The 288,358-nt window shown below is 28.9% G+C and overlaps 3 protein-coding genes and 1 non-coding gene across 5 annotated transcripts; 1 reads left to right on the forward strand and 3 right to left on the reverse strand.

The window, feature by feature from the left end:
- Positions 1 to 17,746: 17,746 nt before the first annotated feature.
- On the forward strand, positions 17,747 to 75,858 carry LOC129958217 (laminin subunit beta-1-like). Its single transcript, XM_056070499.1, has 31 exons — positions 17,747 to 17,895; positions 19,447 to 19,515; positions 27,315 to 27,739; positions 29,866 to 29,994; positions 30,389 to 30,652; positions 31,003 to 31,123; positions 31,240 to 31,428; positions 32,162 to 32,341; positions 34,452 to 34,561; positions 37,740 to 37,955; positions 39,603 to 39,761; positions 41,188 to 41,308; positions 41,625 to 41,752; positions 51,343 to 51,532; positions 51,749 to 51,892; positions 53,192 to 53,423; positions 55,497 to 55,660; positions 57,186 to 57,410; positions 58,952 to 59,151; positions 60,048 to 60,144; positions 60,871 to 61,062; positions 63,096 to 63,276; positions 64,290 to 64,474; positions 64,925 to 65,160; positions 66,033 to 66,221; positions 66,516 to 66,704; positions 67,356 to 67,519; positions 68,852 to 68,993; positions 69,667 to 69,843; positions 71,689 to 71,845; positions 72,840 to 75,858. The coding sequence occupies exons 1-31, from the start codon at positions 17,811 to 17,813 to the stop codon at positions 72,977 to 72,979; spliced, it is 5,400 nt and encodes a 1,799-aa protein (XP_055926474.1). The 5' UTR covers positions 17,747 to 17,810; the 3' UTR covers positions 72,980 to 75,858.
- Positions 75,859 to 76,864: 1,006 nt separating this feature from the next.
- LOC129959471 (uncharacterized) lies at positions 76,865 to 150,655 on the reverse strand. Its single transcript, XM_056072315.1, has 12 exons — positions 150,456 to 150,655; positions 107,537 to 110,213; positions 99,332 to 99,468; positions 96,693 to 96,820; positions 89,341 to 89,596; positions 88,102 to 88,251; positions 85,579 to 85,645; positions 84,553 to 84,599; positions 83,100 to 83,178; positions 81,453 to 81,633; positions 80,383 to 80,526; positions 76,865 to 77,055 (listed from the first exon to the last, which is right to left on the reverse strand). Exons 1-12 carry the CDS (start codon positions 150,544 to 150,546, stop codon positions 76,945 to 76,947), a joined length of 4,068 nt encoding a protein of 1,355 aa, XP_055928290.1. The 5' UTR covers positions 150,547 to 150,655; the 3' UTR covers positions 76,865 to 76,944.
- A 30,384-nt stretch (positions 150,656 to 181,039) lies between these two features.
- LOC129958867 (LIM/homeobox protein Awh-like) lies at positions 181,040 to 281,723 on the reverse strand. 2 transcript variants are annotated; one of them, XM_056071589.1, is made up of 6 exons: positions 281,633 to 281,723; positions 255,907 to 255,983; positions 242,436 to 242,617; positions 206,968 to 207,185; positions 188,550 to 188,789; positions 181,040 to 182,078 (listed from the first exon to the last, which is right to left on the reverse strand). In XM_056071589.1, exons 2-6 carry the CDS (start codon positions 255,952 to 255,954, stop codon positions 181,969 to 181,971), a joined length of 798 nt encoding a protein of 265 aa, XP_055927564.1. In that variant the 5' UTR covers positions 255,955 to 255,983; positions 281,633 to 281,723; the 3' UTR covers positions 181,040 to 181,968. The 2 variants fall into 2 exon arrangements, with proteins under 2 accessions (XP_055927564.1, XP_055927563.1); XM_056071588.1 differs by lacking the exon at positions 255,907 to 255,983 and having other exon boundaries at positions 281,633 to 281,705.
- On the reverse strand, positions 196,735 to 196,837 carry LOC129959579 (U6 spliceosomal RNA). Its single transcript, XR_008783467.1, has one exon. It is a non-coding gene; the product is annotated as a U6 spliceosomal RNA (small nuclear RNA).
- Positions 281,724 to 288,358: the final 6,635 nt, after the last annotated feature.

Here is a 288,358-nt window from a genome sequence, read left to right on the forward strand (position 1 = left end):
GAAGGTGGATGTCAGCGTTGGAACAGTGTGGACAAGTGTTCACGACAGGTTGCGTTATCGGAAGGTGTGTGCGCAGTTGAGTTCCAAAGCAGCTGACCAACCAGCACAAAGAACTGTGTATGGAGCTAGCACTTCAACATCTGTTTCGGTATCAGACCGAACCGCTTTCCTCGAGCGGATCGTCACAGGTGATGAGAGCTGGTGCCGTCACTACGAGCCAGAGTCAACATGCAGTGGAAGCATACGTCGTCACCTCCCCCTAAAATGTTCAAAGTCGTGACGTCAGCAGATAAGGTGTTGCTCGCCGTCTTTTTCGACTTCCAAGGTCCACTACTTGTTGAATTCCTCGAGCACAGTAGAATCATTAATTCCGATTTGTACTGCGTATACTGCGTAGTCTCCTGCGAAGACTACGCAGGTCCATAAAGAACAAAAGACCGGTGCTACTCACTGAGGGTGTAGTTCTGCTCGATGATAACGCACGTCCACACGTCTCCAGGGTAACACACGCGGAACTGTCCAAGTTTAAGTGGGAGTAGCTCGACTATCTGCCCTACAGCCCAAACATATCGCCCTGCGATTTTCATGTCTTTAGTCCCCTGAAAAAACATCTGAAAGAGAAACGCTTCGACTCGGACGGCGAAATCAAGGACGCTGTGAAGGACTGGGTCTCGTCACGGCCACGGGAATTCTGGGAACAAGGAATCCTTCGGCTCGTTAATCAATGGGATCGTTGTGCTCAGACCTATGGTGCATACTTTTAATAAAGTCTTCATTTATACTCACAGTGTCGTTTCTTACCTTTTCATTTGAACACCCCTTGTATATTTCATAGGTGAGATCACTGAAATATTGTCTGTATCTCTGCGCCTTATAATATGGTATGAAACAGTTAAAGGATCATACAGTTTAAGAAAATCGTGCAAAATAAACTAATGCATATAAACATCAAAAGGAAAACAATCAAAACAACCTGAGACAAGATGACGAAATCGTCACCTTTGCCCTAGTTATCTTGCCATGATTGGAGATATTTAAAGTCTTTGCTTTCTGTGGTGGTACGGCAAAGATAAATAAATAGAAATGGGAAAAGCATCTGCATATCAAAGAATAACAGAATATTTTTTCTTTTAGTTCAAAAGATTTTACACTGAAAATCTTGAAACTTACAGTATTTCAGACAAAATAAGCAAACATCATCTAACTACTAAAGCAATGTCGGCAGTAGCTCCGCTACGACAGTTTTCGGTATCGAGCAGTGCGGAGTCCTTTTATTATTCATAAGGTGATGAACAGTGCGAACTAAGGATAATATGAGGCAAATATTATATTAATTACTAAAGTAAAAATTAATTGTATTTCCTCATTCATATAGCATATATATATATATATATATATATATATATATAATATGTCTCGTCTCATTGATTAGTTTTCACTAAAAAAACTTTATTGTTTTATTTATTTATTTCATTCTTTTGATATAACACTGGATTTACCATGAGTTAGTGTCTACCTATTTCTACCAAAGGAATGAAAACGACCCTTTTCTGTAATTAATTAGAAAAAATATAAATTAAACTATCTATTATGAAGTTAAAGTAGAAAAAAAACTTTTATATTTTCAATATATTTGTTGAGGTGTGCTGTGATGCAAAGTTCCTCTGTATTTATTTACTAAAAAAAAGTGTTTATTTTCCCAATCTGGGCTTCAAGACCATCTATTCTTCTACCATCATCTACCAAAACACTGACTCGCACGTCTTCTTACTAACAACCTATAATATCTTCTACCTGACTGAATTTCGGCTTTGTCTTCTTGCTTCTTATATACACACATTTTACTAATACACAATATTTCTATATTTATACCTATATCTATGTGCGTCTCTATCATGCCGTTACACATTTAAATATAAAAGTATGTATTCGCACCAATATTTATTCGAATGGTCAAAATGACCCCTTCGGTAAAAGTAGGTATACTATACGCATTCCTCCAAAACTAAAAGAAAAAGATAATATTTGCGATTATATGTCTTATAAATATAAGTAAAAATTAATTAAAATATTGTCATAAAATACGACAATAATTTTCTTGAAGAAAATGAACGAAAAGTTTTCTCAGAGGGGTCAAAATGGCCCCTTGGTGAACCTAATGTTAAAAATGCGAATCTTCTTTCAAATGTCCTAGTTAGGTCATTTCTCTAAATTATGCACCTGGCATTAGACAAGTATGTTACATCAGCCAAGATCAAACGTTTTTCTACTGGTATGATTTGAATGTTTGAAGCTCAGATGAAGTTCTCGTCATCTGACCATACCTCAACATTAAGAGGTTCGTCCAATATTAACTCTCCAGAATGTTTGTTAAACCATTGCCAGATCAGTTTGCTCACATTTATTCCTCTGACATCATAACACGCATGAAACAAAGTTAGCATTGTGCATTGTAGACTTCTTCATGTCGTAGGCAATCATTAGAACCTAAAAACTTTTTATTTTAATCTCGATTTAATCAGCAAATTAATAAATAGTTACTTTATCTACTTTATTTATTTTTGAAGAATTTGAGAATAATTCCACTCCAATTTCAGAAAGATGTAATGTTTGGAGTTTCATATTCACTGGCGAGCATGAAATTGAAAAGAAGAGAAATTAAAGAAGCAATGCTGTATTTGTATGCTTTAGAAAAGGAAAATCCTCATAAAAAGAGTGTACTCAGCAATTTTATAGGTACTTACGAAAGATTGATTTTAGACAGCATAAATTATAATTATTAGATTTTTAGAAGTTTGGTGAAAATATTAAAGATTGTAAGGAGTGTGGAAGAGGATTGTACGATGGATTGTAAGGAGTAAACATTGAAAGATTTGTGTGAAGGGGAAATAAAAACTAAAAATTCATAAGATAAAGTAAAAATGCTTTTCTTTGTTGAATAAAGTGAGAGTTGTTTAAAATAAAGTGACTTGAAAAGGAATAATCATATGCATATGCGCAATAGCCGTCATTTCAGAGCTGAAAAATATTACACAAATCTGGAAATTCGGACATGTTCTGCAAATTCATGCAAATGAATACTTTTGCGCTCTGGCGAACACCCAAGTTGATGAAAAAGTAATTAACTGGTAATTCAAGGATAAAAGAAAAAAAACTGCCACTACTATGTATATTTTCCGTGTCTGAGACAGAATGGGCGTTGGATAATCATTACTTTCTGGAGGAGGAAGTTAAGCTTCTGTTGATGAATCAGAATGTCGATGACAAAGATGAATTCATGCAAATGGCAAGTCTTGTTTTGCTGTATTAAATGAATGCAAATGATGAAACAATGATTCTTTAGCTGAATGACATAAGCACCGAGGCAGCAATTATTAAATTCTTAATCTCGGTTCTGTTGCAAATTTAAAAACATGCAAAAAATAAATACAAATAAAGTATACATAATATATTTAAAGTTTGCACAAAAAGAAAATTTTCTCATTTGTGCAACATACATATAATTTAAAGCAAGAGTATGTGATACAGCATAAGACTTTTTCTAAAAGACACTACCTTTCAGCAGCAAATTTTGTTTGAATGAATAAGATTTTTCTTTTTAAAAAACATTGGTAAACTAAATAATTATAGTACTAAATAATCAAATTCAGTGGAAATTGATCAATTGAAAGGATTTTAATTTGAATTTTTCTACTCCTTTGAATTTTCTTTTATAATAATATTGTAATACCTTCAATAATTCGAAAGTATTTTGTTTAATTCGAAGTCAAAACAGAGAAGAGTAAAAAAATTCTTTGTATTTTTGATTGCTTTCGATTATTAAATATATCTGTGCTTTGTGTTCTATCGTTAATGAATCATTTTTAAAATTCTATTATAAGAAATTAATAATTCACTTGAGGATTTTGTTATTCAATTGTGCATTCCAATAAAAAAGCAATAAAAAATTTTCTACCTATTCTATTCTAAAAATTTTCTACCTATTCTTTCCTACCTATTTTATATTTTATTAAACTTTTAACTCATTATATGTAAAGTATGCTGTTTAAGGGCTTTTTTTTTTTCGTTTACAGTTTCTACATTTAAACTTTTGTATAATGTTTATTTATTAAAATTATTTACTTATTTCTTGTAAAATTATATTTTAAATTATTAATTTTAGTAATAATTAATATTATTTTTTCATGAAATTAATTACTCTTTATTTATTAAGCATGCCTTCTTGTTAAAGATTGCTAAGCATTAAAAATAATTTTGAACTCCCATCTTTGGTTTAAAAAGGGTTTGACTCATTTTAGATTCAATTTTTCTTCCTTCGAATGTTTAGATAAATCTAGTATTTATTGTGGTTTACTTGACTTTGAAACATCCAAGTAAGTTTGAAAATCGAATTCTTTGAAACTGATTATTGTTATGTATTATTAATTTTTTTAATTGGTTCATTCAATGAGAAATGACGCTTAGTAATAAATTAATGTAATGAAAGTAAATCTTAGTCTAGAAAAAAAAGTCTTAGTAATGAAAAACATAAATAGAAAAAGAAATGACTTGTAAAAGAAATTTTTCAGAGATTTTTTCATAAACTTTGAAATTTACAAAAGAAAATATACGTCCAAAAATGAATGTTCGTTGACATTCAAGTCATTATAAGTAAATAGTAGGCTAAAGAACATTTGATAGGAAGAGACTGAGGTTTCATATTCTAGTTTAAAATTTAGCTTTAAAAATTAAAAATTTGAAACTAATAAGTACCATTTTTAGTTATTTACATGTTAAATTCTTTTATGTTTACTTACAATACTCTCTGTAAATTCTTTCTTTATATTTCTCTCTATATATTCTCTACATATTTCTTCGCATATTTACTTACATTTTTCTCTACATGTTTGAAGTGTTCTTCAAAATAAATAGTTCAGTTAAGTAAAATATTATATCGTTTTTAGTAATGAGAATTAGCTACTTTTAAAGTTCCAGTTGGAATGTGCAGATCATTCTTCATATCTTTTTAAGACTCGTTTATTGTTTATCATCTAATCATGTAGATATTTTTCACCTCTAATAGTTAAATTGTTTATAACGCCTCTTTTTTTCTATACTTGCTTAGTAGCTACAATTTGTGAAACAGAAATTTCATTTAACAGAGAAATGTGTATGTGTTCTAACTTGAAAAGGACTAAAGAAATATAATTGCTTTCCTGAGTACACGATATGAAACAAATAATAATTTTTTTTATCATACTCGAGCATTTCAATGACATTGAGAATTCCAGAGATAGAGCAGGAATTCGAAAATGATAAGACATACTAAATCATTCTAAGGTCCTAATTTATGTATAAAATATAATGTTTTGATGATTTTTTCAGCGATTCCTCAAAGATCATACAAATCCTTATTTATGATCATATAGATACTATTATTATGTTTGTATAAAGAAATTTATAAGGAGCAAATCCTGCAAAAGCCTTCCATTTTCTAATACACTTATAATTTATAATAATTCTTATCATAATGACCTTGATCACGAATTCTTCCATCAACTTAAGTTAATAAGAGGCGATGCTGTGAAAAACAAATTAAATGAACATACAAGCGAAAAAACAAAATATATATTATCGGTCATTATAAATATGAAATCACTATATGACAGAGATGATAAGCAGTTCATTTATTTTAATTATTTCAAGCATTTGAAAATCTTAAAAATTATTAAAATTTCCACTCTCTTTGAAAAGGAATTTTAAATGTAACAATCATTCGTATATTGATAATATACTGCCATGTTAAGTTAACCTTTTCCACTCGGAAAATCGATGCATAATTATTCACCTAATACAAAGACTTGTTTATTGTTCCGAAAAATAAATATATATAATTGTTTTAAGTTGAATTCTTCCGTTTAATCAATTTGCTTCTTCTTACTACTCTGCAGGTATTTTTAACAACCAAAATTAAATAAATAAATAAAACGTCAAAATGATGCACCGTCTTTAATGATGAGTGAGAGTCACCATCTGAGTGCAAAGGGTTAATTATGCAAGTTGCAATAACAGCTATTTTGTGAAAACGATTTGTTAGAACAGCGTGCATTAATTTTACCGCACTCCTTCATGTATGTAAACATACATCTATTAAAGAAAGAAACGTTTTCTAGAATGTAACTTTATAAATAACTGATTTATAAACAGAAATAGTACAACTATATAATTAGTACCTAAAAATTGCATTTTCAATCACTGTCATGTTTAAGCATTTAATAGCATTCAAATTTTTTCGTATAAATGTTAGATGCTATATAAATTGCAATATAGATTTACAATATTTTGTTAATATATTGTTCTCAACTTAATGCTAATATTTATTTCCTTTTTCCAACATTTAAGAAACTTGATAAAGATTTACTCTTATACCTGATGCAGTTTTCAAGTATTTCATTATTTCATCAGTATGCATCAAGGAATTTTATGGAATTATGAAATTTCTTCTTGATATATTATATATAACAGTGATTAAAAATGGATGATTATTCTGTCATCAAGTCCATAATTAAAATAAAGTTGGTTTCTTAAATTTTCTGTCTTATATCCCTGTCTGTAGACGACAGGAATGTTTGGTCAAAATTTTTCTAGTTTGGTATTAATCTCTCATCAAACTGTTTGCTGAAAAAAATAAAATTAGAATATCTTTTTTATTTAAACAACCCCAAAATCAATTTTTTATACATTAGTTCCATTTTTCCCCCTTATCACACTAAATATTGAATAACTATTTTTGAATTTAACATCTGGTTCTGAGTTTATCTTAAAAGCTCTTTATATATCTGTGCTTTTTTTTGTACCCAATATTTGCAACAATTTTCAAACAAAATAGTATTAAAGTTCAGCTCTTTATATACGGTCGAATTCTTCCTGAAACCATAATATTGCCAGATAAAAAGTAGATAATCTTGTTTTCATTTAGAGATTTTTTCCCCATACATTTTACATTTTTATGTAGTATTTAAATACAAAGAAAAGTCAATAAAAAAATCGAAGAATGAATATATATTTTTTAGGATTTACTCCTTATTTTTCAACAAAAAGCTGTATTAATATAATTTCTGTAAGGTTTTTTACATTTTTCATTTGTCGTAAAATGTAAATATTTCTATAAATAAAAGGGACAACAAAAAACGAAACTGAATGATGGTTTAACAATGTAAACAGTATATATCTGGTAAATATTACTACATATGTATCTGGTAATATTTACAATTGCTTCATGTTGGCTATAAAGACATAATATAGATATTATATCAGACAACTAATAAAACATGTAATTGTACTAAAATAAGGATATTACTTCTATTAACGATACTATCAGGTTTTTTGTGATTCAGCATCATCATATTTTTTTTTAAATAATTGTTTGTTTTAAGCTTTTTTTAAACTTTTCCATGTAAATGTAAATTAATTTGTGATCTAAGCAAACAGACTGATTTTAAGAATCGTAACTCTGGTAATATTTTTGTTTAAAGTAAATTAAATTGGCTTTGGGACAAGGTATGATGCGTGATATACCTTAAAAATTAAATTTACGACTACATTTTCATCAATACTCCATTAAATATTATCTAAGAAAAATATTATATTGTCCATAAAAGAAAAAAGAAACAGCCTTTCTAAATGCCTCAATATTTACTTGCAGAATTCGAATTGTTTTGCCTATTAGTATTGAGAGCAGGAAGTGGCCCAGGAAGGACCAAATCTAATACTGTCGATGACCTTAAGTACGAACGCGTGGGCTGCTCATTTTTTCCACTCCAGTACGACCACTCTGTTAATCTTTTCATGTTCCGTTATCAAAACTTCTTTTATATTCAATTTGTTATCGTTTTTTTTTTCTCCTCAATTCTGATACATCTTCGAGTTTTTCCTTCGGTTGAACGTTTTCATCGGTTATTCTACATTCATCTCACAGTGATAGCCTCACTATTAGAAAGAAAAAAAAATCTTTCCCTTTGAAAGATTCTCAACAAGCCAGGATGAATCATGCTTTGCGTAATTCAGCGAACGCGCGAACTGCTCTGAGAAACCGAGTTTAATCAATTGCGTCCGACGGATCTTGTTACTTGATCCCACTGCTGACGATCAGATTACAGACTGTCAGGAGTAAGGCCAGATAGCCGTCTTTTTTTAAAAATTGTTATTTGTCTTTTTCACCCGTACTATCCATTCTATTTTGGTACACTGTTATCATCGCGTAGGATTCGAGCTGTTTTATTTTTTCCTTTTAAATTAAAAAGGATAAGATTAAAAATTAACCTTCAATTTCCATAAGTTAAGATAAAAGAATAGAAATAATCGAGACATTTTAAGCATTTTAGTTAGTTCTACGGAACTTTTAAACATTGATCTGAATTCGCCAATTTTCCCACTCTAGTGAAAAAGTTTTGAAAGAAAAAATAAATAATTCTGTAGTGAACACTCTAGACCAGGGGTGGGTATTAAGTCGATCGCGATCGACCGGTGGATCGTCAAGAAATTTGGGGGTGACCTACCTCCTTTACTAAGACTTAAGACGCGCATACTAAAAGAAACATATTTATGGATCACTGACGAAAATTTTCAAAAATATTTCTGACGAGTTTTTTTTTTAAAAAAAGGAGGTACATTAAATAAAAAGAAATATTATCACAAAATAATAAAACTTCACTCCGAATTCGAGGATCGTTTTCAAGAATTTACAAGATTAGAATCAATCGTTACATTCATGTGTTACCCATTTGGTAATGTTGATGTGGAAAAAATAACTCAGAACATAAATTATATATTCTCTTTATCTCTTGAGGAAAACGAAGTTTTTATCTTTCAAAATGGCATAATTTTAGAGGCATGTAGTTCAAAATCTAAGAATAACTTTTGGAATCTAATGGACAAAGTAAAGCATCCTAATTTAAAAAAAGTTGTATATCATTTAATATCGTTCTTCCTACCTTGTGAATCTGCATTTTCAACAATGAGTATAATTAAGACAACATATCCTTCCCTTCTCACAAACGACCACATAGAATCCGGTGCAAGATTAACAATTAGTAATTATATAATAATATATTCAAGACTGGTGGACAGTATACAGACTGTCGTCTACTAATTATAACTACGAGCACTAACTTTAGATGGAAATTATTTATTTTCTAATGTATTTTGAATTGTTTGATGTTAAATGCATCATTTGATATTACTATATTTGTGGTTATTATTATTATGTTTGTATCTTGCTATTATTATTAAGTTTGTAGTTATGTAGGTCAGTACCTATTCCGTATTTATTATTAAGTTTTAATAAATATTGTGGATCTTCTTTTTAGATCACCTCACCTACGCCACTGGGTGGACCACAACACCTTGAAAAAATTTCAAGTATCCCGTATCCTGGAAAAGTCTGCCCACCCTTGCTCTAGATAATCTAACACAGAGAGCACGTAAAAATTTACAAATAAGTATAAAAGGATCGACGCAAAGAAACACTTCTTCTTGGAATTGTCTTATCTATAAATGAGAAATATCTGTAGTCTTCAAGGTCATAGCCTAATCAATATGAGCATATGATGATGTGCAAGATATTTTAGAAAATACAAATAAATATCTTATTATGGTTGCCTTAAAATACTTGAAGGAGATTTGAGATAATATTTGCTTACATGGGATTCTGCTGCTATAGCATGAATATTTACATGTGTGACCACACAAAGCTTGAAATCATATTTAAAGTAGCAGACTATTGTAATATGCGTTAAATTGTCGATAACGAGTTTGGCTACAGAACTTTAAATAATATGAAATATATTGGAAAAAAAACTTCGCAACTTCAGTAACTATTATTTATATAGAATAAATGGAATTTTAAGTAAAGAATAATAAAATAATTTAGACTAAGATATACAACGACCGCTTGGTTATGAAAATAAATATTACCAATCATATAATAATTGGGAGCCTTGAAAGGTTTTAATTCAGCAAAACTCCTTTGCACATTTTTTAATTTCTTACAAAAGGCGTTCAATTATTTATATATTCTTCAAATAAAAAACTGAGTAAATATTTTTAAAACTGCAACTGTGTCAGTTCGGTTAAACAATTGACTTCGAAAACCTTAGCAATTAAAACGGTTTGTAATATCTTTCGGATATAAAAAGTTTTGCTATAAAACTGATAGCAAAGATTTGCTTGTAAAAGTACTATACATTCTAGAACAGCTAGAAACTGCCGAATTTAGATGAGACTGCATACTTTAAGGGAGATAAGAAATATCCTTTCGGTTTATAGACTTTTAATTCAATGCAATAACTTTCATTAGTAGTTGGCTTTCTATGATAAGTCTACATTTTATTTTTGCTCAAGCAATAACTTTCAGATAAAATTAATTTCCTAACTATTTCAAAAATTGTAGTACTCTTTTCTGGCATTAAATAGGTCTCACAAATTTATTAAAAAAAGAATTGTTGAAAATAAAGAGAAAAATGTGAGTTCTAATATATGCAATAATTGCTGAAATGCAATTAATCCAACATTGATACTGAAAAACTAAATCAAATAAACATAATGCATTTGCACTTGGAAATTTATTAACCGTTATAAACATGAATATTAAAATTTAAAAAAAGTGCAATAGTTAAAAATGTTATCTTTAAAAAATTATCCTTTAGCTATTATCAGGTTATCAACTATAATCATATATAATTTAAACTTAATTTTTTATTAAATTTAAAAAGGGTTTGTGTCATCTATCTTTCGTACTATTATCCTCATAATTTAATTAAGCTCGAAATGACAAGGTTCTTCCCAAAATAAAGTCCGCGTAATTTCAAAATGGGCTTTTATCTTGACCTTGGTTTTTTTAACATAAATTAAAAGAAATTTACTGAAAACTATGATTTAAATTAAAATTTGTATTAACGGGTTAAAAAAAAGTATGAGTACAATTATTGCGATGGATTACACAATCAAGATTCATCATGTGCCTATTTTTTTAATAAACAGATATACACTATAATTGATTATCTATCTGAAAATCGCGAAAAACATTACATCTGATGTTAAAACAATTGGGCTTTCAAAGATGTCATTTTTTATTCTGTGCGTATCGTAAATCTGATTCCCACTCATTTGCCTTTTACCCTTAAAAAAAACCTAAAAAAATTCAATTACTAATTCAATAAAAGTTCCTAATTAATCATGTTTTAGGAAATAGAAAGAAATCGCATTTTTTCCTAATTAAATTAGATCTTGTGCATTATTTATTTTATAATTTATTTCAAAGTTAATTCTAGAAACTACAAAATTTGCCTGGCAGTGTAATCAGGAACATTTAGTAAATAAATAAATAAGTCAAATAAATTGTACATATACTTTGTAATGTATTCAAAAGTGGAGATTTCCTGCTCTCCAGTGTCAGAATCGTATTATGACAAGTATTTCTGGTGAATTTCCAGTAGAGCCTTTATCTTCTAAAAATTTTTTAATAACTTTGAAATTCAAGAAAATTAAGCAAATTATCTATGGTTAGTAACAGATCAAAATATAAAATGTCTCTTAAATTATACATTTTTGATATTTTGACATATTTATTTTCTTGTATCTTTTGGCCTTATAGACAAATACAATTTATTCTGATGGTGCGCAAAGCGGAAAAAGTTATGAAGCTCTCATTTTTTTAAATTTTTTAGTAAAAAAGAAATGAACTATAAACTAATGAAATTTTATCAAAATCTTCTCGAACTCTTCTGAAAAGTTATTTAGGATAAATATTAAAAATGAAACGCATCGTTTTCTTCCTAATCGCTTAGCACAGTGTTTCCCAAACTTTTGATATATGTGTACCTCTTCTATAATTTTCGTAATGCTGAGTACCCCTCGTCAAAAAAAAAAAAAAAAAAAAAGATGTATTTTAATAACAATTAAAAATATATTTATTTTTTTTGTGACATACACAATATAATAAGAAAAGAGAAATAAAATTATTCATTATAAAATATAAATAAAAGTTATATTGTAAGTAACATTTGTTTGGATCAATGAGAAGGATGAAATTGTTTGTGCTGAGATGACAGATCGTCATAATTTGTTCCCTGTTTGTTTATTTTTATCTCAGATGCGGTTCCACGTCCAAAAGTCTGTTCCTTTTTTTCGACTTAATCTCTACAAATGCTGAAAAAGCTTCACATAAATACGAAGTTGGAAAAGGCAAGATGTATTTCAGATATTTTTCTGTTAAGACCGGATACACATGTTGCATTTGTAACCAGAATGATGTTAAGGTACTATGTTTAATTTTCAAAAATCCGTCTGAAGCTAATTCCAACAATTGCTCTTCTTCTGCATGCGACAAATCTTCTGGCATGGTTGTTGTGTCAGTGTTAAACGGATTTCTTATCCATTCAATATTTTTGTTTAAATCAGTGAATTAGTTTTTCAAGGCCACTTGCAAACTCTCCAAATGCTGTGTTATGCATTTCAGAGTATCAGCATAATTTTAGTAGTCGAACTTGTTATAAACTCATGAAGAGAGGGAAACGAGTCTACTTCTCCACTACCAACTCGCTTTTCTCAACTTCGCCTCAGTTGTACCCCCCTCAAACTCTTATTGTACCCCTGGGGGTACGCGTACCACACTTTGGGAAACACTGGGTTAGCATATCACATTTGTGAAAATTTTATCGTTTAAATGGTGAATTGGGGTTTCAAGTTCAATTATAAAATTTGAAACGCAAAAATTTCTAGAAATAGAATCGATCATAGTAAATTTTACCAGAAATTTCCTGCAAATCGAAGAGAAATTATTATGAACTCTACTTAGAATCATAAATATGCAAATGCAGTTTACGAAAACATCGTGAAAGATAATTTAATCTTTAAAAGTAAATAATGTCCAAAAGTAATGAAAAATATGTAGAGTTTCTGATTCTGTTGAATAAAACGAAAATCTAATAGTGCATTTTATTTAGGAGAGAACAATTATTTCTCTTTGTTAAAAGCAAAACATTTTTTGAAAGGTTTCAGACTCCGAAGATCTGGAATAAATCTGATTATATCGTAGTAAGTATTCTAATTTTTCCATTACTATTTCGATGCTATATTTATATATGCATTTTATCTCAATGCATTCAATATACAGTGTAATAAAGTTTTGACAACAATATCAATGTGCATAATTTTTCCATAGAGTGCGAAAGGATTTACAACTCTAAATTACAGTTCACAGCTTTCCTATACAGTATATCTAAAAAGAGATTTTATGGATAGGAAAATTTAAGGTAGAGGGGAAAAATATTTTGAAAATATTTGAAAGAAACTTTATTTTCAATCGCTGAATTTTTCCTCACAAATCGCCTGTAAAACTTCTTACTATCTATTGAGCAAATTAAAGGAATTTAAAAATTGCTGTAAATTGGGACAACTGTGCCAATTTTTTTAAAGATATATGGTTTCCTATTAAATTCCTGAACACTAAATGTGCAACTAAGAAAGGTGCCAATGATTTCATTGCTCAAAAAAGATATTCATATAGCCTTTTTGCATGTTTTAAATCTTATAAATTGTTTACAAGTTTTAATGTGAGCTTTCGTTTTTAACTTGCTGGGCGAGTATTTTTGGTATTCAACGTAAGTTATTTGAACAGAATTGAATTTGATTTATTTTTTAAAAAACTTGTTTCACTTAAATGAACAAATAATCCCATTTCAAAATCATTTTTAGATTTAAATCTTGTTACATTTCAGCTTAATAATACAACTTGGCAAAACTGCGCTCTGAATCTGGTTAAAAATGGAATAGCTTTGTCAATCTAAAATTTTTTTTTCTCAAATTCTTGTATATTTGTAACAACTCATGCATTTTCCTCGTTTTTTTTATAAATATTTTAGATGCATAGACGCATTAGAAGAAATCACAATTTGGAAACTGCAGGCATCAAAATTATGGTGATACTGCATTACATTTTGCTCTCTCTACTGTTGCTAATAAGGAAATGACCAAATGACCAGTGGATAAGCATTTTAAAATTATAATATCCCTCGAAGAATCGTTGAGAATAAAAGTACAGTGTCCCCGTTTCAAGAAACGACGATGCCAAACTTTATTGAGCAGTGATGAGGAAGATAAGAACCTTGAATAAATAGTCCTTGTGCACATTGAGGAGTGCCTTTTAATGCTCTAGATCTGTTTTGAAGAAGATGAAGATTTTTTTAAATGAGACAGATTCCATAATTTTGAAGTTCATGGGAAAAGACCAATTCCTTCCAAGTATTTCTATAGCAATTCATTTCGGGGTTGTGGGGCTCTCGAATGAAAGGGGATTCAAGGGAATGATCGTAACACACTAGAGATGAATCTGGTTATGTATTTTCTTTACACGATACATTTGACGACCAGGATAAAATATGGAAGGTCAATGTGATCCAGAAGATTGATCCATAGGTAATGTTCAGGAACACTGAAATCAAAACTTATCATTAAAATTGAATTGAAATAAATTGTGATTCACTGACAGAAAAAAAAAATGCAATGCCGATTACAAAGTTAAAAAAAAAAAAAAAAAAAAAAAAAACACTGAAAAAATATAGCGATAATTTTTAATTTGATCCGTATCAGCATAAATATAAAATTATAAAAATTGTAGACCTCAACTCATTGCTATTTATTCATGATTAGGTTTATTCGCTCACCATTAAACCAGTCAATTTAAACATGGGAAAAAAAAAAAAAAAAAAAAAAAAACGTTGTCTTAGTTTCTAAACCCAAAATAGAAGTTAGGATTTCGCATCCGATAATGATGCATACTAAAAGAGTAGAGACATTTATTTTGCTTCCACACAGCGTTACAGACGGCGGTGGGCAATTATATAAACTAATAGCATTGGACATAAATAGCAGTTTGCTTCGTCTAAAAAGTATTTGGTGTATCACCGTATATGCATATAATAAAATATATGCTTTTCATAATTGACCAGTTCAATTAGATATCTGGACTTTTCTAGTTGGCATTTTCAAAGAAAGAATTGAATTTTTTTTATTAATTTTTCTTCTTGTTAGTAATTCTTTTCGGTTTCAAAAAGTCATTTCCTTTGAGAAATTTTCTGGTGTATTTTTGTGCAAAAAATTTGTTCTAATCGAATATTTAACTCTTAGCGGACTCTGTGAATTATGTGAGAGTGGATTTACGACCGTTAAAAATTAAAGATATATTTATTATTGGCTATTACCCGCGACTTCGTTCGCATGGAAATTTTGATGTATATGTATGAGAACTGATCTAGGCATCTTGTGCCTCAATCAATACCTAAGCTCCGTTAATGATTAGGTTATTGTGAGTGCCATCGTCCGGCCACCTTTAAGCAAAGTTGCAGCAATGCCCGAGGAAGCTACAGCCAGAGCTATATTGCGGCCCTTGCGGAGTTGGGTTAGCAGAAAATTCAAATCAGAAGCAAAAATAAATAAATAATCTTGGATTTTTATCATGAATTTGCTAAAATCCGTAGCGTATTTAGAATTTTTAAAATTTACTTATTTTGTTACCTATTTTAATGGATATGAATGTTACTTGAATGATGCTATTACATTTTGGAGCTCTTAATTGATCGCAAATATGTTTTATTGAAATAATACTTTACAAATGAATAGACCAAGGATGTACCCAAGAATCAAAATTTTTTCTAACCATTTTACCTAATATCCAGTTGTTGATTACTTTCATAATTTTATTATCTATTGAATTCCACGGCGTTTTGGCTTGTGTGACTGCATACAGCGCATATATGCATATTTCATTTTTCTTGAATCACTGCTTATTGTTGATGTTATGGACATTCTTATTAACGTCATTAACAATTGACCATGATCACTTTAGCAAATGAAGTTTTTTAATTTGGATCTTGCCCTTTAGAATGAAGAATTTCAAAACTGTGATCATCAGCTTTAAAATTATTACTTATTACAATTAAAATGAGTAAATTCCTTTTGCGTTTTCTTAAAACCATCTTAGACAATATTATATTTAGTTTGCTCTGATCGATACATCTAGCATTTTTCATAGTTAAAATGAAATGTTATACCATTTTTCAAGAAGTAAAGTTAAGGAAAGTGCCGTTTAACAAATAAATATATCAATGATTGCAAATTCTAGCTTCAGGATATGAAATAACAGGGGTTGATATCCTAAATATAAATATTTATGTATTTAATCCTTTCTAGGGCCGTGGGAAGTATGTTTCCCACCAAATTTATCAATCTTTGTATGAAATTATGTAGGTTGGCATAAGTTCTGACAATTTTTTTTAGAAAGACAGAAACTTAGATGCTTCAGTTCTTTATCTTACACAAAATGACGTGTCTTGATTTGTTACTTTAATAATTAATTAACCAAATTAATTAATTAATAAAATTAAATTTATCTAATAAGCTAAATGAATCCCTTTTCTTATTATAAATTCAAGCTTAAAAATATTTTAACATAATATGAGTAGAAAAAAACGGCCCTTTAAAAGGTTAATTTATGAATAAGATTATCAATCACCACACTCAAAAGTCTTTTACAATCTTATGAAAGGCAGCTATTCTGATTTTCTGTATTCTGTTTTATTCCATCATCTTGTTCTCTATTTTTAAATAGTTGATGTTTGCTTAAAATTGAGTCGGAAATCATTAAATTTTATTATAGGACGACACTTTTTCATTGGCCACATTGATTAAGTAAACTTTCCTTTTATATGAAGGAGGCCATTCCGAAGTCTTTAAAATATAAAATTTGTGGGAATGCGTTGAAAACGGAAGGTAATCCCTGTAAACCAACCCCAAATAGCACTAATAAGCATTTCAGCATTACCTATGGTATCTTCACAGTATTATGTACCATCCAGAATATCGAACAAGATGGTAGAAATGTCGTATAGTATCTTTTTGCTAAGAGCACGAGGATGTGGATGTTCAAACTGACGATTAATTCATTTGAAGTTACGATATTAAAAAATACATCCGAAAATTTTCTTACTTGAGAAATCTTGTCTCGAACTTGCCACTTTTCTAAAATGCAGCATAATGAAAAAGTAAAATCTTACTTAGATAAGAGCAAATACCTGGTCGTTTGAACTGAGACACACTGGAAATTCAAAAATAACATTATTTAAATCCATGTATTTCCTTTTCTACTAGCACAAAATGCCCAGCAACGCTGTTATGATATCCTTACAATATTGTCTGGCATTCAAAATATTGAATAGCATCTTTGGGAAATCGTACAATATCGTGCTAATAGAAAATTGACTATTTTAGAAAGAAAAAATTGTGTAATTACAACATTTGATTCTTGCTCAATCAAGTAGTTAAAAGCAGAAATTAATTGATTATAATTTAGCATCATAATTGAAGTTTCGAGTGCAGCTATGAAAACAAGGAAATAGATTGTCCAACATTTTTTGTGTATATTCGAATTCTGAATGTATTCATTGAGCCAAAACTTTGTTTTTAAAATGATATAAAATCTGTTGCTGAAGAAATGCTTGAGCAGTGCTTTCCTTTATTAATATTGTGAACATACGCTTTGATTGGGTGGCGAAGAAAGTAAGTCTATAACATGTATTGTGAAAATTTAAATCTTTAAAGACAATGTTTTCTAGCTGTTTTCTTTTTTCTTCTTTTACAGTCCAATTGCGGCTCGGTACTTTCCTTTTAACTTGAACCGCTTACTCTCGAGCAGGGTGGGGACAGAAAAGTGGAGGAGGGGAAATCTCTCAGTTTCAGAGGCCTTTAGATCTCATCTCCGGGGAAGCAGCGGTCGGATGCGGCCTGTCATTGAGGGAAAGGGGGAATCTCGTGGTGATTTCAAAATGCTGACGATCTGTTTTTTAACATTAGTTTTTACAGGTAATTTTTCCATTCATTTAATATTTTTACTGACATATATTTTGTTCTCTTTGAAATGATTAATACTGAAAAAATAAAAAATGTGTGAATTGCATCAATAATTGTAAAATAAATAGAATCCAGCCGATTTCTAAACATTTGTTTACATTCTCTACCAAATTTTTTTTCCAAATATTATTAACTAAAGATTATTGTTTGATTAACCAGACTTATGTATTTTTTCTTTACAAATCATTCTAAAATTTATTTCTTTACCAAAACAAAATTTAAGAGTTGTTTTTTTTAAATTCCATTCTTAAGGTGTGGCTTCTATACTCTATATCATTTAAAAACTTGAGAGAAAATATAAAGATTTATTTTCATGAGATACTTATCTTCATGATATTTAACGCAAAAGTTAACAAAATGCTTGTGTCAAAATACATTAAATGTAAACAAACATGCACTTAGTGATTCATTGGCTTTAAAATTTTTTCTTCTTTATTGCCTCTATAGCCTTTTATCAGATAAAAATGTTTTTCATTATCTTTCTGTACAGCTTTTACACTATGAAAAAAATTCCTAGACTGTGAAAAACATATAGATCCATTAAAATTTTTTTTTAAAAAACCAGTATAAATACTCAAGAACCAGTTTTTTACCTCACTGAATAACCTGAAGCATTTCAAAGTATTTGAAATGAAAGATTTGATATAAAACAAATACCTATTTTTTAAAAAAATTAATTATTAATGTATTTGAATTATTTTGTACTATCTGTATTTCCATGACTACTAGTATTGTTAAGATTTTGAAGCAGTTAGAGAAAAATAAGTCTTTTTCATGTAATTAATTGTTTATTATATGATAAAATTTACTTTTTTGTCATTATATTAAATATATACATTGTTTGCCTCTACTTTAATTGTAGAGATAACTTTAAATAAATTTTTCAACTGGTCTTTTTACTATCTCCTGTTTTTCAGTAAAAATTTTTTTTAGCTGATTAAATTATTCTTTCATTCACTAGACTTAATTTAAAGATTTCTATGTTTTAATGTTTTAAGATTCTTTTATGAGGCTCTCAGAAAATGTGATAATCTTTCTTCTCTTATCTATATATTCACTTTTTACTATAGCAAATAAATATTTTCAGAGTGAAATTGTATGTTTTAATATCGAAAAGCATCAACTAAATTATTTATGTTTATTTTTCTGATAAACAGTTTTATGTATGAATAAAAGATAAACCTGAGATTTTCTGTGAAATTTAAAAAAAAAAAAAAAAAAGAATTACCAATTCTTAAAGATGTAGGTTCAGTAGAAATATAGTTTTTGTCCTTTTATTTCACCCCTGTAAACCAGAAAAAAGTTGGCAGCAGTTTCTTTTTTGTTCTCAGAATTTTTGATTGAATGTTAAAATAAGTGATTCCTTACAAATATCATTTTTAATAACTAAACATTTTTAAACTTGTATTCTTTTAAATACCTAAATTATTTTTGTGTTAATTGTTATTTACTTTCTAAATAATCTTACTGATTATTTTATCTGTTTATTTTTATTTGTTTTAGGTACTGTTTTATCTCAAGATACCTATAACAGAAGGAATGATCGTCGTAAAATTGATAGAGACCCCTCAGGTAACTTAAAATATTTGTTGCACAGTGTTGTTTAATTAATTGTATTCATTTCAATTTTTATTACTTAGAAGTGCAATAGTTTAGTTTTTTTTTATTATGTTCTGAATTAATGAATAATGAAATATGCATAAGAATAAATGTTATCTGTTCACACAGTTAAAGCAAAACTAAATGATATTTTTCAGATTAAAACATTATTATTAGTAGTTTTTCAGAATATTCAACTAAAATTTCTCAGATCTTCTAATGAGCTTTGCTAACAAAAATTCTTTGGATTTTTAGCCAAATTCACCCCATATACTTTCTAAAAATCAGAAATAAATATTTAGGTTTGTTTCCTGATATTAATTCTATCAAAATTGTTTGAATCATTCATCCTCATATTTGGTTAATCAGTGAGCACCAAAATGTAAATTAATTTTTTTTTTCAAACAAAATAACTTGCCTATCTTGAGCATCCTTATATTTTGATTTTAACTTTAATATGGTTTCTCTTTAAATTAAAGTACTTAATTTTAGTAATTTTTTTGAAACAGTTGTAATAGGTTTTTTTTTTGAATAAAATTTTAGCAAATCAGGATTTCAAGATTATATTTATTTTAAATCATTGGTTTTGCATTTTCTCCATGATTTTTAAAGTATTTTATTCCAGCATTTAATCATTACACTTTTAGTAAATGCTTATAAATTATTACTAAAATTAAATTAGTTTGATATTCCTTCAAGTTATAGGAAAACTACATAGAGGAATAGAAGAATTATTCTTCAAATTATAGGGAGAAAATTCTGTATTCAATTTTGGATCCCACTCTTAGGAAAAATAAGCAAAAAGTGCCACTGGCATTTTGGAGATGAATTTTGTATAGTGCTCTTTAATTTACATTTATAAATTGTTTAGTAATTTTCTGTATATTTTTCAGTCATTGTCATCAGTTCATTAAACTTTGTATACACTTTGCATGTTCTTAGTTAAAAGTGAGGCAGTGATTGACAGCTAAAGCAACAATTTAGTTTGCCTTAAGATATAATTACTATAACTTTCATCCTGGCTTTGAATTTTAGAATACTTAAAAGAAAAATAAAATGGCTGTGGTGGGGGAAGCAATATTTTAGAAAAATTAACTGTAAAATTTATTAGTTTGAATACTGAAACAGGAAGAAATTGTTCATATTGAAATGTGTACATGTTATGCATTTTGAATCCTGCAAATTTTAAAGTCTTTTAAATATTATTTAAATTATTTTTATTATTGAGTTTCAAAATTAGGTGAAATATAAAAGAATGCTTCAGATTATTTAGCATTTTGCATTGATGACTGAAAAGTTATGAATTTTCTAATCTATTTTTTTAAAAAAATGTGTTCAGATTAATTAATGCATACTTAATACTTATTAAACTTTTTCTCCCATTTTCATATTGTTACTTTTATACTTTCTTATACTTTATTTACAATCATTATATCATAATATATAAGATTTATTTGAATATTTTTATTTTAGTGATAAATTATTTTCTATTTTAATACTTTAAATTCTGATGGTTAGTTAATTCTGTTATCTTGTTGACAATTGATATCTTCAAACTGCATTGAGGTATTGAACAAATTTAAGCATCTTGATTGATGAAAATAATTTTTATATTAACTTTTTATATTATCTTTTATTATTTTTTATAATATCTTTTTATGAGAAATTTTTAAATTTATATTGCAGTTTTGTTTAATTTAGATTCAGTATCAACATATCTTAGTGAAATCAATTTATTTTTGTAGTTCATTTTATGTTATGAATTTTATATTTTGCTGGCTCATTTTTGTTCATTGCTTTACTGTTATATGCATAAAAATTTTAAATTGTGGCCTATGAATTTTCTAATGGCCCAATAATTGTTTTTTTTATTATATGTGAATCAGTACTTCTGTTTTTTTGTTTTGTTTTTTTTAATCATTGAAAGTATTTTGCTGTTCATTTTAGTTTTTTTTTTGTATGTGTTGATGCTGCATTTCCTAAATAAAAGTATTTATGCATTTTGCTTCTTTTTATATATTCACACCAAGTTACTAACAAATTAAAGTAACATATTAAGTGATTATTCTAATACACTTAAGAAGTGACATAACTTTATCATGATTTTATTAACAATTACTTTATCCAATTACAAATTTTGATCTAAACTATTTTTTTAACAAATTTTCAAAGTTCATGTTTACATATTATTTGTATATACCTTAAAGACTAGAACATGTTGTAAATAGCATTTTATTTCACTTCTTAATTGAAGATTTCTGTTAGAAAATTTAAAAAAAAAACAAAAAACAATTGGTTCATTAACTCCGAGGAAAATATTAGCATTGCATCTTCATTAACTCTTGTTCACTTTGTTGATAGTGGCAATTATTTTATTAATTACTTAAAAGTACAAATATTTTGTATTTAATCTTTTTTGCTAAATGTCTTTAATTTTAAAATTTATCACTTCATAAAAATATTAGCATTGCATCTTAAGAATAGTCATACCCTGATTAAAATTTCAACTGTACCTCATACCATTATAAAGTTCTTTAGATTACTGATAAATTGACAGTCTCATGTTGTTCTCTTGATTAGCAATCCTTTGAATGACAAATTATAGATTTTGTGAATTGATTATTTAAAAAGAAAAACTAATTATGAATAATATTTGCATATTACTGCTTAAGTATCGCATAGTTAGCTTTAGATGTTAAATTTTGATTCGAAGTTAAATATAAATTTTGATTACAAGTAAACAATGTATTTTTATTACAAATACTGCAATTTCTAATGGTTATTGGAAGTTTATTTTGATAATTATGATTTTTTCTTCTGCTGTATGTGAAAATATAAAACTTCAATGTTTTTTAACGCAACTACTTGATTAGATTTTGAATATTTTCAAAATTGTTCTAATTGATATGAATATATTGTGCAGTCTTCTTTTTTGAAATTTAAATTGGACATAATGAAAAAGTAATGGTTTTGAGTTGTAAATATATATTTTGATGTTTTTATACTGTTTTCAGACCTTCAATGTATTTGTGCTGTGTTTGCATGGAGAAATCTTCTAAGTAAAACAGTTTGTTACAATTTTAAATATATTGCTTTAACTTCTGTTTGCGATTAATATTTGAGTAGATTTGCAGTGTTGATGGAATGATTGTGATATAACAATTTAATATTGTACTAAATGAGTTGAAAGATTAGATTCTGTATCACATATTAATAATTACAATGTATTGAAAGCTGGGTGTCACTAATTATTTTAAAGCTTCATCCCCTGAGGATGTGGTTCTAATCCAATGGTATTGCTAACTGGATACATGCTAAAACTGTGGAGGGAGCTAACAAGGACTAACTTCTGCTAATGACTTTTACTTCAATTTAAATTTATTGAACTTTTTTGATATTCGACATGCACTCAACAGAAAGACTGGGAAATATCTTCTAGAAGACAGCTATAACTATCTATTGATGTGGGGTACCGCAATTACAGTACAATGAAGAAGAAATTCTTTTACAGAACCCTTTTCTGTTTACGTCCGCTTTCAAAAAAGTTTCACAATTCCAGCAAGCATGCAAAAATTAAAAAAAAGAAGCATGTATGTATTCATCAGTTTACTGTATTTAAAATCATATTAATCAAAGTTATTTTTTCTATCTTTTCTTCTGATGATTAAATTTTATATAGATTTATGAAAATTTATTAAGCTAGATTTAACCTAAAAAAATTATGCTTATGGTATATTAATCTAATGCATGGTTAAATTAAATTTAATTGTATTTATGCTTTTTATGTAGACATTTGTATTTCTTTGTTTATACAGTTTCCATAAATATTAATTTACCTGAATCCAAATGCGTAAAAGTTAATTATATTAATTATTGAATGACATGTTAATTTACGAAAAAGTTTTGCAATTTAAGTATCTCATGATGCACCATGATCTAAAACTAACATGTTTTCAGAATAATGGTTGTGATTTAAATGGATTAGTTTCAGCATCTGGAAAACAATGCTTTCTGGGGTGGGAGTCTTAAATTATAATGCGCATGTCTATTCAGCTTTAAAATTTGATATATTTTAAGATTAATTTTCATTTTTCATGTCAATTCATGAAATATTTTAGCATTTTTTTTTATATGAGAAATTGAAATATGAATTGTTAAATTGAAATGGTATTCCATAGTAGGTGCATATTATTTATTTTACATTGTGTTAGCATGTTCAGTTTATTACTTATTTTTTAAAAAGAATTCCATGCATTATGAAGGATCAGAGTTTAAAAATAAATAGTTTTATTTTATATGTATTTTGCCACTTTATATTCTTCAAAAGCATTACATTAGTGTATCATTGGGTTTTGAATTTATTTTTTGTAGTTTAATCCCTTAAACAAATTTTCTCAATTTATATCAGAGAGAAGAAAAAGGGAAGAATGATTGAATTGCAGTTGGGTACTTTTTATTGCTTTATATTTGTTTATTATTTCTTGTTGATCTGAATTGTGATTTTAACTAAAAACTCACAATCAAGAATTCTAAGTAAAAAAAAAAATTGTAACTGTTTTAAAGTTTTAGGAGAATTTACACTGCTTAATATATTATTTAATGTAATACTTCCTTTAATTTATTTAATTTGGTTCGATCAAAGGGTTTGTAAATTAAAACAAAATAAAAAAAAAAAAAAAAAAACCCATTGGAAGCAAGATTTTTTTTTATTGGCAATGTTTGAATTATTTCTTTTGATACTGTTTTCTTAGAGGTACTTGTTAAATCAGGCCATGGAAAGAAAAGAGGAATTGAGTGCACAGATTATTTTTAATGAAAACCCCTTAATTTTCATTCAGTGGAAGAGAGTAGATTGAGGGAAAAGTTTTGAATGCTAATTTTCTTATTGCTGTCTTTCTAAACTGTTATTATTTAAATAATGCACGAATCTGTTAAAAAAAAAGTTTGTGTGTATGGGGTGGGGATTGATGTAAGATTTCTGTAAGACTTGGTAATTGAATATGACTTTATTTCAAATACAATTGACTTTCCTTGTCAACAGAAAGTAGAGTTTTAAAAAAAGTCACTGAAGAGTAATAAAATAAGATGGTTAAAAAATTATTTGAATATTTAATCTTTTTAATAAAATATACTTTGAAGCTAAAATTAATGATTTAAAATTTGAATGCACTTTTTTTTCAAATATATAGTACTTGATAATTACATTTTGGAAGAAATTTATTTAAAAAATTAGTTATATAAAGTATATTAGTTATATAAAGTTATACTTATTATAAAAGGTATAATTAATACATATTGTGCAACATCGGTTGTAAATGGTTGCATAAATGTGTGTTTTAAGTGACTGGAAATATATATATATAGTATCTCAGCTGAAAAATTGTATTAAAAGATACTTTTTAAGTATATATAATATTTAGTATTTTCATGTGAAACAGATTGAAGGAACAATTAGAAATATTTTTGAAATGCTGAAAAAAGAAAGTCCTTTCAGATTAATTTATCAGTTAATGAAAAAAGGAAAGGAGGAAAATAAGTCTTTTATATCTTAAAAGACTTATGGACTCAAAAGTTTGTCAGCCACTCTGCATTTCTGTGAAGTGTTGAAGAAAGAAATTTAGATAAGTCTTTAGTTTTTAGGAAATTTGCCAAAGTTGTTTACTCTGGAAAATCTCGGCCAAAATGTAAAGTTTTGATTTATAGGCTAAAACTCAAAAAGGTTTTTATTTGTATGTAAGCTCATTAAAAAATAATTTATAAATCAGTAAAAAGTACCATTTATAGAGTAGTTGTGGATTCTTTGATGGTTGTTGTCTTTTTCTTTCTTTCAATAAGGAATTTTCACTATTATTTTTTCATATTAATCTAAAACTTTGGTATTTTATTATTTTATAGCTCTTGTGGCTTTTATTATTTTTTGGTGGGTTTAAGAAAAGTGTTTTGAGGCTGAAAGGTTTTATTGATTTAATATAGAATGGGTTTTTCAAAAGTTATTTATACTACTATGTTTTTTTTCTTTGTTTTTTTTACAAACAAGCATAGTAGTTACAGCTATTTATTTTTATAGAATAAATATATACTCGGAAGTAATTTGTTTTAAATACTAAGCAAGGCTTATTTGTATAAAATGGTTAGGTCTTGGGTTTTGCATTGCCTTATATGCAAGCTAAAACAAAACTAGATAATCCCCTTTATTTCTCTTCATTCTAATTACTTATCTTTGTTCTAGAACTTTGGTTGTATATCTCTTTTGCAACAGTCTTCTTGGGAGATATCCTCTTATACTTCAAATGCTTCTCTGCAAATAAATTATTCTTATTGCTCTATGTAAAATATTTTAATAAATTGCTATATATATATTTGTGGAAGAGGGCAACTTTAAAGGAAGATGCAATTTTGCTACTATTATATATGAAATCATCATACTTTCTAAAATTGAATCAGGCATTATTTAATCCATAATGTCCAAAGTATTTCAAGATTCTTAATTAAATTTATGCAACACTTACTCTATACAGGTTATTAATTGACTATTTTACAGAAACTAAAATGATGCAGATTTTGCCACTATAGCTTATTGAAAAATTAATTTAAATCTCCTTTGAATTGCTTGAGCATAGTTCTGGGAGTGCATATTTTCTGAATAAGATGAATAGAAATCTAATATCAAGACTTCCATTGCCATTTAAGTGCTAGCGTAAGAAAATTTTGCATTTTTTCCTCTGTGATCTATGTATTCAACTTTTGTGTTTTATTCCTCCCAATATTTTAAGTAAGACCTGAGACTGAGGTAGCATTTTTTCCTTTTTTTTATGTGAAGATGTAAGTCAATGTTTTGTGTGATTTGCAAAATAAATAATTGAAAGTTTGTATTTTTTGTAAAATCTATTTTTCTTCAGATTAATTTTTAGCATTGATTAATGTGTAATTTTATGAACTTAAAACATGTGATTAGATGCTAATGTTTTGAAAGGACATGCACATATTGTATTTTATATAACAAAAAGAATCTTTTGGTTTTTATCAGGAGTTGATTATTTTTCTTGCAATTACTGAGAGGACATTTGATTTATTTTCTTAAGGAAATATTTTAATTCTTATAGAGCCTCGGGAGGAATAACTTTTGATTCTATTTTTGCATTAAAAAAAGTTAAATAGAAACTGTTTAGTAGTTAATTCAATAACTATCTGAATAATTTGTTGAATTTTTAATAGCCATTAAGAATTCTAGTATTTCATTAGGATATTTTTTACAAGCTATAAGCTGACAATAGTTAATGTGCTCTGTATATTATTACATTTAAACATATTTTATAAACTTTTATTAAGATAAATATATTTTATAATCACACCATTCTATTTATTGTGTTTATTTGAAATTATGGATAATTTATGAGAAAAAGATAACTTTGATGTTGATTGCTGATTTTTGAAGAGTTATTATTTTTTTAATTCTTTGGAATTTGTAAAGATTTTTTTTGTTGTTTTTGTATGTATTTTTCACATGAATGTATATTATGGATAACAAATGTAAAATTTATATCTTGGTATATATATATATTGTCCTTCACTTTACTGTAAGAAGTTCATATTGAATTTGTTTGAATTGTTTCATATTATATCTTCAGTATCCTTACTCTCATCAGTTGTACTTTGTAAATACTAGTTATTTTTTATATTGTTTACTCATACAATTAAAAAAAATAGTTTACTTATTTCTGACATTTTAATTGAAGTAATATAAATATATAACACTTATTTGTGTTTTTTAGGAATATTCACTCAAGGATCTGTTCATGCGTGTGAATCATCTAGCTGTTATCCTGCAACTGGGAATCTTCTGATAGGAAGAGAAAACAGTTTGTGGGCATCTTCCACTTGTGGCATAAAGGATGTAGAACGTTACTGTATAGTGAGCTTCTTAAAAGAAAGGAAAAAATGTTTTCAATGTCATACTGTACCCAAAACTAAAGACAGTGTGAAGTTATATCATGGAATTGAAAATATTGTTTCAAGAATAGGTAAAAAAAAGGGTGTTCGCAAATGGTGGCAGTCCGAAAATGGAAAAGAAAATGTTACAATTCAATTGGATTTGCAAGAGGAGTTCCACTTTACTCATCTGATTATTACATTCAAGACTTTTCGCCCTGCTGCTATGTTGATAGAACGGTCACATGATTTTGGTCGAACATGGAAGGTATATTTTTTATTAACTTTGAACATTTCTTTTCCTTTACTATTTCCATGAAAAGATTATTTCATGATTCCATCATGAAATAATCTTTTTATTGAAATTTAATTTGCATTTATTTATCTAAGCATTGTTTTAAATTTTTCATGGATATTCAATTGATTCTTTTTACTGAATAAATGTTTCCTTGAAATACAACATACATAATGAGGAAAATGTCTTAAATGATATCTCATTTTACTTGTACAATATCTTATCAGATATATTTTAGTTGAAATGAAATATGTAAAGCACCTTAGAAATAATATTAATTAAAAAAACTGTCTGTTTGTGTTTCAGTAATTTAGTAAATGTGTGGAGCAAGTTTTCTCTATACTTTTCCCTTTATGAACCCGATTCTTTCAGAGACATTTATTGTGATATCAAAGTTGAAAAATAAATTAAAAATTGAAGCATTAATTAATTATAATTACATGCAAATTCGATTAAACTATTTTATGAAAGATGATTTTCTTAACTAATTTAGTATATTATGTTGAAAAATTTTACGACTAGAATGTGATCCATTTATGGCTGCAACCCATAGTTTAAAGAGTCCCTTTGTCTCTTCAGTTTTGTTGTGCTGTAATATGTCCATAGTCTTGTTTTGAGAATTTCTTACAAGGGTTTTATCATAAAGCATTTTTACTCTAAAATTGTTTTTTTTTTTTTTTTTTTTGCTGTTATTCCTCTCATCTCCTCCCACTTTTTGATATTTACTCTGTATTTTATAAGTGATTTTTGCTATTATATGAAGTTTGCTTATTGATTGGAAATGTTGAAATAGTTTGTGCTTAACTCAAGTGCCTCTTATAAGCAAGTGGACTAATATGAATAATAATTTACTATGTTTGGCTGCTTTCATTTCTGCGTTATTTATTCTCTTGAATATTTTAGGATTAACACAGTTCAATTTCCCTTATGGAATGTATGGTGTAATTAATTACATTTCTTTTCATTTGGAAAAATCTGAAAAACGATAAATTTGCAGAATTCTTCTAATGCTCAATAATAACTTATTGAAATAAGTGCTTTATCTCTAAAAAATTTTATGATCTTTCAATCTGATATATAGCTTATCATATTTCAGGTTGTTTAATTTTGATTAATAAAATGACGAATTATTGTTCTCGGGTTTAAATTCCTTAGTCTTAGACATGGAATTGTCTGTTCAGCAATAAATATGTTGAGTTTTTGAAACTGAATGTGTTGCATATTCAGTTAATAGGAATTTTCTAGAAATTTCTAGAAAAATCAGTCATTATCACATTTGCTGTGATTTCTGAATAAATTTAATTTTAATGATATGATTGATCTGTTAATTAACTAAACAACATATTGTTTTCAATTTAAATTAATTTCCATCTTATGTAGTTACAAAATATATATATAATTAAGGTTGCGATGTTTTGTATTCAGTTTTTGTGGAATTAACTTAAAGTTTTATATATTGTTTCTTTGCTTTCTATACTGCAAAACTGAAGGGTAAAAATTGAATTTTAGAGAGAATTTAAATATATAGTAGATATCAGAAATGTTGGTCATTCATCATGTCGGTTTTTTTTTTTTTTTTTTTTTTTTTTTTTTGTAGAAACATTGATAAATAACATATTTTTACATACTAAACTAATTTTTATGCATGTTAATTATTCTAAACAACTTCTTTACATGTACAGATTTGCTGGAGGTCTGCAACCTAAAATTTAGTTCAATAAGAACATTTTATTTCTACATTTGTTGCAATTTCAAAACTGTTGATGTATGTGAAATTGTTATTCATTTTTTTCTCTTAAATATCTGATGAACATTTCATGTTTCTGCATCCAGTAAATTAGCACAAGCACTGCTATTTTTTAAAGTTTAATGAAATCCCCTTGGCTTATTATTTTAGAAGTTATTAAAGTAATTTTATTAAAGTAATGTTTATGTAACCAGCTATTTTGGATTTCTTCCCTTATTGTAAATTTAGAACTTAAAAATGGTCTTTTTCTCAACAGCTGTTGTGCTTGAATTCATTGTATAATGTTTTGATTGTCTAAAACTGATTTTTTTGACTTTTGTTATTGTAATGTAATATTTTAACTTTGTTTCAGGTGTATCAGTATTTTGCTTATGATTGTGAAGAATCTTTCCCTGGAGTACCAAGAGGTCCTCGACAAAAAATTACAGATGTAGTTTGTGAGACACAGTATTCCGGTGTTGAACCATCAACTGAAGGGGAGGTTGTGTATTTGACTTATTTCATTTTTATATTATATGTTATGATTTTTATTTTTTGCATTTAGGTTTGCTGTAATTTCTTTACAAAATTAAGGTCTGTATCATCTTTACATAGATGAATTACAGCATAATTCCACATACTGTGTGTATAATATGCAACTGTGTTTATTTTATAGGGATTTTAAATATCTGCTCATGTGAGATTTTTGTTTGCTTTAATCGCACTAGGTAACATAATTATGACTTGTTGTAATAAGTTTATCCTAGACAGTGTGTTACAAGCCTAAATTTTCTTTGGGACTTAATAATTAGAATAATTTATTGTCTTTTGATATTGAAACTAATAGATACATGTTACAGTAGCAAACATTAAAAAAATAATCATTTTTTTTACAGGTGATTTTCCGAGTTCTACCACCGAACATTCCTATTGATGATCCTTACAGTCCAGATGTGCAAAATCTACTGAAAATGACTAACTTAAGAATAAATTTTACGAAACTTCATACTTTAGGGGATAATCTTTTAGATTCAAGAGGTGAAATTAAAGAAAAATATTACTATGCAATCTATGAAATGGTTGTTAGAGGCTCATGTTCATGTTATGGTCATGCCAGTCGATGTGTAGCTGCTCCTGGATCTGTCACTCGCCCTGATATGGTTAGTAATTTCAAAATCTATGTTGACTCAAAGTGTTTTTGCATTTATAATTACAAAATATTTATATTTGTTATAATTCTCAGAAATTTGGTTTAATTCATGTATTTGTAGTCTTTTAATTATCACCATTGATCTTTAGTGAAACCAAAGTGTTTTTTATTATTAATTGCCATTGTAAGGTTGTTGAAAAATGAATGGTTCTGAAAAGTCCAAAAGCAAATTTATAGATTTAGCAATTTTCCTTTTTCTTGTGTGTGTGTGGTTAAATGAATGAAATTCTTTTTTTTTTTCAAAGTAAGTTTTTCTAAACAGTTTTAAGTGAGCTTTTTTTTTAATATATATATATATAGGTGCATGGTTCATGCCTGTGTACTCACAACACAAAAGGTTCAAACTGTGAGCAGTGTGAGGATCTCTATAATGATCTGGAATGGAAACCCGCTATTGGAAGACAAACAAATGCATGTAAAAGTAAGCCATCTCAATCTTTATTTACTATATAACTAAAATAATTTTATTACATAGAATTATATATATTAACAAAATTATTATATTCATAGATTGATTGTTCATTTTTTTTATACCAGAATGCAATTGTAATGGACATGCTTCAAAATGTCACTTCGACCATGCTGTATTTGAAGCAACTGGACGAGTCAGTGGAGGTGTATGTGAAATGTGTGAGCATAACACTTTTGGACGAAATTGTGAACTCTGCAAGCCATTTTTCTATCAAGATCCTACTCGTGACATCAGAGATCCAAACATTTGTCAACGTTAGTAAAATCATTATTTTGAAACTGATTTATTTCTTATTCTTTTATCCTTTGAATTAAAAAATGATACATTTACCCAGCAAAAATGAATGCTATTTCAAATATTTTATGCTCAATTTAATCAGTGAATATTAAGATTTATAAAAAAAAGAAGAAATTAAAATCTTAGAATGTAGAATGGAAGTTTTAATTTATTCTTTTATTACATGCTTCTTCTGCGGAAACTTAGCTGTAAGAAAATGGTGAAGGAAACAAGATTAAATGTTATTTCTTTCAAGAATCGGTGTGATCAGAGGCTTCATGCTTGTTAATTCTGTAATAGACCCAGTCTGCTATGATAATCTAACTACTTCTATTTCATATGATCATGGTTTAGAGTTGATATTCAGTTTTCTATATATTGCATTCAAACCAGAATATTAACAGACCTAAATATATTTTTGATTGTCAATTTATGAAGTAAAGCTTAAAAGTCATTGAAAATATTATTTCATATCATTTTTCATAGAAATCTACATATGGTGAAAGAACTTTTTTCCTTAAATGGTGTTTTTACACATATATATTAATAAACTTTCAAATATTATAATTATTTCTGACTTAAATTCAGCTTATTACATTTGAGACATTTTTTATATTAACTATTCAGTGTCCATCTATTGGAAATAAAGATAACCATGGAATATAATTTGTGCAATGAAATCAAATTATATTATTATTATTTTATTTGTAGCTTGCGATTGTGATCCTATTGGCAGTTTAGATGAAGGCATCTGCGACTCTCGAACTGACACTTTGTCTGGATTAGTTGCTGGACGATGTCACTGTAAAAAAAATGTTGAAGGTCGGCGATGTGATCGTTGCAAAAATGGATTTTGGAATTTCCAGGCGGAAAATCCAGATGGTTGTGAAGGTGAATAAAGTTATGCATACTGGTGAACTTTAGCTTTAAAATACCTATATCATATTATATATATACTTAAGTTCTCAGTATATTTATGTTAACATGATGAATATGATCTTTATTTAAACTGCTTTGAAATATTACGGTAGATAAATAAGTTCCAAAAGTATTTGTTTTATTAGCTTTTTATTGAAATCATAAGTTTCTGATGATGACTTCTTTTCGTTACAGTTTTAACTCATATTTTTTATTTCGTTGATAATTACAGCCAATATATTTATAATTTTTATTTTATATTGCATGCCATCTCCCCGATTATCTCTCTTGTGATAATCGTAAAAGGAAAATTAGTTACTATAAAGAAGTTAGAAAATTAGTCTAATCAAATGCTTAAATTAACTGAGTGTTTTCATCACACACACACACACACACACACACACACACACACACACACACACACACACACACACACACACACAATCAATCAATCAATCAATTAAGAGTATAGTTTGCATAATTTGTTAAAAGGAATAGACATTCTAAATATAAAGAATACTTCCTTTATAAAATTTTAATATCTGTTGATTTTTTTAGAAGTTTTTTTTTTTTTTTTTTTTTTTTTTTGTCAGTCATATATTACGAACATAGACTGCGACCGTATCGGCGGGCTGTTATCCCGTTAACAATATCTTAGTTATAATAAATCGCAGATTAATTGATGGAAGCTGTATTAAAAAATCTCATGCACTTTAGTTTGTCGCATATTAGCGAACGAAAGTTGTGGGAGAAAATCTCGTGAAAAATGCAGAGTACTTAAGAAATTACAAAAATATATACATTACTTTAAGTAGATGTCAATATATATAGTAGCATTAACAGCTTTGTTTCCTTAGAGAAGGATCTTCTGTATCCATAATGTTCAAAACACTTGAATATAAAATTATTGTTAAAATCGTTTTCAAACAAACAGTGATCCACTAACAGACAGAAATCAAATTTGACCCAAGCTTGGAACAAAAAAACTGACCTTCATAAAATGAAAAATTCTACCAAATATAAAGTTCTGAGAAGTAAAATAAATTTGATGAAATGAATAAATTTATGTGAAAAGTGTTTGAGATATTAAAAATATTGTAGAATTATTATATTGAAGAAAATTAATCGGTCTAAAGAATGATTAAATTCGATTTCGGAAACGCTGAAATGCAATACCAAATATAAAATAAAATTTTAAAAAATGCTGAAAAAATATTTGTGGACTTCATCTCGTTATACGCGTGCATAAAGTCTTCTATGTTTTAAATGCGAACTTGCATAATAAAAACTGACTATTCATGCTCTTATTCATTATTCGAATTCATAAATAAATAAAAAAGAAATTGTCACAAGAGCGTTACCACACTTGCAAATAGTTTTATATAAAAAAATATTCTGTATACACAGTTTGTTCAGTTACAAGGCATCATAGAGCGAAATAAATTGGGTTTTCGCAAAGCTATTCAGTGTTGATAAGAATTGTACAAGACGTTTGAAATAGTGCTAAGACAGTCAACACTGAGCATCTAGATAATGTTTTTTTCCATCCACTGTTTGCTAAAATGAAGTCATTGTATCTGGAGTCTTTGAGTTTCTAAATATTCAATCAAAATTTATTTCAGAAATTTTATTAAAGGGTAAAGTATGCTCAGTTCTTCTCTCAAACATTCATAAGTAAGTATTGTAAAACTATTACAAGTCCCAGTCATTTATTTAAACTTCTTTCATTCACTGCCCTATAAGAGCTTTATGAAATTTTAGATTTTAGTATTATATTCTTTGGTTCAAAGTGGTTTTATGAAAAGAAATAGAGAAGATGGAAATGACTTGAATGAATTATTATTTATTTTCGGAAGTCAGTTGAGACGAAGTGTACGCATAAAAATATAAAAAGCTAAAGGTTTGTGGGTAAAAGTTTTTGTTTTTTTTCTCTCTCCTTCTTTTAAAGTGGAATTACAAATACTAAAATGTGGAACAGGTTTTATTTTCTGATATTTTATTCTTTGAAAAATTTCTATTGATTGAATTTTATAGAATATATTTAATATTTCTTTTTTGTTTTACAATATTTCTCTTTTTTTAGCATGCACTTGCGATGTGTTAGGAACCATAGGCAATTTTGGCTGCAATGTTTACACCGGCGAATGTGTTTGCAAAAGAAATGTTGTTGGCAGAGATTGCAACCAGTGTTTGGTATGGTTAATTTATTATCTTAATATCTTTTTTCTAAATTCATGTGCTAAAACGCCATATAATAAATAATGTTGCTTATATTTTGACGTAATTTCGCCAATAAAGGTATCCGTTTAATGTTGGACTTTTATACTAATGCTATGTTTTTATGCTATGAGTATTTTAAAATATCCTATAAAACTATGTAAAACGACGCAGACCTGCACATACAGCAAATAAAAACCTTTAATATGTAAAAATTTAACATTTTTCAGCATCGTTCTGAAATAATTGGATTTCAAAGATTTTCCAATTATTGAGGTGATAATTTAATTTTGTCTCTTTGTACTTTCTCAAGGATTAAAAAGAAAACTTATATTGAACTTGTAGTTCCATTAGCTAAAACGGGTTTCAGTTATGTAAAAGAAACATTTTATTTTACATTCTTAATGTTTTATAATACAGAGTGTCCGAAAAGTATAGCTACACTTTGAAAATTGAATTACAAATTAACAATAAAAAATACACTTATGGTTTTTTCAATTTTTTATTAAGGAAATATTGAATTTTTTTACAATGTTTTATTGCACGATTTCAATGTGCACACGATTAAAATCGTGCGCAACACATCGAGTCTACACGATATTTCAAACCACGTTCGATGAAACATTACGTTGTCAACATTCTATAATTCAACTTTTCAGTTCATCAATGTCACGAATTTGAGAATGGTAAACAATGTTTTTGACGTATTCCCATAAGAAGTCCAAAAGTGTTATGTCTGGAGATCTAACTGGTCATGGCATTGGACCTCCTTTTCCCATCTATCGCTTGAAGAAGTTTTCATATAAATCCTTTAGTACTTTCAGTATGGTGGTACCCATTGAGAAGACATCTGAAAAATGATAGATTGCAAGTCCTCTATTTGACGCATATTAGGGTAATTGTCAGAGCTGGTAGTTACTTCGGAAAAGGAAAAAGAACCAATAATTCAATTGTGTAATAAACCACATCACACGTTTATTTAATAGCTTTCTTTTGCTTCCTCCAGTACGGTATCAGGATTTTCTAATTCCCGTATTCGAGTACTGTGTCGGTAAACAATTCCTGTTACATGAAACATTGCCCCATCTTAAAACATCACACGCTGTAGAAAATTTCCATCGTCCTCCATTTTTTGTAACATTTCTGCAAATATTGAATGTCGAGGCTTGTCATCTTGCCCTAATTTATTCAGCAGTTGAAGTTTATATGCATAAAGCCGTAATCTTATATGCACTGCATCATGCATAATTGATCTCTGTATTTGTAATTGCTGAGCCTCGCGGAGAATCGATTTACGAGGACTTTGACAAAAGCATTCTTCATTTTGTGTAACGTCATCCCAGTCTCTGCTAGGGCTTTTGGATAATGGTTTTGACAATACACAACTTGTCATCATATTTCTTTTATACCACTTACAAATTGTGGATCTTGGAGTTTGATTTCGAATGTAGGTGATCCAAAATTTATGCTGTACCTCTGTTGCAGATTTAAATTTGATAAACCATATTACAACTTCGTTCTTGCGATGAAGCCGTTTTGAAATGAGAATGTTGCAAAACGTTGACTTAGCACCATCCAGTTTACATTTCTTTAAAAGGAAACTTTAATCTTTTCATTATGGAAGATAAAAAAAAAAAAAAAAATGGAATTATAAGTTTACTAACATTTATTTAAACTCGCCCATTGGAGTTTCTATAATTCCGTTCTGTTCTCATGAACGGGAGAGATTGGATTATTTGTGATGATCCGATGTAACAAACAAACCTAGATTATCTAATATATAAAAATGATTTTTTGTTCGTTTGCACCTTATGCGTTGTCGTACCGTTCAAGCGATTGCGATGAAACTTGGTCAACTTATTGCTTGCCTTTGCGAGAAGTTTATATTTTAAAATTGATAAAACACAAACAATAAACGGCAAAAGGCACATGCCGTTCGGAGTTAATCGCATACATATCAAGCAAAATAAAATTATTATGATTGATGCCAATCAATGTGAGTGAAATGAAATCGAAAATATTTAGTGCAAGCGCCAATTTTTCTTCTCATTAATAAATGGTCATCTACCCAGGATGTTGTCATTCAACGTGCACAATATTTTGTCTGCGGCAAACCGCACATATTATTCAGAATTTATCTCACACATACAAAATAGAATTATTATCGATGCCGAGCAAGTTGAGTTATATATGATGGGAATTTTCCATTAAAACAGTAATTTTTCTATTTATTCAGTGAGTCGACAAACGATATTTCAATTATACAAGCGTATATCGTGTTGATTGCTTCGATAAAAAATATTATCCTAAACATTCATCACTTAATAGATCTGCCGGCGCAGCACGTAGAAATAAGCCAATTCAAGCTTCTCAAACAAACGAGGGACGACAAGCAAGAAATAAAGCTTATCATCTACAATTGATTGAAGCAAATTCACGTGCTTCAGATCTCAAGATCAACATACGGCAAGAATTGAAAGACAACGTTTATATGCTACCTGATCATGCGCATAAGAATGAAAAGACCAATATGCGACAAGAAGAGAGATAACTATTCTTAACGGAAAGTCGATTGGAGAAGATGTGTTCATTCTACGCATTCCCATCATTCCCACCGACATGTCTTTTGATTTCAAACGACTGCAGTTCCCCATTCCTGTATTATTTTAAATATAGTCTACCCTAAAGCATTTGAATAGTAAAGTAAATAAAATAAAATAAATATTATTTGTACTTCTTTATATATCATTAAATTTCAGTGAATGTATTCATTGCTGATAAGAAAATAAATATCATTCTTTCTATCTTCCTAATTAAACAAGACAATAGTGATAGCTATTTTAAATTTCAAACGTTATTTCCAAAATTGTTTCATCTGCGGCAGCAACACGCAGGGTACCAGCTAGTGATTTATAAGAATACCTTTCTCTATTTGAAAAACTCCCAGTGCTATTGTGTTCGTTCATGTTTTTTTGGGAAATCTCTGATTTTGTATTTTGCGTTTTTCTTTTGATTTTAATTTCAGTCTCGGTTAATACCAAGGTGTTCTAGTTGTTGTACAATTGTTAAACTCACTTGACATTATTTTAATTTATCAAGAACTTATTTTATGAAATTAATATTTTAAACTTTTTTATTATTTCTTTTTGAATAGCCAGAATTCTATGGATTGAGTGCTGATGAAGAAGGCTGTAAGCCTTGCAACTGTGATCCTGGTGGTGCCCTTGACAATAACTGTGATGTTATTACTGGGCAGTGTCGATGCCGTGCTCATGTTTCTGGCCGACGATGTGATCAGCCTGAATCTGGATTTTTCGCTGGTAGCCTTGATTATATAACCTATGAAGCTGAACTTGCCAAAGGAACTCCTGTAAGTGTCTTACCTTTTCTATTAATAAATTTGCTGCCTTTTTGAAAATAAGAAAAATTTCCCTGTTTAAGATAATGATTTTTAGCAGTTAATTGCGTTCGACGTGTATACATGTCATTCTAATCTTCATTTTGGTGCGTTCAACGTGTAAAGATGTTATGTAAAATTTAAAAAAAAATTACCATTCGGTATAAAAATTCAAAATTTCAATAAAATGTAACATAAAATATCATTTTTTTATAATACATGGTAGCCTGTTATGAACTAAAAGAATTAAGTAGGTTAATTTCCTTGGTATAGATTTTATCCCTGTTCAATATGCTTTTTTACCAAATGAGTTGATTATTTTCCGAAATGAATCGGATATTCTTTGTACTTTACATGTATATCAAGATATCTCTCTGCTTTATTTGTATTTCGGGTATTCCTCGATAGCGATAAGTAAGATAAATTAAATGCGCGAATTGAAGGTCCGATAATTTCTGGTTCGTGGGAACAACATGATACTTAGAAGTTTATTAAAAAAAATATTTAAATCTTGTCAACATTAACGTTGATAGAACAAATGCAGCTGCAAAACCTACAAATCACTTCCGAAAATATTTCTGCAACTTTATACCAGCTACACCATTAATATTTGTATTTGCTTTATTGGCAATTTTTTGATGATATTTTTATCAATTCTTAAATTTTAAACAATATCTTTTTCAGTTATTTTTTACTAATAAAAATGAAATAAATGAAATCTTATTCGCTTTACAATGATTTTTCCTCAAAATTTTTTTATGTAACCATTTGTATTGCTTTCGATATGTATACACGTCATCACTTGATTTAGATTGTGCATCACGTGAGGGATTTTTATAATTAAATCCCGTAGTTAACTGGTTAAGTCCAAACCAATTTCGTCACACTTTTTAACGTTGAAAACAAAAGTTTTTTATTGTGCTTTTTTGTAGAGAATTTTTTTAAAGGCCAAGGAATAAGTAAGAATTTAAAATGAATAACTAAAAATACATTTTTCTCTTTAATTAATTATTTTTAAATTTTGCTATTGAGTGAGAGAAAATATAGGATACTGTGTTTAGACAGAAGAGAAGAATGCATTTATTTTTTGTTTTAATTTTTTTAATAAATTTTTTTTTTCATTTGTTAAAGAATAATGAACATGATTTTTTGTATTAAAAACTATACACGAAGTTTTAAATTTAATCACTTGAAATAATAACTTTTGTTTAGGTAAAATAATGAATAATTTCATAAAATGCTTCTTCAAGACATCTAACAAAAAATAAGAATTTTATATCTTTTCTTGTAGTAAATAAAGAATTATTTTCTTAATTAATGCATCTGCTAAATAGTGAGATGATATTCAATAACTTTTTATTGTTATGGAAAAAATGTATATTTTAAACGTCTTTATGAAAGCTTTTTCATTATTTCCTGATAATGACATTACATATTCAATGAATGGCAATTTTTAAGAATTCAATTATTAATTACTAAGAATTCTGTTTTTAGTTATTAAGAACTAAAGTAATTAACTCATATTTATCATATCTATCTTCATGAAATTGTTCCCATAAATTTTATTCATATTCCTTATATTCAATTATTAATTTTAAAATTTACTATTTTCATGCATAGGACTGTCAGGTTCTTCTTCGAGAGCCATATGGTGATAGAGATTCCAGCTGGACTGGGCTGGGTTTCATGCGTACATTTGAGGGTTCACATTTAGAATTTGATGTAACTGATATTCCTCAGTCATTGGAATATGATATTGTAATAAGATATGAACCACAGGTAATTTTTGTACTTCTTTGCTTCTTTTAGTCCTTATTAAAATGGAGTAATTAGATTCCTTTAAGATTATAAAAGTTGAAGATGTTATGAAAAATAAAGTCTGTTTATGTATGATTTTGTAGACAACTGAGAGTAGAATATTTCATTAATTTTTGGTGTATTAGTTCACTACTTAAAATTTTTGCTTCTTTAATCACGAAATGACTTATATTTTTAATAGATTTAATTTATTTTGATTTTATTCATGCTATCAGATGTGGTTTTATGTTCATGATCATATATTCCAGGTAAATGCGGCTCATTTTTTCTAAATAAACTTATACTTTTTGTTATATGTAGCTTTAGTATTAACCTATTTTGATTCTTATTAGTGTTTGTCATTTAAAATAAAAAAATAAAAAAAATGTTTTAAACTCTTTTGAATTATTTGTACTCAGATCTTTCTAAAAATCAGTATTAAATTATCATTAACTTATTTTTTGTTTTTATTATAATCTGTTCCAGGTACCATTATTGATGTTAATTGCATCAGTTACTTAGTGATGGAAAAAAATAATTTTTCTTTGTAGAAAATTTGTGGCAAATGCAATATCTTTTTAATTTAGTATACATATATTTTCTAAGGGTGCATCATATTTTTTAAATATCTGCAGATTCATGCACAGTTTAAAGAAGTTTATGTAATTTCCTAATCCATTGTAGCAGAAATCTTCAAGAATTAATCCACTTTTTACATAGTTCTAAAAACTTAATTCTTTCTACCAAATGTAACTTCTGTAAAATTAATTTAGTGAAAGAATTCATAATAAGGTAATGATATGTTTACATTGTTTTTTTCTAACAGTAGTTTTTTTATATTGGAAATTATCATTGTAAATTACAAAACAATACAATCACATGAAAAATGCTAAATTACAACATCGGGGAAATTTCAGTCATAAGAAAGAATAAATGATGTAAACTTCTAGCATGATCTTGTCTTTGGTACATGTGCAACTTTTACATAAGATACAGATTCTGTTTTAGGAGAGCAGGTTAGAAAGGGGAAAATGAACATTGATATTAATAGTTTACTGACTAATTGTAGTATTATTTAAGGTTCAATTTAAATTAGGTTTTAATTTTAAATTTGACAATAAAACTGCTTTTCTCTACAATAATCATTTCATAAGATGCTTGGCTAGTTGATTTCATTCATCTATCATGATTTTGAAGTTATTGCTTCTATGTATTGTAATTATAATATTCTCAGTATATGATTCCAAACTTAATGTCAAGGCCATATATTTGTTGTTTGGCTAATATGATAAGTTTATTGCTAGTAATAATTTTAGAGGCAATGCCACTATAAAGTCTTTTTAATGTAGTTTTCAGATTATTACTGTATTTAGAAATTAGATTCACGGCTTTTATTCTATAATTGTAGCTTCCTGGACAATGGGAAGAAGCTCGTGTTATTATTGAGCGTCCCGGTCCTGTTGAAATGAATGGACCTTGTGCAAATACAATTCCACAAGATGATATAAAAACTGTTTCTTTGCCATCAGGTAAGGAATTTTAAATACAGTTTAAAACTAAAGATTCACCGCAAGAAGAAAATTAAATTACTCTTATGTTAGAAATAATTACTTTTATATTAAAAGATTAAATTGCTCTTATTATGAAAAATGTGAAAATTTTCGTTATTCAAATCTGAACACAATTATTATGTACAAAAAATAAAAATAAAAAATGACATTATTTAGAGAATAAGAATAATTGTGTATTCAAAAAAATGATGTCTAATAACTCCATGCTGGTATTACTATAATTTATAACGTTTCTAAGTAATTTAAGTGTCAAAATAAAAATATTATGTTTTAGGTCAAAGATATGCTGTAGTTTATCCTCCAGCATGCTTGGAAAAGGGAAAAAGCTACAAAGTTCGTCTTGAATTTAAGCATTATGATAGAGAAATACAAACACCATCAGCTTCTGTACTAGTGGATTCTGTAAGTAATATTATATTCATTTGTAGTTAAAGATATGTTTTATTGTATTTCATTCTCATGCCTGTTTAAGAACATATTTGTACGTTTTAATTTAAAGTCTTGATGAATTATGCGTGAAAACTCAATAAATTGATGTTTAATGCTTTCACCTGAAATGTAAGATTCTTTATTTATTGGCTTTAATGTTCATCTAGCACTTTAAAAGCATTTGAAAATAAGTCAGTGGGGATTTTTATGCAAATTCAGAATAGAGGAATGTAAAAAGGGAAAACGCAATTATTTGCATTTTTTATTTTGTTCGTAATTTTGCTTTCAATGAATTTGAACATTCATGAATGCACCTATTTTCCTTTCTTCAGAAATGTTTGAACAAATTGTGCGTTTCCTGATTAACGTCTCGTAAAATGTTGCTCCCCTAAATTCCTGTTTATGAAAATAAATTGATGAGTAATTTAATTTGAAATAAATATTTCCAAAATACTGCAGAGTCAAAATTTTATCCTAAATACCATTGTACGGGCTTATTAAACACTGTTTTTTATTTGTGAAATGATTTGTATTTTATAAGTATATAAAAGGCGATGTAAAGATGGCTAATGAAAATTGAACTGTGCAAGGCTGTTTTATTTTTATAAACATAAAATTGAACAAAAAATTTTAAAACCATGTAAACATATCTTAAACTAGTTTACCTAAAAGGAAATTTTAAACTGATTGATGAGTACTTTTTTTTTTAAATTGTTGTTTTTCAGTTTCCATTATTCCCTAATTATCCGATATGTGGTTAGCACTTAAGCATATAATTTATTGACATATAATTTAATGACATATATACATATATTTGTTTCAAATGCAGTAACTTGTGCACTTGCGAAAACAAAACAAAGCAAAAAAAAAGACCACCCAGCTTTTTTCTACAGTCAATCGTTGTATACTTTTTTAAAGAGAATAACATAAACAAAAAATTCTGCGCCTAAAATGTTTATAAGGAATTCCTACATATTGAAATTTCCTATGGCAATACCTTTTTTTATGTCATGAATAGATTCCTCACAGGAAAAATGATCGAAGTACAAATTTTTGTAAAAATGCCATGATTACATCGGGATATATTTGACATTTTCTGTTAAGAGGCCGTTTTCATATTTAGGTGTTTAAGATTTGGATAATCTCTGGATGACGATAGGATTATTATTTTTTATTCTTGTTACAGTTTAAAAATATCTTTAAAGTTACAATCGATTGCTACGTGATGCATAACAAAATATTTATAGTGAAAATTTCTGGTAGAAGTTTGATTCTTTTCTCAAAGGAAAAAAAAATCAAAAGAATTGAAAGTTTTGTCTGAAGCCAGAATCTCCATTATGCGCAAAGCACAAAAAATAGTAAATTTTGTTGTATGAAACATAAAAATAAAATTTATGTATCTTTTTATTTTTATAAAGTATTATTAATTTTTCTGTTAAAATGAATATCATATCGATGCGGAAATAGAAAAAAAAAATTCGCCCTGATTTTTATTATTTTCGCACTTTTTTACCTTTATTTCTTTATCAATACATTACATTCCTATTATTGCTTATGGCTCATAAATAGATATGAAATGATACATGAATTTTTACAAACATATAAAAAGTGGTGCATGTCGTGTAATAATGTGATAAATGTAAATCAGTTTTTTTTTTTTTTTTTTTCCATGCTGTAATGGCAATTTTGCTCTAAACAAATGCTTTTTGATTGCAAAAGATATTTGTGTGTTACAAGAGTGGAACGCAAATCTCAGATCATTGCTCTAAATGTTCATTCATCTCTTCTAGAAGTCTTTCATTTTCATTATTGTAGCATTTTTAAGGCTATTATTCATCGCATATTTTACGGCTTCTTATTGAAATAAAAATTTTAAAGCAAGTATAATTACAGGAAACGTTACATGTATGCAGAATACCATAAGCCTTGAAAACTCCGTGAATTTGATTTTGCTGTGCTATGAGATCTGGGAAAAATACTTTATTTTTCGTTAGGGTCTTGAAAAATAAACGATCCATTAAATTCATTTTTACTTCATGCGTCCATTTTTGTCCATTTACCTCCGCTTTTTTATGGTTCCTGTGCCGGAAAAAAAAATCCTGTTCTATAAATGCTGCTCTATCATTTCAGATGGAATTTTAATACTCAATTTTCAGAAAAAAGTTGAAAATTAACCTTTTATGGTCCATTGTCCTATATCATTGGACATCATATTTTGGATGAATAGGTTCACTGTCCATTACTACTGAACATGAAAACTCTAATTAAGTTTCTCTACAACTAATGTTTTTTTTTTTCAATTATTCAAATTCATTTATTTATTCTCTTTAAAGTACCGTAGACCTGAGTATCAGCACTCTAATAAAATTAATGAACTGCAAAATGTTAAATTGCAAATTAACATTTTAGCTCATTTATTAAGTCTGAAAACATTTTCAGACGATTGTTACACTCAGAAACACTACTATTTAAAATTTTTAAAAAATTTCTTGCTACTAAGTAAATCTTTTTTTTTTTTTAAATATTATTTTCACTTTTTTCTGTCATTCATCTATTACTATACCACCTGAAATTGTAAAAATTTGTTGAATATAAATTGTTTTTCGGTTGGCGAATTCAGATAGATAGAAAAGTACTTATATAAGCATTATATAGTATATTTATATTATGATCATTTTTTGACAACTTTTTTTCCCCCGTTAATTTGAATTTTTTCGAAAAATAATGCAGAAGTCTAACAGTTTTACTCTAAATAAAATTACAAAACTTATACTCAAATTGAATTCTTTTTTTTTTCTTCTAAATTTAAACTTTTTACTTAAAAAATGTATTCCTGATAAAAATTAATCTGTTTGAATATTTTTTTAATATCTATGACTTTTCAATTAACATTTCCCTCTCAGAATAACTGCATTTCAACTATACGTGAAAAACCGATGTTCCGAATTTTCCACCCTTAAATTCGATAATATAATCGAGTGCAAATTAAGAGACCGTTTTTGGTGAATCAACTCATTAATTTAAACCAATAAAACGGCTTTTATGCGTTTTTTTCTACATTTTAACACTTTTTATTATAATTCAATGGACTATATATATATTGTTACAAACTTGTAATGTTGCTACCCAGCACGATTAGTTCTATCACAGGAAAGACCGATTTACAATCATCTGTATTGAATGCTGCTTGGGTACGAGCCAGTGATCCCAAAGCTTGGCGACGAATTTGGCGTTTTTGGTGACAAAATAGCTAATGCTGGAAACTTCGAGAATTTTAACGATCCGTCCACTTGGCATCGAAATACGCCTGATTGACCTAGAAGGTTCTCGGCCCGCCTCCCGGGAACTACAAAAGGATAGCATTCTCAAGCTGCAAGTCGTAGCGAACCAGATAGGAATCGTAGACAAGTAACGAGTCTTCGAGAGGATAGCGAAGCAACGGCGGAGTACCATCAATGTGTGGAGCTCAAGCTATTGCTGAATTGGGCAGTGTGCCGAGTCCTGTTGTTCGTTGTAGAAGCAGCATCGTGTCGTGTGTGGAGTAGCCAGTTGTGCAGCTAAAGCGAGGAGAAAGTGGAGAAGTTCAGCCGTTTTGGAGAGACCGTATAGCGAAGCTCCGAAGATCATCTCTCCTGCTGAATTCTGTCTGGCCACTTTGTGTGCTGTGTGCGTTTACTACTTATGGGCTACTGTCTGTCATAGTGTGCTGTCCTGTGTGCACGTCTCGGCTGTATATAGTTATCGTCTTTGTATTTGTCTCGTCTGTGTACTCGTGTTCATCGTGTAAATAAACGTCATCGTTGTTTTCTACTGAAGCCTGCTGATTGTGTTTTCGCACCATACACAACTACAGACGAAACCGGTGAAATCCGTAACATTTGGTATCAGAAGTGGGATAGTGGTTAACAGTGTATGGTGTCATCGATATCCCTAGCGAAAATGTCGAGAAAAGTTGATCTCTGCGTTTTGTTAGGCGAATTAAAGAAAATGCTGAAAAGAAATGAAGCTGAACAAGAGAAGATGCGGCAAGAGAATCGAGCTGCATGGGAAAGAATTGAGGCCGCACAAGAGAAAATGCTTTAAGAGAATCGAGCTGCACAGGAGAAAATGCAGGATATATTCGGAAGATATTCGAGCTTGGAGAGAAGATATGCAAGAGTTCAAAGCATTCACCAAAAGAAAATGCGATGAACTTAAAAACCATATTGAAAGATGATGCGACAATTGTCAACAATTGTGCTAGATGTCCAAAAACTAGAAGAAGACATCTAAGATGTCACAGAAATTGAAGGAATCGGCGAGAGCCAAGTGGAAGAAGAGAAGGCCGAAGATCAAATGAAGACCTGTGTCAACGAAAAGCAGGTTAGTGATCCTGAGGATGAACTGGAGTTCAATAAGGAGATTCACGAACAGGGAGAGTATCAAATAATTGCAGCAGAGCTGAAACAGTCTTCTCCGAATGAGTCACGTGAAGTGAAATTGGAAGTGCAGGCGCTTGGGGATGGAGAAGATGAACTCTCTTTGGACGGGTCTATTAGTGGCGACCCGTACTCGATGCCTATAGATACAGGGGTTAATGTGACCCTGTGTGGAATGGATTCGTGACGGAGGTGGACGGGACAACCTCTTTGCTAGCCTCTTAATAACTTCTTGCGGATTGCTACGGATGAAGACTATGTGGCTGGAATCGCCGATCCCTGTAATCTCAGCTTCGCTTTCCTACAAGAATTCGACTTCGCTGTGGATTTGCAAAGGAGTGTGATGCAAATAGGAGTCGAGGTATCTCTTGTGCATCTGGAAAAGTTACGTCATCGCAGAGAAACCCTTCCAGCAAAGGCGGATGTTCTCTTTAGAAGATCCTGTGTGAAGAGCTGCGGACAGTTCTTGAGTGCCGAGAATAAGCCGGGAATAGGTGGGAACATTCCCGTGAAAGCTTTGGCGCGGAAGGTAAATCCCTGCTTTCGAGTGGATTCTGGAAGGCACTGTTGGATCATCCTGACATTTGGCTGGTTCGATGGTGGAAATTGAAAGTCGGCAATCGACTATCCTGGCTGTAATTCGTTCCGGAGAGCTCTGTTAACAATACGATGTTTGGCTCCATGGGACATCTTGCATTTTAAGGAGCGAAATCAAGTCTGGGTGTAAATTCCGAAATGATGCAGATATATTAGTTAAAAATAATGAGAAGGTCCGGACGGATCCTTAGCTGTCGCCAATTTAGTAAATGATGTCATCACCGAATGTGCGGAAGTCGCCCAACGCCGGATTGAAAATTGTTTACATCAATCGGTCGCCTACGCCAACTGTAGGATTGTAATGGGACTGCCGGGGCGTCAGTCCTTGAAGAGGGGAGCAATGTTACAAACTTGTAATGTTGCTATCCAGCACAGTTAGTTCTATCACAGGAAAGACCGATTTACAATCATCTGTATGGGATGCTGCTCGGGTACCGAGCCAGTGATCCCAGGATCCACAGGACGGCAGTCTTAAGCTGCAAGTCGTAGTGAACGAGATCGGAATCGTAGACAAGTAACGAATCTTCGAGAGGATAGCGAAGCAACGGAGAAGTACCAGCATTGTGTGGAGCCCAAGCTATTGCTGAACTGGGCTGTGTACCGAGTCCTGTTGTTCATTGTAGAAGCAGCATCGTGTTGTGTGTGGAGTAACTAGTTGTGCAGCTAAAGCGAGGAGACAGTGGAGAAGTTGGAGAGACCGTATAGCGAAGATTCTAGAACCTCTCTCCTGTTGAATTCTGTCTGACCGCTTTATGTGCTGTATGCGATTACTACTTGTGGGATACTGTCTGTCATAATGTGATGCTGTGTGCTGTCCTGTGTGCACGTATCAGCTTTATATAGTTGTCGTCTTCGTAATTTTCTTGTCTGTGTACTCGTGTTCATCGTGTAAATAAACGTCATTGTTGGTTGTTTTCTACTGAAGCCTGCTGATTGTGTTTTCACATCATACACCCAGTACAGGCGAACTCGGTAAAATCCGTAACAATATATATATATATATATATATATATATATATATATATATATATAATCTTTTGAATTACATCAAGAGAAAAGGATTGTTATGGGAGAGTTCTAAAACTTTAATCTTTCTCTGTGTAGTTTGAAGGAAGGAAAACATGGATGCAGTAAGCAGGATTGCCACAAAAAGTAGGAATTTTGAACAACAGTCCAGCAGCTAAAAATATTATTACACCATTCATTTTATCTTGTCAATGCTTAGATGAAGAATTGAAATGTCTTTGAAGCGTGGGAAGAGCTATTATTCTTGTAACTCTTGTAATAATGCATATCTATTTGGGATTCCATGCATTCATGCTTTTCTGTTTAAGAGGCTGATCTTAATGTTTTCTGAACATTCAGTTAATCCTTGGAAACAAAGCAATTGCTGTTTTGGAATGAGGGAAAAAACAAGGTGACTGAAACTAGATATGTGGCTTTAATGGACTACAACCGTAAAATTTAAAACATTTTAATAGTCCATTGTTTACCGTTCATTTGTTTAAATGTAATAAATATTTCTTAATTTGTATATATCTGTTTGTTTTTGTTTTTCTTCATTCAGCCGAGCAGTAATCAAAAGTAAGGTTAAGAGATTTTTATGAAATTAACGTTTTTTAATAAATTTTTTTTAATTAAAAAAATTTGTGGGGGGGGGGATTTGGATGTGGAGTCAGCGTTCTTTAGTACTTAGTGTAAAACTAGCATCAAGTAGTTACTGTCTGGTGGCTAACAGTAAGGGTACTTATATTGTTTTCTCGAAACCCACTTTGAGATGCAAATTTTTGCTTATTATGAAGATGAGCATAACAAATATCCTAAGTGTTCTTCCCTTAAGCATCTAGAAGTACCAAGCAAGAAAATAATCATGCATTTTAACATTAATGATGAAAATATTTTATATAAAATTATTATTTGCATTTCTATATTTAAAAGTACATAATTTTATGGCTCTTGAATTTTTTTAAAAAAGATCCTTGAAAAGTCATGATATTTCTTGCATCATTAATTGTGGGACATTATGTGTTACGAGAATAATTATTCCTTAGGATGTCTCTAAAATGTAACCAGTTTAATAATTGAAAATTTATATTAGACACTTCTTAATTAACCCCAGCAAAATGAATTCAGAGAAATTGGCATAGAAAAATTATAGCATTTATCATCCAAAACTATTAAGTAGAGCAATATAATAAATAAAAAAAGAGCTACAAATCATATTAATGCATCTTAATGTAATTTATATGAAAAAACATATTTAAAAGCATGAAAATAGATGTAGCTAATAGTTGATTTTTTGCATTTATTCTTAAAACTTTAAATTCCTTTTCAAAAGCTTAAAGGAACAGTGCTTAATTCACTTAAACACAATTACTTGACAAATCACGATTGTGAATATAATTGAGATGAAATAAATTTTAACTGCAAATATTTTAAGAGTCATTTAAAATCTCTCGTCTTCTCTGTAAATATCTTTTTAAAAAAATGATAAATTTCATTCAAAATTTTGTGTACTATTTTGTAATGAAGTATTTTTACTTATCAAAGGAAATTGTTACAAAACATTTTTCAAGCAGTTTATTCATTTCTACATTCAAGTAAATTTAAATTTGATTTCTTAAGTTTATTTATTCTTCTTCTGTCCTTCATTTAAATACAGAGTAAAAAATTCGCAAATGCATGCTGACAAAAATTGTGGTAATCAAAAGTATTAATCAATACATTGTAAATCATCAAAATTCTCATGTATATAGAATAAATGTAAATATGTTTTTGCATCGAAAAAATTAATACTAAACGCTTTATCTAATAATTTTGATGCCTGAATTTTTTTTAATTCTATGATTATATATAGATTTATAATAATTATAAATATGACAGATTAATTTATGAAATTTAAATCTTTTATAAGAAATCTTGAATGAACTAACAACAATAAATATTAAATAAAGAAGATTGGGCTTTTTCTTGTTACGAAATATGGAGTTCGTTTTGCATTAATTATGAATAGAAGTAAAGTATTTATTAGGAAAAAAATTTCCAACTTTTAGTGTTTTCTCATATTTTGTAAGTGGCACTCTATGAGCGAAAGAATAAAAATTCCAGCTTCTGTAAGGAGAGACTCTCCACTAGATTTAAAAGAAGTGACTATTAATAAAATATTATTGCGGTGGAAAGCATTTTTTTTACTTGATATTTTTTACAACCACTGGAATTTCTTTTATATTCTTGCATTGCAACTAGGTGAAAAATAATATTTGATACCACAAATTCATCATCAGTATAGTTTAAGTGCCAAATAAAAACTATTGACAACTAGACATTTGTGATTGTGCCTCAAAATTTGACATTGTAGAGATAATACTGAAAATTTAATATAACGGAAAATAAGCTGAATAGGAATAAGCTGAAATTTCGCATGCCAACGTTAAATGGCCTTGTCTATTGATTTATGCCCAAATTCATATGCATTGCTGTTCAAAATTTTTAAATCTTAATTTTGAAAATTTTTATTGCATATTAAAATTACTTTTTAATTATAAATATGCGTGCAAAGTTTGCAAAATACTTTACATTTCTATAACAAAAATTGCCGGATCAAGTGCTACATTATTTTCAAGTTGGTGGAAGAAAATCTAAATATTTATTTCAACATTAGAAAATTAAAATTTTAGCTCATAATTTTGAATAGATCTAAACTTATGAAACTTGGTTTCCGAGCACAATTTTTTATGTAGTTTCGAAATTCGGTGAGAAAAATAGGCGTTGCCATTGGAAATTTTAAAGTTTGTTCTTATTTCAATATATAGAAATGAAATAAGAACAAATTTATTCGCATTTAAATATTTACATAGGTCCCCTACGAAAATTTTAATTTGAAACTTTTTAAAGGTATGTTGACTTCTTTTGAATGATACCTTTGTATAATTGTAAGACGAACAATGTCGAAATAATGCTTGGTGACTCCTTTTTTTTTTTCTTGCGACTTTACATTATTTATAACTCTCAGTATCAATAAATTATCTCGTGTATCAATATGAACCAAACAAGCTGTATTGAATATATGCTTCAGTTGCTATTAGTGCAGATTAAATGCAGGATACTGATACTTTTTGCCTTGCAGAGATTTTATGATTAGTATGTTCTGAGACTATTGAACATACTTTCTCATTATCTTGACATGCTTTTTTCCCTATATTGAAAAAGAATTGCAAGTCAATCTTGAACCAGATTTCCATTAAAATGTTTTTTTTTTTTTAAATTTCTCATTTTATTTAAAATATCACTGTACATAATTGTGTTCTTGAATTTTTCAAAAATCTGTTAACATAAATCTTTATTGCATTTGATTTTTAAATTATCATCTAGTATGGTAAATGGCATGATATTGAATTTTAATTATTTTCTATATTTTAGGGAAGCATTTTGTAAATTTTTTTTAACAGATTCATGATATATCTATTTTTTCCCCCTATAATTATATGTATATTTCATGTTGTATGCATAAGTATACAACGTCACTTTAATGTTTCCTTTGCCTTTCAGATAGCTTTCATCCCAAGAATTGATTCCATTCCCTTTTTTCATGGCTCTGCAGCTAATGAATACAGGCGCCAAGAATTTGAGCGATTTCGATGTGGGTCAGCTTTCTATTCTGTTGTGAGACCTCTACCAAATGATGTTTGTAAAAAATACCTTTACAGCATTGGCTTTTATGTTTATGATAAAGCTCATGGTAAGCCTGTGGTGCTAACAATTAATTCTTTTTAAAATGCTTGCATTATACTTACTAACGAAATTAATATCAATTACATTTGTAACAAATAACTTATTCATCCTTAATCCTGTTTTTCATGAAATGCAGCATATCAAAGACAGTGAGAAGTAGGTAAAAATGGTGACATTTAATTCTTGTAAAATATGCCATTGTTTTATTGTGGTATTTATGTAGAGTGCGCCTGTGATCCAACTGGCTCAACAAGTACCAGCTGTGAAAACCTTGGAGGTCAATGCACATGCAAATCCAATGTTGTTGGACGACGATGTGATCGATGTGCTCCATCAACTTATGGCTTCGGACAATCAGGATGTAGACGTAAGTTGCAATTTTACAATTGTTTCCTTTTTATTCATTACTCTGGTTACAAAGCATGAATTAAAACTGCTAAAAATTTAATAAAAATATTTTACTATTAAATTCATATGAAATTTTTGTTTAGATTTGCCATTAATTGCTGAAAGATTCCTGTAAATTTTGCCTAAAGAAAATCGTATCTGGAAACTAAAACGACAAATAAAATTAAATAAATGTAAAAGAGTTGGTTGCAAACTCTTGTGTTTTGAAATGGAGAAAATCCTTAAGATTTCTTTGTTACAAATTACTTGTCATTGGCTTTTTTCATTTTTGTTAAATCTGTTGATCATCACATTTTGCTCCTCTCTAATATTGATATAGATACTATTTTTTGTTATGTTTCTAAAATATATGCATTTTGTTTGAGCCATTGCGGCTTATGTTATATTTTTTGAACAAGCAAATTTAAGCTTTACTTTTTAAGTAGAAATTTCTACTATTTATGTTGTAAGAGATTACCTGAAAAGAGACATTTTAAGGTCCCTTTAGTTTCAAGTAGAAATATCAATGCATATCAGACAGAAATATATATGAAATGTTTGGATACAAAAGAAAAATATGTACTCGAAAACTTCATTTTACCTTGTTATATAATCGAGTCCATTGTTTTGTATCATTCTTGAATTATTGTGCTTCGTTTATTTTCTTGCATCATGTTTTATACATTGCCATTCTGTGTTATCAAGCAACATCAACAACAAAAGAGAGGCATAAGAAGTCAAAACATAGTGTATCTAGATTTTACAATCTCATTAAAAAGGAATAATCGTGATTCAACATTAACCTATTCTGTGTTTTAATGCTATAAAAGTAAACAAAAAGAATTATGGCTGATTAAAAATATTCCCGTTAATAAATGCTTTATACAGTTAGTTTTTAGGAAATGTTTATCAAATAGTTTCTAAATTAAGTTTTTACATTTATTTTTGTATGTATGTTTTTCAAAACAAAATTGGATAAATTTTTGACTACCATTATTTTATCCTCTTTTATATTTTTTTGAAACTTAAGTATATATTATATTTCCAGTAAGTGGTCTAGTTTATATTTGCATAACTGATTTGGGCTTAAAATATTATACTGAAATGAGGTGGAAAAATTAATTTGCAAGTTTCAAAAGAGAGAAATATATATAAAAAAAATGTGTGTGTGTGTGTTTTTGATGGAGTGAAATGATTATATTATATAAAAGCGTATCATGCTTTTCCAGAAATAAAAACTGAGAAAAAAATTATAGAATTCAATATCTTTCTATTTCAGCATGTGATTGTAACAGTGTAGGATCCTTGGACAACTTCTGTGATGCACTGACAGGCCAATGTAAATGTCGACCAAATACATATGGAAGACAGTGTGGGGATTGCCAGCCAGGCTTTTGGAACTATCCAAATTGTCAGCGATGTGATTGCAATGGTCATGCTGAAATTTGCGATGCCAGAACTGGATATTGTATTGATTGTGCAGATTTTACTGCTGGCCCAAAATGTGATAGGTAAAAATATTGCCTTGGTTTTTTTTATTTTTTTAAATACATATTTCTTATTTATTTTTGTAAATTGAGTTTATTGTTCTTATATACTTTATTTCAGGATTTATTTCACTATTAATATGGGATTTCTTAAATATTCTTTTAAATTATTTGAAAAGAATTATTCATTCTTATTTATTCACCATTTTCGAAAAGAGTAGCCGATTATTATGGCTTTTTAAAATGCACGAGAAAAAATTAAATAGCTATACTGTTTAATATACTGCATGAATCATGAAGTGCCCAACATCAAATTCTTTTGGGCTCATAAAATTTCACTTTCTTTTTGTACAATAATATTTCTCATGGAACTCCTTGCTTGTTGTTCTGTCAATGGGGCAGAGTTTTACAGTAATTTTTACCATGGTTCTACTCATTTTGGTTTATTTGAATGTAGACTGTTTAATCAAGTATCAGTTTAAATGTTTGTATATATATTATATATATAAAATTATGTTTAACATTGCACTGAAATTAATAACAACCTTTTAATGACTTTTATTTCATTTTGTTGTAACTAACAGTTTCCTTTTAAAGAGATATAAAAATAATGGAATATTTTTGATAGCAAGTCATTGCAGTGCATATTTAATATTTTGATTATTTTGAACATGTATAGTTCAAAATATCACTAATAACTATTGTTAGATTTTTGTATTTGTTTATTTTGCAATTCAGTTCTAAGTGAATCAGAACTTTAAATGAATAATTTGCTCCGCTAAGCACTATATTTTCATTACTGAGCATTCAGTCACTTTAAAAACTGTGCAAGTATTTGAGAGTTTTAAGTTTCCACACTTCAAAGTATTTCCCGCAACTTTAGTGTGCTATTAATAATTGATGTAAATAAATAAATTAATATATTAAAGTAAGCAAATTTTAATTTGTAAAATATGTACTACTTAGTGAAATTCTGGTATTTTTAAGTAGCATTAATTCATAAGACAACAATTAAATTTGATTTTTTGGGTGATAAACTATCAGTTAAGGTTTTATTGCTTTTTTTAATGATTTCCTTATTAATCATAAATAATTATAATTTCGTTCGGTTTCATTTGGATTTTGTCTTACAAATTAATTTCAAAAGAACAATGGAAATCCTATTCAAAAGTTTAATAGCGTTTTTTTTTTCTTTATGACAGTTTCTTTTTTAATGTTGTAATAAATTATTTCATTTTTAATAATTTCTAATGCAGTAATTTGTAATATTGCATGTGTCAGGAGAAAAAAATTCTCTGTTAATAGTGTTATTGTTTTGCATGAAAACATAGGCCATATTTTGTTAGCACTGTAACCAACTGTTAAGTTAATTCATAGATTATACCTGATTTCATTAGTTGAATTCATAAAAAGCATTGCATTCTTTTCAACAAAAATAGGGCCTCCTGATATGCATTAGTAATAGATCTTTCTTTTAATAAGATGTTCAGAAACTGTATAGTTCTAATTGCAATTTTTTTGCTCATAATTCATTCATGGTTTTCATGTGTTCTATTAAAAAATGTTACAGGCTGAAAATCTTTATTCTGTCTTAAGAATGAACATGAAATTAGATAGTATAAATAATATAATCGCACATTACATAGTCAGATTTCACAATTATAACTGTTCTTCAGTCCTATCTGAACTTTATATATGGAAAGGATCTTCTTTACTGTACTTCTGCATTTTAAGTATGCTATAATATTTATAAATAAGATCTTGTAATTCATCCCATTTGGTTGGAATTATTATTGCAATAATGTTTCATCAAGATATTACAATAATATTAACTGTGACAACTTTCTGTCAATGATTCGGTTTTATTTTATGGATATATATTTATAAATCTTCAAATAAAAATTTTTGTGTTGTGACATTATTATCAAAAAAATTTCACGTTAAAACTACTCTTTCCGGAAGTTTTCGTTTTTGTTACTGCTTTCATATTCTTTAGCTATTTGTTCAGGTTGCCTTGTGTAATGTTTAGCTGTTACTGTATCTATTTCTAAAAAGCCTCATTAAAGTTCATTTTTCTTCTGTCTTCTAACATTTTAGATGTGACACTGGATATTATGGGGACCCTAGGATTGGTGTTGGAATTCCATGTCGCCCTTGCCCATGCCCTGGGGTTGCAGAGAGTGGACTTAGCCATGCACAAAGCTGTGAACTTGATCCCAGAACACAGAATGTTATTTGCTTGTGTAATATTGGATATGCTGGTAAGTACTAGATTTTTGAATCTCATAAAAAGAGAAAAACAATTATTTCTGTTTTAAATCGTTATTAGATAATTTTAAATTGCTACTTTGAAGTTTCATATAAATGAGAGAAAAAAAATATTGGAGAACTGATCAAATTCACTATTTCCTTTCTTTTTTGTAAAATAAAAGTTATTCTATTTTACTTAACTTCATTGCCTCACTTATTTCACGTTATTTTAGCACATTTTTATCCATTTCATTAGATTGAAAATGTTCTATAGTGTTTTTAATTTCAATAATTTCATGTTTGCGAAATTAGTTACAGAATTTCTCCTATGACTTCACTAATTTTTGTTCCCAGTGCAAGTTTACAATTTTAACATTGTTTCCAATTAATGATTTTCGAAACTGCCAATTAATGTTTTATTAAGATTTTTAATTATTTCAATTCCTTTCCTGAGTTTAAACATTTCCTTTACCGCAGAAGCAAAAACTAGCTTTGCATCCTTTACTTTGATGATTTTATTAGTGTACTAACATGCAGCATTTTTTAAATTAAAAAAAATCTAAAATTCAAAAGAAAAAAAAAAACGCATAAATGCGTGAAATGCTGCACACAATATGGTAAACAATGTAAACCATAATGAATAAGAAAAGTTCTAAGCATTTATTAAAAATTAAAATATACTGTGAATGTAATTGAAATTAAGTACTTATAGCACTGTCTCATACTTATAGATTTTTAGTGTGTTCTCCAGATTGTTAATTTAAATAATTCTTTTTACATCGAAATAAACGTGTGTTTAAAAAAGCTTTGATTTTGTATTATTACCTCTTTATTTAGAAGTGAATTTTTTACTCAACCAAAAGCCTTCACCTCTGCTCTGTAAATATAAGCAAGGATATTATTGATACTTGTAGGAAGTTTATTTTACATTCTATATTTGATTTTAGTTCTTATTTGTCAGAAGTTGCGGCATGTATGTATGTTCAGTGTTGAAAAGCCTTGAAAGATTTAGAATTTTAGTGTTTTAAAAAATCAAATGGCTTTCAGTACCACATAATAAGATCTCTGAATACTGTGTACTGTAAGAGGGGAGAAAATCGCACCTTGAGATTTTTTTTATTGTATACTAAAAAATGATATTAGTTAATGCTGTTGTTCATGTACTAAATTAATCATATTATATATAATATTCAAGTTACTATTTTGAAAACTATTCAAGTGAAATTTAATGTCCCTCTTGTATTAAAGTTGACTGTTAAAATGAACAGTGAATTGGGAGTTAAATGGGTTTTTTTTTTTTCTGTGACTTATTTCGATATTTCTTCATTATTTTTTGATTTCTAGAAAAGAACTGCCAGAATTATTATATTTCTAATATAATAAGTGATAGACATAATTTGGGAAAGACTTCGTTTCTTGCTCCAGAATAATGTAAATTTTTAAATGGTTATCTGTGATGTATTTTTGAGTTACATCTGATTATTTATATATATAATAGTGTGATATTATCTTCAAGTAAATTTCTTTTACTTTCAGGTGAACGGTGTGATCGATGTGCCAATAACTATTATGGCGAACCAACCGTACCTAATGGAACATGTAAAAAATGTGAGTGCAGTGGAAATACTGACGAAACTGTTGCCGGAAATTGTGACCCTGAGACAGGAAATTGCTTGAAATGTCTGTATAATACGGATGGACCTCACTGTGAATATTGCATAGATGGATTTTATGGTGATGCAACTCGACAAGAATGTTTAAGTATGTCTCAGTGTTACTGAATTTTAAAAGTGAAGCCTGTCTTAATGTAAAATGTTACTAAAAACTTTATTTCTTTTTTAAGTCTTAAATTTCTTCTTGGTTGTATGGTAGAAAAGTTTCTTTTTCATGGTTTATTTTTTCATTACTTTTTAAAGTCATTTTTTTTTCTATATACATATAAAATCATTGATTTGCATTTTATATGCTAATTTAAAATTGTTGCTTGATTCCATAATAATGTCTTTTTGGTATATTATAACTTTGCATTTCCAAACTCATTTTGATAAAATTGTTTGGCACTTTTTTTTACTTTCTCATCATTGTGCATATCAGTGCAGTAATGCATATATCCACCTTTTTTTTTTTATAATTCGAAATTTACTTGTTGCTAATGTAATCATTCATAAATAAATTTGTTTTCTCATCTTCTGAAATATTTAGAGAGAAGATACTTAATTTCAGTAGTTATTATATTTTAGCTTTATACTTGTCTTATTTTGTGTTTATGTCTACACACTTTATCTCTCTTTTCTGTTTATGTTGAGTCAAAATGGTTAAAAAATTTACGATAATCTCAATTTCTTCGGCCTGGAGTACAGATAAGAGCTGGGTATCTCATTGCTGAAACGAATGAAAAAAAAAATACCCTGCATTCAAAAAGAAGAGAAAGCCACTATGACATCCACAAACTTTATTAATGATGACGAAATTACTTCTCACTATTTACACTCTCTCTAAATCATAATATACAAGCTGTTGCCATTTAACTAAATGAAAAAAAAAAAATAGTTGTTTATAAAGAAGAATTAACAAAAGAAACATTTTGAAATAATTCAGTGAAAGAATTTTGTACAAAAATTACACATTCACTAGAGTTAGGCATGGCCTTTTGAATATTAGATTATTCTACTCTTATTACTAAATAATGTCTTGAGTCCTGACTAAGGATTCCTGCTCTGAATTGATGGAAAAACATCCTGTCAAGTCACTTGAAAAACATTGCTGGAAGAAGAAACGTGACTGTGTTTTTAAGTGAAAAAAGCATATTTATTCACTTAAAACATGTTTTATGAAATAACATTTAAACATTTTCTTTATGAAATAATTTATAAATTTTAATTGGTTTACAAATTTACCATGGCTTGCAAAGCTTATTTACTCTCCATTAGCCTCGTATCTTTTTCAAACAAATATGTTCGCGATATATCTGTCAGATACACCACTATGTATTGCTAACATTTGTAAATAATATAGCTTAGTAATAAAATAATATAGATATATATACATAATTTAAGTAGACTAACGAAGATAGTTAGGAACTAAGGCGAGACTAACAAAATGTTAATTGATGTATATCGTTTATGTATGTGATTTTATATCTTAAATATTTCGGGAGTTGTTATTATTTTGAAAATAGGTTTTAAATTGTTTTTCTTTTATTATATTCGTTCATTTCTATAGAATGCCAAAGATGATGATTAAAAGTAAACACTTGTATTCTAGTCATTCTTTTTAACATTGATTCATGTTGGTGTTTTTAGAATGTGTTTGCAACGCTCTTGGTACAGCAGACGCCAACGGAATTTGTGATAAACGAACAGGGCAGTGCCCATGCTTACCAAATGTGATTGGAACGTCATGTGATTTATGTGCACCTCATCATTGGAACATAAGCAGTAGATTTGGTTGTGTGCCATGCGATTGTGACCCATTAGGATCCTTTGCTCCTGAATGCAATGAGGTAAAATCATTATCTATTTCATATTGTTCGTCATTTTTTTAAATAATAGTTTCTATAGTCATATCTTTGATTTTTCTACAAATATCTGTGGCAAAATACTTTTCATGAATATGATGTCTATCATCATTCTTATTCTGTTGCATCATCTTTTTCATCACAGAATTAAATAGAATCCATCAAAGTCCATCTTCAAATCAGAATATGACAATCTTTTACTAAATAAATATTTTATTTAGTGAATAATAACAATTCTTATTATATTATGACTTGGGCCCAAAGACAATAAGAACTATTATTCACCAAATCATGTAGTCATTTAGTATTCATTGTTTCAGTGTATTATGACATGTAAAAAGATTTCTGAAATGTAAATACTATAATGATAAACATGCATACATATTTTATTTTGCAATATATCTGTTGGGACAAAGTTACACTTGTAATCAGAAAAATACACGAATTTTTTCTGAGTTTTGTTTAATATAATTTTGAGAATTAGCACTATTATTCTCTTACATGTAAGAGAATAATAGTGTAAGAGAGTGTGAGTGTAATAGTGTGTGTAAGAGAATAATAGTGTAAGAGAATAATAGTTCCCCTCTTTGTGGGAAAGTGCTAAAAGTTTGCTCAAATTTTTTTTTAGTTATGAATTAAAAATGTTTTTATATTCAACTTAAGACAATGAAGAATGCTGGTAAAAATTAGTGTGTCATTTTTTTTTCTCATTATATCTTATATATCAGAATAAAATTAGCTTGAAAAGTGAATTCTTTTTCTTGAACTCATTATTTAATTTGATAATTATGTGCAATTATTTTTTAATCAAATTCTGATTCATATAATTTGTAAATCCATGCTTTATTCAGAGTCTAATTGGAAAATTTCTTATTTTGCAGTTTGATGGACAATGTCCATGCAAACATGGATATGGTGGTCGAAAGTGTGACGAATGTCAAGCCAACTATTGGGGAGATCCTCATGTGCAGTGTTATGGTAAGTTCTTATGCTGTAGTTATTATTTTAATAGTGTGATCTTCAATGAGTATTCAGAATCTCATTTAAAAAAACAAGCAATGACCTTAATATATGAAGCACTGTATTTTATGAGTCTAGAAATGTTCTGAAATTGGAACATATTTAAATTAAACTTGCAATTTTCTAATTAAGGTCTCTTCAAAAGAAATCTTACTTTATTTCTGAAAATTATTTTGTCCATACCTCTTGTTTCCCTTACTAAATTTTCAATCTTATGAGACGAATTAACATTCTTCACTTTTCTTACTATTTGTAAAAACGAATCAAAATTTTAAAATAGTGTTATAAAGTATTTTTTATCATTTGATAGTGAGAGGAATAAATTTTTATTTTGAATGTTGTTTCCTGTACCAATTTAATTCATTTTTGCCATGAGAAAATTTCAAATTAATATAAAAGAAGAATGGAGGAAAAAAAATGTTTTTATAAAAGCAGTTTTAATAGATGCGGCAGGCCTTTTTCTTTTGTCATTTTATAATTTTTGGTTCCTTGTATTTTTCATAATTTATTTTTTCTTTGCAAAATGATTAGAAAACTGCAAAATTTGATGTTTATTTTTAATATATTTTTCTAATGCATTTCTTATGTTACAAGGATTTAAAATATTTGTTTCATTGCTATATGTTTTAAAAATACTTATGTTCCTTAAAAGCTGAAACATTTAATTTCTTCCTTAACTATTAGCATGTGAATGCAACCGAGAAGGATCGAGAACATTGCAGTGTCGGAGAGATGATGGCTCTTGTATATGTTCAGACGGTATTGCTGGAAAAAATTGTGACATGTGTGCTAGAGGCTATTATGGAAATGCACCTTTCTGTGATCCATGTGGGGAATGTTTCGATAACTGGGATGCTATTTTGCAAGAGCTCAAAGGTACCTTTTCATATTATTTGCATTTTTATTGTTTTAAATTTCCCAAAACTGATCAACATATTTTAAAAAGTATATTTATCAGTAAACCCTTTTAATTGACTATTATCTTAAAATTCTATTATGTTTTTCATGCTTTCAAAGAACCTTTCTTGCAAATGGCAGGTAAGATTTTAAATAACATCATAATGTATTTTATCATTTAAAGGCTGCAATCAGTATGTTATTGATTCTAGATACAACAGAAAAGATGCCTTCAAGAATAAGACATTGATATTATTGTAGTTTAAATTAAATTAACATTTTCTATGAATCCACTAGATCAATCCGTTCATCATAACTTAAGTTAGAATTTCAGTTTTAGTTTAGTTTTTGAATTCTGAATTTTTTCTTGAGTCTTTTGATACAACCACTGACTTGCAAAAGCATAGTTGTTTTCAAACATTCTTTTTTCACGAGAAATTCTTCACTGCATTGCTTTTCTTTTACATTAGTCTCAAACATCAGCAGAAGACCTTGGTAACAGCTACAAGTTCCATATCCATCTCTGTTGTCGTAGTCATTTTTTAATCTGGTTCCTGTTTCTGTGGTCATGCAGTATGGTTAGATCAATTAAGAAGAAATTCATTGGCAGGACATATTATTATATGCTTTGCTTTATGTGCCTGTTTAAGCTTGATTTTTAAAAATGAAGAGTAGATACACGTTTCTGTGAAATAATAAATTTTAAGATTTTAGGATTTTCTTTCATGTGTTTATTAACAATATCGGATGGTTTGGCTGCCACTTGAAAAAAAAAATCTATCATTATTATTTTATTTAAATTTCTACTTTTTTAAGTCATTTTATTTCATTAAATAATTTTTTAAAACTTGATTTGTGTTTGACACGTTATTTTTTTATGGATTGGTACCTTAATAGCTGATCATTTTAAATGATGTAATTAAAAATAAAGTGGTAGAGGAATTATCAAATTAGACTTCAATGGAGAAAGCTAAAATCAGTAATATTATTGATAAATATTAATTGAGTACTGTGCCGATTTGTATAGTTTCGATTACAGCTGAAACAAAGCTATTTATAATTAGCCGTATAAATTATATTTACTGATATGTTCGTTTTTAAAGTAATCTATTTATTATCTTCGATAGATGGGCCTCTAATAGATTTATTATGCTAATGTGTTTGTACTTGAAACGACTTTTAATCTGATATTAATAATAATAATCTAATATTACATCTAATCTAATGTTAAAATATAATTTTAAAAAAATAAAGCGTAGTTACGTTTGAAAGCATTAATAGTGACAAAGTCAGAGAATAGTTATTCTAGCAGGTAACAATGAACTGTAAATGAATGCTAAAAACATTTTATACATCCAGAAATATTTAGTTGAATTCTCCAATATTTGGAATAGCTTATGAATATTTGCAATTATCATTTATTTAAACATAATGCATTTTCTTTAATACATATTTCTGTGTTTAAGATTTATATTTATCCAACCAATTTATTTAATCCTTATTAAGTGGACTCCTTTATTTATTGCACCCATTAAGGGTCACAATAATATTGGAAGGTAATATATTCTTGCATCTATTATGCTATCATTAATTAAAGAGTGGATACTATTCATACTAGTAAAATTATGTTCAATATAGTTTTTTTTTTTTTTTTTTTTTTTTTTTTAAGCTTTTCTGTTCTTCAACATAATTTTGTTTATCTATGTTAATTTGTATAAGATATTAGAAAAAAGTTTTAAATAAATTTAGTCTTTACTTATTTTCTTCTCTCCAAGACATTCATTAATCATTTCATTACATGATTAAACTCTAAATAATTTCATTGGAAAATGGTAGTTCGTGATAAATTAATTGTAAAGAATGCATCTTTTTTTTTTTTTTTTTTTTTGTAATAAAGTTCTCACTAATTTACCATAAGACAGGTTTAGTGTTGTCCTTATATTTAGTCTTAACTTAATAAAATTTCAGAGTTCGTTTATTTGTTTTAAATATACATGTTTTTTGAATTTTAGATCAAACTCGACAACTTCTGGATGAAGCCAGTGATATTAAACAAACTGGAGTCACTGGTGCTTATTCGAAAGAGTTTTCGATTATAGAAGGTAAACTTGAAGAAGTTAGGGAAATTCTTGCTGATGCAAACATCACTGGTGCAGACATAGAGGATCTACAAGATTTGGTTGATATGCTTAGGTGTGTGTAAGGAAAATAATTAATTTCGTTTCTCTGCCTATAAAATTAGTTAAACTAATTGAATTGATTAATTATATCTAAAACATTTCTATCTGGTAAGTTATTACTTAGAATATCACTCATTCTATGGAATTAATGTATCTGATAACAGAGCTCCCATGGTCCTTAAAAATGTTTTTGCTACACTCGGTGTTTCGAAAAAGTATTTGATATTCCTTGAGAAATAATCTGGAAACCCACTTTGAGCGGCAAGTTTATGCTTATTAATTATGAAAATAAGCATAACAGATATCTTCCCTTAAGCATTTAGTAAGCAAGAAATTAATAATGGATTTGAAAATTAATAGTGAAAATATTTTATTTTGATTTATTATTTGCATCCTTTATTTAAAGTATGTAATTTTATTGTCATTGAATTTCCAAAAAAAAAAAAAAAAAAAAGGCCCTTTACTGTCCTTGTTTTTTTTTTTTTTTCTTTTCAGTAAGAGGGGAAGCCCTGGACAAGTGATTAGATTTTAATTAATTATGTTTAGTAAAATTATTATTTATATGATATTTTTTTTTAAGTATGTAATTGCTTTTACCATAGTAAGGATTTTCCCAAAGGCTGAAACTGGAAAGATTGATATTTTGTTAAAACCACTTCATGCTTCAATACTTTTCTGTTTTATGCCGTTAAATTCTACTCCTTGAATGATATCTTAATATCTGTTAATTCCGTTAAGGAGTTTCTTACTTGATGAATAATAATATCATTAACTATGTAAGTTATTAGAATCCCTGCAGTGTTGTTTATTAGAAACGCCTTTTTTTTATTTCAATCTTTGTGTATGATAAATTTACTTTTCTCTTTGATAAGTAATGAAACTGATTTTTTCATCATATAAATTATCAGTGTCGTGATTTTGCACTTGTGATCTGTAAAATGTTAGAAACTCATTCAATTTGTTTAAATGTTGATTAGTAAGTTTAGGCTTACACATTTTTTTCCCTTATTTATGCATGTTTTTTAGGCAAAACTTAACAGTTACTCAAGATCATTTAGACGTTATTGATAGAGAATTAGAAAACACTACTCAGAGAATATATGATGCTAATTTGGCTTTGACGGATTTGCGTAAAAGAGCTGATGACCTTACATCTGATGCACAAGCTTTAAAAAGCAATGCCACATCTTTGAAAGAAGCAAATGTTGAAGGTATTTAAAATTTTTGAATCTTCGTAAATTATTTTAATTTATTTAATCTGCCAAAAAAATATTGATGATTCGGAAATGTTTTTGTTTGATGAATTTATATTATTTATAGTATTCTTATTTTTCGATGTTATGTATACTGTTTTTTATTTATAATTTCCTGCAGTAATCGGTTAAAGCACAGAAGTAATACAAAGTGATTTTTTTTATATGGAACCATTCATAGAATGCCTGCTAAAGATTTTGAAAATTCTTTAAATATGTGGATTAATTATAAATTTCATACTGTTACTTTATTTTATACTTAAAAAGTTTGTAAATTCTGAAAAATCATTCTCTTATTTATGTTGAAAATGTGTCATATGCCATTAAAAAAATAGCATAAAACTATTTTTAGATAATTCTTCTAACATTCAGTTTACGTGCATTGAACTAACATAAATTTTTTCATAGGTGCATTCAATATAACCAAAGAAGCAAAAGCACGTTCAGATGCAGCAGAGCGTAAGGTAGAAGATACTAGAGCTGTTGTTCATGAATCCGAAGGCCACCGTCGTAGGACGGAAAAATTGTTAGAGAAAGCAACAAATTTATATAATCAGACCTACCTGGATAATGAGGCTGCTTTAAATAAGATTGCTGGGAAAATATTTGCAATTGAAAATGAAATACCTGGACTGAATAACATAGTAATTATCATTTGTTTTTATTAAAAATGTATTATTTAATGTTTGTTAACCCTTTGTCTGCTAACTCTTCTAAGTTGAAGCCTAAGTTCTAAGCCGGCAGTAGCGATCATTGGGGCTGGATACTTTTTCGTACAATATAGATCTAGTCGGCGGTGTATTAACACATTATATTATAGTGTACATTTCAATTAATATTACTTTGCTCAGTCCAAAAAGAATCCTACATTTTTTTTAAAACTTTCAATATATATTGTTTATTCACTAATTGTAAAGTTTTAAAGTGCCATTATTTGATTATTATAATGTATATATTTGAATATTATGTTGAAAAATTTAACAAATAACGAGTAAGTAGCATAAATACTCTATATAAACAAAATGTTTCTTTTAATAAAGAAGAACAATAGGAGAATTAATAGTTCAGTTGTGTATGGTGAATTTTAAAATAAGTATCAACACATAATCTGATTTATACACTTGCGTAGAGTAGCCCTTTTTCTTTTATGTTTTCTGCAGACAACACATTTTCTTCATTTCAAATTATCTGCTGCATTTAAAATTTTCTATATGTCCAAATTTTTCGTCTATCCATCAGACGAAATGGTAGGCTGAATCAAATTAAATAACAAAAAAGTGGTCATATAAATAAGATTTCATTTTTGTCTCAACGAGATATAAGACTTCTACGATTTTTGGACATATGCAATTATAATAATTTCTGAACATATACTTGAGACAGCAGTCAACAGCCAGAGACCTCGCTGGAGGCACATATGCGCCCATAGCAGTCAAAGGGTTTAATAAGTTTTACATTTATTCAGAATTAATAATTAACTAAAATATATTGATACCTTTTTATGATTTTGTTTCAGGTTTGTGATGGGCGTGGAACTGTTACTAAGTGTGATTCTTTATGTGGTGGAGCATTATGTGATAAATGTGGGGGGCTCAGTTGTGCTCTTGGAGCGGTCACTAGAGCTGATAACGCATTTGATTTAGCAAAGAAGGCTGAAAAAGAAATACGAGAAAAAGAGGAAAAATCTAAACAGCTGTTAGCTGAGGTATTTTTATTTCTTGCTTTGTTAAAATACTTATTCTAATAAGTTATTTACTGTGATAAATTAGTTGTTGAGAAATGAATTGACAGTTTAGTAATTTTATGTAATTTCATTTACAATTATTTATATTAATAATTGTATATGAATGTGTCAACTTCTTGCGATTTTTTTTTGTTGTTGTTGTTGTTGTTTGAGAAAATTTTAAGAATTGAATTTTAAGATTTTTCATTTGTTCAATGTTTTTTTTCTGTCATTGTGATTGTTTATATAATTTCAAAATATTTGATGTTTTATTAGGTTGGTGATAGCAGGAAGCATGCTGATGAAGCTCTTGAAGAAGCTAGATTAGCTTTTGAGCGTGCTCAAGCAGCCAAAGATAGATCTGAAAATGCTACTGCAGCAGTAGAGGAATTGTTAGATAAAATTGAACAGTTTCTTGAAGCTGGCGGAGCAAGACCAGCAGAAATAAGAGAATTTGCTGAGGAAGTACGTTTCTATTTGTCTTTCTTTTTCAGGAGGATAGCTTTGTCTTATATTTGATTAACATCTATTATATGTTTATCATAGACATTGATTTCATTTTATGCATAGGGCTGTTCAAAATATAATCAAGATTTTAATCATTTTTAAGCAGTATTTTTTTTTTTTCTGACTGAAGTCAGAAAATGGAAATTTAAAAATACCAATAAAATACTGAACACTAATATTGTATTATTTTTTTTTTAAATCTCAATTGGCACATGAGGTTAGTTTTCTAACAATAGCTAGTGATTTTTTTAATAATTAGCTTTTAAAATGGTAGGTGAGAAAAATCTAACATTCAATTTTAAAATAAAGCTAAATTTTCGCTGGGTTTTTCTATACTAATTTTTCAAGATTGAATTTTTTAATTCTGAATCTTTAAACTTTATCATTTGCAACTTCAATAGTTGCAAATGATAAAGTTTGTTGGAATGCTCTGTTTTTAAGAGCTGGAAGCGACTTCTCATAAATTTTTAAAATTTTGTTTTTAGGATTTTTTTATCTCAAAAATTTTATTTCTCTTAGTGGAGTTTTTTATAAATTTTTGTAGATGTTTGAATTTTGTTACTGTAGGACTCAAAATTTGCATGTAACTATATCTATATTTTTTTCTAGTGCTTGCGGCTTTCTATTTCTTTGGAACCAGAACAAATTACTGGGTTAGCTCGACAGATCAATGATACAATTGCTAGTCTAACTAATATTGATGCAATTTTAAATGCCACTGCAGGTGATTTGGCTGAAGCTCAAACTTTAAAAACTAGGGCTGACAGGGCAAAGTGAGTAATATGTTGTTTTATTTATGTATCATATGAATGTTTAGAACTTTAATAATTAAATTTATGAACATTATTATAAAAATTTTTGTACAAGAATTTAAATATTTGTTATTTTACATAGTGAACTACCAAATCCTTAAATAGCAAATCATTAAATATCTTTCAAGATGGCAAAAAAAAAATGTATTTAATTCTTAAAACATTTGTTTAAGATGATGGATTTATGTTGGAATAAAATATATCACACATAAAATTTCACGGATTCCTGCATTTTCTGAATCAAATTTTATGATTCTTGAAATCGGTTAATTTTCTTTTATGTAATAATTTAAAAATATTTTTATTATTTCAAGTATATTTTGCATAAGTTTGTTCTTTTTATTGCTCAATTGATTATACTTATTTTACTTCTTGCTGTTTATATTTGGCGCGATTTATTATTTTATGAGGTTCAGTTTTTTTATGTTCCTGACAAGCCTGTGCCATGTTTGATATATTAATTGCTTGGTTCTTTGAATCTAATTTTTCTCATGTTTTATGTGTATATTTTAAGTATAGCTTGAGTAATTTAGATTTCTAACCTTATCTTGATGGGTTTTATAAAGGTTTACTCAGATTTTTCTTTTAATGTTTGCATTACATATGTTTGGGTATATTAGATTTATTGCAAAAGTATTATAGTTTTAATCATACTATTCACATACTAACTTCTTAATCATACTATATCACAAGTGAAGAACTCTCAAAAAGTAGTGCAAACCTTTTCTTCCATCGACATGAAAGTAAGAGAAAGCACTTTCAGTGAGAGAATTCTCATTTTCGAGAGAGATATTTTGAGATATTGTTTAGCCATAATGTGGGGTTAGTTCGAAATGTCGAAGTCTTAGGACCTAGAGAAGTGAATTCAACATACTCTAAAATTATTTGATTTATTTAAAAGTTGAGGTAAATAAGTTAAGTTTTATATCTGGGACATTGTTATTTGGATTAATTTCAATTTCCAGTTTAAAAAAAATTTAATCAAATTTCTAATTTTTGTTCGAAGGGTTTTAAAACATTAAATAGAATTTTTGATATATGTGTTGGAGGAACTTTAAAATGTAATGGCTGGCATTACATTAATTATGTATCAATATATTTTCTACCATTGATAGTTTTGGAAATCTTCAAAATAATATTTTTCCTCGGATAAAAAATGAAATATACGTATTCGTATTAATTTTGAATGAACATGTTTAGGCTCGGATTTGATTTTGCAAGAATTTATTCGTATTCTCAGGTGCATTTTTAAAAAAATTAATTGATAACTGAGGTTATTGTTATGATTTGCAGAGAAAATGCTGAAGCAATTCTTGACACTGCCAAACAAGTGCTTGATGCATTGGAAGAAGCCCAAAAGGCGCAGGAGAAAGCAGAGGCTGCTATTGATAAAGCTAACAATGATATTACTGCAGCTGGTCTTGATCTTGCTGATGTAAGTTCTTTTAAGTTTTTTGAAATTTTTATTTGGAATTTCTATTTTAATTTATGGTGAATGAAGAATACCAAGTGCTTCCTTGTTGAATTTTGATTTCATTGTTCTAATTGTTCATAAAGTGTCATTTTAATTATAAATGTACATTATAGTTTTCTGAAGATTTAAAATTTAAATCCTCAGAATAAATTTTCTTCGATTCATCTTCATGGCAATATTTATTCTCATCCTAGATGCTGCCATCATCTAGTAAATATGTTTTACTCATAAAAGGGTTATTTTTTATTCGTTCATTTAAACATATTTTCAGTGGTTTAACTTATATTTGAGTATTTTTGATGCTAAATTTCTTGTTTTTATTTATGTAGATTTTAGCAACTGATCAAATGTAGTGTAAATAATCAGAGAAAGGTAGACACAACAACAAATAAGAAACGTTTATCTTATTTCATAATCGATATGGGAAGTGTTGTTGATCTTTTTTATGGCGGCAGGACTTTTGACTCATTTATTAAAATCTATATCAAAATCGAGCTGCATCTTGGTCTTGAGAATCGAGCATCTGCCCTTTGATGTCGCAACACAGCTATTAAAAACCACATTATTAGATTGGATAGCAAGTTTAATTTATATCTGGTATTTCAGTTTCTTTTCTTTTCTTTTTTTCTTTTAGATTGCCCAGGAAACTAGAGCTGCACAAGAAATTGCTAATAAATCAGTTGATGACATTCAAAACATGCAGGATAGGTTGGATACACTGAAGAAAAAATTCACTGAAAATGAACTAAATGCGAAGAAATCTGCAGTTGAAGCCAGTGTTGCAGGCAAACTAGCTGAACAAGCTGAAAAAGTATGTATTAAATACTATTTTTATACATAATGCAATTTTTTATAGTTCTTAGTTTTCAATGGATTACTTTCAGTTTTCTTGTTTATCTACAAAAGTGATGTATATTTATCTATTCTGATATATTACATAATATATCTATTTTTATATACTACAGAATGTTTTTGACCAATTTAATAGCTTGTTTACTATACTTCTGACTGTATTTTTTTAATGCCTTAAAAATCACCTTTGCATGATTTTGAATTGTTTTTCAAAATTTTTGTTTTTGGAAATAAAATATCAATAATATGCTACTAAATTTGTTCTCAAATTTTGATTTAGTTATTTAGATTTTTCATTAAAATTAACAATTTGTAAAGTCAGATGAAACATGAACATTTTTCTTATTTGATTAATCATTCATTTATAGTATGCCCATCCTTGCTAGTGATATTCCTAATTTTATTTTATCTGAATCCCTGGCATAATATTCATTATTTATTTTATCTAAAGCACTGGCTTGCCTTTCATCATTTATCTTTATCATGATTGGAATACCTGATAAACTGTGATGCAAACCTATTAATTTGTGGTTGTTAACTCATTTTTAAAGAGGAACTGTTTTGTCTTGTATTAAATATAAAATCTGCAATATTTAAACAGGAGTTTTTGAGAGAAATTTAAATTTAAAAAAAAAAAGAAAGTCTGATCCTAATACTATACGAGCTGAATTTCAATCTGTATTTGTAGTTTTTGATATGGCAACATGTATTTATTTATTTTAGTCAAATATATGTTGAGTTGCATTGAAATTCACCCCTTCCTCTTGCGTTTTTTATAAACTCGAATGCTTTAATTTTTCGCAACGCACCGAAATATACAGGCATTCATTCATTTATTTTATTGTAAGCTGTTTATGTGAATAAGTTTGAAGGCCTCTTATTTATTTCCATTAACTTAACACATTACATTCTAAGCAAATTACTGTGGAAATACTATTAAAACTACTTAATGCTTGAAAGATGGTTATATAAAAAAAATTTAAATTATTAAATTTCAAAATTATTTTTAAAAAAAGTAATGTTACATGATTTTATTTTTATTAGTTAACTAGTAAGGTAATATTGTATATATATGATAATATTATCAGTTACAGTTTTTTGCAGATAGGAAATGAATTCGAAAATCTTACTTGTTCAGAAATTTTGCTAGAACCTTATGTTTGATAATGTTTTTGTTTGAAAACGCTGGTTCTGTAACCAAATTTGTAGATTAAGAATTTAAAATCTGTAAAATCTTTTGTGTTGAAAGTTTAATTTTAATAGCATCCAAACTAATTTTTTGTCATAGTTTAAAAAGCCATTGCATTGTTAGTCAATCCAAAATTAATGTAACTGCATTTGAAAATAAAAGCATGTATTTGCTGCAAGTTTCATGTATAAAAATGGAATTGAAATTGCTTATGTTTTATTTTTTATGTACGATTCTTGTAGAATTATAAATATTATTTATAGTGTGTTGTTCACTTTCATGTTGCTTCATATGAAAAATAGCCATGTATGCTACATATACTGTGTATGATTTATAGTTTAAATTAAAACTATTCATTTACTTTTTTCATGTAAAAACCATTTTAAGTTTCAGCTTTAAACAATATAAGGCTTTAAGTTCTGTGGATTCCTCTATGGAATTTCTTGGAATTTTAGCTGTTAGGAGTCATAACTTTTCTCTTTTATTGGTGATCTCGGATTTTTTTTTCCACCTAATCTTCCTTGTCTTAATAATATTGAATTGTCTAAATGATACTAACTAAAGTGTTTTTTAAGTTGTTATTAACATATTATTATTTATTATTTTTTACTTTAGGATGTACAAGACTTGGAAGATAAGTATAATAATGCTTCTCGTGCATTGGACAATAAAGCAAAGATTAGTGGTGCAGCAAAGGAAAGAGCTGATAGACTTAGGGAACGTGCCAAAAAACTTGCAGAAGATGCTAATGGTCGTTTGAATGAGTTGCAAGGTTCGTAAATGTGTTTTGTTTTGCCGTATTGTTCAAAAGTATTTAAAGGAATATGTTAAGGCTATAGCAATAATATATAAATTAAATATTTTTTAAAAAGTTTTTTAAATTTTATGATTAAAATTAAATATTTTCTGAGCTAGTATTGAATTTTTTATCCGAAACTTGTTAAAATTCAGATTATAATTAATATATCCATACGTTTCTATTTTTTACACATTTTTTTTTTTCTTCTAAAGATGAAAATTTGTAATCTATTTTTACTCGCTCCCTGATTTGCCAGAATTAATGCTATAGTGTGAACTTGATGACAATACAATGTTTTGATATTATCAGAAAGTAATTATCGTTTTATCATTGGATTTTATTTAGTTTAGATTCAATTTAAGAGGTGCAATTTGGTAGTGAATTCGAGAAAAAAAATTATTACAAGGTTTCATAATATTTATAATAATAAATTTTTTATTAAATGACTAACAAGATAGAGTAACATGAAAAGTTTTAGATCATATTTTATTAGTTAATCAATCAGTTGAAGAGAGGTGTGTGAGTGTGTGTCTCATAAATATGACCTTCGAAATAAGATCATTAAAGCAAGAAGTGCTCAATTATATTTTAATAAAAATCACTTCAAAACTATAAAAAATTCCTAAACACCCATTAAAAAACAAAATTTGTTATAAAGATGATTGGCCATTTTTTCAATATGCTTAGAGTATTTTTATGTGCATTGCACATTTTCATACTTTTGTTTGGACCTCCAAATTTTTAATAAAAATTTTGTCTGCTTTTTACTAGTTTTAAAAATCATTCTTAATTACATAATTTTCTTATTTATCTTCCAAGTCAATCATTGCGAATGATTCTTGTCCTGTGAAATAATTAATTTTTTACCTTGTCAAATATATTAAAATTTTCCTGAATTTTGTTTTAGTGTTCTATTATATTAATTTTTTATCCTGGGTCGTTTCTAAATTTTTGTGTACTATAACAGGTATGGAAGATGACTTTGATGAAAATGAAAAACGGTTGAAAGATTTTTCAAAAATTCTGGACGAGCTAAATAGAGAAATGGATGACCATCTTGCTGTTATTGAAGAAAGATCCGGCTTCTATCGTGATTGTCAGACATAAAAATAAAATTATTTTAAATTTTGTCAATCCAATTTGAAATTAGAAGTTTTCTGTAACTAACGAAGGACTTACTTTAGAATTTTTGTCCTGTTCTAATTATATGGTTGCTAAATGCTACTAATTGTATTAAAATTTTTCTTGTTAACAAATGTATAATTAAATTAATGAATGTGTAATATAGTCCCTTTTAAAATTTGCCTTCTGTGAAGGAGCTATTTTATCCTCTGTTGAAAATTATGAATAATTCCTGTGAATTATCCGATCCTGTATAAATTGAATTTTTAGTTTAAAAATTTGAACGTTCAAAAAAGTGATTTGATTTGCTCTTCATTCATGAGCATATAACTTGCAGACTGAATAGTTTTTTTTATTTGTTTAACTCAAATTATTACCACCATACTTAAAATATTTCCGTTTTAATTTGCAAACCAGTTTGACAATATCTACATGTGCTTTTCATCCGTTTACTTTTTGTTAAATAATACCAGCTCTGTTTGGAACCCTACAACTACACATTTCCATTTTTACATCAAATTTGTATTATAAACTTCTGTATTATCTGTAATCAAAGTTACTCATTAATGAGCTTATATGTATTATTTTTGCATAAAAAGTCGTTTCCATTGGTACATGGGTATTGCGTTGTAATTTCTTAACCATAATATTGACTGCTGTTATTTATAGATTTCAAACACAGAAAGTGTGCACCAAATTAAGGAAGTTATAATAGGATAGAGTTGGAGAAAACTTGTAATCTTTACAATGATGATAAAAAAATGTGGTGTAGTTGCCCTCTCTCGATGATATGTGAAAGGTTTGTATGATATATTGGCTGAATTTAAATCAATTTCCCAAGCCCAATCAATATAAGACTTTCCTGAATTGCCATGACTTTTAGTTGACTTGAATTTTCATACCAACGGGTCTATGGTCAAGAATAGTTTTCGATGTTTACTTTGTTGACTTGTCCATTTTTTGGGTGTACATATATTACACATGTTAGTCTTATATATGTGTATTGTGTTGTCGTTTTTTGTATTATTAAAAAAAATCTTATTTCCATATTTGCGATTTGACATTTTATATTCATTATTTTATGTTTCAATGAATTTTATATTTGTATTGCCTAAGTAAGGAAGGCTATTTTAATGGTGTTCTTGTGCCTTCATTTTCTGCTTGGATACTTAGCTTTCTTTTATAACTGTAATTTTCTATTCGTGGCAGCTTAACTAAAGATATTTTTACATTCTGAACTTAACTGTTAGTTAAGAAGTAAAGAACAATTTTATTGTTCTTCTTTTTCCATTAATGTTTCATGCCTTACTACCAAAGCTGAGATGTGCTAGTTTTGCTACAAATGATTAAGTTGAAGGCTCTTTGATGTTTGACAGATTTTTTATTTCATTTTGAATGCTTTACAATTTTTTTTTCTAAAGATGGCATTTTTTATACTTAAATGTTGTGATGAATCACAAATGTCCTATAGTAATGTTTTTAAATCAGGCTAAAATACTAGTTTTGCTATTGCTGGTGCTTTTATTGATATGTATATAGATTCTTAAACAAATTCTCTCTAAAATACTGAGGGATACTTGTTGTTTATTTGGATGACAAAGAATATTTTTACTCGCCGTTCAGTAGAATAACTTTTCTTCGACTTGTAAGAAGGGCGAGACAAATAAAATGCTATAGCTTAAAAATCATGTACCTGGTTCTTTAGAATTGCTTCTCTTCTATGCCTTACCTTCACACAGAAAATAGTATGCAGATAGTAAATCAAGAAGTATTTATTTTACATTGTAGGGAAAAGTGCCTTGTTGTTTCTTCTGATTATTATTAGATGTTTGTTCTTCTCCTCTTACAATTTATTGGTCTGTAGGTCATGTGTCTAGTAAATATGTGGTTTACAATCTTCTGCTATAGCATTTCAGAGAAGCATTTTGAAATGCATTGTTAATTATTTTTTGCTCAATGTTCCTAACAGAAAAGTTAATTCGTTTGATTTTTATAATCTATTAATTTACCGAATATTTTTAGTACAACTTATTTTAACTGTGTTGGGTTTTGCTTTATGGACTAATGTAATGCTGAATATACTGTGTTCAAAGTTTGAACAAATCAAATATAATGGTTATTTTCATGAAAAAGAGTACACATCTAGGTAATAAGTGCAATATTAATTGTCTGTTTCTTAAAAGTTTTACTTATATTGATACTCATTTTTTTAATGATTATGTTTTAGACTGAGTTTTATTTAGTATAAGCTTTTATTGTTTTATTGCCATGCTGAAAAGAACTTAAATTGCCTGCTTTTTTTTTTTTTTTTTTTTGTTAATGATTGGATAATCTTTTCTGGTAAATACAAGGAATTTTTCTCTTAAAGACATTTGTTTTATAATCGAAATATAAAAGGTTTTATGCAGCAAGGCTCATGTTTAATAGTCAATGGAATATTTATATTTTAAATGCAATCAGTCGTTCTATGTACTGCAATGGGTAGGTGTTTCATCTTTTTGTGTAAATTATATTAATTATGCATTTATTTTCATCTTCGCAATATTTTTATTTTGTACTCTTAAAATAAGTTTGTATATTCATGTATGTAAATTATATTTTACTAATGATCTGATGTGACTTTTTTTGTGTAAAATTTCTGTTTGACGACTGCCAAAATGTTTGCCCCTGTAATATGTGATGCCAAACAAATATAAAGCTTACTGTTCCTTTGTGCCAAATCAAAACTTTTATAATCATACCATTGTGTTGTACTCATTGTTTCAAATAATTTTTTAAAAGTTAACACTTAAAATGAAATGTGATATGCACATTCTCACTTTTTTAGTGTTTTCAGTGTTTTGAATAAAGTAAATTCATATCAAGTTGAGTTATTCTTTATTTTTGCTTTTTACTAAATATTAATTAATATTGTTCCTTGGGATTATGCCCTTTTTTATTCATTTTATACAGAAAGGAAAATTTCTTCGGGTTTGTTATTAATTATTAGATATATGACATTAAATTTCTGTTAAAAGTATTAAGGAGTGTGTTTGAGGGAATTAAGTATTAAAGATGTTAACTGATTTCTATTTAATCTAGAAGTTCAATTTTGTTGAATTATAATTTTTCCACACATTATTTTAAATTACCTTTAATACCTTCTTTTCTTTATATATTGATAAAAATGCTTTTTTCCTGACTTAGGCAGTTTTTAACTAATCAGTTCATTTAAAATCCTGTAGCTTTTAAATTAAACTTTCTGATTATTTGATTTGTTCTTGTTTAAATTTGATTCTTTTGTAAGTCATTTGGATATACAACCTTTTCGAAGTAGTTGTAAAATTTTAATTATTGACTAATCATTACAGGGGATTGTTTAAACACTTTAAATATAATTCTGTTTGAAAAACTTTTTACTACATTTATTCTAATTTAGTTTAAATTCTTTCTCGGGATTTATGGCATTTTAAAAGATGATCTCGTATGCTTTGTTTCAGTTTTTATTTTGAAGAAAATTGTTACTTTTGTAACATGTTGTGGATCTTTTTTACTTAAATATGATTAATTAATTTTATTCTAAAACACTCAGCAAATAAGTAGAGTTGCTTCTATGCAATTGGTATATATTTCGGTATTCATATTAATTCGTATATATTTTCTGTAACCGAAATTGCTTAGTTTGCATATTTTGAATTGTTCTGTTCACAAATACCACATATTTATTGTCGTACCTTCGGCTTTATTACATCCATTAGAGTGGACAGTTCTAAATGTATTCAGATAGCAAATCATAAGTGTTTCGTTTTGTGAAAGTTCACCATTAGAAGCAAAAGTTAGAGAACAGGCTGTATTTGATAGATTTATAATTAAAATAAGACATATTCCATGTATGGTAGAAATACAAATACTTTATTTTTGAGATTAAATAGAAGATATTGCAATTTTCGAATTATAATGACAGACTTTCTTCAGTACCTAGTGAGTTTTTTTGGGATTCGCTTTGATGAATGACCACTAGATGACATATATGCCCCACGGGGAGCACTATCCATTTCATAATATGTAGCGTTTGGAGACGTCTGAAAAATTAAATAAATTAATTTCAGTGAAATGATATGTTAGTATGAAATTATTTAGTTCCTTCATTTAACTATAAGCAAGACTATTACTTGCACAGTTTAACACAATTTCAAAATAGAAATTTTTTTTTATAATTTGTGCTGAATCTACTCGTTTTTATTGCAGATATAACCTGCATACGATTAGTTGCTTATATATATTTATATTTCCTTTGTTTTAAAAGACAGTATTTAAAAAATATTTTGCCCATCATTTTCTGAAAAAGTTTACGTGCAGTGTTAAGCAATTGTCTGTAATCCTATAATAATTATATCTGGAACTGGTTGTTTTCTCAGCATATTTTCTGCCTATTAAATTTTTTTAAATTCTGGTATTTTCTCATGCTTTATAGTGAAATTGATATTAACTATTATTTTCGCACAATGTATTGGTGCAGCCCTGCTTGCAATTCTCTAAGTACTGTCGCGGGGTGGGGGGGGGGAAGAGCCACCCAACTTTATTTTGCTGTCAATCATCGCATATGAAAACTAAAAATACCTTTTAAAACTAGTAACATATACTAACAAATTTCATCCATAAGATTTTCGTAGAGGATTATCTACATATTTAAAATTGTTCGAACGTTAACATTTTTTACGGAAACATACTCTGTTTTATAAATAGAATCTGCATGGAAAAAATATCCAAACTACTTGATTAATATATCATGATTACATCGGGGAGATATTTGACATTTTCTGTTAAGGAGTTGTTTTTATATTTAGATGTGTAAGGATTAAATATTCTCCGAAAGTCGGTAATACTACTTTTTAACAATTGTGACACTTTAAAAGCATTCTTTGAAGTTTCAATCTGCATAGCAAAAATGTTCTTTTCTCCATGTATGCTAAAATGTTTACAGTGAAAATTCTTAGGAGAAGTTTGATTCTTTTTCCGCAAAGAAATATCCAAGAGCATTCAAATGTTGCTTAATTTACCTCCTGAAGCTGAATCGTTATTACGCTGAAAGCATCAAAATAGGAAATTTTATTGTATGAGTGAAGAAATAAAATAGAATTTGTTTTATATTTTTAAAAAGAAATATTAATTTTAGTGTTAAAATTAGTATCTTACCGATAAAGAGAGAAAAAAATTAACTGGTTTTATTATTTTCCGCTTTATTCTTGTATTTCATTATCATTATATATTATTCTTAACATCATCGCTTACTACTAATAAGTAGACATGAAATGATACACCACTCTAATTTACAAGCACATAAAAAAGTAGTTCATTTTATTCACTGATAAATGTAAATCAGTTTTCTTCCATTCTTTATCGGCTTCTTAGCGTTCTATACAATTCATTATATGAAGAAGCATATACAGGATATATGCTCGTTATTGATGTGGAGCGCAAATCGTAGAACATTATTTTAAATGTTCATTCCTTTATTCAACATATTTTTAATTTCCGTTATTATTGTATTTTCTTCAGCTATTATTTATCCCATATTTTACTGCTTCTAATATAATTAGAAATGTTAAAGCAGATATAATTATAGGAATACTTATTATATTTATATAAATATGAGTGTAATTATTGCATAGGATGTCTTTAAAAAGTACCTAGTTAAATAATCCAAAATTTATATTAAATTAGTAATTTTTGCGTAATATGTATGTAATTTTACCATCTGCCCTTAAAAGTTTAAAATCCTTTTCCAAAAGGATATAAGAATAACACTTTAATGCGCTTAAAGTGAATTAGTTGAGATTCTTCATATAATTGAGGTCAAATAAAAAATGATTGCAAGAATTTTATTAAAAAAGTTACTTATAATCTCTTGGATTCTCTATAAGTATTAAAAAAATATTAACTTAAAAATAAGTTTCATTTGAAATTTTGTTTAATTATTTTGTTATAAATCGTTTTTTCGTAACGTGAGCAAAACTTTATTTTCCAAGTAATTTATTCGTTTCGACTCTCAAATTACATGAAATTTATTATCTTAAAATTTCATGTGATTTGTTTCTACCATTTATTCAAATATTATGCAAAAGCTGCGTAATTTTGTACTTACTAAAACAGAGTTATACAAAAATTTCAATAAATATTTCTTGAATCATTAAAAATATTTGAAATTCTCTATTTTCACATGTGTGTAGGGAATAAATGCAAGATATATTTTGAGGCCAAAAATTTAATACTAAATATGCTATCTAATACCGTTTTGATGCCTGGATATTTTTATACCACTTATAATTATATACAATATTATAATAGTTACAATTACGATAGATAATTTTATGAAATTTGTGACTTTTGTAAGAAATTTTGAGCACATAAACTAATATCGATAATTTAAACAAACACAAATGGCTCTTTTTTGTTACAGAGTATGGGGTTCGTTATGCATGAATTATAAAGTGAAATAATTTGGTAATTAAATAGTTACAATCCTATAAAACATTTACAAGGAAATAAAATTCACATTTTTAAAAATAAAATCTTATGTTTTGCAAGTAACATTATAAGAGACTATCTTCCACATTTAAAAATAGCAAATATCAATAAAATACTATGGCAATGGAAAATATTATTTTTAACTTTAGTTTCATATTTTTTGCCATTGATGAAATATTTTTGTATATTCTTGTATAACAACAATAAAGTGGAAAATTTGATTCACAAAATGCATGAGTAGTTGCATTTAAATATCAAATAAAATATTATCGGCATTTTGAGATTCGTGAATGCGCCCCTAAGTGCATTCTTTTACAGGCAAAACAAAAAACTTAATGTAATGGAAAAACTACTTTTAAGAACATTAGTTTTGGCTAGCTGAAATTTTGTATGCTCCCCATAAAATGACTTTGACCTTCGGTTTATGACCAAATTTAAGAGTGTTGCCATTAAAATTTTTTTAACTCTTTTCCCGTTTTAATTTACTTTTTTTTATGATAAATATATTAGCAAAATGTCTAGAATACCTTATATTTTCATAACAAAACAGAGTTGAGGTCAATAAAAACTTAATTTCTTAAGACATGAATAAATGTCTAACATTTTATATTAACATTAAATGATCAAAATTTTATTTGCTTATAATTTCTAAACTAATAGACCTAGACTAATAAAATTTGGTTTCTGGGGAAAATTTTCGAAGAAGTTTTAAAATTTGATGATAAAAATGGATGTTGCCTTTGGGAATTTTGAAGTTTGTACTTAATTCAAACTATATAGGGTCCTTTACGAAATTTTTATTAAAAAGTCTTTAAGAAAATTTGTTAATTCCTTTCTAATGATGATAGATGATCTAATTGTAATAGATTAAAATTACTCACTCTAGGAGGTGGTAAAGCTCTTGATCTGGGTCTAGTTCGATAATCGTACCAAGATGCTTCTTCGTCGCTAAGATGCTGCTGAAATCGATTTGGATATCCTGGTTGTTCAAGAGATGTCGAAGCATAAGGATAATCCGAAGTTGGCTGCAAAAGTTAAGACGTAAGGATAAATATAAATGAGCTGTCGAAGAAATTTATAAATTTATCCAGATTATAGGAAAATTCAATATATAAACGTAATTATTGAATCAAAAATTCGTAGATCTATTTAAAGATCTAGGAAACTGAATTTCAAAAGTCTAAGTCTCTGTAGTCTGTTCCCCCTCTTCTGAAATCTCTGGTAAGAACTCGGCTAGTTTTTGAAAAGACTTTCGGAGAAAGTAACAAAACACAAAAAAGAAATAGTAAAGTTTGAGAAGACAAATATGTTTTTAAGATAAAGAAGGCTGCCCATTTATTGGCTGAAGAATAAATACAAAAGTCACTGATATATCTGATAACAAATATTTAAGCTTAGTTCTTTTCAATAACTTTTCTTGGTTATTAATTGCTGATTGTCCGTGATTTTTTTAAACATTTTTAAGACATGCAATGATAACAATCTCTTTATGCTTATAAATTTCGGTTATTTAACATTTTTTTAAATAAAAATGAGTGTCACTTTATGTAATTATTCTGATTAATATGTACTTGTTATTAATGAAGTATTATTAAACGATTTAGCCAGATCAATATGTATTTAGATTATGTATGATTCTCGTTCAAATACACCTTTGGCTTTATGCCCTGGAAAATGAAAGTTCGGAGGACACATTTTGCCAGATAAATTAATAACCTCAAGTGATATTTATCATTATCCTATCCAAATTATCTGAATATCCGTTTATTTCAAAATCATATCCATAAAAAGAAAATTAATTCATTTTGCATTTTTATGAAGGAGGATTATACAATGAATAAATTATATAACTGCTATAGAAAGATAAAAGATATCGAATTTTTAAAATTCTTTTTGGGATTTAGACAGAAATAGAACTTCCAAAAATAAAAATATTTCACTAATAATTTACCATTGATACACTTTTAACTACATCCGAAATGTGAGCCCATCGCATCCTGTCTTCCATCGTCAAATTGTATGGATTAATATTTGCATTCATCATGTTGCTGATACAGCTGAATGTATTATTGCTGTTGTAAGAGCGTGAAGACAAAACCTCGGCTTTCTGCTGTTGCTTTTTCCATTTTCGGCTGCATTGGAAAAGAAAACAATGTTAGTATTTTGTTTGAAACCTGTACAAATGCTCAATTTTTTATTGAAATTTTTAGTGAATCATAATTTTTTTTCTTTAACGAAATACTTAGGAATAAACTAAATTCAATGCAAAGAAGTGTTGCTCCATTCGGAATCTTTTCCACACTTCCATAAACAGGGTGTGCCAAAAAGATTGAAAGGCGGTTTAATTCTTTACCTATTAGAGATAGGTGGGCACTATAAATTGCAAAGTAGTGCAAATAAGGCATGGAAATTTTTGAGACACCCTGTATTTTATTTTTTTCTCTTTGTTTGGAGGGAATTTACTTTCAAACAATAATGCAAAGTAGAAAACTTAGATGTCCAGTTCATCTGAATTGCGCATCCGACAGATGTTCAGAAGTGATTAAGTCTGGATTATGATAGGCAATACATCTAGAGAATATTCTCATTTCAGAAATAATCATCTGCCATAGAGAACTCTACTACATGACAGAGCGTTCTTGTCTATAAAAATGAAATGAATGATAGATGGCCCTTTGAAAGATTTTATTAACCCTTTAAGATCTGCTTTGGATTGTGAGTTTTGCTTCACAGTACGATAATGAGTTGTGTTGATGAGTTCTATAGACGGTCATAAATGGGAACCATGATCGTTTTATATATAATTTTTATATGGGAATGAATCTATGCATAATCTCATTACACTGGGTTAGTGATTTTTTCATAAGTTCGACAAATCGGACAAACTCACTAAATTTTTAACACCAGTGTACATAAAGATATGCTACAGATTTCAAGAAAATCGTTGGGAATCTCAAAGTTCACACAGATAAAATTTTTTTGATTTTTTGAATTATTTCAGATGCACAATGTTTTCAGATTACTTAAAATTTATACAAAAAAAATCGAACTATATGTATTGTACGCTTTTTTATGAACATTGAATTTTTTTAGTTCTTCCTCAGTGGTGATAGGTTAACTTATACCCACTGTGTCGTATTTATATGTTTTATTCATTTCTTAATTGAATTGTTGGTTCATTTTTGTGATTTCTTTCTTTTTTTAAAATCTTTTTTTAACATGGAAAAGTAATGGAGTTTTTACATAGTATCATGCTTTATTTAGTCTCATATTAAATATAATCAAATAAAAATAAAAGAAACCAAAAGCAATGTAAATATTCAAATACATTTTGTATAACTTTCTGGTCATTTAGATATCTAATGAAATATTACTCTCAATGTAGGGCCTATAAGCGTTTTAAAATCTTTACTGCCTATAAGCTTTACTGTCTATAAGCCTTTAATCTGTACTGCCTATAAGCGTTTTTTAATCTTTAATTTATATTCTATTTCATATGGAAACAATTATCACAAAATTATCATTTTATAATTTCAAAAGAAATAATCACATCATAATTGTTCAATCTTTTCAACTAAAATTTTAAAAAATTACTCACTTCCAACTACAAAGGCAATAAAGGGTTACTACAATTATAATTATGGCAGCAAATACAGCTCCAACTGAAACAGCAACAACTGCAAAAGAAAAATAAGAATCCAGTATAAATTTAAAATGTGTTCATAAAATCTCAAACATTTTATTTTAGATTTCGCTTCTTCAATAGCAAACAGTAAAATTTAAGTTATGAATAAATTTAATTTTCATTTAAAAAAACATAATTGCTTCATAATTGAAGTTTGAAAAAAATGTAGGTGAGGAGCCATCTTTATAATCTGTACTACAACATCAAATTTCCTTTTTGATATACAGCGAGTACTTTGTAAAACATATAAGAAATAAAAAAAATAACACAGAAAATGAAAATTAGGAGACTGAATGTTTTTTTGCAACATAGATATCTACAGGATAAATTGATAAAAGAAATTTCTACTGAAAATATAATGTGAATTGAGTCATCTAAAACCAGAGATGTGGTGCCAAGAGCGTCTTATCTAAAGGACTAATGAAGTTGCTGTCCAGGCGCATAATTAATCCAAAAATGTCTAAAGAATTTTTTGATTCTAAAAATGATTTACACTCAGTTAATTATAATTTTAAATGTATTAGAAGTAAGTTATGATTAAGTTTGTAACTAGACAAACATTGATTTTGAAATGTCATATTAATATGCAGGTCATTTAAAAAATATTTATACAGGGACATACAGCGAAGATCCTAAACTATGAGCGTAATAGAAGTTATCACTTCACTAAGGATATAATAGACAGCTGCTTTCAGATACCTTTTATTGATGTAGTAATACATCATATTTATTTTGATTACACTATAGAGCGCTATACTAAAGAATCATATATTTTATTGCAATTTGCAAAGTGTAGAGCAATTATCTAAAAAAAACAAAAAACAGTACAGTTTATATTGTTAATGTTTTATAACTTAAATTCCTAGTTGCTGTTCCTTGAACTTGTTGGCCTAGTGTCTATGATCAAATAGTATCTAACTATTGCTGTGTTGACTGATATAGGATGTGTGAAATGTGACTGAAATAAACATCACTCAGAGTATTGTATCATTAGAATTAGAGAACAACAACAAAAAGAAATTAAAAAACAACAACAACAACTAATTGCATTTAAAACAGAGAATGAATGAGAAGCACCCTAAAAGTTTGATCTTGATACTATTAAGTTCGATCTTGGTATTATTATACGATTAATAAAAAAGACAAGTTTTCTGATGAAATATTTTTTTCGTTTCATGATTTTTTCAAATAATATTTTTGTATCTTTGCATACTCAGCGAATTTAAGGACTAGTGACGTTCAGATTAAGGGCTATTTAGCATACGTGAAGATTTTTTAAACAGATTATTAGAACATCAATTTTTCATTTAAATTTCCAAACGATGATTTCTTTCAAGTTTATAACAAATGATAAAAAGTTACTTACTCTCACCATCCAATTCACATCTTCTCCCTATGAAGTTTCCTGTGCAACTGCAACGAATAAAACATTCAAAATGATTTTAAATTTTAATATCTTTCTTTTTTCAACTCGACAAGAGATACATTTTGAATAAATATAAAACATTTAGTGCATAAAACATAAAGAAAGTTTTGAAAATGTCAGTTTATATGTTGCAACCATTCTTAGTTTTGACAACTTTCTCTTGTTCATTTACAGAGATAATACTTTATGGCAACCCAAAGAGAAGAGAATTTCTTAACACAGATGTGATAAGAAAAATGTGGTATTATTTGTATTTCTTTCTTCTTGAATAAAGGGGTACTGATATTTTTGGTACTAATTGGTATTAATCGCTGGCATGCAGTTAATATACAAGTACCAGAAAATCGAATATGTATTTTGGACCCTTTTTTCCGACCGATTGAAACCTAAATTTGATATAGAATTACAAATTTAGTCACAAGATCACATTCGAAATTATTTAAGTCACTGCAATTTTAGTTATTACGGTTACATTCATGAGAAAGAAAGGTCAAAACTTTTCCAGATTTAGGTCAAAATTTGCTAAAACTCACCTAAGTTGTTACGTTTTTGAATTATCGCATTTGCATGCATAAAAGTACAGATTGACAAATTGTCAATCCTTTGGCAGTTTTGGTTCCTAGATTGATAGGAATCTACATTTTATATACTTGACATGTGAACCAAATTTTTTTTTTATCCAACTCTTTACGTTTTGTAATTACCCTATCAGCCTGATAGATTTTCTCTGAATGAATCTCGTTTAAAATTTGATAGAAATCTAAAATTTGATGTAAAATCCATGCACCAAATTTCATCGGATAGGCTCATAGCATTTTTGAGTTACTTTGTTCACAAGCAAACATATTTCCAAAAATGTGTTTTTCAAAGGATTGTCAAAACCTCGAGCATGAATTTTTTGAAGATTATAATATTTACCCATGTATACTTCGTATAAGAAAAAGTAAAAAAGGGACATATTCTTACTTGCACAATTTTTGGTCTTGCACAACGAAGCATTGGCCATGATAGCTGCAATAATCTGGTTGGCAAGCTAAAAAGGAAAATAACATATAGTTTCTTTTCTAATTATTCAGTGCTATATAATATATAAATTTAAATTATATATTACATATTAAATTATATAATAATGTGCCATAAACCTTAATATCAGTACCATATAAATTTAAATTTATTGCAAGGAATGCAAATTTTGGCTTCTTTCAGTAGTTATTATGTTTAATTTGTGATTATTGTTATTCCCATTAAATGATTTTTAAAGAATATAGACGCTGTAAATTCAAAATGCTTCGGAATATTTAGCTAATTATATGATGCTGAACATATTGGATTGTTTGAAATGTTACCACAGTTTTCCGATCATTTACGTTGTAGGACATATAAGGATAATTTAAGCATAATTTAATTAATAGGGATGTCGAACTGCTGCTATGAATTTTTGAAATTAGATATTTTCGAGAAGGTGGCGCTATCGTCAATATTTGTTTCTATTCATCTTTAATATTGGTTTAATTGCGTGCGCTCGGTGTTAGTATAAACATGGAAGATGAAAAAGTGCATTTTCGACCTTTAACGGTTTTTAACTAGCGCAAAGGCAAAAATGCTTTTCAAGACGTTAAAATGATGTGACCTTCAAGATAAAGCCATGCTTTGAGTAAATTTTGAAATTCGATGAGAATAATTTCCAGTTTAAAACCGGCAATGCTTTTGTATGTCATTCGCAATTGTTTTCAACCAAATTAAAGCGCCGAATGAATCGTTGCTAGTGAAATAGCATATACACTCGAAATGCTGAGTTTGACCATTTATAAGATTTCGGTAGTCGCCTTGATGTTTTGTATCCCAGAAACAAAAAGTAAGCTTGAAATAAATCTTAATCCAATCTACGATTTATTGCTCATACATGGTGGAAACGATTCATTTTTGAAACGAAAGTTAACGGGAAGTGAAAAAACGATCTCCTTCAATACAGATGATTGAAAACGGTTTTAGAGGTATTCGAATGGGCCTCCGTTAAACATTCCAAAGAATAATATCCTTTCACATAATGTCATGCATTGCTATTGGTGGAACTGTAAGGCCGTTGTTCATTAAGAATTCCTACTACATAACCAGTAATTGATATTTAAAAGTAACTAGCTGGACAATTTGAAGCAAGCCACTGATTAGAATTGACAAATCATGAGATTTATTTTTCACCAAGATAGCCCGAGAAAGATCTAACCATATCGTCACCTGGATAATTTAAATATGTCTTTGGCCAAAAGGCTAATTTTGTTTAAGCTGAAAGAGCCGGGATATCCTTTATATGTCTCTGACTTAGCGCCTTCGGATAACTAGCTGCTCCACTCATTGCAAAATGATCTAAAAGATAAAGATTTCAATTCTCTAGAGGACTGCTGACAAAAACCTTGTGCAATTTTTTAATGATAAACGGGGGATTTTCTACTTGAATGGGACAGCGAAATTTCCCAAGGATAACAAATCATTATTAAATAAAGTGTTATATATATTATAGAATAAACTTCATTATTGATGTAAAAAAAAATCTTTTCAATTTATCTCCGAAACAGGTGGAAACCTTTTCGAACAATTTAATACATGCTTACATCATGTTACATCATTATTGGTTGAGTAGAAAAAAAATATGAGATTGATTCTATTAAACGGTAATTCCTTTGTTTTAATTTTCACAAAATTATTGATTTTTTTTTAAAAAAAACTACTTGAGAAATGACATGATTATTCTAACTTCTATATACTTTCAATCTTAATGATTCAAAAAAGTGTGAGCAATTGTGATTGCTGCCCAAGCAATCTTATTTAAATATTTTAATTTAATCGATGTAAATGTATGATTTTTAAAAAGACAGACTACTTAAAGCATTTTATTTCAGCCTGTATTATTAAAAATTACAGCGGGATAAAATTTTGCAAAAGTAACAATTTTCCTTATACGTGGTGGAGGGCGAAATGTGAATGTAGAAATACATTTTAGATATGAAAAACATGGAAAACGAATTATAATTTTTAAGGATATTTACAGGAAATAATCTTTGATATATTTTAAAATTTTTCAAATGAATGTCTACTGATCACAATACATGCACTGCAATAGTGACGCAGTACTTGATGTATGTATAGGAAGATAGGCTTCGCATCACGAACTTCTGCACTGTGGCTTTAATTATGGTGACACCATTGGAAATTTCATTGGCAGGTTTGTAAATCAAGCATATCATATGTACCCATAGAAAGTAATCCATACAAATGGGATACGCAGATGTGATAGTCAAGAAATGAGTTTAATAATCCAGTAAATTGGTTCGAAACAGGAGAATTCAGTTAGTTTTCGTTCTCTTAATATAAACCATTTGGCTGCCAATCATTCCTATTTATTGTAAATTGTTACTTTTACATGTTCTACCAATCACAATGTATGCATTTCTTGCTACAGTCTGTGATATATTATTATACAGAGATACCAACCTAAACATTTCCTTCCGCTTCGCCTTTCATCATGCTTGAAAGGATCAATATAGCCAGGTTTACAGCGGCAAATGAAGGTTCCGAATACATTTAAACAAGCTCCATCACCAGCACAATCATTAAGATTGATATCTGAGCATTCATTGACATCTAGAGAGAAAAATCAATGTGAGTTGAAAATATTAAGCACACACGTTCGTTTTTGTTACTATTATATATGAATCTACTCAATACTATTTCTACATTTCTTTCTATTTCGTATAGACTTCAGAATCATATAAATGATCTCTTTTGTTTTAAGACTTTTAATACCAGAAAATTTTCATTTAAAAGTATTTAAAAATGAACATTAAAGGTAGTATACTAGTAGTTGATATTGACTTCTTTAAATTTTATATATGAGGCAAAATTCACAGAAAGATTTTAAACTAATTAGATTGATAGCTAAAAATAATAGCGATTAATGTAGATTCTATTATCTGGCGCTTCTTATTAATGGGTTCTTTGTTTTTTTACTTTAAGAGATCACAGATACACATTTTGTTGTGAAAGGTTTCTCTTTAAGAAGGATCTTTGGTGTTTGGTCATTGTATTGTAATTAACGAGCTAAATTGTTGTATTAATTTGTCTTGATCAAGTCTGGACTGTATGTAATAAGTCTTATTTTAGGAGCTAACGAATGGAATACAAATTTTGAAAACCTAGCACTGAACGAATAGCTAATATATGATACATATGGCGGGAAATAAAATACTGTTGTTTAAGGTTGACATCCCAAGTTATAATTTTACATCATTATTAAATAGAATTAAATTATAATTTCTTTTGATATATGCAACATAACGAATGGAATTCTAAGGTTTCCATGAATTTCACAGGAAAGTTATGCTCAGGTCTCAGTTTGATTTGGTTTGTTAGATTAACACACCATTTTGAAGTTACAAAATGGTTCTGAAGAAGTAATTTATAATTTGGGTCTTGGAGAAATGATGAATATTGCATCTAATCCTATTCACCTTTCTCCTCTGACATCACAGATTAAAGTACAGATCCACATACCCAATGGATCTTTGTAAAAGCGAGATTTGAATCTGCCCCCCCCCGTCCCGATCTCAAAGCGAAGATTCTGCCATTAAATCACTCTAATTCTCAGTTTGAAGTCAATTTAAAAACATTTAGTTCACAGTGACAGTGATTATTCGATATTAACAGCATTTTAAATCAATAAGTTTTTTATACCATCAATATGTTGGAGGGGACTTAAAGGTCCATCAGCGTAGAGTCGACTTTCACCAATATTTCGGTTCCTGTTCTTGATGGATTCTGCAATTTCTTGTCGAAGTCGCAACCGGACAGACTGAGCCCGGGTGGATTCTTTTTCTTCTAGGAAAACGGTAGCGTTGATGATGAGTTTTCCGCCAATGGAGTAGAAAGTATTCACATTCGAACCAAGGAAGGTTCGTGAAAATGCGGTGTGGGTGAAGAGAGTTGAGAGCTAAAAAGAAATACCATACATAAATGTAAAATAAATAGAAGGAGTTATTTACAACATAGATGATTCGTGATTCACATAGGCACGATTTCCCATACAGTTCATTCATGTGATGTCAAGGTCGCATGACAATGAGACTATGCATAACTGCTTTTTTACTATTCTGCGATGTCATTTTCTTTCTTTTTTTCTTTTCTTTTTCTGCAAGATGCGAAATGCATTCTGAGAATTAGCATGTTTGATGCATATCACACCGGCATAGATTCACAGAAAATTTTTATTCTGCATTCCAATTGTGAACCTGATTCAGCACAAATGAAAACATATTATTTTAACAAATGCAATTAATATCAAAAAGAAGTTTTGAAACAGCAAAGAATAATGCAAAAGAGAGGAAATAGCCATTAAATTAGTCACTGTTTATAGAATTTAAAATTAATTTAATTAAAAATAGTTTCTAAAAACACATTTTTATTAGTCAACTAAACAACATAATTTTTTTATTTTAATTATTTCCATTTTTTTAATCTTGAGAGAGTTTTTTTTTTCTCAAAGTCGCGACTAGATGGTACTTTGGATTAGAAATCAAAATTTACTCTAATTAGTGATTAATTAATAATTAGGATCTGAAAATATAAAAATAATGTATTATCATTGCAAATCAAAAATGTGCAAAATTTCAAATTCTAGTATATTTCGAGATGAGTGAAAAAAAAAAAAAAACATTTTAAAAACATGAAATAAGTCAAGTTTAATAAAGAAAAGTTTAGAAATATTCATACATAGTCTAAATTTACTGTAATATTATTATTAATTTACTAAAAGTTCAATCAGAGAATATTGAAGAAATAGTTCATTACTTCTATAAAATTATAGAAAACTAAATTATTATTTCAGTTACTTTTTGTAACTCCTTCGAATTTGATTACAACTATCTTTTATTTTTGATTATAAATCAAACTCATATTATTTTTGAGATAAATTAATAATTCTTTTTTTTCTCCACTATTTGAAATCCAAGCAGTTTATTTTAGCAGTTAGCAATTTGAAAAATACCACGAAAGGAGAATTGTTCGTTAATATTGATCTCATTACTAATTTACTTTAGTGCTGTCATGTTATTTGCAACACTGTATTTTCTTTTTAAGAACATTTACACAGTTTTTTGAGTGAAATAAAGACTATTATTATAAACTTATATTCGTATAACAACACGTGAATTTTATTTTACTGCGACAAAGATCGCGTGACATTTCTTTCAATTAATATTCTGTATAATAGAGAATTTTCATCTTGTGAACTTCTTAAAGCGGTTGAAGTGCGTTTGAATTTTTGTTGCCAGTACCAACGCTTGAGTTTCAAAACATTGTTTATTGGTTATCATAATAAGATTAGAAGGACGCAGTAAGAGAAGAAAATCATTAATTTTAAACTTACAATAATGAATTGATTTACTTGAAAAAATTTAAATTATTAGAGAACTCTAAACGGGAATAAGTAGCTAGCTGGGATAATGATGTGTATCCCATGGCCCCGCATTCGTAGGTCCGATTTACGGCCAAAATTGATGGATTCTTAGGATGCAAGAATAATCTTCACTTTTATCCTACAAATATGCGGCACCCTTACAGATCCTTTGAGCATCTGTGCGGCATATGGCACGATCTCTCTGCAAAACTGAATTCTCTCTCTAGTAGGTACATTGTGCTTCAAATACCTGCATTTTCAGTAGGATGATAGGTTGTTAATTTCTAAATTAATGTAATGGTATAAATTATTTTTATTTTAGTCTAAATTCTAATTATACCCTGTGTTATTTATGGAATTCTAAATTATGTGTTATATTCTATGCCAAAATCTATTTTATATTCTATACAGAATTCTATTTTATGCTTTTAGTTATTTATTTAATGCTGTTCTAAATTCTATTTATGCTTCATGTTATTTGCCATATTCTAAATTCTATTTTACATTCTACGCTACAATCTACTTTATATTCTATACATAATTCTATTTTATGTTTTTTGTTATTTATGATATGTTGTTTTAAATTCTATTTTATGTTCGGTGTTATTTATGCTGTTCTTCTTTCTATTTTATATTCTGTGTTATTTAGAATGCTCTGCTGATTTACATGCACCTAATACTTTTTCGGATAGGCGAAGATGGCAAAGATAAAATAAAAAAATAATCACCTATAGGGGTACCAACTAATGACAAACTTGGGAAGGCGCTATGTTTCTAAATGATTTTATGTTAAAAAATACGACAACATGAATTCTAAGTTTTCTATAAAATTAAAGGAGTTAGCATCAATGAAGAAGAGGACTTAGTGCGAAAAAAGTAATATTACTGAATGTGCAAGAGAGTTTAAAAGCATTGAAAAAAAAATGGCGACGATAGAATAATAATACTAAATACCAAAATGCCATTGTTAAACTAATTAATTAAAAAGCAACATTTACTGTCTAAGTGAATTCTTAACATATACAGTCATGAACTAGAGAAATCATCGACTTCAGTTATTTAAAAAAGCAAGAAAAACTAATAGAAGTACCCTTCATTTGAAAAAAATAAACGAGAAGAAAATAGAAAGGTATTTATTTATTATTTTTTCCGTTTGATTTAGCAAACTTTTGATGTTTGGAATAGGAACAGATACTGACAAGTTTAGAACTGTAAATAAACGATCGATTAAATGTCAACTCTTCGATAGAGGTTTTGAACTGTGTCACGAGACTATTGTCTACAGGAATGAAACAACAAAAATAAGAAAAGGGATGATATCACGATGTCACACTCAACAAGGGTTTGTAATGACACGCTTGCGTGAATACCTTCCTATCAGGAAGAACTAACCCTTCGGAGTTCGAAGTAGGAAACAGTTTATTGTATTATGATATCAATTTAAAGAGAAAAAAATTCCTCCAACAAATGTCTAATACAATGAAAACAGGCGGAAACTTAATTTGTGTTTATCCAACTGTTCAGGGCGCGTATCTTAGCAGATGATGAAAAATAAAATGAATATTTAAAAAAAATAGAATACAAATATGGAGCCTTTCATATCGTAGGGATTAGAAAAGGAATTTCTGAATTTATGTGGTTAGAAGAATTTTAGGTTTTTCAAATTCTTATTAGATGGTTTTTTTTTTCAAAAACAAAAAAAAAACAAAAATCCATGAAGCCTCGATTCGTAAGCGGTTTATACTGTTGATTTAACAAACTAAGAAAATTTTTCTACAGAAAAGCATTACATACGAATTAATTGTTATTCAACTGTTGAGTTACATATCTTAGTAGATGATAGGAAATAGAATGAGTATTTAAAAAAGCAAAATAGAGCATAAATATGCACACCTTTCATGTCGTAGGGATCAGAAGAATTTTCGATTTTATGTAGTTTGAAGAATTATAGATTTTTCCAAAATGTTTTAGATGTTTTTCCGAAAAAATTCCATGAAGCTTGGGTCCAAAATGGTTTATACTGCTGTTGTAGAATTTGCTTAGCAAGTTAAGCAAATTGTACAACAGCAAAATAGTACAGACATACAAAGTTAAATAATCATTATTTAACTGTTAAGCCTCATATCTTAGCATTTAGTTCGGAATATCAGGAATAATAAATGTTGCAAAATGTACAAATGCAGGTACTTTCCTTGTATTGAGTAAAAGAGAAATATAAAAATTTATGGGGAATGGTGGAAGAATTTGACAAATCTAAAATTAACAGCTTAGAGAAGAAAATCACATCGTGACCAAATTACAAAAAAAAAAAAAAAAAAAAAAAAGATAAAACATTGATTTGTCTGGAAATTATGGGAATAATTTACTGATAAATTATGAGAATAATTTGCGTAATTTGCTGACAAACTAATATATTAAAAGATATTTAAGCCAGATAGTCTGTCACGAAAGTGTATAAATTCAGAATTACATTTCTGTATTAAATTAACATCATTTTGACGAAATAATGAATTTGTATGAAATTAATTTTGCAATAGGCCATGCAGAATTATATTTGTACTGTTTCAAATCCTGAAAGAGGAAGGATATAAATATATATACATTTATAACGCTCATAAAACTTCTAATTTTGTAAAAAAAAAAAAAAAAAAAAAAAAAAAAAAAAAAAAAAAAAAATGAAAAATGAAAAATTATTTTTATTTTTTCCCTCAAGAGAGAGAGCTAAATTCGTTAATAGTTTAATCGTACAATAATATTTCCATTTAAAATTATTCTTAAATTTAATGGATTTTATAAGATTAACCTTTTCTATTTAAAGCTAATTACGCCTTTAATTACTTGCATTGGAATCTTCAACTCTACACTTATCCATTTCAACGACATCTATTCTTAATTTAGAAATAAATTCTAATTTAATAAAAGGTATTGATATTTTAAAATATAAATATTAAATTATTTTCAGGTTAAAAATTCCTTTTAAATAGAATTCAATTCATTCTTCTCACGAATAAATTTATTTCATTTTCAAATTAAAAATTTCTTTTAAATAGAATTCAATTCATTCTTTTCATGAATAAATTAATTTTATTTTCAGATTAAAAATTTCTTTTAAATAGAATTCATTTTATTCTTTTCACAAATAAATTTATTTCATTTTCAGATTAAAAATTTCTTTTAAATAGAATTCAATTCATTCTTTTCATGAATAAATTTATTTTATTTTCAGATTAAAAATTTATTTTAAATAGAATTCAATTTATTCTTTTCATGAATAAATTTATTTCATTTTCAAATTAAAAATTTCTTTTAAACAGAATTCATTTCCTTCTTTTTATGAATAAATTTATTTCATTTTCAGATTAAAAATTTCTTTTAAATAGAATTCAATTCATTATTTTCCAAGAATAAATTTATTTCGTTTTTAGATTAAATTATCTAGATGACAACAACAAGCAGTTTCAAATAAGAATTATGTTAATGTTGACAGCGGGAACTCCTAATTCCCGCAGTACTCTTCGGATATCATGCAGAGAGAAAATTATCTCCCATGAGTTAAGAAGATTCCATGCAGTGATTCCATTTCATTACACTACTGATATGCTCTGATGAAGCACATTTATGCTATTAATTATTTCTTCAAACTATACATCCGAACAGTGAATGGATAGGCAAAACGAGCTTTTGGTATCTCAACGGAAACAGACATAGAGCTCATGAACTGAAAATGGCAATAATTTGATTATCAAAATAGTAAATAAGTAATAATAATAAGTATTATATTAGTAACTATGCCAAACTTTGTAATTCAACTGATACATCAAGTATGATAATAGTATATACAGTTAAATAAAGTCCATAGAAAGGAGACTTGAATATTTCAGGAACATAATAGAAAGCAAATAAGTAAGCAATTATAATGAAGTTATTATTATTTTTGGCAGCTGAAATGGAAAAATGGAAATTTCATTTCTTTTATACTTTAAAGTTAATATACTTATAAATAATTATTTCGCCAGACAAAAAAAAAAAGATCAAACCAATTATTTTAATTTAATTTTTTAAGAGAAAAAAACTTGTTTCAGATATTTTTTCAGATTTAATATCAGCTTTAAAAAATATATTATAGGTTTTTAAATACCTATGAAAGATAATTCTAAACATTTATTATTACTTTACATTTGCTGCGTTATTTTTTAATGTGATGAGCCATTCGAATGACGATATTCTGGTGGATTGCCACAGTAAGATTTAACTAATATAGTTTGCTTTCTAGTAAAATACTTTTGAAAGATTGCATATTATATAAATTCTACCTTTTGTGAATATTTTAAATTTAAAACAGGGGAAGAAATTTATAGCTAGAAGTAGAAAAATTAAATTGAATAAATTTAACTCCAACATGTGATGAGCCATTCGAATGATGGTATTCTGGTGGATTGCCACAGTAAGATTTAACTAATATAATTTGCTTTCTAATAAAATACTTTTGAAAGATTGCATATTATATAAATTCTGCCCTTTGTGAAGATTTTAAGTTTAAAACAGGCGAAGAAATTTATTGCTAGAAGTAGAAAAATTAAATTTAATAAATTTAACTCGAACATAACCTTTAATTGATTGTGAAAATTTAACATATCCAGAATAATATATTTCTCAACGTCACCAGAATTTCTTCAATTGCAGTTCATTGTTTAGAATGTAAAGCAGCTGTTTCCCTGTTTCATGACTATGTGAAGAGAGGATAAATATTTTTGTTGTTGTTTTTCATTCATTCAAAGAATCATATCAACAATAAAATATATTTTGGTGAATGCCCATCATATTGTCTTGTTAACTATCATTCTATTGTCTAAATTTCTGAATATGTTAATTTAAACAACACTTTCTGTTTTCAAAATTACATTAGTCACGCAAAGCCTTGAGTATCATATTCGGTATATATTAGAATAAAATTCTTTTTAAATTTTATGAAATTCGAGCTTTTATTTTGTATCCCTCAGATATATTGAATATGCTTAGTAAATTGTTCAAATACTTTAAAAAAAAAAAGCCAAAAATTTCATTTGCTTTCAATTAAGTAAAAAAAAAATCGCATTTGTGTCAGAAAATTTATTCATCTCACTTAATTAAAATTATATCAAAATTATCTAATTTTTATTATATACAATATACAGTGTGAATTCATATAACAAATTCAAAAATACAAAAAACAACTAAGTTACAATAACCCTACTTTCATTCAACTATAATTTTTTATTATGGGATACAAATAGAACTTGCAGTCACAAAACTTACAGAATCAGAAAATTTCTTTTTTTTCTTTCAAACTAATAGTTAGAAATTACGGTCCATTTCTGCCAAAAATAGCTAAACTCTTTACCTTTGTATTCCTGGTACTCCATCGCAGGGTTCTGGGTCAGGAGCATTATCTTTCAATATGGATTTTGACTATTTGTGTTATTTATTTGTGAGAAAAATATTTCTTACCATTTTGTCTCTTCATGTGCATCCCACCTTGAAACTCTTCTACTAGGGTACAGGATTTAGATGCATACTCCAGTAAAGAGCAGAATTATTGCATGGGAAAGAAAAAGTTATAGTTCAAGTGCTCGATTTTTTACAGTTGACTTACCGCTTGTTTCGCTTCGAATTCTAGAATCCTATATTCTTCAGAGTTTTTGTCCAAATATTTAGGGGTAAAGGACAACTTTCGGTTTCCCATACGGTCCACTTTTAGGGCGAGCATGAGAGAAACAACGGCTGAAATGAGAATGCAAATAATTGTTAGAGCCATAAGAATACAAATGAGTGACATTTTATTTTTAAATAAATTGGGAGGTTACTCACTGTTTTAATCATTCAATATTCTTCATCAGCAGTTATGTATGCCAATAAGAATGAAAATAGGAAAATATTCTAAACGTTTATTCTGATCCAAAATTTTTAATTAAATTCTTAGTTAATTAATCTAATTTTAGTTGGTTAATGAGACTTTCTGCATTAAAATGTTTCGAAACTTTACGGTTAATTTCTTTTATTTATTAATCATTAAATAATTTAAAATTAATCTGCAGAAAATAAAAATGCAAAGTATGGGAGTATGCATTACAATGCAATTCAAGATTAATGCCAAATTTCTGTTTTAGTCTTAGAATAAAACACATTAATTTATTTATTTTTGAATAACAGGAAGTGTTTTTCGCCCATTATTAATTTTTTAACATAACAATTTCATTTGTGCATTATAGAAAATCTCTGGCCATTAGTTTTTTCTGTGCCTTATAAGCAGTGTAATAACTATCGTTGTTGTAACAAAATGTTAAATCTCCACTCAGCAAAATTTGCAGGAATTTAATGTGACAACTGGAATCATTAGTGATATGTGGCGTTTTCTAACAGCTTTCAACAATCACATACAGCAAACTGAGAATAGCTGTAACTAGGCTCTACAAGTATTTTGTAACAATAAAATATTTTAGCAAATTAGACTTACGACATTTTGATATAACAGTGAAGAAATGGCAGTCTAAAATTATGTATAAATCTGCTCTTTCGTATATTTTGTTTCTTTCCTAAGCAAATGGTAGAAAGGACAGTTTTTTTTATGATAACTTTACATATCTGTTTTAGGTGCAAAATTGAGTTTAACTGCTCAAATAAAAATCAAATTCATTCAAGAATTTCATCGACACAAATTCATGAATCCAATTTTATAAAAATCATCAATTTTCCACATATGTAATTGAATGAGTCTTTTTTTTTCATAATATTTTTTATTTTTCGGGTTATATTGATTATTTAAAAAATTAGTCTCATTTTTTGTTTTTTGTTTTAAACTGCTTAACAGCTACTTTGTATTCGTGTCAAATCAATTAATTATAATCTCATTCACAGATGCTCTTCTAAATTATTTAAATTAAATATTTTACACATAAGATTTGATTCAAATCTATTCCCACTATTTTGTTTTAAATCTATCGGGTCGAGACAATGAAGCGTTAAGGATTAAATAATAAAATTTTTTTTTCATGTGTTTGTTTTCTTTTAGCATGATAAGTTTTTCTGCTCTTAAACATCGGCCAATTTTAATGCATAATACTTAAATATGAGTCCAGAGAAGTGACTTCGGAAGTAGAATTTTAAGAGAAAAATGTTTGTTCTGTTAAAATTAAAGTACATTATTTCCTGTAGCTCCGGAATTGTTCACCCAAAGAAACCGAAGGAAGAAAGAGTTATCGGAAGAGCTATTTCTACTGTTTTCACCTCGACATGGTTCAACCTAAGATCTTTAGAAGGTTGCTTTTCGTAACGGTCCGCTTCCCTTGATTAGCGAACTTACTGTTTCATCAAAATGGGTTTCAAAAGAATAGCATCACTGTGTCGAAGCAAGAACCGGAAATAACGGTTATTGAAATTCGAATGCTCTTGGATAACATTTTGATAAAAAAAGAAAAAAAACCATGAGTGAAATTTTATCAATAATACATAAAATCGCATATAATGGATATTAAATTATTTCCTAAATTAGTTTTATTCCATAATACTGGATTCTTCTTTTAAGAAAAAAGCAAAATTTTGAAAATATAATGCCTCAAGAATATATAATCAAATTTTACAAATGATGTAGTTTAGGATGGGTTTCCCGAGAAGTTATGCTTTGTAAAGTATCCCATAATTTCTGTACAGATTATTTCACCCTTTTTTCCGCAAGAAATCTCGTTACTTAGTCCCCGACAAAAAAAAAAAAAAAATTCTGTTATCTGTAAATGCTGTAAATTCAGAAATGAATAAGAAAAATAGTTGCTATCAATAATTATTAAAAGGAAATTTAAATGAAAAAAGCTTTTTAAGAAAAATTTTATGAGCTCTTCGAAATCAAATCTTTGAAACAAAGGACATCAATAAGTAATTAAATATAGAGGTAAAAGCACTAAAAATGAAATTTTAAATAATTTTTCACTATAAACGGCGTGCTAAACGTGTAGGCGGACTATTTAATCTGGTTTATGCACTTTTTATTCATATGTATGTTTTTGAATTATGGATTATTTCTTCCTTTATGAGTGTTTATTTTAATTTTATTTTTTCTTGTATACTTTACATTATTTTCTACTTTCCATCAGAGTAGAATCATGATAAGTAATTGAAAACAAAGATACGATTAAGATATTTTAAACATAAATGTCATAATGAAATAAAATAGTGGTATAGTATAATGGCAGATTAAAGATATTATTGGCATAATATAGTAATATAAAAACAATAACTTACGAACACAAGGACCTCGAGTATAAGATCTTGCGTAGCCTGGTTTACAATGGCAGGAACTAATTCCTTGCTCAGTCTTGCATGTTTCATTAGATTTACTGTCGCATGTGCTATCATCACCAACAATACAAGTATCGATTCTGTAAAACAAATCATACGGTATTAATAAAAAATCCTCAAAAAGCAATAATTCCTAATAATAATTGTTTCCAACTTTGGAAACAATGATTGCTGTTTCTTTTCTAATGATGAGAATTGTATATAATCAATCCTCCAGATAATAAAATACAACGCACCTCCGGTTTAAAAATAATTTGGTGTGGTAGTTGTAACAACTCTCAAGTAGCCCGGTATTTCGACCTCACGGTTTTCATGTAACATAAATTAATAAACTGAAACGTACTTCATCGAACACGAAATCTTCCACTCTAATATTTTAATTGTACTTGTCACGTTAATCTGTCTTAACTGTTTTGATTCAATAAGAAAGGATTTAATTGTGTTATACAGGGATTAATAATTTGCCTAATATTATTTAGAACTTTATTTTTTCAGTGTTTGGAAAGAATCAAATCCCAATCAACATTTTTTCAGCAGCATGCTGTACGTGCAGCTGTTTGACCAGTCAGCACAATCGTACTTTGTAATCATTCAGGAAGAATTCTTTATACTTCCAAATTAAATGCATGATAATTTTAATTGATACTCGCAATACAGCGCTAATTTACATAATATAGTGTCCTTATCACGTATAATTCAGACTTCAAACTGTAAATATGATCATTTAGAGTTTTGTTCCTTCCCAATCGATGCTTTTGAGTACATGTTAGACTTCAATATACACTGATTTTGCTGTATAATTGTTGCATCAATATAATGGGTATCAAAAATGCAATATTAATAACAAGAAAAAGTTGAATTATTGTCGAAATATTTTTAAAAATCTGTATCGCAATCACTAAATTAAGGTTAACATGTCATCTTAAAAGCAATATATAGATTATAAGTGACGCATATTGGGAAACATGGGACGCAGTAAGGTAATGTCGTCATAATGTTATATTATAGAAAATATGAGTCGTATAAGAAATTAATATGAAAAATTATTTCATTTGAAAATGTTGGTTGCAATAAACGAATCAAATAAAGCAAACTCTCTTTTCTTATATGACTCATATTTCATAAATTGTGAAAATGGTGACCTTTTGACATTCAGAAACAGAATTAGTGTAATGCAAAATATCTCCATGTCAATGAATTACTGATAAAAGTAATTCACTGACAGGGAAATTGAATTACTTTTATTGTTCTCTGTTAGTATGTGGGAAAAGAAATCATAGCTTTATTCGCAAGAAGAGAAATTGTTTTCAAAATTTTCATAATAAAGAATCAAAAGAATCTATTTCATGTTTCTGAACGTACGGTTAATCTCACAATAGATCCGTCAATTAATAAGGGTCATATGTTTCACTAATCTCTATTGAAGAATTGCTACACTTGCTTGAGAAACGTATTATTATTGTTTTCTTTTCTATTACACAGCTTTCAAACAATAGAAGTTACTTTATCCTCACTTCATCTTTCTTACAATTTTATCATGTTTTCTTAATTATTTCCACCGTTTTCAACATTCGTTAAAAAAAGAATAGCTTTAAAACCCCATGGATAATAGGACTATGATTTTCTTAAAAACATTAAAAGTTTCGTAATATTATTAGAATCGAAAATCTGTCAGATATAGCTCAACTCTTTATTTGCGAACAAAAGACGAAATACCATTGCAAAATGACTAACCGCAAGAAATAACAACCACGCTTGTGTCTTGTCTTTAATCTCGAATAAAGAAACAACAATTCTTTATGACCATGGGAACTTTTTAGTGGGTGGATTATGTGGGAGATGTCTTATCCAGCTCTAACCAAGAGATAGTAAGGTTATTGCACCATTTGAAGCCATTTTAAAAGTGCCCCAGCAAGTAAGGTTTCAAAAATGTTGATGGCACAACCATTTTAAGGATTAATAAATATCTTCCCACACTCTCAGCATGAGAAGTTTCCAGTACTTCTTATTATTACGGTACTTCTTTATATCTTTTTTCTCAAAACTAATTGATGTAATATGTATGCTTTACGCAATTTGTGCTGAAAAAAATCCCCTGATCTCCTAGAAAATATTAACCCACTACCATAAAGGTTAAATTCAAAAATATGTTGATCGGATAAACAAGTGATTAAAGATAAATTAATAAATAACACAGCGCAACATTGAAATTAGAAATAAGTGCAAATTTACAAAGTATGAATACAGTGTATTGGAATTCCAATGGAATTACACTTGACTTTTCTATCATCTATTGACTTCTCTAGTCATTTCTCATGGAAATTGTCGTTTCATGAATTTTATTTTATGGAAGTCTCGATGTGGCAAAATGCAAAACTAGTTATAATTAAATAAAAAAAAATGATGCTCAACATTCGATCTCAAAAGGTATGAAAATGTGAAGAATGACTGTTGTTTGGTTCGAACTGCATATTTTAACTTCAATAACAAATAGGACGATTTACAAGGTGAGTCTATTTACGTTCTCATACTAAATTAATTAATTTTCATCGCCAAGACCATGACTAGTACTTCAGCATATAAAATTTACAGAAGACAGATAATATAGACACCATAAAAACCAACTATACCTTTATGTCATTTCATGACACCAAACATGGGAAAGGGACGAAAAGCAAATTTGGCTTACCTAGGTGGCGATTACCTTCATTGCGATCGTTTCTCATGGATGCCCTCTTATAATTCAGAAAATTAGTACAAGTCAGACAATTAATAATGACAAACATAATTTTACAACAAATGCTGTGGTGATGTTTCTATCTCTCTATTCCGTTCTCATTCCAACAAGTGGGACCTATCAGCATTTCCTCACCGATTTTACTAATTTTCATCGGAAAACGGAGACCATGCGCAACACTTCGACAGATATAATTTGAGAGGTTTGTTTTGCCTACAGTTTTGAGAAAATCAGAGTTTGAAAAATCGAAACGTGTTATTTTACTCTATATATTTCATCTCTTTTTTTGCAACTCCTGATTGCGTGTGTAAACACTCCATTGCATAAGTGGAAGGTCTCGAGGTCAAATATTATCACTTGTTTTTCTTTACTTTCTTCCTAATTTCAAATCAGATGTATTATAATTGTACAGATTGTTAATCTCGAATAATCAATTGATCCCAAAAATCCGAGTTTGTCAAAAATTCGTAAAAATAGTTGCTCATCCTGATGCTGGAGTCGTGCAGGGGTAGCACTGTAATAAATTGAAAAATTAATCTGTAAAAGAACTCACTGAAAAAAAATCCACGCTTTGATTGTTTTCCCCTTTTTCCTTTTTTACTTTCTCGTATTCAAAGTATAGACAAAGTATTGCTATCTCCAAAGAATTCGAATTGAAGATTTTGACGAATTTCCCTGTTTCGAAAAACACATTTTTGGTATAAAATCTGCGACTAAAATAATTTTAAAAACTTTGACTTAGACACATGAAATTTGATATGCTGTCTTTATACTACATTTGCAGATTTCTATCAAATTTTGAACAAAATCTAATCAGAAGAAGTCTATCTGTTTTACTGTTCAAATACAAGTTAGCATGGTAACTACAAAACGTAGAGAATCAGAAAGATAAAATTTGGTACACAGATTAAGCATGCCTAGTGTAGACACCTATTACATTTTGAACTAAATATAAGAAGTGGTCGACCGTCTGTCGGTCTGTACTTTCAGAAGTATGTAAATGCGATTATCCAAAAAACGCAGTAACTTAAATGTGTCAAATTTGGGATGTGATATTGTGACTACAATTGTAGTTTTGTGTTGGATTCAGTCGGTTGGGAAAAACGCTTCTTAACTCGAGAAAGTTTTGGGAGAGACCACCCTCTTTGCTTTTTTCAGAGAGATTATGATAATTACGAACAATTGATTTATTCAATCGAAATTCTATAGTAATAACTTCCATTATCATGATACAGATTCTTTCAGATTTATGTAGAAGATGAAAAGCAAAGCTACCAGTACCGAAATTTGAGTTAGACGCATCGCTCAAATGTGATGGCGCGTTTATCCATACTGGACTACAGACTGAGCGAAAAAGGTGAAGCACACATAATATATAAACAAACTTGAATTTTTGAAACTAGGGAGGTTTTCTCAGAACTATCTTCAAAGTATACCTCATAAATTACACCTGTCGAAATGCTATTCGTGGTCTTCGGAGCGACGAAAATAAATTGAAATGAAGAAGGAATATAGATAGATTGCCTGACCAAAATTATTATTATTTCCATATTTGCAATTATGAATGTACCCTTTTGATCGTTATGTCCTTTCACCCAAGAATGACATTGAGGTACGGAGTTACCACCCCAACACCGTGCGCGAAGCACATCGTTAGTGTGAATGGTGGAACCCGATAATTATCCACTAGAACCAAGGAATGACAGGTGGGGCATCTGTACCCCTGTGTCTTTCAATTGTTACATCGCTACGTGATCGTAAAGCTCAAAATAATATTCATCAAAAAGCACTGAGTATCGATAAGAATATATATTTATCAAGAATACAATCGAATAAATCAAATATTTTTGAAACTCTCAAGGTGATTCTCAAAGATCAGTCAAGAATATTTCTCAGTAATTTATTTTTAGTATTAAAGGGCTCTACTAAAACGAAATGTGATCCCTACATTTAACTGCCGAGAGAAATATATTTATCCTCATTTCAATTCTAGTTTTCCTTGTTACCTATAAAATTCTAAAACACGATAATATTTTGACGAAATTTTATGGTCTGTTTTGTTGTTTTTCTTTTTACGGTCCCTGCGCATTTTCTCATCAAAATAACCCACTAACACATTAAAAATCTGCATTTTTATTGCCTGCATCCTCGGAAATTCTCCCTCTAAGTAAATTTACCATCTACTTAATCGTGCATTTATTTCATATAAGAATTATTTTTGCATCTGATATAAATACAGATATTTTATTTTATATATTAGAATATTTTATATACATTATTAGAGAATAATTATTTTAAAAGTTCAGTTAATCAATCTTAGATTAAAAATTATTTTTTGAGAATTTCATCAGAATAAATTTAATAACAGTTTTTAAAAACAAATTTTAACTAGTGATTATTTGGGATATTTATTTTAGAACTTAAAAAAAACTTATTATTATTATTAGGATGATCCGAATGCCTTTGAAGCATGCAAATTGCCATTATATAAATGGCTGAAATATTGAACTAAAAATACGTGCTTTACGGTGATTAATAAACAAATAAAAATTATTTTTATTTTAAAAATATGATATTATTTTCATTGTTTAGTTTTGATTTCTATTATTATAACAATTCCTTATTGGAAAAGGGTCTTAATAATTTATTTGTGTTTAGTTATTTTGATAACGTCAGACAATAAAAAGGATTTCTGCGGAGGGATCTCATTTTACATTTTCTTATCCTTGACTACTCTGGTTTAGTAAGATGTTAGATTCAATCCTCTCAATCCTCTCTCCTTTTGCATCTGATATAAATACAGATATTTTATTTTATATATTAGAATATTTTATATACATTATTAGAGAATAATTATTTTAAAAGTTCAGTTAATCAATCTTAGATTAAAAATTATTTTTTGAGAATTTCATCAGAATAAATTTAATAAGAACAGTTTTTAAAAACAAATTTTAACTAGTGATTATTTGGGATATTTATTTTAGAACTTAAAAAAAACTTATTATTATTATTAGGATGATCCGAATGCCTTTGAAGCATGCAAATTGCCATTATATAAATGGCTGAAATATTGAACTAAAAATACGTGCTTTACGGTGATTAATAAACAAATAAAAATTATTTTTATTTTAAAAATATGATATTATTTTCATTGTTTAGTTTTGATTTCTATTATTATAACAATTCCTTATTGGAAAAGGGTCTTAATAATTTATTTGTGTTCGATAACGTCAGACAATAAAAAGGATTTCTGAGGAGGGATCTCATTTTACATTTTCTTATCCTTGATTACTCTGGTTTAGTAAGATTTTTGATTCGTTCTTCTCAAGATCCGTCATGTACGTTAAATCTCTCATCGTGAGCAAACCAAATTCACTTGGATGTGACGTGGAAGTAAGAAGAGAAGATGATTACTCAGATGTCCTGTTCAGATCTGTTACGAACAGACTGCGTGTAACTCAAAATGATCTTCTGTCCATCCCATTAGAAATACCAGTTTCTAACTGCCCTTATGTGGTTGTATACGAATTATACCATGTTGTTGTGAATTGTACCGAGGTGTAATTAAGCCATGACAAATTAAACGGTAGTCTGATGAAAATGAAGACAGCCGGTTCCGTGAATTATTTATTTTATAAACAACAAAAAATTTACTCTTGATAGTTGTATTCGGACAGATTGACAAAATGCAATCTCAAAATATCATGCATCAATTATTTAAATTTATATTATGTAACTACTGATGAGTGTTAAGAGCTATTATTTAGTTTTCTTTTTCTTAAGTCCTTGAGTTTGAATTGAATCTTTTATTTTGCCTGCCCTTGGATGACCTACTAAAGCAATGTTTACGTTCTTAATTGTACTGAAAACTTATTGGAATAAAATGTCTACATGTGAAAATGTTCCAGTTCATTACTCATGCCAGAATACACAAATATTTGCAGAACTCGCCTTCTTTCGGTCATCATATTTACAGTCACGGATGGAACAACCGAATTCTGGAGCAGCAGAAGGTTTCAGTTAAAGAAGATGTTAGATGTTAGTATTTTATGGGAGTAACTATACCGTATTTCTACTTGAAAGATTATCTCTTTCAAAGACTAAACTAAGTTGTACGTATTTCTAAAAATTTAAGAAGTGGCCAAAATAATTGAATTTATTCATTCTGATAATAAATACAGCCAAAATTTCTTCTTATTTTTATTGATTAGTGGCAACATGCTGTATTTCATACGATTCATTTAAAATAGATTCCTACTTTGAAATAAAGACAAGAAGCTTTTAATTTCTTAATGAGAGCAAAATGAATAGTACTATAGTTGAAATTTCAACTGTTAAAAAATTATTTAAAACATTAAGAATCTAATTTCATTACGATTAAATTTTCAGCATTCTTGTACTCATTTTCATTCGCTGTATATTATACGAAGTGAAAGTCATTTATATTTTCCACATAAATTTACTATTAAAGGAAAATATATCATCTCAGCCAGATGAAATAAATGAGAATTCAAAATACAATTGTTTATATACAACAGAGGTTATAAAGGCTTATATATACAATGGTTGCTGAATAGCTGTTAGAGCTAAAATTTGAAACAAATCTCCCAACTCAGAAAGTATGAAGCATTAATCGCAATTAGCTACTATCGAATCTTACTGATTTATAAAAAATTATATTTATTTTAAATGAATTATATTTATATATTTTAGAATAATCTTCCTATTTGAAGATATTCGATGAATTATTTTTACGAATCTTGCTATTTATAAATGACGAGGGCGATGTCAGCACAACCCTGTCCATACTTCTACACGATGCCCAAAACGAGGATACTTGGACAATGACGCCGATGTACTAAGCAACCATATGGAGAAACATTCAAATATTTCCCTCAGTTAAATAACCATAGAAGCATGCACTGAAAGCGTATTACTTCTTTAGAGAAAAGGTGTATGCTCTTACTTCTGATTTCATTTTTCGATTTTTTAATTTTTTTCCTCACAATAATTTAATTTTTAACTTTTTTTTCTCAGTACATTAGAAAACTAAGCTTACAAGTAAGATAAGATAATGTTTAAAATATTTTTAAACAATAATTATTTACGGATAAGATAATGTTTAAAATATTTTTAAACAATAATTATTTACGGAAACCTCACAATTTAAAAGTTACTAAGTAATATTTTTTCGTTGAAAAATTGTATGGAATAAACTTGAAAATATTTCTGGAAGGAGCTCCAGTCATAATTTGAATTCATTGATTAATCATGACGAAAATAAATTTCACAATAAATGCAAACCTAATTTTTAGAAAGTTATGGACAGACTTTCCCCCCCATTCTGTTCTAATATTGGTCACAAATTTCAACACAATTCTTGAAAAATAATAGAGGAAAGAAAAACTTACCTAATTGTATTTGGTCTAGGTCTTGGGGGACTTCGAATGATAGGTGTCCGGCTGGTAAAAAGTGGATTATTTGGCAGCGATGTACTTTCTTCTCTAACATTTACGCCTGCTCTTGTAACTTGAACTGTTCCTGATGGATATGCTCCTCGGAAGGGTGGATACGCTGGCCGAGTTCGATCCTGGTCGACAGGATTGATAGCACCAACATACGGTCGAACCTCTTCAATTTCAACTGGTTTTACAAAGGGTCGGCCTAAATTTGGGTTATTATTCGAAGGAGCAGAAAATAGGGTTCCAAAAGTTTTTGATGATGGTGAATTTAAGGAAGGTGATGTGGCATACGATTTTTGTTGGGTTCTTTTTTCTTCTACTCGGCTACTTATTACGTTGTATTGCACCGAAGGTATTGTTGGTTTTGGCGCAGAATACACAGTTTCAGAAAGCTTTGGACGGTTTTGACTCTCCTCTTTCAGTACTGTACGTATATCTTCCCAAGCAGTTGCTATTTTAGATATTTTAGTGTCAGGAGCAGGAGTAGTAACAACTCTACTATCTATTAATACTGGAATTCTACTATCTATTAATACTGGAGTACTTATGGAGGAGGATGTATAATCATTTTGAGATTCCAGAACCTCTGAGGTCAAAATTTCTAGTTTTGTATTGAATGTAGAGCTAGTGTCAACGATTTCAGTCAAATATGTTCGAATATTAGTGGAGTTGAATATTGAAGAACTTGAAGCTTCTGTTGTCTTGTTGGCTGAAATATTAGGATCATTATAGGATTGACTAACTGTTATATCAAAAATAATCGGTTGCATTATAATTGAAACATCAGAATCTGCTCGGGTTTTATTTAAATTAGAGGAAACGGGTTTAAATCTCATAGATGGTCTTTCAATAACTGGAACCCAGTCTGTAATTGGCCCAAACGGCACTGTTTGGTTATCAACAGTTACAAAATTTTTATGTACCTTTGTGGGCTTAATACTGTCCCGTGGAAAGCTTTCTGTAGGAACCGCAACTGAAGATGAACCTGTGGAAGCTTTCACTGTTTTCTTAAGTATTTCTTGAGAATTTGTTTGATCTGTAAAGACTTCAAAAGTATTTGTAGATGAGAGTTTATTCGCTGAATTTAATTGTGGATTTATAATTGTAGCAAAAGTTTTAGTTGTTTGAACATTGGAAGGAAGTGGCCTCGTATGGAAATCTTGCGTAGAATCAAAAGAATCGGAGAAGATGAAGTGAGTACGTTTCGTTGTAGAAATGTCCTTCTGATTTTGTGGTTTAGAATTTTCTGGAAATGTATTTAAAATAACACCATCCGGGACATTTGCAAGCTGTAATTTAGGTCGTAAAGGAGCGCCATCTTGAGAAAATACCTCACCTGTGAAAGGTGGTTGGTTATACCCATTTGCAGGCACTTTTCCGCCAAAGTGTTGAAAATGGTTACCAGGAGCACTTGCAAGTGGCCTGTCATTTACTCTTGTAGGCCGTATTTTCAAAGCATGTTCAGGTTTATCTGATGGGTGAGGTAGAATGCCACCAACTGCACCTGATGGAGGGAACTGCATAGGCCGGTGCATTTCTGTTACGGAAATAGAAGGATTTTGAGGCTGAGAAAAAACAACAATTGTACGACTATACGGTGTTGAAGAAGAGCTTAATGGTCCTCTGTTATTAATGCGTGTAGAATGTGCAGGAGGTCTATTTTGTCGTTTAGGAGGTGGGGCAAAAACCGGTCTGCCAAGCTGAACTTTTCCAGCTAACAAATGAACAATACCACTGATGATATCATCCAACTGAGGATCTTCGTTTCTAGATGTTTTATTTTTGATCTCCAGATCATCATTAATTATTTCATGCGATACATTACTTTCCCTTAAGATTTCACTTCCTGCTACTTCAAGTGAGTCATTAGATGGATCATTCTCTGTATTATTAGAAGAACCTATGCTTTCTGTAAAAAATTCTTTTTCATTTTTCAGGACTGGTGATGAAACATATTGACTCAACTTCGAACTGCCAGCAGTTGAAGATTCTTTAATTTCAATTAATATATTACTGACATATGAAGAAGTGCTGGAAGGCAATAATTGACTACTGTAAATTGATGAGGATGTTTCATCCAAAGGTAATGATGTCGATACTTCAACTTCACTATATACAGCAGTTGGTGTTACTGGAGTAACTTCAATAAAGTGAAAATCGGAAAAACTGTCTTCGGTATCATATTCCTTTGTATCAAAATTCGAACTAAATGATTCAAGTTGAGGTGAATTTGTCAGGGATGAGGGTATATAAATACGTCTTTCTGCAGTTGGACTAATTTCTACGGCACTTTCAATCATGGCTTCAAAATCTCCATAATAATTCAGCAGTGAATCTGCTGAACTAGATAAAAATATGTCAGCATCTTGTAAAGATGATTCTAATGCTATTGATGAATCTTCATTAATGAAATTTTCAGTAAAATGAGTGGATACATCATCTCTTAGGTTTTGACTAATACTGGTAAATAAATAAGGAGAACTTGTGATAGTTTTTGGCAAATGTGGAGTTTCGATGATATCCGAAACATTTAACGATGAGGCTTCATAAATATTGATGAATGATGAAGATTCAATGAAAGAATTTTCAAATGAAGATGAATTTTCTTCTCTGCTGGTATCCGTTTCTAAAGAAGAAAGAAATACGTTAAAAATCATAAAAATTTAGTTTTATTGGTATATTTAGCAGCAGAAATATTATTTATTTTAATTATTTTCCACTTTTTAATCTTAAGATCTATTGTTTAAAAAACTCACTACCAAGTGGCACCATTGGTATGGAATCAAAATTTTATTTATAAATAATTAACAGACAATCAGGTTCTGAAATTATTAAAAAAGAAAATTTTTATCGAGAAAATAAATTTTTTCTATCCTCTAATAATCAAGAAGTAAGTGAAAACAGACTAATAAATACTAACTTTTTAAACATGAAAAAAGTCAAGTTAAATTAATGTATTTAATAGTAACATGAGATTCTTTTACTATTAAGCAACATAAAACAGTTATAGGTTTTTCGGTTGAATATAATTCAAATTAAAATGCATTACAAGACATTAAACTTTAATAATTATCCATTTAATTAAAAATTCGGATAAAACTATTAAACTATTTTAGAATATATTACTTATGCCAATTGTTACTTAGCTTTATTCAATTTCAATATCATTGTAAATTATTCTGCAAAGTGTTTGATAACCTTAAAATTATTTTGCCCTTCTGTTAACTTTCATGAAATTATCTACATTGAATTGCAACTTCGGAATGATTTAAATTTTAACTATTGCAGACATAAGTTTAATATAAATAAAAGTGTTTGTGGTTCTGTATTTACGTGTCCCTTTTCCTCTGAAATAACTGGGCCAACTTCAACTAAATTTTTTATATTTATTATTTAAGAAAAGAGAAAGAATACTGCCAAACCCTCAAAGTACAAAAATGAATTAAATATTAAATTAAATAGGAATTAACCAAAATTCTACCTTTTTCCCTCAATAACTTCGGAAGAAATGACCCCCCCCCCCCCAAAAAAAAAATATTCTAGAACTAACTTCAAAATCAAAATTTTACCTTTTCAACGACATCAAATTCCTTTCTTCCTTCAACTGTTATTAATTTTTAAAAAAATTAACGTAGAGGATTTTGAAACATTGAAATATATATCTACTCCTTTGCCAAGTAACGGCACAACTTTGAACTTCTCTACCACTATTCATTAATTTTTTTTTTTAATACAAAACGTTTGACGAAGTTTTTATTGGTTTTAAAGTAGAAATTTAAGGACGCCTGAAAGTAAGCATAAGTTAAATGTCTAAACTGAAAAGAAGGCAAAAATAAATAAATAAAATAGAATGAAATAAAATAAAATCAAAATAAAGCTTCTGCAGCGAATGAAACAGATATTCGACGATACCAGTAGCTTCAGGCCACGAGGCTACTCTGCCTCAATGTTTTGATATTTCTGTTTTATTTTTTAAAATTAAGTTTATTTAATTAGATCAAAGAATTACTGGAGCTAAAATCTTCTGTCGCCTTTACTTGCGTCTTTTAAGAAATAACTAGTAAATAATACTGCATTTGAGAAGAGTATAGACCTCTGAATAATGAGAAATTTCTAAAAGTGACTTAACTATACCTAAAAGAAAACACAATACCCCGCTCAAATTAAAAAGAAGGCAAGGAAATTAAGGCTTTTTACGAACGAGTAAATTTTTTTTTATTGTTGAATAACAAGAATATATATGAAGAACTGTTACTAGAACATTAGCAAAATTCTAAAAGTAAACTTGCAAAGTAGGTGATTGACAATTCGTATCAGGAAAAACAATTGATTTGATTTATTTTCATTTGTTTTATTATTGAAATATTAACTATAAAATTGTTTCAAAATGTTCTTAAAAACGGTTCTTATACTTCAAAATTTGTGAAGCAAATTTGTAGTATTAATATAATAATAAATGTTAATAACTTTTGAAGAAAGTTATATATCGGCATTTTTAAAAATCGTCTGTTTCAAACGATTTTCTAATTCAAATAAGTTTCAGACGATTAAAGGACTACACATGAAACGACTTCGATTCCGTGCAACGACAGGTTAATAAAATAAAATTACAATCCCATAGTCTAAACTATAACTTGCCTAATCATCCTTGATCATGATCTACCCATGTTAATAGTACGATTTTGTTCTAATTACAGAGCTGTTTGATATCACGGATCACTTCTTTTTTCAAGTAATACATTAATTCAAAAAAATTGTAGATAGCATTGTTTGACATCAAGCCAATATGGATTGTACATACAACATGAAAGTAAAACAAATCCTAATGAGAGTGTTAAGGTAAAAAGAAAGTTCAAATCACACACCTTATCTTGGCCTAACTCCTGAAAAATCTATCTAGTTGTAGTCAAAACTGAAGTTTTTTTTTGATTCACATACCCCAGAGAAGTTAAATTAGCAATTTGTGTTAAATATTAAAATTCCTTAATTGGTATTCTCCTTCACTATCCGTCTCTTTCAAACTTCATTGTCGCGTTTATCCACCGTCGTGAATTTCAATTTAAGAGCCTAATCACTATGTTAGAGCCTAATCAATTCGTTAGCTGATATTCTCCTTCATTGTCTGTCTCTTTTAAATTTCATGGTCACGTTTATCCACCGTCGTGAATTTCAATTTAAGAGCCTAATCACTATGTTAGAGCCTAATCAATTCGTTAGCTGATATTCTCCTTCATTGTCTGTCTCTTTTAAATTTCATGGTCACGTTTATCCACCGTCGTGAATTTCAATTTAAGAGCCTAATCACTATGTTAGAGCCTAATCAATTCGTTAGCTGATATTCTCCTTCATTGTCTGTCTCTTTTAAATTTCATGGTCACGTTTATCCACCGTCGTGAATTTCAATTTAAGAGCCTAATCACTATGTTAGAGCCTAATCAATTCGTTAGCTGATATTCTCCTTCATTGTCTGCCTCTTTCAAATTTCATGGTCACGTTTATCCACCGTCGTGAATTTCAATTTAAGAGCCTAATCACTATGTTAGAGCCTAATCAATTCGTTAGCTGATATTCTCCTTCATTGTCTGTCTCTTTCAAATTTCATGGTCACGTTTATCCACCGTCGTGAATTTCAATTTAAGAGCCTAATCACTATGTTAGAGCCTAATCAATTCGTTAGCTGATATTCTCCTTCATTGTCTGTCTCTTTTAAATTTCATGGTCACGTTTATCCACCGTCGTGAATTTCAATTTAAGAGCCTAATCACTATGTTAGAGCCTAATCAATTCGTTAGCTGATATTCTCCTTCATTGTCTGTCTCTTTTAAATTTCATGGTCACGTTTATCCACCGTCGTGAATTTCAATTTAAGAGCCTAATCACTATGTTAGAGCCTAATAAATTCGTTAGCTGATATTCTCCTTCATTGTCTGTCTCTTTTAAATTTCATGGTCACGTTTATCCACCGTCGTGAATTTCAATTTAAGAGCCTAATCACTATGTTAGAGCCTAATCAATTCGTTAGCTGATATTCTCCTTCATTGTCTGCCTCTTTCAAATTTCATGGTCACGTTTATCCACCGTCGTGAATTTCAATTTAAGAGCCTAATCACTATGTTAAAGCCTAATCAATTCGTTAGCTGATATTCTCCTTCATTGTCTGTCTCTTTTAAATTTCATTGTCACGTTTATCCACCGTTGTGAATTCCAATTTAAGAGTCTAATCACTATGTTTACTAATTCTTGAAATGAATGTGCCAAGTCTTCAAATTTTTTTTTCTGTCTTGGATTGCTTTTTTACTTTCTCGTATAAACAGTAAAAGAGAAAATATTTCAACCAATGAGCCCGAGATTTTGACGAATCACTGGAGACCTTCCTGAGTTCGAAAAGCGCATTTTTGGAAAATGTCAGTCTGTGACAAAGATAACTCAAAAACTCTTTGAGCTAGAAATTTGATATATACATCAAATTCGCAGATTTCTGCCAAATTTTAATCAAAATCTATTCAACGGAAGTCTGCTTGCCTGGCTGTTCGAATATAAGTTAAAACTATAACTAAGAAACGAAGAGAGCTAAATGGATAAAATTCAGTACACAGATCCATAGTGTAGCATTCTAGCATTGTGTATAGTGTAGCATATTAGCATCTACAGTGTAGATACTTATCAAATTTTGAACCAAATCCAATTAGGGGTTGATTGTCTGTTGGTGTGTACTTTCAGAAGCATATAAACTCTATTCGATAAATCAAAAATACAATGACTTAAATACATCAAATTTGGTATGCGATTTTATGACAGCAATTGTAGTTCTCTGTCAGATTGAAAAAAATTTGTCTGAGGCTTGAATTCATCTCTATCAGAAAATATGCGAGAAAGTTTTGGGGTGATCACTCCTGTTGGTTCTTGAAAGTTTCTACGTCACGGGCATATATCACGTGTTTCTCCGTCCCATGCATGTCTGCCTTAAAAGCAGAAATACTCAATTATCCTGTCTGTGGGAATGGGATTTAAATGCCAAGTGTGTGAACATCCATTCTCACATTGTAATGCTTTATAAATCCTATAGCTGTTTAAGCTCTCTTTAAGCAGCTTAGCACAGTTAGAATGTTTATAATGATTTCCATTCTAACATATAATCGCAATAGAAACAAAATTCGAAACACTAAAAGTAACAATAATGTCTTGTCAATACAAATCAATGTGCATCGCAGCAATTTAAAAACGTGTCACAATGACCATTGACACTTTGCTATTTTGCATTCACAGATTAAAATATAATAAAATGATGAAGAATAAAATAAGAAAATTAAGTCGCAAATCGCTCAACAAATCTATTTGTCTTTTACTTGTCACTTGAATTCAGTGCATGCAAGAAGCTTTTGATTAGGAATGATTTAAATTGAAAGTTCAACAAGAGTCGTTTAATAAAGAAACAATGTATTATTTAACTTATAATAAGGTAAGTAATTAGTTTTTGAGATTCGTTTGAATAATAATTGTATAAGGTAACGCTTAAATTTTATTCAATCTGCAGACGTGATTATCCTACGGAAAATGTTTCATCAAGCGTTGAATGCTTCTTAGCTGACGAAGTAATTTTTTTTACCCTCCAGTGGATCTGGTTCATTGTCTCAGGCATTCATAATCCCTTTCAATCACTGATGCTTTTGTTCTAAAAACGAGAAGAGACTATTAACTATTTCATCACTAAATGACAATGCAATAAACAGAATTCTTTTTTTTGTCAAAAAATCTATGCTATACTATTTATGTGAATGATTAGTTTACACAATGAAGTTTAACAAATTCTTCGCCACGGACCAGTACCTCATCCTCCAAGAGTTTTCGTTATGTCTAAAATTTGATTTGCATACCAGTTTAGATACGTTGGAAATGTTTATAGATATCTGAAAAATACATCCTTTTTTTTGTATATAAATTGACTAGAATAAGCGCAATTATTATTTATCTTTTCTGGAGGTTGCTTCGAATTCGTATACTGCTGAGAATGAGCTAAATTCAACAAATCCGTAACATCTATTAGAATTTTAAAAACTCTGTTCAAATACTATGAGCCATTAAATCGAGGAAGCACATTTTTCTTTTTGAAGTTAAAGTCTTTTAGCTTTCGTTAAGTTTTAATTGTTACAATGAGGTCTCGTTTTGAAGCTATTCGAAGATTAATATCAATGAATCTGGGGATTCAGAAATGCGAGCAGAAGACGAAGATGGAACTTAATATTGCAGCACATAATTCAAACTTTCAAACCTCACTAATGTTAGAGCCTTTGATTCCCAATAACTGACTAAAAGTAGAATATGGCGAATATTCAGTGGTGTCAGATCTGGCATCCGTGATTTTTTAAGTTAGGACCAAGATTATACCTCTAATCCATGGAGGCCATCAATATTATATGAAATGCTGAAACTGAAGAAAACATCCCACTCTCCAAAATGAAAGACAATACTATAGAGTATTGTCTTTCATTTGGAGAGTGGGTACAGATATATTTCGATGAGACCATAAAACTGTATTACTACGTTCAAAAGTTATGGAACATTTTCATTTTTTTTTCAAAATGCTAATAAATTGTGTCATTTCCAGCAGAACAAACGAGCAGTATCTTATGACCAACTAATTAGAGTAAGTTTCATGAATTTCAAATGCGAATAACTCATATCAGCAGCACGTGATTTACAGGCATTCAAAACTTCCTATGGAAGGAAGATCAAGTCATCTGTTCTCCATCACAGTAAGGCAATTAATTCACAGTATCTTCCTAATGACAAATTAATTTCAAATATTTTTGAATGCGATTAAAATCTAATTCGCTTTGAGTATTTTTAACAACTTGAATACTTTTACGATTTTTAGTTTGATCTCCTTATTTCTTAAAAAAAAAAAAAAAAAAAAGACTCTATTGTTAGAACATTAGAAAAAAATATTTCAACATTTTAAATGCTAAATGAAGTAAAAAAAAGGGGGAGGGGGGGGGGGTTGTTCTATGCTTAATCCGTATTCCATTAAATTTGTGTTATACATTTTATCTGGTGTATGGTTTTCTTTTACTTAATTGAATGACAAAGATCCCCTGTATCACCCCTTCACTCTTACATTGCCAATCTCATGTTCTATTGCAAAAATAATTTGATTCTGTATGCCTAACCTATTCTTATAAGTTTGTAAACGACATTTTGAGATGTCCTGTATAAGCTCTATTCATTTGAAAACGAAAATATTGAGAAATTTTCACAAATATCTATATACAATTCAGAAAAAAATCAGAATGATAGTGTTTTAAAACATGTAGGTGATCATAAAGATGACGAAACAAATATCTAGAAGTTGTATAAAACCTTTAATCTTAGGCAAGAAATATACATAATTGACTTAGTTCGTATATGACAATTAAATATATTAATTATAAAGACAATTGTAAAAATTTTCGTAATTACTGAAAAACAAACAAAAAAATAAATAAACAGCACTAAAAGTAATATTAGGAAATAAATTTGGGGGGGGGGGAGAGAAGGCGAATAAAAGAAGATTTTAATGCCAAATATTAAAAAATAAAAATAAAATACATGCTTTGGAGTATAATATCAGAAGATAAAACGATAACCGTGTGTTTTTCCAAATAAAAACCATCGTGTGCAATATTAATATGCCCATAATTGATCATTGTACATTTTAGTACAACTCTTTCAGCTTTTTAGTTTTTCTAGGCTTTTAAATTTGAATATATATAAATATGAAACAGCAAATTTCACAAGCGATATAAAGGATTGAATTTACAACGTTTTTAAAATTGTAGTTGGTACTTTCGTGCTATATGAAAAAAAAAAATATGCAATAAAAGCTTCTAGTTTGTTTGTTTTAAATACATTCATGTGCTTATTTTCTTTAAGATGAAAACTGCTTGGTACATTTCCTTATTTATAACAATGCTAAAATGGCAAAAAAAAAAAAGTGTATTCTATTTATATAACAAGAATAGTTGTCCATTCCCTGTTCAGAATCCAATTCCAGTTACATTTTATTTTTAATATGGCGTGACAGCCTTCAGTGGACCTTGAACTTTCTCAGAAATCCCTCCCATGATGTTCTGTTTTTCGCCCATGTTTTAGTTATCGCGTGACAGCTGGGCGAAGTTACTATGCTTATTATTTTAATTCTATGTTTATTATTTTAATTTCTATTTTTTTTATTCTATTAAATTTATTCGTTGAGCAGACACATTTTATCTGCTTTCTTAAAAGTAAACAGTTACTGATTCTACAAAGGGGTAAATAATATTTGTAAATATAGTTTTAAATTCTAATATAATTTCTTTCCTCAACATTTTACATACAAATTCATAGACATGCTGAAATTTCTAGTAACTGAATTTTTGTTCGTCAACTTCACCGTAGCACACCTCATTAACGCAACAAGTCATGCTTACTCTCCCACAAATGATGAATACTTTTTGAACATTAAAAAAAATTGTTAATTTAAAAGAAATAACTTTCTTCTCTTTCCAAATTATTTTTAGGTTGCCGTATGAACAATAGTTGAAAAAACAATCTGCAGTCAGTATCTTACTTGAAAAAAAAATAATGCATACCAATAAAGATTAAATCGCATAATCATAAAATAACTCAGCCAAATTTCTTTTAGTACTGATAATGAAAAAAAAAATTCTTCTTTTGATTATGTTTTTGTAAGTAAAAATATTAACACAATTAATTCATCATATTCTATTCTGTGAAAACTAGGAAATATGAAATGGAATGACGTAATAAGAAAGAAGAAAATCAGACAAATATTACCTGCCTCCGAAAAATTAAGAAGAAATTTTTGAAAGCCAGTGGTCTCCCGCATACTTACCGATAAAATTGTGAACTTTGGATAAGACTGCGAATACCTTGCATAGCCTTAATGAGTGACAGCTACGAAATATTGATCTTTGGCCTGAAATTAATACTTTTACTGAATCTAGTGTGCGATTATATTTTGGAGGATTTTTTGTCAGTTGATTGTTATAAAAATTTAACTCTAAACTAAAATTATAAACACAAGAGTTATTGCGCTTATGGTTATGGGTTATTGCGCTTACATGCATACGGCAGTATATACAGACAGATGATGAATCCTTCGACATATTTGGTTCAAAATTTAATAAGAATCTATATTTTAGTTGCTAAGCCTGTTTGCCAAATTTTATCTCTAGTTATTTGCGTTTTGTACTTATCCACTTCACTTTACGACTTCCTGTGAATAGATTCTATTCAAAATTTCATAGAAATCTGCAAATTTGGTCGCAAGTCCATATACCAACTTCATCCATCCAGCTCAAAGCATTTTGGAGATATCGTGTTCCCAGACAGACAGACATAATGCCAAAAATGTATCTTTCAGATTCAGGGAGATCTGAAGTGTGGTGATTCGTTAAAATAGTGAATTCGAGTTTTTCGATGATTATATTTCGAGAATACGATATATCATAGACGAGAAAGTAAAAATAATCGAGTTCTCACACAAATGATGCAACACTCATAAAAACAAAGCTGCATCTGAATATGATAATTATTAGTTGAATTCGTTGATTCATTGTTGTTTAACTACATTGTATATGAAGCGAAACACATAGTTTAACCACTTAACTGGTTTGCATTTTGTACTACCGAATTAGATGATGCCATTTTGATTCAAACGAGAAATCCATAGAATATTTGAGAAGTTTATCTATCCCAAGTAATTCTTGTATTAAATTTTAACATTTATGAACGGTTTAGTTGTAGGTAAAAATACAATAAACCAATTCATGCACGTTTTACAGATAAATCGGTTAAGGGTTTAAATTCTTCTGTAATTTTTTCAAGTAGAAACTGATTTGTGAAATTTTGAGATTACCGATTTGTAAGTATGAGTACTAGACATCATTCATCAGAATAATTACAATTGTTCCATCGGGCGAATAAAAACGATCCAGAACAAGTCCTATGTAGCAAATGGTCCAATGCAAGCCCTTCTATAAATTGTAGACAGCGGACCGCATTTCTAAGGACAGAATTCTAGGCTCTAGAAGAAATAGCAGAGTAAAACCCAGTGCAACATGTACCATGCATGATTGTAGTTTGTAGTTAACTACAATGAAGAACAAAATCACTACACCAATTCTCTTCTAGTAGCAACTGGAACTGTGGCTACTCGAGGAAGCTTTTCGAGGCTTTTCGAGGAAGAACTGTATACAAGATGCTAAGTAGTGTGTGCATCCCTTGCATCATGCCATCAAAATAAGAGGTTGAATTCGGCACGCATGCATGTCGATTGAAATATGAGTCAACGAAAGTTTGATCATTTAATTCATGGATTCAGATTTCGATTGCTAAACTACAGAAAGATTATTAACCTAACATAAACCGGGAATCCGCTAATATCACAATCATACCCATGAAAGTGATAGATTTGGTGAATCTTGCGTATGCGTGAGGATAGGTATCTCTTCGAATGATCGCATTGATTTGTTTATCATATCAAGAAGTAATGTTAATGTTCCGTTATATAAAGACCATATCCCTCATTCATTGTTCGCTAATACGTTAGTGTTGTGGGTCACTTCTTCATGCTACATAAGATAACGATAGACAAAAGAAAATTGATGAATTATCATGTTGAGAAGCCTTGCGCATTTGGATTTTCCAGCATGTTCTTTGAACTTTAATCCGACTAGGCATATTTTGAATGCAGAGTTATATCATTGCACTTAACTTGCTCTTTGCAATTCTTCAGGGTCTTCTAACTGCCTTAACAAAGCAATGAGTTAGGGTGTCTTGTGAATTGTTGAATAATATCGTTTTTAGGATGGAATATCGCTGCTATGTTTGTATAACAGTTAGAAAGAATCCCCTCCATTTTAAAGTTAATCATACATTGAACATACAGAAACTATATTTTTTGCTTGTCTTTATTTTATGTATTTTCAATACAGAAAATAAGCCTATAATTTTTCCTTTATGCTGAATTTTAAATGTACTCTTTGATTAATTCTTTCATCAAATTTCATTAAGTTCAAGAAAACTGAAATTTCATAGTCATAATATTTCTGTTTTTTTGTTTTTTTTTAATTTTTCGAATCCGGTGAATTCTATGTATCTATTCAGATTTTTTAATCTTTTCCTTTTGGGTTGCAATGATGCAGTACCAATAGAATTTTTCCTCATTGCACGAAGTGCTGTAAATGCTGTAGCATTAATCCATTAAGATTGCATTCCTCCCAAGAAAATCAGCAGGAATGTTCTTCTCTCGATTTTCTCGACTACACAATATAGCAAATTTTATGTTTAACAACACAGTAAAGTGAAGTGAATAAGTACTCTATACTCTTTTCTTTTCACCTAATGGATGGAAAAATTGATTACAGATCTATAAATGTAACATCAAGATCGCATGATATATTTCATTTATATATTTCGTTTTTTGAGTGTCTAATTTGCATATTCATGGATATATAAACTGACAGATAATGAACTTTTGGAAGGTATGGCATAAACTTTAATTCAGATCTGAAGTATTCTGGTGACAAAACTGTATATCACACTGCATCTATCTGGCGTGTTGCTCTTTTTATTATTGAATTCCTGTGTGTACGGGAAGATGGTGATGGATACCTTTAATGGATTTCGTTCAAATGTTGATAAAAATCTAAAATTTGATCTGTTTTATTATTATTATTATTATTATTTATTTATTTATTGAGCTCATAGTTAAACAGACAAATTCCAAACAAATCATCTCGAGATTTTGATGAATTTCGAGATTTTTACTGTTTTTTACTGATTTTTTTTACTGTTATAATATTTTCTATTCGCATATTTCATATACGAGGAAATAATTATTTGTCTCTTGTCAAAACACATACATATGATTTTACTGCTATGTTCCCTACACATATTGTATCAACAAATATATGAAAGCTAAAAACTTGAAATTAAAAAAAAATAGAAGGCTGGAATCGAATATCGAACCTCACCTTCAGTCTGGGTGATAGAAAGGGTCCATTTATCGTAAGTCTCAATGACTTAAAACAGACGGGAGATGCCCCTTTCTGTTTCTTGGCCAGAATCTGTGTTTAAATACTTTTATTCTTTCCAAAAACTGTTTAAAAATTATAATGTATCTTATCTCTTAAAGACTTAAAAAGGAGGACTTGGGCTTTTCTGTTTCTGGTCAGAAGGTTCTGTACAGTTCTTTGAGTTTTCTCTGTCGTTAATCATATTCAAAAATTGACAAATAGTCAACTTTTTCGATTTCTTCTTTTTCGTTGATGTGCTTAAGAATTAATGACCCATGTAAAAAAATAACTAGTTATTCAGTCGTGTAAAAGATTAATTACGCACATGTAAGCTTAGAATAGTGTTAAAATGTCTTCTTTTAAAAGCTGCTGTTTACGAATAAACTAAAAATAAATGCAGTTTCGTGACTTGTACAAATAACAGCAACGCATGACCACTTTTTAAATAAATGGCTTGAGCAAGTAACAGAAATAATGCGATTTTGTAAAATGCTGATCACAAGTTGCTTGAACTGACCTGACATTTGTTCCGTTACATCGTGTCTGCAAATCATGCGAGTGATTCTTCAGTGGTGTTTTTATTGAAAGAAAAAGAAAATTCTTTTAATAGAGGAGATGAATGATTGGTGAATCAGAAAAACACGTATTTCGATTCTATTTTTAGAAATCGAAGTTTTTAGAATCACAGCTTGAAAGAACAGATATGAAACAGAAAAAAAAACATGAAAATTTCGCGCTTTTCACGAAATTTTTTTAGAACAAACAGTATAATATATTTTATTATATACCGTCTGTCATTAACAAAACTAGAGAAAAAGTATTATGCTCATATTATTATAATGAATACATTTAAAAATTTTATCAGTATCTTAACCAAGATTTATTTTATCATACAGTAGAGAATATCTGTCGGTTGCGATTTTTTGACATCCGAACAGTCATGAATATCGTTCTAGCTATATCAAAATGCCGTATGTAAAAAAGAAAGAAAAAAAACGCTTACAGTTTTTTATGTAATAGCTGGAACCATCCACAATATATGGTTTTTTGTTTTTTATTTGTAAAAAAAATTGGGAACAAATGCAATGTGCCTATCATAGAATTTTGCATCAATAAAAATTTCTTGTTCCATTGGGCAGATGACATTTTGATATAATAATGACGATATGAAGTTTCTGCAGCTCTGGTATATTTCAGTAAAATTTCTAAAGAAAAAAGTAAAATTCTTCTGTTCACCTATAGATATATATTGTTGTTAGATTTTCTTAAGAACAAAATTTTCTCGAATGTGAAATAAGCAAAGGGAAAGTGATTTCATTGTCAAAAATGTTAACTACTAGAATTAAATAAATGTCAGAATTTTAAACTTCCTTGCTCCCCAAAAAGAAAATATCTCTCAGATTTTGCCTACTTATCTGTAACACGGTAATTCAACAGAAAAATGAGCTAGACTGATAAAATCTAGTACATAGTCATTATATTAAAACTGCATCAAAATTTTGACCGAATTTGTCAACGGAGAGTGCATTTGCATGCTTATCCGTGAATATATGAATGCGATAACATATATAAAGTTTGATGAATGAAATTCGATTTATAGTATCATCCAAATTATAGATCTACAACATATTTCAAACTAAATTTTACAAAAGGTTAATTGCCTGTCCAGCTTTTTATTCAAGTAAATGATAACTCAAAAATGCAAACAGGTGAAATAGATGAAATTTGATTCGTGATCTAGACATAAAATTTTTAATCTGCATCGAATTTCGGACACAGTTGTGATTCATTTATCTTTATTATACTACTAAATTAAACAAAAATATCCGTATGTATATTATTAAATAAATATACATATATTACTAATATCAAATGAATTTCTGACTGCCACTTACAGGATATCATCGAATTCTATTTACCTAACACAGGAGGTGGAATATGCAATCGAATTTATCATTGTTGGAGGATACTTACTGAAACCATCCATAAACACGATATAAAATGTATCTTTTCTGTTTCTGTGTTCTTTAACATGTCGTGTTGTTAGCCATCGACAATAAGGTTCTTTATGCATTTCATAAAAAAAATGATTGCTTTCAATCTTTCATAATTATTGACTTCAATCTTTCATAAACAAATTATTGCTTTCAATCTTTCATAAGTAAATCCTTGCATTTTTTGTATCAAGAATTAAGTTAATCAATTCATAACTTATTTTCTCTAAACTTGCAAAAGGTTGTATGTCATATATAGTTAACTCTAGAACACAATGGCATTTTATACGTTGAACGATGATATGTGTCAAACACTGATTATACAAGCTGCAAAAAAATCATAAAAAATGTAAAATGACAAAAACCAATGCAATTCCATTCATATGCTTTCTAAAATGGTCGATTTTGTTCAGCTGATATAAATTCTACTACATCTATTTAAGACAGTATTATTATTAGAAAAACCCTATTGAATTTTACCTTAAAATCTGAATTTATGAATACATTTTCTTTTAACATCGCACGCATGCAAACATAAGCCTTTCTTCATTGCAAGCAAGAGCTCCAAAATCACATGCCATCTTTTATAAGAGCAGACAGAAATAACCAGAAAAAGAAACCGGCATTTGATTTCATACATTAAACTCATAATAAAGGGAAATAGTTCCAACATCTTTACTTTTGTTGCAACCCAAACAAAATTGAAAGAAGTCTGGCTTACAAAAAAATAATTCGAGTTCATGTGAAAGTTGTAAAGCATTTATGATACATCCGACTTCGGACAATCGTTTTCTTGAGATTGAAACGAGTTAAATAAAAGCCTCCGTTTCCCTTTCAGAGCATTAAAAAAAGTAATGTTCGCTGACCCTCTTGTTGTCCGAAGCGCAGCATGATGATCGTGACCGGACAGTTAACTGAAACCTGTCTGCGCACGGTAACAAAGAACTGTTTTTTTGGCTTCAGGTCCCTGCGTGCCCTTCCGATACGCAGGAAACGAAGCAGAGTTAAGTAGATTCCCTGTCATCCCGGAAAAAGCGGATAATGGCCTATCCCTTACAATAAATCGTTATTTTGACGACCTTGGTAATATTGGTTTGTTTCAGAAAACAATGATTCATCCAGAATTTAATAGTTCAAAGGGAGTAATCCGAGAATGAAGTAAAATTAAAATCTGACCTTTATTGAATTGAATGAAGGTTTCTTGTCTTATACAGTAAGCTCCCGATTACCTGCGGAATTTGGTGGCGCGGTAAACACAGACGAATTAATTCCACGGTTAATCTTCAAAAGCAGAGAAAGAAGAGAGGATAAAAGGACAAAAGCAAACACCAAATTTTTTTTTATGATACCTATTTTTTATTAACCTTCAATATCGATTTAGTATAGTTTAATAGACAGTGGATTCTAACTCTTATAAGTTACTGCTTTACTTTTTTACAAAATAATAACACTAACAATAATCTATCGTTTGTTTTTGCTTTTGAAACACTTCTTTTTCCCTTTTATTTAGGACTAACCGTCTGTGGCAACCAATATTCCATTCACTTTTCTTAAACATAGCTTGATATTCATGATTTCCCCTACAAAGACTCTTTTAAGCATAAAAATACGATAAATATTAAATAAAACAAAAAAAAGAAGAAAAAGAAAAAGAAGAAAAGGGCACAAATCCACACTGAAAAATTTATTACTACTGTGCGAAGCCTTCAATGCTGATTTAATATAATTTAATAGACAATGGAACCTAGTGCTCATAAGTTGTTGTTTTACTTTTTTTTGCAAAATAATAACAATAATATATCACTTGTTTTTGAAACACCTCTTTTTTTTCCATTTAAGGCTAACTGCCTTTGGCGACCAGCTGACTGGTAGGGAATATTGGTTGTCTTTAATTCCGATTAATTTTTTAAATATATCTTGACATTTATTATTTCCCCAAGAAAGAAATTTTAAGCATGAAAATATAATGAATATTGAAGCCAGTCATTCTATTTTAATAGTTTTAGACGTGTCCTATTTATTGTGCACATAAATTTTCCTAATGGAGCCGAGCTCCCTTATATCATAGTGTCATAAAAATCTATTTAATTGTCTATTCAAACTACCCGTTGTCTTATGCGGTAATATAATTTCTTTTTCTGATTAACTGTACACTATGGAGATGATTAGCAAAATCTTTTTTTACTTAGTTTTCAACAATAGAACAAAATATAGCGATTAGATATTTAATAAAACAATAATAATGGTTAGAATTTTTTTGTAGCAATGAAATTTATTGTTAAAAATCATGCAAAAAAAAAAAAAAAAAAAAACTGGAAGTTTGTCGAAATTCATGTAAAAAATTGCATGACAATTGCGTTGGTGTTTTTAAAAAGAAAATTTTGAAATGATGTAAAAATCGGTTTGGAGCAATAAAATCTACAGGAAGTATCGTAGAAAAACGCCAAAATTTAACTTAGTTTTTAATAAATTATCTTTTTTTAAACTATACCCAAAGTTTCTATTTTCATGTGTGCAAAGTATACCAAACGAAAGTACAGTAATCGCTCAAATATTTGACCTTGAAATTTTAATGACCCTTTTTGAAATAGGGGGAAAAAAGAGCCTTTTTTAGATTCATGTCTGTCAATTTTACCGGGTGTATAACAAGCGGTATATAATCTCCCCTCTCAGGCCAGAAATAGTGAATAGTTACTACCTCTTACAGTGGTCCGTTATTTCGACGATATGGTAGCATTGATTTGCTCCAAAACTTAATGATTCCTCCAGTAATTTATACTTTAAAAAGAATAATTCAAGAGTGATACAAACTTAATTACCAATATTTGCATAAATAAAATTCGGTATTCTTCCAATAAAGGTATTTATATTTTCTGTTACACGAAATATATGCAAAATAAAATTTCCGTAACAGCACAAAAATTAGATCTCGGAGATTTTGATGAATCTCTTTGTTTTAAATCTCTCTGAATCCAAAAACTTAAATTTTTCAGCGCATAGACTGAGAAACTGTGTATATGACAAACTCGATAACTCAAAGACAGTTTGGTTTTTATTTCAACATTTTAGATCTGTATCGTACTTTGAAACAAATATATACAAGTGAAGTTTATCTGCTTATTTACCCATGTGCCTGTGAAAAAAAAATCGCAACAAGCTGGATGGATGAGTTTTAGCATATCATCTTGACCAAAAAAAAAAAAAAACACTATAGATTTATGAGCAATTTTTTATGAAGTCTATAAGGGGCATAGTCTATAGGTTTGTCTGAGAGGAGAATAATCAAAAATGAAAAAAGCTATTGGAAAGAATTTCGGCATATATCTTATCAAATTTTGGACGAAATCCGCCAGCAGAAATAGATCTTTTTCAAATTGTTTGCTCGATTTTCTTTATTCGCTGCTTTAATTCGAAAAAAAAATCGTTTCTTAAAAACTGTATTTGTTTAGCCATGAAATTCCTCATTGGAACACGATAATGGAAAAATGTAACAAGCTGGATGGATGCCAGCCGAAAATGCATAATCTCGTTTCAGGATTAGGTAATCTGATTCATTCCTCTCATGCCTTTAATAATCTTAAGTAAATTTTAGTATGTTTAATGCAGATTGTTGTAAATAAATGCTTTCGTTATTAAAAAGTCGTAATATTCCGAGTGCTATCCGATTAGATGCTTTAATGATTTGAATGGAATATAATTAATTTTCCTCTTTGCCCCCCCCCCCAGACAAACTTGAATTTTTCCACTTTCCACTTTTCCCACTTTTTCAATTAATTGTGTGGAAGTTGGATGTCAAATGGGAAATTTCTCCCCAAACAGTAAGTATGTTTTTTCATCACCTCCCAGAATACGGCTCAAGTGCTATTTCCGTCATTTGGAGTATTTTAGTAGGGATGTATCTTTAGTTGAGGATGTATCTTTCTACAAGACTGAACCATCATACACCAACTATAATACCACGTAAATAAATTTAATAAGCACTTGAATGTGGCAGCGATAAGCTGTAAAAATAATCAAACCAAAAAGTATCCGAGAAGAAACATGCAAAAAAAAAAAAAAAAAAAAAAAAAAAATCTAAAACTGTGAAAAACCTTTGGATTTTTCTACAGGCCAGATTCATCCGCGATACAATTCTGAGTATTAAAGGGATGCAAAATCAGAAATCAATTAAAAAGAAGTACGAAAAGGGTTTTATTAATTCTATTCAGAAAATTGTTTGGATTACACTTAGCTACAGTTTTAGACTTAATTTACAGACGCTCACACAAACAAGTTTTTTTTTTCTATTATTTCAATTGTTACAAGAAAGTTTGTTGAAAGCCTCTAAATCTCTATGGCACCATTTAAAAAATTTTCATGGAAATATTGTTTTCTAATACACAACAGAGTAACAAAATTTATGTATGGAATTTTTTTTAAAAAAAAGGATATTACTTGTAATCCACAAAAAGTTTTCAGAACATCTGATTTTTGAAGCGGAGAAAATTCATGAAAAAAAAAAAAAGCATATTGTCTTTTTAAAAATTTTGCCTTATCTTTATGACGAATAAGGGTCAAATGATAAGCAGTTAATTACATTAAAATGTCTTCCTTAGCAATTCCTTCAAAAAAAGTTAAGCTTCTTAAATATATTTTAATTGCTGTTTAGGTATATTATTGTCCCATTTTGAAACAATATGAGGGGTATTTTGAGACGCAACTCTTAATTTTGAGCCGTGGTCAGATGACGAGGAATATACTTAAATCGTCCTTTCCCATTCGAATTTCGAAGCCACAGCAACGAGAGGACATTTGATACCCGCACACCCTGCCGATCTTTAATAGAATCTGATTTCGAATCTCAAAGTTGAGGCCATACTTCCTAGTCATCTCAAAATTTTGAGAATTGATACATTGCATTAAACATACATTAAGTTTTATTTAATTTCAAAAAATTATACTTTTTACTTTGCTAAGGAAATTGTTAGAAACACATGCACATATATGTATTACAATATTATTAATTTTTTGAAATTATTTCAAAATTTAATGGTGTTTGTGATGTGGAGTTGCAATAATTCCTGGTGCTGTCAAAAATATTTTGAAATCAGAACCATAGTTTAAGACGCTTAGGAAAAAGACTTCCAGCTGTAATGAAAGATCAAGAAGTTACATTTAATGGGTTTGAGTTGTATATATCTCGTGAGCTTAACTTCCCACACAGTATTTTTCTTATTTTCATGGTTAATTTCTAGTTAAAAAGATAAAATCAAGGTTATCTTTTCTTGACAATGGTGTGTAGTAACCACGAAATGGCTTTAATAACAGACTGAAATCATCACACAACCAGGAAAATTGCTTTAGACTTTGCAGCTGTTAGTAGAGCCCCCAAAGGATGATTCATAATGTTTCGTAAGTTGAATGACAGGTGTTTATTCGAGAAGGTCATTGGTTTTTGTTTTTTTTCCACACCTTTCTTCTACGGGACAGTGTCGCAACAATTTACAAGCCTTTTCAGAGATGAATCGAGATATAATCTACACACTGCTTCTTGGAAAAAATTTTCAACTGGGAAGGGCAGATTGAAGATCAAACTTCAGCAACCAATACAAATCTTGTTTTGATAAAAAAAAAAAAAAGAAAGAAAGAAAGAAAAGAAGAAAAAGAGCGAGACAGAGAAGAGAGAGATGTTACTCAAATATGGCCTGAACTTGATCAAATGGTTCGACAAGTACCAATAGAAGAACGTAAAATTTTCTTTTCTTAAAGAGCAGAAAAGGAAAATATCTTGATTAAAGTATATAATAAATAAATAATTTAACCAGGTTTAGTCTAGCTTTGAAACTGCTCAGTGAATTCATAAAAAATCATCAAAGTTTACATTGAAATTTCAAATTAACTTTCTTTTCATTAAAACGAAAACATTTCGATGGAATTTATCTTTGATTGCTAAAACCCAAATTCACACTGGCAAAGAAAATTTTGAAAAAACTCTTCAGCACGCTTGGAGCAAGGATCTCTTTCTGAGGCTTATTTAAGTTAATTGCTTACGTTTCATTCTTTCGAAGGATTTTGGTAGTATGGTAGAAAAGGTTCATATTCATCATTAGTAGATCTCGAATCAGTGAGTCTATCTGTGATTGCTGATATTTCAAATTGGATAGCACAGAAAATATTAAAAAAAAAAAAAAAAACTCTTCTAGCATGTTTAGCGCAAAAATCTATGATACGAAGCAAATTTTAATTTATTTCGCCATTTTGTTATGATTCACACCTTCAGAAATTGGTAGAAGAGTTTTAGATTACTAGTTAAAGTTTATATCCTATCTAAATCTAGTAGCGATTCATTTTAATCTTTTTAAGTTTTTATAGTGATTCAAACTCTTTCCGTTGACGTGATTTAGAATTATATACTCAGATATCACCTTGTCATCCAACGGCGGTTCCATATTATGAATTCTGAATACAACAGACTTTTGAATATCATTAAAACGAGAAATTGAACAAATCAAAATAAAATAAGAAAATACGTCTCAGTCGCCCAGTGTATCCTCACAACAAAGCAGTTAAAGCATTAGTAATCAAAGAGACAGATTAAATCAAAAGATAAAACGCTTATTTCCTCTGTATGAAATTAATGAAACTTCGGGTGAATGTCCTTTTATCAATAGTCTACATTAGCAAGTTATGACTTGCACTAACTACAATTTGTTACAATGTAAGATTTTTATGGCAGTTTATATGTGATGATAACAAAAATGCTGTAATTCCAATTGTCTAAATAAGCAATTTAGCAAAGTAACTAAAATAAACAAGTATTGTCCCTTAATCGTCAAAAAGACCCAATAAGATATAACCATAATACCATATTTCTGTTATATACATATTTCACTTATACCCATTTTTTTTTCTTTTTCATATACTCTGTAAGAAGTTAAATAAAATTGCCATTCATGTAATCATTCAAATTAAGAGAACTCGATATTTTATGTTCCATGATTTTTATGGAGCGTCATTAATAGAAGCATAGATTGGACGACCTACGAGGGGAAAAAATAACGTACAATTTGATTTGTAACACACCATCCAGTAAGTTCAGGTCATAACATAACGCTTGAACTAACAGACGTCATTTACCTCATCGAAATTCGTCACGCGTCTTCTCTGGTATCTCCAAATAACACAGTCTCTTAGTGAATACATTTCTCCAATGCGGTCTCTCTAACGTAAGTTTTTTGAGTTCAAGTATGCCGGCATAACACTTTGGCCTTCAAAAAAAAAAAAAAAAAAAAAAAAAACATAATGAAAGTCACATTTGTGAAGTTTAGATCGCTCGAGTAAAAACCTGTTCCTTCACCTAATGGATACATTATAGCTGGAAGAAGTTTTTTGACCACCATTCTTTTTTCTTTCCGGTATTTCTTTTTTTTTTTCTCTCCACGCCTTTCTTCATCAAGTGAAAACTAATAGTTTACTGAGAGGTATATTTATAGCCTACATAATGGCCAAATTGAAAAAGGCGTTGATTTGAGAGTTCTTTGGCTTTTTCGCGCTCGTTTTCACGACTTCTCTTTATGCTTGCTTTTCTCAAAATATTCCAAAGAAAGTGTTTTCATTGTGTTAACGTGTTGACTTACTCTTGCGTCCATTGCCATCAAAGTTAGAATGATCGTATTTACAAAACTTCAATCCGAGACGCCGGCAAGGAAAATCTGGTACTAAATCTAGTGAAAAATTCTGAAATAGTTAATTGTAAATTTGAAAAAAAAAAAAAAAAAAAAGCAGAAAGGAACAAAGAAGAAGAAGAAAATATTTTATAATTATTTTCATTAAATTAGCTTCAGACTAATTCATTTACATTGATCATATCACACTGTTATGTCAAAATATCTTATGTCTATCACCATACAGCAAGACATGCGGAATTTTGATGTAAAAGCTGGAATTTCTAGCCACATAATGACATTTCTGACAATAAATATAAATCACATGCTTCAATCTTATAGCAGATGTAACTTATATATACAAATATTTTACGTTAGTTAAAGGTTCTGTCAAATTTGACATACGACAATTTGATATGACAATGAAGGTATTAAGAAGACACTACCCTTAAAAGGAGTAAAGGTTACAAAATTTGAGCAATCAAAAAACAATCTATTTTGCAAAATTTAATATCTTCAAAAGCTAATGTTTTAAGAAATTTAATCCGATTAAATTTTTCTCTAATAATGAATTATTTCCAAATAAATATGAAACGCCCAATTCAGGAAATTTTATTCAAACAAGAAACATGTTTCTATCAGTTCCTGAATTTTTATTTTGGAGGCACAAAGAATTAGAGAAGGGAAATATCCTAATTAATGCAGAACATTTGGTCCTTTACAGCAAAAGTTTCGAAGGAGAACATATTTTTATTTATTTTTTATTTAAACTGAATTATATTAATTACCCTTATTTTAAATTATATTCCATTAATCTTTTAATTTTTTAATTGTAACTAATATTTAGGACGCTTTTAAAATATACAGAATACACTTGAAATTCAGATTGCTTTGTCAATTCGGGATGTTTGACTATTTAATGAAAGTCAATTTCAGAATAGAAACTGATGAATTTCATAATTTCAACAATCTGTCTATGTACGAAAACTAGCCATTTATGCAGTTCAAACCAAAATCATGGCTCTTTTTCGTCACCTTATTTTCAACAGTTTATCTAAAGAGTTGCAATAATTTGTGTTCCTAAGATATAAAAAATTTCTTGAATTAATAAATGCAGTAATTGGAGATCAAAGGGCATTTTATAAAAAATCTTACAACTTAAATAATTAATATTTATTTGAAAATTATTGGTATATATCTTTTTAAGATATTTTTTTACAAAACAGCATAATGGATTAAGCTCCTCTAAAATTTGTATCATTTCAAGCTCCATTCGAAACAGTGGTATACTGACATTATTAATATCATTGAAATTCATAATTATTATCAGATTTATCAAGTAAAACTTTTGTTGTTCTTTAATATTATTTCTGAATTTTTACTCACACTTTTATAAATTAATGCATTATTTTTAGGAGACATGAACAATTTTTCTGAACACAATCTACATATATAGACACATTCGGTATACTTATTTATGTTACGTGGAAGAGCAAATACTGGAATAATTATGGTTATCCATATTCAGTTAGTCGACTTATCTTCAATTATGGCATTTTTTTTTCTAAATTTCAGAGCAAGTTTTTTTAGTTTTATTAATATGCTCCATAGAAACAATGCAAAGCTATTTTGATTTGGATGTCGTAATTTTAAATCATGGTCAGATGACGAAGACGAAGCTGTAGCAGGCATCCCACAATCCAAAATTCCATACTACACCAATGAAAGCATGGTTGACCCTTGACATTAAATTTAATGGGCACTAGGTACATATACATAGCGGATTTTGAAACCACGAGATTTTGGTTTCGAATTCATGACCCTACTACTGAGCTACGGTGGCTTGTTCTAAAGAGTTTGTCTTTTAATTGCTTAGGACTGAAGCTATGAGAAATTTAATCACTGATGATTTGCTCGTACTGAAAGTAGCTGCAATCAGAAATACAACTTGATGACTGATATGCTATATATACATAAACGCATATCTTCATGATGCTCACTTTGTTTAATAACTCACTTTGTTAAAGTTTTCATGCTTAATGCTGAAATGTTGAGAAACTTGCAATTCAATTCAGTGCAAATGTAAAAATATACCTCAAAGATATTCGTCCCACCAATAAGACTGAAATCTTCCTTTCAATTATTGGAATCTAATATTAGAAATTTACCCAGAATCTTTCAACACAGCTATTATTTCATTTTGATTATCATTCAATACATAATAAAATTTTGATATAATTTCCTTACTTTTTCTTAATTTATTTCAAGCAAATAAATGTTAAAATACTTAATTTAAATATCTTTATAAATATAAAGAAACATTATTTATTTAATTTACCGTTATTAAATTTTAAAAAAATGTCTCTTGTATTATTAAAACTCTCAACAAAGTGACATGAAAAAAGAAAGACTATTTGAACAAATAAAATGCAGAGATAATAATTATTTTTTCAAAATTCGAAACAATAAATGCCGCAATAAAAAGATTTAGAAGTGAGAAATACTTTTTATACGTACTACTGAAAGTTAAAAGACTTTTTTCAGTATGATCTGTTTAAACCTATACTGTGCCGTTATGTACTTCGTATTCATAATTTACAGGAAATTCTGTGATAAATATTGGATTTCGATTCTCAGATAATTTTATTTTCCATCAAATGTTGCACGTTAGAAGAAGGCACGTTTGCAATTTTAAGATATACTGTATTTTAAGCGCTTACGTGTCTCATGATGTTGTACTAATGAAATCGTCTGTAAAAAAATTCATTGTTCATAATAAAGTTTGTTAGTGAAATGATTTATAGAATAGAACGGTTTGCGTGATATTTTACATTTTATCATTTAGTATGAAAATTTGTAATTATGTATATATTTGCCTAGAATTACATATATGATTTTGATTTGTATATGGCTATTTGTTGTATAAATAAATCGAGCATAGTTTATTAAAAAATATTCATTCACAAAACTAACTTTCAAAATTTGCATACAGTCATATAGTTGATTATATAAAAACTACGAATAATCTTGTGCAGATTTAATTATTATTGTTTATACATATTAATTTCATAAATTTGCATTATAAAAACATTAATAAATGAATAACAGATGAATTACTTATATTAAGAGAATCGGCATATATAATCATACACCGCCGTCTGTATTGCTGGGTGGAATTAAAAAATATTCCCGCCCCTCTGATCTATTCCATTACTGGAAGCAAAATTCCAATTTCCGTTTTGGCGTCTAGCGACTGAGGTAGGTTATTTTTATGCTTAAATTGACTGATTTATCAGCGAACGAATAAAGCTGAACATGAACAAAAATTAGTTATGGGAGCGTAAACTTCATATTTTATTTACATTTTTATGCTGGAATGTAGCTAAGGTTAATGAGCTGAAGTTTGCAATTTTTATTTCTTTACTAGCTGATATATCCGGTCTTCCCCATAATTTAAATAATTTCAATGTAAATACTAAATTTGTATAAATAGATACAATACACACAATTCTTTTACTGCACCGCACCATTTGATTGACTTCCCTTGGGTCTTGATCTCTTTTAATCGTTTGAAAATATAGTGTAAGTTTTTCCTTTCAGTTCTTTTAAGCATCATTAAATAATATCTTTAAATCAATGAAAAAAATTCTGAGAGATCTGAAAGAGAATTTTTTAAAAATACTGGTTGAGGAGATCAAAATCTTACCGTATTTCAAGAATCGTCTGCTTTAAATTTTGATAAATAATGAAAATTGAAGAAAAAAATTGCATAAAAAAGAAAATAAATTTTAAAATAGCATCAAAGTATTTATGATAAAATAAACTGCTATGATGTTACTGCAGAAAAGCAGCAAAATTGCACTTAATTTCTAATTAAATATAATTAACTTTTTCACTCTGGAAACTTGATGGTATTCTTTATTTTGCCCTGAAGAATAAGTGTGCGAAGTTTGACTGAAATCGGCCCTTCCGTTTAGAAGGAGACATGGAACATACACTCGAGTGACAATGACTTTTATTTATGTTATTATGATAAGAAAGACGTGCAAATCAATTTCACCAACATTATATCCCATTACTTCCCTCATCCTCTAGAGACACAACTTTTAAAAGTTACTATATATTTACATCTAAAGTGTACTATAAAATTTTTTAAAACTCTTTACCAATATGCATGAGATTTTTTACTACAACTTTCGTTTGTTAATTTTTGATAATCATATCCGAAATATTATTAAAGGAGCAGCCCGTCTAGAAGGGTGCATCTTCTCGATATAGAAGACTAAGAAAATAAAGATAGATATGACAGAAAGTACTTTTAAAGGTCATTTTCTAAAACGATCTTTTTCATCTGAAATAGGAAAGGAAGTGAACTTCATAAGTATGTATTTTGGCTGCAATAATGAACATTTCTATATACTATAAATTATATAAAAACACTAACATAACTTTCTGCAGTTGGAAAACTCAGCCAAGCATAGCTGCATGATAGTCATTAGTTGCTTTCTCACGATGCATTCTAATACTCAACTTACAAAACGTGTTGAAAGCAATTTTTTTCGAATCGTTTATGAGCTATTTTTTTGCTGAAAAAGTATATGATTTGTATCCAAAGATATTCTTAGACGACTTAGAATGCACGACATTCCATTACTCTCTCTCTCTCTCTCTCTATTTTTGCAAAAGTGCTTTTGCTGATATATCTACCGAACTGTAACATTGTTATGCTTATTTCAACAAATATAAACAATGGCTGAGAGAATATAATAAAAAATTTATAAATATGAAACTCCAAGATTGCCATATAATAAGCTTATTAAATCAACAACTTAAGCTACTATGAACCTTGCATTGTAAACCTCCAAAAGCATTTTATTAAACATTATGATGAATTTAAGGGTTTTCATTCTAATTACTTACGTAGTCTCAAACGAATCGATAAGCAAATGGATACATTATTATCATTATTTAGGAAGTGAAATCCAGGTTAATTTATAAATTTTAACATAGGTATCCTTTTTTCATTCAATGTTATATATTGAAAACCATAGATATCCTTTATTATCAAACAATGTTTGTTAAATATAATGGATAATTTTGCACATCGATCAGTTTGTGTTGAACCAATCAGGTATATATGTAACTTCTCAACTGAGATGTCATATATGATAATGGTACCAATTTCCCTCATAATATTAACAGAATTTCCCCGGGAATTAGGAGGAGGCAATCCCCTAAGATTAAGGGTTCTGGTTTGTCATGGTGTAAATTAGCCAATCCTTTAGCATCTAACGAATGCACACAGTATTACATTCTGATGTGAAATCACTTTCTGCAGGAGACCCAAAGTATTCTAAATTTTTATTTTTGAGCAAGTAATTTCAAGCGTCTTGAGTGAACATAATTGATTCCGGTAAAAAAAAAAAACTTTAATAAAAGAAATTACAATTAAACAACATAAACTGCAATAAAATTTAAAATAACCATAAAATGAATTGTTAAATCCGAGAAGAAGGTAATCTAAAATTAAAATTCTACATTTGCATAAATAAGCGAGACCGAAAACAATGACTTAAAATTATATTCTCTTTAGTCATGGGAAGGATACACTGCATTTTCTTTTAATATTAAAGGCTTTTTTTTAACTTGATATCTAAATCAAGAGCTCGTATCTTGTAGTGAATTAGTGCAGATTCGAAATATGAGTCCCTGTGAAATGTTATTTAATTGATTTCCTTCACATTTTTCGACTACATGTTCTCTTTTTTAAACCATTTTTACTCAAATTTTACCTCTCTTTCATTCGGTAATGACTCATAAAAATGAATTGTGAACTGATGCAGTGTAAAACATTTGAAATCCTTGAATTCGTTTTAAATCTAAGATCATGATTTCAGATTATTATTCTTTTTCTGATGAAAAGATTATTGCCATTTATTCTTTACACTTTTTCTTGAATGTGAACAAATAATTTTCTAACAAATATTAAAATTCTAATACGTTATTATAGCTTAATTATTGAATTCAACTATCTCGGAACTATATGTTAGCAACATTTTTGCAGCACTTGTAAGAAATATAGACATCAAATAAGCGAAGAATGTAGGACAGCAAGAGGTTAATCAAAATTAGAAAAACAAATGAAATTTCTTAAATTCATTACTTACTTTATTGTTTTGACTTTACGAGTAAATATACTGGTCTTTAGACCTTAAGTGAATTACGAGAGTTTGTTCAAAGGCCAGTTTTCCATATTTACAAATGAAACACTTATTAGTATAACTGAGGCAAATGAATTAATTTTAGGTTTAAAGTAAGGCGGCAGAAGAATATCTAAAAATGATACAAAAGCGACAGAATCAAATCTTGAATGATGAAAGTTGCCAGTGAAAATGAACAAGTTCACATAAAAAAAAAATCCATTTCGTTGAATTCCATTAGCCAGTACTCTTTCATATCATCAAAGGTTGCCAAGATGTCGAAAAGCAATATGATTGTTGATGTATATAATATGGTAAATAGATCAAACGTAATCCATGAAGGTTCGCTTCATTGCATCGATTACTTTAGCAGCTACCTTGCTTATATGCATAGCCATCCTTACCTACATATTGGTTTTTAACAATTGATTGATAGATTTCAATTCATTTGAATTTTTGATATACGACATATACGACCTTTGCACTTTCAAGGACGAAATATTTAATACCTAACATTTCAATAATAATTCCCCTCGTCGTCATATAAATCGATTTATTATAATGAAAAAAGTTCCAATTTGCGAGGTCTGTCCCAAAATTTCTCTTTCATTATTTCAAGACATGATAGAATAGTTAAACTAGCAATGATTTTAAGAATTATGCTGTGCGAAATGTCAACGAACACGATATTGTAGTCTTACGAAAAAGGTAAAATCTCTATATCAACAGTGAGATGCGAACCTGTTTTCATCCTGAAACACGAGCAATGGCTTGAAATATAAATTGGCGTTACATATTTGTCTTGCTTTACTTCATTATGAATTAATTTTATTAAGAACAAATTGTTGCTAAATCAACTTCTTCGCCTTGATAGGTCAAATAGGTTCTCGGTTTATATCCGCATGGACCAATTTTTAGAAAATGATGTAATTTTACCTTTATATGCAAATATATCTACTTAGCGTGATTTTCATTGAAACGTTTATAGATCCAGATGGTATAAAACTTTCCTAAACTTTATTAAAGAAAGTAATTTGGAAATTGCCGGGGAAAAAATTACTTAATGATTTGAGCACTTTCATAGCATAAAGAAGTAAAATTTGTATAAAGATAATTTGTTATTGAAAGTATTTTGAAAGTCCCTGTGGAAGAAGTGATTTAATATTTCAAGCTCATGAATAGAAAAATTAAATAGAATTTATAACAGAAAATAACTTGATAGCATAAAGAAGTAAGATTTGGCTAAAAATAATTTGGAAAAAATATTTTAAAACTCCCAGTGGAAGAAGTGGTTTGACGTTTCAGGCTCATATATGGAAAAATTATAAAGAATTTATAACAGAAAATAACTTGATGCTAAAATAATAAATTCCATTAGAAGAAATTGTTTCGAGATCTTTGATGACAAAAAAGTAATCTATACAGAATATTTAGTGCATTATACACACAAAAAAAAAAACTGCATTGTTTTTCTAAAATTTTTATATTGTTAAACAAAGTAAGGTGGTGCAGAATGATATAGATTTTGCAATATCCATACAAAGCAACACATACCGATAAAAAGTTTAATTCATATGATTTCACGAATTCTACGAATTCTTTGTTTTCTACGAATTTTTACGAATTTTTTTGTTTCTTTTCCGTATTCTTTGAACGGAACAAATTAATTTTTTTTCAAAGCCTTGAATATGGAATTAAAAAGAATATGTATGTTTTTGGGATTTTTTTATAATTCTGTTGTAGGTATCAATAAGTTAGAACATCTTTCTGTTTCTGATGCATTATGTTCATTATTATGCCTAATAATAGTCGGGTTTCAAGAGCTATTAATTTTCAAAGCTTGGATGAAAAATAACTCTTATCCAATTATTTATCACATTTATATAAGAATACAAATTTGCTCAATAATACAAAAATGCTGATATAACTTGAAATGGAAAAAAGCGGCATCATTAAAATGAACACCAGAAATCATCAGATATAATTTAATATTTTTAACGGCTAATAAATATTTTTTACTAATAGCATAAAAAATAGTTTATTTTTACCAATAGCATAAAAAAAATTGATGAAATTGATTCTTAAAAGCTTAACATTAGGAATAGCAAATATTTAACACGATGATTGATATATGAACTTTCCTGCACCAAAAATAAAATTTTTAAAAAGATTTTTATTTGAGTAGCACTCTTTAAACAACCAATGTTGCAAAATTAAAAATTAATAAAATGGAGAAAACTTCCATGCAATTTCCATAAGGGAGGGAAATAATAAGTAGTTTTTTTAACTATCTATAGGTATTTCATTGGTTTTCCAAATTTCAACTGTGTTATCAAAGCAACAGCATCAAAACTGGTCCTGTGACTGAATTACGAAAAGCTGCATAGTTCTTTCGGTGGAACATTTTCATCCGGCATTCCTCCATAAAACACTGAATATTCTAGAAATAGTATCTCATGAAGGGAGGAGGATGTAGTTTCATTACCTTACTACATCTATTTACGAAATAATTAAGATTATAATTTTTGACAGATCTGAATTTATAAATATCTTTACTCATTAAAGAAAAGTATATAAAATTACAAAAGTTCGTAATCGAATACTAAAGATATGTAGTCATCACATTTTTCCACAACTTGTTTCCAGGAATATGGAAATGAGATGGTTTTTCTTTTGTTTGTTGGAACTGGGAGTTGCTTTAGCTGGGAGTTAATGTAGTCAAGTTCTTGAGATTGTGGTTTGATTTCCAAGAAAAAGAAACACTGTATGGCATTCATTATTGAAATGTTCTAGAGATTCTTGAAATGGTAAATCGTTCCACCCGAATCATCAGCAAACTTAATACTACTTCAAGTGTTCTAAGACTTCTACAACGCTTGTAATAAGTTGTACGCAACGTTTAGGACTACTTTAATGAATTATAAGTATTTCAAGTTATACCCTGTGGCGAATCGAGCTGGAGGGGGGGGCAAGTGAGGTACAGATGCTCTTCTAGGCACTAGGCGCTGTGTGACAAAAGATTTAGCATTTTCAAATCGTTTTTCGAAATACAAACGTCATGTAATATCCCGGGCGTCATCTATATTTTCTAAGCCATAGATGATGACTGGTAGTGAAAAAATTATAAGTCCCGGGCATTTGTTACCCTCGCTACGCTATTGATTAAACGTTTGTTGTATTGGCTGTAATTATATGGTTATTATTTTTATATTTCCAACCCTCATAAAGGAATTCAGTCTTTCTGATTCATCAATTTTTCTAATTAAAAGGAAGCGGCGAAAGTACATAATCAAAATTTATCTAAACAAATCGATAAATTGATAATAAAACTCTGAAAATGTCAAAATAGTGTACTACAATCGAAAATAAACAAGTATAATTTTATATGCATGAAAAAGTTAAATTAAATAAAAAGAATATTTAAAAAAAACATTTGACGGGCGGCAAATATATATTTCTCAGCATATCTTCATAAGTCTGTCAGTTTTGGTTACAGAAGAGTGGAACTTTTTGTTTAAAATGGTGGGGCACCAAGAATATTTTACTAAATATGACTGATAAGACGGGGCCTGCATAAAAATTTAGATTTCATAATTTTTCAGCATTATATGTATTTGCTTAAACGACATAAAAAATATTTCTTTACATCAATTAAAACATTTTTTCCAGTTAGAAGTATATGTCTATATCTTACGATTTCGCAATTAACTATTAGGTACGATTAGAATGAATACCTGAGTAGCTTAAAGGAAATAAATTACAGGGTTAAAAATTTCTCTTTTCGTTTATTTCCGTATAGTAGGTAGTTTCCACTTAATAAGAAGTATTTTGTTAGGATTTAGTAAAACTCAATCTTTCGAACTCCAGCTATCCGAATCTCTTTGAAGGGAGAAAAATGAAGAAAATTCGCAAACAAAATCTTCCTGAGCAAAATCGAGTGAAGACAATGATATAACTGTCTTTGACTAATATTGAAGTAGTGATATTTTAATATAGTCTGTAAGCATACAGAATGTAAATGAAAGTATGAGTTATTAAATCATTAATTATTTTGAACAATTAATTTAATATATTATTAAAAAATGTTTTTTTTCGCATAAAAAAGTGGATTTTTCCGTTAATCATCCAGATCGAATTTGAATCAACTTATATAAAAAAAATTAGAGTTTTACTATATCTATTATTCTTACATTTTATTCATTTGAAATTATAGTTCATTTGTAATATATTATAATAGTAATCACTTATAGAACTCAGATTTTAGAAAACAATAATTTGAGATGAAATTTTTAAAAAAAATGAAATATACCATATGAAAATTTTATCAAACATGATAAAACGTAGTTTTTTTTATAAGAAAAACGGGGTCAAACAATTAAAATTTTTAGAAAGGAAAGCTACTGTTAACAAATAAATTATTATTAAATTTAATAAATTTGCAGATAATTCAATTTATACCACAAAAAAATTAAAACTATTAAAACTATTATGGCATACATCTTGAGGAAGATTGATGAAAACATTTCGGATTATATTAACGCAATCTTTAATTGAGAAATTGTTTTCAGTAGCTTTTATTAAAAATGTAAACTGTTTACTGATAAAAAGAGGAATCATCTTGAGGTAATGCGTTGAAATGTGCGCATTGACCGGATAACCCGAAAAAGGGAACTTCGAAGGTTACACATTTATGTTCTAATTGTTCATCAAATTCTAAACCTTTGTTCCCTTTCTCTTAGCGGATGCTGCGATATGTGATACTCAGCTGGAGACGTAAAAAAATCAGTGGCGTGAAATAGAGGTAAGAGGCACGTCATGCAATTGAGGATTTTTTTTAAAAAATCTCCAAGGTTCAAAATTTTCCCAGGCGAAAACCTTCAAGGGGAATCAATAATTTCTTTTTTCAATTATTTCGAGGACTGCAGTTGTTTTTTAAGATATTCCCTTAATCACAATAATTATGTAATTATTGTGTATTATTATGTGTAATGTTCTTTGTTTAAGAACAAATATAAAAGCAAAATAAAATATAAGCGCTTTTTCCGCATTTCAGGTCGGATTTTTTTATTCGACAGAATTATCCACTCATTGCAACATACACACACACACACACACACACACACAAAAAAAAAAAAGAACAATAACTTATTTATTTGATTTCATATTAAATTATTTCATCATTAGCATTGGCATTGGTTCACAGTAATTACAAAATAATGACCTTTGACGTGAATTTTGTATTTTTATTGAATCTATCATGCGATCCTTGGCGAGATTTTTGACGATGAATCCCTGGCATGCGGTTTATAGTACATGAAAATTGAATTTGAGTTTTAGACTTGTTTTTTTCCAACATATTGAAACAGAAATGTGACAATTTCAGTATAAAAAATCACATACGGAATTTCATATATTTAAGTTATTGAATTTTTGGATTATTGCATTTACATGCTTCTGAAAGTACTGACCGACAGATGGTCAGTCCTTTGATAAATTTAATTCAAAATTTGATACAAATCTACATTTTTGATGTTGAATCTGAGTACCAAATTTTATCCATTTAGCTCTCTTCTTTTCGTAGTCCTCATGCTAACTTATACTTCCTCTGAATGCATTTCGCTCAAAATATGATAGAAATCTACAAATTTAGTGTAGAGACCCTATACCAAATTCCATCCGTCTAGTTCAAAGCGTGAATTATCTTTGTCATAGACAGAGAAGGACGAACAAACAAACAGACATGATGCCAAACTCATGGAATGCCAAACTCATGGTTTTTCGAACTCATGGAGATCTGAAGCATGAAGACGACAAATTCTCGGATTCAAACCTTTTGACAGTTACAATGGACTAAGGACAACAATGGACTCCCTACTAAGGTCGTAAGTCATACTAACCCTTTTAATATTTTTATAAAGCTTCACTGTGATTTTTAAAAATAAATTCAATTATTATGAATAAAATAAACGTTCAAACACACATTAATTTTTTTTTCTCAGAGCCATACCAACTCCATTCGTTACATTCTTTGGGAAAAGTTGGTGCTGATGAATTCTCGCAATTCGAATAACGAATTAATTTCCAATTGTTTACCGAAAAGAGGTATTGTGAAATGAGCTGTTATATACTGTAAATATTTATTGCGATTACAGTGCCTCTATAAATGTGAGTTATATTTCTCATTTTTAGATCTTTATAGTGTTTTATGATGATGCTTTTACAAATATATGCAGAATTTACAAATAATAATTAATATGTGGGTCATTCTTACATCGAATTCATTCAATGTAGCCCTAAAACAGGAAAACACTGGCTAATTTGATTTTAAGTGCTATTTCTGAATCTGAAGCAAAACAACTTTATAATAGAAATTAGAAAGAAGGAAAAAATTAATTCTATACTTTCGTGATTTACTATACTAAATATATGTATATGTTACCGTTAAAGTATGAAATCCGTTATTTTATAGAATACCTAGTTATTCCATGAAATAACTGATTGTGTCCGTTAAAGTGTAAAATTCTCTTGTATTTCATAGTTTAACTAGTTATTTCATAGAATAACGATCTGCAGCCCGTTAAAGTGTAAAATAATCTATATCATATATCTCGCACGACAAATACACTTACCTTCCACCCCTACTGCATTTATGAACTATTCCAGGCCGAAAAAGATGAAATTAATGTCTGATAAATCTTATTCTCAAGCCTCTGTGGGGTTTACCGTCCGTATCCCAGTGTCTGAAGTTGACAGAGGAAAAAGTGATGCCAAATCTATTTTAGCTATCATTATAAAAATAACCGCAGAAGGATTTTTCCAATTGGGCACAAGAAACGGCCGCATAAAACAATTATATTCCCGATCCCAGTTCAATGTCTGCGAACAAAAATTAATTAAAATCGAAGAAGTACCGGATGTAGAAATATCGCTCCGGTCGGTTGCTACAGCTCAAAGTTTAGGTACTGGTCAGGGATTTAAAAAATGTTCGTGTAAAAACCAGTGTGTCAACAAAAAATGTTTTTGTTTTAGAAATAATGTTCTTTGTAATTTCAAGTGTCATTTTAGTAATCCTTGTTGTAACAAATGATTTTATGGTACGTTTCCATAAATACCATTTATACGCTGCATAAATTAGATAAATTGCTTCTTTTTCATTTTAATTGTCTATCATTAGTTTAATTTCATTTTAGATAAATTGTTTGTTTTACACTTTAACTGTCTCTCATTAGTTAATTTATAGAATACCTAGTTATTTCATAGAATAACTAGTTAAAGTGTCAAATTAATAACATATTACACACTTTAACGGACACGATCAGTTATTTCATGGAATAACTAGGTATTCTATGAAATAACTGCATTATATACTTTAACGGTAACATATATACAATACATGTATATTCAATACAAAATAATAAATATCACCCATATTCCTATTTTGATGTTTAAATAGAGTTATATAACTTAAAAAAACATTTTTATGAACTTGTTCAAACAAACTAAATATATAGCTAATTTTTAATTTTTACTATTTTAATTTTACATAATCAAGTTTTCAGTAACAATTTAAAATCAATGTTAGCTAACTTATAATCCACTTCAAGACTTCTCAAAATACTAATCTTTACTACTAATCTTTACTTTACTTCATACTAATCTTTACTTCTTTAATCATGACGATTTAGACAGCACTAGTTTCCTTAAATTTCTTTGATTGTAGTGAAACAAAATTATTTGAGAAAACCACCTTGATTTATTTTTTGTTAAAGAATACGGAATAAAGTTGATAAATTTAATTGATTTTTAGTTATTAGCTTTTAACTTTACTCACGATTGTTTTATCCCTTTTCCTTAAATGTAAAATATTTTTTGTCATATTTCAATATTATTTGTGATGTCATAATGATAATTTTAGGACAAAAATACTATTACAAAATTTACGGTTGACCATAAATGATCGTAAGTCGAATAAATGTAAGAAGGCGTGAATCAACGAATCATATGGAAAACATATTTATGTACTCATTGCTTCTTTTATAAAAATGAAAAATTGGGTATATTTAACATTGGAGTACATTTTTAAATGAGTTTTTAAAAAAATTTCAAGAATGATTCAAAACTTTTCATTGGTAAAATGTGCAATTAACTAAATATTTTTTATGTTAACAACTGTGTGAAAAGTTTTCCATTAAATTTGCGTTGTCTTTAAAAGTTTCAAAATTAATACCGTATGACTAGATCATGCAGAACAGATAAAAAGAGTTTCAAACGATTTTGAATGGTAGAGTTATCTTTTAAATGATAAAGCTGAAAAGAACTGTTTTAAAACATGAGAATATTTTGCATTTTCGGCTTTCTTGCACAAATTTTTCCATGCTACATCTTAGAGTTAAAATGAATTTATTACTAGATGTATTACAAAATTTTAAAAATAAAAGTCCTTATATCATTTAAGCTGATGAGCCTAACTAAAATTTTTAGCTATTGGTGATCGAAGTCATAAAATGCTAGCTGTTTTGATGTAAGAAAAAATGATAAAAAAATGATTTTAATGTATTTTAATAACAGCACACATTTCATTAAAAACTATGAACTGAAGATGATTTCTCGTAGAAAACTATACTAACTTCAAGTTTATGTAAATCAGAATAGAAACATTATCAAATGAAAGTGTAATATACATTTCGTACGTTTTTCATTTGTTACATTTTTTCATATAATTATAATCTTTTCACTCTAAAAAATTGCTTGAAGAAGAAAGAAGAATGGTTTGGTTGTATTTATCAAGTAAATGCAATTATCCATCACCTACACCAGAAATTTAAATACTTAATAACATTTTAAAAAATACAAAAATATAATTTTTATTATAAAACTTTTTGCTTTAGAAAGTAAAAATGTTTAAATTTGTAACAATTGTAAATCCACATTCTGCATTTTTCAAGATAATTTTTATTGCAGACCGTTCCATTATTGCTGGAATTTTTGAACTTAATTGCATAAGTCTAACTGCAATTTCTTGAACTTCATCCGGACATCCAACTGCATTTTGTATGAAGTTCATGAAAACAATTTGAGGAAATGTTTGTACCTTATTGGAATGAATGAGGATTTCTGTTATCTTCTCTCTTAATAAAGTAATTTATCTATTAAATTACATTTAATGTGTTCATTAAAAAACCCTTAAAACCTTAATAAACTAGTCCAAGACATTCAGCATCAATGTACGGGAAAGTTACAAGATATTTGCAGTGAGACTTTGATACCGGTTGAGCGGATCGTTTGTTTTTATTTATATAATTTTTTATCTTTAGACTCGAACTCAGACCCAGTGGCACGTAACAAGCGCAGCTGCTTCGCTTCAGTGCTGCTTTATAAGCAAGAATAACATCTCTCTGTCTGAATTTCATAACAAGTGCGAAATCTACGCAGACGGTTTCCCCTAAAAAAAAATTCAATTACTTTGTTGTATCTTTTGTTTGTCCTTCTGAATTTTATTGCTACTCCTCTTCAAAAATTGCAAAGATAAAATAATGCTAACAAAGAGTAATTTGTTCGATGAATTATGATCTTTAAAAATTCAACCGTATCAAAGAACTGCTGTTTTATGTTAATTTTTAGAATTATACAAAAAAGGAAGCTTTTTATTCTTTTAAAATTTAGGTATCAGTATGATTGAATTTAATTTGTCAAAAAGTTATTGAGATAAAAGTAATAAGTCAGAATACCAACAAAACTACACTTTGTAGAGTAAAATTTGCCTTTTTTCTCAATTTGCTAAAAGACTTAAAATAATACAAATAGAGGTGAGTGAATTCGGGGAACTGAGACCAAGTATTTTTAGTCTGAAAGAAATAACGCCTTAGTTGTATGCATCTAAACTTCATAATACAAGAAAATGCCTTTTAAATCTACTATAAAAATATCGATTTAGTTTAGTTAAATTGCATTAAAGTCTCATGTTTTAAAACTACCCTAGGCTGCCGTGGACGGATTTCGTAGTTTCAAAGAGTTACCAAAAGCTAACACGGCCTTCTCATATTTTCCACACCGCGCCAAAGAGAGAATATTTAATCTGTACGAAAGTACAAGGCAGATCTTTGGTGGTTGATCTTTCGTGTCTTGAAATAATTTAAGATAGAGAATAATACAAATAAAAAAGATGTCAGAGAGAATTTTTTTAAATAAAAGAAGAGATTTCGATATATTTAATTAAAATTTGGATTTTTAATTAACAAAAATTTAATTTCTCTATGTTTATTTTTATAGTTATCCGTTATTAGAAGGGTTATATACATCATTAAAGAAAATTTATCAATAGAGGAAAAATTTTTAAAAATAACAAGAGATTTTTAATTCTTGATGAGTTTTGTACACCGAATCAGCAGTTCAAAAATGGTTACCGGTGAGAAACGATATTAGATAATATACTGTGATATTATAAATATTATTTGAAGACATTTTGCTTCTTAATGAAAATTGCACTCTTAAAGAAATAGTGAAATTGTTTGGTACAAAAATAACTAGTGCCCCTAATGAAATAAAAGTTCTTCTGAATCTTAGGCAAAAGGAAATTTTATTCTTTCTTTACCAATATTTACTGACATATTCTCATGCATAGCAAATATAACGTAGCCAAACGTAAAGAGAATTGATGTAAAAAATTTATCATTCCTTTAAATTAGCGAAATTTTGCTTAAGTTTGAAGGAAAACACATTTCGTCAATATTCATTATCTTGCATTTTAAGCAGCAATAACTCTTAAGAATACTCAATAAAACATTTACAAATTAAAATACATTTACAGTAATTGCTAAATGCTCATTGGATTTCAATATTTATTTTGAGAATTGAATTTCCATGCAGAAATAACAGTTTCGTTTGACGGGCAAGGATTGCACTGTTTCGGCGCGATTATCAAAGTACACGTAATGATAAAGCTGCCTCTGTGTTTCTTTCATGCCATAAATTAAATTGTTTTAAGTAAGGGAATATTTTAGAATATTAAATTTATCACTCGCTGATGGTGCAGCGGATTTCTCTCGTTAACTGACCATCACTAGAAAATGTATCTGATGAGCCCTATTTATGAACCGAATGAACAGTTTGTTAACAAAAGAGGGAAAACAAGAATTTCATTATAAATAAGAGGATAAGGGATTTGTTTGATTATTACTAAAAAGAGTTCGCTCTATATCGTCTTTGTAGTAGACTGATTGATTAGTGAAATTTAAAACATTTAATATGTTTAAAACTGAAATGATACAACGTTTTACTGGAGAATCAAATAACATATATTGTATTACATAACAAAAGAAATCAGTCTACTACAAAAAAGGTCCTTTTTTATTAAAAATGATACAATTTATTTTGCCAATAAATCGAATTTTATTTTATTAGAAACCTGTGTACCTGATCCATGATGATATTAATTATGACTACAAAGATGCAACTCCAGTACATCACTTTGAAAAATATCTATATCGTTTAAGTTCTCTTTGATTTCTATTGTAAAGTTTCGATAAATCCGTAAAAATTTGTTGCAAAATTATGTGCCCAATAAATGAGACGATGTGCAATATATTTCAATAAGAGAAGAACTGTGTATATTTCAATAAGAGAAGAAAATACTTTCGGTCATGAAGATTCAATCGTTTGCCTTTTTGTACCATATAAAAAATACAATAAATTGCAATTGTGAATTGAATTGAATTATAGAAAACATAAATAGAGGGGTATGTAAATTGCAGATAGAAGTATTTGTAAGTTATTGATGTTTATTTAGCATGCCAACATTTAATTTTCTCGTTAATTTAAATAAGTTAATTAAAATGTCGTTAATTTAAATGTCGTAAAACCAAAACTAGTATCCATCTTTCTTATATTTTAATAATTTGCACTAATTTCTCGTATGAGTAACATATAGATTTTATTATTTTAGTTGTTAAGAATTATTAAATACTTTTTATTCTAATAAAAAACATTGAAAAAGAATAAAAATTTGTGTGTATTTTTTAAACTGTTTCAAATGCCATATTTATAATACAACATAAAGTTGAGTTAAATTCATATTTAAATCAATTGCATAATTGAAAACATAGAAATAAAAAATTAGGCATGATGATAAATTATTTTTATAACTCATCTTTATTAATTGAGATTTAATGGTCGGAAGTTTTCTTCAGATATGTCTCCTTCCTCTTATAGTTGATGACATTTTTTTTTTCATTAGGTAATGACTAAACAATTTCTTTGGAGAGCATTTCATAAAATAAACATCAGAACTTAGGTTATCAATAGGAACATGGAAATCAGCTTCTCTCAACCCTTTATACTTGATGCATCCATCTAATTATACAAAAATAATTCAATCCTTAGTTAGTCTGAAAATCTAAATTGTACCAAAAGTAATTGTATAAGAAATAACGTAAGTAAATAAAATAATAATAACGTAAGAAAGTTTATATGTTTTAGTTGGTGACACTTTTTTTTCATTAGGTAATGACTAATTTCTTTGGAGAATATTTCGTAAACCACACATAAGATCTTAAATTATCTATAGAAACATGAAAATTAGTTTTTGTCAATCCTTTATGCCCTATGTATCCATCTGATTAGGCAAAAATAACTTAAATCTTATTTAGGCTGAAAATCTAAATTGCAACAAAATAAATAAAATGGAATATTATATTACACCATATTTTAATGCGTTATATTTCATAATTAGAAAATATTCGTACCAGAAAATAACGTAAGAAGGTTTATATTTATTGTTATAAAGAATAAGTCTTGAGTATACAAAGTATTTCAAAATATCCTCATAATCTAGACTAAAAAACATTGATTTAAATCATGATTTAATAATTATATGATTTACATGTTTTGTCATACCAAATACACAAAATCGGGTACTGATCTGAATTATTACTAATCATATGATCTACATATCAAATCGACACATGGTCGGTACATACCATTCGTTGCCTCCTGTGCCAGGGTAATCCGATATTCACATTGAAATGTGATGATCACTAGGAGAAGGCATCTTTTGGCAATGACATTCATGATATTATTCCAAAACAGATCCACAACCCAACAATTACATTGCACATCCCGAAGCAGCGGCGAGTATCGGCTGGACCGACCGCAGCACTCTTCCTTCCTGACGTTCTGTTGACATCTGCTCACTTCACCTTGAGGATGAGACTTCCTCTCTTCACCAAACGATATTCAATTCGTACGGAAACTGGTTTCGATTCCGGCCTGACTGGAGGCGAAGCGGTGAGTTGCAGGTTGAACGGCCTGCCAGAGTCTTCGGTCAACCTTTGGAAGAATCGTTTTTTTTCTTCCGGAGAGACCCCATCCTTTTCAATTTTAGTTTTGTTGTTTTGATCCTCCTCCTAACGATTGTCTTCATGGCTAGATCAATCGTCTTCTAATCGAAGCCGGAGGGCATTGTTGATTTTCCGGCACGAAATGCATATTCATGACCTGGGATTAAGTGTCAGCCAAACTGAAGTGACTCAGTTTTGTGGTCTTGAGCAAAGATTACTTTAGAGTCACTATACAAATATAACAAAGTCAGGTGTAATAAATTCTCTTGAATCAATGCTTTATATTATTATTTTAAATATATGTTCGTGACCTTTTCCCATCCACCGCATTCTTTGCGTTCAAAATTTTCTGATTCTAGCTTTTTATCATTAATATCTAAAACCCACAGAAGCCAACGGATTGGAAATATTAGTTTAATAATAATAATTATTATTACTATAATAATAAACAGTTGTCTCCGTGGGAAAGTCAATCGTCTTCTAATCGAAGTTGCTAAACGTTGTTTATTTTCAAGTAAAATATGTATTTTTATGGTTAAGAAAAATTGACAGATAAAAAAAAGTGTCTTGATTTCCATGTCTTTAAACAAGTTCCAAAGAGCAAGCTAGAACGACGAGGTTTGTAACTTTTCCCCGCTTTCTGAATCCTTCGAATTCGCAGTTTCCATATAACATTTTTAAATCTACTTACATCTTTAAAATCTATAAGTCAAAGAAGCCATCGAATTAGAAATTTTAGTTGATAATTAGTTTTTAAACCTTCCTCTTAACAAGGCATGATCGATCGTCTAATCAGTGGATCTAATCAGCGCCGGAAGGTATTGTTGATTTTCCCTAAAAGGAATACATATGCATGACCTGTTTAGCCAAACAGAAGCATGAGTGTTAGCCAAACAGAAGTGACTCCATTTTCTTCATTTTAAATAAGAGTCGCTTTTGAATCACTAAATATATAACAAAGCTAAACACACAGCTTTTCCCTTTCGATATATTCCTTTAAAATGCTATTCTTCCTAGCAATATATAAAATGTAAACGTTCTATAAAATACCTGGAATTTCTAGATAAAGTATGATTTATTTTACTACAATCGTTTTCTTTTAAACTTTTACTCTCTTATTTTACTTTAATTTTTCTTTATATTTATACGTTGTTTTAATCTTTTATATACCTTCTTTGGATATCTCATAGAAGACGATTCAAAGCTCGGTCAAATGAAAATACTTTAAATAAAAAAGTGCATTTAGAAAATGACTGAAATATTAAACATAAGATAATAGAATTTTCAGTAAAAAAAAAAGTGCTGATTTACTTGCAGCAGCAATATAGAATTAGGAGCATTCGATTTTAACTTAAATACTTTTCTCAACGGAAGTTTTTTTTTTCTTTTCATGGTGCTCTAAAATGGACAGAAAAACAGATTTTTTTTTCTTTTTGCTTAATTACAAAAAAGTTAAGTATTGATAAGAAATGAAACGAAAAAAATGATAGAATTGTTTAGTATATTCCGCCTACACATGGGGCTTAAAAATCCTAAAAAGGGGGCGGAAATCGGATGAATTTTATTATTTTAAAAAATTAATTTCTCTCCAATAGTTTAGTAACGATTATTTTATTACATTTGTTATGCTCAATTTTTTCAAAGTAATAATTTTGCTCAAATCGGTCGATAAATTCCGGTCGTACATTCAGTAAAGTGCGTTATATATAGGTACATATAATTAATGAAAATCCTTTTTGCAGATTAAGTGCTTTTAATATTACATTAATTATAAATATTTTTATTTGTATATTAATAATTTTCTTCTTGTCTTTTGAGCTAGTAAAAGAAAAAAATTCTCGAATAATGCCACCCACTTAAGAGTAGAGGTCAACAACACTTTTGGTGGGCTTCTAATTGAATATTATATGAATATTATATTCTGAAATATTATATGGTCTTACAATGTTTGCCATACATAAATTTTTCCTGAGTGAATTCGAGAAAATGATACCAAGCATTTTCGGCCTGAAAGAAATAACGCTTCATTTGTATACATCTACGTAATACCAGTAAATACCTTTTAAACTTACTTAAAAAAAAAGAAGATCTATTTAGTTTAGTTAAGTTGAATTAAACTTTCATATTTTAAACCCACCCGAGGCTGCCGTGGCGGATTGCGTAGTTTCAAACAGTTATCAAAAGGTAACACTGCCCTCTCAAATCTTCCACACCGCGCCAAAGAGAGAATATTCAATTTTTACGAAAGCACTAGGCAGATTTTTGGTAGTTGATCTTTTGTGTCTTAAGTTATATTATCGTCTCATGCTTCAAAGCTACCCGAGGCTATCTTGGACAGATTTCGTAATTTCAAACAGTTACCAAACGGTGACACAGCTCTCTCAAAACTTCCACATCGTGCTAGAGAAAGAGCATTCAACCTTTATGAAAGTAAGAGACAAATCTTGGAATCGGGTCTTTAGTTAAATTGTATTAACGTCTTATGTTTTAAAGCTATCTAAGATTATCTTGTACAGTCTTCGTTATTTTAAACAGTTACCAAAAGGTAACACGGCCTTCTCAAAACTTCCACACCTCACCAGAGAGAGAACATTCAACCTTTATGAAACTACAAGACAGATCTTTTGTGGAATCGAGTCTCGAATTCGAGACTCTTCTACTTTCATTATTCTTTATATGAAATACTCAAGTATATTAATAAATAATGTTTATAATTATTTTATTTGCATTTGCAAAAATAAAATAAAAAAGAAACAATGATCTGTCTTGAAGCTATACCTTTGAAAAATTATTTTATGTAGGCATTACTATAAATACAGTGTCTTCCTTCCAATAAAGGAACCATTGAAAAGTCAGGATCTAAGAATAGCTGGAAAGGAATCAATAAAAATACTACATTGAATTTAAATTTCTGATTCAGCATTTTAAAGAGAACATCATAACAGGCGTGTTAACTCAGGCAAACATTTTTGGATTGTCAGAAAAAAAAATCGAAGAGAATTTTAATTTTAAAATTACACTCCTTCCCCAGGGGAAAAAAGTTTTATAACGTATGACTGCTCATTTTTTTGAGCCGATTTCAACTTATACGAATAATATAAACAATTCAGATTCACTATAAGAATGATATTTTTTCTTAAGCGTTTAGTTTAAATATAATATGTAAAATGAAGCTACTCCAACGTTTCTTAGAAGGGTATTCAGAAAATGTATGCATTTAGCTCTAACAATGTGCTGATTTAGGAAATTTTCTATCGTAGTTTAGAAAATTTTTCTTTTCTATCTATTTTCTATATAATTTTTCTATGTTAAGAAAATAAACAAAAGTATAAAAAAATTAAGAAAATGTATCGAATTTGGGACAGATCTCTCCGAAAACGCGCAATCCAGACTGAGCAAAATATATTTATATAATCTCCTCAAATATATATACATTAACAGATATTAAAATAATAATTATTATTAATATATGAACTTATTCTACGTACTGTATGAATAGTTCAGTGTTCTCTGATTTATAGTTTACTAGTCTCTGTACCCACGGTTTCGCTGGATTTATTTGTTAAATATATATATGTAATGATATATCTTAATCGAATATAAATCCTAATTAATTTCCTATTTTTTATCTTAAATTAGCCTGTAGTATATTTTTCTAAAACTTTCTCTTATTTTCTGATTCAAATCCCAGTTTTTATTTAACTACTTCTAACACATACTGTAAAAAATTACTGACTCTGTAATTCTCTCTCTGCAAGCTAAAAGCTAAAAATCCCTAATGGCCACGGTATTTCTTTCAAAGATACCTAAGATTCCCTTTCCTAAATAGACAAATGTCAAAGAAATCACTATAAGAATTTTTCATCAAAAACACTAAGGCAAAAACTACGTGCACTTTTTCTTGCGTCTCGATGTGAACGGACGCGCTCCCTCGATCATCCTCGTGTACAAACCATGCCCTCCCGTCGAAAAATAAATTGAAGCTAAGTTCCCAGTTTATCTTCTTTTTGGCTTCTCCATATGCAAAATATTCAAGTTAGAATTGAAAATTATAAAGCATTTTAAGGGATTCAATATATGAATTCAAAAATTGTACGACATAAAATTATATATATTTTTGCTTTCTCTCTCTCTCTCTCTCTCTCTCTCTCTCTCTATATATATATATATATATATATATATATATATATATATATATAAGGAAAAGCGAAAATTTATATAGTTTTTGAATTCATATATTGAGTCCCTTAAGTTGTTTAAAAATCCTCAACTCTAATTTGAATAATATCATTGAATTTTGAAAAATTGATTCGATTTAGAAAATTTAAGTCACTTATATTCATTTAAAAGCTAATTTTTTAATTTTAAGGTGGTTATTTTTGTGCGCAGTGATATGTTCCAATGTTATAGCAGAGAAATGTAGAATTTTTCTACTCCATTTCAATCCCTTTAGGTTCATGTAGAATTTTTTTTAATACTATAGTTAATCCCAATATATGCCTAAAGAAAATTGGCTCCAAATTTTTTCCAATTCTGTTTAGGGTTGTGAAATAGTATAATCGTATATAATTTCTGCTGTATAATATAACTTCTTCTATATAATATAATTTCTGTTGTAAGAAAACCTATTCTCTTAAACTGTAAACCACTTGCTGGGCTTACTCTTGGCTCAATGAATAACAGTTGTGCAACATACAACATGAAGATATCTTCCAATCTGTTCTGTTTTCAGTTTTGCAGCAAATAGCTAAAATTCACTTTTGATTTTGTTCGATTGCATAGAACTAAGTTTATTTGTTTCTTATAATTTTTATTGCATTCCAGTAATTTTTTCTTAGTAACAGTTTTTTTGAAAAGGTTTTGCGAAAGGAAGAAAATTAATTTTGTGCCTTAGAAACACTTCCTGGCATGATAATAAAGTGCTTATCAAGCAGCTTAAAATCAGAATCCGGTTGAAAATCTTCCTGGGAGTACACATAATTTATTCCATTTCATAATCAGACAATTGGTTCAGCTTAATATATGATGCATCATATCTGCGCATCTACTGCAAGAAATATTTTTCGATTATTTAAGAAAAAATCGGCTATGCTTTTCCCGTTCTTTGAAAAATTTACAGTTTTATGATTTATGGTATATTTTTTTGATAACTACTTATTTAAAACTTCAAGTTACTGTTTTTATTTCATCGGTAGTTCTTAAAATATGGCGTACACTTAAATCTCAGTTCCTTCGTTTAATTATGTTTCGAAAAAATTATTTGAAACATTTTTATTATGTACGTAGTCTTTTAGTTATCAAACTTCTGGAAATCATTAATTTTCTTTTATTCATTGAATGTTGCGATGAGAACATGAACTTTCTCTTAATGAAGTTTTTGTCGAGTGTATCCACTTTCAAAACACGTTTTTCCCTACTATTTTTACTTTTACACATCATCATAAATAATAATTAGTGTCTTATCTTTCGAAAAAAATTTTTTATCGAATTTCTTTCCTTCATTGAAAGAGAACATAAATGACTTGTGACGAGTTGATGAAAATTGGGGGGAAAAAATGTTCATACCAATTCAATGTGAGTCATTAATTCTTTCTTTCTACAAATGATTCACCGAAGACATTAGCGTATCTTTCTTTAGAACAGGAATATTTTATTCCTTTTTCAATATCGACATGTTTATTTACATGTAAATAAGCTGTTTTCCGTTTTCTAATTCATTGTCAAGTTTATTTAGTGTCTCTCGCGTTTTTCCGCCATCAAACAAAAGATCGATTTAATGTAATGGATATTGCTACATCTTCAAATCAAGTTTGCATTTCCCATGAGAAACATAGTGTCATTGACTCGAATCTGTAATTGAGGGTGATTGCGAAAAAAAATTCAATGTACCCTACTAAGGTTTGGTCACGACAAGATTGTTGTTTTCATCAAGCATTTGTAAAATATACTCCTACGAAGTTGTTTCAATTACAATAGATATTTTTTATCATTTGATGGCCGAATCAAAGGCTTCTTGAACTCTTTCAAGTGATTACTCCTTTTCAGTCAGAACACCTATCCCCTCCCCCTTTCTTTATCTTTCGGATATTTCCTCTTTGGTCAGAACATTTTCAGACAAAGACATCATGAGTTGCCCTAAATGGAAAATTAAGCAAACCAAAATGTTTTAGATGAGCGGTCATAAAATATATTTGGAATTTATAAATCTTTATAAAAATAGTTTTAAACTGTTAGACAGAATTAAAAATTATGGAAAAATTCACTCATGTGTGGTATGAATTTAATAAAATTATTTTCTATGGAAGCGATGATGTTTTAGAGTTTTTATTGTTGAGAATTATTTAGAAAAAATTATATCTCAATTTAGGAGCCGCAATGACAAGGATTGTGGTCACCTCATATTTTCAGATTCGTGGCTTCAGTTTTCATTCACATTTGTTTAATTCTTCAATTATTGTAAGCTATGAGGACGAGAGTCATTACCACCCACGCCATCACATTATATGTCATGGCAAAAATCACTAAAATGCATATTTGGTATTTCGCACTGCACTCAGAATTAAATCTTATACAGCATCTTGAAGATCTAGTGAGAAAATCGTCGACAAAAGTCATAATAATAATAATGTGACTTTTATTATAGATCTTTTATATAGAATTTTTGTAAAAATTAAATACCTAGCCTGAATTTTTAATATAGCAGGTGATGAATTTAATTATTATAATAGGATAAGGCACACATGAGAAGAAATTATTGATTGGGGGGGGGTTCCCCGTCAGGGGAAGACATAAGAGAGAGCATATACATCAAAATCGGCTAGTATACTTCCACATATCCTTACGAATTTGTAATATTGCTTCTCTAAGTAGTAAGTCTCCTGATAAGGAAGATAAGTTTACAAACGTAGTAATGGCTGCTGAATAGATGCCGAGTCAATGACACTTGATCTTACCGATAAGCTTAGCGACCATTTGAAGACTTAGTGACCAATTTGGCAACAAAAATAAATGACCTCGAATATTCAAGAATCTTGGTGATAACTCCATTAGGGCTCTATTTCTGGCGTTTATTCTGGATGTCCTGTCGTCGAGAGTTCGAGGAGCAGATGAGTCGAAAGGCGTGAATAGTTGCGCTGAGTTCGACCGATTTGTTTCTGAGCGCTTTGTGCTATTACGATTGTTTATTACCATTTTCCTACTTGCGTGCTGTTCACTGCAAGAACTGTTTTATGTACGCTTTATCTGTGTTTTGTTTGTTAACTCGTGCTTTCAGGTAGTATAATCTTGACCTGTTATTGAGCCTGTTGGACTTTTTCACTGCACAACCCAAGCACGAATTATGAAATTTTCAGTCAGGACCAGTCTTTATAGCCAATTGGTCTGATTTCTTCCAAATATTCCCTGCTAGTAAGGGACCACGATCCAGAGTGCTACAAAAAAATGTAATTTTTAATGATTCAAAACAAAATCAAGTGTCGGTTTATTTTCAGTTCATTCAGTTGATCTTTTTAAATTCTTTTGTTCATTTATGCGTTCCCTTTTTACAAATATCAGTCTCACAGAAGAAATAAACAACAACAACGCATCATTTAGTCACTTATTACAGGGATCTACATAGAGGGATGGTTTCCCTTCCGCTTTGCCGCGAGACACAGCATCTATAAAAAATCTGAATGGTCTTCTCGGTCAGGCCCTTGCTCAGAAGAGTTTATTTGTTTCTAACATAGAATTTATAACTTTTTGTTTGAGAAAAGGAATGAAAAGTTTTATATTTCTCTGCAAAAGCAAATTCTTCCCTTTCTCTCTCACACACTCACATCCTGGAGGATCCATATTGTCTTATGTGTAAAGGATTAAACTTACCGTCGGGAATCTGTTAAACTAGACAATCGACAACTGGTATAATTCGATTATGCTTTTGTGAAGAAGGGGGTCCAAATTGACGGGGCTTAATAGATTATTTATTGCCGAATGGGTAAATTGGCTAATTTGAACAATATGAATTCTAATTCGTCAGAAATTCAATTTTTGTTTCTGTTTCCTAGAATTTATCATTAATATAATGCTAAATATAAATCTGGAATTATTAATATAATGTTAAAATAAATAATATAATGTTTTTAACATTATATTTATTATTAATATAATGTCATTCACACCTACAATTTTTTTTTTTCTTAATTTCTGACTTATTTTCATTGGTTAAATACAACCGTATTTTACGTTCACCGCGGCCGAGAATAAATAATTTTTTAAGATCCTTGATTCCCTCGAGCATTTGATTGCTAGTCGGAATATCCAATAAAAAAAAGGCAATAAAAATTTTCTTAATTTCTTAAAAATTTAGTACGTTTTTTTAAAAAAAATATTATTATAAAATTATTACAATTTTTATCAATAAATATTATTTCATTATTTTTTAAAACTTCAGGGTTTATTTATTCATTACACACTATTTATTAAAACTATTAAATATAATGAATTGATCACTCTTCGCGTATTTTAGTTTAAAAAAATTTCGTTTGTCTTTCTGTACTTTTAAAAGAAAATTTTTAGATAAATCGAGTTTTTGTAGCAGCTAAGATTTAGTCAATTTCCGCTGTTTTCATTATTTTGCATTGCTTCTTTTGTATTATTTGCTAACAAAAACATTATTTGCTAAAATAGATTTATAAATGAATACGGATATGAACTACCATTAGATGTTCATGATAAAATAAATATATAAAAAAGAAAGGAAGTTTTTTCAAATATTGGGATAAAAAAAAAGAAATTTCTTTGCTCGAAGGCCACAGACATAATAATGATGAGGAAGAATTCACTTTGAGTAGAATTTCGAAAAAAAAAATTAAAACATCAAGCTTTTTTGTTCTTAATTTCTAAACAGTTTTTTTTTAACCATCAAGATCATTATTTTCCTTCTCTTAAAGCCAATTTCGATAGCCTGAATTGTTACTATTTAACAATTAGTTTTTGATAACATTTAGTTTTTGTTTAGTTCCACAGAGTCATTTAAATAACAATAAGAATTTTGATTTGAATCTGGAAAATATTTATTTTTATAAATCAAGCTTTTGATATACATTACTTATTTCTCTTTCTAATGTACTTTGAAATAGAATTGTCTATGGGAGTAGTTAATGAAATATCTTTTTTTTTTTGAAGACTTTACTTATTTCTCTTTCAAATGTACTTTGTAATAGAATTATCTATGGGAGTAGTTAATGAAATATCTTTATTTTAAGACATTAAGTTTTCACTCTTTTTTTGATGCAGTGGAGCTTCGGAACTGTATAAATGTTTACATTATCTATAACTATACAGAAATTTAATCTTTTTTTCTCAATTTACCTATGAATTGATCTATTCATTTACTTAAATTTTAATCCCGTGTTAGTGATACCTCTTGATAGTGAATTTGAGGATAAATTTCAGCTTAAGCTTCCATAACGTATATAATATTTATTAATGGCTAAGAAGAAAAAAAAAGAATTAAAATAAAAAAAAAATCTACTTTTTTCTCTACTAATAAACGTATTTTTTAGTTAAATTTATTTTATACTCTTGATGAAAAACTCTGGGAATCTGTTTCTGTTGTTTCCTATTGTATTCCGCATTTATTAGTCCGCTATGTTTCCTGTAACAATCTCTATCCCATAAGTCCTATTAAGATTATTCATAGTGAGACACTGCACACTGAGCTGTCACTTTCACTGTAACTATCACAATCACCAAATAATTGGCTTCGAAATTATATGATTGGCAATAATTTGCAATTTCTTCTGCATTCTTCAAGATGTATTTGTGATAGAAAATATCTTTTAAATCCTGTAAGTCTGTTGAGGCAGGCACATTCCAGTTTCAAAGACAAGTGGGATTTCTAGCTCATTTTATATGTACATAACTGAGTAATTTGAACTGTCTACGCAAGACTATGCAAAGGAAATATTTTAAAGTACAAAATGATCAATAGCAGGACTACTCATGTCCATACAGAATTATCACTCTTTCACTTGCAAGTTATGTTATCACATCAACAATTGTCATTCCTCTGGCATTTAAAAAAAAGTATTATAATATTAGATTCATTCCTGAAATTAATAAAGATTCTTTAACAATGAAAGAAAATCAGAAAATTTCAGTAGACTTGCAAGTGTCAATTACACTTTGATACAACAGCCTTAGAAGAATTAAGAGATGATTGCCATGCTCTGAATAAATGAGTTGCATTCCAAAAGCCTTTTACAAAGAAAAAAAAGTAATCTATGGGAGGCTATGTAAAATTTTCTATGGAGAGGCTCTGTATAGTAATCTATGGGGAGGCTATGTACTAATGTAAGAGAGATGGGCTATTGACGAGTAGGCTAGGTCAGATAGGCTTCTAAGAGATTGGAGTCATAAGTCAAAAACAAACAAACAAACTGTGATGAGATTAAGAGAGAGGTGATAACTTAGAGACTGAGGAAATCTTCCTACCACCGGAGAATCTTCAGGCGGGCCACACGTTCCCCCCTTGAGCCCCTCTTGCGGTTTTCTGGGGGGCTTTGATGCCTGTCTAGTTTACCGACAAATTGTCGGTAAACTAGACAGGCATCTACAGTAACAGGTAAACAGACAGGTAACAGACAGTTTACCGACAAATTGTCGGTAAACTGGACAAACATCAAAGCACCCCAGTAAACCACAAGAGGGGTCGAGGGGGTAATGCGTGCCTCGTCTGCCGAATGGACAGGTTATAGGAACGCCGCTTAAGTGAGAAAAACTACTAACAGGTAATGAAAATTATTCCTTGATATTGCTGCATAACCATATGAAAACTATAAACATTTAATCAACATAGTATTATGGCGAGGGTGGTAAAAAATTAAATAGATAATCTCTGATGGTATCGAGATTCGAAATTTCCAGACCATGAAATTAACCCTTCAGTGCATCGTGTAGACATTTGGTTTGTTTTTATTTCCATTAATAAATTTCGCACAACTGTTCAAAGAGTAACAATGAATGTTCATAAAGAAAAATTTATGAAAAATACAGTTTTAGATTTCCTTTTATTTTCTCATATACGCAATACAGTGAAAGTATTGTAATCGTCAAAAAATTTGAACTCGAGATTTTGATGAATCTCCACGTTTTAGACCATCCTGAGTTCGAAAAACACATTTGTGGAAAATATCTGTATGTCTGTGACAAAGATAATTCAAAAATACTTTGAGCTAGATAGATGAAATCAGGTATACGGTTTTTACACCAAATTATTCCAGTCGATTTCTATCTATTGCACCAATGGATTTCTATCAAATTTTGAACAAAATCCGTTCAGAGGAAGTCTATCTATCCGGATGTTCGAATATAAGTTAATACCATAATTACAAAATGAAGAGACATAGATAAATAAAATTTAGTACACATATTTACAATTTAAAGTGCACACGCCTATCATATTTTGAGCCAAATCCAACAAGGGGTTGACCGTTGATCTGTACTTCCAGAAATATATAGACGCGATGAGTCAAAAATACAATGTCAAATATATCAAATTTGATATGGGATTTTGTAACTACAAGATAATTTTGTGTCAAATTTTTATTTCAATTGGTTGAAATTGGAAGAACACGTCTTAAACCCGAATTCGATTTTCGAATACTTTTAACAGATTGCCAGGAATTAATCGCCGGAAGAAAGAAAAAATCCTCTCCAAGTATCAGACGATAGATTCAGTAAAAATGCTTAATTCACGCCAAAGGGTAATATTTTGTAACTATTGTACGCCAAATCCATGCTAGGCGTTTTCTGGGATAATACCTTTATTAGAGAGTATACAATAAAGTTTTTGGGGGACTACCCCGGCTGATTTATTAATATCTTTATTTACATCTTATTACTACGTGACACTAAGTTCTTGGAAATTCAATATTTCTGAATAATTATGATCCAATATCAAGAAAGCAATTATCGATAGAAAACTAAACGCGTGCGATAATAATAATCACAATAATAAATAATTTTTATGAAATGTGCGTAATTATTCAAAATTCGTATATTATTCAAAACTGATTTTAATATTTTTTATTGCTTGCTTATAGCATGAGAATAATGATAAGAAAAATTCGAATATGAATATTTTTGATGCGTAAGTTAATAATATTATATTTTTTTAAGAATATGAATTTCTCTCTGGGACTTTATTTCATAAATAAAATCTAAAACAGTATGCATATGTATATCATTATAATGCAAGGAATAGAAAAAATATATTTATGTTATGTAAAACTTGATCCTTAGTTATCTCTTTGAGAACCAAATGAGAGAATAAACAAAAAAACCTAACGTGGGCGAAAAGTCGTGAGAAATTCTTTCTTAATGGAAATATGAATAGTAATGACCTCTACCTATCTATCTGTGCTTTGTTTGTTCTTTTGTGGTAACGGCGACCTCAAAAAGTAATCTATAATACTCCTTAATATGCGTTGAATATGTAGCATTCCCACATTGCCGAGGCAATCGGTAATTATGCATATTTACTGGAATTTTTAAAATATCATTACGTTTCAGCGGATCATCTAAATAATGGAGAACATCCATTCACACATACATAGATATCTGATAGATGTCAAATGCTCAACCTTAATTCTAATTATCCATTGTGAATTTTTCGAAAGGAAAAAGACGTGATATCGCAGCACAGCGTAAAACGACATTGTTAGAAGTGCAAGAACATGCACCCGAAGCCTGTTTCATATGTGTAATGCCATGTGATTAACCCCATAAAAGTTGTGTAAAAGTGTTACTATATTCGATTTAGCAAGCTTAATTTAGTTATATTAACATTCTGTTTTGAAATTACAAGAAAGCTGTCTTCTTTTTCTGAATCTATTACAATGCCCCTTTATCCCAATTTTGCATATTTCCTGGTAATTTGTACAAAGATTGCAAGTCTAGCTGCTTTTTGAAATATTAATATTTGAGCACGTAAGCTGGAAATGGTAAATTTCTTCCTAAATTGTAGAAAACAGTAATGAGTGCTGAAGGATTTTCTTTTGCGCCAACGATCGATTTATTTTCAATAAACAATGTGAAGGAACTCATCAAACACAAACAAGTTCCATATTTTTCAAGGTGAATTCTTACTAATCGCAATAGAACAAAGTAAGCTAAACTGGTTTCATAAATTTAGAAAAGTCACAAAAATAGCAACAACCAAATGTTTATTTTAATAGATAGAGCAAAGAACAAAGCATACGTTAAAGGGTTCAGTAACATGACAACAAAACTTCGACCATTAAATGTATTACAGTTGTTTATGCATGTTAGAGATTGGCATATTGAAGGTGTTTTGGTGTTGGCAAAATAATTGGAAAAAAGATTCTGATCAATCGTAACAATGATACATGTTCGTTCAAGTTTAATTCTTATTAACTGCAATAGATCAAAGTAAGCTAAACTGGTTTCATAAATTTAGAAAAGTCACAAAAATAGCAACAACCAAATGTTTATTTTAATAGATAGAGCAAAGAACAAAGCATACGTTAAAGGGTTCAGTAACATGACAACAAAACTTCGACCATTAAATGTATTACAGTTGTTTATGCGTGTTAGAGATTGGCATATTGAAGATGTTTTGGTGTTGGCAAAATAATTGGAAAAAAGATTCTGATCAATCGTAACAACGATACATGTTCGTTCAAGTTTAATTCGTACTAATTCAATAGATCAAAGTAAGCTAAACTGGTTTCATAAATTTAGAACAATAAATTTTAAAAAAAACGATCACAGAAATAGAAAAATCACAATAATCATTAAAAAAAATTTGATTGTTGAAGTTGTTGATTTTAATTGATGGAGGAAAGAACAAAGCATACGTTAAAGGGTTCAGTAACATGACAACAAAACTTCGACCAATAAATTTGTTACAGTTGTTTACGCATGTCAGAGACTGACATGTGGATGGTGTTTTGGTGTTGGAAAAATAATTGGAAAAAGGATTCTGATCAATCGTAGCAACGATACATGTTCATTCAAGTTTAATTCTTACTAATTGCAATAGATCAAAGTAAGCTAAACTGGTTTCATAAATTTAGAAAAATCACAAAAATAGCGATACCCAATGTTGATTTTAATAGATAGAGCGAAGAACAAAGCATACGTTAAAGGGTTAAGCAACATGAAAACAAAACTTGGGCCATTAAATTTGCAATAGATGTTAACGCATGTTTGGGATTGTCATATTGAAAGTGCTATTTTGGTATTGGAAAAATAATTGCAAAAAAGTTTCAAACAACTTAAACAACGATACAACTTGTAGAAATTGGCTTTTATAAGACGAAAAGATTTCATTGGGCCATTTCAAATGACAAAATTTGTTTGTAAAAATTCTGAAATATAGCTTGCTTTCTTAAGTTCTTCAGTAAACGATTATATCCCAAAGTCATATATTTTATTTTATTTTTCATTTTATTTTTGTAAAAACTTAAAACAATGCATGAAACCGATCTATCAGATTCGAGCATAATGAATAGTTTCCAGTTAGTTATAGAAAAAAAAAAGTTATTTTATTGTTAAAAGTTATTTCCCTAATTGTTATTTTAGTAAAAATTAGAAATGGCAACTTTTCTACATTTTTTTTTTCCAGAACTGAGAGAATGGAATTTATTTCATTTACATTTTCATTTCGTATTTCTTTTTACTGCTTAATTTGGGTATTTTGTTTGGAGTATTTCCATTAACGAAAAAAAAAATTGTTTAATTAACAGTCTTCAGATCTGTAAAATAAATAAATTCTTTTTTAGTCAATCACTATAAGTTTAATAAGAACTGAATTTCAGAAATGTTTAATAGGAATACTTGTATAAAAACGAAAAAAAGAAAATGATACGACACTATATCAGGAAGATGTCGGAACTTTATGTATTACAAAACTACAAAAAAAAAAAAAAAAAAAAAGGAGGGGGGCGACAGTTTGGGTCCAAATAATATTTCATGAAAAGTCGAATAGATTTCTTAAAGTTGTCAACACCAATAAGCTTTAAAAATATATATCAATTCTATTTTTTTAAATCTAAAATGAATTGACAATATTACTATAAAGAATTTTTTTCTAATTTTACTTCAACTGTTTTTATCTATGGGTTTATTTTCCTTTTACTCAGGACTTTTTTTGTTTATATTTAACATTTTTTAAATGCCATGGGATCGTCGATAGAAACATTTGTAAGCAAATGAAATAGTGTGTCATTTGTATGCAAATGAATTCGGATCATATCAGGGTTTGTCAGGTTAATTATTGATTCTTTTTTTTTCGAGGCTAGTTGTATTTTTAATATAAAGCATATCTTGTTATTCTTTATTCTTATTTCGATTTTATCTCTTTTGCTGCTTTTCTATTTTATGGGTAGGATTTCACGAAAATTTGGACTCATTTCAGGTATTTAAATATTTTTACACAAAAACAAAAAATGTTTAAGAAATCGTTTTCAGAATGAAATAAATCCATTTCATACCTTTTCATAAATTCAAATCTTAAAAAAAGTATTATTGGAACTGAATAAGGGTATGAAATTTTTCTTTCAATTTTTTTATACTACACATTTATCAAATGCTTATGCTATAAATTTTGCTTGGTTCCGGAACGCCAGATACACCTTCACTAGCCTTTGGTAAAAGCAATACTTTTATTCTTTTGCTGTCTTTGCTTTTCCTTACCACCTTTGAATCGTTCAGAATAGGTATGGGCAACATTTTTTAGAAGTTGGTAGAAAAAATATTTAGAAAAAAAAAACGACTGGTAGACAAATAATTTTTGATATACCTCAATAAGAAATCATAAGATATTCTGTAAAAAAATTTCATGTAATGAAAGAAGCTGTAACTGCACGTATAAAAACAATATCTATAGTTATATTTTGATACTGTTTTTGCTACAAATATGGAATTTTTAATAGCTTTAAAATGTCCATAATGTTACTTTAAAATCTGTGGCTGGCCGAGCAGAAAATCTCTACGAGTTGCATCTGGACAGAAAATTGTAGTTTGCCTATCAATCACTAGGTGAGTGCCTCAAATAATTAGATCAGAATGAAATTAATGCCATTTTTTTAATGTGATGAAACACTGAACTTTGATTGTTTAACTGATAAAATGGCATTTTGATCAATTTTCATCAAAATGAGATGTGTTTTCAAGAATCGAATTTCAATAAAATGTGGTGTGATGAAAATAGTATGCAACATAAACAATGAATGAGTGCAAGTTGTTTTATCCAAGAAATTCATGTCTTATACATGTTCAATGGGGCTGTCAAAAATGGTTTAGAACAGCATTTTGACTTAAACCATTTCTTTAAAGAGTATTCAATGATTGTACTAAATGTAATTTCTTTACTTATCAAAAATCGATATTTCCCACGATTAATTTGTTTCCGAATTACTACACATAAGTTAGTGACCGTGAAAATCACTTTTCGCTGAAATCAATCTATCAATGAAAACAAAAATTATAAAGTTGAGTATTCGAAACGACAAATAAAAAAATGCTGAATAATTAACATTTTTATTAACGTTAGTTCTTTAAAATCAATCGAACATCTTTTCATCCCCTGGCGCCATCTGTCGCTTGCATAATTTATTACTTCAGAATTATTTAATTTGGAAAAAAAATTGTGCTGCTTTTAAAAACATTGATTTCAATTTTGGTTGTATTTTGATTTGCATATCGAAAAAGAGGGATTTGATTTCAAGAACTAAAAATAAAATGGAATGTCATGATGCAATAATTATGAAGTGTTTTAGATTTCATTTGCAGCATGTAGATTTCGTCGTGATCGGTGGATTTTGGCCGGGGGATAAGGGAATGGACCTGAGATCATAAAAATTTGTGTCGTCGTGATATCTCCAAATTTTAATGAGGTACACGAAGATGCTTTATTAATCTATTATCACAAATTCATAAATCAGGTGTTTAACAAACTTGGAAAAAAAAGGCAAAAGAAAATGAAGTGATATTTTAAAGACTTAATGTTGGTGATATTAGAAAATAGCATCAAATTTTGTTTATTATTAAATATCGAAAAATAATAGTAACAATAATACATTGACATTAAATTGAACAAATTCGTAAGTGAAAGTAAATTATAAGATAATATTTATGCCACAGCTCTTATAATATAGCTTTTTAACTGATCTTAATATAAAAAAAAGTTATTGTGGCTATGCTTATTTATATATATGCTACATATCTCCTCCAACACGATTAGGCTGATTTTTATGAAGCAATTTTTTTTAAGGCAACAGAAAAAATATCGTATAGTTTACAAAAAGCAGAAGTTCATTAAATATCAATTAATTAGGAATTAAGTGAAATTTTGTCGCTTTCCTGCAGTAATTTCGAAGCAGATACTTTTGCAAGAAATATTTTTATACCATTTTAAAATTCTAAACCATACTTTTTTGGTGATATTAAATTCCTTTATGTGCATTTTTTTTCAATTTTTATTAATCCTATTGTTTTGAAATAAAGCATGACTGATATATTCTAACACTATTTTTTGAAATTCCTGTTTCCTATTCCTTTGGAATTTTTTTTATTATTATTTAATAGTGCTTAAACTAAATATACGGAAGAACTGCTATATCCCCAATTTTCATAGATTATAAGCGACCATGACCCGAGGACCGTCAATTATGTAATGTGATATAATAAGAGAACAATGCATATTATAATAATTTAAACAAAATTAAAATTATATTAAAAATATCATACATAAAAGCATTTAAGTTCCGAGTAACGCCGGGTGTACAATTAGTCTGAGAATAAGAATAACAAGAGATACTAAAATACTTTCGATAGTTTAATCAAAACACAACGAAATAACTAACCAAAAAATGTTTTGGACCGCATCAACGCTACGAGTGGAATGATTACAAAAACGTAAACATCTTCAAGTCTGTCAAGCTAGAAAGTTATGTTGCCACGTTAATTATTATTATTTATTTATTCATTAAAAGAAATTTAAAAACGAACTGGTGTAGTGATTAAAAAATCAAGATATCTGGTTTACCTCAGTTGGGAAGAGAATGCGGCCCATAGCACCTCCTCTGGATTTGCCAAAACTCATGCTACATTTTTACAAAAAAAAAAAAAAAAAAAAAAAAAAAACATTTAGTATACACAATTGTTTTACTATGGTAAAGCAGATTGGGCCTGACCTTCATTATCAAAGAAAGGGCAAAAATGAGCTGTATTTAAGAAATGTTCATCTTTTAAAATTTATTAGTTAATGTTTACTTCCAATTAGAATATCGAAATTCCAACCTGGATTTAAACTCTTATAAAGCCCTTTCAAAAGCAATCAAAATAAAAAATTCTACACATCTACTGGCTCTATAAATCAATTTTTTGAAAAAAATTTCAAATTATCTTTTTCTTTTTATTCTTCTTGATTTTATTAACGAAAATCGGATAATGAGCCATTACAAAGGAGATAAATGGCATTTTATCCACTTGATGCGCTTGCATTTTCAGACAGAATAAGTAGTCACTTATAATAAAAAAATAAGGAGATACAATGCACTATAAAACTTCTTCGTAATTTCTTGAAACTTTTAAATTTATATTCCTAATTTTATTGCAATGTCAAAGAATGGAAATTATATTATACTTAAGAGTTATTTTGACTAAGCTCCATTTTTAATTTTATCCTGCTTTTATTCATTATATAAATAATGGCATGCATAGATTTTATAACTATTAAGTCTAGATTAAGAAAATAATAATCTAAAAATTATATTTTTCATTAGCTGTGTTAGCTTTTCTTAAGACCTTGCAGCATTCATAATGTAGGAAAATACCTACATGATAGCAATTCTGCATTAAGGAATCACCCTTACTTTTCTGAATCATTAACTTGTTTTAGTGGAACTTAATTTCAATGTGACTTCAGAAGTTTCGGTGAAAACATTGTTCATTGGCATAAATCAATTGGGAAACTAAATCAAGGCATTTATCTCAGTTTGTTTTACTCAGCTTCAAATTATTCTTAAATATGTAGAATTCGTGAAAAGGAATACAAGTAGAAAGCTAAAGTTGAAGTATTCAACGTACGTTCATCTAGCATTTTGCCTTCATTACAATTTTCCGTAAAATAAATAAAAATAGTTTATTAAATCACACCGATAGTTTGTATATAAGTTATTAGAAAATTTTGTTTTCCAATAACATTTACATTTGTTTCCCGTATTTTTAATTACAAAAATAATAATGTCAATCATGAGAATAACATTTCTATAATGATATAAGCGAATAATATTAATATAATAATTTGGTATTTTAAAATGTTCCTAATTGTTTGAAAAGCGCTGTGTTATATGTATGTCTACTACACTTATGAATTAATAAATTAATAAAAATAGTTTTTAAAAAAAAAACCTATTGTTATTAGTTTTTAGACTAGAAGTAGAATTCTTTTATTTCAATAATTTTCTTTTTCAATCATTAATCAATATTTCTTAATGAATTCACTACCAGGTGACGCCACTTGAATGGAATCATAATCTAATGAAGGTGATCTATCTGATAATCAAGTTACGAAAATATTAAAATAATGAATTATTATCGAGAATGCACACGGGCATAAGATTTAAAAATTAAGCACACCAGGAATGGAGTAAAAAGCCGAATACAAAATTTCTTCTCTATAGATATAAAATAGATACATTAAAGCATTTAATGAAATGTAGTTAATGAGATGTTGCAGAATAAATATGCAGTGCTTGGTGATACATTTTATCTCTTCTTTTAAATTAGCAAATTTCTAATAGCTTTCAAATAAAAATATACTATAGTAGAAGAAATCTATAGCATGTACTTACTAAAAAATGCTGCTATTTCATATACCAGAAATGAATACAAAACCTGAATACCATACAAAAGAAACTGAATTTTGGACACTTGTGTATTTCCTATGATAATATAATATTTTGATATTTTCATAACCTAATTATCAGCGAATAGATAGATTTCACTTAAATTTTAATTCTACATGAAAGAATCTTATTTAATTGAGTATAGGAAGTAGTATATAAATGTATAAGTTTGCAAAGTGATATAGATTTCTACATAATTTTTGACAAGAAAGATCTAATGAATCGCTCGAGAGAGAAGGAAAGCATAGGTGAGTTATAAGCAGAGAGAGAAAGTGAAAGCTGTTGTTGTTTCTAATGGTACTTGTCATAGACAAGCTCCCTGTCTTTAGAAGTCAGTGATTTTAAGCTAAGGGTGCGTCTCTTGTTTTTCTGTACCGCTATCTAAGGCCAAGAGTACGACTTAGCTACACACACGTCACAACCCTTTTTACGGGGCGGACTTCATTCCTGCATTTCATTCACTCGTCCACAGATCATAATTTAGACCTGAATCAGACAACGATCACTCCTGATCCAGTACCTCCAGTGGTATTACTCTCGACATGGAGGACTTTGTGAACACGACAGATTTATATGTGTGCCAGCCACCACACACACGGAGAGTCTTCGGCCGGCGGGGTTCGAACTCGTAACCCAAGGGACGCGAATTCAACGCCCCACCAACCAGGTTATACAAGTTGCTACACGTTAATTTAACTGAACTTCAGTCCTCACGTCGTGACTACTTACTAACTACTATCATCTAACTTACTGTTTTAGTTGTCTTCTCAACAGCTAAAACAGTTCAAAATCTAATTTTTATTTTTTCATTAGGGATGTGTGAGGTGCTGTTTCAGTTGATTTCACGTCAGCTGAATACAGTTCAAAATTTTAAAGTTTTAATATCTATATTATTCGGCAAAATGTGTGAACGGGGAGTCGGACTTAAACAATTACGATTTTTAAGGTGATACCTCGTTAAAAAAAAAAAAAAAAAAAAGTGAGGATATCTGATTGTCCACATGGAAAACCATATTTTTGTAATTTCTACTCTGTAGCAATGCATCTCTGTTAGCGCTGTACAGCTCGTTGATGTTTTTCTCCTCCTTGTGACTCAATACGACCGACTTGCGCCCTTTCGCTTCGCTTTGCATTCTCCTATGTTTACTCCTGTCTTGCAATTCATTAGAGCTCTCTCATCAAAAATTATGTATAAGGCTGTATCACTTTGCAAAGTTATACATTTATATACTTCTATGGGAGAAAACTGTTTACAAGATTTCGTAATAAATATAACAATGAATAATGAAATATATTACGAACTAATAAATGGAAAATAAAAAATAATCAAACACCATTGTATTATTGAACTAAAAGCGATAAAATATTTTTATCAAATGTAAAGAGGTCAAAACAAAATGGTAAAATGGGACCCCGAGAACAATATTCTGTGTGAATGAAGAAATAATGAATATCATAAGAAAGAAATTTCTTAAAATTTGAAAAATATTTTGAGATATGATCGGGAATTCAATTTAATTAGAGTATTTCTGCACTTCGCTCTTTTGTTTTAATACTTTTCTCTGATAAAATAAGAAATAAAAAAATTTTAGGGAGATATTTATTTAGTTTACCAATGAATGCGCCGGCGGCCTGGCATACTGTAGTGCGGGTGATCTGGCGTCCAGGGTTCGGGTATGGCTGTTCTACTTCTATATTCTATCTGTGAGATGTGTAAATGTGCCCACCTGTAAAAAGGGGTTGCGCAAGCGAATGTGACGTGTGAAGCAGCTAAGTCGCACACTTGGTCCTAGTTGGCTCTACTGAAAAAACAAGAGAGACTCACTCGGCTTAAATCGCTGACAGATAAGTGTTCGCGGGCTTGTTAAGTGCCATAAGTCACAACACAGCAACCAATAAATGCTTGTCAATTAAAATTTTCATTTTTATTATTCAGATTAGCTTTATGTTATTACTTATCCATATCAGAACAACAATGAATGAATTACTAAGTCTCCGATTGATTATCAATACTTCACTGAACAAGGACAGAAAATACAATTCGTTAAAAAGTCATTTTAATTAGTCTGATTAGCTTTATGTTACTACTTATCCATATCAGAACAACAATGAATGAATTACTAAGTCTCCGATTGATTATCAATACTTCACTGAACAAGGACAGAAAATACAATTCGTTAAAAAGTCATTTTAATTAGTCTGATTAGCTTTATGTTACTACTTATCCATATCAGAACAACAATGAATGAATTACTAAGTCTCCGATTGATTATCAATACTTCACTGAACAAGGACAGAAAATACAATTCTTTAAAAAGTCACTTTTTATTGGTCAGATTAGCTTTAACCATAGTAAACCAACGATCAATGTATGTCCAAGTCTCTGGTAGATTATTAAGACTTTCTGAATAAGGACTGAAAAAAATTTGATACAAAGTCAGACATTAATATAATTTTCAGAAAATATGAGCTGACAGAACTGTTAATAGTAGTTTCAGTTAATAGTTCTTTAGAGCTTTAATGTGAATTTGTTTTTCATTGTATAAAAAAAGGTCATAAAAATATTAATTTTTAAATAAAAAAACAGAACTAAAAATACTAAATTTAATGAAATAAAATCACTGAAATATAATTTTGAATAGAAAATATCTGATTTTTTTTTAAATAATAGATTAATATTATAAAATATGCAACTGGTAATTCGTTTTCACATAGAGGTATTATTTTAAGATTTCGAACAGACACTCCATGGATCTCTTCATTAACTAATCGCCATTGTTATATCAAAATGTCACGTGTCAGATTTGTGAAATACAAATAAATACATTTATTGATGCAAAACGAATGCTTAAAGCTTGCTATTCCGTAAATGCATTTTATTGATGGAAAAACTTGCATAGACTAGTTACATATCACGAACAGCATTCATATTTTCCCATTACGATATGTGACTGTTGTTATATTATCACAAATGTTATATGTCGTTAGGTTCCAGATATTTCATCAAAATTTTTCATGCTTAATATGTATGGTTTTGACATGCGACATTTTTATATATAAGCGGCATTACGATTATTGCGGTACATGTATCCCAGCTGGATAAAAAAAAAAGGAAGAAAGAACAAAAAAATCTATTAGTTTGATTATTACGAATATTTGAGAGATATTCAGCGACTATGGTTCGATTTGTTAAATTAACGTTCTTTTTTGAAATAAAGCGATGGCTATTTTTTAAACATACTAAATAATTGTGAACCGAGATCAGGTAATGGAGAAGAATACTTGATCCCTACTCAACAGAAGACTTGATGTGTACCATTATTACATATACGATGAATATATGTATGGAATCCAATATCAGAACCTCCGTTCTTCTATTTAGAAGTCGAAAATTAATCACCAGTTTACCACGATTCATCATTTAAGAGCTATAATTCGCATTGCTGTTGAGAGAATTTTAGATTTCCCTTTATTCAATATACATTTTAATCAATGAAATGGATTCTAAATCTTGATAATTCAGCCAAATTTAATTTCAGCTATTTCTAACTTTAGTAACTTTTATCGAATTCTTCATTTTGTCTGCCAATTTAACACGTTTTCAGTGAAAAGTCAGTATCCCCTGGTTCAAAATATATTGCTTATTGATTCTTTCCACTTGGTGAACATAGTTGTTTAGCACTACGTCTATTCAGATCTTTAATAATTTATTTTTTCACCATCTTTCTATTCATTGTTTTCTGTATCCATTTATTTTGCGAGGTCTTTTTCATATCAATTTTCAATTAAACGAATGATAATTTGTTTGTTTTTGCTTTTTCCCTCCCTCTTCTTTTTATTTCCTTCAGTTTTTTGCTTTATCGTTGTTTGTAATTGCCTTTTTATTTTATAATTCTTTTATTATCTTTATTTCGTTTTTAAAAAGGAATTGTTTTAAGTGAGTATATTTGTGGTGGAATGGCTCTAGCTCAAAAATGAATATATAAATAAATCACTGGAAACCGCTTCAACTTGATGATTTTTTTGCATCATTCCAAAACACTTCTGGTGTAATCCAATAGATTTCAAAGAGAAGGCTTCAAGTTAATAATCAATGCGATATTAACAAGAAACAAGAAAATTTCATTTCGATTTACTGTCACCAATTTCTTTTTCTTATTTTCATTCATTAGATTGTGGAACATTTTTGGCTATTTTTGGTACGACAGTCAAAAACTCTTTTACAATGCATCCAAGACATCAAGTTTTATATAAAATAATATTAAAATAAATTGTTTGAGAGTAAAATTACTCTAAAGCCATTTTTGCTGTATTGGACAGCAAGGTAATTATTTCGAAATTTTGATTTGATTTTAAACATTTCAAAATCTTTCCTGGCGCCATCTATCGGTGTCGAATTAAAGTTTTAAATGCAATTCTATACCTTCCCTAAGTAAGATTCCCTTCGCAATAATCATTAAAAAAAATTATTATTATATCATATTAAAATTAAGAGCATTTCAGCTTTTCAGGAAATTTTGATTTTTTTTTTTTCAGTTAATCAGTTTTTTTTCAGTTTTTCAGTTTGTTGCAAATTGTAACAATTAAAAACAAAACAATTGCATGCAAGATATCTTTTATAGTGATTTTTTTTTCTATTTCTGAAACAAATGCTTAACTAAATATGTTTATTCATTTTTATTAACTTTCTGTAGTTATTAATTCTGTTGTAAAAGATTTTTTTTGCATATTTTAAATTTCCAGATATTTCTTTTTTTCTTTTTCTTTTTATTTTGTGACATTTTTTAATTCTGATTTTATAAAATAATGATTTACATATGCAGCAAACACTATATTTTTAATGGATATAAAAGCAGCACCGAACTTGTTTTTACAGACACACGGGACTTAATAATTGGATTTTTTAGCTTTCTTTTTAAAGCTTCTAGTTGCATGGTATAATATAATCGCTTTATTAATTTTCGTTTGATTAATCTTAGCTCTGTAAAAGAGCAAGAATTAATCCTTAATTGTTTTATCATCTTGGAGAGTTGACATTGTTTTTAGTTTTGTTTATTTAAAATTTTTATTTCCTTCCGGTCTACATTCACATATATATTTGGAATCTGAAAAAAAAGTTGTAGAATTTTAGAAAGGTGAAATCTACACTGTACGAATTTTTTCGATAAAAGCTGTGTATATATAAATGACAGAAAAATAATTTTTAAAATTAATTCTGATCTTCATTTCTTAATTCAAGTCGGTCAATTAAAGAATTAAATGTTTAATTAAAATTTATTTGCATAAAATGTTCCTTTTTAAGTCAAAAATACAGAAAATACAGCCTTATTTACAGAAAATACAGCCTTATTACAGAACAGCCTTATTTACCAATTATTAAACTATATCACATTTATGAAAAAAAATCTTAAAAGAAGTGTAGGTTTAAAATGAGAGAGATAAACTGTGTTGTTCCTGTAAACACAGCACACAGCATACTATTGTTTTCCTCGTATATATAAATTTTTAATTTATTACCCGTTATTTGTGTTGATACCTCTATTCTTTCTCATCATTCGCTATTTTTATTTTGAATAAAAATTCTTAATTTTCCTTAAAAATCTTAAATTTTCCATAAAATAAATAATAATAATAAATCAAAAAATTGGATTCGCCAATAATTTGGATTTGGTTAGTGACTTTATTCACTGTAGTCACTAATTTGAATAATGTTATCGTGACGAATTTATTAAATCCTAAATGCCAGGATTTCCATAAAATTTTAAAAATATTTAATTAGCTGATAATTGAAATAGAAATGAACTTTTTACTCTGATTTTTATCAAAACGTGTTGTTAAATTCTCTTGTTACAGCCGTCACTATCTGGGTCTGGGTTTAAAAGCGTACGTAGTTCGTTGGTGTAGTTTTTCTTTCTGTCTCATAGATGGCAGCTTTATGTTCCTTTTCAATCTTTTAAATGAAAAAAAGAAAAATATCTGTGAAAATCTGGAATAATTTAACATAACGCCGTTAGGAAAATAAAAATTAACTATCATTAGTGCTTATTTAAGGAAGTCTTTGCTTGTGGTAAAATATGATTTCATAAAAAAAAAAAATAAAAAAAAAATGGAAACTTCCAACTTAAATATCAAATAACATTTTAAAATAAACAGCATGACCTCTTCATTGGATTTTTTTTTTGAAAAAAAAAAAAAAAAAAAAGGAAGATTAAAAGAAAGGACATATGGTTTATTAGAAATGTAACTAAATATTTTTTTTTTTCATTTCAATTTTGTGGGATACAATTTTTCAACGCTGTGAAATAAAACAATTTTAATTACTTGAAAATCATATTAATCATATTGGAATGTGATAGTGCCAATTTTTACCTTTACATCAAAATGCTGGGTGTAAGTGAAATTGCCTTCAACGTATACATACTCAACTCACAAAGAACCCTCCGTCTTTCGAGTTCCGGGGGAAGGGAGTGTATAAAGTAGCATTATTGTTACTGCAACTGAAATTGATAGAAATGCTTATAGGAGAAGAAAAGATCGGAACATTATTCTTAGGTATAATATGTCATGTATATCTACGTGTGTCATGACTGTGATACCAGGTGAATTGGCTCCATTTCTTATTTTTAGTCACTTTTTCTTTATTTATTTGCCATGTAAGTATTCATTTATATTTTTTCTTCCATATGTCATTCTATTATAAACTTTATATCATTTACTTTTATAGGACAAAACATATCATGATCAACCTTAATAATTCAAAGAAAATAGCTGTTGAGATAGCTCTTTATAACTTTCTTTTTGCGTGTGCGATTCTGCTTAAACTTGCTTCATTGCTTTTTTCATTCTAAAATTTTACATCGTTACGGAAATTTTTAGCGGCTAATTTTTTTGGTTCATTATAAAATTTTCTATTTAAGCAGACTTGGAAATGAAATTGAAAAATATTAGCATTGATTTCGTTGCGAGATTTCCGAAAAGATAAAATAGTGTTATTAATTATAATTGCAAAAATGCACCCAATTTATGCGATATCAAACACAAATGTGAATATCATCTCACTCTTACAAATGAAAAAATCCATGGATTATAATACATTTCGTAATTAAGAAGAAATGTGTATAAAAAGTTTGAACTGTTGCCAGTTTTCGTTGTTAATTTTTTTAAAGAATATTTTGTAGAGTTTGAAGTATGTTTCCAGATTTATCTTAATAAAATTCTCCTGGACATGGAGATAAATGCATGGCATTTCTTCGTTAAATATCGAAATAGCATATTGCTAAGATAAAATGTCATTTTATGAGGAAAACAATTAAAAATCATTTTTTCATATTATCAAATTAATTCTCAAATGTTTTCTTCTTTTTATATTTAAGATTTTCCATAATATAAGAAACTACTAAGATTTATTTATAGATATCTCTCTAAAAGATTCCTTAAAAAGGATTCTTTAAATTCTTTGAAATAAATTTTCAAATTTCCTTTTTCGCCTTATGTAATAAATTGCTATCGCGGTTATTGCAATCATTAAGATATATTAAATTTTCTTGAATGCTGTGATATTTTCCATTTCATCAGAAGTTAAATGCATTTCAGATAGAATTTTACATCGAGTTTTACATTGCTTCTTATGTCTAATAGAAAGACAACAAAAACAATATTTTTTTAATTATTCAAATTACTATTCATATTTTATATAAAGTTAAAAACAAACAAACTAAAAATATTGAAAAGTTTTCAAACTTTCCATTAGTTTATATGTCTAAGAGAAAGAAATAAAAATCATATGCATATATATTTTTAATTATTCAAATTATATTCATATCTTATATAAAGATAAAACTAAACAATTTAAAGGTTTTGAAAAGTTTTTTATTCGATATATTTTATTTTAAAACTGAAGATGATTTTTTTTAAAAAGAAAAAGAAAATAAGATGTTGTAGTTTATATCTCTCTATTATAATAACGTTTTGGTAGTTCGAAGTTTCTAAGATTTTTTTTCATTAACTGCATTTATACATATTTCGTCATCAGTTATTCTAATTCTCATTAAAAAAAGTAGGAATATTTTTCTTTAAAAAAATTTAAAAATAAACGGAAACATACACTTTTATCCTTTGTTTATACTCAAACGCCATTTTGTAATCAACGAAATCTTTGTAGCATCATATTCTCATTTAAAATTCAGTTTAATTCTAATTTAATTGATTAATTCTAAACCAATTTAATTAAATTTAATTCTAATTCAAAATTTAAAAATTTAAAAAAAAAACTGTTTTAAAAGAGACGATTAGCTATAAGATCTACTGAAAACATGAAATAAATGCCAACAGTCTATTAAGAAAAAAACTTTTAGATAACACGATTGGCTATAAGATCTACTGAAATGAAATAATATGCCAACAGTCTATTAAGAAAAAAAACTGTTTTAAACGAGATGATTAGCTATAAGGTCTATTGAAAACTTTAAATAATATGCCAGCAGTCTAATTATGCCAAATCTAAGTGTTGTCTTATGACGTCGCTTTTTTTGTTTCACAAAGATGCGCAATGGAGTCTAACAATGAATTGATCTGGCACGTTTGATGTGTGTTATGTGAACATTAATTGGAATTATTGAAACAAGTTTCAATGCTATATTCAAAAATAGTTCAAATATTAAGGATATTTGATCTATCATTATTTAAACGTACTATTTCTGCATGGCAAACTGTAGCCTGGCGAGGGCTGTAGTAGGAGTATAAATATAGTGTACCAGTCTTTGGGTTGAAGAGAATATATATTTTATATATTTTTTGTTTTTAAAACTAAAAATCAATGAATCAGATCTAGGAGGAATGGGAAAAGTAAATAATTGGCGTTAAGTGTCTTTATCCTCGCTGGTAAGAGGGATTTTTTTTGTATTGATAATATTTAAAGCAAAAATTTGTCTGGGAATCTCTTTTCATATTTGCAAGAATAATCTTTTAAAAATTTTCTTTTGTGAAACTATACATAAAGGACTGTTATTAGTAAAAGTTGGAATTTCATGACTTTTGCAAATGACTAAAATGACTAGTACTAATGACAGAACAAATGAATAGTACTAATTTCATGACTACTACTGGTGATGGGCACTGCAAGGAAATTTTTAATCTAAAGAAAATGAAATACAAAGGATTGCTTTTAAAATTATAAAAATTTGTAACGCATTTTTAATTTTTTTTCCCTCATTTCAACAGTGAAATCAAAAGTGGCATTGAATGTAAGTGCAGTTGAAATCGAATGTAAAATTTAAATAAACTTAACATGTTTCTTTATATTTAATGACTGAAATTTATGTAAATATTTCTTTCTTTAATTGCTTTGTATGTTTGGTAGGGGGGAGGGGATTGTGTTATTTTGTTTTAGTTTAAAAAGTTAAATTTAATTCGTTGCAGAATTGTTTCATTTTATTAAACTAAATCTAAAAATGATATGCATAAGAATACAATACTTTTGGGAAAAAAATTCTGAGAAATTATCTTGTCGTTAAAGTGCTAGTAAAACTCATGTTGCATATGTGAAAAGAAAACCAGCTAACAAAATGTTTCATAAAATTTATTAATTCTATACTTAATACGGAACATCTATAACTAAATATATACAAAAATTTTTACAAGACAACATACAACTGCGAATTAAATACAAATCAAACGTACTCCAATCGAATTTCATGCACATATTTTATCTTGATATCAGAATATTCTAAATTTAAACAAATAATTTACATACGATGACAAGTATACACCAAAATTGATATTCACCACAAAGTAATAATTGGAAGTAAAACTTTACTTCCTTTCACATATCACTTGAAATTGATCAAGAACTACAAATTCAGTTTTGACAAGAGGAAATTAAAAAATATTTTGGCTCATATTTAGAAATTCTAATTATTCTTTGAATTAATACTCGAAATCTCTGATAAAAATCATCGTTTCCATTAAGAATTTTTTTTTTCGTTTTTGTAAAAAACTGCTCAAATATCCTAAAAATGTTGATGAAATATGTAATAACACTTTTTTGTTTTCAATCATCACATAAAGCTAATATTTCCGAGAGTTTTCTCTGATAATAATTCAAACTGAAAGGTACATGAAGATATAAAGATTTATTTTTGAAAAATCATAAAAACAAAGCCAGGGGCCAAAAATCATAAAAACAAAGCCAAAGCCTTTTGGTCTCAAAGAAAAAAAAAATTTCAAAAATTTGCAATAAAATTAAAGGTAAGAAAGAATTCAAAGGTTTAATTAAGAATTTAACCAGAATAAAATTAATTTATTCACTCTCAAAAAGATGTTATCAGCCTTAGAAAGAATGTAACATTTACCCCAAACTGTTTGACAAGAAAAGATCTATTTAACCTAACATAAAATTCTACATATATAATGACTTTTTATTATTGTTATTAAAAGAGTGCCGTTCTAGAATGTTGTATTTCCCAATTCAACAAAGGGATCCCAGGATGATGAAAAGTTTCAACAAAAGTAAAATATTTTTTTGATTATTTCTCCAGATCAAACTGATTATGCTGGAAACAATAAGACTTTTAATATTTATATTCTAAATTTATTCATCAAAACTCTTCATTAATTACAAAAAATTTCTCTTATTTTGTATTTGCATCATTTGTGCTGCAGTAATGTCCTTAAATCAGTGTTTACAACCATGTCCTAAACATACTAACAGAGTGTTAGCACTCAAAACTCCCATGACTAAAATCACTCAAAAATTTGCATTTAATCATTGCATTATACACAAAATTCATACCAATGAAATCTTTCATGGAAAATTTGTATTTGCATCTCATTGTGCGATAGAAAATGCTTTTTCATCAGTGTCATTCTCAGTTGTGTTTTAAAAATTAAAAAAAAAAAAAGGAAAATAAATCTCACTAATCGTATAAGTCGTATACATTTGGCACATATGCGGAGCCAAAAAACTTGCGCTTGTTGGCGAATGGCGTGTGAAGAAGTCGAGAAAGCTCGCCACCTCATTTATCTGAGTCCTTTGCTCCCCAGCACTTGGATTGGCATATCCAACAGGATTTTGGATAATCGTCAACAAGGGAATATGCCGGGAAGAATGCACACATTTTTTTCTTCTATTTTTTTCTTTTCTTTTAATCACTGGACAGTACAGGATGACCACCCTAGAGATGATTAACTATGTTTGAGTCAAGGGTCACCGGCACCTCCGTGTCGGGATCGTATCGTCACGCCACCTGGCTCATGTTCAATTGCAAGCTGGGATGGGAGCATAGACAGTACAGCATTCCACAACCTGGACAAGATGTCGCAGCCGTCATCGAGGGCATAGAGATGGCTAAAAAAAAAGAAAGAAAATCAATTCAGCATCCAAAAGAATAAAAAAAAAAAGTGAGAGAGAGAGAAGTTTTGTTGTTGTGTCGGTCCATCCTTTAAGCGGTTGGCTTAAGTTGTTCAGGTTCTGTCGGCCTCTCTAAATTCAATTCGGTGTCTTCGAGTTGATAAAGCGATTTGTGACTCATCTTCTAATTCATCATCATTTTTTTCTCTTGACAAGTTTTTCCTCAAGTGGTTAGAGATGGGGGAAATTGGAGGTTTGTTTCTTTGAGTGAGATATTTTATAACACATTGATTTTTCTTTTCTGTGAATGTTCTCCTCTTAATCATCTTGTCTCACACGGTGTTCCCTCCCCAGACCACCACCACCACCCTCGTCGGTTGTTCAAAACTCTTTCGAAAATGATGAAAAATCATTTTTATCTTCACCGATTTCTGTCAGTTTAAATCTTGCGTGGTTAGATTTCTTCAAAGGAAAAAAAAAGCATTTGTGGTTTTTTTCCCGTGTAATTGTTTTGAGTAAGGTATTAAAGAACATTTATCATCTCTTTAAATATGTTTTTTAATTTCTTATTTGGAATAAATTTCAACATTAACAGTTTCAAGTGTCTTTTTTAATAGACAACTCTGATTGAATGAATTAAAAAGCAAACGATTTTATTTACAATGTTCACTCAATCTCAATTTATAATATTCAGATATTATTTTTAATTTTAAATTAGGATCTAAATTCGATTTGAGTTAAAAGTAAATTTTTCGAATATATTAATTAGCTGAAATCCAATGGCACTTGTTTTAGCATGGATTGCTAAAGATTGCAACTGGTGGGTAATGAGAGAATGGATCAGAAACTGATGTATAAGTAAGCAGGTTCTTGCTTCCCTGGAGAAAATAGCTATGTTGTAAATTCAAAATTATCCCCATTCCAATGATGGGACGTACTTCTTACGGGTAAAGGTCTGTGCCGTTAACCAGTGAAGCTTAACTCTCGAAATCTAATTTAGTTTCAATATATGAGAGTAGATTGCCTTACTGGGAAATTTCAGTGACAGTTGGTTCACTTTTATTTATCTTCGGGGAAACCAGGAAAGCTTCCAAAGCCGTTAACCAACTACAGCGAGCAATTAAAGAGCTAATAATCCTACCAGTTTTTAAATGAAGAAATTAACAAAAATAAAACAATATCCTGTAATCTTTCCATCAAACAATATATTTTCAAATAACTTAAAATATAATAAATATAAAAAAAGAAGCATATTTAAAAATACGCTAGAAAAACTTTCTAATAACTTTTTCATCTTTCCTTATCTTTCTTTTGTGCCTATTCTGATAAGAAGAATATTCACAAAAAAAAAGCCTGAAACTCGTTTAATTTACTGCATTCGATCAATTTTGCTTTTGAAGTAAATCTTGAGAAATTAATGAAGTTTTTTCAGCTAGTTTCTTTCTAAAGGATATTGCAATCAACCAAAAATCTTGCAATCGCATTGAATATAGTTTCAGATTTGTCCAATAGATGGCGCAATGAATAATCGCTAAGAATTTATAGCATTTAATTTAATGTCAAAGGGTAGAAACCTCTTATTATTATAATTATTGTTACTGAAAACTAATTAAAATGTTTAGAGGAAGGTAGGGCATACTTCTGAAAAACTATGCATTTTTGTATATAATGGAGGATAGTTTCAAATTAATAAAGTAGATATTCTAAATCAAAAGAGTTATTGGAGTCAAATATAAAAGATAATTCATTCCTTTCCAGATAAGTTATTTTAAATTCGAAAAATCAAATACGATGTCTGTAAAAGTGCGTATTTATTTCTAAATGTAATAATAATAGCGACAGATATTTTTAGTGAGAGGTTTGGAATTATAACTATTACCTGGAATGAATTATGATTTTAAATGCCTAAGCTGTATGGACAAAAAGAAAACATATTTCTTGCACATTCTTTTTTCTTTTAGCATAAAAGCGTATATTCTACTTTTCAATTGATTTTAAAAGTTGTTTTCTTCCCACTTTTGTATTTCTGTGCTGTTCTTCATACTTGTGACAAAAAAGAAAAAAAAAAAAGAAGGGGGAGGGAGTATTCGTTGTTCTGCATTTCCTTCTTTAAATATTTTCCATTTTTGACACCATTTCGGTTACAAATTTTAAGCGCCCCCACCAGTTTTTTTCGAGATCTCAAGTGCTCATAAGTAAAGAATAAAACAAGAAGAAAGTAAAATACTTATTTGTGTTAAATAGAAAATAATTATTTTCATTCTGTTTATTTGTAAAATTTTAATGTTTCCAATCAAGTTAGATTTCTGTCTTCGTTTCGCTAACTAATGTTGTTGAATATAGCAGAAATTCTAGATTTTAGTGCTTTCGCTACCCTTAAATGTAAAGATGCTTACTCCCTTAGAGTCAAGACCTATAGATTAACAAGGCGTAGGTGATTTAGTAAAGTTAATTTAAAATTTAATAACCATTAAAATTTAATAACCAAAAAGATCAGTTATTGCTACCGAACTGTGCCAGGGATTCTTAAAGAGATAGACCGCTCCATCCAAATCATCTTCGAAATGAATGCTTCAGAAATTTTAAGGAGCCCGCATCTTTGGAAATTAGTTGTACGTAACACAGGTGATTTCATAGAAAGACTATAAACATCTCAGTGTTTCCTATGTTGCATTTTTTGTTATAATATAGTTGCCACTATGAAATTTCCAACTTCGTATAAAGCAAAATTAAGATTTTCTTTTTAAGGCAAAGTAGTATTTGATTCGAATAAAATAGGAAAACGGATAATTTTAATTATTTTTATTTTTGAATTTAATGTCTTTAAACTGTGTGCTCTAAATATTTCATATTTAGTTTAATGTCCTAATTGGATATCGAGCAACTCATGTTTTCTTTTCAAAACAACTGTTATATGAATTATATTTCCATTTGATTTACAAACATCTACAGTATATAGATGAATATCTTTTATTTTTTCCGGTAGTGATTAATTTTAGACTATCAGCTTAATCACATCATTTTAACTGAAGAGTTAGTTATATGCAGGACGAAAATATTGTAGCTTGCATTTCTTTATCCTAGAGTTTCTTAAATTACCGGCCCTGTTCCAAACGGGATGGCGTAAATATTGGTAACCCATGAATACATAGGACTTTTCAAAGTCATTTACCATGAAGACATAGGACTTTTCAAAGTCATTTACCATGAAGACATAGGACTTTTCAAAGTCATTTACCATGAAGACATAGGACTTTTCAAAGTCATTTACCATGAAGACATAGGACTTTTCAAAGTCATTTACCATGAAGACATAGGACTTTTCAAAGTCATTTACCATGAAGACATAGGACTTTTCAAAGTCATTTAGAAAAATTAACCGACTTAATAAACCTGCATGGCATTTAAACATTTTATTAAATATTTTTCAAAGATAATCGATTTTTACAATGGTTAATTAATACTTAACTGACCTATTTTATTGGCCTATTTATTTAGGGTGTCCCAAAATGTTGTTTAACCCTTTCTAGGGCTGTGGGAAGTATGCTTTCCACCAAATTTATCAATGTTTGTATGAAATTTTGTAGGCTGGCATAAGTTCTGACAAATTTTTTTAGAAAGACAGAAATTTAGAGGCTTTCGTTCTTTATCTCAATCAAAATGATGTGTCTTGATTTGTTACTTAATTATTAATTAACCAAATTAATTAATTAATCAAATTAAATTTATCTAATAAGCTAAATGGATCTCTTATTATTCTAATTTCAAGTCTAAAAATATTTTAACATAATATGACTAGAAAAAAATGGCCCTTTAAAGGGTTAAAGGTAAATTAGGTATATAGAAACAAGTTATTTTTGCAGTAGAATCCAAGATCGGAAATGCAAAGAAGCATCGTTGTAGGAGATTATGTGTTAGTGAATTAAGTGATAGAAAAGGATCCGCCAAATATATTGTGCCGCACAGATTTAATAGTATAAGAATTTAAAGAAAAACGGTGAAAAAAATACAGCATTGCAATTACATGAATATCAACTAGCGAGGTGTGCATTGCTTCAGACGACATGCCCTTTGAACACTTAGTTTAATTAGTCTAAATGTTTGTTCTTTTTACTTTATCTTTCTGATTATTATCGTATTTTTCGTGGTGTATGAGAATTGTAACATCATTCTTCAATCAACAAGTTTCTTTTGCCATTGTAACTTTATATTCAATTGATTTTTTTTTTGTATTTTATCTTTTATATCCTTTTTTTTTTTTTTTTCGTTAATTGGCTGGCAAAGAGTCCCCTTTAGGACGTCCGCCTTTGCATTTCTGGATCCCTGGTTAAATACAAAACTGACTTATTTTTACATTCCTAACCTATACTTAACAGTTATAAATGACTTTCCGGAATTACTTGTACGTACATTTGCAGTCATAGAATTTTTTTTTTTCTTTTTGCATCCAGAGAGAAAGCGCGAAAGGGGAAGTTTAATATGTTTAGCTTTATGACAGAAAAAACTTATAAGCGAAAACCATCCGTTTTTTCTGTCAATCACAAATACTTTTTATTTTTTATTTTTCATATCTTGTAGTGTTTTAGAATTCATAAGGACGCTGCAATAGATTCAAAAGTGAGCATTTCTTTTCTTGAAAATCTTTCTAAGAATGATTAGACAAGAGATTCCCCCCCCCCCATCTAAAAAGTTTTCAGCGTATGTGATCAATCATGTCTTAAAAGATCAACTTGACACAAGTTTAGTTATACTGTGGTTCAAGCTGACTAGATATTCCAGATAAAGAAAAGCTTTATGACGCGAAGGAAGTTTTATTTTTCTTACAAAAACTGTTAGATTCATTCGATATTTTCCAGTTTTTTATTTGAAACCAAGCAACACTTCTTGGTTCTGATTTAACCCTTTCTAGGGCCGTGGAAAGTATGCTTCCCACCAAATTTATCAATCTTTGTATGAAATTATGTAGGTTGGCATCAGTTCTGACAAATTTTTTTAGTAAGTCAGAAACTTAGATGCTTCAGTTCTTTATCTCAGACAAAATGATGTGTCTTGATTTGTTACTTAATTATTAATTAATTAATTAAATTAAATTTATCTAATAAGCTAAATGAATCCCGTTTCTTATTCTAATTTCAAGCCTAAAAATATTTTAACATAATATGATTAGAAAAAAATGTCCCTTTAAAGGGTTAAGCAACATGGTAGGATTGTTTTTTCCTAAATGAGAGGCTTGATTATCTAATGATCATGTCAACAATCAATTATGTAGCTGCATTTTAAAATAATATTGAATAGTTTCCCCAAAAATTTTCTCATATACTCTCTAACAACGGCAAATTTGTATTTTAGACGCATATTTTTCCCCCAAAACCAAAAAATTTGTATTTTTTAAAATCATAATTTGACGCAGAACTTTTCAGTCACAAAAAAAAAAAAAAAAATCACATACCAAATTTGATATATTTAAATCATTACTTTTTTTTAAGTCATCGCGTTTACATATTTCTAAAAGTGCAGGCCGTCTGCCGGTCTACACTTTCTATCGAATTTATGTACCGAATTTTATCCATCTAGATCTCTTCGTTTTATAGTTATCGTGTTAATTTATATTCGAGCAACCGTCTGAACAGATTTTACTCAAAATTAGATAGAAAACCACAAAGGTAAGGTAAAGACCATATGCCAATTTATAAAAACCATTGGTGTAAAGACCAAATACCAAATTTCAACCCTCTAAGTCAAAGCGTGTTACAGATTGAGAACGCGAAAATTTCGAATTCGAATTTTTTGATAATAACAATATTTTATGTATACTTCGTATACGAGAAAGTAATAATAATCCAATTCTTACTCATTTTAACCTAAATATCTACTCATTTTAACCTAATATCTACTCATTTTAATCTGAATATGTACTCATTTTAACCTAATATCTACTCATTTTAACCTAAATATCATTGAACAGTAGATTTATTAAATTGTTAATTAGTAACCCTTTAAGAGAATGCGGAAAGTTCGAGGGCGAGTTATTTAAATAACAATAAATTTAATTAAGATAATTGTCTTAGTTTGAAATAGCACAACGAAATTTTTCAACATTAAATTAAGCTGAGTTTTTGATGAGTGGGTATGCTTCATTAACGCTTTACTGAATACTTTTATTTTACGCATATCTAGACTTGGCATTATGATATTTTTTTGTCTGTTTTAAATGACACGAATAAAAAAATAATTATCATATTCTTCATGGATGTAAATGAGAGATTTGTCATAGGACAAAAGCGTGAAAAACAGCTGAAATTCTTTTAGATTTAAAAGAAAATTAAAATTTTAATCTGAAAATTTATAACTTTTCAAGTTAACAACGATCGTATTATTATTTCTGGTAATCCGCCTTCTTAAGTAAACACAAGAATTTAAACTGGTCACTCTCAATCAATAGAAATATCTTATAAAAGCTTTGCTTACCGTTAGCTTTCTTGGCTTGATTGTTGAGATATTTCTTCTGTCGTGCCCTTGAATTTTGGAACCATACTTGAGTTACTCTTTTACTGAGACCAGTAATTTGGGCTATTCTTTCTAGATCCTGACCATCCGGATTCGAGTCGAGGTTGAAGTTGGCTTGTAATACTTGAAGTTGTTCCTCCGTGAACGTCGTTCGAACCCGTTTTGTTTTAGCTTTCTGTTGGTGATCTTGATCTGTATTTTCTGCAAGGAAAGATCGAAGAAAGGAATTAGCAAAACAGAATTTCCTCTCAACAATGTCTATTTTGGTAATATATTAAATGACATTTGATTGAAAAAGAAACTTATCTCACTCGATGAATATATATAAATTTTTTGTTAAGGAAATACTCAGAGGTTTTCTCAAAAAAATTTAAACAATATTTGAGACAAATCAATAATCGTTTCTCTATTTATTCACTTTCAAAAAAAATTCCGAAATATTAAAGAACTGATGAAATTATTAAGTTAAACAGATAATTTATCCAGTACAAAGTTTATTGTACTGGGTGGATTTCCATCGATGCATCTTTAAGTTTAAAAACGCTTAAGCTTTAAACTAATGCTTACGCTTTTTTGCAAATAACATTTCAGTATTGCGACGAATAACTAAAAAGATATTGGTCTGTAGTAATAAAAAATTAAGAAAATAGAATATTAATTTGTTGATCAAATTAATTAACTATTTAATTTAGTAGGATAAATATAAATAATTAATTAAGTATTTAATTTAATATGATTAATATAGACCTTGAATCAATTATTCTACTGGAGTCCCCAAGCTAATTATTAGGGAGAGACCTTAGAAAATTAAACTGATCACTATCATTTGTGTTGAAAGATTTTATCAGTATAGTTATTGTCTTTCAGACTTTGAAGGTAGGCCAATAATAGTGTCAGTATGCATATGTAACTGCAATAATTCGGTTGAAGTCACCTGAAACTATGGACGTCTAGCATTTTGCCAGTCTTCCACTCTATAGTTAGGCCACTAACACAAATAATAGTCATATAAGCGTTAATCTAAAATTAAATTTTAATAAGATAGGAAATACTTATTTAATTTGTTACTCCACTAGTGCAATTTTTTTCCCATACATTTACTAAAGTAATAAAATATTTAAATTCTGCTCATCTTCCTTTGCAAAAAAAAAAAAAAAAAAAAAAAAAAAATGTGATTATAAAATAAATAAAAACCAAATTAAGAATATCTCTTGTTTATTTTCGATATAGACAATCACTGATTTGTGCACAACAGAAAAAGAAAAATTTCAAATAAGAACAAAGACAAATTTAGGAAAATAATAAAATTTAACTAAAATGAAAGAAACTGAAATGCGAGCATTTATTTCCTACATTTTAATAAGTGGTAGGATGAAAAGTCACATTTGAGTTTGCATTAAATATTGACTGAATATTCTGCAACGTTCACATTTAAAAAGTAATTGTTATTCGTACTTAAACCAGTATCAATGAAAGCAATGTTAGTTTGTATTCGATAACACTAGTTAATTTGTCAATTGTCAATGCTTCAACAATATTGATGATAGACGCCACCATCATGAAACATATTAAAATGTTCTCTCAAAACTGCTTTGATTTTCAGCTGTACCTTTCACATAGTAAGTTTTTAATTTTTGCTCTTTTGTTTCTAAAAGAAACAAGATTGAAAAAACATCTGTGAAATAGAGAAATGACATATTTTCAAATTTTAGAGAATCTTCACTCGCTGTTCTAAAAATGCAGGACACTTCCAGAACAGCGTTTGTGAAATACCATTCATTCGGGGTATTCTTAGAAATTCTTAACAGCCAGGCAGAAATTCTTAGCAGCATGTATAAATTATGTTTGATTCTTTAGTTTCATAATTCTATAAAACAATAAAAATCCATTAGGTAAGCCAAATCATTACTTTCCCTAATTGTCTAAATCAGGAACAGTAATCATTCTGATGCATATACTTGCAAACTGTATAAAAAAATAATTTTTCCAACTTTTTCTCACTATGATATTCTAACTATGATTCTAATTAAATCGGGAGATTCGCCGAAAAGATTGCAATACAAAGGCGTATTTTCTGAATGCGATTTTATACAAACATGCACTCATTGTCATTTCCATTAATTTGTGAAATTCCGCAATTTCTATCACATACATTAAGTTGCAGAGAGTCAGACTCTCTCTCTCTCTCTGGAATATTCAAAATGATGTCAAAGAAATCGAACAAATTAACAACAAACAATTTTCAGTTATGGAAGAAGGAAAAGACGAAGCATTTATTTATCGATGATGACACCTGAGAAATAACAAATGAAGAATTGATGAATGACTCAACAAATGAAGAATTGTTCTTGTAGTACTAACCAACCGCGAAGAACGGTAAAGACGATAATTAAGAATATAAAGCACCTTTAACAAGTAGTTAAAACAGCTGTAAAATAGGACAAAGACACTATTGATTTTAGAACGAAGACAGACTCCAATAAAGCAAAAAGTGGACATTTTTATGAAAGATGCTGAAGAATTCTGCGCTCCTTACACTGAGAAATTCTGCTAAGCTATTAAAGAGTTGCGGAAGTCATTGTCTCAAGGAAATATCAATCTATAAAAGTCACTAGCTTTATAAAACATGATCATATCATATACTTATTTCTTAAGCAATATTAAAAATCCTTGAAATTAAACAATATTTACTTTTATATAGATTACAAATACTTGTATAATTTGAACTACACCTTTTTTTCATAGAAAGTGAACTTTGTTGAACACGATTTCATAATGATAATGACGCTCGACAAAGGTTTATTGTACTCTTATAACGGACTTAGATCTCCCTCCATCTTTGAATGTACGTTAGAGGTGGCGATTAGTGGAGTACATGAGCTTAAAGGCTCTTCATCTCTGCATCTAACTATTCTACAAGAGAATAACATAACATTTGCTCCATTGTTGATGAATATATGTTGCTGCAAAGCGGATGCGTCGATTGAATACTCAAGTTTTGAGAGAACATTTTTGTGTATTATTATTATTATCTAATAGAAGTTTGTATAAAATTTAAAAAGATTGTAATAATCTCATATTAAAGATTCATATACATTGCATTTTAAAACAATAAAATTTGAAAAATAATATTCAAATTTATGAAATAATTTTAGATATGTAGATATTTTAAATTATAGAGCAGGACAATCATCAAATATATCCGAACACGGCAATTTTTTTCATCAAAAAAAAAAAAAAATCACGAGCTTATCAACACATTAAAAATATTATTGTGCTTTACTGTGAAATTACAAATGGAAAATAAAAGGATCCAAGGAAGCTATAATCAGTTACTGGTAAAATGAAACTCATAATATTTTTCTCATAATTATTCATAATTATATAAATTCATAATTCATACTCATATAAATTCATAATTATTTTTCTCGGAAATATTGAAGAATATAATTAGTTTACTTGCTTTAAATGTTTTCTTGGCCTCAAAATAGTACTTAGTGGAGTGGATTTGTAGTTTAAAAAATACCACTGAAAGACATTATCATGAAATATAATAGATGGCTCCACGATATTTTGTGAAAAATTTTGTAAAAAAATTGTAATAAAAAATTCTATCCTTACTAACTTTGGTTTTTATTTAAATGAAATTATTCCAATAATGTAGAAAAATTAGATTTTTTGGTTTAAACCAATGCGGGATGTTCGAAAAGCCCTATTCAATTGCTTGGAAGTCTTATTCAAAAAAAAAAAAAAAAAAAAAAAAAAAAAAAAATTTTTTTTTTTTTTTTTTTTTTTTTCTAAGGAGAGAAGATGCAATGGATAAGGTTTAAATTTTCCTTACAACACTTTAAAAAGTTTTGAAAATAATGAATTTCGAAAATATAGCTAAGAATAAAGCCATACATGATAAAATTTCATGAAAATTATTTTAGGCATTTTTTTTAAAGCTCATTTTTTAATCAGTTGCTCAATAAAATTCAGGTGAAGATTCCCTTAAAGAAACCTTTTAATAAACAAATCGAAACATTATTTTGATGAGATTTATTCTCAAAGCTTTACTTTTTATGGTTCAGCTTAATAACTATAATGTATGTGCCAAATGTCACATTAATAACGTGCATATGCAGGACAATGAAGCAAGGCAAAAAGAAAAAAAAAGTATAGCATGTATGGAAAACTAATATTTAGCACATTATCTAGGGAATATCCGTTTCTCTTTTTTAAAATTTAAATTTTAAAAATTTTTTGACGCAGTATATCAAGTTATTCAAAAAATTATAAAATTTCAATCTTTTTTTTTTATTTTCAAATAAAATGCATCATAAATTATGTTATAAAAATCAAAAGTTAAAGCAATGACACTGCCTTTTAATACTACTCAGGGAAAAAAATTCAACTTTTTCCCCCTGAATATTTTTAAACCGTAAAAAAATCTGGTGAATATTTTTATAAGAATCAATTATAAATCCAATATTTTTTTTTTCCTCGCGTGCCCCACTGTCTGTTGAAAAAATTATTATTATTATTATTATTGTGTGTGTGTGTGTGTGTGTGTGTGTGTGTGTGTGTGTGTGTGTGTGTGTGTGTGTGTGTGTGTGTATGTATGTTTTCTGACTGAGAAATATTTCCGCTGCCACAAAAAGGCAAAACGAATGTAAGAGAAATATTTATTTTTATTCAAAAAGAAAATGTAAGAAAATAGACGATAATTCCATTAAAAAAATCACTTCGTGCAATTATATGGTATTTTTTAATAAAACAATTGCTATGAAAATGTTTTTAATTACTTCCCACTATTATTATTGAAAAATATCAGCAAAATCTTAATGTTCCAGAATTTTCGCGAATCTAAAATGATACTGAATACTGTTGAATAGCATTGGATAAAACCCTATTTAGAGTCAGAATCCGTAGCTCAAAATTTCGTAATATTAGGCATTGAAATAAGCTTTTCTTATATCAATTTAGATAAAAAAATATTAAAAGAAATATACTAAATTAATAAAATAATTGCTAAGCTTAAAATCTGAGAATTTATTTCATTACTGAAAGATAAGGCTGAAAAATCTCGACTCTAGAATTTTCCTTCTTTGCGAAGAAGCTCAGTTGGGATCATATTCAAGTGACGTCATTCTGGTTACGTGCAACGAGTGCTAAACCAAGTGCGAACAATTTAATTAGTCGGCGTTTGAGGTAAAATTCCACGCGCAGCAATCAAACAAATTTAATCAAACGCAGTGTCGGAGGAAATGACACCGCTTCATGCATTATGCACTGTTTATTCAAACACATTGTCGATCTTATTAATTATACAGCGAATATAATATGCTAATAAGTCTTGGAAGCGAAAGAATATGAGCTCTAATATATGCATAAGACTAGAAATTCTCGGATTTTGTAAATCAAAAGGGATTTTTTCATTGTTCTTCCTCGAGAAATATTCAGTAGAACAATAGTTTTAGCTTTTTTTTTTTTTTTTTTTTCGAAGGGAAGGTACACAATGCCCAAAAGAATCCCAACATTTGATTTAGAATTATGCAAGTTGAATGTCACTAACTTTTACATTCGAGATGTGTTCAATTATTCTTAGAAATAAAATATGCAACTAAGGTATTGATTATCATTAAGAAGAATAAAAGTTTTGAAAGATAGAAATAGATTTTTGCTGGTTTCTTTTACATATTTGTGGAAGATGAATTTTGAACAAAATAATGTTGTGCATAATGCGGTAGAATAATTATGCTTTAATATTTGTAAGAAGGCAAATTTTTTATTGTTGAGACTGTATTAAAAAATGTTGTTAAATTATTGTTCTTGCATCATTATATTACTTAATTAAATGCATTCATAAAATAAAAATTTTAATTCATGATATTTACTAATCCGTTTCAGTGCACTGTTAAACGTAATTTTTTCTAGCATTTCGATGCTCATTTTAAATTTTATGAGTCAAAACGTGTTGATAATTCTCTCTTTTGAAATACTAAATTTTATCTGGCAGTATTAAAACTTTTTTTTTGTGCAGAGGGGGGAAAAAATGCTTTTTTACAAAGGTTTCACAGCGCATATATAATAAAATCGGACTATTCCTTAAAAGCTATTTGTAAGGATTTTGTTACAAACCCCAAATCATTTTTGAAACGAATTGCCATAACATAGTAAAGGTATGGCTTGAAAATGGTCACGGTCTTTTGAGGGAGAGCCTCGTAGCTATGCATCGCCTCCAAATTACGAGGAAGAAATGAAGCAACCCCCTTAATGCATTTACACTTTAACTCAAAATAAAGATGTCTATGTTATCTCTAGATTTCAAAATTCAGGAATTCTGAGATTATCTAGGTAATCTACAGAAAAGCTTTTCTTGAAAGTAAGGAAAATGGTTTTATTTTACATATTATCTAATTTATTTGCAGATTATCCAGATTAAATAGATAACTTGAACTTTACATACTCGTTAAGGAGAAAATACGCCTTTGTTCTAGCAACAAATCACTTTAACGTAAATTAATGCTCTGACAAATAACTCGATAATACTAGGTACTGCAAAATGAAAAATACACTTTTCTTTTGAAGTATTGGTACAAATATAATAAATAAGCAAGCGTTAGCAAGAAATAATTTTCCCACTCAAGAGGGCTCTAGAATGCTTTTCATTAGTCCAAATGCGATAAAATTTTAATTAAAGATATTTCAAATGATGATATTTTTTAAATAAAAAAATTAGTACAAAAATTCACCAATAAGTGGCCTTGTAATACACATAAAACAATTAATGAGCGTTATAAATATTAAATAATATTAAAAATTAAAAATTAAACTGCTCGATATGTCATCTTTCATGTTCAATAACGTGCTCTAACTGCAGAATCATATTTTCCATAGCTGACAGTAGTGAGCTTGTTGAAATATCAAGAATGTGGAGCTGAATGCTATTCTTCAAATCTGACACAAGTCTTTGATGGTAGATATTGTCCCTAGGAAACCCCACAATCGAAAGTCGCATGGGTTGTTATCCGGCGAACGGGGGAGGTCATGATATTGGAAAATGATGGTTGATCACCAGTGCATCTGTGAATTGCTGTCTTAGCAATTGCTTTACACGACGATAAATACGATGAGGTGCACCACCCTGCATGTAAATTTTATCTTGAAGGCATCCATGAAGTTGTTGGATTACAGAATTCCTCAGTATATCACAGTACCATTGCAACGAAATAGGTTTAGATTCCATATGCAGTTACCTCTTCGTATTCGTTTCATATGATGGAATTCGTTTACAACTGCAACGGAGTTGTGCTGATAGAACAATTTTTCCAGTAACACTTTTTCTTGCAAAGGAGGCTTGATGTGCAGAGAAATAATGTTCGTGCAGGATTCGCTTTCTTTTCATCCAAAGAATAATGTCAATAGGTATGCTCTGTTTCACTGGTGTTTCACATTTTCAATACATGCAAATAAATACCATTTGTTTTATATCTATTGACGAATTCGGTACTAATATCTTTTATCTGATAAATAGCAAGTGCATCATTTGAATTATGTGAATTTCAAATCGTATTTCATTTGGTCCTACAGAACGCATTCTAGAGTCCTCTTAAGTGAAAAACTTATTTCTTGCTAAGTCTATTTATATAATATAAGTATTTACAAATATATAAACGACAAATATAATAAGCAATTTCATATATTAATCAACATTACTGAGTCTAAAACGTAGAGTGGGTTCAGGCTTTCTCAATAAATTGATTCCATCTCGGCTTATTCTCAACGGCATTTATTGACTTAATTCATATAATAGTATTAAAATCTCTATCAACATTGTCAATCCAAAAAATTTTAGACTTTCTTCTGCGATGTCCTGACATTGATTTTGTAAAAAAGACATTTCTAGCAGTGCGTTCAGTTCGCATACGAATAAATTGACCTCCCATCTGGTCCTTTGGAATTTTATAGACAATAATATATATTTCCTTAAAATAATTGTATTGCTTGTGGCTGTACCTTTCCCACATTCCATTCAACTCTATTCCATCATTGATATTTCTCAATAATTTTCCTCCAAAAATAGCCGAAAGACATTCATGTCTCTATGATTTCGTATGTTAACAATGATTATTAAGAATAGTACATGACACATCATGAGCAAAAGAATGTGAAATGCTTCATGATTTTGCGTGTCATCGTTTCACCGGAGTCATACAACGCTTCTCTGCATCGTTACAATTTTAATATACGTATTACTGAAATGGGTATTGTATATTAACCAACAAATTGTAAATAAAATATCCTGACAATTATTGAAATATAATAGCAAATTTTGCTGTTTATTTCGGTTTCATAAACAGCACCGTGATGTAAAAAAATATTGATAGTTGTTGAAAGGAAATACAATTAATTTACATTTCAATATCTAAAGAATCAAGTTGATGGGATCAATCAATCAATAGAATGAGTGATGAAATGTATCAATTATTCTAAACAAAAACAAAATTTGAAAAATAAGTTAAAGGTTTTAAAGTTTTAGGTAGAGGAAGAGGGAAAGAAAGAAAATAACTTTTGAGCTCTATCGATTTTAAATATACAATTGTACAAAATACCTAGATGAAGCGCGAAAACTCTTATTTTTCCAATTTTATGATTCCAAACTTTAATGAAGCAGTCAAGTAATCTGGAGTTTAACTCGGTAATGTGTTCCTTTACAGCTTTTGGGCTTTAACGGCATTATTGACACTTGAACCAAAAGTAACGTTCATCATCTTTACATGTGTTCGTCATTCTTAGAAATTTAGTAAAATAGACCAGCGAAAACTTTATTATGCAGTTGAATTTATACTATGTAACAATCTTCTGTTCTCAGACCATAATTAAAACAAGATTTAATTTTATGTGATAAATGATCCCTAGCAATTTTTTGGACGGTGATTTTTTTATCTCGTAATTATCAAAAACAATCTCGGAGCCAAGATAACTGACAACAAATGCAGAGTTTTTTGCTGTTCTTTTTTCTTACATCTTTCTTGTCCTATTTAGCTCTAAGAAATGAAATAAAATCCACAATAATCGTCTTCATGATGACGCCCCCCCCTCCCATCCAGATTTGCGCAAGGAAGAAAAGACAAGCCATGACGTTTTTATGTCATTTTTCATAACTGAATATGATAAGTGAGCCAAAAAATAGTACAATGCTCTGGCGTCATTTTAACTTGTTGAGCCACTGAGGGGAGGAGGTGGAAAAAATCATAATATACCACAGACGCCACTTATCCTTGTTAGAACTGGATGTATCTCTACGTTCCCTGCCCCTACTCCGTCTTTACAACCTCCCCCCTCCCTCAGGATTTAAAACTGAAATTGTTGACATCTTCCAGAAAGCTGCATTCATATTAGAGCCATTTATTAACGATACCTCTTTATAGTAGTATCAATTTTTTTTCCCTTGAAAGAAAGAAATTAATTAAAAATCAATTTAACTATAGAAGCTACATTAAAAAAGATTTAAATATTCCGATTGGAAATAAACAATATTTTAATTATTAAATTAAATTAAATTTTAATTGCAGATATTGTTAAATAACGTTGTATTTTTCTTTTGCATATTGTGGAATATTTTTTCTTCTCGCTTTGAAATTATAGTGATAATTTCGATTTTACATTTTTCTGAAGGTTTTTTTTTTACTCATATTTTTAAGGCTCATAAGCTATCAAAAAATCAAATAAATATTTTTAGAAAAAAAAATCTTAAGTTTTAGGCCTACTAGTAACATTGGAGTCAATTTATGAGAAGTACCCCCCACCACACACACACACACATTAACGCACCAAAATTATATAGAATTATTTCTTCTTAGTTTACTTACAATTACCTGAAGCATATAAAAATGACCTCGTTCAATCATAAAGTGAAGCATTTTTTCTGGCTTATAATCTGGAAGCTAAATCTAACAATGGTATTGATAAAATTGGGTACTTTCATACAAGAATTGAACCTAACTTTGTTCCTAAAACTTTGAAGATATTTTTAGGTTTTTTAAAATTAGAATTACTATGTAGATTCCTTAAAGGAAGCCTATCTAGTGGGAAGGTTCCCATAACAAGACTTAGGAAATTTTTTGCATTATATTTCCGATCATGATCACTAGAAACTAAAACCGGAATCAGATTTAAGTTGGAGAGGGGCATATCGTAGAAAGAGAGGAATTTCGATCGAGTTTCGTAGAAAGACTGTTCTCAAGCTAGGATGGAATTGCAAGAGGGTTGAAGTTTCCTTTTGCCAAAAATTTTTTTGCTGCTACAGGTAGAAAGATCCTTCAATATCACAGACTTATCATTATGAAAAACTTTTTTCAGGGACATTCTCCGATAGATCCGATTCCTTAGAAGTGAGAGGTTGAAAAACGATTTTCAGCCCTTGTTTATGTTCATCAAATAATGTTTCTAAATTTATGTTTATACTCTTAACTTTAAAGCACCATGACAATTATTGTATTAAGTAAACACTGTGTATTTCGTCTGGCAAAATAAGGTCTTAATGAAGTATGCACTGCCGTTTAAACAGGAATTAACTGCAGAACTCAAAATTGATCTCGGCAGAACTTAAAATATAGAATTTCTCGTCTAATTCTTATTTAAAAGGCAGTAAAAGAGCAAACATGCACAATCGAAAATTACTTTAATTAAGATTTGTAACTTCTAATTTCGACTGCTTTTTTAATTTCTTATATACGAAGTATAGAAAAAATTATTGTAAATGAACTCGAGAATGAATACCCTCATTTCTCCTAGTGCAAAAAAATAAAAAAAAATAATAAATAAATAAATAAAAAAGTTGTGTCATTATATTTCTATCTGTGAACACGATAACTTAAAAACGCTTTGAACTAGATAGATAAAATTTGGTGTAAAGATACGACCAAATTTCTAAATTTTTAACAAACTTTAAACGAAATCCATTCAAAGGAAGCCTGTCTTCCTGTCCGTTAACTTTTTAATGTGAACTAGGCAAAACGAATCTACCCTGTATATTTTCAACTTGCATACAAGGAATATTCTAACAAAAAAAAAATTACGTGGCTTAATTAACTGTAAAATCAATTCATGGAGATTCAATTTAGTTAGATTTGCACTCCGTTTTGAAGCTATTGCTGAGACGATCTCATAATGAATCCCAGTTAGAGGAGATAGGCGACATTTAAACCTGCGTACTGGTCTCCAAACATCAATGTTATGCCAGCGGCGGACGTGTGACACACGATTGCAGATTTAACATGCACCAAGTTTACGGCAGATTTAACATGCACCGAGTTCACGGCAGATTTAACGTACGCTAAGTTCGCATTTTCAACAGACCTACGGTGAATTTGAGTCTTGAATTTGCGATTCTGTCTTAAATTTCGAGACTTTACCACCAGAGAATGACAGTCGAAAATTGCAGGGGGGGGGGGAATATAAAGCATATGACCACTAAAGCATATGACGACGAAAGAGAAAAAAAAAGTTTTAAGATAATGAAATGAATGAAGTTTTTTTAAAAAATGATTATCTCAATATTCCGAGAGTATCATTTAATTTTGTGCATTGAATAAAATTCTTTATTGATTCCCTTCTCATAGCTTAAAAAAAAAAAAAGAATTTAATACCAATTCCTTTTTTTATGAAACTAACTGCGAATTTATTTTAAAAAGTAATTAGATAATACATTTTATTTTGGACTTGTATTAGTATATTCATCCATATCAGAATGAAAAGAACACCTAAAATGGTTAGGAGAGCTCAAAGGATTTTTTTTTTAATTAAGTGCCAATCTAACTGAATTACACGTTTAAATATAAAACATTCTGTAATTCGATATACGAATCTGTTTTCTCATTTTTGTACAAGGAATTATAAAGTTACAGTTATTTATAAAAATTAAATGGAATAAACGAAGAAATCTGAGATTAAAATGATAGCTTCAATAATTTAGTTCCACCCTCGATGACATTCAAACCCTGTACTCCTCGATGCTTAAAGTCGGTGTTTAAACACTAACAGGTTGAGCTACAATGTAATAGATGAATAGCAAAATAAATTCGTATTAATCTAGACAAATCCATGTTGTCCAAATTTATTATCTATTCCTTTAAATCTCTAAAAGAGAATTATAACTAAAGCGATATAATGGTCCAATTTGGTCTACTATATCAAGCCAAGCCCACGGCAAAGAGGAACTGGGTCATCTTCGATAAATTAAAATGACTTTGAAGCATCTAGATACCATTTGAGATAAAAATTTGACTTAGCACCAATATATGAAAAGTGCAACCTCCTGATGAATTTTAAGGAGAAACCAGCCCACATTTCTGTGTTCCATTTGGATAAAACCAGGAAAGCGTTTGATTATATATATTAAAGAATTTCAAAATCTTTTTCTAAAATTCACTATTATCTGACGCCATTCGTTTGGAATAAAATTAATTAATTAACTAAAAATTAAACTTTGAAAATTTTAAAATAGTATATTATCATCGAAAATACACAAGCTTAGAGAATTTCAAAGCTCTAGCACATCATGAAGGAAAGAAACATCGATTACAAAATTCTATCTTTGCAAACATAAGCAAGTTAAATTTTTAAAAAAATGAAAACAATTCAGGAGAGAAAGGATGAGAGCAATTTCTGCCCAGATTCACAATTCTCTAATAAATAATTGTTTTACAAGTATTCTCTGCTTACACTGCCAAGTGCAAATTGTTTGTGTTAAAAAACAAAAACAATTGAAGGTTAGCTGCAAATTTTCGGATATGTTGTTGGAACCTTAAAATAGCGATCCCTTAAATAAAAGTTAACTGGTTTATAATTTATCGACTTTTACTGGTTTCGTCCAGGATATTGCTTCTAAAACTGAAAAAACTATCTCCTCCAGAGATTTCGAAAAGCAACGTCCCGAACAATTTGAACAGTTCGGGTCAAAACAATCTTAAATCATGTACAAAGTGATCCGCTTTTGCTTTCGGCATTTCCTACAAATCATAAATCTCTCAGTGCGATGGAAGGGAGAGGCTGGGGGAGGAATGGGTAGAGGCGAAAGCGATGCTTACTTATTTCAGAAGTGTTTTTGCAAAAGATAAGTTGGGTGGAGGAGTGAAATGAATATTTTGACAGCAATGCATTCTTGCGGCTATAAATTTGATTCTTAGTTTAACCCACCTGATCATATTTCAAACAAATAATCCCCAACTCTTCTTTGTATATTCCAAAGATTAAATGATGCCAACTACTTATAAGAATTGATTTTTTTTATATAAAAAGAGTGGAATTTGGCTAATATGTCACTGACTGATCATAATGAAAATTCAATTTATTTTAATTGGAATTAAGAAAATTCTTAATTAGAATTAAGAAAAATTGGGTTTAAAATTAATGCAGCAAGAAAACATAAGCGATTTTTAAATTAAAATGGCAATAAATATGTATTTCTAACTTTCCAACCGTTTTCATTAATACAGTAATTCCCGGTTCTTACAATCCCGTCTTTCACATTTTTCCGTCTTTAATAACACTTTTGGTTAGTCTCTTTAGATTATGTTTAAATGGTAATTAATGCTTAGAAAATTAATGGTATTAAAATTAAATTATCTCCTCCTATTTTTGTTTTCCTCTTTTGTTCATTTGTGCTTTGAAAAGTGTAAAAGCGAAGTAGTACTGTAATGCATAATTAATTAAATTAAAATTCGATTTATTTTAATTAGAATTAAGAAAAATTGGATCTAAAAGGAAGGCAGCAAGAAAAAAATAGCGATTTTTAAATTAAAATGGCAATAAAGATGTGTTTCTAACTTTCAGAACTTATCAATAACGCAGTAATTCCCGGCTTTTACATTTCCGTCTTTCACGCTTTCCCCTGTTAACAACACTTTCGGTGAGTCACATTAGATTATGTTTAAATGGTAATTAATTTCTAGAAAATTAAGAGTATTAGAATTAAGCTGTCTCCTACGATTTACGCTTTCCTCCCTTGTTCCTTTGTGCCTTGAAAAGTCTAAAAGCGAAGTAGTACTATAATACATAATTAATAAATAAAAAATAACTTTAATAAATAAAAAACAATAATTATAAGCAAAAATTTTAATATTTTTGGAAATAATAATTCCAATAAATAAATAAGTGATTTCAGTTAAAAAACAGTATACAACATTTTGAATTACGCAATTGCACATTGAAACTTCTAAGTAAACAGTGTCATACACAAGCAAAGTGCTCAAAATTTTTTAAGTACTGATTTTTTATTTAATTATTTATTTATTTTTGCTTTTTTTGAAAATACAGTCCTTGATCGATTTAAGATATTCAAACGCAGTTAGGGACATGGATAAAATTCGTCATATGCTTTTATCACTAGAATTAGCTTTCAACTCTTTGAAGGATTTTGCCCGAAAAAAAAAATTTTTTTAAAAAATCCCAGCTTAAAATGATGATGTAAAAATATTTTTTCTGGAAAACATTTCTCAGAAATTATTGTTGAAAAAGGGCAAAATTTTGACTAATTCCTAATTAATTGAGTATTTAATTAATTTTTGTACTTTGAAAGTTTGACAGTATTCTTTCTATAGTTTTAAATAATAAGTATGCAAAGTTTTATTGCATTCTTCGCAATTGTTTAGAAGGAGATATTTAACATGCATACATATACACATTTATATATAGAAATAATGACTTTTATTTTTATTATGATAATGCTAGTTATTTCAGAACTCCTGTTCTCAGTATAAAAATTTTCTTCATTTCCATTAAAATATTCGTTGCACATGTGTAATTTAATAATAATAATAATAAAATAAGAACTTCAATTAATGCACTAAAATGTAAATTTTTTATTTTAATTTTTAGTTTTTAATTTATGATTCATTATTATGAATATCATAGAATCTTGAAATCAGTTTGCACATGTGTATCTTATGGGTATGGAGTCTAAAATGAATTAATTGATCAATCGATAATTAACTTCTGAATATATTAAAATAGTGTATTGTTACCAAGTAAGTGTAGAAATTCTCAACACTCTTACACATCAGGAAGTTAGCGAAAAATCTATAAAAAATATCATCGCTATAATTATAAAATTACCTGAATAAAATAATAATGTTTAAAGACAACGACTATCATGTTAAAAAGTATGCGAGAGTTTGGCTGTTAACTTGTAAAATGATGAACTTGATTTGGTTTCGTTCAATTAATTAAATCATGTAAAGTGGTGAATTTGATTTTGCTTAGCATAGACTAATGTAGTTTACTCTGAAAAAACAATTCGTTGACTCGAATTGTGGAGGACGACAAACGAGCTGGCATCTTCTTTTTCCAACCTCAGATTAAGCTACCGGTGAATCTTTGCTAGTATCCCGGGATTCTGGTGTCAAAGGCGGGACTTCGCCACCAGGCCACCGGTAGCGGTTTTATCATGAGATTAAGCAACAGCAAGAGTTGTAATACATATTCGTAGTAAAATACAATATGAACCACTGTCTGGTTATATTTATACGTTAAACAGCTCACTGTTTGGCTATATATCTATTTGGCTATATTATTTAGCAAAATTGCCAAATTTTAATTTTTCCTGAGAGAAAAAAGGTTTTTTTTTTCGAACTAAAGCGTATTTATTAAAAACATATTTATGGGCAAAACTAAAAATTTCTATTCCTGTTTTATATATATTACTTCACAGAAAGAATCTACAGGGAAAACATCAAAGAATTGCTCTTTGAACTTCAGGATGCTATTCTTCTTTCAAAGCACTCGTTTCCACCCATTTTTCTCCAAATTATCGAACTTTATTTGTAGTTGAGTATTGTTTCCAGTCGAAAACCCTACTGATAACTTCCGCTTGAGAGATAGAATGGAACAGAAAGGATATTCATTTCTCTTTTGGATTTCCGTTTTCATTTACTTCCTTCTGGTTGCTTTTTGAAAATTACTTTATGGCTTCCATAAAACGTAGATTTTTTAGCATTTTTTTTATACGAAAAGAATTTTTGGATAATTTTCTTCTGCAAATTTAGTATTTATATGAACAAAATACGAAAAACTTCCAACTGATGGAAGAAATTTCTAGCTATCGAAACTTACACGTGTGTTAGAAATATTTTGTAAAGAAATACACATCATGCATCTAGGTGTGAGATCAATGGATATAGCTCAGAGCAGTGGTCTCCAACTATACGAAAAAGCAACGTATTTAGGAAAACTTTTTTTGAAAATGAAGTACATTATTAATTGCAGGGATTCTTGAACATTTCAACTCCTGACTTTTTTCCGTTAGAAAAATTTTGTGACCTCATTTACGCATGAAAAACATTTTTCCTCCTCAATAAATATAGGTTATGGGGAGCGATATAAAATAGGCCAATAAAGAGTTATTTAATGATGAAGAGACGAAAACAAATTTTTTTGCGACGCGAGTGTAGGAAAAATTTAAAAAGAATGCAAGAATTCAGAGCGATGTAAAATAGGTCATTAAAGATTTGTTTAATGATAAGATAATTAAATTAGCAAATTAGTTATTTGATACATGCTTTAGATATTTAGAACGACTTTTTAAATCATGGTGGCATTTTTCATGTTTTTACTTCTTAACCTGCTTGTTTGCAGGCTTGCTCATTAAATTACTTTCAAATTCTTTTGCTCATAAGTGGAGAATCTAATAAACACTGGGGACGTTTTCGCAATCTCATTATTTGCACTATTTTAATGCATTAAAAGAAATATATTACAAAATTATATCAAATTGTAGTATAAGAAACCTTGATTTGGCAACAGTGAATTTTAAAAAAATTAGATCTTTCAAATTTTAAAAAAATATTTTTTTGGGATGCGAAGAGTGATGATTCCTTAGATAATCGTGTTTCAAAAAAGATGTTACCATTAACCATAAGTAGTAATCTCAGGGGAATGCCTTCATACTCACGCGACATTCATCAAATGTCCCAATCCAGTTTTAATTTTTTTTTTTTTTTTCTTCGTCTTTTGCCTCTTTCAGGAGAAAAAAAAGAACATGACAGAACATGACAGCAGCATGTATTTAGGTGTTAGAGACGTGCAGTTACCCTTCTGGCGTAATTGTGACGTCACTTAAATGGACTCTCTCGCATAGTATCTCCCTCCTAATATTATTCAATTTTACATAGTAGTTATTAAAGTTTCGGCAGAAATAGAAAATTTTGAAATTGGAATCGTCGTATAATATAATGTATTTTCTGAAAATCAAAGAATGCTTTATTGCTATACCTCAATTATAAATAACATCCTTAAACCTTAGACCTTAAATTTTATTATGGTGATAGAAACTTTAAATTGATAATGATAGCACTTTCTACATTAAGTAAACTCCCAATTTACTTTTATGTATTTTTACACTCCCTTGTCATTTTGTTTTATTTAGAACGATGGAATAGTGAAACATATTTTTTTTTTCATTCCTTTCCTGTTGTATTAAAGATTTGCAATTTTGTACTGTTAGATGTTGTCGACAATAAATTATTGTTTTAATTTTGACAAAATTTTATTAAAATTTAATCAATTAATTCAATTTAATTTTTATTGCATACACGTGGCATCACCTAGATGTGTATATGAGAAAAATTGATTTCAAGACTTCATAATATGTACAAGAATGTATTAAAATTAAAGATTTTTTACAAAAAGAAAGTATTTAAAATAAAATATCTATCTTTTAGTAGGCTAATAAAGGTTTGTTTTAAAAAATTACTTTTAAATGGTTTATTTTTGGTTGCAAATGCAGTAATTTCGTTTCTTGAACATATTATTCCAATCTTTGAACCCGCTCTGACCCCCCCCCCCCTCACTAAAATTTTGCACCACTTTAGCGAAAGCACAATTCAAAAATGTAATCTCATCTCCTGAGAAGTACTCATTATGTTCGAAATGTGGCAGTACTTCGCAAGAAGAATTTTTTTGACCATCGATTTCTGACAATTCCGCTTTTTTTAAGATCTATATAACATTCCGTAAGACCACATAAGCTATGGAGAGAGTGGATCTACACTCGAAGAAATATTAACCGATAAGTTTATCCCGTGATTTTAATTTCTTGAAGCGACAAGTATATGGGAAAAGGCAACAAAGGCTGTCATCCTCTGATTTTAGTTTAGCCTAATATACAGCATGCAGTATTAATGAGACATCTTGCACATTTGCTATGTTTAAACCCTGAAAATATTGTTTTCAGAGGACAAATATTTGATCACTGGAGAACTGAAGTACACGAGAAGTAATTCAGTATCCAAGAGCTTCTCCAAATGAGAAACAACCTTATCGCAGAGATGTCTACCTAATAGGGAAAGAAATGACTACTTTTGCAATTGGAAGAGTAAATTAATGACCCACCTACCGTCATTAGACCCATTCCCACCATCCATGCACTCATAAAAATGGGTCTTGCAAAGTACCCGACTGTCATGGAGAGCAAATTCTTCCCCCGTTGACAATTGTCTTTTACAGGAATCGCACGCGAAACAGGCTAAGTGGTAGACTTGGTCCCTTGCTCGTCGGACCCAGTCCGACGCATGGATAGTCCGAGAGCACTTGGCACACTTCGCTCCGAAAAGCCTGAAAATAAACAAAGAGACTTATTAGTAACTATGCTTAAGTGCATGAAGAAAGATAACATAATGCAAGACAACTCAAGTTGATGGCTAGAGAAAACTACTAAATGAATCATAATGCTTCCAGGTAGTAAGTACATCGTGTTGCACAATATTATACAATAGTATATTATATAATTTAATATTCAACAATATTATAAAATACTGCAAATATAGTTTAATGTCATAAAATATTATACAATATATGTATGCTGTGCTACTAAGGTTAATTATACAGTCTTGATTATGGTCCTAACGTATTTCAGCTGCGTATAGCCACAATTTACTCGGTTGGAAGCTAATCTGATATATTACGTATCCAACAATTTACGCGAATTAATGTGATAGACTTTTACGATAACAGCGTCGAGTTATGTTATTATTAGAAGATTGTAGTACCAGCTCGTCTAGATGGGCTGCTATCGCATTACAATAATCCTACTAACATTCGTACCAATAACTTGAGTTGCCTTAAACAATAATTTTTAAATGACAAACAGCGCAATATATATTTTTTTATTAATAAACAGTACAGCATAATTTTTACTTAATAAACAGTATAACATAATTTTTTTATAAACAAATAATACAACAAGTGAATAGAGAAAATGAAATGTTCTTGAAATTTTTCATAATAATTTGCAATATTTTGATTGAAAAAAAAACACATAAATCCACATTATAAATAAAATCTTAGTTCTGCTGTAGTTTCATCAAAACTGTCTTACACATTTCTAGGTTAGTAATGTGATATTGTAGTTACAAAAATTCACTAAATTTGAAAATGATTCTTTTAACTTGTTTAAAGGTACCAATTAATTATTGGTAGTTATTGGTATAATAATAAATAATTAATAATTTAACGAATTCAAATAAAAACTCCCAACAAAAGTGGGGTAATCTTCATAGTTTATTATATGAGGAGATAGTATTGGTTTTTTTTTTTTCTTTTCAATTCAGAAATGTTGACATTATCTTAAAATTCAAGTATTATTACAATTCATATTCGCTTGGCAATATACCATGTTTCAGTTAAAAAATTTGATTGTCTTTGAATAAACCTACAATTTTTCACACTCCTTGTTTAAGCATCTTGTAGATATACCATTTATAAATATTTATCTCCCATTCCCAAGCTTAAGAATGCACTTTGCTCTTTAGAAATATGGAAGAGAAATCCATCTTGATGGAGGTATGATGATGAAGCATCATTAGAAATTTGAAACTAAATTTACAACTGGTTTTATATTCCATCATAATAACATTTTGCTAAAAAAAACAGAATTCCTATACAATAAATTTAAAGTTCAAAGAAAAATTATTTTTGAGTTTTCTAATTTCATGCTTTTAACTTTCCTTTGAACCAACACGAAAACTGAGTATCTTCATTAAGCATGACAAAAATTGTTGATTCTGATATTTTTCGTCCCTTCTCTAATTTATTCAATTAATCAATTATATTGAAGCTGGATATCTTCAAAATGTATTGTTTTATTGGACATTCGGATGTTGATTTAGTTGCCATTCATTCAGTATATTTACATTCAATTAATTAATTTATAAATTAAGGAAATATCAATTAAAGTAACTAATTTATCAAAAATGTTTTGATCTGTTGCTATAGTTAATGAAGCAGTTCGTGGCACAGAAACGATTGGCATACCTGATAAGGAAGGTTGTAGATGATAAAAGAAAGGAACTGAAAAAAAAGGAAAGCTATTTTGTACACTGAAGTATCTATTTTTTGAATAATAAGTTAATTTTTTAAAAAAATTATCAGACACATAGTTTTCTTTTGCATTAATGCGTCATTATAAAAGTAAGTGTAACACAGCTAACATAGTTTTCTCATTACTAATCTTTACTTCATCAACAACAGCTTATTTCAGGATGAACCAAAAGCCACAAGAGTCTGTATGGATCTCGTTCGATGTGTCTTTTTCTAGAAAATGAGATTACATGGAAAACTTGATCTTCCTATCTTACTCTCAGTAACTTTATTCTCTGGGGATTCTTGAAAGACAGCATGTTCGGGTGGAATATTGCGACTATTAAATAATTGAAAGAAGATACTGTTGATGAAGTACCGGCTATAGTTGAAGAAGAGTTGAGACCTGTATACGATGACTTCCATAGTCACTTTCAAAAATGCAACGATGGCGAAGGAATCATCATTCATTCCATTTGTCTGATGTAATTTTCAAAACATGAGCTTCCAAATAAAAAAAAATGCATACTTTAATGCTCAATTATGTACGGCTTTTCTTTTCCCTCTTTCTTTCATATCTACGGTAGTATCAAATATGTCAGCCATCTCTGTGCCACCTTGTAGAAAAATTAATAGAATGCATAATGCGATGCGGCAAATGATTGACAGAAATAACTACACATGTCATCTACTATTTGATTCACTCATGGAACTCATGGACAAAATGCAAAAGATTAATTAAAGATTGATCTTCCATTAGGAAGATTAAGAAAGAAATTAGGAAGATTAAATTAAAAATTAGATTGATTAAATCTGCTATTTAATATTGAATGAAGACAGGAAGTTTTATTTTAAAACAATGAGAGTGAAAAGTCACTAAATTTCAGAAGATTGAAATAAAGGCAGTTTAAAAATGGTATTTGCTTGTTAAAATATTTAAATATGAAAAAAGCATTGATAAAAGTAATCTTTAAAAAAACATTCGCATGTTTTAAAAATTTAAGCAAGAAGTGAGAAAAAAAAATTAAACTTTTATTTCTGCAATATATATATATATATATATATATATATATATATATATATATATATATATATATATATATATATATATATATATATATATATATATATATATATATATATATATTAGTTTAAATGTGTTCGGTTTTTCAGTATTTTATTTTTAATCCATTATCAGAAATATCATGGAATTTTGTAATGATTTAATTTTAAAATTCAATACCAAGTAGTACCATTAATCTGAAATCAAATTTAATTAAATGAAACAATTGAATAAGAAGTAAGCTCTAAAATTAAATAGTATACTGTCATCGAAAACACGCACACAAAATGTGGACTCTATAGGATAAAAGGACTTGTATGAAAAATCATTACGAAATTTCATCTTTAAAGATATGATTGAAGTCAAATAAATAAAAAGGTACAATAAAAAAAGTGTCCAAGAAATTAATTATTTTGGTTAAATATATTTGATTGCAAAATTTCAACAAAAGTCTTAAATTCAAATTCCTACGTGAATCGACCTTGCACAGTATTATTCATTAAATTGATATAAGCATTCGATGTATAACACATTGATATAAGCATTCGATGTATTCAGGCACAAAGAGCCGTGCTGTAAGTACGATCCAAAGTATTTATATAAGGTTGAAAACAAAATTGGAAAATGAAACTTGAATTCTTGAACTCAAGTTTCTATCAATTATAAATATTATAGAATACTGAAATCATTTTTTTCTAAACTTCACTATTAGCTTGAGCCGTTAATATATAATCAGTATTTAATTAATTCAGTCAATTAACTGATAATTTAATTCAGAAAATATTAAAATAATTTAGTATCATCCAGAGCATATAAGTGTACAAAATTTTAATACGCTAGTACAGTCGTCAACAACAACAGCAACAAAAAAATTAGACTTTATATAAGGAAAGTATTTATTGTTGCACATTTCCGAAACTAATGTCAATAGAGATTACTCGAAGGGGACAGGTTTATTCAAATCGATAGAATGAATAACCTAATTAGTATAATAATCTAATATGTAACCTAGTTAATAATTAATTAGCATAGTTGATTCATTACGATCTCAAAGTTTCATGATAGATGGTAATTAATTAAAAACATTAATTATCTGCCATCTCGAAATTTCTTGTACTTCAATGTACATCAATAAGCGAACGGAAAATCGAAACAAAATTCCATCTTTGCAAACATGAAGCAAGTTAAGTTAAATAAAAGTGTATAATAAAAAGAAATTTGATTAGATATATTTAGTTGTAAAATTATAACGAAATATCTTTAAATAAATTTCTTTATAAATTACTTTAACTTATTATTAAATAAAAAATAAAAGTGCTCCACTTAGAATCGCACTCCATAGATTAAGAAACTCTCATAGATTATTTTGCATGCAAAAATATGAGAAAATATCGAAAGAACAAAGGACATTTTTTTTTATATTATTAGATAATTGTTTTAACGAAAGAAAAAAATATAGAATAAATATAGTGAGCATTTATAATGTTTTAATCGAAAAATAACAAGCTATTGACGCGTGGCATAATATTTTCATTAACATCTATTTTCGAAATCATAAACTTAAAATTTAAAAACTGAAAACTTCTTGATTAAAAATCAACCGATACTTAACGAGAAGTTTTTTCAGATTACATTTTCTTTTTACTTTCTCGTATATAGAAAAGTATACTAAGTATAAAAGTATAGTATAAAGTAAAAGTATAAAAGTATATAGTATAGTATATAGTATAAAAGTATAGTATTACTTCCTCGTATATACAGAAAATATTGTAATCATCAAAAATTCAAACTTTGAGATTTTCAGGAATCTTCTCATCTCAGACTTCCCTTAATCACACATTTTTTGCATTATGTCTGTCTATTTGAGTACAACTGAACACAATAACTGCAAAACACAAAGAACAGCGTACATAAAATTTGGCACATAGGTTTGGTATCTAAAAAATGGGTTCTTATCAAATTTTGAACCAAATCACTCAAATAGTTGAACGTCTGCCTGTTTTTTACTTTCGCTTGCATATAAACGCAATGATTTAAATCAATGAAATTCAATATAGGATCTTGTGAGTACAATTTTTAATTTTGTGTGATATTTTGGTGACAAAAAAAAAGGTCAAAAAGGCATTCAAAGTACATGTTCTTGAAATAGATTCAGTAAAATGCTAGAATCACGCTAAAGATCTATATTTCGTAATTATCATTCATCAATACCATACAAGGTATTCGCAGCCTTACCCTAGGTCCACAATTTTAAGTGGAGAGAGATCAAACCTTTATTGTATAGTATGCGTGAAAATATCAGGAAAGGCCACTTTTTTTGGTAAAATACTGATTCTGAATTCGAAAGTAAAAGTTCATAATATCGTCAAATTTAAACTTTAATTCTATATTGGGAATTTCCAATCTCTGACTGAATTTCTTTTTTAAAAATATTAGAAACATCAAAATTCGAAACATTTCATATCCTTTATTATAATCTAATGTAAAATATTATTATTGTTTCAAAAATCTAATATTTAAATGTGTAACATTAAATTTCATACCCTGAATTCACAATATTGCATCTCAGAACATCTGTCAATGAAATAAATCAAAGCATAGATATTCAATAAAAGGTTCATGGTAATAGCTAAAAACAATTTACTCTTGAAAGCTTAATAACTTTATCTAATTAAATGAAAAAAAATTGTTTCTGTATCCTTAGAACAATCATAGATTGCTTATCGAAAATAGTCATTATTTTCTAATGCTGGTGAGCCGTCAAGTAATTAAAATTATTACTTCATACGCTTATTTTAAATTAATGATGCCAATTTCTTTATTTATTGCAAGCTTATTTAGAAATTAATACCAATTGATTAGTCCAAATATCATCAAAAAGGAGAGATAAAATTTTTTCATCAACTTTAAAAATGTACAACTTTGAGTACCATTGCCATATTTTTTAACAGATTTTATTTTTGATATATATCAATTGTAAGAAATTAGATAAACATCACCTTCTAAAATGAAGAAAAAATAACCAAAAAGAAAATATTCATTAATTATTAATTAATTAATAAGTTATTTATTAATTAATTAATAATTAATTTATTAACTACCCATAATTTTTTTGTGTGTGTTTAACACTGTAAATTCTGCAATCACCTTTAACATACATGAATACCATATTTTTTCAATGCTACTGATGAAATGCAATAAAATGTTGCAAAATAAATAATTACGAGAAATTCAGATAACTTATTCACACAAATGGAAATATATTCAATAGTATTGCAAAAATAAATAGTAGTTCAAAATTATTTTTTGACATCCTTCCTCATATTTGTTTTGAAATGCTCTAAGTGCATTATTGCGGTTGCTTTATTGGCACCCGGCGCATCTATAACCTACCAGCCTTTAAATGTACGCCATTGGTACATTCATTAAATCCTTAATTAATGCGGACTTAAATTAGTCCACATTACTTTATTCTATAATGTCTCTTATATCCTGATCCAAATCCCACCTTTTCTTTAATTATTTCTTACGCGCCCCCTAAAAAATTGCTGAGTTTGGACTTCGCAAAGAGTGAAGGAATAAAAATCCCTAAACTCTTACAGCAAAGCTTTACAAATACTTAAGATTCTCTTTCCTAAATCGACAAGTATCAAAGAAATTCCTATTAAAATCTCTTTGTAAAATCACTAAGGGATAAATTTCAAACGCTTTTCTCTTGGGTTGCAATGTAGACAGACTTGTCGTTTATCGCTTGTCCCAGTATACAGAACTTACTACACGCATATATATATATGTTTATATTAACCCTTTCTAAGGCCGTGGGAAGTATGCTTCCCACCAAATTTATCAATTTTTGTATGAAATTATGTAGGTTGGCATAGGTTCTGACAAATTTTTTTAGTAAGTCGGAAACTTAGATGCTTCAGTTCTTTATCTCAGACAAAATGATGTGTCTTGATTTGTTACTTAATTCTTAATTAACCAAATTAATTAATTAATCAAATTAAATTTATCTAATGAGCTAAATGAATCCCTTTTCTTATTCTAATTTCAAGCCTAAAAATATTTTAACATAATGTGACTAGAAAAAAATGGCCCTTTAAAGGGTTAACACAGATTATGCCTAACTCCTACACGAAATAATTATGTTTCATTTATTTGATCAAAAAATCTCCATAAATTTAGAACTTCTAGACCGAAACATCGAAGCATGATAATAGCTTCGCCTTAATTGTCCGTTTGTCTGTGTCTGGCTTGATCGAATCAGCTCACGCATTCAGTACTTAATGATTTTTACATTATATATTTTCAGAAAGAATGCCAGACAACATTATCATGTTAAAAAATATAATAACTTTGCCTGGTATTTTTAAAACATTATCATGTTAAAAAAAGACGAAAATGAAGATTCTATTTAGGAATTAATGTCCAAAAAAAAGCAACTAGTTTTACCATAACGTTAACTCTGGCAAAAGCAAGCAAATTTATATTATTTGATGGAATGATGATGTATTATATAATACTTGATAATTTATAATAGTTGATGAAACAGTAAAATTAGTCTGAATTTCATAAATAATCAAAAGCATTCTTACAAATTATGTATAAAATTACTTTTAAAAACCTATAAAATTGCAAAAAAATTGCATGGAAATAAAATCGGAACCACTGGAAAGCTTACGTTTTAAATTTTAATATGATGTAAAAATGGTTTTTGCAATCATAAGATTCAAAGATATTAAGGAAAAAAAGTTAAAATTTCAATGAATATTTGATTAATTAAAGATCGTATCAAAATTCTTAAAAACTCTTTCTTCGTAAGTATCTATTACACAAGAAGTAATTACGTGATAAATTTGGTAACTCTAGGTCTAATAGAATGTTGCATACCATGCAGAATGGAACAGAGATTAAAAATGCGGCATTTAATCCCCACTTACCGCTGTTAGAAATTTTTTATCTTCTTCTTCACTTTTAGTTTAACTAATTTTATTCCATTATACTTTGCACATTTTGTTATAGAACTTTGGAAACTATTTGTGTTGTTCGCGGGCTTTATAAAGCTATTTATCAGAATGCATCAAATTTTTTATCCTTATTCTTAAAAAGCCATAACCTGTTTATGGAATTCTACAAAGCCCTACTGTGCATTTTTTTACACGTAGTCTCCAAGGAAAATAATATTTTATAAAAGCTCTCTCCTTTGGATCCTATCCTTTGTGCTAAACATTATAAGGAAAATCCGCTCCCTAGAGATAATAAATAAAAACAACACTGATCCGCATTTTAACCAAGACAACATGCTATTCTTTCTTCTTTTACTTTCTGCCTCTACTTTCCTATAGCACAAATAAGGCTTTTAAAGCTTTTAAAGACTTCAATAAGGAAAAGGAAAGAAATAAAACTTTAAAAAAATAGTAGCCAAAAGAAAGAAGAAGAAGAAAAAATCCTCGGCACTCCAAGGTTTTTTTTTTTTTTTTTTTTTTTTGAGTGGAAAAAAGAGGAGCAAAATTTACAAGTTGCATCTTTTGCTCCCCGAAAACTCGGAGTATATATATATATATATAAACGAAAAATTTCAGAAGGAGACGAATTAAATAAAAATAAAAATGAAGAAAGAAAGAAAAGAAGCAAAGCGTTCCGGGCCGGTATTTTCCGGGCAAACAATTAAGAGCAGAACCGAGGAGAGCGAGCGAATCCTTAATTGCGGGTCTCGGTCGACTGTTCCGCGGACAATCGGATTACGAGGAATCGTTGCCGGGGCGCACCTGTGGGCTGCCAAACAGCCCCAGGCCGCCTAACGAGCGCTGGAGCCTGAAGAAGCGCCCCTGCCTTTGTGTCGGAAGCGAGTTGCGGGGAAATTGAGTTTGTGCGCTCGCGGCCCATCTAATGCAATCGCGCGGCTTCGGAAAGGGATCTCCCGTTGCTCAACCAAGCGTGTCCTCATCCGTCTGATGAACCTGACTTGTCATCGATCTCAGCCCACCGCTCAGACCGCTTTTATTGCTGCTGTTGCAGCTACTGCAGCAGCTTCTTCTTTCACTTTGCTATGCGTGTCACTCTGCCTGCGCTCCAAGACGCTGCTGTGACGGCTAATCCTTTTACTCAAATGTCGGGTGGCTTTAGCTTTTTCTTTTGGATTTTTATTATTATGTATTTATTTTTCGGCAGGGGGATGGAACTTCCTCCAGCGTTGTGGTGGTTTTGGATAATGAAATCGAAAAGTCAGCTTCCATCCATGAGGCCGCGTCGTCAGCTTTGAATCTTGTGAGGTCCAAAAAGGATTAGTCGTTTTAGGTTTGGTCATCAAACTAATCCCGATTTTTCAGTCAATGACGATAGAGCAATCAGTTGAACTTTTGTTTTAATTGAATAACAGATTCAGATTTACAATTGCATTATTTGCGAAAGAAAGCAAGCAGATTGGTTTTCTTAAGAAGGAAACTTCTTAGATGTTATTCAAAACATTCTAGATGCTTGTTTGCTTTCAAACGCCGAATTGGTAACAACAAAAGAGATATTGATAACAAATTCAGTGAATCATGATGCTTAAATGTTGGATGAAAGTTATCAACATAACAATAAATAAATTCAGTTACATTTAGAATCCTTGGTTGTTTGTTTTTTTTATAAATTTTCTTAAGATTTAGCTGTCCCTCCCCTCCTCCTTTAATTTCTATATTAATACATCATCTTCCAGTAGTAAGAGGATCAAACTTTCCCAGAGTTTCGGTGACTTGGGATAATGAAATTGAAAATTCTGCTCCCATGATGCCATGGCGCCGATTTTGAATCATATACGGCAATAAACAGGATTAATAATTTTGCGTTTGATCATCAAACCAATTTATATTTTCAATCCCTGAGTTAAATGATCATAAATGAATGAAACGAAGCTTATTTTAATCTATTCAGTTTTTGCTATGATTACAATTGCTTTACTTCCTAAAGATAGCAAGAAAATCTATTGCTTTATGAGGATACTCTGTAAAATTGTTCAATGCATGACAGTTATATGGTAGAGATCAAATAAGTTAATAAACAAACAAACAAAAGAATAAAGGATTTTCTGTAGCAAATTTAATAAGCTATTTCAATTTCTGATAAAGTCAAAATTATAATAAGCGTCCCTTTTAAATACGGAATATTTTTAGTCAGACTGTCAGGCCATATAAAATTAATGGAATGGAAGAATGACAATAAAAAATTTCCCTATTCTCTTCCATTAGTTTAAAACAGAAAAGGACTTTATCATTTTGAGTTTGACTCACATATAATGAAAAATGTTATTCAGTTTTGGGCTCCGTTGGAAGAATTGATCCATTCATAAATTAGGTAATTAAGGTGATTAAGATTCGGTAATTAATTACCAAAATAGAATAATGAACACTCTTAACTGGCCAGTAAATAGCTCTTTAGAGAAACCATTTTGTTGAAAAATTCTGTTACAATTGTTGCATTAAAGTAGAAAACCAAATTTCCAATGATAAAAACAATTTTGGACAAATGAAAAGAATTAATTAAAATGGAGTTACAAAATAAAATCTGACTTAATCATCTTATTGAATTAAGATTAAAAAATACTAAAGATAGTATTTAAAGTTCCATTAAATTTGCGTTGCTTTCATTTAAATTCTGCTGATTTTTACCTCTGAAATGCCATTCACTTTAAGTCATTCTTTCTTCTTTAGTTTATTCAAATTGAATAACCCCGAAATAAAAGACGAATTAATGCATTACTAAAAGTGCCAACATTCTGAAATCAAATAGAAAATATTTAAAATTTCACTTTAGAAAGTCGCGTGATTTATCAATCAGTAGATGAGATAACACATGTTGTTAGTTTCAGAATATTAACACACACATACACACAATTTATACACACAGTTCGCGTTATCAATCAATACTTCAAATGATGCATGTTAATTAGATAATACTCATACGTTCAGTTCGTATGACGTATCAATCAATGAATATTTCAGGTGATGCATGTTAATTAAAGAGTGCTTATAGTACAGTTGACCAGTCAATAGCTAATATTTCATATTTTGAAGGTGCAGTAAGTTTTAAAGACTTCGTTTATTCAAAATAAAACTTACTAAGTTAGCAGCACTGAATTATCCTTATCAACCAGACATTTTTTACCATTATTTCAGCATATTATGATTTCTTATTTTTCATAATGTTGTAAAAGATCCTTTAAAACTGAAGCATAAATATCAGTAATCATCATAGATTCTATCGATATTATCACAGGACGTATAATTTTGTATTGATATAATTTGTATTAATTCAAATACAAGAAATCCATTGCAAATCATTGGGATTTCAAAAATCTGGTCTCCTTACACATTTATATTATTTTTGAGGCCGCGATGACCTGGTGGTAAGATCTCGGTGTTTGGACCGGAAGAGTTTAAATGCGAGATCTGATTCTACCGAAAAACCACGTTAGCGGTTCTAATGCTCACTAAATCCGTTTTGGCAAAATATCCTCCCACTGGTGTTACGCTGACGCTTGGAAAGGAGACGCCAGCTCAGGCGTTGTCCTCGTCGCTATCCTTGCCAGGCATTTTTTTAAAACTTTATATTTTCCCCAAATATATGTGTTAATTTTACAAAAATGCATGCAGTTATTGAGCGCAGCAACAAAACCATTGATGAAAAGAGCAAAGCATTATCAGTTTTCTGTGAAACGAGGCGAGCCTAATATATATATATATATATATATATATATATATATATATATATATATATATATATATATATATATATATATATATATATATTCTTTATCGATTCCTGGACGTTTTCTAAATGGTCTCGTGACCGAATCTTCTATGAAAAATATGAATTGAAGCATATTTTTTTCATGACTGAAGTTCAAGGGCAATTCGTTCAACGTTCTAGTGAACGAAAAAAAAATGTGTAAATATAGAAATATTCAGATATTTTTTTTTTTATCATATATGGCTAGTTTGTATTATTTCCCTCAATTTTAAATTTAGCCAAGGAAAAGAATTTTTTAAAAATTAACTTTTTTTGATAAAATAAAATAAAATTTAAATAAGAAATTAGATACAAATTGACCGTAGCAAAAATGAGCAACAATTTATTGAAAAAAAATCTGGGAATTTCTCCAGTTTTGAAAGCATAAAAACTGTAGCCATGATTCCAACGTCCTTTTTCTGTATTAAACAGCTCATGATGTGCGTAAATTTGCGTACAAAATTTAAACAATGGTTATGGTTTGAACTCAATATATTCAAACAATCAATAATATCTTCCAAAAAGTTCTTTTAAAACACTTTTCATCGATAATAAGAATAACGGAACACTGCAACTACTTTAAAAATCTATGTTATCTAAAAGTAAAATCTACACAAGAATGGTTATACTTTGAAAGGCTAAGATGAAGTGTGACTTTTTGAGTGTAATTTAATAATAACGGCCCTATTTCGAATTTATGAAAAAAATGCATTTAGACAAATAGAGCCTTTTAACGCCAAGTTGTCAAATTTTACTGTCACAAAATATATGAACGAGAACGAAATTAAGAGAGAAGAATAAAAGAGAAATATCAGACGCACAAATTGCAAGCTAAATTCTGTTAAAATTATAAAACCCTTTTTAAAGAATGGGTGTTTAATTTTATTATAACCTGTTATTGAATACTTGAATGAACTGAAATAGTCGTTTTCAGTTCTTTAAATTCATATAAAAACACGTCACTAAGCTAAACAAACTATAAAAAGATAATAAATATTATTTGTTAGTTTGGTTATATAACTAAGTATTAGAACTAATTACCAGAGCCAGAAAATAATAAAAACTTCCAATGCTGTGTTTGTTTAATTTATTTTATACTAGCCGCCTTTGGCGACCAGCCGGTTCGCCAATCTTAATGTTCGTTAAAATTTTAATAATTAAATATTTTATGCAATTTCTACTTTAATAGCTTCTTCATCAAAATATTTTAAAACTTCAAATTTTGATTATAATATAATTCATTCATAATATTATAAAGGCCTTCAGTCATAACGTAATATGTATCTCTCTCATTTTCTGTTAGCACCCGTAGAATTTATGCTTTAAATTAAAGTGGAAAGAATTTATCTTCAATTAATATAATAATATTTTTTACTGAAACAAAGCATTTTTTTATAATCTGATTACTGAAAATAGAGTCACTCAGCGTTTAAACTTTATGGGCACTAAAGAATATTTTTTTAAATTTATGTAATATCTCAAGAGTTGGTCAACAAAATTTTCTTAGATTCATTATGAGCAGATCGATTCATTAACAATGTTTAAATTTAAATGCATCAAACACTAAGAAAATAAAACGAATCGTTTAAAATAAACGGTTGAAAACAGGTTTTAAAAAAACTACTTAAAAAACGTTGTACTTAAAACTGTAAGCATATACATGTTGTCATGGCAACAATCAGAACAGAATGCGCATGCGTGAATTTTCTTCGCCGGTTACGTAACGCAAATACGTGATTTTTTCTACGCCAGTTGGGGTAACGCTATGCGGATTAGAAATTTTTAATTTCCTTTATTCTGTTTTATTTTAATTCAAAAGTACTTCAGAATGAATCTGAAAGATTGATTCATTAACAATGTTTAATTTTAAATGCATCAAACATTAAGAAAATAAGCAGAACCGATTGAAATAATCCGCCGAAAAGTTTTAACCCTAGCCTCATTACTGTTGGGAGAAAAAAACAACGGAAGCCTTTCTCGTTTGGCGCTGGGGATAATGGAAGATTTTTTTGGCGGAAAAGTTGGCGGTGGGGAAAATGGAAGATTCTTTTGGCGGGAAAGTTAGTTTTTAATTAATAATTAAAATTCTAATTAAAATTTCAAAAAAAGGGACCCCAGGTGCACATTCCCGACCTCTAAGGTATACATGTACCAAATTTGATAGCTGTATGTCAAATGACCTGGCCTGTAGAGCGCCAACACACACACACACACACACACACACATTGAGCTTTATTATAAGTATAGATATAAAAAATGTACAAAAATAATTTTTGAAAAAATATCAGCATAATAAATACTTTACAAATATTGAAAAATGCAATTTTAAAATAAACTTGCATTTTAATTCTTTCAGTAATAAAGACACCTCTGAATGGCGTCAACTTCGTCCTTCTTTTCCTGTTCAGCACCAATCTGAAATTAAAAATTTATTTAAAAATTTATTAAATTCTCTCAAGGGAAAATAACATTAAAAAATAGAAATTGGGAACAAAAAAAAAATAACTGTATCGCACTTTTGAAAAAATTTTAATGGTAGTAATAGTAATAGTAGTAGTAATAATAGTAATTTTAATAGTAGTAGTAATAATAGTAATTTTAATAGTAGACAGTAAATAAAAATTTTGATGTCAAGTTTTTAAAAAAATATGTTAAAACTTGGAAATTTACATAAATTATTTTTCCTATAATTGCACGAAATGCTCAGTTACGTTTGATATTCCAATAATAAAGATCATATGAATGTAAGATGTCAGTTAGAGTAAATCAAAACCTAAGCAATTGTGTTCTAGCTTTCCTTTATGGCTCAGAAAAAAGCATACGAAGAAAAAAATTTTTTATTTCGATCTGAAATTCTTTATAATAAAAAAAATATTCACAGGCTTATTATTCATATTACTGAGTATAATAACTTTTTCCGAATATTTCTTTTTAATTAAGTTTATTCGTTAAAAAGTTCAAAATAAATTCTTAGACGTTAATGAAAAGCAAAACCTAAAAATAATAAAACACAAATTTTCCAAAATAAACCCAGGAGGAAATAGACTAAACATACTATTCTGCAAACTAAAATAAAGATTGCAATTCTTAAAAATACGTAACAAATTAAATCCTAAATTATCGCTGCTTTTAAGTCATGCCGACTTGTTTTGTTTGAAAAAATTGTTTTTTCGAGTTAAAAAAATAAGCAAATTTGAAGCAAACCAGAGAGTAAGGACCTACAATAGAAACGTCTTGACGGAGCAACCAAACTCAGATGATCACAATCTCCGATACCTTATAGCTAATTAAATAGTCTGTGCACGTAAAATGCATGTACAAATTTCCTACTACTTGAAAAGTTTTTAAAGGTGCTTACTTCGGATTCAACAGAAATGCATAACTTATTAAGTTGTATGACAAGGACAAAATATTTATTAGAAACCTAGTTGCCCCTCAACGCTAGTAATGGAGGTTTTAAAGGAGCTCTCAACCTCAGCGGATCACAATCTCCGACGCCTTATGTTATTAAATAAAACCTTACTGTTGTAGATTTAAGTTTATGAATATTGCACCTCAAATCATGCACCTGTTGTTCACGGCGGAACAAGTTTCGTCACTGAATATTCGTTAATATTTGTTTTATTTGTGCAGATTATCAAATAATTTAATAAGTCAACATTGCTATAAGAGCAATATATAACGCCGTTTTAATAGTTGAAGTTTCAGCTGTTTGAAATACTTAATTGCCGAAGACTCCTTTTTGTATGAAAACAAGGAAAGCAATTAGAAATTGGATGTAAAATATAAGGGACTCAAGTGATGTTACATGCAATTTACTATTAAAACTTATTCATGCATGATTTAATACATCTGTCGGTATTCACCAAAAAATGGTTATTTGAAGCCAAGTCAACTTATGAAAAAACCTCAACATACAGTCTGTCTTTAAATATTTTTTAAAAAAACTAAAAAGACTGAGAAATTTCTGTTCGATTGGTAGGAAGTCGGGTATTGAATGTTCGAGAATAATTCTTCAATTTTTAACCTGCAAAATTAATATTATCAATTATAAGTTTGAATTGTTTTTTTAATGTAAAATAAACATTTTATCGTACATATTAAATCCGAAATAACAGGTAAAATCCTCCAAACATAACTATTCAGTAATGGGTCAGTCTACTCTAAGCACAATGAAACTTCATATATTTTCAGCAATATGACTATATGACTTTTCAACAATATAATAAATATAACTTATAGATAATAGCTAAATATTGTTTTATAGTTAGTTTTATTGTTAATAAATAGATAAATATTGTTTTTAGCTAATGGTTGCTATACAAGCCTTTCAGTTATTTTGATTATATTATAACGAAAACGAATAGGAAATGTCATTTTTTTATTTATTTGAAGCATTGTTTTACTTGAAAGCCATTATTATTGAAAACATTATCTACAGCTGAATTAATTATAACAAAATTAAAATTTTTTCAACACAGTTTTTTCTGAGATACGTATGGGGCGGAAAGAATAAACGATTAGGAAAATTAAGAAAGTTATAATTATTTAAAATTATCAAAACAATTTAAACTAATGTATGCAATACTTATGAATGTCGATTTGTCTGTTCAAGATGCTTCATATTTTTTTCACGTTAGAGTGCGGAAATGTTCATTTTGTTATGACTCCGAAAGATTTAGATGAATGTTTTTAAAATTCATTTCATTTGGCTGGAAAATCTATCAAGGCATTCTTCATAGATTTAGTTGGATTCTTTTTTAATTATCACCGAAAACAACATAATATTATCTTGGAAAAGTGCGCAGAATAAAGCATCGTATGGTTGATTTTACTTAGAAAATTATCCCGAAAGTTATATATTGAATTACTCCGTAAAATGTAAATCATTTTCTGGAAGAGGCCGACATTTTTCTTTTGTTACAACCTGAGTAGATTCAGATGAGTGTTTTTAACATTTAAATTTGTTCAGAAAACAATAGATATGCTTGAAACTATCCGATTCCTTTTTAATTATTAATAAAAACAACAAAATACTATGTTGTAAATGTGCACAGAGTAAAACATTTTATAGTTTTTGATTTAAACCAGGAAATAATTTCGAAAGTTATATTGAATTACTCCTTAAAATATAAAATCATTTCCTGGAATTGCATTAATATTCCATCGTTAGTCTGCTGACAACGTAAAATATCACAAAATTCTTGTCCTCACAACACATAACAATTACATAAAGTTATTGTAGCCAATAGAAAAGATTTCACAACTTCGCCTAGCTCGGCCTGATTATAAAATAGGCAAAGTAGGTAACTGCCAAGATGCCTGGCAATTTCGAGGAGTCCCGAGGCCTCATGATTTTTTAACGATATTTTCAAGGTCATCTTACTTTGTGCTCTCGTATGATTCTTGTGTTTTAAAATGGCTCTTCTAATGCATATTATGCTTAATAAGAACCATTTGCTCAAACTTACTTAACTTAAAATTAAGTATTCCTATTAAGAATTATTTCCTATATTCGAATATGTTTGCAGACAAATGAAGTCAATTTGTTTTGTAGTTGGCTGACTGACACACAAGTCAGCGGCCCTAGCAAACTTTGAATATGCAGAATGCATTAAAAGATTTTCAATTTTTTTTAACAATTTATATAAAACTGCAGTTAACTTTTTTTAAAAAAAAAAATTTGGCGAAATTTTGAAATTGATTCTTTTGAGGCCGACTTGCAATTAAATGGTTCAAATTTAAAATCAATACAAAATAGCTGATTTTAGATATTTGGAACAAGGAGATGCCCGGAACTTACGTTGCGAATGGGCTCCTGTAAAGCCTAATCTGGCCTTGCCAACAGCCAATGTATGTACAATTGAAAAGAGTATAAGGCGTAAAATAAGTAGGGGCTAATCATGAAAAATCTGGCACTACTTCATCATCATTCCTCCATTCATTTGCACCTTCTCAGAATTATATTTCATTTACTCGTAAAAGGACTTTTAGGAGTGCGTGATTAAGAAAAAATGAATCAAAATTTAAAGATTATCTCAAAGGACATTTCCCAGCAAAATAAGTTTATGAAGCAAATTTAAAGCGCTTAAAATTCCAAGAGGCTACAAATTTGAAAAATTTGGATACAAAAAATTTAGTACAGATATAAATTAAGTTCTTGAAAAAAGATCCGTATTGCGATGTCAAAAGAATTTGTTGTGGGATCAAAAATGGGAAAAGAAAAAATAAATACTAATTTTGAGTTACTGTGATGGTAATTGTATTGCGCAAAGAGTAAGATGTTTTTAAGTTTATTCCATTCGAGAAAAATTTAAGTGATTCAGATTCGAAACAGAATCTGCTTAAGAAAATTAATCTAGTACTGATACGCTTTTTCTTAACTTCTGGGAATTAGAAAATAGGATCCAAGATGGCGCTTGGACACTATCTGGAACTGGAAATTGCAAGAAGTTGGAATATCAAAAGACTTCTGTTTTTTTTATTATATATTTCTAATATATTATTTAAAAAAAATACTATATTTCAGAAGCGCTGGGCTTAATTATTGAAAAAAAATCAAACCTATCCATAAATTAGAATTAATTATATATTTTCTAATATCAATTACGTATGGAGGCCATATTTTTGACTTTAATAAAGGCTCAAATTAGAATATTTTATCATTATTTTGAATAAAGGTGGTATTTTCAAAGTGTTCTTACTTTTTCAGAGTATTTTTCTTCTTCATCTAATTCCATCAATACTTCCAGGTGCCTAAAAAAAAAAAAAAACACAGAGGCGATTACAATATTGCTTAAACTTGACTCCATGCAAATCAAATATACTTTAAGAATACATATACATAATCAGTCTCTAAATTACTATCTGTACTCACTCGGAAACTTTTGGATTTAGGAATTTGTAGACTTTTAAAAAAATTATAGTTACCTTTTTCATAGACAAATGCGCCTAGCATGACTTATAGTAATCCATTTCAATTTCTTTGAAGCAAGCAGAAAAAACTACGGATATAAACTATCTTACTATTTCAATTAATTGTTTTAATTAGAAAGAAGTGTAATCCTATTTAAATCAAGAAAGTAGTAATAATTATGCTTTTAATTAATGATTACCAAATATATTTTATTTTTATTTTGAATGCTATTATGATATAAATTGCACGTTGAAACAGTCGAAATAAATTTAGCTATAGATTAGTTTTTTAAAAAGTGAGAAATTACTTTTCTACTAAATTTTAAGTTAATAGTTGTATTGTCTTTATGCTTATTGTGTATGATGAACTAGTTTGCTATTAGTTGTGCGATATTACTAATAATAAATTTAACTGATTATTGCGTTGAATTAATGATTTTAAAGTATTAAGCAACTGATTTGTATGAAAAGAATAATAATTAAAATATTTCACTTACCATGTGATATTTATCTTGCTGAAGTCTCCTCTTTTTGACTTCTTTATTTCTTTAAGGATTCCGTCTGTAAGTAGTCGATTAATAAAAGAAAATACTACCGATAGAAACATGGTATGGTTCTTCCACATCTATGGTTTTGAGCGGTAACACAAAGATTGCATTAAATCGATAACACGAATCATCCAGCAGATACGGAGAAAAACGGAATATGATCACAGTAAGAGGTAATAATAAAACTGTCTTTAATCAGTAACTCAAATCACTCAATAGATACGGAGACAAACGGAATACGATTGCAATAAGAGGTAATAATAAGACTGTCTTAAATCAATAACACAAATCATCTAACAAATACGGTGACAAACGGAATATGATCGCAATATGAAGTAACAATAAGATTTAAATCAATAACACAAACTCGAAAACACATACGAGGTAAGCGGGTTATGATGTCAATAATCGATAACAATAAGACTGTTTTAAATCAGTAATGCATATCAGGAAGAAAAACCGAATATAAAATTAGCAAGTAGTAATAATAAGACTTTCAAATCAAAAATACAAGTCAGCAAACAGATTCGAATTTAAATGGAATACAAAGACAATAATAGCTACAGTTCAAATATTGTCAGTGCTAATTTCGCTTATAGGAATGAAAAGAAATATTAGTATCGAAAACTATGAAGCAGCATAACATCCAAATAGTGGGATTTAAATGATAATGTATAATTTTGCCGCGTAACTCTAAAGTTCATGCGGATTGTTAGAAAGAGTAAAAATAATAACAGAACGAATGAGAGCGCTGTCCCAGCAACTTCCTCTCATACTCTTCAATAAATAACTTATCCCCCTTCCTTTTCATAAAACTGGGAACCTTGAACGAGACCACGATTACCTCGCATGGCATTGGTGAACGATAGTTATGAAATGTAAATTTTGACGTGAGTCTAGCATTTTTACTGAATCTATCGAGAGAATATGTGTTTTTGATGTCTTTTTGCCGCCAATTGGCCCCAAAATTTGACACGAAACTATGGTTCACACAAGAACTATTACACAAGAATGTCATTCAAAAATCACACAAGAGCTATCGAATTTCATTGATTTAAGTCACTGTGTTTGTGAGTTCACGAGTTCATATGCATGCAAAAGTACATACCGACAGACGGTCAACTGTTAGACGGATTTGGTTCAAAATTTGATATCTATATTTTAGATGCTGAACTTATGCACAAGTTTTATGTGCCTGACTCTGTGTTTTGGAGTTATCGAGTATACTTGTACTCGAACAGCTGGACAGATAGACTTCATATGAATGGATTTCGTTCAAAATTTGTTACAATTCTACAAATTTGCTCGTAAGTTCATATACCAAATTTCATCCATATAGCTCAAAGTGTTTTTGAGTCATCATGTTCACAGATAGACAGACAGATATAATTATAAAAATGTGTTTTTCGTAAAAAGTCTGAAACGTGGAGATCCTTCAAAATCTAGAGTTCGAATTTTCTAGATTACAGTACATCTACTGTACATCGTATAATAATTCGCAGACTTCCATTCCATTAAAGTGAATTAGATTCCAAAAATAAAGCATTTAAAATTTTTATTTATTTTAAAATCTATAAGCTTGATTAAATCATTTTTTTTTTATTCGGATATCTATATTTTTGCTTCACTGTTTAATAATTGGTGAGAATCTACTTCAAATATTTATCTATTTAAACATGAATGAAATGTGATATATTGATATTATTAGTATATAAATGAGTCGGTGTATGACATTATATAATATTTGCTACAGATTATTATTATCAATTTAGTTCAGTCAGATTAACGTCCATCTTTGAAGCAGTACAAAGGCTATTTTGGGACGGACTTCATAAATTTGAACTGTTGTCAGATAATATTTATTATTATCAAAATAAATGCTGTTTAACAACATTTGATGACGTCTTTTTGTATATACATTTTAAAAACAACTGAAGACTAAAAGTGGTAAAGGATCCAACAGACAAAAAAGTTTTTCACGTTTAAGTGTCAAATGAGCAATGGTTTACAATGCAGTAAAACTCAAAATTATATTATAATTCTTGAAGAAATTCAAAGGGGAGTATATAGAGATTACTAGCATAGAACGTCAAATAGGTAGTTTTTTTTTTAATTTTAAATTTTCGTTATTTTACTCTTACTGTGTTTACCACTTTTAATCCTTTATTGTGGCTATTCGAAAACAACCCTAAAATTAAGATTAATAAGAACATTTTATCTTAGAAATATAATCATTTTATCAAAGCGGGAATAGTGTACTAATACCAGGTTTTCATTTAGTAAATTGAAAGATATGTTAAAACTTTTAAATGGCTGAAGATTAAAAAAAAAAAAAAGAGATAGTTTTAGGAGTGTTATTAGATTTGTAAATAAATTTTATCAACATTTGCAAACAAATTTCATAAAATTTAAAAGTATTTTAATTTTTTCAAAACATAATACAATCAATTTAAAAATTTACCAATGGGAAAACTCCGGCAAGTGTTTTTCTTTTAAATAGAATGATTTTTTTAATTGTTGAAATTAATCTTCTTTTCCAAAATTGAATAATCATACAAAATATCATCAGATAAAAATAAGCTGATTAAATAGTTAAAGATAATACAAGCGCTACAGTAACAAAAAATGTTTATCACATTTTTCCTTTCTTTATATTCCTGAACGATAGTTTTTGCATACGAATAAGCACCAATTTATTAAAATTTCAGTTGCTAATTGCATAGCACAAAAAGAAGCTTTGTCTATTTTTACATTTAAAAAGAGATGTTACTGAAATTGAAAAAGACTACTTTGAGTTCTATATTTTTACATATAAATAGAATTAATCAGTCTTTCCAATCCGTGTTTTACTTTCTGATATACGAAACAGGAAAAGAGAAAATAATACAATTCTCAAAAAATTCATCCTTTAGATTTTGTTGATATCCATGATTTAGATATCCCTCCATTCGAAAATAACATTTTAAAAATTATGTCTTCGAACTCGATAGCTCAAAAATGAAGCGAGCAAGACAGATGAAATTTGGCATGTGACCTTGACACCAATTTTTTTTATCTGGATCAAATTTTGATCTAATCGTGAAATGGAAAAGCTCCAAATGCATATTCAAATATCTTTACTATACTATGAGACTAAATCAAAAGTTCTATATTGTGAAGAAGGAGAAGAAGAAGACAAGAAGGTTAAGAGGAAAAACTCCCTTAGGTTAAGTTTTAAAAGTCACAAAGGGTTGAAAAATGTGAAGAATTCGCAGATGATATATAGCCTTTCGTTACTCGATGGATTAAATATAAAAAGCTTCATAATTCAGAAAACAATTGATGAAAAATATTATTTGCTCACTGATGTAAATTGTTCAACAAAGTTTTATATAAAAGTCGGTTCTTATAGTGTGAGAAATGGGATTTTTTAAAATTTATTTTCCTTATTTTTTCCCCTTGTCAAATATCTAGAGAAATGCTCTTTCCAGGATATTTTAATATAATTTACTAATGTCTTGTATCGTGATTATAAAATTTGATGATACATTTGACGGAAGCTGGTTCTAATGGTTACAAAAATTGCAAGAAATATATTGATTGAAATGGTAAAAGCGAAAGGCAATCAGTAAATTAAGGTTATAATCTAAGTATAAATATTGCAAACGTATTCTTCATATTTCAGTAACTGGATTCCATAAATCGAAATATAGTTAAATATCAGTTTAACACATATAGCGATCTTATATTCAAATCTAAATGCGTTCCCTCTTTTGAGATACTGACACAAATATGTACATTTATTTCTTCCTAAAATTAAAATTACTTTTAATAATAATTTTTTGTAAAATAGTGGGTTAAAATTTTACCCGAATAAATTCGATTTTCTTTCTGCGTCACTGAATTGCTGCCAATATAAAATAAAATATAATGTTAAAAAAAATCCGTTAAATTATCATTTAAAGAATTCGTTTCTGAAGAGGTATATTAGGTAACGAGCATTTAGGATTTTATTAAGAATAATTAAATTTGATATAAAAATATTTTGCTACATGCATTTCCAAAACATATTGCTTGTCATAACAATGATTAATTAAAATTCAAAAGTATCAACATCAACACATAAAGCATTTTGAATTTGAAAAATGCTGAACTAGACTTTATTGACATTATTCACCCTTAACATCTTTGAATTTCACGATTCATTTCAACTTTAGTTCCATCAGTGAAATGGATAATACTGAGAACAATCTTAACATCATCCACAATATTCCCAGTCATAACATCATTTTGTTCGTCCTCGTTCCAGAACTCATTCAATTACTACTGAGATTTGCAGATTTGTTCCAGACTACGTGTGAAAGATAGCAGGTGATTGCCCACATCCGAAATGAGGACAATAGTCCTTGACTATATCGATTTGTAGGGAGGGTGCTGACAACACAGACTGAAGGGAGTGACAATGGCCAGAAAAACGGATGCTCCCCAGGGTATGTCCCAAGGGGACACCACAAGCGGACGCCCATTTAGCGCCTAATTACACCAATCAAGACCGATTACCCACACTCCATGCACGTGCTACGGAAGGAACCCTCTTCACCCGCCTGAACGTGGAGGAGGAACAAGTGGTGAGTTTGAGGGATTTATTACACACATTCAGAAAAGGGGGGAACGTTGGAGATATAGGTGATTGAGCTCTTTGTAACGATAGTTGGACAGATTCAGAGTTGAAGAAACTCTGTCTGGTTTCGTGATTTTGAATTGCTAATTTAAACACGCTTGGTGAATATGGGGGGGGGAGGCAAATCGTGGTATAATATATATATACATTACACCAATCAAGACCGATTATTTTAGGTTGATGTCCCATTTTAAATCAAATGATGCATCAAGAAATTCTGAAGCATGGCCAAATGACACGGCAATTCCTGACTATTCCCACTTTACTTTTCAAATTTCAATGTTATATCAGTATTTCAATTGATACAGCACTCATCAAAATGTTGACGTTTGATTTATGATGTAATATTTAATGCTCATGAAAAAAACTTACGGAGAGATTTTCAGTTGATTTTATCAAAGTCGTTGCAATCGAGAGAGATGCTACCGTTTTTATTATAATTATTTTCAAATTCAAGGAATATCACTTCAAGTAATTCAGGAAAAAATAATTTTTATACTTTAAATTGATACGAGAAAGCTACTTTGACCTTCCTTTTTAAATTAGCAGGGATCTTTTTAGTGCTATCAATTTCGAATTAAGTAACAAATTCTAGCTTGCTTTGAGAGAGACTTTCAATTCTATTTTTAGATTGAACGTTTTCAGATATTTTTGATCGTATTGTACAACTCAAAGGAAAAATTTATTAACAAAATGTGGCTTTTCTTTCTTTCTTTTTTTTTTTTAACAAAAAGGAGTAAATGAGCCTTTTTAAAGCCAATGGTATATTATAGCTTAATAATTTTTATAAAAATGTAAAATAAGATTAATTTCCGCTAAAAGTGGGCAGAGTTTTAATGAAAACTTAACAAACCTGTGATTATCAATGTTTTTTGATTACAGTAACTTTGTGAATGTTTTTAATTAGCAGATTGAATTCTTCGTATACATCAGTAGCCGCCTTTGACGACCCGTTTGTTCATAGGGATTAATAATTGCTAAATTTTCAATTAAATATTTAGTGTAGCTTCTTCAGTGAAATATTTTTAAATTTCGAATTTAGACAGGTATATAAATCAATACTACTTTAGAAACCTCACACTGTTCTGTTCACTGTGCTTTGCATTTCTCTGATTTTTGTATGTATTTTAATGTATAAATTATATAACAGGAAAATGTCTGCATTTAAAAAAGTTTTCGCCATTTTTAGAATCTGAAACTAAGCCATAGTTGTAAATTCAACAAAATTTCAAAAAATTTATTAAAAGCCTATCTATTATTGAAACCTATATACATATAAAAAAAGCCGAATTTCCATACCTTAATTATCAATAATGGGAAAAACAAAAACCAGGATAAAAAAAAAAAGTTTTCGCCATTGTTAGAATCTGAAACTAAGCCATAGTTGTAAATTCAACAAAATTTCAAAAAATTTTATTAAAAGCCTATCTATTATTGAAACCTATATACATATAAAAAAAAAAGCCGAATTTCCATACCTTAATTATCAATAATGGGAAAAACAAAAACCAGGATCAAATATTAGTAGTAACAATGAAAACGATTTTAGTTTCTTCATTAATGTGTTGAAATATGTGCTTAAAATACTTTTTAAAAATGGGGAAAAAATACACAAAATAAAATTGGAATAAGTGAAAAGTTAAGTTTTTAAATTTTAAGATGACGCAAAAATTATTTTTGCACTGCAATATTTTTGGAAGTTATAGAGGAAAAACACCAAGATTTCATTTAATTTCTCATTATTTAAAACAAACAAACAAAACAAAAAATCGCTCAAAAGTCTGCATTCCCACCCTCCAGTAGATGTTCAGTAGCTCTAGGTCAGACAGTCTGTCCTGTAGAGAGCCAATACACACACATAAAGATACACATGCACATTCATCTGTATTATTAGTAGATATGCGAATATCATTAGCTGAAACATAATAAAACTCCTTCAAATAATTTAATTTGTTACAACTGAAGAAACATCCGATCGATAAAATATTTTATATTTGTCGGTTATAAAATCTAAAAGAAGCATAATTTTCAAGTAATTTAGATTCGGGTAAAAGCTGTCAAGCATTCTATACAGTTTGCCAAAGTGTAAAAGCTATTTTGTAAACAAATATTAAATCACAACAGAAATTGACAAAAATATGTTTTCCCTTAAAGTTTTTATATGTAAACCTAGTAATTTGCTTCGAACAAAGTTGTCCATACTTTTTATTCACTATATTATTTATGTCCTTTCTGATGTTTTTGCATTTCTTAATTGATATTTTGCATTTGATTAAATAATGACCAACATGACTCTATAATAACAGAATATAGCTTTCTAATTTTGAATTAAATTCAAACTTCAAACTTTATAATTAATAAATATTACTCTGAAAATCATAAATTGCTAATTTGCTTGTTAATACCACATGGTCTAGAGCAAGTCGGAATATACTTCGTGATTTTAAAACTAAAAGTAGATAAATAATTAATTAGTGAAATATAACTAATTAGAGAACTATAGAAAATTGATTTTGCATCTCTTCCAATAAAGTAATAATTTTTAACAGGAAATTTATTTTATAAATCACCCTTTCAGTGAGAAAACAAAAATAATTCTCGCGGAAGAAAAACTGCCAGATTAATAGAATATTATTGATAGAATAAAATAAATTTTCAGGGTGGTTCGTGAGTTATGTCATGTTTGTTTAAATACAACAAAAGAAGAAAGAGTGTTATCATCTGTCTTATCATTAAAAAAAAAATTCTTTTTTTTTAAGGATTGTTAGGTCAAAAGCTAGAGTTTTAATAATAGTTATCAACACTAAATCAATATTGTATCAAACTTGTGAATATCAGTACACAATTATTATAAATCCCTTGTGCCTTTTGATTAAAAAATTTTTCCAGAATAATTAAGTACATTAGGCCGATTAAAATGTGTATACCAGTAACAAATCATGAATCCTTTTGTGAATTAAAAATCACTCAATGCATTTTTAATGTTAAAATTTTCGATAGAATTAAATCATGCTAATTTAACACTGGAACTGAAATTTCGATATCAAATCAAATTTTACTTGAGGTAACAAAATTACAAAAACTATGTGATTGATATATCAACTCATAGTTGTTGTTTTTTTTTCACTTTTTTTCATTATTAAATCCCAAAAAAGTTAAATATTACCAAAAATAAAAATGATTGCTTAAAATTCATGCTCGTTAAAATTCTGACAGTCCAAACTAAATCATGTTATATTTCCATCATTAAATCATATAATATAAACTTGTACCATTTCAATGTAAATAATAACTTTAATTGCAGAGAAAATTCGCGTTAATGAAGTTCTTAAGTGCAGAAACATTTAGAGAACTATAAATATTCGCTTACAAGCAATTTTTTAACAGCGATAAGCGATTCAAATCACACAATTAACAAGTAGCGTAAAAAAGTAATCACTGATATTTATTCGCAGAACGACATGCTTTAACAAATACTATTAATGAGTCTTAAATTTATGAGCTTTCGAGCTTCGAACCATCTGATATCTTTATCATGAGTCTGAAAGGAACTTCGAGTTTTTATACCCAATTAAAATCATGTCTCCATCGTGCGAAAACAATAAAGTATCCTGATTCTTTATTTACAGTCTCCATAAAATAGGCTTGTTTGTGCGTCGCCTAGACTGCCATAATGAGAGCTCATTTACTGCTGCGGCTCATTTATTTCGAACGAAGCTCATAAACACGCCTACCGAAACTGGCACAGCCTCCTCAATTAAAAGACCGACCTCCTCGGAAACATGTTTATCGAGGAGTTAAGAAATGACAGAGGGGAACGACTAGTTCGAAAAAAAAATTAAATAAAAAAAAAGTCGCGACTAGGTATTACAACGACCGAATTTTCGGGGGTAAAAGTCAGAGTCCCTGCTGTGACGGTAACTTGCGAACAACACTGGGAACAACATGTCAAGAGGCCGATCGCTAATTTATCAGCTCGATCCGCCGGCAACTTGTACGGACCCCTGCCGGGAAAGGTATGCCGGGGACAGTGCGTACTCTCGCCCGTAACTCAGGATGTCCGCGGAACCGGTAAAAGGCAACGCCGAGAGTGTCCCGTGCTTTCGACTGCGAGAGAGTTACGACTTAAAGATGTTTTTCTTTCTTCTTTCCTTATTTTTTTTACTATAAGTTTTGGTTAGCTGTTTATTTTCTTGCTGGTTTCTCATCCCCTCCACACCTTATTTTTCGCGAGCGGGTCACCTGAAATGTTTAGCTTGACCCATAGTCATATTTGGTTAGCACACGTACAAAATGAATTTAGGGAATGAATCATCATCAGTTAATTATGGAACATTTACTGTACAAGATTTATCATACAAATTAGCTCCATAAACAGTATATTATTTTAGCGAGAATTAAATCTTCAAATACAGAATAATCTGAAGAAACAACGTTGCCTGTCAAGATAGGATTTATTTTACAAATCAATTGGCATTAATGGTAAAAGACTTAAAATTGACTTGTTATTTTTGTTTGTAGTTTCTCTATTAGCTTTGATACTCGGTATCTGTTTCAATATTTGTCGGTTCATTGAACTACAGTTGCAAAAGCTGATGTTGCAATTGAACATCTGCATTTTCTGCTTAAAAGATTTTCTGCTTTAAAGATCTGCTATAAAAGATTTTTTTTTTTCCGTTTGCAAGCTTCAATAGTCATCATTTTTAGCATGATAATGTTTTCAGACTGACATAGTTTTCTGCAAACTGCGTGAGATGTAATTCAAACTTCTTTTAAAATGCTGCACAGGGCAGAATCATTGAATCTTGAATTACAAATTCAGCACGTAATTACTTCTTAGAGTAGAGGCTTATTACAAAAAAGAGTTTCCAAAATTTATGCAGGATGACATCAGCTTTTAATGAATTGAAAATTGATCGAAATTTTGGCATTTCTCTTTAAACATTTAGGAGCATATTATCACACAAAAATAATTTTTTATGGCACTTTAAAATTTTAAAAAATTAGCTTTTCAGAGATGCCATTTATATATCTTTGTGATTTTTTTCACAAATTTTAATAACTTTTTCAAATTTAATCTTCAAATTGCTTCAAATAACTTCTTTAAATTGCAACAAAACTTTTAATTCCTGTCAGGAAATTCAAAACATTTTTATTGTTTCATTAAATTTCCACTTGCCTGCTTTTACTAATTTTAATGTCATGGAGAGGATGTTTTCATTGGAAATACGCTTCAAAATGTTATTTTAACTTTCACTTTATTTAATATGCTAAGCTTACGATCTTTCTGTTCAACGCGCAATTCAAAAAATCATTACCCGCAGAATGCAACAACTGATGCATTCAAGAGAGACAAATCAAGCCTAAAACATTATGGTGTTTCGGACTAGAGATTGAAATCATTTTAATCCTCTTGTTTAATATATCTTCGAATCAATGTGATAACAGAAGGGAAATATTTTATTATTTTTGTCACAAATGTACTTTTAATTGTATTTAGAATATAATGTATGGACTTAAGTTAATGATATTTCTTGAACTTGAACATCTCTACAAGAAAATGACGCTTTGCTTACACTGTTGCAGTTAAGAAATGTTGGTTTGATTAGTCCGTTCCATAGAACAAGTTAATCAATGAAAGTAAAAGACAAATCAATGTCTATTACAAACTACTTATCATTTGTGAAGTCAACAAAAAAAAAAAAATAGTAAAACTAATCAGGAAGCTTTACTTATATAAATTTGCAAATCAGCTGATTATGGTCATTTATTCTTATATTTGAAATAATTTTTTCCCTAATTTACTAACTATCGATAGATAAGCCAGTTACGTATTTTTTTTTATAAATATGAAGCACACACACACACACACACACACACACAAAAAAAAAAAAAAAAAAAAAAAAAAAACTTTTTTTTTTTTTTTAGAAAATTAAATTTTTGTCGTAAAAAAGGAAACTTGGGAATTTGCTAATAAAGCCTATATAAAGCTAAATAGATTCGACAGACCGCTATATTTTTAAACGAAGCTAGATAACAATTACATAATGTCATATTCAATTTAAAGTGAAAAAGAATGTGATCACAGTTTGTAAGGGAAGAATAAACAGCTTCCGAAATCCATTAAACGAAACAAAAATATTTAAAATTTTAATATGTAACATGCACAGAAGGTATTTACTCATTTTTACGATGATTTCAACAAATAATTAGAAAAAGCAAATGCACTGAAATGAAAATTTCTGGAAATAGCTTGTTAAATGAAATGAGAAATATCGCCTGCTCCTTTTAAATATATTCTTCTTTTAAAATATCGCATTTAAACAAGTTGTGAAATGGAGGACATGTTTTTGTGCTTTTTGAAGGGATATTTTCCATTTCCATGATTCAAAAATTTTGGGAAATGTATAAACTTTCAAAGTACAAAATAAGCAACATTATTAAACGGAAAAGGAGGAAACAGCAATAATTATTTATAAATGGAAAGATGACTCCAAACGAACACCTGAACTCCTTAAGTATGTTGTTAGATATATTATTAAATATATATTTTAGGTAAAGTGTTAGGTTTTCCGAACACTTTAGGAATATTTGAACATCATGTACTGTTTCAAATATTACTAAAGTGAATTCGATGGGGGAAAAAAAATACACCGATGCAAAATAAATTGGAAAGTTTTTAAATACATCTGCAACAACAACAACAACAAAAAACTTAATCACAACTTAAATTTTTTTAAAATTATTCATTAGCATTTCCTGAGGCATGTGGCTCAAAGCAGAGCAATTTGTAAAATCCTGTATGAAAACTATTTAATAAAAGATAAATGGAAACATACTGTAACCCTTGATGAAGCAAGAGTTTGTATAAGTGATTACAACAAAAATAGTTCTATTTAATAAAGAAAATGAAGAGCAAAAAATGTTGAAATGCAAAGAAAATTTCAGCAAGGGATTTATGATTGTCGTAATGGAAAATCGAAAATAAGAATAGGGAAAGAAATATTAAAATCAATTCAATATTACCATCATACCGTCAAGAGAATTTTTACATCTGATATTTGCAGAATAAATTCCATTACTTTATCCTAATAACTTTCAAAGTGTGAAACTTTATTAAGACAAAGCTCGAAAAGTACCAATGCATTCCTTGAATAAATGAAGATTGATACAGGTACTGCATTTATATCTTTTTAACATATTCTTGCGAAGTCCTCTGGAATTTCACCTATATACTATTGTACTTTTAACAGAGCTCTTTATAAACGCAAGCCCACTATGATTGGTGGACTCTGGAAAATAGGGGAAAAGAAATGGAAATCAACACTCCTGGAAATTTTACGAAAAGCCCTTCTTTCATGGAAATCACAATGAAGACTTATAGTCCAGAACAAAGTCTATGACATCGAACATTAAAAAAAAAATATTTACAGTTTAAGCATTAAATAACAGCCTCGAAATTGCTTTTAAAATATGTGAACGCTATCTATATTTATTGTTAATTAAGTACCATTATCGTTTTAAGAAAGTTTAATGTACTTTTTTTTTAATTTGACGTTTGAAATTTGTAAAGAAGGAATTTAGTCAACGATTTCTTTCTCATTTCTTGATGCTCGGTAGAATTTTGAAATTTTACACACTTGTATACTTTCTGGGACTATACACCATTTTATTATTTTCAGAACTTAATCATCAGCGATTGAATTAATTTAATTAAATTTTTGTTCCATGCAAGTGCCGCTATCTGATAGTGAATTTGCAAATCAAAAAACAATTGATTGCAAGATTTTATAATGAAAGTTATATCGTATCTCGTGAGAAGCACACAAATTTAATTGCTCTCTCTTTCTAAAGCAAAAATTCTGAACGGTGATCTAGATTTAAAAAAAAACAAACTCGCTAGGTTTCAATATCCAAAGGCTATGCGTGTGGGCGGAAATGGCTCTGACCTATTTCGGTAGAGGGCCAAAGTCATTCGTATTTGAAGAAAGAGAATTGATTACGATATTCTTACCGATGATGCTTTATATATAGTGTATAAGCTTTTCCTTTTTTCCTTGAAAGATCAAGGCCAGAGAGACCAAAGGAGTGGATTTCATAACTGATGGACTCCTCTGGCCTGAAGGAATTCGAGAGGCTATTTCTAGACTTTTTATTTATTTATTTATTTATTGACATTAAGTCTATGGACTGAAAATTCTGTTGTTAAATATAACTTAAAATAGACGTTGTGAGTGTGGCGGCATCGAAAAGTTTTATTGCATGACACTCACTGAACTTTTGAAAAATAGTAGAACCTCGTGCACCTAATCATACTGAAAATTTTTTAGCTTTATAAAATATATTAAAGATTCATATATTATTAATAAAGTTTCTAACGCTGTTTTGTTAAGAATAGAGCTGATAACATGCAGTCAAAATAAACATGCATCAATTTAGAGGAGAGTTTCCTAATTTATTAAAAATTTTGGAACGGGATACCAAAGTTAAACTCAATAAATTTGAGTGATATATTTCAATAGATATTATTTAGGGATGGAACATGAAAATTGTTTTTGGAATCTAAAAGATTTAATATTGAAATGCATGAAATGAACATGCTTCCTTTAGAAAACAAAAAGAATGTAAAACTCATTTGCATTTGTTATTAAGAAGCTGCTCTGCTTGAAAACTATTCAATAAAATTAATTTTTCTATATTATACCATAAGTACCATTTTCGCATATACAGTGGAATTTGGTTAATTAAAAAACTGAAAGAGATAACGATAAAAATTTGATTTATCCAAAAATTTGAATTAAGAAACCAGGTATAAAAATAAGAATAGCATGATAAATAATGAATTTTAAGCTAAAATTGGCCACTAGTATTTATATTTAAAATTTAACTGCCTTAAATAGTTAAATAGTTAAAAAAATAGTTAAAAAGTTATTTCAATAAAAAATAATTATTATATTTAAATTATTGATACTTTTTAATAAATAATTTCAACAAATTATTATTTTTAAAACATTAAAAATATAAATATAATTATTACCACTTTATTTATTAAAGCTGAAAACTGTGAGTAATTTCAATATAATGCAACATTTTAGAATGCAATAAGTGTACGAAAATTTTAAAATAAAAAGATGCAATTCATATCTAAAATGGTTTTTAAAAAAATTTTTAATTGATTTGCATCGTACGTAAGTAAAGCCCCCGAGTAAATTCAGATTTTTAAAATTATTCTCTTACGATTACTAAACACGCAAAGTAAGGGTCAGTTTAACTAGCAAAAACAGACTAGAAAGAAAAACAAATTGTTTCGGTCTTCAGTTTTCATTTTGAAATAACCAAAACGAAAATGAGTTACAAGCGATATTTATTGTCTCTATATTAGACCATGCAACTCAAAAGATCAAAGAAGTATTCGAATTAGTGTTGACTTTGAATTGAATTTGAATTAAGCAAAAATTATTGCATTTCTATATCATATCAAATTCAATAAAAAATACAGATTTAATAAAAGAAAATCTGAATTTAAATATTTTAAACTTTACCTTGTAGAATAAAATTTGAACTATTAAACCCAATAAATGAACAAATATTTAAAATGTTGCTTGGATTAAGTTTTCCTTCCCGCTCTATTTGAATTTTATAAAGAATTTTAATTATTAAAACCCAGAATATAAAATGAAATATATATTTAATTCCTTAAATATGGTTTTTAAAATTATTATTGAACAATTTTATGAGATTTATTTTACTACTTTAAGTAGTTTTCGCTTTCATGATAACCTAAATAAGATTTTAAATCTTTAAATTAGTAAATAACATGAGAATGTCATAGTCTTCTGCATAAATATAATTTTAAATGGTTTGCAAAACTGTAAAGATAATCAAAAAAATATTTCTAAAAATAACAAAAATAAATGTTTGTGTTTCAAGTCATTATTCACAAAGAAATCTAAATGATAAAATCAGAATAATTCTTCATAAGAAAAATCTTTGAAAACGCTAAAAACAAAAATTATGAATTCAAAACATTTAATTGCTTTTTTAAAATTAATCTCAAAGAAAATTTTACAAGATTTAACAAAGAAAGAAAAAGAAATGATAACGCAGAATTATTCCAGTTAAAACGTGGCACTACGCAAAGAGTCGCTAAAAAACCGAATAAGGTATATCCATTATGATTTGAAATAAATACACCTTATCAATTATAATTGAAATTAATATGATATTTAATACTCTGTTCTACACCTCCTAGACACCTCCTAACAATGAAATACTTTTCACAGTTGTATTACGTCGCGTTTCCAAAAATCGTTATAGCTATTTTGGTGCTCTCCATTACGACATTTTTCACATTTTTACATTTCCAGATTTAGCACAAGCTAGATACACATACTGTTCTTTTTCGAATTTTGAAACCCTCTGCACTTTTGCGCATGCATCAGGAGGCGTTTATTTCGTCAAAAAAGAGGTGAGAGGAAAAATGAAAGGAAGAGATGTTTACATTTAACACTAGGTTGAATTCAGATTATTTGAGGAATTAGGCGTAATAATTTCTTATCTTCCTGCGAATTATCCTTTAGCAAAGTATAATTGTCGAAAACTGTTAGTTCTGGGATCCTGAAACTAAGATCATCGGTGGAATTAGATTTAACCAGGAAATATGGTTCAAAAGAGACTTTACCACCTTGTCACAAGTGCGCAATAATGAGATATCACAGACATTATAATATAATACGAATCTTATAAGGCGACCATTACAAAAAACATTCCATCATTAGAACAATATATTTTGAGAAAGAAAAAAAAATTACCAAAAATAAATTAATAAATTATGAATAAAATCATATTTTTAAATTTAATTTTAATTTCTTTATAAGAAATCATTATGAAAACGCTATAAGTCCTAGTTTAAGTATCAGAAACAAGATAAATAAGTAAATGAATACAGTATACTTATCATAAAACTTCTACACTGTTTTAAAAGAGAAAGAACGATTCACTTGAAAAAAAAATTCAGCCAAAATAATGTAGTTCGTTTCATAAACATGCTTAACAATTAAAACAATTTTTAATAATCCTGAGCATATTAAAGATTTTTCAGCCAGAAAATGTGATAAATTCAGTATATAAATGATACTGGGCTGCCTTATATGAATACAGAATTAAACTATGCACTATTAGAATTATTTAAATGATTCTAACGAATTCAACACATATTCAAAGGAATTCTGTGTCATTGCATTCCATTGGCTGATTTCTTTTGCACCAAACACACTAAAACGAATATTTGGAGGCTCCTCATTTCATCCTGAGTATACGATTCCTGCTTAGCACTATTCTTGTTTAATATAATCCAAATGAAAGAGCTTTTGATGATGCTTGTACGATTTCTTTAGATGATGATTCTTTTGACTCACAAGATCCTTACGATGATTTTGTCTACTTATTAAATTCTTATTCTGATTATTCTTTTTCAAAGATTAATTATGTGGTAGGCTTTTTGGCTCTGAAAAATATACTATTAAAATAAAAAGCGGCTGGCCCGGGCCCACCTTACATAATCTGTCCTGCAGTAGACATTGTCATCTTTTATGAAGCAAGAGGGCTGTTTGTCTAGTGCAGCTTGACACACTGAACACCTTAGACAGCATGCGTGCCAAGATCGTCCGTTCACATGAAGTAGATAGCGGTCTCGTATAAGCTGTCCACATGCGTAGCATATTTCTTGCTCCGTCTGAAAAGAAAAAGAATATATGGTATTAATACTTAAAATAAATGAAATCATATCTTTTAAAATTTCTGACAGCATATTGTTTAATAAAAGTTCATTTAAAAAATTAGATATTTGGATTATAAAACTGACTCATTTGATGTAGATAGGTTATAGTACTGGACTCATTAGACAAAATTCGCAGATTCAATTTCCGGTAAAATAGACGATTGATAAAAAAGCAGGATAGTGATCTATGGTCATCTTAATTTACTTTAAATTCTTTTTTCTTCTATTTTTTTCTTTCCTTTATTCTTTATTCTTTATTAAAAGAAGGCATTTAATGTAAATGCAAATAATTTGATAGGCTATGTATCTTTTCATGGATAATGGTTTATTAAGGTGGTACCATGCGATGGATATTGTTAACAACAGTATTCCTTTTTTGTATATTATTTAATATTTTATGCATGAACACGTTAAGGATTTTTGCAACATGGATTTCAAATCAGCCATTATTACTGAACGATAAGTGTGAAGATAACGATGCGAACCTCTTATGCCCAAGCTCAGAGATCTGATATCTATTAAAGCTCATGTACTAGAGCCAAAAAGCAAAATTCATCCATATCATTTTTTTTTTAATTCTGAGTGTTAAAGATCCAGCTAGTGCTTATCTGAAAATATTGGCAAAATTAAGTTTTTCTGGAATGGTTGTTGCTGCTGGAAAAGCATGCGAATAGCTTGACAGCAAGAAGTTAGCCTTATTTGCATAATGTACATCTTAATGTACATACTTATTTGCATTATGTTATCATGCTAATGAAAGACAATATTCCCTTTACTATCAGCAAAATCAACTGAATTCCAAGTTTTCTCATTTTTCTTCATTTTCTCTTTCAGTATTGGATAATTAATTTTTTTTTTTTCACAATAAGGCATCTTATTAATATAAGAAGTAAGCCTTTTAGTTCATTTTTTCAGGCAATATTTAATGCTTATCAATATAAAATCGAATGAAATTTTAGAAAAAGAAAAAGTTCTTAAACGTTATTCTAACTCTAAAGTTAAGAATTCCGTATTCAAATATTTAGGAATTTTTAAATACTCTTTATTTAAACTACATAATTTAGCATTTCAATTTTTCATCAAACTTTTGTATTCTTGCTATATTTTTCAGTAAATAATTTTGTTTTTGTTTTAATCTTCTGAATCTATAAACTTTCACATTGTCATCTCCCTTATCTTTTTGAGCAAATTTATGATAATCTTTTTGTATAAAAGATATTTTAGATTCAAACAGCACAATGAACCTCGCATCGATATTTTATAAGACAAAATTGTGAATAGAAGTAACATTTGTTGATTACTTAGGAGAAGATACTTTTTCCTAATTATTTTTTTTAATGAGCAGTATCCATAGTGTTCCCTTTAGGACTTTCTGGTGTACAGGCAAAATGCGGAACATTTTGTGTTAAAATTCGTAATATAGCAAGTGCATTCTCAAAAAACTTGCTTGAACAGATTGACGGATCATCAAACCACGACAGATTTGATCCAAAATTTGATAAATTACACTTCTAGTAATAAAATTATGAACCAAATTCGTTTATGTAATTCGTTACATTTTTGAGTCTCCATGCACATGGACACAGACTGATAGGCAGACAGACAAGCTGGTGAAATTTGAGAGAGTGCTGTCCAAAATTTCATAGAAATCTATTATTTTAGCGTAAAAACTGCATATCAAATTTTATCTCTCAAGGTCTTCGCATTTTTGAACTATCGCTTGCACAGAATCACAGAAAAACAAGTAATTCCAATAATAATTCTCCACTTTCAAGGAGGTCTAAAGCAGTCGAAGAACGATTACTGCATTTTCTGCTTTTTACTTTGCATACTATTAAATAAAAATGAATAATTTTCACAGAGAGGGAGAGAGAGAGAGGTGAAAAAATTGTATAATTTCAGCGATGTTAACAAAAACGCAGCAAATAAAAGGAGTTTAACTAAAAGAATAGTTTTAAAATAAAATTTATTACATATAAACACCCAAAATCCTATTTGATACATTTATCCTTAAGTTCTTTCTTTAACCCAAAACTGGAATAAAGAAAAATCCATTTTCGTGAAATAAATTGAATTTATTAAAATAAACTCATTTTCCACGCAAGCTATTATCTAAATTCCCATCTTGAAAGCTTAAGATGACCAATATGCTTCGTAAGATCTTATCTTTCAACTAATCTTATCAGATTATAGCTGATAATTGTATTACCTTTTCATTAATACCTCGACTGAAGCATTAATTGTCTCGACTGCTCATGACACTTCTGAGGAAAAACCCTTAGAAGAATCATAATTCAAGTGCAAAACAAAAAGCGAGTTAATAATTGTCAAAATAAAAGCTTTTCTAGATCTGTATTCTCACAGTGTCAGAAGTATTACATTTCAATGTGAATATCCGGGTTGACTCGAATCTTTTTTAAACAACATTTGTATGTAAATAAGACTTGTTTTAGATACAAGATGAGTTACTTTCTTTGCACACATAGGAAAAAGAGATTAAAAGAGCTCTATAAAAATAGAAAACACGGTTGTTTTATTCTCTGATAGTTCTTAAAGATAATTTACAATAAAGAGATTTATATATGATAGGTACCTGACAACTTTATTTAACAGGTACTGGCTATGTAGTGCGGATGATTTTTATTTGTGTATTTTATACCGTAGGCAGGAGTGTTTAATGCACAACTCGTATTCTCACCAAGTTCCTTATGTTGCCGTAATCCTCTTCGCACAGGGAGGATGAGGCAGCTTCACCAAGAAATGTGACCATCTTCTTTAAAGTGAGCACTTAAAATGTGCCTCGGCGGCTCATTGTGATAAATTTATGCCGCCAAGGTGGCATATCATATGGCGCCAAGTTCAATCCTACGACACTGTGTAGTGAATATCAATGAGTTTCGGAGTTTTATAGCGTCAAACCTTTTGGACTATTGCTGAACACTCCCTGCAGCGTGTTGCGTTTGCCATGCGATCATAAATATTTGATTAAGAATTTTCTTATTTAATTACATGAGAAAGGCATCATCGGTGCTTCTTAATTTTTACTTTGTTTTTCAAGTGGCTTATTTTTATAACGCCATAAAATTTTATTTAATATGACACGAAGGAACACAAATGTAGTAGTTGAAATTTCACAAATTAAAAGGATGCATAAAACGCAAATATGTTTTATGACATTCAGAACAGCTTCCAAACTTCTTTTTTTCCTTTGAAGAATTCAAGGAATATATTGGGCTTTCTAGAAATATTGGGCGAATTTTATTGATGCTAGAAGGGGGATGTAAGTACTCAACATTCAGGTTTTTTATCTGCTTTTTTTCGATAAAATGTTAAGATTATTCATAAGAACACATTAAAGATATCAAGAATTTAAAAGAATGAAAAAGCATTGCAATTTACATGCATAAATAAATACAATCTTAAATATCAAAAGACAAGTTTATTCAATAATAATTTTGTCCCTTTTTAACAAAGATTTTGGATAGGATTATAGCCTATATCGTCAAGATATGTTTTATTAATTGTTCATTGTGAAATTCTGGCCCTGAAATTTAAAATAAAATAATTGGTTTTAAATATTTTACATACAATTGCCATTTAATGCATTTTTATTGTATTGTTCACCTTACGAAACTGACGAAGAAAAGCGATAAAATTGTGTTGTTAAGCAGTATTTCTGTAAACATTTGATTAAATTTTGAATTAAACTACCAAATCCTTCATTTGAATGAAAATAATCTAAATAAAAGTGTTTACAATTGACGAATATCCAACTAATCATATAAAAAGCTGTAAATTTTCACATGTGAAAATTCATAAAATGGAGAAATGATGCATGTACAGGAAACAGGTTTGTCATGGAGTCACTTCATTTCCATTTTGTTTTCAAACTTGGAGATTTTGATTGTAGACTTTGAACGAATTTATTTTATATGAATATTTACATATATGTATAAATAAAAGTGAGATCCTCCATAAATCATTTCAAAAATCTGGCCTTTGTTTGATCTTTTGAGAATTAAACAAATTTAAAAACAGTATAAAATACAGGTTATTGAATTTGTTCTGTTTCTGTCAAAAGTAATGAAATAAAATACTATTGAAAACCTGCTAATACTACTGGATTACTTGGCGGAAAAAAGAAGAAAAAAATTAAGAAGAAAATAATTGAAAAGCATAGTTGTTGTTTAAAATTCGTCTATGTTACGTCACTAACAAAATACATAGATATTTGTGCAGAAAGCAAAAATTAAACCATATGTCTTTAGTCTATACTTCTCTTTTCAGTTTGATATAAATCAAATTTACAACTACAAAATACTAGTATTTTGCAGTTGCCTGGTAATTCACAAAAGAATAACATTAATAAATTTTGTACCTGTGTATTTAGAATGCGTTAAAAATATTTATTGTTTTTTTACAATTTTGTTTAAAAAATGAAATTACAAATTTTTTAAATTTAATATTTTTGTTCTCAAAATATTGAAATAAATTCTCTGAAAATCAAACTCATTTTGTTATTTCAATTTATAGTAATTTTAGCATATTTAAAAAAATTGTGTCACTTAGAAACTGTTTACATAAGGTGTAAATTGAAATTAATTTTTAAAAAAAATCCATATGTTTTGAAGCTTGGTTGAAGGGGAGTTTGAATTTTATATTGCCTAAGGGCCCCTGCAATATTTAATCCTATTTTCAAAGTAAAGTTTAACTGATAACCAATGTGAGGGATATACTCTAAATTAATTACAATTCAATCTTCTTTGCTTTGAAATAAAATTCCTATACATTATATTTTTCAGATCCCTTTATATTATGTTTGAATATCAGCAACTCATAATATTCGTTCAGTCTTTTGAAAAATGTTTAAATACCTTCTTGTAGAGATTCCTTGAATAAACTTGCGTCTAATATTTTTATTATTTTTTCTTTGCATTGTCAATTAAAATAAAATTAGCACTGCTTTGCAAAACTATGCCATCCATGAGTTACGCGAGATAAAAATATGTAAATCTGATGCTTTGTTACTATTGCTTTTTTTTATTATTTCATTCAATGCGAGAACATAAAAGTACGAAGCCCGAAGCTTTACAGTAGTGATTTTGCTCAAGAGAAGAAAAATGTTGACCTTTTATTTTCCATCGTTTCCGTTTTATCATGCAAATCATTACTGTGCTATTTAGACCAAGTCATAATTATGCTATTGATTATCAGCGCCTTCTCATTTTATAATATAGCGGTTCTCAGACTTTTTTAAAAATTTTGTTCCACATAAATAAATATATACATATATTTTCTGTTAAAAAGTATTTTCTAATTAAAAATCAATGCATATTAAAAGAAGTCGTCCTCGTCATCTGACTGTGATTCAAAATAACGAATTCCATCCCAAAATGGCCCTAGTGTCGCTTTAAACCGGGACGTTAATATAACTAAACTTGGTAATGTTCGACTGTTGCTCGTAAATAAGGTATATTAGTGAACTGGTGTTTTCAGTTATTCTTATTACTTGTCGACATCTAATAGAGATCTTCTGTTTTGTTCTTATATTTCTAAATAGCTCCCCTTTAAAAGAACTAAAATTTGAATCCTTTAATCACATTTTGATTTCAACTAGATCTGCATAGTAAAGCAATCATCGGATTACGACTTTCATAGATCTGTCTTCTTTTTAAGAAAGAAAGAATCCCGATTCTTTGACTTTTAAGCAAGATTATCGCGTCATTTACGGTTGTGTCATTAGTGTAAGTCTTAATCAGAGCCGGATTGTTAAATAGACAGACAGCATAGGGACTTGCGATTTTGTGGGGCCTCAAGCCTCGAATCTTTTCACAGTATTTTCAAAATAATTTAATTTTGAATTCTTACTGAACTTATAAAGGTCGTACACTCGAACTTATTCAAAACAAAAGTATTGCTTTAATTTTGGAACATCCTTTTAACAATATTCTTAAATAAAAATCTTTCGAAAATTTTACATTACGCTGCTTGGTAATTCTGAAAATTTAGGTGTTGCTTTATAATTAAAAAAATCTGTTATTATGAATAAATAGAATTTAAATAGATGAAAAAGGTTTTTTTTACTACTTTTTTAAAAATTCCTTTGAAGTTTCCATTTTCCATTTTTATATATATATATATATATATATATATTTATGATATACCGAAACCAAATCTCTTGAAAGCGATCCGCAATTAAATGTATTATCGTTTCAGTTTGAAAAAAATTATTACTTAAAAATGTTTATAAGGAGATTAATTAATATCAATAAAAAAAGGGAGGGGGGGAATTGTCCCAAGACTTCCATTGCCTAAAGACTTCTATAAGACTCAGTCCGGCCCTGGACAAACATAATATTTTTCTCTTTAAAATTTCCAAAAGATATTCACACAAATAGTGATTGCATTTAGTTTATAGCTTATAAATCTCCGAGGTGCTAAGGCCGATTCCACGCATAGTATTTTATCAAGTATAAGATATCTCAAGTCAAGTATAATCAAGTAAAATGGACAGCTCAAGCTATAAACAAGTTTCCGCTAAACCATAATGTGTGGTTTTTCACGAGAAACACAAGTTTTCAGTTTGTGATGTCAGTGTCTTCGGATCTACATACTTTTTTCAGCAATCAATTTCTTACACGAGTTCCACTTAACGTAAATTCAGGAACCAAATTACCTACACCAATTTGAAATAATATTATGACAAGGACTAAAATAAATTGAATAAATTTTTGTGCGAATTTTTCTAATTTTAACAAAGCTTCAAAGCTTTAATTTCCTTTATTTGTACTGTTCTTGTATTTATTATTATTTTGTAATTATTGTATTAATGGCTCTAGAATATTTTTTAAGTTTTAAAGAGACGCATCTTTGCCTTTCCGATCATCGAATTTGTCCCTTACTGACTTTTGTTAGTTTGTCCATACAAGTATATTCATTTTTTTCACACATTTATTAATATTAACCTTGTTTTAGTTCCAAAAAAAAAATTCATAAACAGTTTTCATACTTATATTTCTTCTCTCTTTTATTGAAAACAATTATTTCACAACAAATTAAATTTCACAACAACAACAAAAAATAGTCATGATGTTACCTTTTTTGGTATATTTATATTATTGAACACTTGTAGGCGGTATTTTCTTATCTAAATTTCTGTCATCAAATGAAAAGAATAAGCTAGTGAAAAATTCAACAGCATTATTACTCTCTTTTTGTGAAGCCCAAAAATGCCAAAATATGCTTTCCTTTAAGAAAGAGAGTGAAAGAATGGAAATACATTAAGATTAAAAGTACGCTCTCAAAAACTTACTGAGAAATTTTGTTTCAAATAAATTCAAAGAAAATAGTTTGCATCTTCTACGTCGTGGAAATATCATTTAATAAGAAATAGAGTAAGTTGAAAATTGAATGACTTAATTGAATGAAATTAATCTTAATCAAAGGATATATTAAAATAAAAAATAGCTTCAAAATTGACTCTTTGTAGTAAGAATATTAAAAATTTTAAATATTTTTGTATTAATCGTATTTTTAGAATTCAAAATATTCGACAAAAATGAAAAAAAAAAAAAAAAAATTAACAAAATTGCTAAATAATAATTAGGTTCAAAATCATTTCAAATTGTTTTTTATATCAAAATAGAAAAGATACAAAATTTTAAAAGATTAAATAGAAAAGATACAAAATTTTTGCTATAGATAGAGTTCATTATCAAAGCTTCAAAATTGACTCTTTGTAGTAAGAATATTAAAAATTTTAAATATTTTTGTATTAATCGTATTTTTAGAATTCAAAATATTCGACAAAAATGAAAAAAAAAAAAAAAAAAAAAAAATAACAAAATTGCTAAATAATAATTAGGTTCAAAGTCATTTCAAATTGTTTTTTACATCAAAATAGAAAAGATACAAAATTTTAAAAGATTAAATAGAAAAGATACAAAATTTTTGCTATAGATAGAGTTCATTATCAGAGCTTTATTTATAGAGCTTTATTAAAAGTTTTTATAAACCAAATATTCTTTGAACTTTCTCTAAACCATTCTTAGAAAGATCCTTTATTAGAATATTAAAGAAATTATTATTATTATTATTTAGAATATTAAAACTTATACTAAAATCATAAAGTTAAAACATAGTCAGAAAGCAGCACTGAGAAGTTAGATAGAAAGCAATTTCATATTGTTCTTGGCATGAAATTCATATGAAAAGTGTAGAAAAAAGGTGTTGAGGATTCATGAAAGACGGAAACTTAATCTAAATATTTTCGTATTCTGAAAATTCTGTGAAAATCATTTTTATACTTCTTATAGAATGATTGCTGAAAACTTGTCAAATGATTCTGATCACAAAAAGGATATGACAGTTCCTCTTGTAATCAACATCTATAAGATGGTAATGTCAACAGAAATAAAACCAGTTTTAGAACAATGATTTGATTGAATTTTAGAAAGATGATTCACAAGAATCTACGAAAGTATTAAGAGAATCTGTTAAAATAAAGACACAACGATGTATAATTAGGCTGAAAACCATTTCATATTTATTTTGTCTCGAAATCTTGAGAATTTCAGCAGAAAGACAGTTATAAGAGTTTAGTTGAGAGCAGCTTTATTTGAATATTTTCACCAAATAAAAATACTATGAACCAGGCATGAAAACCTTTATTTAAGAAAGAGTTTGTTTAAAACAGCAAAACTCGTCAAATCGTTTATGAAACAGAAATTAACTCAAAGTTAAACCTGAAATTGGAAAATGTAAGATGACATTGCCAATGATATCAAAATAAGTTTTAGACACATTATCCAAAATCAGCATTTAAAAGATGATTTTAAAAAAAAAGATAAAAATTAGTAGTTGAAACCAATAAGTACAATTTAAAAATTAGGAGAAAAGCACTTTTATATTGGAAACAGTTATAAAGCATTCATTCATGTTGGTGATAGAAAACAACTTAATCTAAATACATTCATCACCTGAAAATTCTATGAGAAGCATTGTCTATGGAAAATCATTGTCTACTCTATGAAAAGTCATCTGAAATTTACTCGATAAAAATTCATAAAATGGTTCGTAACATGAGCGTTCCTCCCAAAGTCAGCATTTATGAAACCAAATAAGAGAATTTAGAAATTAAGTTAAAAGCTCTTTTATATTGAAAAAAGTTCTAGAACAATCATTCATGATGCCGAAAGAAAACAACATAATCTAAATATATTCATCACCTGAAAATTCTATGAAAAGCCTGCGGAAATTAACTTCATAAAATTTCATAAAATGGTTCATAACATGAACATTCCTCCCGAAGTCAGCATTTATGAAGTGATCAAGTCAACGAAATCAAACGAACAACGGATTGATGGTTAGAATGATAATGCAAATAAATAAAACCTATAAGTAGCCTTGAGGTTACTATAGGTTCGGTTAAAAATCATTTGGCATGAAAGTGACACGCAAACTTCAACAAAAAAGGCGGTTGTAAATTTTGAAATGAGAAACTTTAGTTAAATAATTTCGCCAACTGAAAATCCATGCGGTACCTTTCCAAGAAGGAGGCTTGGTGAAAACACGCCAAGCGGTTCGTGGCATGAAAATTATCTGAAAGTTTCACCCGGAATCGGCAGCTATAAGATGACAATGTCAGTGGCTTTGGCAGTAATTGATGCCAAACCAGTTCTTAGGTCACTGGTAGGGATCTGATGAATAGGAGGCTCGACAGGCCAGGTGACCGGGTAGGACCGATGAAATACGGATGCGAACGAAAAGGGAGGGGAGGTTTTACTTTACAAAAACATGTACTTCACTCCCCCCTTCCCATCTTTTTTTGGTGATGGGATATATTTTATTTTTATTTCCCTACAACGTGTTTCTTCTTGTCTTGCGGTTTGATAGGTTTAACACCGCCAATATTTTGGAGTGGTACTGGGTAATTTATGACGAGGTGCGTTTTCTGTTTATTTATTAACAGGAAGGTATTAGTAATCGAGAATGGATATCAGGTCTTCTGTCTGGAAATATGCTCTAAAATAGAAAGGCAAATCATTCAGGATGCGTTTTGTGAAATTGTCCGGATAAAACTATAGGGATATTTTTATCTGTTTAAACGATGGATATCAGAAAATATTTTTATTAAAAAAATAAAACATAATTATTCAAAGAAGCGATTGTTTTCATAAAATACAGCAAATGAAATTAAACATATTATAGTCGGTTGCAATCTTTCCCATCGGTATCAAAATATATCAATTAAAGAATTCAAGTGACAGATTATTGCAATACTGAAATAAGAAGAGCAGATAAATTCATAAGAAATCAATGATACTGGTCTTCATCGGAAAAAAAATAAGAAAAAACTACAGGAAAGAATTTTTCATAGTACTTTGTAAAAGTGTCCCTATAATACTAATATATACGTGCACCTAAAAATAAATAATTGATTGATTGATAACACATTGATTACCAAAAAGAATTTATATTTAATAAAAATGGAAGAGGATTATAATAAGAATTTTTAAACCACAGAATTATTTGGTTTCTTTACTTGCAACAATTGAAACTACACGTGCAGGCGGCTGCAGTCTTTCCTCATGCCTCCAATAAAATTAATTTTAGCGACAGACTACTGAAATGTGAAGTTGTAAAAAAGATAAATTTCTGAAAAATCAGCGAAAGTCATTGAGACTGAATTTTGTTGAAAAGGGTCCGATGTAACAGAAGACTATCCAGTTAGAATATTACATCAAAACTGCAGAAAAGTTAGCTAATATTTGTCTTCATGCGCATATGTCCCTTCTATATATTTTCACATACAATTATATGTTAAAGCTGCTTTATACTTATTATTGTTCTTATTAATAAGATATTGACCTTTTCTTCTTTGGCTTGTTTTGAGTTAATTTTTTATATACAGACTTAACAACTGGCAATACAAGTATCATATGACTAAACTGGAATTTTGTCGCTAACTTTTGGCTAGTTAAAGTTTGCGATAAGTTAAGCTCTTTTTTCTGATTTAGTGAGGATTAGACAATAAAAATAATAATAATAATTACAGCCAAATTATAATGTAACTATTTAACTATTTCAAAGTGAATCATAAAGCTTCTTTTTGGTTCTATTCTCTCTAATTTAATAGTTCGAAGAAAAGAGTTTAAGACTGTCTCGACTTAGGATACAAGAGAATTAGTATATTTTATGCATTCTTAAGTAATATACTTTTGCTGTCTTTTCTGGATATCTTTCAATTTTTATTGTCATTAGAGCTGAAAGGAGCTCCATTATTTCCGATTTAATTCAAAGCAGATTAAAATTTTGAAGAAAAAGGAAACTGTCTGAAAATATTGCTTAAAGCTAAAAATGGCAAACTGGAAAGCATCAATTTTAGAAATGGTATTCGAAAATCCTTCTTATTTTATCTTCTTTTCATATTTTATGAAATAGCCTCAGAAAGAAAAAAAAGGTTACAAATGATTTTTTTTTTTTTATAAAAAACGAACTTAAACGAATAAAAAAGCCGTTTATTATTTTGCTTTTTTTCTCTTGCATTTAGGTTTAGAATGCATTTTAGGAATATGTAAGTATAAATTATATTAGAATCAAATTATGAAAATAACATTGTAGCTTAAACTCCATTACGAGAAAAAGCCGGCAATTAAAAAAAAATTTCTTTCATTGTGGAATTTACTTGCATTTAAAGATAAAGTACAAATATGTCTATCCATATTTTAGGAGTATATAAAATCTAATTATGGTATTAACATTTTGTCTTAATGTTGCTGTTTCAAAAGCACTAATTTTAAAAAATTAATTTCCATTAAATTACAAAGATGGAAAAGAAGATCATAAAAGATATCATCGATTGTTCAATAAATTGAAATCATAAATGTTGGTAATTAACAAAGAAGTTACCATAAACGATGTCTATAGTATATCTTTTTATAAAGCATATAATTTTTTAAAAAGAAATATATATTGACACTCACTGGAAGATTAATCTTTACCATCCACATCATTGAAACTGGTGTTTAATTTTATAAGTTTTTTAATTATTCATAAAACTCTTATTCTTGCGTTTGCATAAACAGCATGAAATAATTTTTTTTTAAATTTTTAATAGTAATAAGCTTTTAATTATCTGGGAAATTGGGTGGCGCTTCAACTACCGATAATCGCATTCCTTAGATAATTGGCAAATAATCAAAACAAAAAACAAAAAAAAGACACAAATCAAATTGAAACTACTTTCGAATGATTTTTTATTTACAGAAGAGACTCTACGCATACAATTCTGATTTTAAAAATAACAAATTTCTGCACTTACAACTTTATAAGTTTTCGTCAAAAAAAAAAAAAATGTACGCATGTGCTATGTAATGTACGCAATATATCTATTTTATTTGTGATTACCAACCACGGATAACCCACCTTCGGATATTAAAGAGTTTATCATATTGGTATTGTAGAAAATGTCAAGCGAAATTTCATATTGGGAACTTAAATTAAAAATTAATCTGAAAGAAAGTAATTACTTTATATTATGTAAAAAAATATTTATAAGCAGCATTAACCTAAATTACTTTTTCTATGAAAGAAAAATCAATCGATTTTGGAAATCCATTTGCCAATAGACAACCAAAACTCATCAACTATAAAAAGAGACGGATGGCTTATAAAATCCGTCAATTTTTGATTTGCATTAATTATTTTAACGATGGGCTTTATCTATCGAATGTTTAAAGAAATAGGCTTATCCAGTATATTCACTTCTGATAAAATAATAATATAATAATTAAAATTTTCTTACTTATTTCTTTTTAAAATAAAATTTGAAAACTTTCAAAACTATCGCATTTTAGGAAAAATTTGGCAAAAGCTAAAATCTTGATGAATTAATTATATTTGAGCACAATTTTTTGAAAACAAGAATGCGTCCTAATTGTTTACAAATGATTCACTCAAATTCATCAAGCAATGAAGTTATCAATTATGATGTATAGATCTACTAAAAACATTTTCTTTTATATTTGGGATTTTAAGGTTGTTTTTTTTTATATTTATATAGTTTTTGCTTGCTTAATTCCAGATATGAGCCATTTTTCTACTGCATAATCTAATGAATACATTTATGCTTTTATTTAAGGTGCATCACTAAAACAATTATTTGCGCTTAAATTGAAAATTTGAAGCTGTCGCCTAAATCTGTCTAAAAATTATTTTAAAATCCAAACCAATAAATCAATTACCTTTTGAAGTGGATGCGCAAACAGATGAAAATTGTCTTGACAGTGCATCAGGCACGAAATGGTTAAGTATCCAAGAGCTAAAGAAATATCATCCAGTTAATCAAATTTGCTTCAGAAATTATTAACATCAGATTTTAATAATTAATAATTTAAAGACTTTTCTTTACAAAAGAAATCATACCTAAAAATTTGCTATATATTGGTATCCGTTAACGTTAAAAATTAAACTCGTGTTGCGTTTCAGACAGTATTCAACGCAATAATATAAAATCGATTGGAATTTAACTACGATATGAAGCAAATTACTTATATATGCAGCTAATTCCTTATCATATCACTAAAATAAAGTATTTTATAATCAAATGCAAGCAGAGTTTGAGTTCCTTCCATAAACTATATCCTTAATTAAGCTTATCCTTAATTTTTCAGCAGGCTTTTTCTGTTAAATATGATTTCAAAGCTCTTTAAAAAAAGAAAATCATTTTGTGTCGGACAATGCATAAACTGCATTTCATATAAAATATCAGGATTTACATTATCATGGAGTGATTTAGAAGAAATATATTACAGGATTGTAGCGTTGACTTGTATTGCATTATCAAGATATTGCATAGAAATAAGATTTCGTTGCAAACGTTTTTGTATTTTATTGCAAGCATTGCTTATAAATACCCTTGAATGGTTAAAGCAAGTAAATTTTACATTTTCAATTCATCACAACTGAAATTAGATTGTAAGGAAACCATGTTTTTATTTTCAGAGCGGAGTTTTTCTATGTAAAAAATGAAAATGGAACTTACATATGAAAACAAATTAAAAATATCAGATGTTTAAACTTAATAACTCAACTCAAAGAATTATTCTTCATAAAAAGAAAGCATACCAAAAAATTATCATCACTCATTCCTTGTTGTTGACGTGAAATTGTATTTCGCATTTTGCACGTCAAATCCAAGACCTCTTTCTCCCCACCCCCAAAGAATTATATTTTTATTCTAAGAAATGTCTTTTTCACGCGATCCCAGCCCTTTTATTTGATGTATCATTCATCCGCGTAATGATAACAGAGTTTTTAAAAACTCCCTGAATCCCTCTGAATCCATAAGCTAATATATCATCTGGCTTTATAGTAAGAGGCGTGCAGAACACCGATGTTAGAAAGGTCACAATTTTTTCTTCTTTTGTTATTTTTATGGCTAGATTTATGTTTCGGTTAGCCATAGGCCTGGATCATGCCTAGGCGTATTTACCATTTCCTCGGATCTTGCTCTTAAGCTTTTGCTTGGCCTCTGTTTATCCCAATTTACTGTCAATGTTTAATACTGTAATAATAATGTTTTTGAGGGACCATGCTGATTCATTAAAATAATACCTGAAGAGCTGAAAAGTATTTTTCTTTTCTTTTTATATATAAAAAGAAAATCTTGTTAACAAGTCCTGAATTCCCATTGTATTTTATTATAACAACTATTCATATCAAAATATCGCTCCCAACTGTGTAAGTGAATTTTTATTTAGAAGCGTGTAGCACTTTTGGAATGGCAAGACTAAAATTTAAAATTTTGATATGGCCCTATATATAACTTATTTATTTAAGTGCAAATGTCTAGTTTTAACACTAAAGGGGAAAAAATGCGGAAATACTTTGTTATGTATAATTAATACAGATCTTTCAGAAATTACTTAATTACGGAAATCATCCTTAGGATTTATAAAATGAATCATAAACCTTAAAGTCTTGGATTTGGTTCTCTAACATGACTACTTGAATATGATGTCATTTTGATTTGTTTCCAGCTGTTATAAATTTGAATTTTTATATCCATATTTAATTATTTCTTGTTTATACTGTTAAAAAAATAAGATAAAAGAAAAATATAACACAAAGCATTATCACAAAAATTGCATTAAATTATTCATATATATGAAATTACTTGAAAAATTTAATCTTAGAAATTTAAATTAATTAAATTGCCTTCCAAAAATGCAAAAAAAAAAAAAAAAAAAAAAAAGATGGCAGCATAATGCGTTTATTCATGATATTAACAGTACCATTTCATTTCTTTTATATCTTCTCTAACTCTGAACTTTTCCTAATAATTTTAACAAGTATTAATATTTTTAATTTTTTATAATACAAAGTTTCTGAACAAATATTGAAGTAAAGAAAGACATAGTTATTTGAAAAGATATTGTGAAATCCTACTCGCTGTAAAGTTATTAAAATTCATTTTTTTATTAGCTTGAAACAGAAATGGAATAAAGCTATTTAAATTAACGTAAATAATGATGTTGACTTAGTATCGTTTTTATTACTTAATAAAGAAACGTTTTTTTTTTAAAAGATTTTAACAGCATCTAAGATATTTATTCATAGAAGATCCGATTAGTTAATGATTATATGATAAATCTCATCTTATATTCGATACAAATTTGAAAGAAAATTCCGCAACGAAAATAGACACATAGATAAATAAAACAAAAGCAAACAAATTTTCGAGACTCCTTCTTTATTTAATATTAAAAGTAACTTAAATGAGAATAATGTTAATAGTAGCAAAAGTCATTATGGCTAATCTCTATGAAAAATGTCATTATGTTTTTAAAAAATATACGGTAGAGAAATGAAATTCAAAACAGAAAAATATCAAATTAGACTTTTTTTCTTTCAACTCTGTTTAGCATCCAAATGAATCGAAATACAAAAACTTACTTGCCACAACGAGTCATTTTGGGTGGCAACGAGATATGTTGTATATGGTCTATATGCGATCGAAATCTAACAGATTTTCTTTTTTCATAAGGAAAACATACCAACGGAAAGAAAATAGAACGGAAAAGTGGAAACAAAAATCGGTCGAAATTAGACTTTTTCATTTTTATTTAAGCCTTACTATCAGAACCAGGCATTCTAGCTTGTCCCGATTGAAATTTAAATCGCATCATCTACATGAAAGAGATGCGATCGAAATCTTGAAATCCAAATGCTGTAGCCCAGAAATCTGTGCCTGCCCATCCATTCACCAAGCAATGCAATCTGAAAACGTTGCGAACTAGACACTTTCTATAAAAGAATCAGTCAGTGCTGCGTGAGATTCAGCGATCAGGACTTGCCGGGGTAACACAATTGTCTCCCACCGTCCCTGCTCAGTATTCCCGGGCCAAACTTTCAATTCTCAGCCCGCTGTCTCCAGAGGAACGTGCTGTGCATTGGACAGAGGGGATGTCTCAATACTGGGGCGCAGTGGGGGGAAGGGATGTCCACGATTCAACCCCGTAACGTGACCAGGTTCTCAACGAACAGCTAAGCGTATATAATTAAAACGTTGTTCTTAATGACGTCAGAACAGTTAGGAGAGCAGTATCCAGCAAGGAATGACAAAGAGTAAGCTTGGAAGAGCTTTTGGTAAGTAAAGTAAGAGGTTCTGGAATCTTCCTTTTCTTAAAAAGGGGAAGGAAAAAAAAAAAAAAGAAGAAAAAAAAAAAAAGAAAGCTAGAGACAGAAAAAAGCAAGAATGGAGAGAGTGGAGAGAAAGAAAAGTGGACGCTGAATTTTCCCCGACTTCGGTCGCTGACTATTCAAATGAGGACAACATTAAGTTTGGCACGAAAACATTTGGAGCAATTTTGAATCGTGAATTAAGTTAAATCAAAAATATTTTAAAGATATTTAGTCTGGCTTTTGCTCCCAAACATTAAAGGTCACGGAGATGTTGCACATGGTCAATGTTACACTTGTTTTAGTGGCAAGTTACCAGTGCCATAAATAGTTCATACTGAGACAATAGCAATGGTTAGAGGCGACAATGCGATAATGTGACTGTTTCGTCTTTGCCATTTTAATAAAGTTCTAAAATTAGAGGTAAACATTCTCAAAGATGCTTCCATTAAAATATGGATGAATCTTATTTAGAATAAAAGTTCAGAAGGAAAACAACACGTTCTAAAACAAAATAATCATACTTGTCACATCTTTTTCCATTATAGACGCCATTTGCAACTTTACAGTTGCTGTGAAATAAAAAAAAAAGATAAGTTTTACATCATTCAAGGCAATTTTTCAATTTCAACCACAAAATTCATTTACGGATCCCAATGGAGCAAGAAAATGAATTTTTAAACGCGCATGGTTTTTTCAAAAATAACATTCATTTGTTGCTGAGAAGAAATGAAAAATGTTATATCCCCGAAAATTCACAAAAATAACCTATTTAAGATTCGTAAGCATGTGAAGATCAATCATATTGGGGGCCCCTGGCGCTAAAGTTCTTGGGGGCACTGTAAAAGAACCTATAAAAATCGGCTTCTAAGATATAATGTTTTAAATTAATTTCGTATATTTTAATTCATAGCAGCTATTTCTATTTAAAATAATTTAGTTTTATAATTTCTCTACTGTCTTACCTAGTTTATTGGTTTAATTAATCTTTATTGATGATTAATATACTTTTAAATTATTAGATTTATTTATGAAATTTATATCGCAACTCGCATATATAAATATATATATTAAGTATTATAGAAATAACTTATTATACTTTGAATGAAAGAAAGGCTTTTCTCAGCAAAATTACTCTGATTATAATTGTGGAATAATAAATAGTAAATTCAGTGAATAATTAAGATAAATATATATTAATTTAAAAAAAGAAATACTACAAATTAATAATAATAAAAGCAAATATTGCAAGATTTAAATTTTCATACCAGTATCATTGAAATGCATTTTCCTTTTTCTTCTGTTGATTTTTATACTGTCTCCCAATCTATTATAAATCTATTCTACCCTAACTAAAATCAATTGATAAATTGATTTTAGTTTATCAAGATTAGTGGTCTTTTTTTTCATTTATATGTATTAAAATTTAAAAAAATATTCTGAATATTTATTATGCTCTAAATTTTTGTTTCTTCTTGAAGTTCTGCAATTAAATTATCACAAATAACATAAAAAATATTTAAAACGGATTTTTATTAAGAGGAAGAGGAATTTTCAATAAAGTTTCTGTGACAAATATGATCTTTGAAAGTTAATGTGGTTATGGAATTGTCTTGTTCTTCTACCTTTGAAAATTCATTTCTACCTAATAAAGTTCTGTATTGATATTAATAAGGAACCTTCTTGGAAAAAGCGTATTTTCAATTGATTGTAGTAATTTATTTGTTGCAATTTATTCTTTTCAAAATAGCATTCCAAATTATTTTCATGAGTACCGTTTTATACTTAAATATTTTCTTACCTAAACTATAGCTTTAGTTGTAATTAAATTATTTTCCTCTAATGTTTTTATTTCTGATAAATTTTCTATTATTTTGATAAAATCAACTTTCAAAGCAAGCGCTACATCACCCCATACCGACCAATTTGCGACATATAATTTCTTAAAAGTAAATGAATTTTCTCAATTCTACAGATTTTTATTTAATATTTGACATCGATGAGTGGATGGAGACAAAAAGACAATTTTTATACAAATACAAATTATTGAGCAGCTGTAATACATAAATTACTGTATTACAGCTTACTGCAGGAAAGTTGCCGACTAAAAGTAAAGAATGAGCAACACAAGGAATATATATATTATTTGAGCTGAATTCTGTAACTCAAACATGAACTCTCGAATATTACCTTGCCATGTTTGATGTATTGTCGCAACTTTATTTTCTACAAAATTCAATGAATACTTCCTTTGAAAAATGCGATATTTTATCTTCTATATGTGATGACATTGTTCATTCTTATAAAAATATACTTTGTGCATTTAGTATTTTATTTTCATTGGTATTACCAAACTATTTCCATTAAATCTATGAAAATCATTCAGTAATGTGATATCACAATCATTGCCAAGACAAAAATGAAAATGAATCATTGTGCATTTTTCTTTATCCAATATAATAAAGAGATTTTTCTTTGAATTTAAATAAAGGAAGCAAATTATTTTGCACTCCATTTATTAAAATATTGAATATGAGGTTATTTATGAATATATTAAAAATTTATCGGAAATTTGTTCGATTTTATTTCTTTTCTGAAGTTTAGTGAGCATCGAGGAAAAATAGAAAAGTAATTCCATGAAATATTTTCTGTCAAATATTATCCAGATATACAATGATATATTAACTATTATTGCCTCTATTATTATCTTTTTCTTATATTCTAGTGGAAGAAAAGTTTGTTTTCAAACAAATGTGTCAAATTCGCCACATTTATGAATTTAACCTAGAATAAAGGAGACCGAGAGGACCTCAAAGCTATTCAACGTATATCGTCCATGGCAAATTTTTGCATTGCAGATTTATTCACAAGGGGAAAAAAAACAATTTTTTTCTTTATAAAAAATAAACCAATGAATTAAAACATCCAAATAAAACGTAGGAGAAAAAGTTAAAGCGGACGAAAATATAGAGGGAAATAATCAAATTAATAAACGAATTCAAAAGCAGATAGATTCATGAAGTAAATGTTGAATAAATTTTCATAAATTTTGAGCAAAATCATTTACATCAATAATCGATTTCCGGTGTTTGTAGTGCGATCTTTCTTTTTTTGCTAGAATCCAACTTTGCTATTATTTAGGGCATTAGCTTACTGGATAAGATGGGTGAACAGACGCAGGCAAAATAAATTTATCGCTAAATCAAAAAACGATTACATTACGGGGCCCCCTTTCAACCTGGGGTCCTTAGCTCAAGCTTAGTGAACCTAGTCTTTAGTCCGCGCCTGTTTGTAAGACAAACAGGCATTCTGTTAAACTGCCGAGACAGATTATTTCCGGCAGAGTAAAACCATCGAAATTCAAGATAGATCAATGACAACTCACAGAATGTAACTGATAACATGGTATGATTCATATTCATAGACAAAAGAATGAGTAAATTACATACAAGTACAGAAGGAAGAAAGGTACAATCGCGAAATTTTGCAAATAAGTACACTGAGACCCGATATGCAAATGCCCAAGTTTGGTGCCAATGCGCATGACCTCACACCTTGCAATGGCGCTGCAATCAGGAAGTGGGCCCTATATAATCGGGGCCTAGTGGAAGATTCATAAATGTGGCGATCACATTGTGACTCGAGGAGAACTTTAGAAGCGAAGAATGCCAGTAAACGTGCGAGAAGACATTTCTCACAGTTAAACGAATTTGAGAGGGCTTCATCATCGGCATGAAAATCACAGGTTGGTCGACGCGCCATATTGCTTGCCAGGTCGATCGGTTAGGTTGTGCCTTCAGAACATGTTGGGGGCAGTGGACACGAGATAATACTCACGTATAGCGTACCTGGTCTAGAGTGACCAAAAAGACAGCGAGGCCAGAGGATGGTGCGGCAAGCTCTCGTGAAGCCAATAGCCACCCATTTTACGATACCTGCAGAAGTAGGGACGCCATTTGTTTCCCATACCATTTCTAGTTGTCTTGCAGAAGCGAATCTGCTATTCAAGCGCCTTGTTCGTACTGCATTTAACACCGAAACGTTGGAGACTCCCTCTTCAGTGGTGCCAAGCCAGACCGGTATTGAATGCCACAGATTGGCAAAATGTGGGGTTTAGTGATGAATCCCGATTTGATTTGAGGGCAAATGATACCACATACGGGTGTGGTGGGTTTCGAGCATGATTTATTAAACACCTAGGTTTGATTTGACCAAAAACAGGAAACAGATTTTAAAGCAGAATCAGTTTCTGTTTTCAAGCAAGGACTCTTGACATTTTAGCAGCAATGCCTGGCAATTTTGGAAGCAGTCAAATTTTCGATGATTTAAACAGCATAAAATATAATAAGAATTTAAAAAAATAATTCAAAGCTCTTGAAATTTCACAAAGATATGACATTTTCACGATATTTTTTCTATTTTTATTACATTAGAAAATAAGTATTGAAAAACGGGGGATGGGAATTACAGAGATTACAGATTTTGAACCGATACAATAATAGTATGTGAAACAAAAATTCTAGTGAGGAATTCTCAAAAGAAGCATTACTTTAATGTTCATTTGCTGCATAACAATATGATACAACATTTCCTAATAATATGGCTACGCATTCTTAAATAAGAATTATTTGTAGAAGCATTTTCAAAAATAATTATATTAATAATATAGATTGTCAAAGTCGTTCAAATATTTGATTATCTCTTCATTTTTAGCTTTCTCACGGTATGTTTGCAATTCTAAGTGCATAATGATAGTTGTAAATATTCAAGTTTTAGCTCATTCCGTCTGCTACCAAAGTTTTATTGACAAGCATTTCATGGTTTAATATAGCTAAGAAATGCTTGTTAATGAAATAAAGACTTCTCTTGTTTCATTGCTAATTTCGTCAAGTATCAAATTCAGAAAACATTTTGTGATTGTTGTTAAGTCATTCTAAATTATAGCTTAAGGGGGGGGGGTACAATTTCCCTTGTCGAAAATCACAATCCAAAGCTATTTTAGACATCTATTATGCGCTTCAATATTAATTGTTTTCAAATAATAGATTTCATTTTAATTTTTAAAATTACAATAGGGCTGTATAGAAAGTTTATATAATTATAAAATAATATGACAAGGCTGCCTTTTACTCGTTTGATGTAGTGCACGCATGACATAAAAGAACCCACTATTGCACTATTAAGAACATGTGAACAAGAATGGAAATGCAACAAATGCATAATTTGCAGCGTTACATAAAGAAGTTGCGTATTTTTATTGCAGAACTTACAAATACATTCCCATGTCAAAATTTTAGTATCTAAATGCAGATATTACGGGTAAAAGTACGTATCTTGTAACTAAATCTACTTCTCTACAAAAAAAGTCGTATCGCATGACCACACACCCTTTGGACGTCAAGCAGTAACTTTCTAAAGTCTTTATTTCACTAAGTCAAACTTGACAAAAGCGCAAACACTTTGGGAGCAGCTCGACTTAATAAAGAAACTCGATAAAAAGATTGCCACAAAGGACGGTCTTCCATTTGGAGATGAATTCGAAACCAGCCTGAAAACATGACAGAACATCGTTTCTGATCTTAAATGCAACATCTTATCGTGATCTTTTTTTCATCCTCCATCCTTCTTTCTAACTCAAACGCTTTCTTTAAACAGATAGCAAAAAAGAAGAAACCATCTATAAAGCAGGGGAATCGTGTCGGGGGGCTCGAATATCAGAAAATAAATTGACCATGGTACACAGGAACAAAACCACTTAACAAGATGGTAGTGATTTCTTTCTGAGTAAGTGTGGGAGCAAGTGGAGATTCTTATCGTGCGAAGGCAAAGAAATGTTGAAGAAACGTCACCGGTTCAGGTTCGGTTTCGGAACTGGAGTCGGGCGAGCTAATTAATCATGAGGGTTATCTCACGGCTCAGATCTGACCTCTGTCAGAAGTTGTGATCTGGTATGAGGAAGACGGATGAAGTGACGTCAGCGGGTGGCGCGTGCTACAGAGGCGCCATTGTGTGGTTTCTGTTGACCCCATTTGACCCACCCCCAGCATCTCGCTCCGAAAGGAACGATCAAGCAAATGCTTTTGTGATAATCCAGCCAGCTTAGGTGAAACCAAAAGTGGAGGAAAGAATTAATATCAGTTGTGTAACCTCCAAGCCACCAAACAGTCGAATAAAAAGTTTTTTTTATTGACGATTCCTTTCGCACAAGAAAAGATTTCGCATGGTGGGAGTGTAGATATTTAATATTAATGCTGAAATTAAGGGTTTGGTGATAAACTGTTTATATTTTGAAATTGCTTTTGGTTAAGATGGAGTTCGTTCGTTGCATGTCGCCTCTAAATAACGCAACACTATCTACCTCAGTTGCCTAAATTTTAGAAGAAGAAAAAAAATGAATTTTTCATAATCAAGATAGACCTTTTACATTATATGCAGTCTCATGTTTAAATTAGATTTAAAAAAAAAAAAAACACGCCATGCTTGTTATTGATTCTGAAATTTTCAAGTCTTCTTTCTCTTGTAAAATTTGGAAAACTGAAATATTTTGTGTGTATTATACTGTGTAGTTTTGTTAAAAATTGTCAGAATGAAATATTAAGTGATAAAATTTTCAAATAAATTTCCTTTTGGATAATAAATATGAAGATACACTCATGCCATACCAAACAGCGCTATCTATAGTAAGAATAAAAAATAAAAAAATAAAGAAAAATTAATGATTTTTTTATAAAAAATTAAGGCAAAGTTTGAATACTTAACATCACATTATTACATTTGTGCAAAAACTTCGCATTGAATATATGCGGTGCATAATATTGTCAGAAAAGATCATTATATTGATTTCTTCCAAGATCACAAATTCTGATAAAGATATTTGAGTTATGATGATTTTATAAATATGTTTACAAATAAAGTAAAAAAAAAGGCATAATTCTTCTATAACCAAAAATTCTCATAATTTTATTGTTTTACAACACTATTAAAAAAGGCTGGCTTAGCCGATATACTTTGTGACATGAATCACACAATGCAGGTTACTTTGGTGGAATTGTGGAAGATAAACAGTTGTAGAAATTATAAACAATAAGTAAGAAAAATACTTCTATGAGAATGAGTAATTGTTTCACGGCAATAATGTCCATTATTCAACAGAATTCATTGAGCAAATACGAGCATTTATGTAAATTCAAAATAACTCGTAGACATGATAGCAAAAGAAGTTTGAGGAAACAAGGAATATAATTTCATGAAATTTCCTGAATCACTTTAAATTAATTAGAAAAAAAACTGAATCATAAATTTGAAAATAAAATTAATTGGTCATGTGATGTACCATATCAGAAGAAATACGATATTCAGAGAAATTTTATAAGTGATAGATTATGTAAAAAAATGATCACTTTCTTGTCCAGTGTAAATCATTTATTTATTGACTTTCAATGAAAATAATCTATCAAAGGTCCTTTCAAATGGGATATTATTTCCTTGTTCATAAAAAAAAATGATAGCAGCTACTGCAAAGATTTCTTTATATTCACTGCATCTTCCTAGCAAAATCGTGATCTAAATAAAAAAATATATTTTTTTAATTACTATTTCAAATTAAATTTCAACGTGAATCACATTTTAATTTTTGGTAACATTATTGAATCCAGTTACTTAAAACGTTAAAAGAAAAAAAAAATGTATCATGGTTACGTTTTCACTGTTTTTCATATTTTCCGCCTGAATTTCCTCTTTGATGAATAATTGACACTTTATAATCAGACACAAGCCAGAACCTTATCAATTATCCCTGCCATTAGAGTTATTGACGAAAGCTTTGTTTTTTAAAATCATTCACGATTCCAATTTGTTTACAAATCGGTAACCAGTTCTTTTTTTTTTTTTCTTTTTTCTTTTCCGTGAAGTCTTATTTATGCTCCTACTAGCCTGTTTCCTTTAGAAACTTTTTTATCCTTCAGCGCGTGTGTAGTCGGCATTCCATAAAGCTAAAGCTGGCATTGTCCTCATTTGAATATAAATGCGATCTCTGAACTTCAGGACACGTAACAGTCGTATCTGTTGACATGTCTCCCGTCTTGTAAACGGATCTGTAAAAGTGTCTGCTTTCCGTCACGCTAATAGCGTGGGTGCGTGTTTACTTTTCGCTTTTACATTCGGCTTTTTGCGTCGGCTTGGTCAAAGCTTGACCTTGCGTGTCATAAAATAGATAAACGGGAGAAGAAGTCCGAAGAAGATTTTTTTTTTTTTTTTTTTTTTGTTCTGCTGTTATAGCGTCCCTCCTTTTTCTCACTAGCTTTCTAAAGGGAGGTTAAGCATTGCCAACTGGAAAGGTTTGAACTTGATTAAACGTTGTCTCGGCGGGACAGGATTTTGATTTACGCGAATCGACCTACGCATGTCGTGTTACAACGCTGAGCTATTTCTGTTCAATGTTATGGTTAGTCTCTTTCGATGAAGTTCTGAAAAGTGGAAGAAGGTGGGGGATGTAGAGCTTTATGTGGAAGAAAAAAACAGAAAGAAATTGTAAAAGCTTTTTGTCTTTTTTCCCTCCCTCCAATTTTGTTGTTGTTTCTGTTCTTCGTTTTCTCGGTACCCATCAAACGCGGAACGAGATTTCTGCTTCCTCCTCTTCTCTGTGGAACGTAAAAATGCAACAAGGCTATGATTTTTTAAAAAAAGAACTATATTGAATCAGAAATGAGTCTATAGACAGAAGTGTTAAAAATAAAAGTTAGAATATTTTTTTCAAAAAAAAAAAAAAAAAATGTTGTAATTTTTTTTTCCCCAAAAAAATTTTTAGGGTTTTTTTTTTTTTTTTTTTTTTTTTTTTAATTTTAAGGGGGGGGATTAAAATAATATTTTTTTATGCATGCAAGTAATGATAATTTTTAAATCAATCCATAACCAAGGATTCCGTCTCTGTGCAATAAGATACTCGAGTAGATTTTCAGACTGCGATAGTTTCTGATAAGATTACGGAATACTAGGATCAAAAATTTGAGATCCACTTCCATCGACGATCCGTTGATGGTGCACCTCAAATCTACCATTCAAAATGAAACGTCTTCGATTGGCGCAGCGTGGAAGTTTAGAATGTATGTATCGTCCTAGTCATCTGATCACGGATCAAAATTAGGACCACAAAACAACTTTTGAGTAACTTTAAAATAAGACGTTAATAAAATAAAACAAACTTTTCAATATCAAAGAATAACAAGATGAGATCTTAAATAAATAAAGATCATTCTCCGAGCAAAGGATCATTAATGGTAACGTCGCTATCACTTCTGTATTACGTCATATCTCCAGCTCAAGAGCATACATCACTCTTGATCAGTTTGGGAGTTTTGAGATGTGAGTGGAAATAGAAAAAATTTAAGCAATTTGTTTTAAAGTTAAAAAAGAAGTGCCTACAATTAGATGAAAAAATTTAACAAGGGATTTATTTTTAACAATTTATTAATGTTTAAGCCATTCGCGTGGGGTAAACATCTTGTATATATTATAGACAAGATGTGTTAAGTAATTTTATGACGGTGAAGTGACGAAGTATTCAAAAAACACCTGAAACTAGATTAGAAGAGTATGTTATAGATAGAGAGATGCAATATATAGGGGAAAATGAAAAATATATCAAATGTAACATATTAATATTTATAAATTAACTATTAACTTACATTGTACATAAACAAAAAAAAATTCTTTAGCAAACAAGCAGAAGTATGTATATCAATAAATCTTAATTAGTTTTTTTAATTTGACAGTTTTTGCCTCATAATAGTTTATTTGAGTGTGATATGTTTAAAAGCACTCTGTCTGAGTATAACCTTGACAATTATTGTTGCACTTATTCAAATAAATTATTTTGTAATTATATAGAAAGCTAATAAAATATAAAATCAAACGCTACAGATAAGCAAAGTATCGAGACACATTCACGAACCTGACTCGTTACTCTGCATTTTGGTTTCAATAATGCATTATGAGTGTAGCTCGATATATTGGAGATTGGTTAAAGATGGAAGATCAATATTGCTTCAATCTATCATTTCACGTCTTTCTTTCTTTTTGATATAATGCCATATTAAAGATAGCAAAGATAGCAAAAAGAAGGCCATCAGCAGTGAAAAAAAAATCTATATATTTAAAATAATTGGTAAAACCACGAACCGATCCCCAACCCAGCCACTGGTTCGATTTCGCCAATGAATTTCTCAATTTTGCAAGCAGAGCTAACTAATTTAAATGCTCTACATTCATTGTGCAAATATAATTTTAAAAGATGCTTTCTCTTGCTGTGATAAGACGCCAATCTTTAAAATGGGACTATATGGTTAAATTAACCAACAATGGTTTACCAAAGGCGGCAAGTGAATATATATATTATTAACAAATAAATTTAACAAAAAAAATCGAATATAATTATGCACATGAAAAATCTAAGGCACAACAATTAAATATGGTTTTCAAAATAACAAGGAATGTATTGCCATAAATACTCAAAAGAAACTAACTCTTTTGCCACTCGTTTCTTCTTTCTATGGAATACAAGGTGCAAGATAATACTTCTTTCAAATTTAGTCCAACTTATTACGAGAAAAATCAATGATTTTCATAACAGCAAAAATAAATGGGATGAATAATAATATAGATGGAAATATGTGGAAATTTTAGGGTTATTAAATTATTCAAAAAACACGTATTTGTTAAAAAGTTTATAAGTTATTCAAAAAAATTATGCAAAAACGAAAAAAAAAAAAGCATTGAATAATATACTGAAGTATGATTCTTTTGTTGGAAAGTAATGTAATGATTATTGTTTGAACTTGACGAGTTTAAAAATTTTTGTATATCTGCATTCCATAAAAAACGCAAAATTATCAAAATCACGAAAAAATTTATTGTTTAAAATGAAAATAACCTTTTTTGTTATGCAGATAATTTATTTTCGCGCTTTTATCAACAGAAAGTAAAAAAGAAAAAGAAATTCTTCATTCACTTATAAATTCGTCAAAGCTTTATACATGATTTGATACTGTCTTTAGTTTGAATTGTGTTCGAAATAAGCCCTTATATAACTGGAAATTCATCTTCCTTTTTTGCAAGGTAAAACATATTTTGTTTTATTTATTTATTTTTTTAGCGAAGAAACCATTTATAAAGTTTCAAATTCAAAAAAAAAAATAAAAAATGTAGACATATCTTTTAGTTTTTCTTAATCGGAAATCCATTTAATTTATTTATTAATTGAATATTTTCTTAGTTAAAGCAAGAAGAATTCAAAATGGCAGAATAAAGTTTCTATTTGAATTAAAATTGTTCAACGAGACTTCTTAATTTCAAATGGTATTGAAAAAAATAAAAAAATAGCTTGAACAATAAAAAGTATACGTGGAAAACAAGTTCAATAATTTTATACTTAGAAAACTTTATATTAAATATACATGAAATAAAATAGTTTTCTCTTTGAATTAAATGGTATTGTTCAAACTTTATTTAAAATGTTCTATAAAAATTGCTTAAATGAGTAGTTCCTTACATCAAAATAATCTAGAACTAATTCAAAGCAAATTATTATCAAAAAATTAAAATTATAATGCACTGCTACATTTGCTCGTTTAATGAAATCCTCGTTTTTTTGTAAGTAACATTTATCATTTGTTGAATATTAAATGAAATCGCGAATGAATTCAGAAAAATCTTACTGGAACTGAAAACGAAATATAAAGGGGAAAAGAAATTCTCTACGAAATTTAGTATCTCGAAAGAAACAAAATGTAGTTGGGAATTATAACGAATTGTTGCATTCATGCTTAAAATAAAATTTTAATTCATTTTTATATCAAATGCCATTTATTCGTTCATTACAAGCTTTAAGTTACGCTTATGAAAATAAAATAAACAATACAGGAATCACAAAAAGTAATTTATTAAAGCCGAAAATGTTGACAACCTTTCTGTTAGTAGGAAATCGTTTTATCTTAAAAATGCAGTTGTAAAAAAACTATAATAGTTTGCTCAAAAGAAATCGAACGGATTTGAAAAGTATAAATAATTTTCATTATTTGGATTTTTTTTAAAAGGTTTTTAGCGACTAGTATTTGAATCGCCAGGCATGAAATCACTTAAAAAAATAGAGCACAATTTTTGTCCCCTCAACCCCCAAAGGATACAAAATTGTATCCCGGTGAAATCCAGAAATCGTATCAGAATTGTTTCCTCAGTTTCCTGACCGGACGTTGAAGCCTTTTGTTAATTCACCCATTGCTAGCAATCCCACCTCTGGAACTACCAACCCCAATATCACCCTAAATCAGCCTTCCCCAACTTAGTTCTATGTGTCTATCTTCTTTTTTTTTTTTAGATATCATTTTATGAAGCTGTTACACTTATTTTTAAAGCAGCTGAAAACGGTTAATATTGCTGCATTTGATTCTCAGCGTATTTTGACACAAAATAGTAATAATAAAATAGCAAAATGAAAGCAAGAAAATTTACTTTACGTGTTTTTATCACAGGTATAATAACTGATATAACGCGCAATATCACAGAATTTCAAAGATAAAAAAAATTAACTAACTATTCAATTTGTTAATATTGTCTTCTGTGTTATTTGAGAAATCGCCAATGAGTTGCGCATCTTTCTATCCATAGACAAGATAAGGATACTCAACTAATCTGTTCCGATAAATTTTTGCAATACAAACACAAAAACATTTAAAAAAACTTATTCTGACAATTAGGGGAAAACAAACTCCACTTTGCAAGAAACAAATGTGCATTCATTGACAACTTCATTCAATACATGAGGTGTATGTTTTTATTCTTTCGCACTCAGTAATTGGCTACTACAGTCAAAGGCTGAATAAATTTCGATGTATTTAATTGAAAACTTCATATTTTTTTTTTAACAAAATATGAATATTTGAGTATTTTTCTCTATTTAAGTCTTTTTTCACTTTCATCAAATGGAGTATTATTAGAGAAAATGCTTAGATGACATCGATATTTTGCATCTCTTAATAGTTCAGAACTAGTAAATAAACATGTTCAAATTTAAGATCTATTGCTGTATTAGTTATACATAATTAAGATTTTCTTTATTGTTGACTTATCTGAATTTTACACAGCTGCCTGATTCATTAGAACGTTCTCCTTAAGAATAGGTTTACCCTTCGTTGCTCCATATCGTCGACTAAACGCAGAGAAACATTATTTCCGAAAGTTGTTTCTGAGGTAATGTATTCTATATGCTTCAAAGAGAAACGGTTCCGTAATCTCAAACAATTGCAAAATCTACAATTGGTAATATCAAAAAAAACTCTTCATGTACTCTTTTAAAATAGGTATATCACTTGTTGAGATTCACTGTTTGATACTACTGACTTATGTTGAATAGCATAACAAAAATTATTACTGAAATGATGAAGTTTAAGTATTTAAAAAATGGTTCCACAACATCAAACAGGGATCATCTACTTTTGTAAATAATTTGATAATAAAATAGAATTAAAACTGTGTAATGTTACGAAATCATTCGTTTTTAAGTGCACAAAGCACATTATCTCAGAAACAATTTTTGCAGGTAGTGCTTTTTGTCATAGATGTTCTAATGAAAGAAATACATCTTATATCCATCTCGGATGAAGTTATGGTGCTGATTTCTATGGCCATATTCCCGAATTCAATCCACAGGCGAATTCGGTGATTCTCCTCAAGAATCCTCAGCCCCCAAGTTTCACGATTATGCGAGACATTAAAGATTCCCAGATAATCTGTTCGATACGTGGAACTTTCCGTAAAGTAAAATTACTAATGCTGATTCACAGTTTTGAGAGCGTGGATTGTTCACTCAAGTAGTTAAGCCGAATATGAAGATCTTGTCATTGGCAACCACTGACAGTAATGCCAGTTAATGCGCTGTTGTCATGCTGGAAGAAGCGTCACGTCTTTTGCTTGACTTAATGTCGAGAAGCAAATCCATTCCAAAAAAGTTTCTAGGAAACTAGGGAATGAAGACCTTTAAATTTTTCTTTTAACCAAATAGAGGAGAAGATATGTTTAAGATAAAAATGACCTCACTTAATCTTTCGCTACCAAATTAAGTTTCTGGATTTATTTGTTTGAATTATGAGAAATGCTTTAATAAAATGAGGCAAATCTTATTAAATGAAAAAAATAACATAACATAATTTTAAACATTTTGAAACAAAATTTAAATTTTACCAAGTAATAAAAATTCAGACTGAATATTTTTGGTAATTAAAATAATCACCTAATTTATTCTCATACAGAACTTTCTACAAAAATTAAAAGAAATTTATCAAATGGAAAGATTACATTATTATTGTTATTTTGATCAATTTACTTTGTATTTATTGTACTGATAAATGGTTGTGTACAATTTTTTTAAAAATGAGCAATAAAAGCTATTTTTTAAAGATAAATTGAGGGCAATCCAATCAGCATTTACTCGAAAACAAAAAAATAATTATCTCTCTGAAAATTTTTCAAAATATTAATCAATTTCACAAAATATTACAAAACAATATATTATTAAAATAATTCAGTTATAAACAAATTATAAACAAATATAAGACATCAACCAATAAAGAGAGTAAAATTACTTTCAGGTAAGAAAAATTTGCTAAGAATGTTCATATTATTGGCAGTTACAATTAACACTTTGAAAGTACCCACAGACTATTCAAATATATGCTTTCAAAATCTACTTAATCGTAAATTATAGAAATATTACAGATTTAAAGAGAATTGAACGAATTCAGCTACCTTCTCATGACCAAACATATATACTAACATAAATTTTAGCTAGCATTTATCAAATAAGAAATAATATGCAATTAGCTACTTAATTTTAATGAGATTCAGTGTTTTAAAAGATTATTTAGGAATTATAATCGTACCTTCTTATTAAAAAAAAATATGATGAAAAATTATCGACACTTTCTCTTTCGTTCAAACATGAAAAAAATATTTCATGTTTGAACTCATAGATTTAATGAAACCAAACTAAAGTTTCAAACTGTTGATAGTTATAACTGAAAAATATAAAGACACTTGCATTTTTATATAATAGAAACATTCATGCATTATTATTTAATTATATCTGTAAATGTAATATTATTCAAGTATATATTAATTCAAAGTAGAGGCCTCAATCTTGACTATTAGCTCTCATATGGTAAAAATATTTATGTTTCAAGCTAAGAAAAATTTGCAAAAATTTTGACCGAAACAATAAAGCATTCTTAAATAAAATATTATTGAAGAGTATTTTATTTTAAATGAATCATATATTATCATAAAAATCACGGATAAGAAAAATTAAACTGTTTGATGATTTCTCCACAATATCATGCAAACAATGTTTTTTCTAATACTTAATTTTTTTAAAAAAATTCTGCAGTAATTACAATCAGGAAATGTTGGAAAAACATGAAAACCTTTTGAACATGAAAATTTTATTCAAACAGTTTATTTTTCATTAAACATGATTTTTAAATCATTTAAAATAATAAAGCAAAATATTCTATCGTCTTTCATTTAAATTCAGATAATAGATTTGCAATGCTTTTTGTAAAAATCTCTGATAGCATAACAAAACATTTATTTTGTGATAAACGAAAAAAAAAAAAAAAAATAGCAGTAGACAGACTTTGATTTTTAAGTAAATAATGCAATTCCAAGTGCATTAAAAAGTACTTACTAAAGCCGAATGCAAGGACAAAGATCTAATCTTTCATTGCGATAAAATATCAATAGTTATTTTGGTTGAAAAGATTTTGCAGATTGATCCATCAATGGAATAAATGTTTGAAAATTAAATAAACACCACTGTTTATCATTTAAAAAATCTTACTTTTAAATTAAAGCGCATTTTTGAAACTAAAAGCTTCATATTTAAGGAAACCTTTCATGATCACAGCGCCGTAAGGGTAAGTTGCATTAAGATTTCTCTGGCCTAAATGAAACCAGAAAAATTCTGAAATTTAGCATTAAAATGCTTGTTTGATTTACCATGGAATGCAGTTAAATATCACAATGAATAAAAGCTCCAGATTCGTTTTAAGGAAGAATATATCATTCTTGTAAGAATTTGCAATTGGTACGTCTAAAGTAAGTACTTCAACAACAACAACAAAAAAAAAATTGTCAAAAATTACATTTTTTTTTTTTTTTTTTTTGAGAGAGAGAGAGGGCAGGAAATTGCGTGACTAACATGTCAAACACATTTTAACCAAACGCGTCATGCGTACTATTGAATTCACGAAATGAGACTAAACGTGTTGCAGTGATACAGTTAAGATTTTTTTAAAACTATATAAGATGTTAAATAATGTGGTCATGATTTTACAAAACAAAAAAAATTAACATATTAAAATCATTCGGAAAAAATTTTCAACCTCCAACCACTTCTATTAAAATCATTTGAAACTGATGTATTTTGTAAATAAATCAAAACAATTTACAACCTATCTCAAACCGAAATGCAGTTTAGCTGAACTATATTCTTAAAATAGAAATAGATTATAGTTTAGATTAAATATAATCTTATGCCATTGAATTCCTAAAACGATAATAAACAACCAAATTTTCAGCTTTGAAGTATCGTACCCCCAAAGCTGTTTCAAACTAATCCATGACGTAAATAGTTCAATGCAATTTTAAATCCATCTTGAACTAGAATTTTATGCCTTTTTTGGATATGCCTTGAGGTTCTTTCTACCGAAACATTTTAATATTTCAAACAGCAACGCTCTTTTTATTTGATTAAGGATCAACCTCACCTTCACCCCAATATTATAACGATGTTTAAAGTTTTATTAGGGGCTTTACAAATTCGATTTCGAATAAAAGATTCGTGGAAGATGACAAATCGCCTAAGGTAATAAATTCCCCCTATTAGAACAAACGTCCTAGACGAGCTTGGGGTATATCATTAAGTTGATGAAGGGTGGGGTGGAATGTATCCGTAGCATTTCCCCTAGAGATAGTAGTTCGGATAAGAGCTACTGTTTGTAGCATAACTTATTTGTAGCGTATTCAGTGAAGTGGGAATTGTAAGAAAGTTCTTCAATCTGATTTCATAAGAATTAACTAAAATATTTGAGTTATTTAATAGAATGAAATTTTTCTCAAAAGCTAAAAATCTCTTGGATTGAATTTTTTATAAGTAAAGTTTCTGAATTTAAAAACTTTGTTAAGAATTTTCACCATCTTTGAAGTTTGCTGTTAAATTTCTTAATGCTTTTCAGCTTAAGTTTCAACTTCCAAAATGCAGTAGTCGGGCAAGAGTTTGTAGCGCAACTTTGTAAATAGGAAATAAAATCGCAAAGAAATTCCTTAGTTTGATTATTTAAGAATTAACTGAAACAATTAAATTATTTAGTAAAATGAAATTTTTTGAAAACAGAATTTTTTTTTTCTATTGCAATTTTTAAAAGTTTTAGCTCCCTCCATTAAGAATATTTGAAGAATTTAAAATAAGTTAGGAGATATCCTCACTGGTTATTTTTATTGTTTTTGTTTTGTTTGTTTGTTTAATCTTAATGATTAATGTTATGTCACATGAAATAACAGGCAGATATATATTTATATTTGTTACCTTATAGTTGTACGTATCGATGAAATTAGGGCATATTCGTCATTTCAAAATACATACGTTTTAAAGTAAGAATAAGATTTAATAAAAGTCATTTCCATAATAGATGAAAACTTATTTCATCTACAATTTAACGATCTTTTTGAGCTTCAAGGAAATCCTGACAAATAGCGTACAAAATTCTTTACAAATATTTCTTCCGTGGTTATTTATCTTTTTTAAAAACCTTTTGTACAGTACATAGTATATCAAATGTGACAAAAACTTTATTTTCAAATAATAGCATTGTGTGCAGTATAATATTTAATTTATTCTTAAAAATGATTCCACTTTCAAGCAAAAATTATTTTTTTACCTTTGCCGTCATAAAAGCAAACGATAATAAATATAGAAATCGCAACGAAAAATAGGAATTAAGTTTATTTGTGCCAAAGAATATTGCCAAAACTATATCAAAATTATTTTTGTAATCTTAATTTTAAAGACAATGAAAACCCCTGTTTAGATTAAAAACAATGAGCAAACAAGGTTATTCATAATGAAAAAAGGTGATGCATAAGTTTCTAATGTAATGAATAGTACAAATCGTGATTTCCAATGTACGTAAAAACATGAACCAGTAAAAAATTCAATACATTGCCAATACGGTAATCGTGGATTTAAAGAAAAAAAAAATTCTAAAATGAAGATGAAATTATTCGTAAATAGCGATCTAGTTTTATGCCATATATTCAATGAAATTATTCGAAATCTTGCGTGCTTCAAATGATTTATGGAAACGTATCAACAATTAACATGCTTGGTATGATTTTAAATTGAAGGAACTTTCATACATACACATGCAAAAACAATGTTACAAATAATTTCGCAAACTCAATAAAATTTTAAGCTGCAATAAGTCACAATCCTCTTTGAATTCAACGCAGAATTAATTATATATATATATATATATATATATATATATATGCTCAAAGGTTATAGGTATTGCCACAAATTGAAAATTGCTATTAAGTCTAAATATTTCTGATACAGTAAGGTATATAATGAAATTGAAATAACATGTTTGAAAATAACCAATTTAAAATTTATTTAAGTTAAGGGACATATTATTGCACTGATAGTTAAATTATAACCGGCTTAGAGGTTATTTCCTACCCGCTATATTTTTTTCCTGTAATAGCATAATAATTTAAAATGAATGAATAATTAGTACATCCGTATGAGGGAAATTTTACGAAATCATGAGGGAAATATAATAAATGCATTCACATTTACCTCATTAATATATATATATATATATGAATTGGAGACTAGTTTTTTTTTATCTTCTTCTTTTAGTTAGTTCTTAAAAAAAATTGGCTCAATTCCTATAATGTTAAAGAAATAATTTAATTCCAAATGCATCTGATGAAACGACAAAACTTTTGCTTCGGAACATATGGCAATGTATCTAATTACATTTCGTATAAAACTAAGAAACTCAATATTGTAAATAAAATTTTGTTATATATTTGGAAAACGATTTGTTAACGATGCTCGTTCTGACAGAGCCTTCTTTTTCCGCGCTTGAAATACGAACCAAGAAACAGAAGAAAGTTCAATCAGAAACACGCGCAGAGTGTTTTTTTTTTTTTTTCCCATCTCCCTCTCTTTCTTTTTTCTTTCTCTCTCTTTCTTAACCACTAACATACTCATATTTCATGAACTTCTTCTCGGGGATTATAAAAGAATAATGAAGTAACAAAGATAAGCGTTAAAACCTTTTGTGGAAATCTATGTGAGCGGAAAAAGAAAACGCTTTTAATGTAACGACGGGAGAAATTTAATCTAAAAAAGTCGTTATTATTTGGTTATTTTGAAGAGCTTAGTTTTAAAAAACATTAGTATTTAAAGCATTGATGATAACATTTTTGTCGACTTTTTTTATGATGTTGAAGATGTAATTAGATTAAAATCCGCTTATATTTCAATGACCCAAAATAGTCTTATTTTCAGAATACTAAAAATTTTATGTAAATATAGCATTTGAACCAGTTGTTTATCAAGCGAATTTAAAACTGGCTGCGTAATTTTTTAAAATCACGATTTAGATGCGTTGTTTGCAAATAAGTTCAAATATATTTCAAACAAATTGAATTGATACTATATGTTACACTATAATAATATGATATAATAAAAATCTGTAATCGTAAAAATAAACACTCTAAACTGTGAAAAACGCTGAATGCAATAGAAAATAGACTGATTGCCAACCCAAGGAAATCGCGGTACAAGTAGCTGGAGGGTTAAAAAGTGACTAGCAATCATAAATTGACTGGTTTTAAAAAAATTCGTCTTATTTTATACCGATTTTGCTTTTCTTTTGATTACAAAAAAAAAAAGAAAAAAGAAAAAAAAGGTTTCATTTGTTTTTACGTTCGAGGAGAAGAAAGATTATATGCAATTCTTGGAGTCATTCTGCTTTACAAAAATTTATTATAAGGATTCCGATATAAAATAGACTGAAGTAAAAGAATCTTCAATTGTAAATTATTTTTTTTTGTTTTGTTTTTTGAAAATGAAACAGAAAACAAGGCATGCGTAAGCAATTTTAGAATTAGATCTGTTAAATTGTTTCTGTCCTTTTTGTGTGATGATCTTTACAAAAAAGATAACGTTGAAAACAGTTTAAAAAATCAAAGATGATTTCATTTACATAAACGGATATAAAAAAATTAATTTTCTATGCTATTGATACTCATATAGCCGGGTAACAAAAGTAAGGAGATAGTGAAGATATCGATGATACCATCCATTATACAGACCACAAGATCAAAAGTAAGATTTTCGGCTTCAACAACCTATAACCTTGCATAGAAACCTAACCTTGCATCAATCTTATTCTCCAATAATATTAAATATAAAATATAAAATTTAATAAATAATAATCTAATTCTAATTCTAATAATATTAATTTCCAATAAATATTTTTTTCTGTCTTTTACATGCATATCTTCAAAGTAATTCAGAAAATACTTTTAATGCATTAAAAGTAACACCAATGAAATCGTAAATACACACGCAGTAAATGGGTGTTACTCCATATTACTCTCAGGATTACTCCATCTTATATAATTTTTAAGCACTCTTTATAATTTTCTCCTCTTCTTCGCAGCAAATGTCGTTGACCTATTTTTACTTGTCTATTACTACTGATTTTGATACATTGGATAAAAAGTGATCGATGTGATGCGAGTAATCCTGAGCTAGAAAATCTAAATTTAGTTTTATGTGAAAAAGAAAAAGAAAGAAGGGGGGAAAAAAAAGAAAAAGAGCTCTGAATAATTTGCTCCCAAAACTAAAAATTGCACAGAAAAGATTTTCAACTCTAAAAAAAAAAAAAAAAAAATCTGAAAGAAATGTGTTTTCTAAATGAAATGGTTAATTAGAAACTATTCAATATTTATTTCTTTTTTCCTTTAAAATGAAAGGATTTGAATCTTTTTTTTTAACTTAATGATACTACGTAGCAAAATTGTATCACTGAGTTTATCTTTTGATTGATGATTTTCATTCTTTTATGTTCCATGCAGCCAATAAAACTAAATAGAAAGGCTGTACCTCTAGAGTAGTAACAAATTTAGGGCTGGTTGATTTACAGTAGGAGGAGTTTCTCTGACTTGTTTATTAGGGAGATCATAATCAAGTGCCCCACTCGCCTAACTTCCAAAAGGGAAAGATTACTGAATTGGCAGCAATTCAAAGCGGTTTTTTTTTTTTTTTTTTTTTTCTGAGTATGCATTGGATGCAAAGTGGAATCGTCTTAAGACGAAGACTAATCGATAATGAAGACACTATTTCAACGTCAGTCTTCCATGTCTTAGATTTAGTATTGCAATAAAATGATGAGAAATAAATAAAAAAAATATTTTTATGTATAAATAATAATCAACTTTCAAGGCATAGTATTAATCATTTATACTTTTAAGTATACTATTATTTATACTTTCAAGCATTTATAAGTATACTATTATTTATACCTTTAAGCACACTATTAGAATTATTTATGCACATTTAAATCATAAAATATATTTCGATCTTACTGAAATCATGCGAATTTTTGATACAATAGTACACTTTTTAACACAGAACTGTTTTCTTGCTTTTTTTTGTGTAGCTTATAAAAAATTAAGCAGATTTAGAGAAGTATAAATTAAATTCTGAAATTAAAAGTAAAATGCAATAAATGTTTTTTTAAACACAATAAAATATAAAAGTATTTAATTAAATACTGACATCAAAATTTATCAAAGTTGCTTTCACACAAACATCATAAATACAAAAAATTTCCTTTTTCAGTTGTATTTTCAATGCAAGGTTTATCTTTACTGTCACATTTTCTATTAATAATAAAAGCACTCGCACGAGTAATGCGTTCTAAAATAAATATATTCCTATTTACATCGCCTGCTTAATTCTATACTTTTTTCATTTATATTTTCTAAATAAAACATTTTGACCAGGAATCTTCCCTAAATCATCGATTTGATGTTGATTCCAGTTAAAGAAATTGCATTGTAAAAATGAATCCTAACTTTTTTTAAGCATTGCAAACCAGATTTTATATTAAAATCCTTGAAAAATAAGAATAAGTATTACTTTTTATGAAGAAAACATACCTTCATGATCGTAACTGCAACTTGATCATCTTCGGACAAAGAACTGCCTGAAAGCATTACTTTTCAAGGTGCGCTTATCCGCAAATACAAGCTCATAACTGCCATAACTTGGACCTCACCATTACACCTTAACTCGCTGCGGAGTCCCCAGTCTACTCCGATTGGTTTCTGTCACGTCGGTCAAAGGCAACGGGCGGGACTTGGGGCGGATCTCTCTACGTGATATCCTCTTACAATCTTCTTTCTTATATTCTACAGGAGCGAGATGGGCTGAACTTCGTTCAACTCTTCAGAGATTTCAGATAGGGATGGATTCTCCCATTCAAATCCCTGTGAACCCCCCTCCCCCTTGGGAAGGGGGGGATTCATAGTCATCTAACACCCATTTTTCTTTTGGTTGATTTTAACCCACCTCCCGTCATTCTTTCAGCACCTCCGAATGCCAATTAAATAATATATATATTATCGAACAATGCAAAAGCTTGGTTAGAGATGATTAAGTTAATCTTGATGTATGCGATGGCTGCAAGAATTATTTAAATGGGTTATACGCTGTTATTCTTCAAAGATAAGTTGAAGCTTACTCTTTTATAAGGGAGCGTTGCATGAAATAGGACAATTCATTTTCACAAAATGTGAGTAATACATTGGACACAATTATCTAAAAAATAGAATATAAAATACATGTATTTTGTGTATTGTCAGTTTGCGTATTGCGTATGTCAGTGTATTTTTTTTTCTATCACAATAATTCTTGTGAAAAAAGAGAGCAATAGCCACATGAAATTTGAGCATTTCATTATGGTTCAATTTTTTAAACTGACTATGCTATTTTCAACACATAAAAATACTTATTTATGGTTTAAGCGTCGGAAAGAATTATAACGAATTCTTAAAATAAAATGTTATTTAAGTGAACTCAAATTAACTAGGCAAAAATCTGCATTCCCAATGTTTTTCTGACAGAGCAGTACATACAAGTTGTGATAATATAAAGTTAATTATAAAGAATAAGGAATGAAGGTATCCCGTTTATTCATACCACATAAAATTATTCATAACATATAAAGAATGAAGAATATCCTATTTACTACGTAGTAGCAAATATTTTGTTGGAGGCAAAGAAATGCATAAGTTACAATAAATGTAATAAATTGGTGATTATGTATAATTACCGGTAATTATTCATAATCACCAATAACTTTAGTGGTGATTATGAATAATGACCGATAATTATTCATAATTACCGAATTAATCGCATCTTGCGTAACGCATATACTATAAAAAAATATCATTCAAAACTTTAATGCTGAAATTTTAAGCATTTTGTGAATTTATTTGGTTTTAATAACTCATAATGGTAGAAATTAAGAAACTGGATTGGCTCTTTTAAGACAATATTTCACCTTTTAACTCTCACGGTTTTTTTTTTCTTTCTTTTTTTGTTAACTGTTGTTGAAAGATCTTTGTAAATCAAAGGAAAAAAGCCGTCAATAGAAAAAATGCTTCTTAAAAATAGTTAAATACTTAGTTAAACATAAATTTCTACAGAGCATTCTCAAAAGAATGAAAAGAAGAAAAATTTAGATAGATTATTTTTGTTCAATATAGGTTTTAAAATTTCAAAAAATTTTAAAACAGATATTGAAGAAAAATAATCTATCTAAATTTTTATTTCCCTCTTAATGTATACTAGAATTTTTAACATAATAACGAATTTTTTAAATTGCAATTTCAATTTTATTTTAAATAATTGTGGAGGATAAAAATTTCTTCACCCATTACAGAAATGAAATGTTATATTTTTTAATTGGATGAATGCTAATCAACTCTGTTCTGCAAAATGATTGCTAATTTGTTAATTAACTGATGTATTTTTGAAACTTCTATTGTTTCTTTGCTTTCATACACTCTGGTTAACTTTATATCTGAGAATGAAGCAATCACAGAAAACAATGTTATAATAAATTAACACAAAAAAGTAGATGTACTTAGTAATTTTTGAAATGTTATTTACCAAAAACTTTACTTATATTAGTAATTCGACATGCATCTAACTGTGATTTTTATTTTTTACTTTTTTTTTAATTCAAAACTTTCAGCAAGAATGTTTTTTATCTCCTTGTATTGAATGTAGACTCGTACGTCGAATTACAAAATTTTTGACATTCATATCTATATTTAAGCTAAAATATGTAGCAATTAATTTAAAAGACACATTTAAGCCTCTCTGGTGTTCTTTCTGTTCTTATTTGGATGGAAATGGCAATAATTTCCAAAAGGATATGCGGCATTTAGTTAGGAGTTTAATCAAATTCGCTAAGAAAGAATTAACGTTGATTTAATTTCTTAACAATTAACATTAAAATTTAAAATGAATGAAAAAAGTTAGTTTGGTATAATCACCAATAGTTACTCTAGTTAACAATATAGGGAAAGAATACTCTAAATGAATATAGCCAGGTAGACATATTTATATATGATTCTAATAATTCTAAAAGAGACGAATATATTTGAACAGAAATTCATTTTAAACAGCAGTAATCTTTATTTTGCGTCTTAAAATTCGAATAATAAAACAGTTTGTTTCAAAATAAAATGAAAACAGCTTAAAATGTGAATTAAAAAATAAAACATTCTGTTTCTATCCAATTTTTCCATAATCCGAAGACTGATGTTGCATAAGTATTGATGTTGCGATCACCAACAGCTTTCTACGCATTGTTACCCTGAATTGTCTCTATGAAAATAAAATGGTAATTGTTTAGATTTCCGATTCAAACTTTAAAATTTAAAACGTTTAAATTTTTGTTTTCCCTTTTCTTCACCTGGTTGAATAAAATAATGAAATAAAAATGAAAACGCTGGTAAAAATAGAAAATAAAAAATAAAAAACTTTGCGTATTGCTTCAGAAACACTTCCGTCACCTTTTGTATCATTATAATGTTTCAACACTGAGTATGATTTATAAATGAATATGTTGACTGAAAGCATTTTGGAAAAACGACAAACGCCATTTCCACCCATTTTGACTTTTAGTCAGCTTAAATGATGCATTTTATGTCCTAAACAATTATATGTGAATTAAAAGTTATAAATTATTAGCAGATAAATCATATAGAATACGTTTTTTCCTAAATTAATCAGGTGAAAATCATTAAGAATTTGACAGAAAAATTTGATTATGCATTCAGAAATATTAAACTTTTGATTGTTTTTATTAAAATTTAAGAAATTGAAATGTTTCTTTTAAATTAATGCTTTGTTTTTGTCGCTGATGCCGTTTCAATGCACCCCTTTACGCTAAAAAAAGCATTAATTTCATTATTGAACTAGAATGAAAGAGTTGTTTTCTTACATTATTTCAAAATTCTCCCTCTTTTTTCCAAACTTAAAAGTATATTAACTGACATATTTTTGCACATTCTAAAAATATCATTTTCAGGGGGGGGGATCAAATGAATCACGAATCTTAATTAATTTAAACTTTGTGTATGGGCAACCTCATGTATGAAAGGAGCCGCTCTTGAAAACTAAACTGTAAATGTGAGAAGTTGAACAAACATTGAGAGTTTCTCATCAATAAAGCATTTCATCATTTCAAAACTAAAATCACACAAATGACCAATCTTCTCAAGATCACACTTACCAAAAAAATGAGCATTTCTCTCAAGAAGGATTGGTCGGCATGAAAATGTGGGAAGCACAGACAGGAAAAACTTTTTCATTAGGGGGAGATGTTCCCCTCAATTTGAAAAGTAAACAAGTGGGTGGGGACGAAGAAGTTTTGTTTGGCTTTTTACTTTAACAATGGGTATCCATGCTGCTTTGTTAAAAAATGGCAATTTTTCGGATCTTTCTACCATTTCCAAGCTTTCTTCATTTCCTGCTACGTAAAAAGAAATAGAAAGAGTTTGAGAATCTTCAAAGTTTGCATGCAACTTTTATTAGAAAGATATCCAGAAAATTAAAGGGCTATATTTGAATCTCTGAGCACAAAGTATGAAACCAGAAACAATAATGTGCCTTCTAACGAGCTCTACCAAAGTTTTTCTTTCTGTTTTTAAAGATGCTTTTTTCAATTATTTTGGATCATTCATAAATTTTCTTTTTGTTTAAATGTTTTGTCTCTTCTTTACATTTAGAACCAAGTCGGAAGTTTCAAAGCAGCAGTTTTTAATCATATCCAACAAAAAATTACTTTTCATTAATTGTTGCAATCGCTTATCGCTTTAAAATTAAAAAAAAAATTATTATATTCTTACATACGTTTATAACATTCAATCCACACGCATTTTACGTTTATAATTTCCATTTATCTAAATTACATTTTCTGATTTTCTTGATTCGTAATGTGAGGACTGTAAACCAAAAACTCGCTTAAATCTTAAAAAAAAAAAAAAAAAAAAAAAAAAAAAAAAATTGTGTCATTTTAAACAATTTATAATTACCATAACTTAATCAGTAATTTTTTATCTGCAGATTTTTTATGAAAATTTTGTTCCTTATTCATTTAATAAATTATTTCCAAACATGCGTCATGCAATTCTGTTTTAAAATAATAAAAAAAATATAGATGCATTTTTATGGGCAGTTATAATTTAACCGCTCTAGAGGATTGCTTAGGAAAATCAACTAATACAAATCAGAATTATTAATCAACCTTTAAAACTTACATAAAAAAAACTTGGATATCCTTCGCTTTTTAAAAGGAGTCTGCATACTGTTGCCAACTACTAATTTTCCACGCGTGTTTCCCTGTTGGCAAATGCTATTCAAAAGCATCAGACTATTAAAGAAAAAGCCAACTAAATTCACGTTAAAACTATTAATCAGCTTCTCGGGTCGACTAAGACCGAAGGATGGTCGACCGTGCCATTCTTCGTCTGTTAAAAGGGATCTGTATAGCATTATCAACAACTAATTCGCCACTCGTGTTTTCCTATTGGCAATTGTGCGATTCAAAAAGGTAAGTTGTCAGAGCATGGATCGGGAATCCTCATGGTGGTCACTAACCACAACAATATGTCTAGTGGACGACCAGACAGTTTACAGAAGAGTGGGTAACTCGTAGGGGCGTAAACAGGGGACTCATTTCACCCCCTCGGGTTCCACGCGGGCCCACTGTTGTTATCGAGGTGTCCTACATGGTTTGAAGGCACAAAGGGTATTATGCTCTAAGCTATGGGACAAGGGAAGAAAAGCTGAGTTATTGCGGACCGTCGGCGCTGAAGAACCCACTCGGTTTTGATAGACTCCGTACAATAAGGTTGCGGGTAAGCGAAAATTCGGCGGTTCCACCAATGGTTGACCCCAGGTCAAGGGGCGGGACAGCGGTCTCGATCGGAACCAGCGACGTGTAACTGTTGGCTCAGAGCTGAACAATGGGGTAGCTGTCAACTCTCTTACAGAACTACTAGTTCCTTTTCACGCAGATTTCAGTTTTGAGTATGGAGAAACTTTTATCGCTTTTTGCAAAACATATGATGCTTGACTTTTTAAAGCGATAGTTCATCCGGTCTTAACCTCGCTTTCTTCCCCCTTCTTCCTTCGATGTTCATTTGACAAACGTCCCACTTTAAGAGAGTGGGGGTTCACTTCATTTTCATGGGGGAGTTTCGCAGCTTTACAAAGAAGTCTGTAAACGATGCTCCTGGTTATAATGGAAGAGAGAAAGATAAGAAAAGGAGGCATTGCCATGGTAGAAACACAAATAAATTTGTACTGAGAGTTAGGAAATATATTTGGCTTAGAGAGGATTTAGAATCATTGAGATTTTACTGATGAATTCATTTTCCCAATGTGTTTGCTTAGAAAAGTGACTTAACATCAGAAGTTGCGGCAATTTCATGCCTCATGTATTCTTCTGATAGGATTTTTAACAAATATGAGGACTCTGTACAGATGGATAAAATTCTTGATGGATACTCGAGCAGCAATGAAAATAAATCTTAAAATGTAACATAAATAAATATTCTTCGATACTGTTTTATTTAAAATGTGTCATTATTAAACAGTATCACAGAAGTTCCAAGCGTTTTAAACTGTCACAGTAAATAAAGTTTCGGAAATTTTATCATTTTTTTCTTAGTACTGCAGTGGACTAATCTGTATGAATATCCTTCACTCAGATTATATGTTTGGTACAGTATGACATCTATTTCTTCGCCACTTAAACTATTATTAACGACTAATGACTTCTAAGTTCTCAAGTTATCTTTCAAAAATTGATAGAAAAACCACTTTTTTTTTGTGATCAACTGTGAGTTCAAGCATGTTTTCTTTATCCTTGTCTTTCATTATTTTTTAATCTATTGTTTGTAATTCAAATAAATAAATAAATAAAAATAAAAAAGGGAAAAAAGAAGAAAAAAAAATACCTCCTATGAAACTGGAGACGGCTTAATGATTTTGTGACAAATTTTATACTGAAAATGCATATTTAAAAACATACATATATAATTCTTTTAGATAAGCATACTTTCATATGTCGGCATCTTGAATCATCATTACCTTTCGATAGCCATGTTAAAAGCTACGAGTTTTCTGTAATTTTAAGAATAGTTAAATGAATTAAGGAAACTATGACAAGAAATACAGATATCATAAAAATGCTAATTATTAAAAAAGAAAGATATCATAAAAATGTTAATTATTAAAAAAAATACAGATATAATAAAAACGCAGATAATTAAAAAAAATATAGATATTATAAAATATAGATG

The sequence above is a fragment of the Argiope bruennichi genome, chromosome X1 (genome assembly GCF_947563725.1).
Source record: "Argiope bruennichi chromosome X1, qqArgBrue1.1, whole genome shotgun sequence".
NCBI classification, from domain to species: domain Eukaryota; kingdom Metazoa; phylum Arthropoda; class Arachnida; order Araneae; family Araneidae; genus Argiope; species Argiope bruennichi.

Bases quoted from the DNA above. Each gene is read 5' to 3' on its own strand.
- LOC129958217 (XM_056070499.1), top strand. From the start codon at position 17,811: ATGCGGCCTGTCATTGAGGGAAAGGGGGAATCTCGTGGTGATTTCAAA. The intron at 51,533-51,748 runs GTAAGCCTGTGG...GTATTTATGTAG, and splicing joins TGTTTATGATAAAGCTCATG to AGTGCGCCTGTGATCCAACT. The intron at 55,661-57,185 runs GTAAGTACTAGA...TTTTACTTTCAG, and splicing joins GTGTAATATTGGATATGCTG to GTGAACGGTGTGATCGATGT.
- LOC129959471 (XM_056072315.1), bottom strand. From the start codon at position 150,546: ATGAATGTCATTGCCAAAAGATGCCTTCTCCTAGTGATCATCACATTT. The intron at 99,469-107,536 runs GTAAGTTTTTCT...TTTGTTTTACAG, and splicing joins CCTAGACCAAATACAATTAG to AATCGATACTTGTATTGTTG. The intron at 83,179-84,552 runs GTAAGTAACTTT...TTTCTTTTGCAG, and splicing joins ATGTGAATTGGATGGTGAGA to TTGTTGCTGTTTCAGTTGGA.
- LOC129958867 (XM_056071588.1), bottom strand. From the start codon at position 281,689: ATGCTTTCAGGCAGTTCTTTGTCCGAAGATGATCAAGTTGCAGTTACG. The intron at 242,618-281,632 runs GTATGTTTTCTT...TTTTCTTTTCAG, and splicing joins TTGCAGTTACGATCATGAAG to ACGGAGCAAGAAATATGCTA. The intron at 188,790-206,967 runs GTAGGTGGGTCA...CTTTCCTTGCAG, and splicing joins TGGGAATGGGTCTAATGACG to AAAATACAGATCAAGATCAC.